General features: G+C 44.7%; 3 protein-coding genes and 1 long non-coding RNA gene across 10 annotated transcripts; 3 read left to right on the top strand and 1 right to left on the bottom strand.

Annotated features, from left to right (window-relative positions):
• Positions 1 to 75,660: 75,660 nt before the first annotated feature.
• NDUFS2 (NADH:ubiquinone oxidoreductase core subunit S2) lies at positions 75,661 to 123,218 on the top strand. Its single transcript, XM_030187694.1, has 14 exons — positions 75,661 to 75,771; positions 83,717 to 83,823; positions 87,867 to 88,057; positions 88,510 to 88,630; positions 91,983 to 92,095; positions 92,949 to 93,023; positions 98,532 to 98,609; positions 98,827 to 98,912; positions 114,633 to 114,752; positions 116,766 to 116,895; positions 118,453 to 118,548; positions 119,319 to 119,402; positions 120,851 to 120,908; positions 123,059 to 123,218. Exons 1-14 carry the CDS (start codon positions 75,689 to 75,691, stop codon positions 123,094 to 123,096), a joined length of 1,380 nt encoding a protein of 459 aa, XP_030043554.1. The 5' UTR covers positions 75,661 to 75,688; the 3' UTR covers positions 123,097 to 123,218.
• A 33,870-nt stretch (positions 123,219 to 157,088) lies between these two features.
• FCER1G (Fc fragment of IgE receptor Ig) lies at positions 157,089 to 224,547 on the top strand. Its single transcript, XM_030188083.1, has 6 exons — positions 157,089 to 157,266; positions 176,035 to 176,126; positions 183,271 to 183,321; positions 198,530 to 198,604; positions 213,495 to 213,515; positions 223,423 to 224,547. The coding sequence occupies exons 1-6, from the start codon at positions 157,212 to 157,214 to the stop codon at positions 223,483 to 223,485; spliced, it is 357 nt and encodes a 118-aa protein (XP_030043943.1). The 5' UTR covers positions 157,089 to 157,211; the 3' UTR covers positions 223,486 to 224,547.
• A 9,726-nt stretch (positions 224,548 to 234,273) lies between these two features.
• Positions 234,274 to 237,353, bottom strand: LOC115457931. The gene is made up of 2 exons (XR_003940017.1): positions 237,270 to 237,353; positions 234,274 to 234,325 (listed from the first exon to the last, which is right to left on the bottom strand). It is a non-coding gene; the product is annotated as an uncharacterized LOC115457931 (long non-coding RNA).
• An 85-nt stretch (positions 237,354 to 237,438) lies between these two features.
• Positions 237,439 to 272,481, top strand: DEDD (death effector domain containing). 7 transcript variants are annotated; one of them, XM_030187638.1, is made up of 6 exons: positions 237,439 to 237,576; positions 238,550 to 238,587; positions 260,475 to 260,886; positions 263,986 to 264,093; positions 265,988 to 266,131; positions 271,488 to 272,481. In XM_030187638.1, exons 3-6 carry the CDS (start codon positions 260,562 to 260,564, stop codon positions 271,862 to 271,864), a joined length of 954 nt encoding a protein of 317 aa, XP_030043498.1. In that variant the 5' UTR covers positions 237,439 to 237,576; positions 238,550 to 238,587; positions 260,475 to 260,561; the 3' UTR covers positions 271,865 to 272,481. The 7 variants fall into 7 exon arrangements, with proteins under 7 accessions (XP_030043498.1, XP_030043502.1, XP_030043503.1 ...); XM_030187641.1 differs by lacking the exon at positions 237,439 to 237,576 and adding an exon at positions 237,596 to 237,726; XM_030187637.1 differs by lacking the exon at positions 237,439 to 237,576 and adding an exon at positions 237,596 to 237,781.
• Positions 272,482 to 288,358: the final 15,877 nt, after the last annotated feature.

Genomic DNA, 288,358 nt, shown 5'->3' with positions numbered 1-288,358 from the left:
GGCTACCACAGGAAAGGGAACTAAAACTGGCTTACAAAAATGGCCACTACCGCATGGACTACAACAGGAAACACAACAGGGCACACTCTGACCCAGTAGGCAGGGGGAAAAGCACCTTGGGAGAAGAGCCTACCAATTACCAACATTGTGAGACTGTAACACAAGCTAATGAAATCACGGAGCCCAATACCCTACACCCACCACAATGCAATGCTGATGTGACCCTGTACTGCACCCGAGAGCCACATCTGACCCAGGGAAAGGCTGTGACAGGATCGAACACATTCTGCTGTCATGGAGGTGGGTACGGCATTTGAGGCTGGCATACAGGCTGGGAAAAAAGTTTGTAAAGTGGGGGTTTTTTTTGTGGGAGGGGGTAGTGACCACTGGGGGAGTCCGGGGAGGTCATCCCCGATTCCCTCCAGTGGTCATCCGGGCAGTTGGAGCACTTTTTTGGGACTTGTTCGTGAAAAAAAAGGGTCCCAAAAAAGTGACCCAAAATCGCGGTAAAAACGCCTTTTTTTCGATTATCAGCTAAAGACGCCCATCTCTCCTCGGCCGATAATCACGCCCCAGTTCCGCCTCCACCACGCCTCCGACACGCCCCCATCAACTTTATTCGTTTCCGCGACGGAGTGCAGTTGGAAATGCCCAAAATCGGCTTTCGATTATACCGATTTGGGCGCCTTTGCGAGACAAACGTCTATCTCCCGATTTAGGTCACATTATAGGCATTTTTCTCTTTCGAAAATAAGCTGGGCAGTGTCACTAGGCATGGCGAAGGTGCAAGTTCAGACAAGTCTGGGGCCGAAAACTTTGTGTCCAAATTCAAAGATTACGTAGGGCTGAAGGATTCATCCCCCAACAAGTCTTCAACTGTGATGAAACTGGCCTCTTTTGGAAGAAAATGCCAAAGAGGATGTTCATTACACAAGAGGAAAAGGCACTGCCAGGACATAAGCCTATGAAAGATAGGCTAACTCTTTTGTTGTGTGGTAATGCTAGTGGTGATTGTAAAGTGAAGCCGTGGTGTACCATTCAGAAACTCCTAGTGTGTTTAGCAGAAACAACGTGATCAAAAGTAAATTGTGTGTGATGTGAAGGCAAACAAGAAAGCATGGGTCACAAGGCCAATTTTCATTGAGTGGATGAATGAAGTGTTTGTCCCAAGTGTGAAAAAATACCTCCAGAATAATCAGTTGCCCCTTAAGTGCCTCCTGTTAATGGACAATGCTCCTGCACATCCTCCAGGTTTGGAAGACGCATTGTTGGAGGAGTTCAGTTTTATCACAGAAGTTCTTGCCCCCTAATACCACACCACTCATCCAGCCCATGGACCAGAATGTCATTTCCAATTTAAAGAAACTGTACACAAAGCAATGTTTCAAAGGTGCTTTGAGGTGACATCAGATACAGAATTGTCCTTAAGAGAGTTCTGGAAAAAACATTTCAACATTCTCAACTGCATTAGCCTCATAGATAAGGCTTGGCAGGGAGTGACATCCAGGACGATGAACTCTAGCTTGAAGAAATTATGGCCAGGATGTGTGCCATGACTTTTTAATTTTCTCAGGAGTCTATCATGAGGAACTTTGTCAAAAGCTCTCTGAAAATCTAGATAACTACATCAACTAGCTCACTTTTATCCACATATTTATTTACACCTTCAAAGATATGAAGCAAATTGGTAAGGCAAGACTTTCCTTGGCTGAACCCATTTAACCATGTTTGTCTATGTGCTCTGTAATTGTTTTCTTTATAATAATTTCCATTATTTTGCCTGACACTGACATCAGATGGCGGTAAGTGCTCAGGCAGTAAATTGCCGCGCACCAATATTTTCATTAGCGCACGGCCATTTATGACTTCCATTTAAAATAATGGAAATTCCAGCTGTGGTAAAATGTGGCCTTCGCATGTGCCAATTTCACGTGTCCACACTACCGCAGGCCACGTTTTACTGCAGTTTAGAAAAATAGGACCCCTTTATGTGCTAAAGTTAACTTGGTCTGAATATCAGCCACTTCACTGGCTTCCTATCTGTTTCCGCATACAGTTTTCAATAGAAATCAAACAAAATAAAACATGGAAAAGAAAATAAGATGATACCTTTTTTATTGGACATAACTTAATACATTTCTTGATTAGCTTTCGAAGGTCGCCCTTCTTCCTCAGATCTCGAAAGCTAATCAAGAAATGTATTAAGTTATGTCCAATAAAAAAGGTATCATCTTATTTTCTTTTCCATGTTTTATTTTGTTTGATTTCTATTGAAAACCTTAAGAGTGGACTAACACGGCTACCACACTCCTCTACTTAAGATGGAAGATACCGCATACAGTTCAAACTCCTCTTATTGACTATAAGTGCATTCACTCTGCAGCTCCTCAGTATCTCTCCACTCTCATCTCTCCCTACATTCCTCCCCGGGAACTCCATTCACTGGGTAAATCTCTCTTATCTGAATCCTTCTCCTCCACTGCTAACTCCAGATTCCGTTCTTTTTATCTTGCTGCACCATATGCCTGGAATAGACTTCCTGAGCCGGTACGTCAAGCTCCATCTCTGGCCTTCTTCAAATCTAAGCTTAAAGCCCACCTTTTTGATGCTGCTTTTAACTCCTAACCCTTATTCACTTGTTCAGAACCCTTATTTTATCATCCTCACCTTAATATGCCCTTATCTCTTGTTTGTCCTGTTTGTCTGTCCTAATTAGATTGTAAGCTCTGTCGAGCAGGGACTGTCTCTTCATGTTCAAGTATACAGGGCTGCGTACGTCTAGTAGCGCTATAGAAATGATAAGTAGTAGTAGTAGCAGGTGCCTGGTTAACTTCCGGGTGACCACTGAGACCCAATGCCAGGGAACCACATGTGCCCAGGCATTGAATATCCATGGTCAGTTCAGCCCATGGCTGTGAGCGGCTCAGACGCCATTGGTTGAATATCGGGCAAAGAGTGTCAACAAGGGGATAACTGGAAGATTCGAGCGAAGTGTGCACAAAGAGGAATAGGGAATCAAAAAGAGTGGTATCCAGAGTAATAAATTTTATATACCAGTGTCAGGATCTTATATGGTGTCCAAAACACTACAGGTAACCAATGCTCAACTTTCAGAAACGGGGCAACGTGATGATCATACTTTCGAGTGCTGGTAATACGTTCGATGGCATCATTTTGTTATCAGTTGTAAACACCTATGAAGTCCCTGGAATGAGGCATTACAGTAGTCAAGGCTGGATATTGCAAGAGTGTACACAAAAATCTGAATTACTTTGGCATTGAGTAGATTTTGAACTGAATGGATCAGATACAGTTTGAAAAAAAAGATTTGCTCACTAATAAAGAGATATGAGGATGAAAGTTTAGTTTGGAATGTAAAGTTACACCCAAAATTTTCATGGATGATGCAATGGGAATTTTAATATTGGCAGTATCTATGGCGTCCAATAATGCTGCACTCTTTTTCCTAGTGAACAGTAAGGCCTTTGTTTTATCAGGATTTAATTGCAGTGTCTGATGATCACTGGTGCTCAGGTGCAACAGCTGTCAGCGTGTTTTCTAACAGATTTCTAATTTTGAAGCATAATCCCCGCCAAGGGTCTGATTCACTCGGGCTTTTCATCCATTCTGTGTCTGTGGTGAAAAGTCCTAGATGAATCATGCTGAAAGCATTATTTTTTTCCTGGGCTCTGATTACATTCTGGAGATTGTATCTAAGCGTTGCTTTGTGCCATTTTGCCCTCTATGAGTTACATGACTGCCTATGATTGTCACTTATTTTTCGTTCTGTTTCTTTTTACCAAACCATCTTTCACTCGTTTGAGAAGATGCCTGCTTATATATCAAGATCACCTCATTTTACTTCCAGGGTTTTACCTTTATAGATTGATCTGTGACCTCTAATGTTAAAGCAGTTTTGGTAAATTGCCCTGTGTCTGAAATTGATTAGGTGTATTATTGTGGCAGAGATTTCACTTGCCCCAGCCTACATATAACTATTAAGGACTTTTCTAGCTGACTTTATAATGTAGAGGGCCAGTGGAGTTGTTGCAGATGTAGCAGAGATAATGAAAAGGAGAAGAAGCTGATTGGCTTGAATAATTCCTTTATGTATGCAGGTGGCTATAAAAACAAGTTAATCCACAGAGAGAACAAAAGACCAGCCAACCGATTAGCAAACACCATGAATAAACTGAATAATCACCCTATTGGTTTGTGCATTTGTCAGCCTCTACTTTTGCTGTTTTGCTTTGACTGTCCGTGGAGGCTCCTCCTGTCTTCTTGGATGTGAAAATTTAGGGAGACCATCAGGCACTATCTGGTTAGTGCCAGGGTGGCCCGCGGGGCAGAGACAGCACAGACCCAGAACTTATCTGGACATTGCTAACATTCAATGGCAGTGCCTGATTAACTAACCGGGCATACATGATCGCACAAACTGCTGTCCTAAATGTACCCAGTGTGTTATCTGTATAGCACACTGAATATCAGTGGTACCCGGATAACCTCCAGGAGCTGCCAAGTGCTTGGATTTTCGGTGCTGGTAAGCGAATATGGGCTGGCACTGAGTATCGGGGACCAAATCAGCTTGCAGCAGTGGACGCTTTAAAAAGTGCTAATCGCTGTGGGTAAGCATTGAGGGGATAATTTTTATAACACTCCTGAAATACTCAAGTTTATTTAGGACTTTATATCCTGCTCATCAAGTAAATGGCTGAACGGCGTACAATCTAACTTAGGAGAATAGAACAGAACCCGAGAGAGACTTCAAAGTTAGGAATGGAGAGAAATGCAATATTAATAGAAAAGAGGGGAGAGGGAAAACAGAGGAACAACTGCGTAGGCAAGGCTCACCCTGGTCACGTCCCTACTAGCACTTGTATGCTTCAATGAAAAGGAGTGTTTTCAGGTCTGTCTTAAATTTTTCCACAGACATTTGAAGCCTGAGTTGCTGGGGCAACTAATTCCAGAGCTCTGGTCCCTGAACTGAAAAGATTGAACGTTATGTGACATCATGAGCAGTTTCTCTAAAAGAGGGGACAATGAGTCAGTTTTGTTGTGATGACCTAAGTGGTCTAACTGGGCAGTACAGAATTAAATGTTGAGCAAGGAACAGGGGTCTCGGGAAGCCATGATCTTATATACTAAGAAAAGTACTTCATATATGATGCAGTGTGAAACCGGTAGCCAATGAGCGTCCTTCAATAACAGTATACCATGATTGTATTTCCTATGGCCAGTAATTAGTTTGATAGCAGTATTCTGAAGCACTTGGAGGTGTTTAATTTCCTTGACCTTGACCTTAACCCCTTTATAGGGGTATGATAAGCTCGGTCTCCAAGATTGTAAAATCTAAGTGGGTCCCTGAGGAGTTAAAGTGACAAGCCCAAGGTCACAAGAAGTATCATTGATGTCCCAGGTTCTTAGCCCATTGCCCTAACCATCAGGCTACTTCTTTTCCTTGCAGAGGGGGTTCAAGCCTTCTGGAAGGTGAAAAACATGCATTAATGCAGTGTATGAAAAAAGAATTATCCAAAGGGTTTCCAGAATGAGACATTCCTAAGAGAGGAGCTCGCTCTCTCTCTCTCTCTCTCTCTCTCTCTCTCTCTCTCTCTCTCTCACCTTCTTTCTGCTGAGTTGACCTGAAGGGTGAAAAACCTTCTCATGTCAGAAGGGTCCACGAACACTGGCCAAGGCCCAGAACATTAATAAAGAGGTCTTAGTGCCAGGCACCAACTATTGTAATAGGGATTTTTTTCCCCAGTTAGATGAGGTTCTACCTCCTAAGAACCAGGGAGCAGAACCTCAGAATCCTGTTGAGTGTGGACCCTCACCAAGCCAACTCAGCTGAGAGGAAAGTGGTCTTGTGATCAAAGAGTTAGAGGAAGAATCTCCATGCCTTTGAACCTTGTACCTGCAAGAAAACAACTGGCCCTTTAAGTGCATACATGCTGTATGGGGACTTAGTTGTAGGTAGGATGGCTGGAGAGAAAGTGTGCAGTCCAAATATTGAGAGCTAGGAGAGTCTTTATTCTATGTTGCTGGGACAGCAACCAAAACTGGGTCCCAGCAGGGTTAAAGGAACCGAAGCTGCGAGAGAGTGACAGGAGATCTGAAGAGATGGGATTCTACTAAGAATCCAAACTCAACCCGAGAGGAGTATAGAGGAGCAGCTGAAGAAGAAGATCCACATTTGAAGAGTCTACTGGTGAAATAAGGAGAGGAGAATGCAGCTAAAGTGGTTGAGTGATAGACAGCAAAGGGTGGTGGTAAATGGGGTTAACCTAAAGGGTGAGTAGTGGAGTGCCTCAAGGATCAGTCCTGGGCTTGGTTCTGTTCATTACCTTTCAGAGCAGTACAGCTGACTCGTTAGAAGAAACGTTTTGCCTTTTGTAGATGAAAAATGCGTGAGGAGTGGCCAAGTGCTTGGCAATTGCGATTGAATGCAAAAATCTACAGAATCATGTATCAAGGGTGCAGAAATCTGAGGGAACCATATGTGTTGGGTAGAGCTGATGTGCACCAGCCAGGAGAGATACCTTGGGGTGATAGTGTCTGAGGATCTTAAGGTAATAAAGCAGTGTGATAAGGTGATGGCTAGAGCCAGAGGAATTCAAAGTTCAGAAGTTGGAAAACAAGGCCAGTGCTGGGCAGACTTCTATGATCTGTGCCCTGATCGTGGCTGGACAGATTTGGATGGGCTGGAGTGGGGCTTTGATGACAACTTCAGAAGTTTTAGAACAAAGCCAAGCAGACTTCTATTTATTTATTTATAGCAGCATTTATATCCCACATTCTCCAAACAGGTTTGGTTCGATGTGGCTTACAAAGCTAGTAGAAGAGGAGGCAAATTACATTTTAATAGGAAAGGTAGGGGGATAGAGAGTAAGGATGTGAGAGGGCTTGGGAAGAGCTAGCGGAGGAGGAGGCGTATTACAGTGCAAATGTTTTAGTTTTATGTGGGTAAGAACTTTTTGAACAGGTAGGTCTTAAGGTGTTTTCAAAAGTTGGTATAGGGCGTTATGGACTTTAGTGGTTTGGGAAGAGCATTCCACATCTTGGTGCTTTGGTAAGGGAAGTTCGCTGAGTGAGCAGTCTTGTAGATGAGCTTGTGACATCTGCGGTAGTGCACGGACAGGTAATTCTTCACTTCTATCAGTGTTTTCTTAAGGGGTAAGATGATGCCTGCTAGGCATGCAGGTGCTTCACCATGTATTATAAGCCAGATCACGGTACAGAGTTTAAGGTTTATGCGTGCTTTGATTGGGAGCCAGTGGAGAGCTTGTAATAAAGGGGTAGCCTTTTCGTATCAAGGCTTTAAGATGATGAGTATGGCTGCTGTGTTTTGAGCTGTTTGTAGTCTCTTGGTGATATACTCTTTCCATCCTTCGTAAATTGTGTTGCAGTAGTCAAGGTGTGAAAGAACTGTGGATTGTACTATGAGTTGGAATATTTGTGAGGGGAAGTTGTTCCTAATTCTTCTCAATTTCCACATATTGTGAAATGAGGTTGTTACTACCTTTCTGACTTGGGGTTCGAATGTCAGTTTTTGATCTATGATTACTCCCAGGAGTTTTATTTTATTATTTTTTTATTTGTTGTATTTGTATCCCACATTTTCCCACCTATTTGCAGGCTCAATGTGGCTTACAATATTCCGTTATGGCATTCGGCATTACAGAGTAAAAGAAACAATTGGTGTTACATGGAGTACATGGATGACAATATCGATTTAAGCTTACAATGTTCCGTTATGGCATTCGCCATTCTGGAGTAAAAGATTTATTAGTGTTGCATGGAGTACATGGATAACAATATAGAATTAAGCAAACGGGTATAGCGAGAAAATGTTCAGAGTATAGTTGAAGTGGTATTGTGTTATAATTCACTTGTTGCTCGTTGTGGTATGCCTTGTTGAATAGATAGGTCTTCAGAGATTTACGGAAATTGATTAGCTCGTAATTTGTTTTTAAGTTAAGTGGTAATGCATTCCACAGCTGCGTGCTCATGTAGGAAAAGCTGGACGCATGTGTTAGTCTGTATTTTAGTCCTTTACAGCTGGGGAAGTGTAGATTAAGGAATGTGCGGGCCGATCTTTTAGCATTCCTGGGTGGCAAGTCAACAAGGTCTAGCATGTAGGCCGGGGCATCTCCGTGAATGATTTTATGAACTAGAGTCCAGACCTTGAACGCGATACGTTCTTTAATTGGGAGCCAGTGTAGTTTTTCTCTTAGGGGTTTTGCACTTTCGTATTTTGTTTTTCCAAATATGAGTCTGGCTGCAGTGTTCTGGGCTGTTTGAAGTTTTTTGATAATATACTCTTTACAGCCAGCATAGAGTGCGTTGCAGTAGTCTTGGTGACTCAGCACCAGTGACTGCACCGAAAATAGCCCTTGGAAAGAAAGGTTGTTCGTGAGGGGGTATGTAGTTCTGTCTATGGTTATGTTGGTTATGGAGGTTTGTTTGTGGGGCGCTGTTATTGCCAGGACTTGGGCTTTGTCTTTCTTCAGTTTGAGCTTGAATGCAGTGGCCAAGTTAGACTCTTTTGATTTTCTCTGATATGTCTGTGATGTCATTTTCGAAGGGGATGTAGATGGTCACATCGCTGACATAGATAAGTGGGCTGAGTCCTTGTGTGGCAAGTGTTTTGGTTAGTGGGACCATCATGATGTTGAATAGAATCGGAGAGATGGATGATCCTTGTGGAACTCCTGATTGGTCCTTCCAGGGGGAGGATAGTTGATTCTCCATTTTGAATCGATATGACCTCGTGGAAAGAAATTGCTCAAACCATTTGAGGACTGCTCTGCTTATTTCAATCCTATGGTCTTTAAGATCAGGTATACATATAAAGTATCACATCATACCTTATGCTATGAGTTTCTTGTTGGGTAGACTGAGTGGACCATGCAAGTCTTTATCTGCTCTCATCTACTATGTTACTATGCTACACAGGGAGAGGCATAACTAGCACCCCCAATCTCCCGTGATGATGCAGCTATAGGAAGGACTGCAAAATCCATCCCTCAGAAGCCCAAAAATCTTAAAGGCCTTCATATTTAATGATACCTTCCATGTAGAATTATAGATGGGGGCCATGATATGAAGCTCCAAGGCAGGTTAACTCAGAGGAGGAGATTATGAAGACAAAACCAGATTGAGATAAGAATGGCATGGGATGAGAACTCAGAAGATCCCAAGTGGCAAGAGGATGAAAATGAAGTCCTGGAGTAACTGTGCTCATAAACTATTAGAGGTAACCTGCAGGCAGCTGCAGTTCAGTCCAATACAACAGTGAAATGACTATTTTGGGCTTCCAAGAATGTATGGGTTTACACAGCCATGGAGCTGTATTTACAACCCTAAATAGAAGGCATGGGAAGAAACCTGCACAGGATGGCAGCTACAAACCCAAACACCTTCTTAATATTCTTAATCCCAGTTTCTGATTTACTTATGGACCGATTAGTCACAGCTGCTTTGAATGACTTGTAAAAACGTTTTAAAGGGGACATAGAGTATTCATTAGCATACGCAATTGTTTGCTTCTGTTTGACTGGATGTGTGCGGGATGAATCCATTGAATGGATCTCCTATCTGAGAGACAGTGTCAAGAGAAGTCGGATGTAAAATCTGCTTATTGTAAGTATTTTGAAAACTATAAAAATTAGTATGTTAAATTTAGAGATATGAGATTTATGGTGCAATAATATATTCACAGCCATTGCAGTTGCCTTATACACAATGGATGAACTAGAATGATATATCGCTGTGCTTATGCGATGAATAGGCAGCTCCTGAGGACGCCGTTGGTGAAACACAGCACTGTGTAGAGCTGCAAGAAAGGAATTGTTTGTACAAAGAATCTATGGACAAAAAATTAAAACACTAAGAGGGTGTGTTGTGAACTTTGGAAGATCTTGAACACAACTGAAATGGACTATAAAAGTGTGAATTTTAAATAATGATGGAATAATTGTGTTAATAAAGAGTAATTTGATAAGATTTAAAATTTAAAAGAATATCTATTCCTGTAAAGTTTTATACTATGGTTAGTTTGTTTGACAATTGATTTTGATTTGATAACACCCCTTACTGAACGACTCAAAGTGCGGTGCACTTAATAAAATATCATTTAAAAATAACAAAATTCAATCATCTTATTTCCCCACTATAGCTGCCAACATTTAAAAGTGCTTGGTGCTGTCAACCCCAATACAAATGACCACATCCTGGGCACAGTGAAGAAGCTTGTTCAATACGGGCGGATGCTCTCACTGGCTCTTCCAGAGCTGGCACTTATGCTCCCACCCAAGTTACCACTCATCCTCATCCCATAAAACAAAGGTAGCCTATTTATTCCAACCATACTAAGTCAATTTTTAATCACCTTCAACCTCGTAAAACAAAGCCAGCATGATCTTTACATCCCAATAAGCCACCTAAAATCAGTTCCACATACCTTATTTAACTATACATATACCCCCAAATTCTGTAAATGGCACTTTAACTTACACATGGATCCAAAAAAGGGGGCACAGCCATGAGAGGGTCATGGGTAAATCAGGGGTGCTCCTGAAATGTAGGCGTATTATAGAATAAGGGGGATCCACACCTAATTTAGCATGGAGATTTACACCAAGGTTTCTTGGTGTAAATGGTCACACCTAAATGTAGTCATGTGTCCCAGAGCTTAGCGCTATTCTATAAACAGTGCCTACCTTTGAGCGCCATATATAGAATAGCAGTTAGCGCTTTTTTCAGTTCCGATTGTTCAGCACTATTTATAGAATTTAGTCCATATTTGCCTTCAATTTAACCACCCATCTGTTTATCCCAACAACTTTGTTCTACCCATCTTTCTATGTGTCCACATGTTTATATCTCTCAACTGCACTTGCTCCCTCAACCACCTATTAAGATGTTTTATTGAATCATACTGACATTATGAGCATCAAATCTGTGTTATTTGATTGCTGTAATTTAGTTTAATTTACTTGATATACTTGATATACTGTTAGAACACAATAATAGCATAGAAGTAAAAGACAGAAATAATATGGAAATTACATCCAACTTATAACAGAGAAGAGTACGGAAAGTTTATGTGTGCTCCAGATCCCTGCTCAAATCACTCCACCATGGTCTATCCACCACCCCATCATATCAGTCGCCAAAGGCTTCATTAAACAAGAAGGCCTTTAAATGTTTCCTAAAGCATTGATAGGAAGTCTCTAGACCAGTGGTTCCCAACCCTTTCCTGGGGGAGCCCTAGCAATTGGGTTTTCAGGATGCCCACAATGAATATTTATAAGTTAGATTTGTATGCAACGGAGGCAGTGCATTCCAAATCTAACTCATGAATGTTCATTGTAGATATCCTGAAAGCCTTACCGGCTGGATTTCCCCCAGGGCAGGTTTGGAAACTACTGCTCTAGACGCAAGAAACTGGGTAGGTGGTTCTAGGGTGAAGGGCCCGTAACACTAAAGATTGAATCACAAATGGAGTCTAGGGGGCCAATATTCAGACCGTGGGAGTTAGCCTGGCTTACAAGTGCACTCACTCTGCAGCTCCTCAGTACCCCTCCACTCTTCTCTCTCCCTACACTCCTCGCCAGGAACTCCATTCATTATGTAAATCTCCCTGATCTGTACCCTTCACCTCTACTGCTAACTCCAAACTCTGTTCCTTTTATCTTTCTGCACCATATGCTTGGAATAGACATCCAGAACCAGTACATCAAGCTCCATTTCAGGTCATCTTGAAATCTAGGATAAAAGCCCACCTTTTTGATACTGCTATTAACTCCCAACCCCTATTCACGTTTTCAGTACCCATGTCTGTTTTATCATTCCCACCCTAGTAATTCCCTTATTTGTTCTGTTTGCCTGTCCTGATTAAATTGTAAGCTCTATCGATCAGGGACAGTCTCATACATGTTCAAGTGTATAGTGCTGTGTATGTTTAGTAGCGCTATAGAAATAAGTAGTAGTAGTAACTCTCGTGGTTGGCACTGAGCCTGAATAGTCAAGGCTGAGCTGTTTCTAGTTACTAGCATTGAATATCTGGCTTATTTCTGGGTAGTTCAAAATTAACTGGTCAAGCTAATATTCAGCGCTGGCCAGTTAAATGTGGCCAAAGATATTACAGGTATTCAAATGGCCACCAAACTCATGCTAAAAATCGGTGGATAGCCAGTTGTGTTGCGCGATAGAACCAGCTAACCACTAACTGCAAATTTTGTGGATAGCTGGTTATGTGGCATTTAACAGGCCAGGTGCCGATCCTGTCCTGTTAAATGCTTTTGAATATCGGGGGGTAGGTGGATAAATAAAATGTTGGAATGAGGGGACTACCAACAACAGGTGAAGCTCTGATGTGTTGTCAGTGTGGGGGGAACGCTGGCCTGGAGGAGCAGTTTGCCTGCCCTTGTTAGGGGTGTCGGAAGGTCCCCTTTGGCAGCTTCCTCCCCAGTTTTAGGAGCTACCCATGCAACCAGGAACTAGATGCAGCACTTATTGAATGAGAAGGCACAGGTCCCGGGAGATGTAACACCGGGTATTATAGTGCGTGAGCTGCAAAAGGCTAAAGTAGTGACAATGGCGTCACCTTGGGACACCATCCAGGTACTCAGTTCTTCCACGTTGAAGCTATCTACTAAATTTGTTGGTGATTGAACTATTATTTCTAAACTGTGGAAGTCCAGACCCAAATGGTTGACCAACACACTACCAAGTTACAGTTACTTATATACTTTTCCTGAATGCAGATCTCTCTGAATTTGTGAGAAGTAATTCTTCTTGCTTTCTAGAAGCATTTTCATATATTATCGAGAGGAGTTCCCAAATATGTCTAAGTGGTCAGGGCAATGTATCTTCTGCCCTCTCCTTTCCCAGTGCCAAAGTTGACGTTTCAAGAGAATCAAATGATCAATATGCTATACATCTTTTTTCTTTGGTGTTTGATGGGTGATCTTTATTGAAGCCAGAATATCATAAGCCCTTTCCAAATCTGAACTTGTTTTTCTAAAGACAAAGGAGTAAAAGATTTCAAGGAAAGGCCAAATGTCTTTCCCTAAGTTGCCTAGCATCAAGTCCTTGTGGTCGCTATAACCAGAGTTCTGTCATATGGGCTTTTACTCTATCAAGTAGTCATCTGTCCACAATAAATCTAAATAGCTAAAGGTGATTAATGTAGTATTGGAGAGAGATGGAGAAATTGCCAGGTCAAGAGTGTGGCCCAAATTATTACATGCTGGACAAGGGAAAGGTCTTGAAGAAGGTTAATATTCTCTGATGTTAATGGCATCGCCCCACTTCCATTTGGATATTAAGATCACCATGAATAATCAGATGCAAGGACTGTGCAGAATAAAAAGATATAAATTATAAGATCTCCAATGAGTTGAAAGTGACTGGAGAGGTGGTAAAGTAATAAAACTTCTAGGTTGTATAGTGAAAGAGAGGCCTTCTAATGTTAGTTGGAGGAGTGGCCTAGTGGTTAGGGTGGTGGACTTTGGTCCTGAGGAACTGAGTTCAATTCCCAGCACAGGCAGCTCCTTGTGACTCTGGGCAAGTCACTTAACCCTCCATTGCCACATTGAGCCTGCCATGAGTGGGAAAGCGCGGGGTACAAATGTAACAAAAAAAAAATTTAATGTCCTCGTGTTGCAAATTTAAATTGCTAGACGTCTCCTTTTCCCTATTTTATTACTATAAAAGGTATTTGAAACCTGGTGGTGTAGATTCAATTGGAAAGGACATCATACCTTATGCTATTAGTTTATCTTGTTGGGCAGACTGGATGGACTGTACAGGTCTTTATTTGCTGTCATTATTAGGTTATGTTACTATAACATAGTAACATAGTAGATGACGGCAGAAAAAGACCTGCACGGTCCATCCAGTCTGCCCAAGAAGATAAATTCATATGTGCTACTTTTTTATTTGTACTGTCCTCTTCAGTGCACAGACCGTATAAGTCTATGGTATGCTATAGTGGCTTCAGAAAGCACCCTAGAAAAACTAGAAAAAATCCTTTGAAAATAAATGTCCTGTCCAGTTTTCAATCCAAACATGAATCTGCCTGAAAGAGAAAACTGACATTTGGAATGACAGAGCAATCAGTGTCATACCCACAGAGTTCATAGAAAAACACAATGAGACAGCACTCTCCGGAAACATCCAGTTTCTCTGATCAATGTCCCACTGCCCTTACGATTCCTCCATTTCCCTCTCTCCCAATCTTTCATCTTTCCCCATATCTCCCCACCAGCACTCCCATTACCCCAACTCTTTGCTCTATCCCCTCATTCTCTTCATCCTTTGCTGTCTTTCCCAAGGCTCTTCATGTGGGCGAGATGGGCTCTGCCAGGCCACACAGCTCCAGCTCCTCATCCTCTCACTGATAGATGTTACGTAGGGCAGGCCGCACTGTCTGCATCCTCTGTAGATTCATCCTTGCCTTTAAGGGGGCTGGTGGAGCTCAGCTGGAGAATTTTCTCGTTTTTATTTTCCTTGAGATTTCATTATGATTTATAGCCTCTCAAAGTGCCAAAATGCATTCCCAGCTCCCTATTGCATGCAAAAAAAATTGATACAGATCATAACACCAAAGGTCCGAGTGGTGATGGTAAATCTGTAATTTGATTCCAAGACAGTACTCATGGCTAATGGGAAATGAATGAGTCCCAGTGAGCTGGACACCCACATCTGCTAGTTCTAAGTTGCTGGTATTCCGTGATGTCATTTCACCATTACCAGGTTAAGACACAGAGACCAAGGGATCCAAGATGGCGCTCTGACCACACGCACCTGAATCTGCTCTGGAAGGAAGGTGCGGGGTTTTTTGCTTCCTGCGCGGCCTTCGACCCGTCGATTACGATGGGAAAGCGGAGGGGAAAGGTGAAGGAGGTCCCCTCAACCCCTGGAACCTCTCTGTCGATGAGGCAAACAACGCTGCAGTTTCCGAGGACGCAAACAGGACACTCAGTTTCAACTCCCTCTGCAGCTATCGGCGCGCAGACATCGATGGAGAGTGGAGACGGGGTTTCCTTGAGCCCCGTTGAACGTACGGCACCACGACAACCGGGGAGTGAGCTGTTTGCGGCAGCCTGTGCAGGAAAGGCCACCGGAGGGGTGAAACCAGCGCTGCTAGAGGGGCAGACTGCAGCAGATACGAGCGGGACCCAGGACCGAGAGACTTCGGCTTTATTGGCCTTAAAGGTATTACCCCAGGAAATTGTTTCTAAACTTTCGCGTCGTGAGGCCCTGCCACACCCCCCTTTACCAACAAGTGGTATAACGAAACCGGCCGTTGTGACGCTTGAGTCACTATGGGACATGGTTTACAGCACTCACTCCTCTATGCAATGTATGATTAAAGAAAATACTGATGATATTAAAGTTCTTTCAGAAGCCATTCTGACGCAGGCACAGGTGACTGCGCAGCAGTCCTCTAAAATGGAAAAAGTGGAATCAAAAATTTCAGAAATGGGGACTTTAGAAGCAGCCTTGGTTAAGGATAATAATTTTCTTCATAAACGTTTAGAACACCTGGAGAACCAGGCTAGAAGACTTAACTTAAGGTTTCTCAACTTCCCCAAGTCTCCTTTAATTCCTCCTTTGGAGATGGTGAGGAAATATATGATCGAGATTCTAGGGATGGATAGAGACTCACTGCCTCCCATTACGCGAGCCCAATACATCTGGAACCCCAAGGGGAAGTTAGGAGAGTCCCCCTTGCAACCAATGGGAGAAGCAATGAACCTTACTTCTTTCCTGGAAAACTCGTTGGAAGTTATTACCCATAGGACTACTATGTTGGTCACCTTTGTGCTGGAGCCAGACCGGAATGCTGTCCTAAGACTTTCCTTAAGACACTTAGAAAGACTGTTTATGGGTTCTAAAATTAGAATTTTTCCTGACCTGTCTAAGCCAACGCAGGTGAGACGCAGGGCCTTTTTGGCACTGTGCCCCAGAGTCGAGGCTGTAGGTGCAAATTTTGTATTACGTTTTCCTTGTATTTGCAATATATTGTTAGAGTCTAAACAGTATCAGTTTATGGACCCAAAGCAGCTTAAAGATTTTCTAGATGCAAGAGTTGAAGTGAATGTTGTATGCCCTCCCTGAATAGCAGGCAGGAGTTGGACTTACAGAGGTAGCAAATTTTTTTTCCTCTACATTGTATTTCTAAAGTCTTGGATCCAGATTTTTTTAATTGTGGACGAAAGATCTATATTCTCTTAATAGTTTTCTTTTCTTTTTCCTATAAATTTAATGTGGATTGCAATGTCTCATTACTTTGTGAGATCTTATAAAATTTGAATAAAGGATTAAAAATTTGAAAAAAAAAAAAAAAAGACACAGAGACCAACTCACTGAATGCAGACACACCAAGACACACATGCATCTAATCCTTCATTTTCTTTTTAAGAAGCATTCTTGGGTTATGGTCAGATCCTTCTAACACAAATGAAACTTGCAGTCCTTGGGAAGATGACAGGGTTAAAACGTCCTGGGGCCTGATACTACTACTAATCATTTCTATAGTGCTACTAGGCGTACGCAGTGCTGTACACATTATATACAGGTACTTTCTCTGTCCCTAGGGGGCTCACAACCTAAGTTTTCTATACCGGGGCAATGGATGGTTAAGTGACTTGCCCAAGGTCACAAGGAGGTGCAGTGGGAATCGAACCCAGGTTGCCGGGATCAAAGTCTGCTGCACTAACCATTAGTCTACAGTCCAGAAGAGGCTCCTGGCTATTTAAATGCCCTGTCCAGGGCTAATCAGGCATATTTAGTGGCACAACTGGTTAGTTCCGTGGAAAATGTCCAGTTAGCACCCAAGCCAAAACCAACTATTTTGGGGGAGTTCCAGGGCTGGGGTCAGCACTTGGCTGGTTAAGTGCCGATATTCAGCATTTAGCCAGCTAAGGTAGCCGCACAAAAGTCAGACCTATCTTTATGCTATTTGCCATAGCTGGTTAAATGTTTTCACCCTATACCAGAATTTCTGCCAGGTACTTGTGACCTGACTTGGCCACTGTTTGGAAAACTGGGCTAGATGGACCATTGGTCTGACCCAGTATGGTCACTCTTAAGTTCATTGCCAGAGCCCTGTACTGAATTTCTGAGGATAATGCTGGCAGCAATCAGTGAAACACCGATTGCTGTCAGCTGTGTACGGGAATTCTCCATCTCTGACAACACTTACAGTTTTTGTGTTTATTTTTTTGAGCTCTTATCTTGGGTGGGCAACTGTGTCAGGTTATCCCAAAGAGGCTGGCTTTGTCCTACGGCATGTGTGGATTTGCAGTTCCCCCTTTTCTAGTAGGATTAGAGTGAAATGTCCCTGTGTGCAATGGAGGTAAATTAATCAACCCGTGCACACTGTTACTTGTGTGGTGCCTGCTTTCCCACCCCTTTATGTTTCTATGTTTTAACCCTGTGATCAGCCCCCAGTTGTACAGAGTACTGAGAAACATCCCAGAAAGACAGTTTCCACCAGGGCCACCCAGCAACTAGACGCATCATTCATGTAGCTGGCAGATTATCCCAAGCCCCACCAGCTGAAGAAATCCAGAGCCTGCCTCCGAGTCAGCTGTACAGTGCAGTGAAAAAATGCGAGAGTCAGCAGCCCACTGACTTCCTATTTCCCATAGGATCACCTATAAACTTCTTCTCCTAGTATTTAAAACATTGTCCTCAGGGGAACCTATTTACCTCTCTCAGCACTTGTTTCAAGGTATTAATCTACAAACAAACCTTTTCCAGAGATGGGAAGATGGTAGAACTAGATGGCATGAATTGAGGTTGCAGGGAGGCTGACTCAGGAATATTATCAGGAAGTACTTTTTCATGGAGAGGGTGGTAGATACCAGGAATGCCCTCCTGCAGTTGATGGTAGAGATGAAAACAGTAACAGAATTCAAAAATGCATGGGATAAATACAAAGCAATCCCATATAGAAGGCATGGAACCAAACAAGCTTAGCGATGAATAGATGGCAACACCAGTAATTGGGAAGCAAAACCAGTGCTGGGCAGATTTCTGTGGTCTGTGCACTGATCGTGGCTGGACAGATTCATCCTCAGTAGCTGGAGAACAAGTCTAGTACCAGGCAGACTTCTACAGTCTGTGCCCCAATTGTGGCTGGACAGATTTGGATGGGCTGGAGTGGGGCTTCGATGACAACTTCAGAAGTTGGAGAACAAGGCCAATGCTGGCCAGACTTCTATGGTCTATGCCCTGAAAATGGCAAGGACAAATCAAGATCAAGTATGCATATGTAGTATCACATCATACCTTATGCTATGAGTTTATCTTATTGGGCAGACTGGATGGGTCTTACAAGTCTTTGCCGTCATCTACTATGTTACTATTGGGCTCATTTTCGAAAGAGAAGGACGCCCATCTTTCAACATAAATCGGAAGATGGGCATCCTTCTCACAGGGTCGTCAAAATCAGTATAATTGAAAGCCGATTTTGGACGTTCCTAATTACTTTCCGTTGCAGGGACGGCCAAAGTTCAAGGGGGCGTATCGGAGGCATGGCAAAGGCGAGACTTGGGCGTGCCTAACACTAGGACGTCCTCGACCCATGTCCTTCTATGTTAAATTGTACAGCGCTGCGTAACCCTAGTAGCGCTTTAGAAATGTCAAGTAGTAGTAGTAGTAATCGAAAGAAACAAGGATGTCCCTGAAGAACACTTGGACGACTTTACCTGGTCGTGTTTTTCTTACCAGATGACCACCGGAGAGAATCGGGGATGACCTCCCCTTACTCCCCCCGTGGTCACTAACCCCCTCCCACCCTCAAAAAAACATCCGTAAAAATATTGATTGCCAGCCTCTATGCCAGCCTCAGATGTCATACTCTGGTCCATCACAGCAGTATGCAGGTCCCTGGAGCAGTTTTAGTGGGTGCAGTGCACTTCAGGCAGGCGGACCCAGGCCCAACCCCCCTACCTGTTACGTTTGTGGAGGAAACAGCGAGCCCTCCAAAACCCACCAGAAACCCACTGTACCCACATCTAGGTGCCCCCCTTCACCGTAAGAGCTATGGTAGTGGTGTACAGTTGTGGGTAGTGGGTTTTAGGGGGTTTTGGGGGGCTCAGCACACAAGGTATGAGAGCTTTGTACCTGGGAGCAATTTCTGAAGTCCACTACACTGCCCCCTAGGGTGCCTGGTTGGTGTCCTGGCATGTCAGGGGGACCAGTGCACTACAAATGCTAGCTCCTCCCACGACCAAAGGGCTTGCATTTGATCGTTTCTGAGATGGACTTCCTTGGTTTCCATTATCGCCGAAAATCAGAAACGACCAAGTCTAGGGACGACCATCTCTAAGGATGATCAAATTTCAGGATTTGGGCGTCCCTGGCCATATTATCGAAATGAAAGATGGACATTTCAAAAATACGGGCCCTGGATGGGGACGTTTTGTGAGGACGTCCTCATCAAAACTTGGCCGTCCCTTTCGATTATGCCCCTCTACGGATCCTTTTTACTATCAATCTGCTGATTTGGTGCCTCTCATTTTGTATTAATGTTATGTCCCAGAGAGCTTTGTGCTTCTCTCTACTTCCCCTCTGTTACTTGACCAGATAGGGTCAGTTTACATGGAATGAGGTGCAGGGCTTTTCTCCTGTGCCAAACCAATCTACTAGCATGCTATTTCTCCTCAGCTTAAGCCATTTCAAGATTTGGCCACATGTTGTGAAAGCCTGATTATTTAAGGCTGTCTTTCTTTAAATTTATTTTTATTACAGATGGACTCAGTTTTAAACAGATGTTTTGAATCTATTTTATTCTCATTGGTTTTATTTTATGATTAAGTTTATGATGTTTTGTGCTCAGTTTTCTTTATGAATATGGATACGATTTTTTTATGTATTTATTTATTTTATTGCATTTGTATCCCACATTTTCCCACCTATTTGCAGGCTCAATGTGGCTTGTTAACATAGTTATTCCAGTATATCAGGTATAGTTAGTATTATGTAGAGATTAATTAAGGGAAGAAAGAAGAAGGAAGGGATTTAACTTCTTTGTAGACTGGTTGGAAGTGGTGGTCTATAAGTTTGTAAATAAAGTGTTGGTTAATATCCAGTCTGCCCAACAAGACAAACATATGTGTAAACCTTACCTTGATTTGTACCTGCCTCATTCAGGGCACAGACCGTACAAGTCTGCGTAGCAGTACTTCCCGCCTCCCAACCACCAGTCCCGCCTCCCATCACCTGCTCCGCCACCCAATTTCGGCTAAGCTTCTGAGGATCCATTCCTTCTGCACAGGATTCCTTTATGCATATCCCACGCATGTTTGAATTCTGTTACCGTTTTCATCTCCACCACCTCCCGCGGGAGGGCAATCCAAGCATCCACCACCCTCTCTGTGAAAAAATACTTCCTGACATCTTTCCTGAGGCTGCCCCCCTTCTACCTCATTTCATGTCCTCTCGTTCTACCGCCTTCCCATCTCCGGAAAAGATTTGTTTGCAGATTAATAGCTTTCAAATATTTGAACGTCTGTATCATATCACCCCTGTTCCTCCTTTCCTCAAGGGTATACAAGTTCAGGTCAGCAAGTCTCTCCTCATACGTCTTGGAACACAAATCCCGTACCATTCTCGTAGCTTTTCTTTGCACCGCTTCCATTTTTTTAACATCCTTCACAAGGTACACCCTCCAAAACTGAACACAATACTCCAGGTGGGGCCTCACCAACGACTTGTACAGGGGCATCAACACTTCCTTTCTTCTGCTGATCACACCTCTCTCTATACAGCCTAGCAACCTTCTCGCTACAGCCACCGCCTTGTCACACTATTTCGTCGCCTTCAGATCCTCGGATACTATCACACCAAGATCCCTCTCCCCCTCAGTACCTATCAGACTCTCACCGCCTAACACATAAGTCTCTCTTGGGTTTCTACTCCCTAAGTGCATCACTTTGCATTTCTTCGCATTTAATTTTAATTGCCAAACCTTAGACCATTCTTCTAGCTTCCTTAGATCCTTTTTCATGCTTTCCACTCCCTCCCGGGTGTCCACTCTGTTGCAAATCTTAGTATCATCCGCAAATAGGCAAACTTTACCTTCTAACCCTACGGCAATGTCACTCACAAATATATTGAACAGAATCGGCCCCAGCACCGATCCCTCCGGTGGTCTTATGGTCATTTAGGACACATTTTTGTGGCTTGGTCGTAAGAAAAAAAGGACCAGGTAAAGTCGTCCAAGTGTTCATCAGGGACGCCCTTCTTTTTCCATTATCGGTCGAGGACGCTCATGTGTTAGGCATACCCCAGTCCCGCCTTCGCTATGCCTCTGACATGCCCCCGTGAACTTTGGTCATCCCCACGACGGAAAGCAGTTGAGGATGCCCCAAATCAGCTTTTGATTATGCCGATTTGGGCGACCCTGTGAAAAGGACGCCCATCTTGCGATTTGTGTCGAAAGATGGGTGTCCTTCTCTTTCAAAAATAAGCCAGTTAGTGTCTCAGTGCCTCTTTATAGGGTTGGTTTTTTTTTAAGTTTACTGCTTCTGAGTACGCCTTTCCACCTCCCCTCCCCCCATGACTGTAAAAACATTACATCATCTGTTTGATAATTTTTTTGAAACCCTGGTTGAGGCCACATAAAAAGTTATTCTCCCTGGAGTAGTCTGACAGACTCCACTCCCTCTCTCAGGACAAAGCCACCACAGCACCACTCAAGTACAGTCAGACACTCTGCAAAGGGAACTGCTCTGACTGATGCTGCCCTGAAGTGATTTCTCTCAGGACAGGGTCGGTTTTGAACATACCATGAAAGAAATGAACGTCATTCTTAAGCCAGGGCATGTGGAGTATGATCTCAGTTTCTCAAATTTATTACTAACACTCATCATAGTACTTGCATTGTTCCAAAGAGAGCTTTCTTTTGCAGTTCATAAGATCTATGAAAGCAGGGGCAGCCCTACCATTAGGCCAACTGAGCCTCAGGTGGCACTCTTCTGAGGCGGCATCACCTCCCCATTTCCTTCCCCAACCCCCTTCCTTGAACTTACCTTTTCTTCTTCTTGTTTTTAAAAAGGCGGTAGTGACAGCAGCGGCCATGATTCCCATACACTGCCCTGCCATCGGTCCTGGCCCCTTCTCTCTGCTACGGCCCTCCTTTCTGATGTAACTTCCTGTTTCCTTGGAGGTGGGCTGTAGTAGAGAGAAGGGGAAGGGGCTGGGACCGGTGACAGGGCAGACTATGGAAATCGTTGCTGCCGTCTTCGTTGCCACTGCCTTTTACAAACCAAGAAAAGAAAAGGTAGATTTGGGGCAGCAGCTCATTCCTTGCCTCAGGTGGCAGATTGTCCTGGGCCGCCTCTGTATGAAAGACAAATCCCACTGGGTTTGTATAGTTATGTGCACCTTGTGCATGTAAGTGGCATCTTAAGTGGCAATTACCCCCAGATTCTACATATGGCACCCAGATTTGGATTCCTAAATTTTGGGCATGCTTCCAAAATGCACGCACTTCTTAATTGTCTAATGAGCTGTAAACCATCAATAGTAATTGGCACCAATTTGGATTTGCGCTTGCAACTGGCTGCACGCTATTCTATAAAGCTAAATCCCACAGTACATAACTGAAAAGGGGGCATGACTATGGGAGAGGCATGGGTGTGTCAGGGGCGTTTCAAAACGTTGTGCACAGTGTTATAGAATAATGGGTCACCACACCCATCTTGGGCACCAAGAATTTATACTAGTTTTCAGCAGCCGGAAATCTGAGTCGGGCATGGGAATCGGTGCTAAGCTATTCTTATCTTCCTTCTCTTCCATATTCTCCGGCTTGCGTTCTACACTCTCTCAGTGACCATCACCTAGTCTTGCCTGGTCCTCGGCTGGCAAAACATGAGAGAACTAGAAAATGTGCCTTCTATTTGCTTGCCCCGATGCTGTGGAATAGTCTCCCTGCTGATATTCAAGCTCAGCAATCCCTTCCCAGGTTTAAAACAGCTATTAAGACTTGGCTCTTTCAGCAGGCCTTCAGTGATTAGTCAGGTAAGCACCCTGTCTCTTCGTCCTTTTCTTTTAGCCCTCCCTTCTCACTATCTACTCCTACCTCTTGTGTTGACCATTTTTTGCCCTCCCCTAGTTTGTGCTTGTGCTTTCCTAGCCCCATATTGTATTTCATTTCCAACTTTTTCTTAGGGGGTCTTTTACTAAAGCTTAGCTCGATTTATCTGCAGCAGGGCCTATAGGAATAAAATGGGCCCTGCTGCAGATAACTCAAGCTAAGTTTTGGTAAAAGACCCCCTGCTTAGATCTGTGTTCAGTTTTAGTGGTATAGCAAATGTATAAACAGTAGTAGCCCTAAAATTAGGCCACCCCCCCATGCCCGCTGCGCTCTGGCATCACTCTCCCCCCTTCCTTCCCCGAACTTACCTTCTTTTCTTGCTTTCCAAAAGTTGGGGCGTCAGCAGTTCCCACACACTGCCCTACTGCTGACCCCTTGCCTCTCTGACGTACTTCCTGTTTCCTCAGAGGCAGGGCATATGGTTACCACTCCCATCCCGACCTTTGGAAAGCCGGTAAATTCGGGGATGGGAGTGGGGAGATGTCAGACTAGGGAGGGGGGGGCAGAGCGGAACCAGGGTAGCAGACCATCCCCTCGCCTCAGGTGGCAGACTGTCTTGGGCCACCCTACGTCTAAATAAATATTTTATAAAGGGTGCATGAACTTTAGAGAATAGCATCACTTTCCAGCACCCATTTTGGGTACCATTTATAGGATTCCCCCCCCCCCCCTTAGCATGCACGTGCACTATGCATTCTTCTATAAATGCTTTAGTTCATAATTGCGGGTGGAGCATAGGTGGGACATGGGCATGTCTCCTATCGACTACTCTAAGCTTTGTGCACTCCAGCTGTTCTTTGCTGCCTCCAAGAAACTGCCTAGTCACACCTAATAGTTGGGATGGCCCTGGTGGACAGCGAAAACAAGCAAGGGGAGGCAGAGGAAATGGGGTGTTCAGTAAGTGGGTGGACCTAAATGTAGGCCCGTTGATCCCGATTTACACTGGCATTCTGTAGTGGAACCTTCACACCAAGATGCTGTTAAAGAATTGGCACTCGGCGTTATAGAAATTACAAGGTATGTTTGAAAATTCCTTAAAAGCTTGTTCTCCAGCTGCATTTTTGACAGTAGGGGCAGTTCTTCAATATTGTGTTTTCAGTTTTCAGTCCCTAGGGACAGGTGAAACAGCACCCTCCACTGGCAGGACTGTAGGTGGAGGACTCCCACCTACTCAGAGGGAACAGAGGATTCTCTCTCTCTCCGCTCAAGGCACAAAGTAACCACTTGGTCCCAACACCTCTATTATCAATGCAGCTCTTGTGTTTTTCTCCTTCGTTGCCACATCCAGCTTTCTTGCATCACGTTTTCTATCAGTTGGAATAGAAATGGCCCGGGTGATCATAAACTCTTCATTCTCCAGAATTCTCGTAAGGTCACGATCCCAATGCTTTTCTGCTACAGTACCTCATGAAAGACTCCAGAAGAAATTGGAGAGTCATGGAATAGGAGGTAGTGTCCTACAGTGGATTAAAAACTGGTTAAACGATAGAAAACAGAGAGTAGGGTTAAGCGGTCAGTATTCTCAATGAAGAAGGGTAGTTAGTGGGGTTCCCCAGGGGTCTGTGCTGGAACCACGGCTTTTTAACATATTTATAAATGATCTAGAGATGAGAGTAACATGAGGTAATTAAATTTGCTGACGACATAAAGTTATTCAAAGTTGTTAAATCACAAGAGGATTGTGAAAAATTACAAGAGGACCTTATGAGACTGGGAGAATGGGCGTCTAAATAGCAGATGAAGTTTAATGTGAGCAAGTGCAAAGTGATGCATGTGGGAAAGAGGAACCCGAACTATAGCTACGTAATTCAAGGTCCTACATTAGGAGTCACTGACCAAGAAAGGGATGATACGTTGAAACCTTCTGCTCAGTGTGCTGCGGCTAAGAAAGCAAATAGAATGTTAAGTATTATTAGCAAAGGAATGGAAAACAAAAGTGAGGATGTTATAATGCCTATGTATCGGTCCATGGTGCGACTGCATCTCAAATATTGTGTTCAATTCTGGTCATCGCATCTAAAAAAAGATATAGTGGAATTAGAAAAGGTACAGAGAAGGGCGACAAAAATGATAAAGGGGATGGGACGACTTCCCTATGAGGAAAGGCTGAAGCATTTAGGGCTCTTCATCTTGGAGAAAAGACAGCTGAGGGGAGATATGATAGAGGTCTATAAAATAATGAGTGGAGTGGAACAGGTAGACGTGAATCGTTTGTTTACTCTTTCCAAAAATGCTAGGATTAGGGGGCATGTGATGAAGCTACAAAGTAGTAGTAAATTTAATACGAATCGGAGAAATGTTTTCTTCACTCAACGTGTAATTAAACTGGAATTCATTGCCAGAGAATGTGTTAAAGGCAGTTAGCTTAGTGGGGTTTAAAAAAGGTCTGGACAGCTTCCTAAAGGAAAAGTTTTATTAAATTGACTTGGGGAAAATCTACTGCTTATTTCTGGGATAAGCAGCATAAAATGTATTGAACTTTTTTGGGATCTGCCAGGTATTTCTGACCTGGATTGGCCACTTTTGGAAACAGGATGTTGGGCTTGATGGACCATTGTTCTGCCCCAGTGTGGCAATGCTTATTATGTACTTACGTTGTATCACAGAAAGGCAGTATATCAAATGCATTGCAGTTTTGAATGGATGAGACATGCCAGCGTATTGTGCCTTTCTGTATATAACCTTCTCCCATCAGCACTTTGCAGCTGGCTAGTGAGATGCATAACCATTTCCAGCTCTCACAGAATCTTGATGAAGTGAGAGGTGCACTTGCAGTGAAACAACAAGCCACACTAGCAAATTGAGGCAGAGGAAATATCTCAGGAGGGATGTGGGAGCGCAGGAACTCACTTGCCTCAAGTGACTCAAAATCTCTAAGGAGAGGAGACAGAGAATCTCAGTCTTTTCTTTTTTTTTTTTTTTAATAAGTAGCTCTTCCAGCTGGTAGTTCTCATGTATTCTCCTGCAGGGCTCCAGGAAGGAAGACACCGCGATAGACAAGAGCCAGATGGGTGCTGAGAAGAAAAGCAGAAGAAAGCAAGGGGGCCTGTTGAAATGGGGTTGTTTTTACTAGGAATGTAAAGCCAACATAACTCCAAGACAGCATTTGGAATGCATGTTGGCTCTTAAAGTTTGAGTGATCAGCCAACTCCAGGTCACTAAGGACAGGTGAGCCAGTGGGGTTGAGGAGGAGGGGAAATTTTACATTCTGCATTCTGGCACCTGTAGTTCTGTTCACTTTTTTGGAGGCCAATCTGTTTTTAGAGACCCCAGAACTCAGAATAAGCTGAAAGCTGTTACGCTCTGCTACACTTCTCCAGGATGGGTTGGTTTCTGTTTCCTAACCTAGCAGCATGGATCATGGACAGCAGCCATCTTGGCTAGCTCAGGAGGGGGCAGCCATCTTGGAGTAACGAGGTCAGGAAGGAAGCCCATATTTGGATGTAGGCACCTCTGCTGATGGGGGCAGCCATCTTGGAACAGCTGCTCATGGTTGAGCCTAATTCCTGCTCTATTTAAAGCCCTGTTTCCAGTCCTTCCATGCTTCGGCTTCTATTCGCTTAGAGGTTGTGGTCTTCATCTGTTCCAGTGTTTTCCTGTGTTCCTGACCTTGGATTGTTTACTGACCACGCGTTGTGTTGCTGCCTGCCCAGACTTTCGGATTGCTCTCTGTTTTGCTGCTTCACTGACTCTTTGCTCCTGGACTGTGTCTGCCTGCCTGCCAGCCTGGTCAGCGGTTGTGCAACCCCGCCGGTTCCAGAAGTCCTGGTGGCCGCCTGCACCTGGGGGCTCAACTCCCAGGGAACGGTGGTCGCTCCCCAGGTGAAGCTAGAGGTTGTCTGGCTGCCTGATCGAGTGCGGTGCCACTTCATCTTCGCCGTGCTCAGTCGGGGCTAAAGGGCTCACATTCATCAGGTCATAACAAAAGCTGCTATAAATATGGCAACAGATCTTTATATGAGGAAAGTAAACAAAAACAAGAGAAACAGGAAGCCTATGTGGTTTTCCAAACGAGGGTCCAAAAAAAAAATATGGGTAAAAGAGGCTGTATTCAAAAAATACAGAAGAATGCATGGATCATGGAAAAGATTACCGGATTAAACTCAAAATAGCAAAGAGGGAAATACAACTAACAAAAGTGCAGGCAGAAGAAAAAATGGCTCGAGATGTACAGAGAGATGACAAGACCTTTTTTTTTTTTTTAGGTATATTAGGGAAAGGAGAAAAGCTAGGAATGGAATTGTAAGACTAAGATGCTGAGAACAGCTATGTGGAGAGTGATGAGGATAAAGTGAACGTGCTGAACGACTACTTCTCTTCGGTGTTCATGAAAGAAAATCCTGGAGAAGGACTGTGGTCGGCTGCCGAGAGTATATCTGGGAACGAAGTGGATATTGCACCATTCACAGAAGAAAGTGTGTATAATAACAGCTTGAAAATCTGAAACGGAACAAAGTTTATGGGGCTAAATGGGATACATCCCAGGATACTGAGAGAAGTCCTGGCAGGACCTCTTAAGGATTTATTTGATAGATCTGTAGAAACGGGAGAGGTTCCATGGGATTGGAGACGAGCTGATGTGGTCCCTCTTCACAAAAGCGGGCACAGGGAAGAAGTGGGAAACTACAAGCCGGTAAGCCTCACATCAGTGGCGTAGGAAGGGGGGTCGGGAGGGGCGGTCCGCCCCGGGTGCACGCGCTCGGGGGGTGCCGGCCCCGCTGGTTCCCTGCTCTCTCTGCCCCGGAACAGGTTACTTCCTGTTCTGGGGCAGAGAGAGCAGGGAACCAGCGGGGCCGACGCAGCTCCGAGTGACGTGCACTCGGGGCGGATCGGCCCTCCCGTAGGTAAGAACGCGGTCCGGGGGGGGGGGGGGGGGGGGAATAATGGAGTTGCTGCTGAAGGAAAACATAATTAACTTTCTAGAAACCAGGGGCGTAGCCATACACCCAAGTTTGGGTGAGCCTAGACTCAAGGTGGGTGGGCAGAACTCCGCCTTGTCCTACAAGTGATTTGGTTTCTCCCTCTCTCGCCTGCATGCCATATGGTCTTTCAAACATCCCCTCTCTCCCGTATACCTTTTAAATAACAGATTTTCACCGGCAGCAAACAGTTGTTGGGAGTTTTTGGCTGGTGGGGCTTGGGGTCCCTGCCAGTCACATTATAGGTGTGCTGCTACTTGATGGGCCTGAATCTGAAGTGGGTGGGCCTGGGCCCACCCCAGCCCACCCTTGGCTACGCCACTGCTAGAAACCAATGGGTTGCAGGATCTGAGGCAACATGGTTTTACTAAAGGAAAATCCTGCCAAAGAAATCTGATTGATTTGGCTGGGTGACCAAAGAAATGGATAATGGACCTGTGCTAGATGTACTGTACTTGGATTTCAGCAAAGCCTTTGATATGGTCCCTGGGTGACCAAAGAAATGGATAATGGACATGCGCCAGATGTAATCTATTTGGATTTCAGCAAAGCCTTTGATGTGGTCCCTCACAGAAGACTCATGAATAAGCTGAGAGGGCTGAAATTAGGACCCAAAGTGGTGAACTGGATTGGAACTGATGGACCAGCAGGCGACAGAGGGTGGTGGTAAATGGAACCCGCTCAGAGGAAAGGAAAGCGAGCAGTGGAGTGCCTGAGGGGTTGGTACTGGGGCTGATTCTGTTTAATATATTTGTGAGAGACATTGCTGAAGGGTTAGAAAGAAAAGTTTGCCTTTTTGTGGATGACACGAAGATAGCCAATAGAGTAGATACTCTGGAGGGAGTAGAAACCATGGGCAGAGATCTCAAAAAACTAGAAAGGTCAAAGGTCTGGCAGTTAAATTTAATATCAAGAAGTGCAGAGTGATGTACTTGGGGTGCAGAAATCCAAATGAGATGTACCAGATAGGAGGAGGGGAGAGACTGATAACCCAACCCATAGGCTTCATGCCCAATCCCAAGAAGCTGCCTACCCTCCTCTAGGCCCCCTCCCCTAATCCTGTTTCCAAAATTAGATCTCACTGCTTTCTCATGCATCTTTGACATATATTTGTATATCCGCTTAATTTTATGTAAGCCACATAGAACCGAGTTCTCGACTCGGATGATTGTGGGGTACAAATCCAATAAAGTAATAAGCACAGCTCAGGAGAAAGACCTTGGGGTGATGGTGTCTGAGGATCTCAAGGTGACGAAGCAATGCAACAAGGCATTGGCCACAGCCAGAAGGATACTAGGCTGCATAGAGAGGGGTATAACCAGCAGAAGAAACCACCATGTCATGGTTGGATGGCACACATTATAATGTTGTCATACACACACACACATTTCATGATGCAGGATGCACACACAATGTACCATTAGAAACATGCATTAATTTGAAACAACATTTTCTGGGTTGTTTCATGTTTTCTATGCAAAATGACAGGAAAGCCCCCAGAAAATGTCAGGGTTGTCCTGTATCATTAATAGTGTGTACTCTTTTGAAAGAGTGTGTACTGTGCATGTTCTTTCCAAAAACTAGCAAACTCTTTCCTGATAGTCCACACAAGTGTGCATCAGTGCAATGCGTGAATAGTGCACACATATTGCAGAGTATTGGAGAAGAGTTTGCACTGTTCCGAATAAAAGCTGCACTCCGTGAATAATGTGCCCTCATGCAAAAGAGCTGCATTTATGGAAAGAGGACATGTAGAAGCACATTACCAATAATATTGCTCCCATAGTGAAAAATGATTTTAAAAAACAACAACAAACAAAATGATAGTTCCCATATTCACTCCAATCCAGTTCTGCAATGCACAGCATAAACAATGTGACCATATCACACACACCATTAATGTGTCATCCCTCCATCCAGTGTCCCTCCCCTCTATAATGTACAAAATAGTATGACTCATCAAGAGAGGCCGACTCACATTATCCTATCTCAGTGTTATACCCCAGTGGCAAAGTACAAAATTATGACACATCAGAATGACATACCAGGACAAAAGAATACATTGTACATTATTAACAGGCACAACACAACACTGCAGTGTTTAGGTACAACCCTAAACAAAGACATAGAAGTCTGTAACCTGCACAGAGTGGCAGGTACAACTCTAGACAAAGGCAAATAGGGGTGTAAATTGCACAAAGCAATAGACAGAATCCTAAAAAAAAAGACATGGATGGGTGTAGCCTGCACGGAGCTCTACATGGAATCCTATGTTGCTTCAACCATTCTCCTCCTCTCCTTCCCAAGTCTCTCTACCTCCTCCAACTCCTACTACAGTCAGTGCACCTTCCCAGTAATATTCTAGTTCTACAAACTGGTCCTCTTTTCATGCCCAAACCTTTTACTCTCTAAAGGCCATCTTGTCCTCAATGAGGCCAACCTCAGTATCTCTACAGGTCTGTTTCCAGATTTATGGAAATCTGCCATAGTACGTCCCCATCTTAAAGAAGTCTAATGTGGATCCCTCATTTCCTAAGCGTTACCACCCTGTTTTGAATCTGTCATTCATGTCCAAGGTTCTAGAAAAGGTGTTCCAGCAACTCACTGATTTTTCTGAAGAAACGTTTGCATTACAATCTCGTCAATCTGGCTTTAGAGCCAATTTTAGTACAAAGACAGTCCTAGCAGCTTTGCTAAGTGAACTCCACTCTCATTTTGATCAGCATCATATTGTCCTTGCAGTCTCCTTAGATCTTTCCGCAGCTTTCGATCTTGTTAACCACTCTCTCCTGATCTCCCGTCTATCCATTAGCAGCACTCATACAGTTTTTCAGATCTCAGCTTATTTCTATACCGACAATATCCTTATTATCTATCCCACCGATCCACTCTGCCCCTCACTTTCCCCTCTGCATACTTTTGTAGACGCAGTTGCAAAGTGGCTTTTCATTCATCAACTTCTATTGAACACTGATAAGACAGTTACCTGTTGGCTTTCTGGTTCTTACCAACCCCCTTCCTCACTTATCACACTCTTTGGATCATTTGTTACTCCAGTCCCTCACTTCCATTTTCTTGGGGTGATTCTCAATTCCTCACATTTTGCACTTGATAAAACTCAGTTTCTTCGTTTTCCGTCAGTTAAGGACCATCCGCTATCTTCTCAACCATGATCAATTTCATGCTCTTATTCTTTCATTCTTTACATCTCAATTAGATGTGAAGGTCTTCCACGCACCACATTTTACAAACACTCCAAAATACAGCTATAAAACTTGTGTTGTGCTTGTCACTTAGATTACACAACTCCGTTACTCAAAAGCCACCACTGGCTACCAGTAGAGTACCAGATCACATATAAAATAGCGATACTCACCTTTAAGGCTCTCAAGATAGGTACACCTGACTATTTCTCTAGGCTCACCATTTCCTACAACCCTTCTAGGGTCCTCCGCTCACTGAATGATCACCCTTTAGTTCTTCCAGGTTCCAGATATTGCTCATCTTGATTCCACCAGGCATTGTGCTTTCTTTTTCCTCTGCCCATATGTGTGGAATAATCTTCCTCTCTCCCGCTGCAGTGAGCTCTTTTTCTTGGTTTATGCTCCTCTCGCCCTCTGGTGGCCAGAACCGGTGGCTGCCATAGACTTTCCAGACCCTCTTTTCGGTCCGGTCCAGATATTTTAGCCCTCCAGTCTTGCTTGGAAGTTTGGCAGCTAGCCTCACCCTTAGCTGCCTTGGGATTGCTGCAGCTGAGCCTCAGCTGCTGATGGGCTTATTAGCCACCTGGAAACTTTCTGCTTTGCCTTTGCAGCGCCAAAGGTCTAGGTTGGTGTTTGTGCTTAGTGCACTTCTGCCTTGTCTTGCTTAGCCTTGGTTCTTAGTTAGTGTCCCTAGTCTGTATTCCTTGCCTGTTTGAGTCTCCTGAATCCTGTCTTGAATCCAGTCCTGATTGCTCCTTTCCTGTCTGCTTTTGGCTTCCTTTCCCTTCTGGTTGTGAACCTTCTGTTTGTTTCCTGCCTGTTTGAGACCCTGTACCTTGAACCCTGTTCTAGCCAAGCTTGTGTTTGTTTCCTGCCTGCTTGAGACCCTGTATCTTGAACCCTGTTCTAGCCAAGCTTATGTTTGTTTCCTGTCTGTTTGAGACCCTATATCCTGTCTAGTCAAGTTTGTCTTGATGCACTCCCTCCAGTAAGTCCTGCCGGCTGCCTGCACCTAGGGGCTCAACCCCTAGGGAACAGCGGTCAAGCGCAGGTGAAGTATTGTCCAGTCACGCTAGTTCCTGTATCCTGCTTGAGAATTCTGTATCCTGTCCAGTCCTAGTTGGTGGGTTTTTGCCTGCTGCCGCCACTCCTTGTCAGCAGCCCAAGGGCTCACGATTCCAGACTATCCGTGAGAACCTGACAGCTCTCTTTCAAAGAGCTGGCTTTTTTAGACAGGCCTTTGAAGAGACAGTATGACAAGAAGTGCCAGCCTGAGCTCAACAGCGTTTACTGTTCTTAATGCTATGCTCCCTCCCCTGTCTCTTTATTGTTATATTCCCTTTTCTTCTGGAATGAATGTTGCTCTTTCCTATCATTAATGGAGTTCCTTTTTCATTTTCCTACTTTATGTTTTTATGTAGGAGCCTGTACACCGCTCTACTCTGCCTTGGCAGCTAGGGCAGTCTAGTAAATCCTAATAAACTATAACTATAAACAAAGACATAAAGGTCTGTAACTCACACAGAGTGACAGATACAACTTTAAACAAAGGCACAGAGGGGTGTAACTGCACAAAGCAGTAGGTAGAACCCTAAACAAAAGGTATAGAAGAGTGTAGCCTGCATGGAGCCACAGTTACATCCCACAGAGTACTGTAAACTGCACGGAATGGCATGCAGCCATCTTACTGGGCAGACTAGATGGACCATGCTGGTTGTTACCTGCAGTCATTTACTTCCTTACTTTGTGGAGAAGGCTTTGCCTGGGTTTACTCACATTGGGGACCCTGCATGGTAGAGTCTCTGGCCTGCAGCTCCTTGCTTCTTCCCAGACTTGGGGATGGGAGGTAGCAACTGAGTGTGATGGGAAGCAGGGGCTCTGGCATTTAAGAAATTAATCAAAACAAAAGAAAGCTCATATTACATTCTTTCTGACAGCCCTCCAGGGCCTTCAAAACAAAACTTTTTTTTTTTTTTTTTTTTTTAGTATAATTCAATTCTATTTCTTTTGGTTATTTAGTTCTGGTCTTGCTAAGGTTAGGAAGAAGCCAGAGAGCCTGAATAGAGGGCTTTAGGCTATTCTTTTGACATGTTTTTCTTCAATGTTTGATTAAGAGGATAGAGCTGGCCTGTTGGGCTAATGGCTTACTGGCCTTGTTGGAAGGGAAGAAAATTGAGCCTGCCCTGATGTAACCCAAGGGGATCTCCAAGGCTTTAGTGGATAACAGAAGTTGGGAGCTTGCCAAGACATGAAATGCACATAATAATTAATCCTAATTAGCATTTCTCTGCAGAACCTTCAGCACTTTCTGCATTTGAGTTGCCAGAAAAATTCGGCAGAGGATCTCTGGAAGAACAAGCCAGGTCCTTTGGAAAGTGTGCATTCTAGTGAAAGCATTGCTGGCCCAGGGACTGAGGGCAGGGCTGGTAACATCTCACTGCTGTCCTGGGTTCAATACTGAGTGAGGTGGAAGCGGCTTCCAGTCCAGTCTTGCAGACTCCACAGGGCTCATTTTCGAAAGAGTGAAACGTCCAAAAAGTGTCGTGAAGCACCATTTGGACAAATTTCTTCTCAAAAAGTCCAAATCGATATTTTCAAAACCTATTTTGCAGACATAGTAAATGATGGCAGATAAAGACCTGTACAGTCCATCCAGTCTGGCCAACAAGATAACTCATTTTACATGGCATATGATACCCGAGTTTGATTTGTCCTTGCCTTTCTCAGGCCACAGACCGTAGAAGTCTGCCCAGCACTCTTCTTGTACTAAAAGTTCTGAAGCTAACGTCGAAGCCCCTTAAAATTTACACTCCAGCCCATCCATATCTATTCAGTCACGATCAGGGCATAGACCGTAGAAATCTGCCCAGCACTGGTTTTGATTCCCAATTACCGGCATTGCCACCCAATCTCCACTAAGATTCCATGGAACCATTCCTTCTAAACAGGATTCCTTTGTGTTTATCCCACGCATGTTTGAATTCCATTACCGTTTTCATCTCTACCACCTCCCACAGGAGGGCATTCCAAGTATCCACCATCCTCTCCGTGAAAAAATACTTCCTGACATTACTCCTAAGTCTACCCCCCGTCAACCTCAGACGTTTATCTATACAATTTGTCTGCAGTGCGTCCAGATCACAAGGGGACATTTTGGGGGCGGACCTAATGGAACAAAATGAAAATATCTATGGCTGAAATTTCAACATTTTGGTCTAAACCTGTTTTTAGAACGAATAAGGCACAAAAAGGTGTCCTAAATGACCAGATGACCACTGGAAGGAATCAGGGATGAACCCCACCCCCCTTACTCTCTCAGTGGTCACTGACACCTCCCAAAGATGTGATTAAAAATATTACCAGCCCATCCAACAGCTTCTGATGTTATAGCCATGTGTATTAGAGCAGCAAGCAGGTTCCTGGACTAGTGTAATGGTCAGTAAGGTGCATTATAAAGCGGAGGACCCAGGCTAATATCCCACTCTACCTGTTACACTTGTGGTGGAAAGTGCCAGCCCTCCCATACTCCCCCAAAACCTATTGTACCCACACATAGGTAGGTGCCCCCTTCACCCATAAGGGCTATTGTGGTGTACAGTTCGGCCTGCAAATTCCTTAATCTGAACTTTCCCAGCTGCAAAGGAATTAAATACAAACAGGCGTACGCTACTACTTTTGCGTATAAAGGCACAGAGATCTGGAACGCACTACCCGTGGCCCTGAAAACTATGGACAATCTTACCAGCTTTCGCAAAGCTTTGAAGACACATCTCTTCAACAAAGCCTACTAAACACATCCTAATAAACCATTCTCAAGTTACTCAGGTGCATCAAAACACCTTTCACAATACCTTCCCTAGCACCTTACACCTAGACCATATCCCTTCAACCGATTATTGATTGTATTTAAGATAATGTAATGACTGCATCATAACAACACTCTGTAAGCCCCATTGAGCCTGCAAAAAGGTGGGATAATGTGGGGTACAAATGCAATAATAATAATAATACAGTGGGTTTTGGAGGGCTCAGCATATGGATCAGAATACCTGGGAGCTTAAAGTCCATTGTAGTGTTTCTTAGAGTGCCCCATCCTGGGATGTCTGTGTGTCCAGTTTACTGGCTTCTCCTACATCCCAATGGCTTGATTTTCTAAATTTTTCACTTGGCCATTTTTGAAAAAATAGAAAAATAGACATTTTGCTGTTTCAAAAATGGCCATATTTCTTATCAGCGGCACTAATTGTCTTTAATTAGAATGTATGTGCACAACTTTCTAAGGCGTATTCTACAGCGTGGTTTGTGTAAATTCTAATGCATGCAGTCGAAAAGGGGGCGTGGATATGGGCATGGAATGGGTGGTTTTAGTTTTCTTTTTGGGCAGATGTTTAGCATGCTACAGGCCTCGTGGTTAGAGCATGGAACTTTTCAGTCTATCCTACTTTGTTCAATTCTTTTTAACTCTCACCCTAAGTGCTTGAGGATTTCCAGAGGTTTTCTTGCGAGTGGTGCAACTCTGCAAAGGGTGCAAAGTTTTCAGCCCAGCACCTCCTCTCACTGGTGTGGTAAAGCAGGTGAGATGAGGGGGCTGGCATTGGGCAAGTTAACAGAGCACAATATGTTCTCGGTTACAAGAAAGATATAGTGGAATTGGAAAAGGTGCAGCGAAGGGCGACTAAAATGATAGTGGGGATGGGACGACTTCCCTATGAAGAAAGACTAAGGAGGCTAGGGCTTTTCAGCTTGGAGAAGAGACGGCTGAGGGGAGACATGATAGAGGTATATAAAATAATGAGTGGAGTGGAACAGGTGGATGTGAAGCGCTGTCCAAAAATACTAGGACTAGGGGGCATGCGATGAAACTACAGTGTAGTAAATTTAAAACAAATCAGAGAAAATTTTTCTTCACCCAGCGCGTAATTAAACTCTGGAATTCGTTGCCGGAGAAAGTGGTGAAGGCGGTTAGCTTGGCAGAGTTTTAAAAGGGTTAGACGGTTTCCTAAAGGACAAGTCTATAAACCGCTACTAAATGGACTTGGGAAAAATCCACAATTCCGGGAATAACATGTATAGAATGTTTGTACGTTTGGGTAGCTTGCCAGGTGCCCTTGGCCTGGATTGGCTGCTGTCGTGGATAGGATGCTGGGCTCGATGGACCCTTGGTCTTTTCCCAGTGTGGCATTACTTATGTACTTATGTACAAGTAAAAGCTATGAGGGAGACCACAGATTGATTCTTTTACCCAGCTGTTCGCTGTGTGACCTTGAGAAGGACACTTAACCCCCCCCCCCCCTCTCTCCACTGACAGGAACTCTGGAAGTTATCTTGGAGGCAGTGCTGTGCCAAAGTCAACACTACTGAAATATGATTAGAGAATGCAGCAGTAGGACATCCTATCAAATGAGGCATGTTTGCCCTGTTTCCTGGTTTAGAAGGAGACCATATAGTCACAATAATAACACAGGAAGGTATATATGGACCCCATAACACATCCAGGTATGATTTTCTTTCGGCAAGTCTAGAGTTTCCATTGCATGCAGGGAAATGTAGTTTTGCTCTTCTAAGCATTGTAGTCCCCTGACACAATGGGGAAACCAGGACTGGATCAACCTGTCAGGTTGAATCTGGCCTTTGGGCAACCTCAGACCTTTTCTATGCTTTTCTTTTTCTTGGGGTGAGAGGTGGAGCTCATTGCTGGCCCCATCCTAATACCTTTGTTCTGGGTGAATTTGGGGTATTTTTCTGATGCACAGTTCAGCATTCTCTTCAAGGGGTTGCTGCTCTGTCCAGTTGGTTTAGGATCCTAATCCTCTATTCTTTTGTTCCAGATGAGTATGGGTTGTTTTTTTTTTTTTTTTTTTTTGCTGACACAGGATTATAGCACATCTGGAAACAATGCATACTGTAAATACACAGAGCTCCATGAGGAATCAGGAAAAGCCTGCCAGCAACTTCTAGCTTCAGTTCAGCTTTTAAGAAAGGAGGAGGGGGGGGGAGGTGGTGGAGGAAACCGGGGAGGGACACATCCCAAATGCTCTCTTTAAATGACAGAAAAGAGAGAAGTGAGATGGGGGTCTGAACCATTCTCTCATGAATCATGCCCAGATGTGCGCTGCTGTGACACGCAGCTGACATATATGATATCGAGGGTGCAGGGGGAGGGGAGAGGTGAGCTGGGCTCATGCTATCCCTTTCTCGGGATAGGGCATTTCCCGGTTTTGAAAGTGCATTGACTTCTCTGGTCCATGCTTGTGGCTTGCCTGTGGAGCTGGGATGGGGTGGGGAAGAGATCCAGGCTGTGAGTATTGGAGAATATAGTTGGGAGTGGGGGGTCTGAATGAAATGGCTCCTGTGACAGACACTGATAGAAGCTTGCCGTGTATTATGATAAACTGGATGTAAGGAGCTACCTAGCAGGGATAGCAGAACACTTTCTTGGTTGGAGGAGCCAAACAAATTCATGTTGAGCCCCATCTCTAGTTGCCAAAGCCAGCTCAACCTATGGACCTGTACGGTCCATTCAGTCTGCCCAACAAGATAAACTCATATGTGCTACTTTATGTGTATACCTGACCTTGATTTGCGTCTGCCATTTTCAGGGCACAGACCGTAGAAGTTTGCCCAGCACTAGCCCCACCTCCCAACCACTAGTCCCGCCTCCCACCACCGGATCTGCCACCCAATCTCCGCTAAGCTTCTGAGGATCCATTCCTTCTGAACAGGATTCCTTTATGTTTATCCCACGCATTTTTGAATTCCATTACCGTTTTCATCTCCACCACGTCCCGCGGGAGGGCATTCCAAGTATCCACCACTCTCTCCGTGAAGAAATACTTCCTGACATTTTTCTTGAATCTGCCCCCCTTCGATCTCATTTCATGTCCTCTAATTCTACCGCCTTCCCATCTACCCGAAAGGTTCGTTTGCAGATTAATACCTTTCAAATATTTGAACGTCTGTATCATATCACCCCTGTTTCTCCTTTCCTCCAGGGTATACATGTTCAGGTCAGCAAGTCTCTCCTCATATGTCTTGTAACGCAAATCCCATACCATTCATGCAGCTTTTCTTTGCACTGCTTCAATTCTTTTTACATCCTTAGCAAGATACGGCCTCCAAAACTGAACACAATACTCCAGGTTGGGCCTCACCAACGACTTATACAGGGGCATCAACACCCCCTTCTGCTGGGCACACCTCTCTCTGTACAGCCTAACAACCTTCTAGCTATGGCCACCGCCTTGTCACACTGTTTCGTCGCCTTCAGATTCTCAGATACTGTCACCCCAAGATACCTCTCCCCGTCCATACATATCAGACTCTCACCGCCTAACACATACGTCTCCCGTGGATTTCTACTCTTCGCATTGAATTTTAATTGCCAAACCTTAGTCCATTCTTCTAGCTTTTGCAGATCCTTTTTCATGTTTTCCACTCCCTCCTGGGTGTCCACTCTGTTACAGATCTTAGTATCATCCGCAAATAGGCAAACTTTACCTTCTAACCCTTCGGCAATGCCACTCACAAATATATTGAACAGAATCGGCCCCAGCACCGATCCCTGAGGCATTCCACTATTATTATTATTATTTGTTGCATTTGTATCCCACATTCCCCCACCTATTTGCAGGCTCAATGTGGCTTACATAGGTTTGTTAACATTTTCATTTCCGGATGTTAGATACAGTTAGTAATGTGTAGTGATAGGGAGGGAAGAAAGAAGAAGGAGATTAGGGTAGTTGTAGAGTTGCGTGTTCATAATTGAGTGGGTTGGTGAGGTGACTACTCACCTTTCCCTCATCCGAGTGAATTCTATTAACCACGGCCCTCTGGCGTCTGTCCGTCAACCAGTTCCTAATCCAGTTCACCACTTCAGGTCCTATCTTCAGCCTGTCAAGTTTCTTTAAGAGCCTCCTGTGGGGAACCATGTCAAAAGCTTTGCTGGAATCTAAGTAGATTACGTCTATAGCACGTCCATGATTCAGTTCTCCGGTCATCCAATCAAAGAATTCAATGAGATTCGTTTGGCACGATTTCCCTTTGGTAAAACCATGTTGTCTCGGATCTTGCAACTTATCCAACCAGGTGAGCAACCAGGTGAGCACTGGCTCAGGGCATCCAGTCATAAAGGGCACCAAAATACCAGAGTAGCTTTTCTCTCTCCACTGCCTCCCCCCTCCGCTCATGATCTAGTATCTCCTCTCTCAAACCCCTCTCCCTGGTCAACCTTCACAACTACAGGGTGCCGGCAGCAGTAACAGTGGCGATCCACACACCCTGCCTGAGCCCAGCATGGATCCTTCCCTCTTCCTTTTCTCGCCCCTTCTGATGTAACTTCCTGCTTCCAGCAGGGCTGGCACAGCAGAGTGGAGACTGTGCTGACTGCAGGCAGTGTGTGTGGATTGCTGCTCCTGCTGGGGCCTTCTAGAGGGTGAAGGTACACTTGGGGGAGGGAGGCAGGCTTTGAAAGAGAAGAGGAGATACTAGATTGGTGATAGGGATGAGGATGGGACCTTTATAAAAGTTGGCTCAGGGTGCCATAGTCTCATGAGGATGGGGATGGGGCCTTTATAAAAGTTGGCTCAGGGTGCCATAGTCCCTTGAGCCAGATCTGCTAGTTCATGATGCTGAGTTGGGCAAAATATTGGTAGGGCCATGGCTCCAGTGCCCTCCCCCCCATTCCTCTGAGTAGCCTAGTGGTTAGTGTAGTGGACTTTGATCCTGGGGAACTGAGTTCAATTCCAACTGCATCTCCCTGTGACTCTGGGCAAGTCACTTAACCATCCATTGCCCCTGGTACAAAATAAGTACCTGAATATATGTAAACCACTTTTGAATGTAGTTGCAAAAACCTCAGAAAGGTGGTATATCAAGTCCCAGTTCCCTTTCCCTATTTGAGATTCTAGATTGAATGTTGCTACTATTGAGATTCTGTTGCTACTATGGGAGATTCTACATGGAATGTTGCTACTATGGGAGATTCTACATGGAATGTTGCTACTATTTGAGATTCTACATGGAATGTTAATGTTGCTATTCCATCGTCGTCGTCGATAATACACTGAAACCTTCTGCTCAGTGTGCTGCTGCGACTCGGAAAGCAAATAGAATGTTGGGTATTATTAGGAAAGGTATGGAAAACAGGTGTGAGGATGTTATAATGCCGTTATATCGCTCCATGGTGCGACTGCACCTTGAGTATTGTGTTCAATTCTGGTCGCCGCATCTCAAGAAAGATATAGTAGAATTGGAAAAAGGTGCAGCGAAGGGCGACTAAAATGATAGCGGGGATGGGACGACTTCCCTGTCAAGAAAGACTAAGGAGGCTAGGGCTTTTCAGCTTGGAGAAGAGACGGCTGAGGGGAGACATGATAGAGGTATATAAAATAATGAGTGGAGTGGAACAGGTGGATGTGAAGCGTCTGTTCACGCTTTCCAAAAATACTAGGACTAGGGGGCATGCGATGAAACTACAGTGTAGTAAATTTAAAACAAATAGGAGAAAATTTTTCTTCACCCAATGTGTAATTAAACTCTGGAATTCGTTGCCGGAGAAAGTGGTGAAGGCGGTTAGCTTAGCAGAGTTTAAAAAGGGGTTGGACGGTTTCCTAAAGGACAAGTCCATAAACCGCTACTAAATGGACTTGGGAAAAATCCACAATTCCAGGAATAACATGTATAGAATGTTTGTACGTTTGGGAAGCTTGCCAGGTGCCCTTGGCCTGGATTGGCTGCTGTCGTGGATAGGATACTGGGCTCGATGGACCCTTGGTCTTTTCCCAGTATGGCATTACTTATATACTTATGATTTGGGGGTTGCTGGGGGTGGGGGGGAGGGCTTAGTAAAAATGTTGTACCCACGCACTTTGGGCCCATGCCCACCCAAAATTGCATGTCTGGCTATGGCACTGGGGATGGGTGTGAATCTGTGTTTGTTTTTGACCTAAAGGGAAGATAATATATCAAACTGTTAGAAGTCATTGTCATCAGATTTCAAAGGATGAATTTTAAAGTTAACCACAGGGTACCACTGTCCCACGTCAAAAAGTTCTAGTTGGCTGTACACATTGCAATCATTAAGAAAGTTGTATGGGGCAGTCACTAGGCATCACAGTAGAAATTTGCAACACATAAAATGAAATACGTATCTGAATCACTTAGGGGTGTGACATGCACCCCTTTCAACAGGAAGTGATGTCTTAAGTTTCTCCTGCCAACACTTTCCCTCTTCCAGGGAAATGTGATGGAAACTCTAATTGGCTTCTTTTCCCTTTTAACAGGAGGTGATCATATAGCATTCCTTCCTTCTCAACAAGAGACGCTAGGGAAGCTGAACTATTCCACAAGAAAAGAATCCATAGAAAAGTTCTCTTTTAAGTGCTTTCTGTTTCAAAGTCAATCTGCATAGCTCCCGTTTAACTCAGGGTGAATAATCATAAGACATCTGTTATTTCATCCAACATCACTTCTTTGAAGCCTTCCCCGGTAACAGGTTGTTATTCTCCTTGCACCAATCTGGGGAATACCCCTTAACAAACAGGCTTCACAAGATATATAAATTTAACCACTCAGAAGGCAAATCTTCTCTCATAGTAGATGACGGCAGAAAAAGACCTGCACGGTTCATCCAGTCTGCCCAACAAGACAACTCATATGTGCTACTTTTTGTGTATACCCTACTTTGATTTGTACCTGTCCTCTTTGGGGCACAGACCATATAAGTCTGCCCAGCACTATCCCCACCTCCCAACCACCAGCCCCACCTCCCACCACCGGCTCTGGCACAGACCGTATAAGTCTGCCCAGCACTATCCCCGCCTCCCAACCACCAGCCCCGCTTCCCACCACCGGCTCTGCCACCCAATCTCTGTTATGCTCCTTAGGATCCATTCCTTCTGAACAGGATTCCTTTATCTTTATCCCATGCATGTTTGAATTTCGTTACCGTTTTCATCTCCACCACCTCCCGTGGGAGGGCATTCCAAGCATCCACCACTCTCCGTGAAAAAATACTTCCTGACATTTTTCTTGAGTCTGCCCCCCTTCAATCTCATTTCATGTCCTCTAGTTCTACCGCTTTCCCTTCTACGGAAAAGGTTTGAGTCCTTTGCTGCTTTGGTAGTGAAGATTTAGGTATGTTCAGGCTATACTTTAATTACTCTGAAGGGGTATTCTTCTTGTACCAAAGACTTTAACAAGCGCTCTTGAACTGAGCCCTCCACTGGGAACATATGGGTCAGTTATACAATACTCATCCGGCTTCCCGGGATATGCAAATCCACTCCAGTTAGCTTCTGCTAACCACTCTGTAGGTATTATTCTTCTTTCAACAAATAATTCATTGCACTCTCTTCAACTGAGCCCTCCACTGGGAAGTGAGGGTCTCGGGTAAATACAGCCATCACCCCTTGGCCAGGACTTTACTTGACTTCAACTTTACAATCCTGTCCTCCACCCCCGGCTGTTGATATTAGAGTCTTATTTCAAGTCCCACAGTGTTAGCCTCCACACGGTGGCCAAATCAGAGTTCCTTATCCTCCCCATTATTTTGGACTTCAGGTAAGCACCAAGGCTCAGTGTTCCCGCCACACTGTGGTCAAATCAAAGTCCCTTAGAATGGAATTATTCTGTATTTCAGATAAGTACCTTGTCTTTCTTTAGGAATCCTTTCTTTTAGTGTCCAGTCATCAGTTGCTTGGTATCCTTCATTCTTCTTGGAGGGCTGCTTCATACCAACCCCACCCTTCCTGGGCTCCTCCTGTGTTCTGGAAAAGGTACAGAACCTTATCCAATGGACTTGCCTTCTGAAGGGAACTATTCCTACCTTTGGACTTGGACCCTCCCTTTTGAACTTAGCACAAGGGTAACCTCCGCCCCTCCCCTTCCCCAGCTATCTGTGTCAGGGCTATCGTAAAGGCAGGGCTCCCCTTAGTGGCTTCTACAAAATAATACAAGGGCCTCCACCATTAGAATGCCCTCTAGTGGTCACTACCCATCTAAGCAGGCTTCTTCTACTCCTAAGTACCCTCTAGTGGCTCTCTTCAGGTCATTACTGCAATACTCCACTATAGGAGCTCCGTCTGGTGGCTAGATCCTGTCGAGGTATGTCCTATATTTATCCCAGGGGTCCTTTTACAAAGGCATACTAGCGTTTTTAGCCCATACTACAAATAAGCACATGCTGAACATTAGAGATACCCGTATATTTATATGGGTGTCTCTAGCATGTAGCGTGTGCTAATCATTAGCACGCACTAAAAACACTAGTACGCCTTTCTAAAAGAACCCCTAAGAGGCAGTCCATCAGAAATAGAGATGTGGCAGCACCTGGGGGTGCGGGTGGGGGAGAGTGCATGGTGGGTAAAGTATTTGGAGAGTGTGTATGCTGCTAGGAGTACATAAGTAATGCCACGCTGGGAAAAGACCAAGGGTCCATCGAGCCCAGCATCCTGTCCACGACAGCGGCCAATCCAGGCCAAGGGCACCTGGCGAGCTTCCCAAACGTACAAACATTCTATACATGTTATTCCCGGAATTGTGGACTTTTCCCAAGTCCATTTAGTAGCGGTTTATGGACTTGTCCTTTAGGAAACCATCTAACCCCTTTTTAAACTCTGCCAAGCTAACCGCCTTCACCACGTTCTCTGACAACGAATTCCAGAGTTTATTTATGCGTTAGGTGAAGAAATATTTTCTCCGAATAGGAACAGTGAAAGGCTGTTTGAAAGGCTATGTTTCTATGCCTCAGAAACAGGAGCTGCTTCTCCCATAGACATGCATTGGTCCACTTATGGGGAGCTAATTTCTCTGGAGACTCCTATCCTATTTGGCCCATTGTCCAACTCAATGTGTTTTGTAGCCAGTATTTTCCCCGCACCAAATTTGGTCCCATTCCATTCTATTTTCAGAGAGTTATTTTGCTAATGACAGATAGACACACTGACATTCTCAGTCCTCTCAGCCCCTAATGTGTAATTTATTTCTAAAATCCATTGGATTAGAAAGAATAAATACATCAGTGGGTGTGATGATACAGTTACAACTCTAGGGAAAAGTTATTAATTCTGTGCTTCTGAGCAGACCCTCATATTTGGGGTCAGGAAGGAATATTTCATGTTGAATTAGCTACAGATGTACAAGGATTGCCCCCCCCCCCCCAATCTTTCTCTGAATTATAGTCTAGAAAAATCTTTGTGCAATCATAAGGTGTGTGTGCGGGAGGGGGAGGGACCAGATGGACCTCTGGTCTTCTTTTGACCCCTAAGCAAATATGTAACTACAGTGAGGCAACTATATAAAAGGATCTCTAAAGTTACTGTTTAAAAGGACTGTCTGTATGACTTCCCTGTGATTTCTGCCTCTCTGTCCTCCCTCCTCCCCACCAAAATAACATATATAATGAGATTGATATTCAGCCGCTGGTGGTCATCTTTTTTCTGCCTGCTGCCGGCTTTATTCCCAGATATTCAATGCCAGGCCATGTCCAAGCATCGGCATTGAATATCTGGACATATATGGCCAGATAAATTATAGCCAGTTAAGGGCCCCTTTTACAAAGGCATGATAGCATTTTTAGCACACGCTAAAAATAAGCGTACACTAACAGGCTTATTTTCGAAAGAGAAGGGCGCCCGTCTTTCGACACAACTCGGGAGATGGGCGTCCTTCTCTCAGGGTCACCCAAATCAGCATAATTGAAAGCCGACTTTGGGCGTCCCCAACTGCTTCCCGTCGCGGGGACGACCAAAGTTCCTGGGGGCGTGTCAGAGGTGTAGTGGAAGCGGGACTGGGGGGTGCCTAACAGATGGGCGTCCTCAAGCGATAATGGAAAAAAGAAGGGTGTCCCTGACGAACACTTGGCCGACTTTACTTGGTCCTTTTTTTTTTTACGACCAAGCCACAAAAATGTGCTCTAAATGACCAGATGACCACCGGAGGGAATCGGGGATGACCTCCCCTGACTCCCCCAGCGGTCACTAACCACCTCCCACCCTGAAAAATACAATTTCAAAAACTTTTGTCTTTTTTTGTTAGAGTATGGGTGAAGGACGTCCTTTGCTATGCCTCCGTCCCTGCAATGGCAGTTGAGGATGTCCAAAATGTGGATGTTTCTGTGAGAAGGATGTCCATGCCTTGGCTATGCCTCTGACACCCCCTTTATTTATTTATTTGGATCACAAGTAGCAGCAGTGGGATTTGAACCTGCCCCTTCTGGATTGCAAGACCAGTGCTCTAACCACTAGGCCACTCCTCCACTCCAAGCCACTCCCTTGAAATTTGGCCGTCCCTCTGGGGGGGAGGTATGTGTATGTCAGCAGAGGCATAACAAAGGCGTGGACGTCCTTCTTTCAACATTTTGGACATCCTCAACAACCCCCCCCCCCCCTCCCAGGGACAGCCAAATTTCAAGGGACAGGAGTGGCCTAGTGGTTAGAGCACTGGTCTTGCAATCCAGAAGGGGCAGGTTCAAATCCCACTATTGCTACTTGTGATCCGAAATCCAGATAAATAAAGGGAGAGTCAGAGGCATAGCAAAGGCATGGACACCCTTCTCACAGAAACATCCAGGCATGGACACCCTTCTCACAGAAACATCCACATTTTGGACGTCCTCAACTGCCATCGCAGGGACGGAGGCATAGTGAAGGACATCCTTCACCCATACTCTAAAAAAAGACAAAAGTTTTTAAAGTTGTTTTTTTCAGGGTGGGAGGTGGTTAGTGACCACTGCATGCCTTTTTCTGTTCAGTTAGTGCATCAGTTAGTCCACTGCAGTGCCCCCTAGGGAGCCCGGTTGGTGTCCTGGCATGTGAGGGGGACCAGTGCACTACGAATGCTGGCTCCTCCCACGACCAAAGGGGCTTGGATTTGATCGTTTCTGAGATGGGTGTCCTCGGTTTCCATTATCGCTGAAAACCAAGGACGACCATCTCTGAGGACGACCTAAATGTTGAGATTTGGGCGTCCCCGACCGTATTATCGAAACGAAAGATGGACGCCCATCTTGTTTCGATAATACGGGTTTCCCCGCCCCTTCGCCAGGACATCCTGCGAAGACGCCCTCAGGAAAACTTGGGCGCCTCATTCGATTATGCTCCTCCACATGTTAGAGATGCCCATATATTCCTATGGGTGTCTCTAGTATTTAGTGCGTGCTAATCATTAGCGTGCGCTAAAAATGCTAGTGCACGTTTGTACAAGACCCCCTAAATGTGATATTCAGCGCTTAACTGGCTTTGATGAACCACATAAAGGTTTGACTGTGTTTTATGCTGTTCCATTTATGCAGTAATCTTCACCGGTTAAGGGCTGAATATTGGCACTTAACCTGCTAAGAGGCCCTTTTACTAAGGCGCATAGGCACATCCTATGGGTGTCAGTTTTGAACTACCGTCCAGCTACCATGTGGCCCGGGTGGTAATTTCATTTTTGACACGTACATGCATAGACCATTACCGCCTGGTTAATGCGTGAGACCTTACCGCTAGGTCAATAGGTGGCAGTAAGGTCTCAGGCCCAAAATGGATGCGTGCCAATTATAATTTTGCCACATGTCCATTTTCGGCCAAAAAAAGGCCCTTTTTTTAAGGCGCACTGAAAAATGGACCTGCATACGTCCAATACCTGCATCTACACCAGCGCAAGCCATTTTTCGTCGCACCTTAGTAAAAGGACCCGGCTCTGCTCCCGGAATGCCCACATAGTAGCCGGTATCAGCTTGGCTGCTAATGAAATATACCCGGTTAGCCCCGGACAAATGATTTAAACAACCAGGAGCCATTTCTGGTTGCGTAAATCGCTTTAAATATTGACTTCCCATATAGTTCAGATCATTCCCTCATTCTTTGTGATCCTGGGCTCTTAATTATTTTTATTTATTTTTGTTACATTGGTACCCTGCACTTTCCCACTCATGGCAGGCTCAATGTGGCTTACATGGGGCAATGGAGGGTTAAGTGACTTGCCCAGAGTCACAAGGAGCTGCCTGTGCCTGAAGTGGGAATCGAACTCAGTTCCTCAGGACCAAAGTCCACCACCCTAGTCGGCCCTTGCAGATCAGCAATGTGGCCGCGCAGGCTTCTGCTTCTGTGAGTCTGACGTCCTGCACGTACGTGCAGGACGTCAGACTCACAGAAACAGAAGCCTGCGCAGCCTTCTACATGGAATGTTGCTAGTGGAATAGCAACATTCCATGTAGAATCTCCAACAGTAGCAACATTCCATGTAGAATCTCCAATAGTAGCAACATTCCATGTAGAATCTCCAATAGTATCTATTTTATTTTAGTTACATTTGTACCCCGCGCTTTCCCACTCATGGCAGGCTCAATGCGGCTTACGTGGGGCAATGGAGGGTTAAGTGACTTGCCCAGAGTCACAAGAAGCTGCCTGTGCCTGAAGTGGGAATCGAACTCAGTTCCCCAGGAACAAAGTCCACCACCCTAACCACTAGGCCACTCCTTAAGTGATCTGTCACTGGCTGATAATATCATAAGCAGGGAGAACACAGCCTGGGCTTCTTCTTTTTTAGGTAAAATTCAAGCTTTACAGATTGTTCAGAACGCAGCAGCTCGTTTGATTGGGGGGAGTAAAGAGGTTTGAGCATATTTCTCCCACTTTGGAATGCGTACACTGGTTACCAGTGAGATTTCGTATACAATATAAGATTCTGACTGTGATACATCAACGTATATATGGTAAGGCTCCACAATATTTTGTGGATTCCTTACTCATGTATGAACCGCAACGAGAATTATGTTCTGTGGTGAAGAAACTGTCCTCAAGTCACTTCATTGGCTTCTGATCAGGTACCGCATTCAGTTCAGGCTTCTGCTACTAACCTACAAAGGCACTCGATCTGCAGCCCCTCACTACCTCTCAACCCTCATCTCCCCTTACGTTCCTACCCATAACCTCCGCTCCCAAGACAAATCCCTCCTCTCAGTACCCTTCTCCACCACCGCCAACTCCAGGCTCCGCCCTTTCTGCCTCGCCTCACCCCATGCATGGAACAAACGCCCCGAGCCCATACGCCAGGCCCCCTCCCTGCCCATCTTCAAATCCTTGCTCAAAGCCCACCTCTTCAATGTCGCCTTCGGCACCTAACCATTGTACCTCTATCCAGGAAATCTAGACTGCCTCAATCTTGATTGACTGCACTTTTTGTCCTTTAGATTGTAAGCTCCTTCGAGCAGGGACTGTCCTCCTTTGTTAAACTGTACAGCGCTGCGTAACCCTAGTAGCGCTCTAGAAATGTTAAGTAGTAGTAAGAAACAACTGTATTTGCTGTTTGTCTGAAACAAAAATACTGTGTTTCCTATAGCTGGGGCTTGTTTGTGGAATTGTTTGCCAGGCTATTTAAGACTTTGTGCAGCTCTTTCTACAAGTCTATAAGTTAATGATGTATTGCCAGTGTGAAATTTTTATTGCTTTTTACCGTTGGTGTTTTTAAAAATATTCTGTAACGAGTCTTACAGACAAAATGGAAACCTTTGATAATTACACTAAAAATCATAACCTAAGATTTGTCAACTTTCCTAGACTTCAAAATGTTGCTCCTATGGATATGTTGAAACGCTATATGCGTGAAAATTTACTAATTCCTGAACAGAATTTACCACCAATGACTATGGTTTACTATATCCCTGGGAAAGGAACCTCTCAACCCGAAGCTCCGATAAATGTCTCTCTCTTGCTTGAGACTTCTGATACCGAATTAGCAACTGCAGCTACATTGGTGGCTACAGTTGCACTATTACCAGACAAGAATTGGATCTTTCGTCTGTTTTTCCGAAATAAAGATAAACCCTTTTGGGGTTTAAAAGTTTTACTCTTTCCTGATGTCTCCAAGGAGACACGACAACGAAGGAAACAGTTCCTGCTCCTTAGGCCTGAAGTTTTACACTTGGGGGGTACCTTCTTTTTAAGATACCCCTGCAAATGTATAATAAGGATTAAGGAAAAAAATATGTATTTACAGAGCCGTCTCATGTATCTTCACTCATAACCTCAGTGAAAATGGATAAGCGTTAATTATAAGTGTTTGCTCTACTTAACAGTATTTGTATAATTTCTTTTTTCTGATTAATCTTTAGATAATTTGTCTCCAGTATTTTCCTGAAATCTTGGATCACATGTATGGACTTGAGTATAGTTTTCCTGTTAATGTGAAGCTTAAGCTTCACTTTTTTTTCCTGTTTGTTTTATTATTTTTACATAATTTGTAGATTATTAGATACTTTTCCTGAACAAGAGGATTGTCTTGTAAAATATTGGATAATATTAATAAATACATACATTAAAAAAATATATATTCTGTATGTTTTTACTGTTACCTGCTTTGATTTAAAGCAGGCTATAAATTTTTGAAATAAGTAAATAAAATAAATAAATTTATTCTAGCCATAGCAGTATTAAAATATGGAATAGGGATTATCCAATAAGCATAACCCCCTCTTCCCCCTAACAAAGGGAAAAGAGAAAATCACATCACCCTTATGTTTGCCCTCTGGAAAACGGGGAATTGAAAACGATCGTACAAATAGTTTGGAGCAAGGCCATACAAAATTTTAAAAAGAAAACAAGCTAACTTAAAAATAACTCTGTCCTCAGCTGGGAGCCAGTGCAATTTTATAAAACTAGGAGAAATAAAGTCAAATTTGGAAAGTCCAAAGATCAAATGAACTGCAGTATTCTGAATAGTCTGAATTTTCCTAAGAAGGCCCTGACATTTTGTCCTTTAGATTGTAAGCTCATCTGAGCAGGGACCCCCCTTCTTTGTTAAATTGTACAGCGCTGCGTAACCCTAGTAGCGCTCTAGAAATGTTAAGTAGTAGTAAGTAGTATTACATCCTAGCTATATAAGATATATACACCCATTCTGCACCTTGACTAGCTTGCTTCACACACTGTAACTTAGACTAGTTTCACGCAACCCAAAAGCGATCTATGAACTGACCAACTTCCGCAAACTACTGAAGACCCATCTCTTTGACAAGATATACCACAAAGATCAACATATGTAAAACTCCACACATATATCCAGAAATGTTTAATAATGTCTTCTGTTATATTACTATCATGTATTCTAGGAGTGGCCTAGTGGTTAGGGTGGTGGACTTTGGTCCTGGGGAACTGAGGAACTGAGTTCGATTCCCACTTCAGGCACAGGCAGCTCCTTGTGACTCTGGGCAAGTCACTTAACCCTCCATTGCCGCATTGAGCCTGCCATGAGTGGGAAAAGTGCGGGGTACAAATGTAACAAAAATAAAATAGATACTATTGGAGATTCTACATGGAATGTTGCTACTATTGGAGATTCTACATGGAATGTTGCTATTCCACTAGCAACATTCCATGTAGAAGGCTGCGCAGGCTTCTGTTTCTGTGAGTCTGACGTCCTGCACGTACGCGCGGCCACATTGGTGATCTACAAGGGCCGACTAGGGTGGTGGACTTTGGTCCTGGGGAACTGAGGAACTGAGTTTGATTCCCACTTCAGGCACAGGCAGCTCCTTGTGACTCTGGGCAAGTCACTTAACCCTCCATTGCCCCATGTAAGCCGCATTGAGCCTGCCATGAGTGGGAAAGCGCAGGGTACAAATTTAACAAAAATAAAATAGATACTATTGGAGATTCTACATGGAATGTTGCTACTATTGGAGATTCTACATGGAATGTTGCTATTCCACTAGCAACATTCCATGTAGAAGGCTGCGCAGGCTTCTGTTTCTGTGAGTCTGACGTCCTGCACGTACGCGCGGCCACATTGGTGATCTACAAGGGCCGACTTCTACATGGAATGTTGCTAGTGGAATAGCAACATTCCATGTAGAATCTATAGAAATCAAACAAAATAAAACATGGAAAAGAAAATAAGATGATACCTTTTTTATTGGACATAACTTAATACTTTTCTTGATTAGCTTTCGAAGGTTGCCCTTCTTCCTCAGATTGGAAATAAGCAAATGTGGTAGCAGATAGTATATATGAGAGAAACATCAAAGCATTACTTTGACAGTCTAACAGAGTGGGAGGGTGGGGGTATGCATGGGGACATCAAAGCATTTCATTGATATTTTATTTGATTTGATTTCTATTGATAACCTTTAAGAGTGGACTAACACGGCTACCACACCTCTCTACTTATGCTGTTAAAAAAATTGTAAGTTTGATCTTAAACTGTAGCTACTGTACACCGCCTTGGGTGAATCTCTTCATAAAGGTGGTTAATAAATCTACATAAAAAATTCAGCAGATTAAATTGGTCTGGGAATACTCTATTTATTAGGATTTATTTACCGCCTTTTTGAAGGAATTCACTCAAGGTGGTGTACAGTAAGAATAGATCAAACATGAGCAGGAGGCAATTACAGCAGTAAAAATATTTGAACAACAATACATAGTAACATAGTAGATGACGGCAGAAAAAAACCTGCACGGTCCACCCAGTCTGCCCAACAAGATAAACTCACATGTGCCATTTTTTGTGTATACCTTACCTTGATTTGTACCTGTCTTTTTCAGGGTACAGACCGTATAAGTCTGCCCAGCACTATCCCCACCTCCCAACCACCAGCCCTGCCTCCCACCACCGGCTAAGCTTCTGGGGATCCCTTCCTTCTGAGCAGGATTCCTTTATGTTTATCCCACGCACGTTTGAATTCCGTTACCGTTTTCATCTCCACCACCTCCCGCGGGAGGGCATTCCAAGCGTCCACCACTCTCTCTGTGAAAAAAATACTTCCTGACATTTTTCTTGAGTCTGCCCCCCTTCAATCTCATTTCATGCCCTCTAGTTCTGCCGCCTTCCCATCTCCGGAAAAGGTTCGTTTGCGGATTCATACCTTTCAAATATTTGAACGTCTGTATGGCATGGTATACTACTTGCAATGACAACACAATATGTACTAGAACATTATAATTGGTAGTGAAATCATATGATATTAATAACATGGGTAAGCATAATTGAATAGGGATGAACAACTGCCTGCAAATGAAGTCCATACATGCATTCAACACATGCTTTGGATTTTTAGGAGAGTGAGGGAAGAAGGGAGAAACAGAGAGGCAGATTTGCAGCAGGAATAATTTGAAAGGTTCCCTACACAAATCCTACGTGGGTGATTTGTGGATGCAGCACGGATGCCTGTTGTAGCCAAATTAATGTTGCAATCATGCAGATCTGCAGTCCCATTTCCACCCTTCAAAATGGCAGCTCCCCTACCTCCAGAGGTCTGTCCCTTTCTTCTGATGTCTCAGTTTTATTAAAGCCCTGACTTAATTTTTTTTCCATTGTCATAGTTTTGTTTTGAAAGGGGGGGGGGGAGAGCAATGAAAACCAGATCGCCTTCCTTGAATCCAATCTCCAGACCTTCCTACAGTATTCATAATGTGTGGTCATGGAAGACGCTATGATGATGATCAGTACAGTAGCACCCTCGATTTATCTAGGTTCATAATAGTGGAAACCACTAAGCAGGCGGTACCTTTCTTCTTCCCTGTTCAGTATCCCCTCTGCCAGGATGGGCCTTACTTTTTATTACCAGGAGTGGCCTAGTGGTTAGGGTGGTGGACTTTGGTCCTGAGAAACTGAGTTCAATTCCCACTTCAGGCACAGGCAGCTCCTTGGGATTCTGGGCAAGTCACTTAACCCTCCATTGCCCCAGGTACAAATAAGTACCTGTATACAATATGTAAGCCACATTGAGCCTGCCATGAGTGGGAAAGCGCGGGTTACAAATGTAACAAAAAATAAATAAATTCCGGGTAGTCTAACAATCTTATCTATTAAAATCAAAGTCCTGTGTGCCCTTGTGACAGCCTGTCAGCATGCAGGAACAACCATATTTTTGGATGAAACTGCCCCAGGCCTCCCTACTACTACTACTTAACATTTCTAGAGCGCTACTAGGGTTACGCAGCGCTGTACAAATTAATAAATAAGGACGGTCCCTGCTCAGAAGAGCTTACAATCTAAAGGACGAAATGTCAAGTTGGGTAGCCTGTCAGCATGCAGGAACAACCATATTTTTGGATGAAACTGCCCCAGGCCTCCCTCCCACCAGATGCACTGAAAGTGTGTCACAACCTGAGGTTTGCCAGCTCACACCAGTGTGTGGGTCAGGAGGATCCATTCAGCTGCTGCCAGCTGGTACTAATGATAGAACCCACATGGTGTAGCACGCCCTCCGGTGGCAGCTGGCCTCTCTGACTCAGCCATGAACATGCATGTCTCTTCCCCTACACCAAGGTGTCCTGTCGGGCTCACTACACAATCTGGTCTGCTTTTTATTACTGCTCTTTAGTGGAGTCTCTCCCCTTATTTTGCTTAAGTTTTGGATAATCTCATGCAGATACCTTCCTCTCTCTTTTTTTTTGGGGGGGGGGAGGGAGGGTAGAAGATAAGAATGGAAGAAAGGAGAGTTCTAATACTGCCATGCCTCTGAGTGAAGAAACGGTTTGTTCCATTCAGGACATGCAATAACACAGCCTTCAGGACCACAGTGGTCTGCAGTGCTCATTCTTGGTGTTCTGCCCATGGAAGCAGGCTGCCTTAAGCTGATGGATGGAGCTGGCAGGAGACTCAACTGCTTTAGGCTGGGTCTGGATGATTATCTGGGTTACAAAGCACACACAGTCTGCTGAGACCACAGCCTTTCTTTTGTGCAACAAAGAAATAAGAACTATGAGGCAGTGGAGGAGTGGCCTAGTGGTTAAGGTGGTGGACTTTGGTCCTGAGGAACTGAGTTCCATTCCCACTTCAGGCGCAGGCAGCTCCTTGTGACTCTGGGCAAGTCACTTAACCCTCCATTGCCCCATGGAAGCCGCATTGAGCCTGCCATGAGTGGGAAAGCGCAGGGTACAAATGTAACAAACATAAAATAGATACTATTGGAGATTCTACATGGAATGTTGCTACTATTGGAGATTCTACATGGAATGTTGCTATTCCACTAGCAACATTCCATGTAGAAGGCTGCGCACGCTTCTGTTTCTGTGAGTCTGACGTCCTGCACATACGTGCAGGACGTCAGACTCACAGAAGCAGAAGCCTGCGCGGCCACATTGGTGATCTGCAAGGGCTGACTTCTAAACGGAATGTTGCTACTATTGGAGATTCTACATGGAATGTTGCTATTCCACTAGCAACATTCCATGTAGAAGCCTGCACGGCCACATTGGTGATCTGCAAGGGCCGACTTCTCAAATAGTAGCAACAGTGGAGGAGTGGCCTAGTGGTTAAGGTGGTGGACTTTGGTCCTGAGGAACTGAGTTCCATTCCCACTTCAGGCGCAGGCAGCTCCTTGTGACTCTGGGCAAGTCACTTAACCCTCCATTGCCCCATGGAAGCCGCATTGAGCCTCACATGAGTGGGAAAGCATGTAACAAAAATAAAATAGATACTATTGGAGATTCTACATGGAATGTTGCTATTCCACTAGCAACATTCCATGTAGAAGGCTGCGCAGGCTTCTGTTTCTGTGAGTCTGACGTTCTGCACGTAGGTGCAGGATGTCAGACTCACAGAAGCAGAAGCCTGCGCGGCCACATTGGTGATCTGTAAGGGCCGACTTCTACACGGAATGTTGCTAGTGGAATAGCAACATTCCATGTAGAATCTCAAATAGTAGGAACAGTGGAGGAGTGGCCTAGTGGTTAGGGTGGTGGACTTTGGTCCTGGGGAACTGAGGAACTGAGTTTGATTCCCACTTCAGGCACAGGCAACTCCTTGTGACTCTGGGCAAGTCACTTAACCCTCCATTGCCCCATGTAAGCCGCATTGAGCCTGCCATGAGTGGGAAAGCGCGGGGTACAAATGTAACAAAAAAAAAAAACCAGTCTGCTCAGATTCATACACTCTATCTGATCTCCAGTTATGCCCCTGGTTTCCCTACAGATAAAGAGCTTCTACACTTTCTCAAACCTTCTAGACTTCTTTACTGCATAGAAATCACCTTTTCAAAGAACTCTATTGCAGATTTCCCCTGCCGGTGTCTCTCACAAGACATCCAAACTCACCATCTCAGGGAAGTAAATGAACAGGGAAGCAAAGTAAAAATCCCTCGCTGCCTTTTCAGCAGCCGTGTCAGGAAGATGGTGACCAGTGAGATTTTATGTAACCAGGAATCTGTTTTGTAGGGCTTCAGTATCACAACAGAATCAGGGCTTGAATTGTAGGGCTTAATTGTAGGCTTCAATATCACAACACAATCAGGCACTGCATAAGCTTATCAAATGCTACCAGTTGTTTGATTCTTCCAGGAGCTCAGGGAAGCACCCTCAAAAAATGAGTTTTCATTTGCTTTATCTGACCATATCCTTGTGCATCATTATTAATTTAGATTTTGCTCACACCTTTTTCAGTAGTAGCTCAAGGTGAGTTCCATTCAAGTACTCTGGATATTTCTCTGTCCCAGGAGGGCTCACAGTCTAAGTTTGTACCTGAGGCAACGGAAGGTTAAGTGAGTTGCCCAAGATCACAAGGAGCAGCAGTGGGATTTGAACTGGCCACCTCTGTGATCTAGCCACTAGGCCACTCCTCCACACCATGTATGCTAAATTGATTTAATATGTACTAATTGTCATAAGACATCTAAAATTTGTGAAAATAAGAATCAAGTGTTTTTTTGCCAGTGTACAACCTCCAGAGGTAAACAGTGGCCTGCGGTAGTATGAGTGCATCTTTTGGGCGCGTGCTGGGCCATTTGTTTACCGCATCTAGGAAAAGTGCCTTTTTAAGGCTAAAATTGAAACCAGCGTGCATCCATTTTCGACCTGAGACCTTCACCTTCCCACCACCCATTGACCTAACAGTAAGGTCTCATGCACTACCCGTGTGGTAAGCATGCAGTATACGCCAACTGCTGTATAAAATAGAAAATTTTATTGTCTACCATGGGATTCGGCGCTCACCAAATTCAGAAATACATAGTAACATAGTAGATGATGGCAGAAAAAGACCTGCACGGTCCATCCAGTCTGCCCAACAAGATAAACTCATATGTGCTACTTTTTGTGTATACCCTACTTTGATTTGTACCTGTCCTCTTCAGGGCACAGACCGTATAAGTCTGCCCAGCACTATCCCCGCCTCCCAACCACCAGCCCCGCCTCCCACCACCGACTCTTGCACAGACCGTATAAGTCTGCCCAGCACTATCCTCACCTCCCAACCACCAGCCCCGCCTCCCACCACCGCTCAGCTCACGTGCTAGCTGGGTGGTGGTGCCGATTTGGCACACACTGTACATGCGTAGACCCTTACACAGCTTATTATAAGAGCCCCCCAATGCATTAAAAAACAAACATCAGTATAACAAAAAACATGATCTTGAAACTTGGATGGATGCAAAGTATCACCGATTACTAGCAGTTTTTTGGGGCAGGTGGACCATAGGAAGTGTATCTTAACATATTGATCATCTAACATTTTTTATTTATTTTTTTCCCTTTTTATTTATTATTTGCTGCATTTGTAGCCCACATTTTCCCACATTGCAGGCTCAATGTGGCTTACAATGTTCCTTCATGGCAATTGCCATTCCGGAGTAAAACATAGTAACATAGTAGATGATGGCAGAAAACGTCCTGCACGGTCCATCCAGTCTGCCCAACAAGATAAACTCATATGTGCTACTTTTTGTGTATACCCTACTTTGATTTGTACCTGTCCTCTTCAGGGCACAGACCGTAGATGTCTGCCCAGCACTATCCCTGCCTCCCAACCACCAGCCCCGCCTCCCATCACCTAGACATTTGGTGTTACAGAAGGATTTTGGTTTGTATGGTAGTGGAATACATGATAGTACTAAGACAGAAGGCATTATTAGACATTTTTGTATATCTATGGGGAATTTCTCTTGTGTTGATCTTTGTGGTATATTTTGTCAAAGAGATGGGTCTTCAGCAGTTTGCGGAAGTTGGTCAGTTAATGCCCCAATATCGAAAGCTAGATACTGCTGAGACTGAGGTGCCAAAGAATGTGATCATTGAAGGGAGGAAGGTGTGACCGAGAACCAACCGATGTTCCTTAAGCTAGTTAGCTATAGATACAAGGCAGGTCTGCAGTGGAGCGAGAGAGGTGGAGACAAGGTATAATTGTAATTTCATAGCGTACATGGATGACATACGGTAAATTATATGGATGTCATGATAGATCGACATTTCAGAATGGAAGATACAATTGGTATTACATTAAGACTACTGAGGCATAGTAGATTATACAGACAGATAGTCGAACGTTTTTCAGAGTAAAGATGTAGTTGGTCTTATGTAAAGAGATAAGCAATAAGGCATAGGGAGAAAACATTCAGAATTTCAAGTAGGTGATGGGTGAATTTCAGTTCCTATTATGGGTCTTTGTGGTATGTCTTGTTGAAGAGGTAGGTCTTCAGTGATTTACGAAAGTTGATTAGGTTGTGAATTATTTTCATGTCTTTTGCTAATGCTTCATTCTGTAGCAGGAAAAAATTGATTCTCTGCCTCTTTTTTGTTCTGCAGATGATCACGTCATTCTGTGTTTGAGTTACTCTGGACTGTGGCTTTCCAAAGTTTTACTCATCAGCCCCATTTGTGTCACTAGCTTATGCAGTTACGATTTCTCAGGGCAGTTTATACTGTGAATGGGGTGTGGGGGGGGGGGGGGGGGGGGGTGGAGCATGTCAAAAGGAAACATCCGACCAGTCTGAAAAACAAATAAATTCACGTGCAATCAAACCACTGCATGTGGGCTTCATGGAGTCAGGGTTGAATCCTGTTTAGTCTCTATATAAAAGGATAAAGCTTTTCAATGCAACGCAGGGAGGGTAAACACTCATTGTTGTAAACAGTTCCATTTAAAGAACAGATGTTATTGTCTTTTTATTTTCATCAGTGGAGGAGAATGCATGTGGTTTAGTAGCGAAAAACACAAGATTGTGACTCAGATTCTGATAAACTGCCCTTCTGACTCTGTCCATGTGGCTCGGTTATATTTCTGGCTCTGCCACCGACTCTAGCGATAATTGGGTAACTGAAAGCACTTAAGCACTTCACACCAAGGACTTTGCAGGATTTTCAGAGAAAACCCACATGTATACCAGGGGCGCAGCCAGACAGCAGATTTTGGGTGGGCCTACTCAAGAAGTGGGTGGGCACCAAGTGTTCTCCTCCCCCCCCCCCCCCCCCCCCCCCAATGCAATGAGGCCAGTATCAGCAGCTTAGGAAACTTAGACTGCTGAAGTGGAAAGCATTGTTGCCAGGGTTGCGGTCTTCCCGCAACACTGGGCGGGTTTTCTTTGAGCAGCTGCGGCAAAATTTCGGTGGCTGCAGGGTGCGGGTTTGGGCTCTTCTCCTGTGGCCGCTGTGTGCTTTTTTCCGGGGCTTCTATTGGTCCAATTTGGTCCAATAGAAGCTTTTCCAGGGCTTCTATTGGTCCAATTTGGTCCAATAAAAGCTTTCCTGGGGCTTCAATTGGTCCGATGTGGTCCAATAGAAGCTTTTGAGGGGCGTGGTCGACGTCAGGGGCGGGGTTAGCGACGGGGGTGACGTCAGGGGGCGGAGCTGGTGACGTGGGAGGCGGGGTTTGACGTTGGGCTGATTTTGGGCAGGGAAAATTTTTCCCATCTGGCAACCCTGGTGGAAAGCAGTGTTTTCAGCACCATCAAGGGGAGGTCTTCAGCTGGAGAGGCTTGGGATCCCCACTAGCTAGCACTAAATATGTGCTGCTGTTGGGTGGGCCTGAGCACTAAGTGGATGGGCCCCGGCCCACCCAGGCCCACCTGTGGCTACGCCACTGATGTATACTTTCTCTTTGCAAATTATCCCAGGAAATGTACCCACACACAATTACACCTGCTAATTTGAGTGGATAGTTGTTATATAGAAACATAAATATAGAAAAATGAAGGCAGATAAAGACAATCTGCCCTTCCATGTCATTTACTCTCCCCATAGGAGCCAACTTTTCAAAATGATTAGGGGCAGTGGTGTACCTAGTTTGGTTGCCACCCGGGTGGAGCACCCCTCTCCTCCAGACATGTCACCCCTCACCCTCCCTCCTTCCTCAGAGCAAGGGGGTGCACTAAGCAGTCCCGTGGCTGTCAGTTCTGCCCGTCCCTTGCTTCCTCATAGGAACATAAGAGCATAAGAGTAGCCATACTGGGTCAGACCAGTGGTCCATCTAGCCCAGCATCCTGTTTTCCAAACAGTGGCCAAGCTAGGTCACAAGTACCTGGCAGAAACCCAAATCGTGGCAACACTCCATACTACAAATCACAGGGCAAGCAGTTGCTTCCCCGTGTCTGTCTCAATAGCAGACTATGGACTTTTCCTCCAGGAACTTGTCCAAACCTTTTTTTAAACCCAGATACGCTAACTGCTGTTACCACATACTCCGGCAAAGAGTTCCAGAGCTTAACTATTTGTTGAGTGAAAAAATATTTGTTTTAAAAGTATTTCCATGTAACTTCCTCGAGTGTCCCCTACTTTTGAAACGAGAAAAAAATTGATTTACTTCTACTCGTTCTACGCCACTCAGGATTTTGTAGACTTCAATCATATCTCCCCTCATCCGTCTCTTTTCCAAGCTGAAGAGCCCTAACCTTTTTAGCCTTTCCACATACAAGAGGAGTTCCATCTGATGTTAACTTCCTGTTCCGGGGCAGGGGACGGACAGAACCAACAGCTGCGCGACTGCTCAGGGCACCACTTTGCTGCTTGCACCTGGGGCAGACTCAGGGGTGTGCTGGTAAATTGTTAACAGGCGGCTCTCTCTCGCCAGCAAAGTAAAAGAGAATTCAGGAGGGGCCCAAGCCCACATTTTGGGATCCATTTGTTAAAGTAGCCATGGAGAACCGGCTCCCAAAATTCTTAAAAACTTAACAAACGGCTCTCCAGAGCCTGTGAGAGCCTGCTCCACCACACCACTGGGCAGACTGTACCCCTTGGTCTAAGGCTTGGTAATTAAAATTCAATGTGAAGAAATGCAAAGTGATGCACTTAGGGAGTAGAAATCCATGGGAGACGTATGTGATAGGTGGTGAGAGTCTGATAGGTACCGACGGGGAGAGGGATCTTGGGGTGATAGTATCTGAGGATCTGAAGGCGACGAAACAGTGTGACAAGGCGGTGGCTGTAGCTAGAAGATTGCTAAGCTGTATAGAGAGGGGAGTGACCAGCAGAAGAAAAGAGGTGTTAATGCCCCTGTACAAATCGTTGGTGAGGCCCCACCTAGAGTATTGTGTTCATTTTTGGAGGCCGTATCTTGCTAAGGATGTAAAAAGAATTGAAGCGGTGCAAAGAAAAGCTACGAGGATGGTATGGGATTTGCGTTGCAAGACGTATGAGGAGAGACTTGATGACCTGAACATGTATACCCTGGAGGAAACAGGGGTGATATGATACAGACGTTCAAATATTTGAAAGGTATTAATCCGCAAACGAACCTTTTCCGGAGATGGGAAGGCGGCAGAACTAGAGGGCATGAAATGAGATTGAAGGGGGGCAGACTCAAGAAAAACGTCAGGAAGTATTTTTTCACGGAGAGAGTGGTGGATGCTTGGAATGCCCTCTCGCGAGAGGTAGTGGAGAGGAAAATGGTAACGGAATTCAAACATGCGTGGGATAAACATAAAGAAATCCTGTTCAGAAGGAATGGATCCTCAGGAGCTTAGCCGAGATTGGGTGGCAGAGCTGGTGGTTGGGAGGCGGGGATAGTGCTGGGCAGACTTATACGGTCTGTGCCAGAACCGGTGGTGGGAGGCGGGGCTGGTGGTTGGGAGGCAGGGATAGTGCTGGGCAGACTTATACGGTCTGTGTCAGAACCGGTGGTGGGAGGCGGGGCTGGTGGTTGGGAGGTGGGGATAGTGCTGGGCAGACTTGTACGGTCTGTGCCCTGAAAATGACAGTTACAAATCAAGGTAACATATACACAAAAAGTAGCACATATGAGTTTGTCTTGTTGGGCAGATTGGATGGACCGTGCAGGTCTTTTTCTGCTGTCATCTACTATGTTACTATATGTTACTATGTATGCCACTGATTGGGGGTGCTGAACCCAAAGGAATTTACCCCTCCATGGACACAGTCAAGTAGTTTGCTCAATATTGGGGGTGCTCAAGCACCCACAGAGCTGGCTCCTATGACTCTCCCTTTCACTCCCGTAGAAATCCTATTTACTTGTCCCAAGCTTCCTTAAATTGAAATACAGTTTTCATCTCCACCACCTCCCCCGGGAGGCCATTGTTTCCATGTAAAAACGTGATTTGGTTTGAAACAAAAGTGCTGCATAGTTCCAAACCCTGTCCTCCAGGAACTCCCCCCACCCAACACACACACTCACATGGGGCAATTCCATAAGTGGGTGCCTCCATCTAGTTCAAGAAGTAACCTGTTCCGGGGCAGACTCAGAGGGAGCAGTGAACACATGCGAATTGCAAACTCGGAGACAGGGCAACAGGCGCACGCCACGGTACCCCCCCAGCAGCGTGCACCTAGGGCGGACCGCCCCCACTGCCCCCCCCCCTTGGTACACCATTGCTGAAGCCTTACCTGTGCTCTGTCTGAGCTATCTGCTCTGTGCTTTAGTGGGGTTTGATTACTCCTTTCTTGCCTGCAGTTTCTGTTCCTCTGTCTCTGTTTGCCTGCTGCTTCTAGTGTGTTGCTAATTACCTCTCTCACTGCACCTGGGATTCTCTGTTTGGCTGTGGTGCTTTGTGGTGAGTTCCTACCTCATTCTGGGCAAGATGCACAAAAGTCCTCGTTAGAGCCGTTCCGTTCCGTACCGAATTCCATAATGAATCGGTACGGAACAGCTATGCACGAAGGATAGGGAATGCAAGTGAGCTGTTCGTTGCAGCTCACTTGCATTCACTAACCCTTTGTTAAACCGTCGCAAAATAGGCCTGTAGAGCATGCGCAGAGCAGCCAAGCGTTGCCCCTCCCGCCAATGCTTTGGATCCTTGGGACACTGCCCCTGTTGCCTGAATATTTAGTCTGCCCCTGGATAGAGGGGAATCCATGTCCCTGGATTATGGCCACCCTGTCAAGGTATGTACAAAAGAACTGGCTGCCCTGTCAGTTACCTACCAAAGAAAGGAACGCAGTCAGTAAAAGCACTTGCAAATATGTTACCTGTTCAAATGTTCCCTTACTTCTCTGTAATTTATTTTAAAAATGTAATAAAAACAAGTTTCAACCAGAGACCTTGTGAGTTCAACTAGCTCAATATCCTGCATCCAACAGTAGCCAATCCAAGTCACAAGAAGTACCTGGCAGAATCCAAGATAGTAGCCCCATTCCATGCTACCAATCCCAGGGCAAACAGTTGCTTCCCTCAAATCCATCTCAATAACAGGAACATGTCCAAACCTTTTTTAAACCCAGATAAGTTAACCACTGTTATCACATCCTCTGGTAACGTGTTCCATGGCTTAACTATTCTTTGAGTAAACAAATATTTCCTCTTTGTTTTAAAATGTTTTTCATGTAATTTCATTGAGTGTCACCTGATCTTTGTACTTTTTGAACGAGTGAAAAATCAATTCACTTTTACCCATTCTACACCACTCAGGATTTTGTAGACCTCAATCATATTGTCAGACCTGTGAGTTCTTGTAGCAAGTACAGCGATGCCGAGCCCGGTACTCGGACCAGGTTCGGCTTGGTGGCTGGAAACCCCGGGTTTCACCTGCGCTGACCGCCGTTCCCCAGAGGTTGAGCCCCTAGGTGCGGGCAGCCTGCAGGGCTTACAAGATGGAGCAGGAAGCAGGGTGATGATCGTGATGGCCAGATAGGCAGCAGGCAAAAGAGTGATCCAGGTACAGGCAGCAGGTCAAGAGAGTAATCCAGGTACAGGCAGAGTCAGTAGGCAGGCAGCAGACACGAGAGTAATCCAGGTACAGGCAAGTTCAGTAGGCAGGCAGCAGACACGAGAGTAATCCAGGTACAGGCAAGTTCAGTAGGCAGGCAGCAGACACGAGAGTAATCCAGGTACAGGCAGAGTCAGTATCAGGATAACAAGACAAGCAAGAAAACAGGGTAGAGAAACGCTTAACCCAAATAGAAGCCGAAGCAATGAGGCAGAGGGAAAATGCCCCAGAAGTAGTGCTGGTCTTCAGACATTAAGAGGAATCAGCTAGAGAGGAGAGCTGCCATAGGTAGGTGGTCTGAGAAGGAGGAGTCCGTCCACGGAGATGGCCAATCCCTGCAGAGCAAGGAGACGGGCTGAAGGTCCTGACCAGCCCCAGAGGCGCGCAGAGCAGGCAGGATGTAGGGCAACGTGGCAGTCCGGGCATGTGCACCGCTACGACGGTGAGCGTTCCCGCTTCGCCGGAGCGTCCCGCCGAAGAGGAGGTGAGGGACGTGACACATATCTCCCCTCAGCTGTCTCTTTTTTGGCTGCTTTCCTCCAGCTGGGGGAAGAGAGCTTCCCTTCAACAGTGTAGGTGGAGGCTGGCCCAGAGGGTCCCCCTTAATGTCCCACCAGCCAGCCAACCATAAGGACAGATCTGCACAGGATTACCACTTCCAGTGGACATTCAGGGTTGGGGCAGCGGCCAGTTGGGAAATTCACCCCTGCAAATCTGATCTTCACCTGCTTATTTTAACCATGATCTATTGGTCTGTAACCCATAAACATGTTGGCCTTTGATTGCTCATATGGACAGAAAGCAGTATCCAGAAAGGGATTTTGTGTTTGCATTTAGTTCACACCTTTTCAGCAGTACCTTAAGGTAAGTTACACCAGGTACAGTAAGTTTGTGTTTATTGGTCATTTGATATACCGCCTTACACAATAAGTAGGTATTTTTCTCCTCCTGAGAACTTACGTTCTAAGGACCCAATATCCTGCGGCATTCAGTGTTTCTTTAAATTAAAGCTGCCAACTGGATCCATATGCACAGGTTGGTCCAGTCCTTGGTTTACCCCATTGCATGCAGGAACTTGTAGTTCATTTCCCCATTGCATTTCCTAAGAAAAGCAAGACTACAAGTCCCAGCATGCACCTATGAATCTGGATCCAGTTGGCAGTCTTACTTTAAATGCTGGCCAAATCAGACCTATCTGGGTACTGACACTCAAGATCCAGATCTGGGGTGGCTGCTGGGAGTTTCCCAGGTACTGTAGACATTCAGTGCCAGTACTCAGATAACTACCCGGTTAACTTAGGACAGTAGGATTTGAACCTTGACTTCCCTGGTTCTCAGTCCTCTATTCTCATCATTAAGCTCTTTCATCTTAAAACTATGCTGGACCCTTTAAAAACTTCAATCCAACCCCACATCTGGCAAAACTGTCTTCACCGTGCTGCCAAGCCTTGCTAGCAGCAGCAGATCCAAATTGGCTTCTCTCCTCCCCCACCCCGACCTAGCACAGAGAAATCTGATTCTCTTCACCCCTACTGGCCCTCTCCCACGCCACCCTCCGCCCCAAGAGACTGGTTTTCATGGCTGCTGACAGTTGCATGGAGCCTTCATGATAGCCAGTGAGTTCCAGCTTGTTTTGGATCAGACATCCCTTCTTGAGGGCATGCAGTGTGCCCCAGTGGCGTTCTTAGCCTGTATGACACCCGGGGCGGATCGCCGATGCGCCCCCCCTCGGGAGCAGCGCCCCCCCCCTCTGTGAAATGACACCTCCCCGGGTGCACGCTGCTGGGGGGGTGGGGTGCCGCAGCGCGTGCCTGTCGGCTCCAAGTTCGCTAACTTCACTCGTTCGCTGCAGCTCCCTCTGCCCCGGAACAGGAAGTAACCTGTTCCGGGGCAGAGGGAGCTGCAGCGAACGAGCGAAGTTAGCGAATTCGGAGCCGACAGGCGCATGCCGCGGCACCCCCCAGCGGCGTGCACCCGGGGCAGACCGCCCCCACCGCCCCCCCTTGGTACGCCACTGGTGTGCCCCTCAGGATTTAGGGATGTCACTTTCAGAAGCCAGTATCATCATGCAATCAGCTTCTCAAGGTCACAGCTGATAGGACTATGCCTGCTTCTTTGTTACAGAGATGCCAAGTTACTCAGTTCCAGGCTGGAGATTTTTGGCAAGTCCTGGTTTTGAAATTGCATTTCCAAAGCAGTGTGAGATTTGTTGTCCCTGATCCTACCATTGAAATCAGTGCTGCGTCCCATAAAGCACCAGTGGGCAGATGACTAAATCCCCCTCACTGTTCCGAATAGCGCTCTAAAATTAGCGCCAGGAAGAGCACAGGCAAACAACGTGCCTGTGATCAAAGCTAATAGCATGCACATTTAAGCACGCTATTAGCTTTGATCATTGGGGGTACTTCTGCGGGAGAACTGTGTCAAGCAGCAGAAGAGGTTTGACAGGTCTGGGATTTTCTCATGGACCGGTCAAACCTAAGCCCGCTCCCCCAAACACAAGGCCTGAAAGTCTGGTGGACCTCTAGGCCCCCCCAAACACTGAAGAGACCCTGGTGGTCCAGTGGGACCGCTAGCCCTCCTCACTCTCACTGGTACTGGCACGCCCCCCCCTCGCAGCCTACCTCAAAGTTGGAGAAGGGAGGGACTAGTCAAGGTCCTCAGGTCCCCTATTTCAAAGGAGGTTGCAGCTCTTTATATCAGTCACAGGACAAAAGCGTTGAATTTCGACATGTTTGTCAGTCCAAACCAGTACATCCAGTTCTTAAGGCTTCTTCTCTTTGTCACTCACTTACCTGTCACAGTGATGCTACACCTGACACTTTCAACGAGAGCTCAGGCTGCGAACACCATTTGCAGAACGTCAGCAGAATTAACTGACCATAGTACAAAGGTGCTCAATCCCAGTTCTAGGGGTGCCCACCACACACTTCACAGTGGACATCTGGTTCAAAAAGATACATAATGGTAAGTGAAAAGAATGTTTGACCTTTCACAGATAGAAGGTCGTGTAGGATATTAATTTAGTCTGAGACGTTCTCAATGGGTGGAGGAGTATCTTAATGGTTAAAGCAACAGGCTGGGAACTGGAGGAGCCAGGTTCAAATCCTACAGTGGCTCCATGTGGCCTTAGGCAAGCCACTTAAGCCTCCATTGCCTTAAGACAGCCAGGGCTGCTGGCAACCTCAACCCATTTAGGGCCTGCCAATGAAATCACACTTGTGGCAGCTCCCCATGAGCCCTGCAGAGCTTGCTCAGCTCTCCGTCTGTAATCAAGTCTTCTAAAAAAAAACCAAAAGAGCTACAAGTTTCAAAAACTAATCCTGAAGACCATGTATCAGTTTGTTTATTTCACAGCTCCACTGCACCCTCTCTTGGTCTAAATCTCATCTCCACTTTTTATGTTTAAATATTTTTATTGGTGCAAAAAGTCAACAGACATAATACTGGTACTGTAATAGCACTCCCCTTATCAATGTAAAGTCACATTACTATAATACAACGCACCATACATACATTTTTGGTTTTTCCCCTCCCTTCCTTTACCCCTCCCCAACCCCCTCATGCTGTTGAATATAAAACTAGGTTCAACCAGCTCCATCTGCTGAAGCCTAGGACTCTTCTTGAGACTGTCGTGTCCATGAGCCACAGCTATTTAGGGACTGGTGTAGTGATTTTTTTTTTTTATTTGTACTGATGCACTAAAAATATTTAGTTGAGTTTAGCTTAAGGTGCAACCTGATTATTCACTTGTGATTTTGTCTCTCACATGCAAAATATGTTAGTGCACTGGTAGAAATTTAACACTGAATATTAAAATGCCTTACGTAGGAGGCACGAGATATTTTTGCCTGGCTAAAACGAAGCCGCTTTAGTGAGCTTACAAGAAAGGCGTGAACACAACACAAAAAGTATAGCGTGCACAGAATACATGTGGAAATCACCCATGTCCGATATGTTTTCATACTAAACCAGAAAACATTTCTAGGACAATCTGCATTGATCAGGTTATTTATGACTTTTCTCCAGTTATCAAGATTCTTGGAATCTTGGTTGACAGCTCAATATCATTGGAAAATCAAGTTTCCTCCTTAGTTAAGAAGTGGTTTTTTTTTTTCTAATGAGGAAGTTAAGATGTGTTTGAAGTTATTTTGAAGTGGATCAATTTTAAACTCCTGGTTCAAGCACTTCTGGTTTCACAATTCGATTACTGTAATCTTATTTATTTAATGTGGATTTATTAACCACCTTTATGAAGAGATTCACCCAAGGCGGTGTACAGTAGCTACAGTTTAACATCAAACTTACAATTTTGTTAACAGCATAACAACAGTAAAATGCACCAGCCTACATGTCAGACCTGATAGACTTACCACCCAGGAATGCCAAAAGATCATCCCGCACATTCCTTAACCTACACTTCCCTAACTGTAAAGGTCTAAAATACAAACTGATGCATGCGTCAAACTTTACCTACTTGAGCACACAGTTATGGAACGCACTGCCGCGCAACTTAAAAACGATTTACGAACTAACAAACTTTCGCAAACTACTGAAGACTCATCTCTTTAACAAGACATACCACAAAGATCAACCAATGTGAATAAGCACAACTCTTCCACATATATTCAGAACTGTCTTTCATCATTTACTTGTTATATTACTATCATGTTTGATCATTATCATGTAGCCCAAGATCCTTCTTGGGCTAAATGTCTATTTTCTATTATACTTCCACTATTCGTGATGTATTGTAAGCCTCATTGAGCCTGCAAAGAGGTGGGAAAATGTGGGATACAAATGCAATAAATAAATAAATACAGTAAATACAGAAAACTGAAACCTAATACTAGGACTACCATGAAACAGGATCAAAAATATACACATTTAACAGCACTGAAATTCAAAATAACAGAGATATAATCTGATGTAAGCATAATACTAATGAAATATCTAATAAACACACAATTAGAACATTCAAATAACATTTTTATGATACTAATGCACAATACAGCTTACCATCAGTGGCGTTCCTAGCGTGGATGGCACCCGGGGCGGATCGCCGATGCGCCTCCCCCCCCCCCCCCGCCTGCAAAATGACACCTTCCCCCCTCCCTGGTGAAATGACACCCCCCCCGGGTGCACGCCGCTGGGGGGGGGGGGTGCCGCGGCGTGCGCCTGTGGGCTCCGACTTCGTGAACTTCGCTCATTCACTGCAGCTCCCTCTGCCCCGGAACAGGAAGTAACCTGTTCCGGGACAGAGGGAGCTGCAGCGAACGAGCGAAGTCTGCGAAATCGGAGCCCACAGGCGCGCGCCGCAGCACCCCCCCAGCGGCGTGCACCCGGGGTGGACCGCCCCCACCCCCTTGGTACGCCACTGCTTACCATTACCATATAGCTGAGGGGCCAAACTCAGATGTGGTACAGAGTCAGTTGTGATAAATGAATGGGTGGCTAAACTAAAGCCAAGTTCTTTGTACAGTGAATCAACATTTAAAGAACTGGTCTAAGTTACAGTGTGTGAAGCAAGCTAGGCCAGGTGCAGAATGGGTGTATATATCTTTAAAAAAAATTCTGCGGCACGACTTGTTTTCCGCCAGAATCGTTATACCCACTCTAGCCCGCTCCTCAAGTCACTTCACTGGCTCCCTGTCCGCTTCCGCATTCAGTTTAAACTTCTCGTACTGACCTTTAAATGCATCCACTCTGCAGCCCCCCATTACCTCTCCGCTCTCATCTCTCCCTACATTCCTCCCCGTGAACTCCGCTCGCTTGACAAATCTCTCTTGTCGTCCTCCTTCTCCTCCACTGCTAACTCCAGGCTTCGCTCCTTTTCTCTCGCGGCACCTTATGCCTGGAATAGACTTCCTGGACCTATACGTCTAGCTCCATCTCTACCTGTTTTCAAATCTATGCTGAAAACCCACCTTTTCACTGCTGCTTTTAGCTCCTAGCCACAATTGCCCACCCCTTGTCCCTTCCTCCCTTCTCACCCATTACTTCCCTCACCCGTAACTGTCTTGTTTGTCTGTATTACTTAAATTGTAAGCTCTTTTGAGCAGGGACTGTCTCTTTGTATCAGGTGTTCAGCGCTGCGTGCGTCTGGTAGCGCTATACAAATGCTAATAATAATAATAAGAATTATATATCTAGGATGTAATAAGGGCCTTCTTAGGAAAATTCAGACTATTCAGAATACTGCAGTTCGTTTGATCTTTGGACTTACCAAATTTGACTTTATTTCTCCTAGTTTTATAAAATTGCACTGGCTCCCAGCTGAGGACAGAGTTATTTTTAAGTTAGCTTGTTTTCTTTTGAAAATTTTGTGCGATCATTTTCAATTCCCTGTTGTCTGGAGGGCAAAACATAAGGCTGATGTGATTTTCTCTTTTCCCTTTGTTAGGGGGAAGAGGAGATTATGTTTATTTGAACTGACTAGCATTTCAGGCAGTTAGACATTGGAAAGCATAGGTAGATATTTTTAATCCTTCCCCGTCATATTGCATTTTTAGAAAAAAGGTTAAAACCTTATTGTTTCCAAAAATAGGTTTTGCACTCTGCATCTTGAGTATGATTAATTTTCATTCCCAGAAGATTGTTTCTGGACTCTCGTGATTGTGTTACCCGCTTTGAAGTGATGAGGTATTAGCTGGATAAAAAATCAAAGTGAGAGAGATAGGTGGCATGGAGGTTTCGTCTGCTCACTCTCCCTATTAATATTAGCCAACCCTCTCCCCTTCTGAACTAGACCCCCCATCCATTTCCTGAACTCTAGCTGATTAAGTTGGCTCAACTCATCAAGAAATCCCACCCAACATCTTGACCCCCACCCCCACCCCACAGCACCCTCACCACTTGAGGATGTACTGTGGCTACAGAAGGTCTACACCTCCCTTCCAAAATCTTCAGCTGTTGTTATAGCCTGGAAATAAACACATTAACACAGTGTTTGTTCCATATTCTAACACATCCTACCCCACAACCAGCAAGTGGACAGTTTTATTCCAGAAACCCTTAAAAAATGAAGTAGACAGAACACATAGATCAGCTTGGTTGGATAAATGTCCAATACCCTTATAGAGATGCCAAGTCTCACTCATTAGGAATACGTCCCACTTATTTGAGGGCTCTTTCACTCTTTAAGCTCCTTCTCTAACTACTCATTAGGAGTGTCTCTCACTCAGAAGGAAGGCTCTGGGGCCAGAACGAGCAGTGTGTATGTATCACTGCTGGCAACCTCTGGAAGGGAAGAGAAGTTTTAAAAGATGGGGGGGGGGGGGGGGAAGAGATATGCCAGTCCACGGGCAGGGTATGGAGAGAAATAGATGCCGGACCACAGGCAGGGGGAGGGGATGGACAGAAAACTCCATGCCCACTAACTTTGGGCCGAGGTCCACCCAAAACTGGCTGTCTAGCTACACCACTGGGCGCAAAAACGAGGGCTGAATGAAAAGTAATGCTTCTATGTTCATAATTCATCAACAAATGGAAGCACTGATGTGCTACATATGTTCATTTGTTCTTTGAAATCTCTTCCTTCACCTCAGTTGGCGTGAAGTGTCTGTGTGAAGAGGCTTTTTGCTATTGCTCGTGAAATGGAAGTATGCAATGAGCTCTCATTAGTGTGATTTAGGCAACATGGAGTGGAGGAGTGGTCTAGTGGAGAAATCCAGAGGTGGCTGGTTAAAATCCCACTGCTGCTCCTTGTGATCTTGGGCAAGTCACTTAACCCACCATTGCCTCAGGCACAAACTTAGATTGTGAGCCTTCCTGGGACAGAGAAATATCCAGTGTACTTGAATGTAACTCACCTTGAGCTACTACTGAAAAAGGTGTGAGCAAAATCCAAATCCTATATAATAAAAAGCACCTCCAACGTTCTGAAGCCGAGAAAGTGAAGCCTTGAAGCATTCGTGCGCTCTGTAAGGCTCCATCTCCTGAATTGACGACACGTAGTTCCGGTGGCACTGACCAACCGCATGACAGCAGTATGAGGCCCCACCCTTGCTGCAACGCCATGCCCCCCCCCAGGTCACCGCCGCTGCTGCTCACCCCTCCACCCCCGAGGTCGCCACCGCTCCCCCCTCCCAAACTTTCAAACACACACACAAACCCTCCACACTCTCCCCACTATAGTCCCGAGTCTGACCACTGCCGCCGTGCTGCACTCCCCGCTCGAGGTCGCCGCTCGCCTTCCACCGTGCCTCCCACCCAGAATTTAAAAGTCATCCCTCCGTGTTCCAGACCTCCCTCCCTCCCTCCATGTTCCAGACCCCCTCCCTCCGACTCAGTTCCAGCCACCCCCTCCCTCCCTCCCTCCGACTTAGTTCCAGCCATCCCCCTCCCTCCGACTCAGTTCCAGCCAGACCTCTTCTCCCACAACAGTCCTTTGCGTGCCCCTCGGAAACGAACGGCTGCTGCGTGCTATAGCCCTTCACATCTCTCTCTATAAGAACCCAGCAACACTTACCACATTCAATGCCCCTCGCCACTCCCTCCCATTTTGCAAGCCCAGAAACCCACCAAACACCCCCCCATTTAAAAACAAAAACAAGGGGCAGCTGTTACAGATGAAGAGGGAGGAGGGGGTACCCTGGAAGGGCAACCCTTGAACTTCGAGGGAGTAAATTTAAAACGAATCTGAGAAAATGTTTCTTCACTCAACATGTAATTAAACTCTGGAATTCGTTGCAGAGTTTAAAAAAGGTTTGGACGGCTTCCTAAAGGAAAAGTCCATAGACCGTTATTAAATGGACTTGGGGAAAATCCACTATTTCTGGGATAAGCAGTATAAAATGTTTTGTACATTTTTGGGATCTTGTCAGGTATTTGTGATCTAGATTGGCCACTGTTGGAAACAAGATGCTGGGCTTGATGGACCTTTGGTCTTTCCCAGTATGGCAATACTTATGTACTTAAACTACTACACCGCTTCCATATGTAACTCTTCAGGCTTGCAAGCAGAAAAATGAATAAAATAAAATAAATGTCACTACAATCTGATTGCGCATGGCTACCAATACTAAATGATCCTGTATACGGCGGTTCCTCCACATGCATTTGGCTCTGGTAGTTTAGATTCCAGCTGGAAGAAACAGTTGTTAGAGATGACAAACTGCACTATAGTAGCAGTTAAGGGAAAAGGAGAAAACATCAGTAAAACGCGTCATCTGGCATCTCATACAACAATTATAACATAGCAAATATTGATTTACTTTGTCTAATAAGCCCCGATCACTATTTTACATAAGTACATAAGTACATAAGTAGTGCCATACTGGGAAAGACCAAAGGTCCATCTAGCCCAGCATCCTGTCACCGACAGTGGCCAATCCAGGTCAAGGGCACCTGGCACGCTCCCCAAACGTAAAAACATTCCAGACAAGTTATACCTAAAAATGAGGAATTTTTCCAGTCCATTTAATAGCGGTCTATGGACTTGTCCTTTAGGAATCTATCTAACCCCTTTTTAAACTCCGTCAAGCTAACCGCCCGTACCACGTTCTCCGGCAATGAATTCCAGAGTCTAATTACACGTTGGGTGAAGAAAAATTTTCTCCGATTCGTTTTAAATTTACCACACTGTAGCTTCAACTCATGCCCTCTAGTCCTAGTATTTTTGGATAGCGTGAACAGTCGCTTCACATCCACCCGATCCATTCCACTCATTATTTTATACACTTCTATCATATCTCCCCTCAGCCGTCTCTTCTCCAAGCTGAAAAGCCCTAGCCTTCTCAGCCTCTCTTCATAGGAAAGTCGTCCCATCCCCACTATCATTTTCGTCGCCCTTCGCTGTACCTTTTCCAATTCTACTATATCTTTTTTGAGATACGGAGACCAGTACTGAACACAATACTCCAGGTGCGGTCGCACCATGGAGCGATACAACGGCATTATAACATCCGCACACCTGGACTCCATACCCTTCTTAATAACACCCAACATTCTATTCGCTTTCCTAGCCGCAGCAGCACACTGAGCAGAAGGTTTCAGCGTATCATCGACGACGACACCCAGATCCCTTTCTTGATCCGTAACTCCTAACGCGGAACCTTGCAAGACGTAGCTATAATTCGGGTTCCTCTTACCCACATGCATCACTTTGCACTTGTCAACATTGAACTTCATCTGCCACTTGCACGCCCATTCTCCCAGTCTCGCAAGGTCCTCCTGTAATCGTTCACATTCCTCCTGCGACTTGACGACCCTGAATAATTTTGTGTCATCGGCGAATTTAATTACCTCACTAGTTATTCCCATCTCTAGGTCATTTATAAATACATTAAAAAGCAACGGACCCAGCACAGACCCCTGCGGGACCCCACTAACTACCCTCCTCCACTGAGAATACTGGCCACGCAATCCTACTCTCTGCTTCCTATCTTTCAACCAGTTCTTAATCCATAATAATACCCTACCTCCGATTCCATGACTCTGCAATTTCTTCAGGAGTCTTTCGTGCGGCACTTTGTCAAACGCCTTCTGAAAATCCAGATATACAATATCAACCGGCTCCCCATTGTCCACATGTTTGCTTACCCCCTCAAAAAAATGCATTAGATTGGTGAGGCAAGACTTCCCTTCACTAAATCCGTGCTGACTTTGTCTCATCAGTCCATGTTTTTGTATATGCTCTGCAATTTTATTCTTAATAATAGCCTCCACCATCTTGCCCGGCACCGACGTCAGACTCACCGGTCTATAATTTCCCGGATCTCCTCTGGAACCTTTCTTAAAAATCGGAGTAACATTGGCTACCCTCCAGTCTTCCGGTATTACACTCGATTTTAGGGACAGATTGCATATTTCTAACAGTAGCTCCGCAAGTTCATTTTTTAGTTCTATTAATACTCTGGGATGAATACCATCAGGTCCCGGTGATTTACTACTCTTCAGCTTGCTGAACTGACCCATTACATCCTCCAAGGTTACAGAGAATTTGTTTAGTTTCTCCGACTCCCCCGCTTCAAATATTCTTTCCGGCACCGGTGTCCCCCCCAAATCCTCCTCGGTGAAGACCGAAGCAAAGAATTCATTTAATTTCTCCGCTACGGCTTTGTCCTCCTTGATCGCCCCTTTAACACCATTTTCGTCCAGCGGCCCAACCGACTCTTTGGCCGGTTTCCTGCTTTTAATGTATCTAAAAAAGTTTTTACTATGTATTTTTGCTTCCAACGCTAATTTCTTCTCAAAGTCCTTTTTTGCCCTCCTTATCTCCGCTTTGCATTTGGCTTGGCATTCCTTATGATCTATCCTGTTACTTTCAGTTGGTTCTCTTCTCCACTTTCTGAAGGATTGTTTTTTGGCTCTAATGATTTCCTTTATCTTACTGTTTAGCCACGCCGGCTGACGTTTAGTCTTTTTTCCCTTTTTTCTAATACGTGGAATATATTTGTCCTGAACCTCCAGGATGGTGTTTTTAAACAGCATCCACGCCTGATGCAAGTTTTTTACTCTGCGAGCTGCTCCTTTCAGTCTTTTTTTCACCATTTTTCTAATTTTGTCGTAATCACCTTTTCTATAGTTAAGCGCTAGCGTACTTGATTTCCTAGTTTCACTTCCTTCAATGCCAATATCAAAACCGATCATATTATGATCACTGTTATCAAGCGGCCCTCGTATCGTTACCCCCTGCACTAGATCATGAGCACCACTAAGGACTAAGTCTAGTATTTTTCCTTCTCTTGTCGGCTCCTGAACTAGCTGTTCCATGAAGCTGTCCTTGATTTCATCAAGAAATCTTATGTCCCTTGCGTGTACAGATGTTACATTACCCCAGTCTATATGCGGGTAATTGAAATCCCCCATTATTATTGTGTTGCCCAGTTTGTTTGCGTCCCTGATTTCCTTTAACATTTCCGCATCCGTCTGTTCGTCCTGGCCAGGCGGACGGTAGTACACTCCTATCACTATCCTTTTCCCCTTTGCACATGGAATTTCAATCCACAGTGATTCCAAGGAGTGTTTTGCTTCCTGCAGAATTTTCAATCTATTTGATTCAAGGCTCTCGTTAATATACAATGCTACCCCTCCACCAATCCGATTCACCCTATCACTACGATATAATTTGTACCCCGGTATGACAGTGTCCCACTGGTTATCCTCCTTCCACCAGGTCTCAGAGATGCCTATTATATCTAATTTTTCATTTAGTGCAATATATTCTAACTCCCCCATCTTATTTCTTAGGCTCCTGGCATTCGCATATAGACATTTCAAACTATGTTTGTTGTTCCTAAGTACATCATGCTTAGTACTTGACAGTATTAATTTTCAAACAGCATTTTTCCCTTAAAAAAAAAAAAACAAATCTTCCAGTCCTGATACTACAATACAATACAGCAAAGCTACACGCCCACCTCGTAAATGATGTCACGGATAACCCTAAAAGCTCAAGCCAACCTCCTTGCCCACAACAAATATGTCCGCACTCGCTAGGCAGAGGCCCTTGTCACTATCCCGGGTATAGGAGTTTTGCAAGGAGGTTTCAAGACCTTACCTAAGATGGCTGCCCTGTCTTATAGTTTCCTGCGCTGGTGACATGCCGGAGTCAGTCACGTCACGTGCGCGCTTCCGTCACCCGCGAAGAAAGATGGCGGCGCTCAGAGCATTTTGGAAGCTGCGGGCACCTTCAGGCTTCCTGCAGAAGAGCCCTAGGCTGGTCCAGCAGAACAGGTGACCAGAAGGGATTCGGTTCGTTTGTGTAGCCTCGGGTTGGGAAACCATCCTAACGACCTATTTGCTTGCTGCAGGGAGCTGTTTTGTTTTGTTTCGCATCAAATAAGCGGTAGCCTTTTCCAAGGGATACAAATCTGTTCTTCTGAAAGGAGATGTATCCTTAACAGTCTGTGTTAGCTGCCTAGTTAGCTACTTAACATAACATAGTAGATGACGGCAGAAAAAGACCTGCACGGTCCATCCAGTCTGCCCAACAAGATAACTCATATTTGCTGCTTTTTGTGTATACCCTACTTTGATTTGTAACTGTGCTCTTCAGGGCACAGACCGTATAAGTCTGCGCAGCACTATCCCCGCCTCCCAACCACCGGCTCTGGCACAGTCCGTACAAGTCTGTCCAGCACTATCCCCTCCTCCCAACCACCAGTCCCGCTGCCCACCACCGGCTCTGGCACAGACCGTATAAGTCTGCCCAGCACTATCCCTGCCTCCCAACCGCCAGCCCCGCCTCCTGATCTTGTCTAAGCTCCTGAGGGTCCATTCCTTTGGCACAGGATTCCTTTATGCTTATCCCACGCATGTTTGAATTCCGTTACCGTTTTCATTTCCACCGGAATTCAAACGTGTGGGATAAGCATAGAGGAATCCTGTGCCGAAGGAATGGATCCTCAGGATTTGTATCTGTCATTTTCAGGGCACAGACCCTACAAGTCTGCCCAGCACTATCCCCGCCTCCCAACCTCCAGCCCCGCCTCCCACCACCAACTCTGGCACAGACCGTATAAGTCTGCCCAGCACTATCCCCGCCTCCCAACCACCAGCCCCGCCTCCCACCACCGGCTTATTTATTTATTAGAATTTATTTAGTGCTTGGATTTTTTTTTTAAGTTCAAATGTATTTATTAAGTTTTCAAAAAATATACAAATAAAAAAGACAGTCTTATCCAGGATGGCATAAAAAGTTCTATACAATGCAATATCCTTAAATATAGAATGTCATTACAGACGGTTAAAGAAGAACAAAACAGACAGATTTACTAATCAAGGAGTTAATTCACAGTTCAAATTTGACAAAATTTGGCTACTTGTTCCCACGTTCTATGAAATACCGGTAAAGAATTGGTACGTTCAGCTAGTATTTTTTCATATTTAAAAGTCATACATACAGTAGCCCACCAAAAGCAAAAAGAAACCAGTTTATGATTTTTCCAATTTTTAAAAATAGTAGAGATTGCTTCCGCTAATGGTGCATCAAATAATTCATAGTTACACTTAACTCCTGCTTGTTTCAACCCTGCAGAACGAAAAACTATAATATGGAATGAAAGAGGGAGATTCAAATGAAAGCACAAATTCTGTCCCAAACTGATGACCAGAAATCCCGAAGATCTGGGCAAGAAAAACACATGTGCTGTAATGTACCTTTATCTCCATTACAAGACCAGCACAAATTTGAAGATGTAGAATCCACCTTATGTTGTTTAACTGGGGTCCATAATGCTTTATGTGAGAGTAAGAAAAGAGATTGCAATATAGGAGCAGAAGCAATAGGTTTCATAGATTTAATCCAAAACCATTTCCATAACTTATCAGACATGGAGGCATATTTTCAAAGCACTTTGGGAGGCTAAGTTCCATAGGTTTCTATGGAACTTTGGGAGGCTAAGTGCTTTGAAAATGAGCATAATGGCATGATTAGTGTCCCTTGTCCATATATCTTGAAGAGCCACAATTTTCGAGTGACTAGATGTTAGGAGTACAGAATAAAATTGTGAGGCTATTCCCTTTGTTTTAGTTATAGAGTCAAATATATGAAAAATGCCAGGGTTTAATTGTGCATTATAATACTTCCTCAGCCATTTGGCAAGTGCAGACTTCAATTGTAAATACCTAAAATATTGAGTATTAGGCAGGTGAAATTTTTGCATTAGCTCTTTAAAAGAGATAATATTAGTGCCAGAACATAAATCAGTTATACAATATATTCCACAGGAAATCCACTTCTTCCAAATAAAAGAAGAACAACCAATTTTTACGTGAGCATGGCTCCAAAGTGATGCCATCTGAGAAGAGGACAAGGATATTTCACAAGTAGAATCTAAAAAAATAAGAGCCTTAAGAGTGTCATAAATAATGGGCCAAGAGGTAACTATGGCGGAAGATGACAATATAGGTAGAAAGTTTAATGAAAGAGGATGAGCCATCTTTTGTTCCAAAAGAAGCCATGCAGGAGCAGGCACACTAGAACAATTAAGCCATGCTACTACTCCTTTTAGTAAAAATGCCTGTTATAAAAAGAAGTCTAGCAATTTCAAACCTCCTAAACGGCGTGGCATACATAATTTAGATGATGAAATTCTAGCAGGTTTTTTTTTCCGTAGAATAGAAGAAATAATATTATTATAAAACCTAAAAAAGTACTTAGGAAATTGGAACGGAAGCATAGTCATTATATACAGAATACGTGGAGCAATGACCATTTTTATAGTCTTAATTCTCTCCCACTAACTAAGATGCAAGGGAGACCATATAGTACAGGTGTGTCGAATATTTTTCAGAAGTAAATCCATATTGATTTTGATTGTGTCTTCCCATGAGACCCCAAAAAGACTCCTAGGTATTTAATTTAATTTATTTGTTACATTTGTATCCTACATTTTCCCACCTATTCAAGGGAAACAGTCATGGCATAAAAATGTAAAAATAACAATAAAAGAGTATACCATAACAGTCTGAATCTCCCTTAGGAGATGAACAAGAAAAACTCATCCCCCTCCCTAAAAGAGAAATATTAGCTACTATTAACCTTCAAATACAAGTGCACGACTACTTACTGCTCATGGTATATTTATTTATTTATAACATTTATATCCCACATTTTCCCACCTATTTGCAGGCTCAATGTGGCTTACATAATTCCGTAAGTGGTGATTACCAGTTCCGGATAGGAGAAATACATAGTTGGGGCAAAGGGACAGATTAGGTTATTGTACAAGAGGAAAGTTCATCCTATGATAAGAGCTAAAGGTAATAGGTTAAACTTCAATCATGACAAAAAAGCTTGAATAATTAGGATCATTAAACTGGAAATCAAGATAATTAGCAAAAACAGTAGAGATATAGAGAATACATGTTGTATTGTTGCGTTTTGTTAATTTGAATTTATGATGAGTGGTTATTGTATGCTTTCTTAAATAAATAAGTTTTCAATAGTTTATGGAAGGTCACTATGTCGTGTGTTATTTTTATGGATTTTGGTAATTCATTCCAAATTTTCGTGCATATGTAAGAGAAGCTGGATGCATGTGTTAATTTATATTTCAGTCCCTTACAGTTTGGGTAGTGGAGATTCAGGAAAGTTTGTGATGAGCTTGTAGAGTTCCTGGTTGGTAGGTCAATAAGGTTTGACATATATCCTGGAGCCTCACCGTGTATGATCTTATGAACCAGGGTGCAAACCTTAAAAGCAATACGTTCTTTTAAAGGGAGCCAGTTCTCATAAGGGACTAGCACTTTCCTATTTCATTTTGCCAAATATGAGTCTTGCTGCCGTGTTCTGTGCAGTTTGAAGTTTTTAAATAATTTGTTCTTTGCAACCAGCATAGATGGCATTGCAGTAGTCTAGCTGGCATAATACCAATGATTGCACCAGTCTGCAGAATGCTTCTCTTGGGAAGAAAGGCTTAATTCTTTTTAAGTTTCCACATGGAATGGAACATTTTCTTTGTTGTGATTTTTGCATGGTTCTCTAATGTAAGGTTGCAATCAATTGTAACTCCTAAAATTTTTAAAGTTTCTGAGACGGGGAGAGTAAAACTAGGGATGTTTAACTTAGTGGGTATCCTATATAATAATTCTCACCTCCAACGTTCTGACCTGCCTGGGACCGTGGCTCCCTCGGTGGTGGTCAGGACGGCTCCGTAGATCAGACTGACGTCACTGGTCGCATTATGACGTGACCCTAGCAGACCAACTCCGAGGGAGCCATGGTCCCAGGCAAGAAAGCACATTGGAGGTGAGAATTAAGGAGCTCCATCGACGATAATGGCGCTGCAAACACCCCCCTCCAACTCCACCCCTCTCTGGCCCTCCCCTTCGTAAGAGCTGGCTGCTTAAAAGTATTTACCTCCTGCACGCAGGGACGCCGCTTCCGTCTGCCTTTTCTTTCGCTTCTGTTTCAGCTGTTCCTGTGGTCCCGCCCTTGATGTGGTTTTGGGCTCGCCGTCACAGCATGTTTCTCCAAGCCACGTATCTGGCAGGCGTAAACAACAGTCTGGCCGACAGGTTGAGCAGGATCATGCAACCTCACGAGTGATCGCTGAATTCACGCATAATGCGCAAGATCTTCCAAGCATGGGGCACCTGCTTGGTGGATGTTTTCGCCACTCCGATCAATCACAAGGTCCCTCAGTTCTGTTCCAGACTTCAGGCCCACGACAGACTAGCGTCAGATGCCTTTCTCCTTCATTGGGTGAAGGGCCTTCTATATGCATATCCTCCCATACCTCTGGTGGGGAAGACTTTGCTGTAACTCAAGCAAGATTGTGGAACCATGATTCTGATTGTTCCCTTTTGGCCGCGTCAGATTTGGTTCCCTCTTCTTCTGGAGTTGTCCTCTGAAGAACTGTGGAGATTGGAGTGTTTTCCAACCCTCATCACTCAGAACCAAGGGGCACTTCTGCATCCCAACCTCCAGTTTCGCTTCTTTGGGTCTTTCTGAGGGTGTCTCCCGAGCCTTGTTTGCTTCCAGGAAAGATTCCACAAAGTTTGCCATCTGGTGTGACAGCAAGGCCCTAGATCCTCACTCTTGTCCTACACAGACCCTGCTTGAATACCTTCTACACTTGTCAGAGTCTGGTCTCAAGACCAACTCCGTAAGAGTTCATCTTAGTGCAATTAGTGCTTTTCATTAAAGTGTAGAGGGGAAGCCTGTCTCTGGACAACCTTTAGTTGTTTGCTTCATGAGAGGTTTGCTTTTGTCAAAGTCCCCTGTCAAACCTCCACCAGTGTCATGGGATCTCAACGTCGTTCTCACCCAGCTGATGAAGCCTTCTTTTGAGCCACTGAATTCCTGCCATGTGAAGTATTTGACCTGGAAGGTCATTTTCTTGGTGGCTGTTACTTCAGCTCGTAGAGTCAGTGAGCTTTGTTATGTCCTCACCGTTGCGAGGCCCAATTGACCTTATTTTGTTGTTTTGAGTGAGCCTGGGGTCTAGGGATACCCCACATGTGAGAGCAAGCAGCCTGCTTGTCCTTGGAAAAAGCGAAGATACTTACCTGTAGCAGGTATTCTCCGAGGACAGCAGGCTGATTGTTCTCACCAACCTGCCCACCTTGTTGTTGTTCTTTATTTGCTTTTTGATATAACTGAGGTGGGAACAGATGCGTGGGGGGCGGGAAGATGGTTGCGCATGCGCGGTGCGAGTGCCCTGCGCTCCGGAAGCTGTCACAAAGCTCTATAGATTTTTGCTGAAAAAATCTCCGTTCCTGTATCTTCGCTTTTCCACAATAACAGGATCAGTAAAAAATTTTGTGATTTCAAGATGTCACCTTCATGCGAGCAGGGCTTAAAAGACCAAATTGGGCATTCAAAGCCCTCCGACGAGGACGAAGATTTAGAAATTTCCTTTGAAGATCCACTGTATTTTTGGTGAAGTCCAGTAAAAATTGAAGGTGATTACCATTCCACTTAATGTTCTGTTGCCTCTTAGCAAGTTGCAGAATTTCGGAGACTTGAGGAAAACGAAAGATTTTCGTTATAATAGGGCGTGGCGTTTTGCCGCCAGAAAAATTACCAGATGGAATTCTGTGTGCTCTTTCTATTTCAAAAGAATGCTGAAAAGAGATCTTCAGTAGCTTTGGGATAAATTCCTCAAGACATTTAACGGGATTTCCCCCCTCTGAATGCTCCGGAAGACCTAGCAGATGGATATTGTTCCGACGCTGTCGATTCCCTGCATCGTCCATGGCTAGTTGCATATCCTGCACCATTTTAGTAGCACATTGAAATACTAGGGCCTGATCTTTCATGCAACTAAGGCGTTGTTCTAATTGATCCATTCTTCCTTCAAACAAATCAAGACGCGCATTGATGCGAGCTACCTCTGCCTTGATAAATTTTACATCTGAAGAAATTCTCAGAGGGCATTCCGGTTATCGAGGTAAGTTGCTCCGTTATTAACGTTACAATGTCAGGCTTGTCTCTTGTAACTTTCTCCGGCGATGATAGATCCGGTTTTGATCGTTTAGAGCTGGAACCCATTGTAAGAGTTGACTCACTGTTCGATTGTTTGCTAGTAGCCATTAATGAAGTGTTATTAAGCAAATGTATACTTCTTGTAGAAAAAGAAGGTTAAATCATGTTATTAAGCCAGAGAGGTGAGGAGCTCCTTTATCATGCTGCCATTCTTTAACCGCTCTCTAGCGCCTCTCCCCCCCCCCCCCCCCCATTCCACGGTTTCTCTAATTTCCTCAGAAATCTTTCATGAGGTAATTTTTTCAAATGCCTTTTGAAAATCCAGATACACAATATCGACTGGCAGACCTTTATCCACGTTTATTCACCCCTTCAAAGAAATGTAGTAGATGGGTGAGGCAAGACTTCGCTTGACTAAATCCATGTTGGCTTTGTCTTGTTAATCCATTCTTATGTAGATCATTCAGCCTATCTGCTATGGCCCTGTCCTCCCTGGGCAGACTTCTACAGTCTGTGTCCCAAATATGGGAAAACAGGGCAGACGTTATGGCCTTTGTCCTGATTATGGAAAGGGTTGGCATGGACTTTGACATAACGCCAGCAGTTGGCTAGTAAGGCCATTGCTGGCCAGACTTCTACAGTATGTAACCTGAGAATAGCAATGACAGGTCAAGATAAAATATGTGTATTTTATATTATATATTCACATCATATGCTATGAGTGTTTCTCAGGGGGAGGAGAAGACATCTCAGGGTTGATAATGAAATGTCAGCTCGCGACATTATTGGTTAATCAAGTATTGGCAAGCAACTCCTAAAAATTTTCTTTATCAGAGAAAAGAGATGTGAACTTAATTGACATTTTGGAAAATTCAGAAATTACAGATAGAGTTATATTATTAGTGACTTTCGCCTTTGATTTAGATAGGAACAATGTTTTGAAATTGTATTTCCGACACATGGCTGATAGTTTTTTGGGTTCAAAGATGAATATATTTCCTGACATATCAAGGGAATCGCAGACTAGGAGGCGTGAATTCTTGGCTTTTAAGCCAGGAATCATTGCCCTAGGTGGGACCTTCCTGGTGCGATTCCCTTGTAAGTGTTTTATTTCCTTATTACTTATTTGTTGAACCTAAGAAATTACAAGAGTTTGTGGAGTTGAAAGAACAGTTGAAGAACCCTCTGCAGCAACTTCCTTTAGTTACCACTGTACCGGCTGCAACTACCGATTAACCTTCCTCCCTCAGAAAATGTGAATTGTAAGATTAACCATTTTGAGTTTTTCTTATTTTCTTTGAGATTGTTTTCCTGATCTTGGATCTCCCAATTGTGGACAATTATTATAATATATATTGATGAGAGAAAATGTTTTCTTTTTCCTTTATATTAATTTCTGTTTTTCCTTACATTTATGTGATAAATGTGAATGTAATTAAGTAAAATGATAAATTAAAAAAAAAAAAGTATTGGCAAGCCAACAAAAATTATAAAACCCCTCTTCCAAAATTGTGTCAAATATAACTTCCTGCTATTTGACTAGCATCGTGGCAAATTGATGACTGCCCTATTTGATTATGAAAGCGTGTAACCTGCGTGGAGTGGCCTTGTTAGGCAGATGGGATGGACTGCGAGGGTCTTTATCTGCCATCATTTACTGTGTTACTATGACGTTTGGCGAGTGTGAGAGTATTTTGCAGGTAAATACTTAATTGTAATCTGAATTTCTTTACTCCTGGTCCTCAGGGAAGCAAAGCAATGGCAGCCAGATGTGGAGTGGAATGAACAGTTTGCAGGTGCGGTCATGTACCCTTCCGAGATCACAAAGAAATGGAAGCCACCCCCGTGGAATGGTGAGTCGCAGCTCAACTAGGTCAAGACAATAAAGAAAAGAAGCTGAATGAAACAGTAACTGTCAGGCCAGATGATGCTTTAGCGAAGCTACTACTGCTACTACTTAGCATTTCTATAGCGCTGCTAGGGTTACGCAGTGCTGTACAAGTTTAAACATGGGGAAGGACAGTCCCTGCTCGAGAGAGCTTACAATCTAAAGGTTACAAACTATGTAGTCAGTGTAGATATCATGTAGGTAGCAAGGTACTGCCTCCAAAACTGAACACAATACTCCAAGTGGGGCCTCACCAACAACTTGTAGAGGGGTATCAACAGCTCCTTTCTTCTGCTGGTTATGCCCCTCTCTATGTAGCCTAGCATCCTTCTGGCCACGGCTGTCGCCTTGTTGCATTGTTTCTCACCTTCAGATCATCCAACACCAACACCCCAAGGTCTCTCTCCTGAGTCAAGCTTACTAATCTCTCCCCTCCTATCTGGTATCTCTCTTTTGGGTTTCCGCACCCCAAGTGCATCACGCTACATTTTTTGGCATTAAATTTTAACTAATCTATCAATTAGGGATCAAATATAAGAACCTGGTGTTGGTTATTTAACTAAATACTAGCCGTTCAGCCCGTAAAAACGGGCTAGTATAGGAGGGGGGGTTGAAAGGCCCCCCACCCCGCTGCCGAGTTCGCTGCTGCCGCTCCCCCTCCCGTAGCCGTCGCCACCCACCTTCCACCCGGTCGGGCCCTCGCTCCGCTATTGAAACAGCGAGGGCACGCAGCACACAGCTCTACTGCTGAGCTGCCGTGGCCTGCCTTCCTTCTCTGCCTGTGTCCTGCCCTCGTGTGACGTAAAGTCGTCGAGGGCGGGACACAGGCAGAGAAGAAGAAGGAAGGCCGACGGCAGCTCAGCAGAGCTGTGTGCTGCGTGCCCTCGCTGTTTCAATAGCGGAGCGAGGGCCCAACCGGGTGGAAGGTGGGTGACAGAGTGTTTGTTGCATGATTTTGTTTAAGGCCTTGAGTGTGGACATGTTGTAATGTCACTGGACACTGTGAAAACTGCCATGTTCTTTAGGAAAGAGTTGATTGAGAGAGAGTATGATAGGTTTATAAAATTATGAGTGAAGAGGAACAGGTAAATAGAGAATAATTATTTACTTTTTCAGATAGCGTCATGAAATGCCCCCTAGGTATGGTACTAAGAGATTTGTATAACCAGCAGCAGGAGAAGTGCTTAAAAATGAAGTGGAGGAGTAGCCTAGTGGTTAGTGCAGCAGACTTTGATCCTGGGGAACTGGATTTGATTCCCACTGTGGCTCCTTGTGACTCTGGGCATTTCACTTAACCAACCCTCCATTGCCCCAAGTACAAATAAGTACCTGTACCATGTAAACTGCTTTGAATGTAGTTGCAAAAAACCACAGAAAGGCAATATATCAAGTCCCATTTTCCTTTCCCTATTTGAGATTCTAGATGGAATGTTGCTAGTGGAGGAGTAGCCTAGTGGTTAGTGCAGTGGACTTTGATCCTGGGGAACTGGGTTTAATTCTCACTGCAGCTCCTTTGACTCTGGGCAAATCACTTAACCTTCCATTGCCCCAGGTACAAATAAGTACCTGTATTTACCATGTAAACTGCTTTGAATGTAGTTGCAAAAACCACAGAAAGGTGGTATATCAAGTCCCATTCCCTTTCCCTAAACATATTTACCATCTTCTGTTGCCAGTTTCTTGACAAAAACTGTGAGATCTTACAGATCTTATTGTGAGCCTGACCCCAGAAGCAGGAGGTGAGGTGTGCTTAAGCACAGCTGGTGCTCTAGGTGGAGGTGGGAGGGCAGAAGGAGGGAGGCAGATGCTGGGGAGAATAGGGGCAAGAAGCAGGGCAAGTGCTGTGAATGGAAGGAAGTGGTAGTAACCAAAAGGTAACTGAACAGAGAAACCACGGAGTATACAGAGCAATCTAGGAAGTGGGAGAAGGAAGTAGGCTGAATAATAGACAATGGGATAAACACATTGCAGTAATAAACTATCCCCACTGTCTGTTCAGCCTACTTCCTTCTCCCACTTCCTGTGGTAGATGTTGTAGGGGAGAAGTGGGGAGAGGGAGGGGGTAAGATGTTGGTAGAAGGAGGAATAAAAATAGAGGATGGGTGCTGGGGAAGGAATAAAAAGCAGGGCAGGTACTGGAGAAGGAGGCATGGGGCAAGTTCTGGGGAAGAAGAGGTGATGCAGACTCGGGTGTTGGGAAAAGGCAGGATGACGTTGGAAGAAGGAATTAAGAATGGGAAAAGAGGTGCGTTATAAATGAGGGCTGATGGGTGGCAGGTAAAAGGACTGGAATGGTAGGGGTGAGAAAAATGAAGCAAAGGCATGGTGAGAAAGCCAAAAGAAGTAAAAATAGGTAGTTATAAGTGTCAAAAGAGAGATGGAAGCTGAGGAGAGAATGACAGAGCTCGTTCCCTGGTGCTGGCAAAGTTAGGTTTTGGTGCTACACTACCAACAGTTTATGGGAAGGTAGGGTGTGGAACAACCACCCTTTACCCCAAGTCACAGAGAAAATTCAAGGGAACATTGGTTGATGGTATATCTGGGCTTAAGAAAGATTTGAACAATTTTCTGGAGGGCAAGTTTTTAAATTACTAGTCAGGCAGGCATGGGAGTCTCCACCTCTTGTATCTTGGAGTGAATGATGGGAAGTGGATCTTTCCATTGGGATCTATTGGGTATTCCAAGTGGCTGTCGAAGATTAGAAGCTGGGCTCTTGGACCATTGGTCTGATCCAGCAATGCCCTTCTTATGTTTATCTGTTGTAAGGTCTCTACCACCGGGAGACTCTTGAGTCCCTCAGCCCTTTAGCTGAGCTGTGTCTTGCAATCCACTGCTAAAGAGCACACGGCAATCCACAAGGTCAGATCATTATACTTTATTGTAATCCCTTTGTGTCAACTGCTCCTCCAAAAGTAGTTCCCATGACAGCATTTCTCAAGAAGCATAGCAGTTCAACAGCATAGTATTCAAAACAAAACAAAAAAAACCCCAAAAGGTTCCAAAATCTCAGCAGTTCATATAAAGCAGTTATGCAAAGCAATTCTTCAAACAAAGTTGCACAAAAGGGCTCAAACTCCCAGCAGTTCATGTATAGCAGGTATGCAAAGCAATTCTCCAAACACGGTAGCTCCAGAAAGGGTTCAAACCTTCCCCAGCAGTTCATGTCAGCAGTTAGGCAAAACAATTCCCCAAACACAGCAGTTCAGAAAGGGTTCAAACTCTCAGCAGTTCATGTATAGCAGTTATGCCCAAAACCACCACTCCTCCTCTCTTCCTTTCAAAAGAAATCAACCTAGGGAGAGTGGCAAGGGTCCCTCCCCAACCAGGCCAGCATTATACCATGACCACCACCCGCATGACCCTGCCGTGATAAACCTATTCTCTCGGCTCCCCTCGTGGGATAGCCACCTTTTCCCTTCTCTACCAGGCTCTCCTCCTGAGCAGCCCTCTCCTGTTTCACCTCCTTTCCTTCCAGTTTAATCAGAGCAGCAATCTCCATCTGCTCCTCTTTCTCTAGTTCCTCCCCCTTTTCTTCCCCTTGCCAGTCCATAGGTTCCTCCCCACACCCATTGCTCAGCTGCTCTCCATTTGCTTGATTAGGCAGGTTCAGAACTCCTTCCCTCATCCTGGCTTTCTGGGACAGGTTTTTACAACTCCCTTCTGACCTCTTCTGGGGGCTGTTGGGGATTGAAGTCCCTGTTTCTACCATGGGACCTACTGAGGGGCTGCTGAGAATTGTAGTCTTTTCCTTTTCCCCAATCCCCCAGGGGAAAAGACTCCTTCCTTTCTCTACCCAGTCTCCCTCCCTTTCGAGCCTCCTCATTCCTCCATGTGCCTTTATTCTTCTCACCCTCATATTCCTCACACTGTCCATGATGGCATTGACTGTTCACCAGAAGCTTCCATGCGGGATCCCACGGTTCTGTCTTTTGGATCACAACGCTTGGTTTCTTCCACCTTATTTGAGCTGCTTCTACTGATGGCTTTGCTTTTCTGACCCCTGAACAGATAAGGACCCCCCAGCTGAGAAAAACGTCTCCAACCTGACGATAAACTTTGGACCTCAGCACCCAGCAGCCCACGGCGTTCTGCGTCTGGTTATGGAGCTGAGCGGGGAGTCTGTAAAGAAGTGTGACCCCCACGTTGGCTTATTGCACCGGGGCACTGAGAAACTCATCGAGTATAAAACCTACTTGCAGGTAATCTACAGGAAGATGAGCTTCATGGGGGGGATAATATTACTCCAGCAGTACCTGAGCTAGGCACTGTGATGAATTCCACAGGTGGACAATGAGATACTCATTACTGTGGAGGTTTCTAAGAGCAGTTTGGCTATGTCTGTCTAGGATGAGCTAATGTAACATAGTTTAGGTTTTTTTATCTGTCCTAGCAGAAAGGGTTCAGGTAGGCTGTGGAACTGATGTGCTGGGTACTTAAGGGAAAGGGAACATAGAACACATACACATAGTAGCCTCCTCTCCCAGCTCTTGGCTTGCAGGGGATTATAGATTAGCCCAGGGTGGTCATTGCAGGAGGTGGTGGTTGGTTCCTCTGATGGGATACTGGGGGCACCTTCCTAATTTCATCCGAGAATTATTCATAGTGAAGTTATTCCTTTTTGCTACTCCAAATCTACTGCCTTCCCCTGTAGGCCCTGCCTTACTTTGACCGGCTTGACTATGTGTCCATGATGTGCAATGAACAAGCCTTTGCCCTTGCTGTGGAGAAACTGCTGAACATCCAGCCACCGCCCAGGGCCCAGTGGATCCGAGGTAATGCAGTCTGCATGGTGACTTCAGATTTCTTATGTATATAGTTATGGACTAACAAAGTCGTTCAAAACGGTATACAATTTATACAAAATACACAATTAGACAAATAGCATTGTATATATAGAATGGGCGACTGAGCACAGTCAGAGCAGTAGGGAGCAAAAGAGCAAGCTTGCAATCTACAGGAGAAGAACATAGTGGAACTAGGGCCTGTGTAGCCCTGCCAGTTTCAGTATCCTTGTTGTGTTTCTTATCTCTAATGGTGCAAAATCCTGCCATGAATTAGAATAGCCCAGTAATTACCGTATTTTTCGGACTATAAGACACACCGGACCATAAGACGCACCTAGGTTTTAGAGGAGGGAAATAGGAAAAAAAAAATTTCCTTTTTCCCTCCTCTAAAACCTAGGTGCTCCGGTGCGTCTTGTCCGAGTTCGGGATCGCCCTCCCCCCGGCCCTGTCACCATTTCTCCCTACTCACGTCACGCGATCTTCCCTGGTGGTCTAGTGACATCGGGGCAGGAAAGAGCCCCCTCTTTCCTGCCCAGCGCGCTGCTCTCCATGCTCCTGTATGCATTGCTGCCTGACGGTCTCGGCGAGATTCAAAATGGCCGCCAAGAATTGAAGTCTCGGCGGCCATTTTGAATCTCGCCGAGACCGTCAGGCTGCATACAGGAGGACGGAGAGCAGCGCGCTGGGCAGGAAAGAGGGGGCTCTTTCCTGCCCCGACGTCACTAGACCACCAGGGAAGATCGCGTGACGTGAGTAGGGAGAAGTGGTGACAGGGCCGGGAGGAGGGCGATCCCGAACTCGGGGGGAGGGAGGGCGATCCCGAACTCGGGGGGAGGGCGGGAGGGAGGGAAATCGCTACCTTCGGACTATAAGACGCACCCCCCATTTTCCTCCCAAATTTGGGGGGAAAAAAGTGCGTCTTATAGTCCAAAAAATACGGTAAGCTGTCTGGTAGCATTGTCATTCACAGACTGTTCTAGGATCTCAGCTGTTACTCTGTACTCAAATTTGATCTGGATAAACATTTCAGCTGTGGTCTCTCTAGTCAGTCAGTTTTGTTATACACCCAACAAAATAGTAATCTCTAGGTGTGGTACAGCATAGTATTTAAAATCTTCCTATGACAGATTTGGCCTTTTGTCCTTAAAGAAGGATCCATGTACTGCGGTTCACTCCATGGTTAAATCGAGTTAGACTGTTGTAATGCCCTGTACTTGTGATTGTCAGGAACAGCATTACCTAAGCTCCATTTAGTTCAAAATAGTGTCGCCCGATTAACTTTCAGGAAAAGTTCGGAGGAGTGTGTTTCACCAACGCTTCAGCAATTCCTCAGAAGTGGGTAGGGCGTGATTTAAAGTGCTATTAGTTCTGTTTAAGGCTTTGTGTGGCAGAGCACCACAGCCCTTGTTAGACCTGTCGTAAGTTTATAGACAGGCCATTTCACTATAACTACAGAGAATTGGAGAGCAGCTCCAGGACTGCAGAATTCACTTGTGTCGAATACTTGACTGGTTATGGATTTAGCTGCTTATTAGGTTAAAACCAGCTCATTTTCTTTTTAAGCTAAGGAATGTTCTTGCATTTCTTATGAAAAATTAGCTTACAAAGGAAATGGAAATTATTGTTTACTAGTAAAAAAGGCCCATTTCTGATACAAATGAAACGGGCGCTAGCAAGGTTTTCCTCGGAGTGTGTATGTGAGAGTGACTGTGTGTGAGAGAGTGAATGTGCGAGTGTGTGTGAGAGAGAGAGAGTGAGTCTGGGTGCAAGTGTGTCAGTGAGAGAGAGAGAGTGTGTGCAAGTGCGTATGTGAGAGACAGTGTGTGAGAGAGAGAGTGTGTTTCACACAGATACAGTGTGTGCGAGAGAGAGAGTGTGTGTGAGACACAGACTCTCTGTGAGACTGAGTGTATGAGACCAAGAGAGTGTGTGAGTGACTGTGTGACACATAGAGAGTGAATGTGATACAGTGTGAGACATAGAGTGTGTGAGAGACAGTGTGTGAGAGTGAGAGAGAGAAAGACATTGACTGTGAGAGAGAGAGAGTGTGTGTGACAGATACCTCCCCCCCCCCTCTCTGGTGTCAGGCCCCCCTCCCTCTCTCTGGTGTCAGGCCCCCCCTCCCTCTCTCTGGTGTCAGGCCCCCCCTCCCTCTCTCTGGTGTCAGGCCTCCCCTCTCTCTCTGGTGTCTGAGCGTTACTGTGCAGAACGCTGAGCTCTGGCTGTGCTTCAAGGAACTGACCAATCCTGTTTAATAGAATGCACCTCCAACATTCTGAAGCCCAGAAACCTCGTGTGGTTGGTCACTTCTGCTTGTGACAAACCCGGAAGTACGTGATGTCAATTCAGGAGATGGATACAGAGAGCAGGAATGCCTCAGCCATGCAGACAGCTTCAGAATTTTGGAGGTGCGTTTTATTATATAGGATTTGTTGTTTGCTGTAGGTATGTTTTGGATGATTTTAAGGGAATGTTCAAGCTTTATCAGCAGCTGTACGGTACAGTTTTGATTACCCGACCCTCGCTGATCCAACCATCCGGCATATCCAACAGAACCCCAGTCACGGTGTGCAGCTTCACTTTCCATTTTCCGAACCTAGTACCTTACTTTTACCACCGTTGTGAGCCAGGCCCCTGCATTTACTGCCTTTGTTTCTGCATTGTTTGAGGGGTTACCATTGTTTTCCATATTATCCAACTTTTCATTTATCTGACAATGGGTCAGTTCCATTTAGGTCCGATAATTTAGACTTTACTGTGCTTGACTTTGAGGTGAAATGGCCACACGTGTTTGTGACGGTTTTCGTATTTTCCGCTTGGAACATATCTTTTGGATTCGAGAAGAGACACATAGTGCAAATATGTGTTGATATCGGTAGCTGACGTAGTGTCTCCAGCTGGGGGTGGCTTTAAATGTGCTGCACCGGTTGTCATGTTTACGGTAATTGGGGCATTGCAACAGTCCAGCTGTAATGCTACCAGGAAATGAGCTACTGTCCTCGGTGCTTTATATCCAAAAGTGAACGAAGCTCCCAAACTAACCTTAGTTTACAAATACAGGATTTTAAACTAAAATAATTATTACGGTTACTCCTAGAATTGTAATTTTATGTCTGGGATAATAGAGTCCCTGTTTCTAGTTGAGGTATCGTTGTATCCAGCTTGACCCACAGAAGCTGAGAGAGCTAATCCAAGCCAGTAAACTCCAAATGTTTTGCTTGCTATTTGCAGTGCTTTTGTGGTCATCCTTAATTCTCCTGCTTCTCCTCCCCTTTCTTCTTTCATCTGTCCATCCAGCAGTAAAATTACGTAGCTTAGGTGCCTGTCTCCTCCTTTGTAGTACTTTTTGGGGAGCTTACCCGTATTATGAATCACGTCATGGCAGTCACCTGTCACGCTCTGGACATCGGTGCCATGACACCTTTCTTCTGGATGTTTGAGGAGAGAGAGAAGGTAAACTATTTTTTAAAAGTATATTTTTGAGGTACTTATTAATAGTTACATAGTAGATGACGGCAGAAAAAGACCTGCACGGTCCATCTAGTCTGTCCAAGAAGATAAATTCATATGTGCTACTTTTTTATTTGTACTGTCCTCTTCAGGGCACAGACCGTATAAGTCTGCCCAGCACTATCCCTGCCTCCCACCACCGGCTCTGGCACAGACTGTATAAGTCTGCCCAGCACTATCCTCGCCTCCCAACTACCAGTCCCGCCTCCCACCACCAGCTCTGGCACAGACCGTATAAGTCTGCCCAGCACTATCCCTGCCTCCCACCACCGGCTCTGGCACAGACCGTATAAGTCTGCCCAGCACTATCCCTGCCTCCCACCACCGGCTCTGGCACAGACCGTATAAGTCTGCCCAGCACTATCCCCGCCGCCCAACCACCAGCCCCGGCACAGACCGTATAAGTCTGCCCAGCACTAGCTCCGCCTCCCAACCACCAGTTCTGCCACCCATTCTAGGCTAGTTCTAGACTTTCCTAAAAAAGTGAATTCCCCTTCCCATTTATCCAATGTGCAAAAACAGCAGGGTGGTGGTAGTGCTAACTTGTGCCCCTTTCCCCTTCTTGCACATAATTCTACTCATTCAAATTGACTCTGCTCTGCAGTGACCTCTCCTGAGATCATTCAGTTCTTATCTGCTGAGAACACAGGGTCTGATATGAAGTTCTACCAGTTGTGATATCCCTGTGTCCATGCCCTGTATCCTCCAGTTCTAGAGTTGTCAGGCGGTGTATCCCAGTTGGCTCCATATTCTTACTGAAGAGCTCTGTGGTGATCTGCTTTTTGTTCACTTCCAGATGTTTGAATTTTATGAGAGAGTATCTGGCGCCCGGATGCACGCAGCGTATGTCCGTCCCGGTGGTGTGCACCAGGTGAGTGAGGAGAGAGGGGCTACCGTAGATAACTGAAGTGCGATAGGAGAATGCCGGATTATGAGAACACAGCAGAAGAAGCTGACTACAGAAAAACTGTGCTGATTCCCTCATGGGAGAGAGTTACGGAGTCCTAACTCTGCAGTGTCACAGAGTCTGAAATAGGCAGGACATTAATCTCCCCTTTGTTGTTTTTTTTTTTGTTTTTTTGTTACATTTGTACCCCGCGCTTTCCCACTCATGGCAGGCTCAATGCGGCAGGCAATGGAGGGTTAAGTGACTTGCCCAGAGTCACAAGGAGCTGCCTGTGCCGGGAATCGAACTCAGTTCCTCAGTTCCCCAGGACCAAAGTCCACCACCCTAACCACTAGGCCACTCCTCCACTGTTGCTACTATTTGAGATTCTACATGGAATGTTGCTATTCCAACATTCCATGTAGAAGTCGGCCCTTGCAGATCACCAATGTGGCCGCGCAGGCTTCTGCTTCTGTGAGTCTGACGTCCTGCACGTATGTGCAGGACGTCAGACTCACAGAAACAGAAGCCTGCGCAGCCTTCTACATGGAATGTTGCTATTCCACTAGCAACATTCCATGTAGAATCTCCAATAGTAGCAACATTCCATGTAGAATCTCCAACAGTAGCAACATTCGATGTAGAATCTCCAATAGTATCTATTTTATTTTTGTTACATTTGTACCCTGCGCTTTCCCACTCATGGCAGGCTCAATGCGGCTTACATGGGGCAATGGAGGGTTAAGTGACTTACCCAGAGTCACAAGGAGCTGCCTGTGCCTGAAGTGGGAATCAAATTCAGTTCCCCAGGACCAAAGTCCACCACCCTAACCACTAGGCCACTCCTCCACTCTTTGTGCTGTCCATCCTCTAGAGCATCACCATTTCCCAGGCAAATCGGGAGTAATTAATGCTCTTTCTTCTGAATCCTCTGCAGACGTGTTCATTCCTATCTGATCTTCACTTACCTTGTTCCTTTCATAGGAACCAACTTTTCAAAATGATTGAGGATGCTCAACTCGGCACGTGTTCTATTAGGCTTGTGCATGGGTAGAGACTGGGTGGAACATGCAAATACACACATAAATTATAGTACACATAAATGTTTACATGTTCTGGCTAACAACTAGGTGTGAGCATTTATACTAGCTAAAGGATGGTGTAAATGATCACATCTTAAATGTAGATGTATTTAAAATATTAGGTTTCATTCTAGATGAATTTCTGTTTCCTTTCACCACCAGATCTCTAATGTGATTAAGAACTGTTTCTACAAGCTCAGAGGTGTGGTAGCTGTGTTAGTCCACTCTTAAAGGTTATCAATAGAAATCAAACAAAATAAAACATGGAAAAGAAAATAAGATGATACCTTTTTTATTGGCCTTAACTTAATACATTTCTTGATTAGCTTTCGAAGGTTGCCCTTCTTTGTCAGATCGGGTTCTACATGGAACGTTGCTACTCTTTGAGATTCTGATGTGGAATCTTGTCACTCTTTAGCATTCCGGAATCTTGCTATTCTTTGGGGTTCTACATGTAGAGAGGTGTGGTAGCCGTGTTAGTCCACTCTTAAAGGTTATCAATAGAAATCAAACAAAATAAAACATGGAAAAGAAAATAAGATGATACCTTTTTTATTGGACATAACTTAATACATTTCTTGATTAGCTTTCAAAGGTTGCCCTTCTTCGTCAGATCGGAAATAAGCAAATGTGGTAGCAGATAGTATATATAAGTATATCAAAGTAATGCTTTGATGTTTCTCTTATATATACTGTCTGCGGAGTGGATGCACTTGTAGGTCAAAAGGAGAAGTTTGAACCGTATGCGGAAGCGGATAGGGAGCCAGTGACGTGACTTGAGGAGAGGGCTAACGTGAGTATAGCGACTCTGGCGGAGTATAAGACGCGCAGCAGAGTTTTGGACAGATTGAAGGTACACTCCAAGAGCTAGCCCTGAGTCGGAGTTGATCAGCAGAGGATGTAGGAGTGAGAAAGGAAGCCAGGGCTCAGTAGCTGAGCCAAGAGAGAATCCAAACCAAGAAACGCATAGTTTGGAGGCAGTGTACCCCTTGCCTCTTGCATACTCCAGCCATCCTCTTGTCACCTCTTCTTGCTGTTGCCATGCTATTGTTTTGGGCTGCTGCAGCACAATGAGCCCGCTTGGTCTATTCCCACTATCTCCCATGGGCTGTAACAGGGGGATGATTGTTTTATTTTTGTTGGAAGTACTTCTTTCTAGGCTGCAGCAGCTCCATCCTCCCCCTGCGGCCCATAAGTCAGGCACAGCCAGCCAATAGGCTGCAGAGTTCCCTCTTTTTCCTGCAGCACATTGGTCAGACAAAGCTAGCCAATAGGCTTCAGGAGGAAGTAGCAGCAGCTGAGATACATTCCCCTGCTGCTCTGGACCTTGGAGCTTTCTACTACAGTAAGTACAGTATAAAATATTGAGAGTGCCAAGTCACCCACAGGAATGAGTTGAGATAGGATTTTTGATATACTGCTTTTCTGTGATACAATAGGTACTTTCTCTGTTTCTAGTGGGCTCTTAGTCTTAATTTTTTTGCACCTAGTGCAGTGGAGGGTTAAGTGAGTTGCCCAGGGTCACAAAGAGCAGCAGTGAGAATCAAACCCAGTTTCTCAGGTTCTCAGCCCACTGCACTAACCTTTGGGCCTATGGTTTCCTTTAACTCCAATCTTTTCCCTATCTTCAGATTCTGGCTTCTCATCCCTCTGTTACATGTGTTAATCTGTGTCGGACCTGTGTAAGTGTATTGAATCAGTGGTGTGCTGGAGCAGGCTCTCACAGGCTCGCAAGAGCCAGTTGTTAAGTTTTTAAGAATTTTGGGAGCCGGTTGTTAAAGTAGGGCCCTCCATGGCTACTTTAACAACTGGCTCCCAAAATGTGGGCTTGGGTCCCCTGCTGAATTCTCTTTTACTTTGCTGGTGGGGATGCTGAACCCTGCCAGCCAAGTAAATAGACTACTGCTGCTCCCCGCTCCTTGTTTCCAGCTCTGGGCAGCAGGCTGGGACTTCTCAAGCATGTGAGAGAAGTTCCAGCATGCTGCTCAGAGCAAGACGTTGGGAGTGGTGGCAGTCCATTTATTGGCTGCCAGCAAAGTTATGCCTATCGTGCCCGCACGAAGGGAGGGAGGGAGGGAGGAGAGAGAGGCAAGTGTTGCTCCCCCACCCCACCCGGCCACTCCTGGCCCTTCCGACTGCAGAGCTGGCTACGTCCGGAGAAAGAGCCTGTTGTTAAAAATTTACCAGCACACCCCTGTATTGAATGCATTATGTTTTACTTGATCTCCAATAAAATAGGAAGAGACAAACGCTCACAAACGAACAGCCGTGAGCTGAACTATGCACTGGTAATAATATTTCAACAACCCTCTTAAATTTTTCTTATAAGTGATTTCCAACTAATTTGAAAGGAAGACAGAAGTGAACATAATGGCTGGTTTACTTAGCTGGAGAAAGGAGAATGATTCAGACTTCTGTATTGGGATTTATTAACTGCCCTTATAAAGAGATTCACTTAGGGCAGTGTGCAGCAGGTACAGCATAACAATAGTAAAATGACCAGATATAAACATAAATACAATCAATGAGGTAAACTTGGAGATAGCAAATTGAATCCTAATAGGACTAATGTGAAAGATTATCAGAAATATAAACATTTAACAGCACTGTAAGACAGTCGTATAACATACAAATAATACCATAATAGGCAGCATGGAGGAACATTCATATAACATAGATACGATACCCACAATGTCACCGCGGTACAAATGAAACACCTTAATAGGCACATTAGAACATTCAAATCCTATCTAATAAAATGCACCTCCAACGTTCTGAAGCTGACTGCGTGGCTGTCTGGCTGAGGCATTCATGTGCTGCTCTGCTGTAAGGCTACTGAACGTCACGTAGTTCCGTGAACGTCAGTCGCAGCACTGACCAACCGCATGAGGCCCTGCCCCTGCTGCCCTCGCCGCAACGCCACGCCCCCCCAGGTCGCCGCCACCAGGTGTGCAGGCTCAGCTCTTCTCTCTCTGTTAGCTCTGGTCCCGCCCTCGTTTCCTCTTTCTGCAATGAGGGCGGGACCGAGGCTGCACGTCTTTAAACGCAGCTTTCCTGTGAAGATGATTTTTAAAACTTGGAGCGAGTGCGGCTGGAACTGGGAGGGAGGGAGGAAGGGAGGGATGACGACCCTAGAACTGGGAGGGAGGGAGGGGGACTCTGAAACTCGGAGAGGGGGAGGGGCGGGACGACCCTGGAACTCGGAGGGGGGGAGGGACGCGACCCTGGAACTCGGAGGGAGGAAAGGGGGGCGACCCTGGAACTCGGAAGGAGGGGGGGGCGACCCTGCAACTCGGAGGGAGGAAGGGGAGCGACCCTGCAACTCGGAGGGAGGAAGGGGGGGCGACCCTGGAACTCGGAGGGAGGAAGGGAGGGGTGACCCTGCAACCCGGAGGGAGGGGGGCGACCCTGCAACTCGGAGGGAGGGGGACGACCCTGGAACTCGGAGGGAAGGGAGGGGGACGACCCTGGAACTCGGAAGGAGGGAGGGGACGACCCTGGAACTCGGAAGGAGGGGGCCCATGGCACCACTCTCATTCTCACAGACACACTCGCACCCAGTCTCACTCTCTCTCTCTCTCTCTCTCACACACTCGCACATTCTGTCTCTCTCTCTCTCTCACAGTCAGTCTCACACACACTCTCTCAAACATACACATTCCGAGGACAACCTTGCTAGTGCCCATTTCATTTGCGTCAGAAACGGGCCTGTTTTACTAGTAAAAGATAAGATGCTAATATTGTTCTTAAGATACAATACAAAGAGTTCCTACTATGCTATCTCTACTTCTTATTTATAGCTATCAGCATTGCCTGTGAGTTTCTTTTTATTCTCCTTTTAGATTGATGTATTCTCTATTTTATTTTATTTTATATTGTAAACCGCCTTGAAGGTCCCCCACCCTAGCATGGTATATCAACATTTAAATAAACTTGTAAGCTTGGATATATAGGCAGGACAAGGTGAGTGGTACAGTGACATTGAAATAAGTAGATGGGTGGCTAAGCTGAAGGCACATTATATGTACAGGTGAATAAGATATGAGGAACTGGTCTCGGATACAGGGACCGCAGTAAGCTAATCCAGGTACAGAGTGAAGGGATAGTCGGTCACCGCATGTATTAAAGCTTTGGAGAAGAGCCAGGCTTTTATCTGCTTCCTGAAATAGAGGTAGCCTTGAGTTCGGTGTAGCCTCTCTGGCCTCTCACATATTGAACCAGGCCTTGGCCAGCCTTGATATATTGCCTGTAATTCACTATCTAGACATCCTGGGTGCCAGAGATGGCAGCATCCTTTCACTCCCAATTCCTAAGTGATCCTTCTTTTGCTACTATGTGAGAAAATATTGCCGAGATAAACAGACAACTTCCACATGCCTCTTTCACCTTTGTTCTCTCCTCTTCCCCACAGGATATGCCCCTGGGTCTAATGGATGATATTTACGAGTTCATTAAAAATTTCTCCATCAGGATAGATGAAGTGGAAGAGGTGAGAACTTAATGCTCCGAGTAAATGCTAACTAAAATGCCAATGTTTTGGAGGTTGTCCAGGGTTTTGTGTGCTGTAGAAATTTCCTCGTTTCTTTGCAGCACACCCCTTGGCCTCACATTGGAACCCTTCTGAAAAGTGTTCTGCCAAAGGTACAGAAACATTTGTTAAGTTGTAAGATTTACTTTATCCCATTCTCCTCTTTCTTTCTGGTCAGATGTTGACCAACAATCGCATATGGAAGAACAGAACAGTGGACATCGGTGTGATCAGTGCCGAGGATGCCCTGAATTATGGCTTCAGGTAATTCTCGTATCATGAGACTGAAGTGGAATGGTCTGGATCTGCCACTAGGTGTCACTGTAGCCAGAAGAATGACAATAGTAATTAGTCAGTGCTATCTATGTGAAGAGAGCTGTGCTCAGTGAAGAACCTTGTTAATGTCCCTGTCCAAAAGAGCTTGAAATCTATACTGGAGCACAGGAACTTGCCTTGCCCTGGTATGCAGTGGGTTATGTCTTGGATGCCACTCTTTTCCTGCAGAAGCCAGCTGAGGCTTTAGAAGGGTGTTTCCACATCATTAGTGCAAAAGTAGCCAAATCTGAAGCGAGGGCATCCAGTGGTACAGTTGGCAAGAAAACTCTGAATTTAAAAAGTCTTAAATCCCAAAGAAAAAGACGTAAGTGGTTTGTTTTGCCATTTGGTATAACTAGGTGCCATATGAGTTATGACAGCTTTTGTTATAGCCTCTCTCTGGAGAGTGGCCACTGTATAAAGTTTTTAAACTCTGACACATTGGAGCTTTTCCACAGATGGAACCAGATCTCCCAGCTGCCAAGATAATTTCTTTATACATTTACTAGTAAAAAGGGCCCGTTTCTTAACGCAATGAAACGGGCGCTAGCAGTGTAATGAGTTCCTGCCATTAATGTTTCCACGGTTGTATTCTGAATATAATATTGTTGTTTACATGTGTAAGATTTCTTTATATACAATAGTTTTTGTGTAAACTGTGTTACAATGTGGTAAAAGTTTTCCGTGTTCAGGCCCTTCAATCAGTTTAACAATCACATCAGAAGAGCTCCTTACTCGTGAGAATGCAACATACAGTTGCCCATGTGAGAGAGAGAGTGACAGTGTGTTTTACAGACAGTGTAAGAGAGAGATACACAGAGTGATTGAGTGTGTGTGTGTGATGTCTGTGTGTGACAAAGTGATTAAATGTTTGCCTTCCCTTCCATTCTGTGCACTTGCCTCCACTGATGTTCGTACCTCCCTGTATATGATTTGTTTGTTAGAGATTCAATCCACTCCACTTCCCTCCTCCAAGTTCCGTTCTGTCTGATTGGTTCTTCGTTGACAGTGAGAGCCAATGAAACGCTGAACTACAGACTTATGAACCCTACAGTGCCACGGAGTCAGCTTCAGAATGTTGGAGGTGCTTTTTATTATATAGGATATGTTTATTTGCTTGGTGGTGTGTTTAGACTTTCTGCTGCTTATTTTATACCTGTATATAGAAATGTTAAACAGTAGTAATAGTATATGATATGTAATATACTGATGGCCCAATATTACTACACTACAGAAGGGCTGCAAAAATTATTTCCGAAGGGTATAGGTAGGTGTTGAAGGAGTACTGGGAGCAAGGGATCCTTTTAAATAATCTAGTGGGAGTTTGACGAGATCCAGCCCTACAGGGAACAAGAGAACGGATGGCTGAGTGGTGGATAGAGCACTACCCTTGGATATGGAGGTGGCTTTGCTAAACAGAGAGGATACAAGGAGTGCTAGATATGCTGGGTTTTGCAGCTGTGAGAACGACTTTTGTGGTGTTTTGGAAATGTGCCAATGTGCTCCCCTTGTCATGGTGAGAGAAGCTTCAACTATTTAGCTGGATGTATAAATTGACAGGTCTGAGGCAGAACTCAGGCCACATGTGTATATGGAAGGGGATTATAGATTGCTAATGATGAGCATTAAAGGGTATGAGGGCTTGGGGGGAAGGAGCAGGTCTGAGATCAGCTAGTTGGGGAGGGTGGGGAAAATGGGGTGGAGGTATTGGATACCGAATACTATAGTTCTGTTGATATGCAGCGTGAGGCAGGGGAAGAGGAAATGGGCGCCATATGTTTAAAAATCTTAGAGTTAAAAAATGTTAAAGCAACTGATGTGTGGGAGGGAGGAAGTGCTTTAGCCCATCTTGGAAGAGGTGATAGCAGTTCTGTTACACTCCACTTGCATTGGTACTTGTATACAGTGGTCTACCTTATGCTTTTATCTCTTACCAGTTTCACAGAGTGTCTCCTAGTCCTAGGATTATTTGAAAGGGTAAATACTCTAATCTACCTGTTTTATTCCACTCCTAATGTTATAAAACCTCTACCATACCATCTCTTCTCTCCTTCAAACTGAGGGGTCCTGTTTAACCTTTCTTCATAGTGGAGACATTTCATCCACTTTATTGGATGCTTTTCATACAAAAAAGATAGTCTGTGCATCCATCCTATTGTACGTTTTGCGTGTGTGAGTGTGTGTTTGTGCACGACCAAGGCTACTGCTGCATGGGAGGAACTGACCACGCACAGGTTGTGAGTAATGGTGACATGCATTGGATTTTTTTTTTTTGTTACATTTGTACCCCGCGCTTTCCCACTCATGGCAGGCTCAATGCGGCTTACATGGGGCAATGGAGGGTTAAGTGACTTGCCCAGAGTCACAAGGAGCTGCCTGTGCCTGAAGTGGGAATCAAACTCAGTTCCTCAGTTCCCCAGGGCCAAAGTCCACCACCCTAGTCGGCCCTTGCAGATCACCAATGTGGCCGCGCAGGCTTCTACATGGAATGTTGCTAGTGGAATAGCAACATTCCATGTAGAATCTCCAATAGTAGCAACATTCCATGTAGAATCTCCAATAGTATCTATTTTATTTTTGTTACATTTGTACCCTGCGCTTTCCCACTCATGGCAGGCTCAATGCGGCTTACATGGGGCAATGGAGGGTTAAGTGACTTGCCCAGAGTCACAAGGAGCTGCCTGTGCCGGGAATCGAACTCAGTTCCTCAGTTCCCCAGGAACTGAGTCCACCACCCTAACCACTAGGCCACTCCTCCACTCCAATCTTGCCAGCTGAAGATGTAGTTGAGACTTGTGGCAGCAGGACTTCAAGCTTTGGGAAATGGGGGAGGGAAAGAGGAGATAGAAATGATGTTCCTGTCAGCCCCTGTATTCTCTTTTCTACCTCTCATCTGTTATGGGATTCTTTTCATTCTATTCTATCTGTAGCTTAGACTCTCGCTGTCCTGTCAGTTTGATAGAGTTCCTCTGTTTCTGCCTGTACACCGCTGTGCCCTGCTATGTCAGTTTTAGCGGTATAGCAAGTTTTAAATAAACTACAAACGCTCTCTCCTTTCTTGTTCTTTTTGTAGCCCCCTCGGCTGCATCCCAAATTAAGAACAGCACCCACCTCCCAACTCCATCGCCATTTAAGCAAGCAGATTTGATGTGGAAAGGTGAAGTCAATGAAATGCCACATTTTCCTCAATTTACCCATGTGACCCCTATTCAAATAAACATTTTTTTTGTCTTGGAGCAAACACATAAAACGGTATACCCTACTGTAAGCAATATTACAAGTGATTTAGTTCAAACCATAAATTAATACATAAAAACACGTAATTGAGACTAACACAAATGAAAATTGTACACCTAGTTGCCATAAAAATAATTCTATAAGCTTGACATAGACCATGTTTCAGCAGATGCCTGTGGCAGGAGATTATGGGTTATATATATCGGCACAATGTACCCCAAAATAATAAATAGACACTAGTAAAAAAAAAAAAAAAAAGTACAAACACAAATAAAATCAAAGTAGTAAAAATGATACAAAATCAAAATAATTGAAAATAAGAACACTCTCCTATAGCCTACAAAATCACCAATCTGTGTTGTGCTTATTGTTTTGGTTTAATTTTAATGCATTTTTAGCTGGTTATTGCAAATTCTCATACCCACTGTTCCCTTTTCTTTATTTTAAACTATCTCCACACCTCATGCAAGCCAGTAGCTGCTCCTTTTTGTTTCCTTCCTCATTTTGTTACAGCCCTTCCTTTCTTTTTGCAAAGTTGTTTTCTGTATTATTCTCCCTTCTGTGGTTATCACAAATATAATTACGTTATGATCACTATCGCCAAGTGGCCCCACCAGTGTTCCTCCTTGCACCAGGTCCTGTGTTCACTAACAGAGGCTTGCACTTTGATGCCTTTCTAGAGGGCAAACCTTCACCCAATGCACTTCTTGCACGGCACACGCAAAATAATATATAGCAAAGGAGTATTTTAGTCCTGTGTCTATTAGACCTAGCTCTTTCAGGATTCCACAGTCTAAATATTACAGAAACTGTAATATCTGCTGGGCCATCAGGCATTTGCAATGTGTCAGATAAGTACATAAGTATTGCCATGCTGGGAAAGACCAAAGGTCCATCAAGCCCAGCATCCTGTTTCCAACAGTGGCCAATCCAGGCAACAAATACCTGGCAAGATCCCAAAAATGTACAAAACATTTTATACTGCTTATCCCAGAAATAGTGGATTTTCCCCAAGTCCATTTAATAATGGTCTATGGACTTTTCCTTTAGGAAGCCGTCCAAACCTTTTTTAAACTCAGCTAAGCTAACTGCCTTTATCACATTCTCTGGCAACAAATTCCAGAGTTTAATTACATGTTGAGTGAAGAAAACTTTTCTCTGATTTGTTTTAAATTTACGAGATTGCAGCTTCATCGCATGCACACTAGTTCTAGTATTTTTGGAAAGCGTAAACAAACGCTTCCCATCCATCCGTTCCGCTCCACTCATTATTTTATAGACCTCTATCATATCTCCCCTCAGCCGCCTTTTCTCCAAGCTGAAGAGCCCTAGCCGCTTTAACCTTTCCTCATAGGGAAGTCGTCCCATCCCCTTTATCATTTTCGTCGCCCTTCTCTGCACCTTTTCTAATTTCACAACATCTTTTTTGAAATGTGGCGACCAGAATTGAACACAATATTCGAGGTGCGGTCGCACCATGGAGCGATACAAAGGCATTATAACATCCGCATTTTTGTTTTCCATTCCTTTCCTAATAATATCTAACATTCTATTTGCTTTCTTAGCCGCAGCAGCACACTGAGCAGAAGGTTTCAACGTATCAGCAAGGACGACACCCAGATCCCTTTCTTGGTCGGTGACTCCTAACGTGGAACCTTGCATGACATAGCTATAATTCGGATTCCTCTTTTCCACATGCAACACTTTGCACTTGCTCACATTAAACGTCATCTGCCATTTAGACGCCCAGTCTCATAAGGTCCTCTTGTAATTTTTCACAATCCTCCCGTGATTTAACGACTTTGAATAACTTTGTGTCATCAGCAAATTTAATTACCTCACTAGTTACTCCCATCTCTAGGTCATTTATAAATGTGTTAAAAAGCAGTGGTCCCAGCACAGACCCCTGGGGAACCCCACTAACTACCTTTTTCCATTGAGAATACTGACCATTTAATCCTACTCTCTGTTTTCTATCTTTTAACCAGTTTTTAATCCACAATAGAACACTACCTCCTATCCTATGGCTCTCCAATTTCCTCTGGAGTCTTTCATGAGGTACTTTGTCAAACGCCTTCTGAAAATCCAGATACACAATATCAACCGGCTCCCCTTTATCCACATGTTTGTTCACCCCTTCAAAGAAATGTAGTAGATTGGTGAGGCAAGATTTCCCTTCACTTAATCCATGCTTTTGAATATGCTCTGTAATTTTGTTCTTAATAATAGTCTCTGTCGGCAGCTTTTGCTTTTTCACTTGCGTTCCATGGGTGTTAATGGTGCGGTGCCAGTTTGATTGACAGGGTTTTCAAGCATAGAAAGTTGCAAGTGGGGTGTTCTTCAGACTGGCAAATGACTCTGGGAGTCCCTCAGGGCTGTCTTCTCTTGCCTATTTTGTTCAGTCTTAAGCTGTTTAGGCCCTGATCTGAAACCCTCAGGCGCTCTGACATTTTAGTTTTTTTCAATAGAAACTGAGAAAATGACAGCAGATAAAAGCCATATGGCTCATTCATATATCATCCAGTATTTCTTCCTTCCCCTTAGAGATCCCATGTACCTGCCCACTTTCTTGAATTCAGATACAGTCCTCATCTCTACCACCTCCACCGAGAGACTGTTCCATGCATCCACCATCCTTTCCATAAAGACGTAGATTACTTCTGAGTCTGTCCCCTTTTGATTTCTTGAGACTTAAGCATTTATGTTGCATTTTTTTTGACATAATAATCAGTTCACTGCAAAAAAAGGGCTTTGAGCAGAACCGGTAGTGGGAGGCGGGGATAGTGTGGGACAGACTTATACGGTCTGTGCCAGAGCCAGTGGTGGGAGGCGGGACTGGAGGTTGGGAGACAGGGATAGTGCTGGGCAGACTTATATGGTCTGTGCCAGAGCCGGTGGTGGGAGGCGGGGCTGGTGGTTGGGGTGGCTGGGATAGTGCTGGGCAGACTTATACTGTCTGTGCCAGAGCCGGTGGTGGGAGGCGGAGCTGGTGGTTGGGAGGCGGGGATAGTGCTGGGCAGACTTATACGGTCTGTGCCCTAAAGAGCATTGGTACAAATCAAAGTAGAGTATACACAAAAAGTAGCACACATGAGTTGTCTTGTTGGGCAGACTGGATGGACCGTGCAGGTCTTTTTCTGCCGTCATCTACTATGTTACTATGAGCTAACTCCTGAGAAAACTATTTTATGGACTTCTCTTTTGCTCCGATATTGGCAGGGAATCAGGTTTCCTTATATTGTGAAGCCAGAATGCTTGGGGCAGTTCGTGATTCTAGATTAGAAATGGTTGATCACATCAAGATGTTGATAGAGAAGATAGTCGCAGATAAAATCTTATTTTGAGGTGAAACATTTACAATGGGAAGGTCAGGCAACGGTTATTACATTGTTGTAACATTGCACTTGTGGGCCTGTCATGCAAAACTTGGCAACTAAATTAAATTTAAGGAGGGACTAAGGTAAATCGAGCTATGTCTTTTTTGATTGCCTTACTCTGGCTACCATTCAAAGCCCTTATTACATTCAAACTAATTCTGCTTGTTTTTTAAAATTTATGCATGAAATGCTTCCAGCACATGTGATTCATTTTATTAAGTTTCACATTACGAAGAGACCGTTGCATTCTTTGAATATTTTTAGGCTGGAGTTACCATCTGCAAAAATTTCCACTTAGTTGATACCTGGCATAAAACAATAGTGGAGGAGTGGCCTAGTGGTTAGAGCACCAGTCTTGCAATCCAGAGGTGGCCGGTTCAAATCCCACTGCTGCTCCTTGTGATCTTGGGCAAGTCACTTAACCCTCCATTGCCTCAGGTACAAACCTAGATTGTGAGCCCTCCTGGGACAGAGAAACAGAAGCCTGCCCTTGCAGATCAGCAGTGCGGCCGCGCAGGCTTCTGTTTCTGTGAGTCTGACGTCCTGCACGTGCAGGACGTCAGACTCACAGAAGCAGAAGCCTGCGCGGCCGCATTGCTGATCTGCAAGGGCAGGCTTCTACACGGAATGTTGCTAGTGGAGGAGTGGCCTAGTGGTTAGTGCAGTGGAACATGGAATGTTGCTATTATTGGTGATTCTACATGGAATGTTGCTGAGTGGAGGAGTGGCCTAGTGGTTAGAGCACCAGTCTTGCAATCCAGAGGTGGCCGGTTCAAATCCCGCTGCTGCTCCTTGTGATCTTGGGCAAGTCACTTAACCCTCCATTGCCTCAGGTACAAACTTAGATTGTGAGCCCTCCTGGGACAGAGAAATATCCAGAGTACCTGAATGTAACTCACCTTGAGCTACTACTGAAAAAGGTGTGAGCAAAATCTAAATAAATAAATAAAATTTCAGGCGAAAGGTTTGATAGTTTGAAATACTTTGTCCATGGAAATACACCACCTATCCTCATATACAGGTTTTAGAAAAGTGTTGAAAACATAGTTATTCCATAAAGTGGAATTATAGCTGACTAAAATGGTCTAGGTAGTGGTGAATATGTTTTGTACATATGTGAGGTTAAACATATGGTTTCTGCTTATGCCCAAACAGCATTGTAGACTTAATTATAGTCTCTCTCAGTTTTTTTTTGTAACTTAATTTTTATTGAAAAACAAAGTATTGCAGTGTGTACATGATCACTTAACATTGAAAAGTTAGGCAGACTATAAAATCAAGGATTAGATTAGCGGTTTGAGCAATGAGGTGAGAACCAGGATAGTAAGGGTTCAAATCCCACTGCTGCCTCAGATACAAATGCAGGTTGTAAGCCTCCGAGAATAAAGAAATACATTCAGGAACAGTAGGTAACTTGAGCTACCAATGAAAAGGCATGAGCGAAATCTAAATTTAAAAACTAAGGCAATATAAATCTGTACTGCAGCCCAACCCTGCTCGCGTTCTCAGTAGGATACTGAAACTAACTGTCTTGCGAAATAAAATCGTTGGTGGGAATCCCACATCATTCCTATAGCTAAGAGGCTTGAATAAAGTTTTAGAAGCTATATCATCTTTCTGTAGGAAAGCTGGAAGAAGGGAGATGCGGAGGAAATAATTATTTACTGTGGGGGTGGTGGATGCTTTTGAACTACTGATCAGCAGAATTGGTGGCACTCAGGACACACGAGACAGATAAGGGGGTGGGAGCAGAGGGTAAGCAGAATTTGTGAAGGAGACAAGGACCAAATGGGTCAACTGTATGTGACAAATGGTTTTTGCCTGCAGGTGAGTGCTGTGGTGTTGTAAATGGCAGGTGTTGTAAATGACTGCAAAACATGAAGGTAGATACAGTGCAGGCCCATGGTCTTCTGCCGTGCTGTGGCAAGGACTACTGTGTTCAATCTTTCCATGAATTAGTTGGGTCCCTGCAAATTTGTGGGAGCTGGGGCCTCACCCACTTGTGCCTTAGGCTCTATTTTTCTCTCTCACCTGGAACTGGAGGGCCATGCAACATTATGATGTCATGCACACTTCAAAGCACAGCTGAAGCTCCTGACAGCAAAGGCAATGGAGCTGTCTCTTGTTGACTTCGATTTGTGGGGAGGAGAGAAGGGAAGGGGAGGGGTGATAGAGATCTGCAAGGAAGAAAGCTGGGAGAGAGAGCTGGGAATGAGAGTTAATGGGAAGAGAATCATGCTGTGTGTGTGTGTGTGTGTGTGGACACAGAGGGAGGGGGGAAGAGAGAAGACTAGTACTGGTGGAGGAAGGAGAATAGGAAACAGGAAGAAGTGCAGAGAGGAGAAGGACTGAAAGTTGTGGAAGGGAGATAACATCCACACCTTCCCTTCTCCCTCCTATCACTCTGAAGATTGCCTCTTCCTTTCTTTCTGCATCCCCAAAATCCTCTCTCTGCTGGCCTCTCCTCTCCCACGCTGGTATATGAGATCCATATTTCCACCCCAAAAAATATATATCAGAAGACTGCTTTCTCAGAGGACAAGCAGGCTGCTTGTTCTCACTGATGGGTCGACGTCTATGGCGGTCCAGGAATGGCAATTTTTCACAGCAAAAATAGACAAAGTTTTCCCAGAGCCTTATGGCGCGCATGCACGGCCGTCTTCCCACCTGTCACGCGAGAGTCCCCACTCAGTTATCTTTTTTCCGCTGTGAAGAGAGGCAGCATTTTTGTCGTCTCTTCTTAGCCCTTGGAAAGAGCCTTCGGCCGTTTTTTCGGAGATTTTCTCCATTTTTTCTTCTTTAATTGAGCCTGCAAAGAGATGGGAAAATGTGGCATACAAATGCAATAAATAAATAAATTTCCTCTTACCTTGCTTTAAAAAAAAAAAAAGAAAAGTCCTTTACCTTTTAGGGTTTTTTTTGCCCTTGTTAAGTTTCCTTTTGCTTCCGCCGCGGCCCTCTTAGGCTGTGCGTACGCGGTTTCTCTTTTTTGTGCTCTCCTTTTTGGCACAATCGCAAACTTTGATCTTGCCCCCCATATTTTTCTGTCCATGACATCGAGGACTCCCAGCAGCTTCAAGAAGTGTACACGGTGCAACCGGTCGATCTCGGGTACTGACCCCCCACGCGTGGTGTCTTCAGTGCCTTGGGCCCGACCATCGCCCAGACGCATGTAAGTTGTGTCTTAGCTTGAAAAAGCGGACACAGGCGTCGAGGAAAGCTCTTCGGGACCGTCTTTTCGGAGCTTTGACCGGTTGCTCGACGTTGACATTAGCACCGGGGATGGCATTGACTTCAGGAGTGCAGGTAATGGCTGTTCGGAGAGCACAACACACTGGGAGCAGTGAGCCATCAAGTGGGTCTCCATCTGTCTCGAAGTCTCCTGCTGTACAGGCCCCACAGGACTGACCACTCTCGGACCCGACCCCGAGGAGACGTGTGGATTCCATGTCTTCCTCGTCGGTACTGAGGAGTATCGATGACGTGCATCGAGCGAAGGCGAAGAAGCATCGTCATCGGTCTCCCTCCAAGCTCGGTACCGGGAGCTCCAGGACATCGAAGGATTCGGCACCCATGAAGCGCCAACGCTGGGAGGAACGCTCACTCTCCATACAAGAGGTGTCAGTGCGTCGGTCTTTGAGCAGCTCAGTACTGCCTCCTAGACCTCCACAGATTCTGATGCCGGTTCCTGCACCGACCCCGCAGTCTTGCTCGACAGCGACTCTAGACAAGTGCATCCAAGCCATTCTTCCAAGTCTTTTGGAGGGGTTGCTGCGTCAGTCTGCTCCGGTACCAGGGGTGCTTGCACCCCCCGTAATGGTGGAAGTGGCAGCTGGCTCTATGCCTGTGGTGAGGTCTTCGACATTTGTGCCACCTGCGGCATCGGCGATAGCTGCCACCCAGGTCAGCTCCCCGTCGACATTGCTGGAGGGAGCTTTATCGCTGCCAGCATGGGAGTCGACCTCTCGACATCATGATCGAGGACATGGTTCCTCGGCATCGAGATGGGCCTGGTTTAGGACTGCAGTTAAGAAACTCCTGTCCGACACCGATGAGGATGCCTCGTGGGATGAAGGGGAGAATCACAGGTATTTCTCTTCTGAGGAGTCTTGTGGTTTTCCCTCTGATCCTACTCCTTCACCAGAAAGAAAGCTTTCTCCCTTGGCATTTGTCCGGGAAATGTCTGTGGCTATTCCCTTCCCAGTGGTATCTGAGGATGAGCCCAGGACTGAGATGCTCGAGGTCCTTGACTATCCTTCGCCACCTAAGGAGTTATCCACGGTTCCTTTGCATAATGTGCTCAAGGAGACACTTATGCGGAACTGGATGAAACCATTAAGTAATCCCACCATTCCCAAGAAAGCAGAGTCCCAATATCAGATTCACGGAGAACCTGAGCTGATGAAGTCGCAGTTATCTCACGACTCTATGGTTGTGGATTCCGCTCTCAAAAGAGCCAGGAGTTCTAGAGACTTTGCCTCGGCGCCCCCGGGAAGAGAATCTAGAACCCAGGACTCTTTTGGGAGAAAGGCGTATCAGGCCTCTATGCTCGTGGCCAAAATTCAATTCTACCAGCTCTACACGAGCATTCACTTGAGGAACACGGTGAAGCAACTGGCGGATTTGGTTGATAAGCTCCCTCCGGAGCAGGCCAAGCATTTTCAAGAGGTGGTCAGGCAGCAGAAGGCGTGTCGTAAATTCCTGTCCAGGGGTGCTTACAATTCTTTTGATGTTGCATCCAGATCTACTGCTCAAGGAATAATGATGCGCAGACTCTCATGGCTGCGTGCCTCTGGCCTGGACAGTCAAGTCCAGCAGCGGATTGCGGATGTCCCTTGCCAGAGGAATAATATTTTTGGTGAGAAAGTCGAACAAGTGGTTGATCAGATCACACAGTAGGAAACCGCTATGGACAACCTCTCCCGCCGGACACCTTCTGCTTCTACCTCATCAGGTAGACGATTTTTCCGGGGAAGGAAGAATTCTCCCTACGACTATAACAAGCGTAGGTACAATCCTCCTCCTCGACAGCCTTCTCAGGCTTATCCCCAGTGCGCTCGTTCTTGTCAACAGCCTGCGCCAAGGCAGGCCCCTGTGGCTCCCCAGCAAAAGCAAGGGTTGGGCTTTTGACTGGCTCCAGTTGAGCATAGCCGCTGTAAAAGTGTCCGTGCCGGACGACTTACCGGTTGGAGGGAGGTTAAAACTTTTTCACCAAAGGTGGCCTCTTATAACCTCCGATCAGTGGGTTCTTCAAATAGTCTGGTTAGGATACTCCCTCAATTTGATATCCAGACTGCCAAGTTGCCCACCGGGAGCTCAATCCTTCAGCTTCCAGCAGAGGCAGGTACTTGCAGAGGAACTCTCCGCCCTTCTCAGCGCCAATGCGGTCAAGCCTGTTCCACCAGGGCATGAAGGGCTGGGATTCTATTCCAGGTACTTCGTTGTGCAAAAGAAAACAGGGGGGATGCATCCCATCCTAGACCTAAGGGCCCTGAACAAATTCCTGGTCCGAGAAAAGTTCAGGATGGGCACCCTTCTTCCCATGATTCAGGAAAATGATTGGCTATGCTCTCTGGACTTAAAGGATGCTTATACACACATCCCGATACTTCCATCTCACAGGAAGTATCTTCAATTCCGTCTGGGAGCGCAGCACTTTCAGTACTGTGTACTGCCCTTTGGCCTAGCATCTGCACACAGGGTCTTCACAAAGTGCTTGGCAGTTGTCGCAGCATCACTACGCAGACTGGGAGTGCATGTGTTCCCTTATCTCGACGATTGGTTGGTGAAGAACACCTCGGAGGCAGGGGTTCTACAGTCCATACAGATGACTATTCAATTGCTGGAGCTACGTGGCTTTGTTATAAATTACCCCGTCCCATCTTTTCCCTGTTCAGAAACTGGAATTTATAGGAGCTCTGCTGGACTCAGACGGCTCGCGCCTATCTTCCCGAGGCGAGAGCAGACAATCTTCTGTCTCTAGTTTTGATCTAGCGGATCACAGCTCGACAGATGTTGAGGCTCCTAGGCCATATGGCCTCCACAGTTCATGTGACTCCGATAGCGCGTCTTCACATGAGATCAGCTCAATGGACTCCAGCTGCGGGGGATCTAGAGGATGCAATCCAGCTGTCCACCGTTTTTCACAATTCCCTTGTGGTGGACAATTCGATCCAAACTGACCCTGTGACGACGGATGCATCCCTCCTGGGGTGGGGAGCTCATGTCAGTGGGCTTCACACTCAAGGAGTTTGGTCCCTCCGGGAAAAAGGTCTTCAGATCAATCTCCTGGAGTTGCGAGCGGTCTGGAACGCTCTAAAGGCTTTCAGAGACCGGCTGTCCAATCAAATCTTCCAAATTCAGACAGACAATCAGGTTGCGATGTACTACATCAACAAGCAGTGGGGCACCGGATCTCGCCCCCTGTGTCGGGAAGCCGTTCAGATGTGGCTTTGGGCTGGCTGTCACGGCATGTTTCTCCAAGCCACGTATCTGACAGGCGTAAACAACAGTCTGGCTGACAGATTGAGCAGGATTATGCAACCTCACGAGTGGTCGCTCAACATGGGCGTGGTACGCAAGATATTCCGAAAGTGGGGCACCCCCTCGGTGGATCTTTTTGCCACTCAGATCAATCACAAGGTTCCTCAGTTCTGTTCCAGATTTCAGGCCCACGACAGACTAGCGTCGGATGCTTTTCTCCTTCATTGGGGGAAGGGCCTTCTGTATGCATATCCCATATGCATGGGACCATGATTCTGATTGCTCCCTTCTGGCCGCGTCAGATTTGGTTCCCTCTTCTTCTGGAGTTATTCTCCAAAGAACCGTGGAGATTGGACTGTTTTCTAACCCTCATCACTCAGAACTAGGGGGCGCTTCTGCATCCCAACCTCCAATCTCTGGCTCTCGCGGCCTGGATGTTGAGAGCGTAGAATTCGCTTCCTTGGGTCTTTCTGAGGGTGTCTCCCGGGTCTTGCTTGTTTCCAAGAAAGATTCCACGAAGAGGTGCTACTTTTTCAAATGGAGGAGGTTTGCCGTCTGGTGTGACAGCAAGGCCCTAGATCCTCGCTTGTGTCCCACTCAGACCCTGCTTGAATACCTTCTGCACTTGTCAGAGTCTGGTCTCAAGACCAACTCCGTAGGAGTTCATCTTAGTGCAATTAGTACTTTTCATTATCGTGTAGAGGGTAAGCCTATCTCTGGACAGCCTTTAGTTGTTCGCTTCATGAGAGGTTTGCTTTTGTCAAAGTCCCCTGTCAAACCTCCACCAGTGTCATGGGATCTCAATGTCGTTCTCACCCACCTGATGAAAGCTCCTTTTGAGCCACTGAGCTCCTGGCATCTGAAGTACTTGACCTGGAAGGTCATTTTCTTGGTGGCCGTTACTTCAACTCGTAGAGTCAGTGAGCTCCAAGCCTTGGTAGTGCATGCTCCTTATCTCAAGTTTCATCACAACAGAGTAGTCCTCTGCACACACCCTAAGTTCTTGCCAAAGGTGGTGTCAGAGTTCCATCTGAACCAGTCAATTGTCTTGCCAACATTTTTTTCCCCGTCCTCAAACCCGCCCTGCTGAACATCAGTTGCACACCTTGGACTGCAAGAGAGCATTGGCCTTTTACGTGGAGCGGACAAGCCCCTTCAGACAGTCCGCCCAAATGTTTGTTTCTTTTGATCCCAACAGAAGGGTAGTCGCAGTCGGGAAACACACCATTGATTGCATTTCCTTCACTTATGCCCAAGCTGGGCCGAATCTTGAGGGTCATGTCACGGCTCATAGAGTTAGAGCCATGGCAGCGTTGGTGGCTCATTTGAAGTCAGCCACTATAGAAGAGATTTGCAAGGCTGCGACGTGGTCATCTATCCACACATTCACATCTCATTACTGCCTTCAGCAGGATACCCAACGCGACAGTCGGTTTGGGCAGTCGGTGCTGCAGAATCTGTTCGGGGTTTAGAATCCAACTCCACCCCCCCTAGGCCCATTTTTATTCTGTTCCAGGCTGCACTCTCAGTTAGATGTTTCTGGTTTTAGGTAAATCTCAGTTATGTCCTCGCCGTTGCAAGGCCCAATTGACCTTCTTTGTTGTTTTGAGTGAGCCTGGGTGCTAGGAATACCCCAATCGTGAGAACAAGCAGCCTGCTTGTCCTCGGAGAAAGCGAAGATACATACCTATAGCTGGTGTTTTCTGAGGACAGTGGGCTGATTGTTCTCACAAACCCGCCCACCTCCCCCTTGGAGTTGTTGTTCTCCCTGGTTTATTGCTTTTGATATAACTGAGTGGGGACTCACGCGCGACGGGCTCTGGCTTATTTTTGGTGTGAAAAATTGCCGTTCCTGGGCCGCCCTGGACGTCGACCCATCAGTGAGAACAATCAGCCTGCTGTCCTCGGAGAACACCTGCTACGGGTATGTATCTTCGCTTTCTTGTTATAAGGCCTCTTTATAAAGTTAGGTAGTGTTTTAAGGATGAAATATTTTGTTGTATTCATGGTTATTTATTTGTAATTTGTGAACTGCTATAAACTGTTTGTAGTAATGACAAATAACTGGGAGTGGAGAAGTGGCCTAATGGTTAGTGCAGTGGGTTTTGATCCTGGCAACCTGAGTTCGATTCTCACTGCAGCTCCTTGAGACTTTGGATAAATCACTTAACCCTCCATTGCCCCAGGTACAAAAACTTAGATTGTGAGCCCTCTAGGGACAGAGAAAAGTACCGCATATAATGTGTACAGCGCTGCGTACGTCTAGTAGCGCTATAGAAATGATTAGTAGTAGTAGTACTAATGGTTAGAGCAGCTGCCTCTGAACCAAAACAGAAATATAAAATGTGTGAAAGGACATTTACATTTAAGTATGCAAGAAATGTGAGTTTATGCACATGGACCTTAGAATTTCAGGGGTTTAGCGGCAGAATATTTTTGACTCTTGCAGCAGAACCTACTCCTCAGCTTCCTTCTGTACCAGAGAGCTCTGGATATAGGATGTTTGCGAAAAAGGTCACCTATTATAAGCTCTAGGCAACTCATTCACCCTCTTTCCTTGTCTTTTGGACAGTGGGGTGATGCTTCGAGGCTCTGGCATACATTGGGACCTGCGGAAAAGTCAGCCTTATGATATGTATGACCAGGTGGAGTTTGATGTCCCCATTGGAACCCGAGGTGATTGCTACGACAGGTAAGATCCCCTCTTTTGCTTTGCTATTGGTGATAACAGTGGTATGGGTTTATTGACCGGCTGCTTCTGAAGCTGCCATATAGTAAATTAAATCATATAGTCTCATCTAATACGTTTTCCAAGGTTCCAGTCATGCTGCCTTGGCATATGGGCTATCTGTAATCTTTTACATATTGGTTACTGCGGGACCAACCTAGCTGAAGAAAGTAGGACAGTGTTCTTTCTCCCCCCATGTTCTGTGGTTGGAATCTCATTTCCCTATGAAGTATGCAGAAGGAAGAATATCTTGGGTTTCCTCAGTCAGGTTAACTTTGCAGTACCTGAGGCAAGCCAAAAGCACACATTGACCAGAAAAGTAAGATGATGTTGCTATAGAGGACAAAGTGCTATCATATTTATATAGTATAAGCACACAAGATAACAGTTCGTGTGGAGTGGAGGAGTAGCCTAATGGTTAGTGCAGTGGCCTGCGAACCAGAGAAACTGAGTTCAGTTCCCATTACATCTCCCTGTGATTCTGGGCAAGTCACTTAACTGTCCACTGCCCCAGGTACAAAAAATAAGTACCAACCCTTTTTAACCTAATGATGACACCTTTAGCCAAATCGCTATCCAACCAAGGACTCAACCCATACATCTATGCAGACGATGTCACGATATTACATCCGTTCAAACAAGACATAACCGAAATCACAAATGAAATCACACACAGCCTCCAAATAATGAACTCATGGGCGGACGCATTCCAACTAAAGCTAAACGCAGAAAAAACACAGTGTCTCATCCTGTCCTCACAATACAACACAAACAAACCCAATACCATAAACACCCCAGACTACACCCTTCCGGTCTCAGACAGCCTGAAAATTCTGGGAGTCACAATTGACCGGAATCTCACACTCGAAGACCATGCGAAAAATACAGCAAAGAAACTGTTCTACACAATGTGGAAACTTAAAAGAATCAAACCTTTCTTCCCAAGGGAAGTATTCCGCAACCTAGTACAATCAATGGTGATAAGTCATCTAGACTACTGCAATGCCATCTATGCCGGATGCAAAGAACAAATCATTAAGAAGCTTCAAACCGCTCAAAACACAGCAGCCAGACTCATATTTGGGAAAGCGAAATACGAAAGCGCCAAACCCCTAAGAGAAAAACTACACTGGCTCCCACTAAGAGAACGAATTGCGTTCAAAGTTTGCACCCTCTTCCACAAAATCGTTCACGGGAAAGCCCCGAACTATATGTCAGACCTTATAGACTTGCCTATTAAAAATGCAAAAAGATCATCACGCACATTCCTCAATCTCCATTATCCTAACTGTAAAGGGCTAAAATATAAATCCACATACGCGACCAGTTTCTCATACACCTGCACGCAGCTATGGAACGCACTACCGAAGGCCATAAAAACAACACAAGACCTAACCATCTTCCGAAGGCTACTGAAAACAGATCTTTTCAAGAAGGCATACCATAAACATCCATCTTAAATACTAAATAATAACGCTGTACATGATCTATACATAACCGAACTCTTACCACATGACTGATTAACCTCTCTGATATTTATGATCAAGCACTACTACTTCAACCTTATGTTGAATAGGGTCTCTCTATAGTCGATGACCTAATGTATGTTACAATCCAATTTATTACTCAGGAACCTTCATGCAATACCATAATTTATTCTTCTTTACCATGTATCTGTTCCATATATGCTGTGTTCCATGTATGTTACCACGTATGTATGCACCTTAACGCAATACCATTTGTAATTCTGGTACCCGGAAATGGCAACCACCATTATGGCAAATGTAAGCCACATTGAGCCTGCAAATTGGTGGGAAAATGTGGGATACAAAGGCTACAAATAAATACGTAAACCACTTTGATTGTAGCCACAAAAAAGCGGTATATTAATATCCTATCCCTTTTCTCTTTGTCCAGCATTATCAGTCACAGCCTATTTCTTATTCCTATATTCTCTCCCTTCCCCCTGCTGGCCAGGTACCTGTGCCGTGTGGAGGAGATGCGCCAGTCACTTCGTATCATCCTACAGGCTCTCAACAAGATGCCCGAGGGGGAGATAAAAGTAGATGATGCCAAGGTGTCCCCACCCAAAAGATCAGAGATGAAGGTAGGATGAAGACCCACTCCCACATTTAGCCTCATGGCTTGCTGGAGGTGGTCTGCTTGCATGGGGAGGCTTAGTCCTTCATCCTCTGTTCTGGATGCTTAGGTGTTTGATTCATAATTGAAGCTTGTAAAAAGACAGTAGTGTCTTGCAAGCATATGGTGCCAATACGTTACACATGTGGGATAGAATTTTCCTTATAAAATTTCGCTGTACTTCAGTGCCCTGTAGCGGGAGTATACAGCAGGTGCACAAATCTCCTTCTGTGGAGTGTGCTGTGGTACCTCTGTCATGTGGCAGGGGGGACAACCTGAACCCCTTATTTTTAGACGTGGTCTTGGATTTTCAGAATGTCTGTTTCTCTTGTGATTCCTGCCTCAAAAGACCAGAAATAGGACATTTTGTTAGGATTATAAGAGGGCCTAATGATGTCCCATTAAAAGATAAGGATTCTTGGTACATGTTAATATATGCTTTTGATTGATTGAGAGTTTGCCACAAGATGTAACGTGCTGAAGCAGCATGGAGCCCTGGCTGTAGCCATGGTCAGAGAAGCCCATGCTCCAACACTGCCCTTGAATACCCCCAGCTAGTTTTCTTTGTCACCATGCCCAAAATGAATATGCATGAGGTAGATTTGCATATAGTGCCTTCCCTTTATTTACATCTCTGACTTATCTTCATTATTTCTCAAGTATCTGTCCCTGTGTGTTCTGCAGAGGAAGAGCCCAAAGATGGGAGTGTGCATGTTTGCAGTATGAGAAGGGTGAATGAGGAGTAAGAGCCTGGGGGTGGGGGGGCTGTCCATTTCTTCAGTGTGAGAGGAGGAGGAAGAGCCTGGAGGTATGTTTGTGGCAGGGGGCAGGGGAACTGTATGAGGAGTGAATGATTAGGAAGAACCCGGGGATAGTGCGGGGCAGACTTATACGGTCTGTGCCAGAGCCAGTGGTGGGAGGTGAGACTGGAGGTTGGGAGGCGGGGATAGTGCTGGGCAGACTTATACGGTCTGTACCAGAGCTGGTGGTGGGAGGCGTGGCTGGTGGTTGGGAGGCGGGGATAGTGCTGGGCAGACTTATACGGTCTGTGCCCTGAAGAACACAGGTACAAATCAAAGTAGGGTATACACAAAAAGTAGCACACATGAGTTGTCTTGTTGGGCAGACTGGATGGACCGTGCAGGTCTTTTTCTGCCGTCATCTACTGTGTTACTATGTATATGTTACTATGAAAGGGGGGACAGGGACTGTGAGAGGAGTGAATGAGGAGGGAGATTTTGCAGATCTTCAGTGTGAGAGGGGCGAATGATTAGGAAGAGCCTGAAAAGGTTTGGGGGGGGGGGGGGGGGGGGAGAGAAGGATGACTGTTCAGGTCTGCAGCGTGAGAGGAGTGAATGATAAGGAAAAGTCCAAAGGTGGTGGTGGGGAGGACTATGAGTGTCTGCAATATGAGAGGAGTGAATGAGGAGGGAGGTGGTGGGGGGGGGGGGGGGGGGGGGGAATGAGCATGTCTGCAGTGAGAGAGAAGTAAATCATTTCTTTCCTCCTATCTTTGTTCACACAGACCTCTATGGAGTCCCTAATACACCACTTCAAGTTATATACTGAGGGGTATCAGGTGCCTCCAGGAACCACCTACACAGCGATCGAAGCGCCAAAGGTAGGTTCTCTGCCAGTCTATGTAGGTTATTGGTCATACTTTGATAGCCTCCAGTGATATGGGGGTAAATTATCCGACCAGTGAAAATAATAAAAACCACACACAGAAAAAAAGCGATGAAACATGAATCCTAGGCTACAACATAATAGTTCAGCTAGATCGAAATAAAACGGTGCAAAGGGATGACAGAGGACAGGACAAGGCACCATAGCAGGTTTTGCTAGAAAAATGGTAGACACGCAGGAGAAGGAACAGACACGCATTAGTCTGATGAAAACACTAGCGTAAAGTAATAGGTTTTTCACTGCTTTCTGAAAACTTTATAAGAGGTTTCAGTATATATGTGTGAGCAAACTATTCCATGTCAGTGCAACAACGCTAAAACGAGAGCAGCGTATGCAGTAGCGCAGTGAATGAGAAGGGGTTTGATTTGGAGAGGGAAGCTGTGGGATCAGAAGATAAAGGGGCGAGAACAATAAACCCATCTGCAGTTGGATTGCCGACAAGCTGCTTAGACATGATGTCCTCACTTTTTATACATGCATGAGTCAGGTTAGGAACTTGGATTCTTGAGCAATAATGCTGAGAACAGCCTCCTAGTTATGGAAAGGCTGAGGAATGAAAGACTATGTACTCAGCCCTAGAGGTGAGGCAGTTCAGCAGTACTTCGATTTATCGTGCACGAGTGTGAGACCCTCTTAATAAGTACCTCTTTGGTACCAGGGAGGGGAAGGGTGTGTAACTGTTTGGTAACCTATTTATCTCTGCAGGGTGAGTTTGGTGTGTATTTGGTCTCTGATGGCACCAGTCGACCCTACCGCTGCAAAATCAAAGCCCCTGGGTTTGCTCATTTGGTAAGAATGTGTGTGAAAGATATATTTGTAATACCTTCAGTGTTCTACAAGCTGTCCCCCTCGGTGGAACATCAGCCCTTACAGAGCACTCATGATAGGTAGTTATGGAGACACATGGCCCTCTTTAAAGTTTCTGCTGGTCTTTGGGCCATTCTTTATGAGAATACTGGATCTTTCAGGTTGTGCTCTTCTGCCTTTCTAATCACTGAATTTTGATGTGTCCTCCCTTCCTTTGCCACGCAGAAACACTTGTCTTCAGTAGATCCCTGTAGCTTTGGTGGCACCATGCAGGGAGTTGGGGACGTTACTGGTGTATTGCTCAGACTGAAGGAATGTAGGGGAATGAGAGAGAGCATAGGATCTGGGGGGGGGGGGGGCAGTCTCTTTGTGGCCTCCCAAACCCTCTCCCAGGGTAAAACCAAAACTAGAACTCATAAGAGTTGTGAAAGCTATTGCCTTAAGCCCAATGAGATGTTGTGAGTCAGACAGATAAGAATAACTTGTGTATTGACTGTAAACAAACACTGTTTCATCATAGTGCCTGTGGTGAGGATCTCTTCCCCATCACTGGAGGGAAGCCATTGGGCAAGACATTGATCATGTCTGTCATTTCTGGAACCCATGTGCTGTTTAGTGCGCAACTCACCTTCATGCCATGGTGTCCTGAAAAATGTTCAGGGCTTCCCATCCCTCTTCCAACCCTGTAAACAGCTTATTGATCGTATCCTAAGATTAGTTTACTTCTGCTCAAGCAGAAATTGTAAATTTGGGAGTCGATTATTCAAAGTGGTTAAATCAGACGAGATACCTGCCCATTTAAATCCTGGTGACTGGTCCAGGGGTTGATCTTCAGCAGCACTGTCTGACTGAAGATCTGTCATGGCATTCACTAGTTAGTGCTGAGCAGAGTTGGGGAAGAACCATTAATATTTAACAAGTGGTTTATTATGTATTTAGGATTGCCCTGCTTCAAACAAGAGGCCCAAACGGTTGTTTTAAAAATATATATACGTAAAACAGTGCACTTTAAAGTTGCTTTATTTATTTTTATGCTGCAAAATAATTATCCTGCTTCCCTGATTATGCTTTCATTAAGCGTCTCCAAAGCCCATTCTGCTGTATGTGGTGTTTTGTGACATCACTTCCTGCCAGACTACCGGTACAAGATGGCCACCTCCAGCAACAACCTAGCACCCAGTCCTCATGGATTTATATCTGGTTCATAAAAGCAAACCAACAAATCTTTTCCCCTGGCCAGGCAGTAAACTTTCTTGAATTTTGAGCATGAAGATTTCCTTTTCATGTAGTAGTATACTCATTTAGGACAGCTGATTTGAATGTACCAAATCTGTTTACACATACCCACTGTTGTGCAGCGTAGGAGCTCTGAACCTGTTACCAGTTGGTGGTGGTGGTTAAATTTCTCATGATTTTTTCTTTTGTTTCAGGCTGGTTTGGATAAGATGGCAACAGGACACATGTTGGCAGATGTAGTAGCAATTATTGGTGCGTTGTTTTCTATTCTGTTAAGGTACACATTTGCACTGCAAGATAGTATGGTTATTGGTGGGATAAGGAGCTGTATTACCCTTTAGTAATGTTTCCAGACAAATCAAGCCATCTGTGTAAGACAGTGGCTTCTCTCTGTACCCACAGGAGTTCCATGCCAGGGACACCTTGAACTAGACAATGCAGCTGTTGCCTGACTGCTGGGTGGGATGCCCCTGCTAGTTTATTAACATTATTATAATCCTGATAAATCCAGCACCTGCTATGCAATTACCCACTCCCTTTGGGATCTGAATGCAGTGCCTGCCTGGCACAGGGAAGACTCTGGTTGGTCCCAGATAATGGAATGATAATACATAGATTCTGGTTTGAATGTTGCCCCTTGATACTCCAAGTCCACTCTCCAAGTGATGGAGCGTGGATGACGGCCATCTGCAGGCTTGTCATGTGCTTGGCTCAGGAGACACCACCTGTTTCTTCAGTGATGCACCCTTCATGGAACCATTCTGCCACTTCAAAACAGCAAATATGTGTATGTACGTTTAATTCAGTGAGTTTTAATATAACTATCATTGGAAGGCCAGGAGTACCTGTATTGATTATAAAAATGTTCTTGCTTTCCCTGTGTTAGAAGTGCTTGACTTGGCTCCATGGTTCTCACGTTGGAAAGGGAATAAAAGGATCTGATAACCCAAGGGGAAAAAACAGTACAGTGATTGCATTAGTTACTGCTGGGGACATTTTGCAACTGCGACGCACTGAATTTGTGCAGAATTCCCCCGCCCTGAAGAACACTCAGAAATCTGCAGTTATTGTGCGGAATTCAGCTCGGTTCCACCATCAGGTCTCTCTCCCCCCCCCCCCCCCCCCCCCCTTGCATGGATCGCATGACAGGAGGAGGAGGAGGAAGTGAACCACAGTACATTGGGTCACTTCCTCCTCTGCAGCTAACTGCCTATGCTGGCAGAGCAGGAGGAAGTGACCCGATATGCAGCGGTTCACCACTTCCTCCTCCTGCCACGCGATCTTTGCAGGGGAGGGAGTAGCCAGATCCAGGAGTACAATGGAGTGAGGGCGGGGGCAGAGAAATATGAATGTGCCATTGGGGAGGGTGGGGGAGGCTGAGGCTTGAAGAGGGAAATAGGAGGAAATTCCAAACCTTAGGATGGGTACATCTGTGCAAAAATGCTACAAATAGCACAGAATTTTGCAAAATGTTGGGAAATTTTGCATGGAATTCCTCCAGGAGTAATTAGTAATTGTGTTTTGTTACATTTGAGGAAGGGAAAAGAGTTTATAGATATCTTCAATTTTCAGTACCTGTGTAGTGGAATTTTGTAACTTGTTGAGGAAGTAGATAGGAATTTATTTATTTATTTATTTAACACATTTCTATCCCACATTATCCCACTTAGTTGCAGGCTCAATTTGGCTTACACAATACCGTAGAGGTAGGTTTCGGTTCAATAATACAAATACATAGTACAGTAGAAAGCATGTAACAAACATCAGTATACAACAACAAGGAAATAAAGAGAGGGTAGTTATAGAAATCTAGTATGATCCATATTTTGTTGTGTGAAAATGTGAGAAAGAGGGCCAAAGTTGTTCTTTAAAATGCCGTTGCATCACTCTGAGGGGTTAGAAGAAACATTAGGAAAAGCACAGGTAGGGTTGATTGACATACTGAAGTGGATATATGATTGGAATTCAAAACAGAGTCTTTTCTAGCATTTGGGCTAGGACAGCCAAGCTGTAGGAACCCCTCTATGAGCTATTTAGGGTAAGAGCAGGCATTGGGGGATGGGGCCATAGCACTTCACCATTGCCATGGTCCAATCCTTAAATTTTAGAAATACATTGGCCACATTTTTGGAGGATAGTATAGGGAAGCATCTTGTCACTGTATCTGTGTCTAAAAGGAATTATTTTTTCTTTTCTGTAGTCTTGGCTACAGACATGGGAGAAGCTTCCACCTCCCCCAACCTCCCCTTTTTGCATTTTCAGCACTGCCCAGTAGAGAGTGCTCTTAGGCAATCAGAAGAAGATTGGCCTCCTTAGACCTCTGGTCATCATTAACCAGTTGTGTAACTTATAACTTCTTTTTTTTTTTTTCTGTCCCTTTTTATCCATTCTCTCTTCCACAGGCACCCTGGATATTGTGTTTGGAGAAGTGGATAGATAAGTGGCTCCTGTAATCTGTGGAGAAAAAGCCGCAAAGACATTAATAGATGACCACCTTCCAGGGTGTGTGTCACTTAAAGAAAAATGTATTTGTCAATAAACTTTCTGTTTTGATGTGTATCAGCCCTGTGTGTATTGCTTCTTTCATTTTCTCATCTCCATCTCTAATTATTTCCTTTTTTTTTAATTTTGGAAGTGTTGGTGATGGTTGTATGAGCCCTGGGGATTGGAGTTTATCCCTTTTGAAAGACACTGATTACATCTAATCTACCTATCCCATCTTGTTAGTAGTTCTGGCTAGTACTCTATGGGACTATGAGCCACAGATAAGACTTATAACCTACTAGTGAAAAAGGCCCGTTTCTGACAGAAATGAAACGGGCGCTAGCAAGGTTTTCCTCGGAGTGTGTATGTTTGAGAGAGTGTGTGAGATTAACTGTGTGAGAGAGAGTGAATGTGCGAGTGTGTGTGTGTGACAGAGAGAGAGTGAGACTGGGTGCGAGTGTGTCCGTGAGAGAGAGAGTGTGTGTGTGTGTGAGAATCAGAGTGTGTGCCAGGGGCCCCTTCCTGCTCCGTCCCAGTTCCAGGGTCCCCCCTCCATCCTTCCCTCCGAGTTCCAGGGTCATCCCCCCCTTCGAGTTCCAGGGTCCCTTCCAGTTTCAGGGTCATCCCCCCCCCCCCCCCCACCCTCCCTCAGTTTCAGGGTCCCTACCCTCCCAGTTCCAGGGTCACCTTCCCTCCCAGTTCCAAAGTCCCCCTACCAGTTCAAGGGTCGCTCCCCCTCCCTCCCAGTTCCACGGTCCTGTCCCCTACCTTCCTCCCTCCTTGGTGCTTGGTGGGGGGGGGGGGGGGGGGTTGCTATTTGCTGTCAACCTAAGGAGACACTGCTTCTGGCATCCAGCAGCTAAGTCCTTTCGTGACCCACAGGCAGCTGGAGGTCCCTCATACTGTTTCAGTGACACACATTGACAGGCAACGGCGGGGCTGACGCAGCCACGGGCACCCTGGATAAACTTTGTATTGTTGACAAATGATGTGATAATACAGAGTTTAAAATTGGTGTTTCTACCAGGTAGAATCATTTTTAAAGCTGTTTTAGTGATATTTAATTTAGATTTCATGATATTCATATGTACAGATGGGTAACTTTCAAATAAATTAAAAAGGTGTGCAGTAAGAAACCAAAACCAAAAACCTTTTGTCCTTTACCTGTTAAGGCGCAGTTTGTCCAATAGAAACAGCTTTAGACTTGTTTCAGATGTAAGAAGAAAAAAAACCGACAATATGGATCAGCAGCTCCTAGGTGTGCTTGGTTTTGAGTGTATGGGAATGAAGGCTGTGTTGGGGAGTGGAAACAGAGATTAACCAATGGGCTTCCTTGCTTACAGTGTAGTTGATTGAGTCAATTCCACTCGTGTGTAGTAATCATCCTGCTGTATGGCCAGAGTCGGAGAGGAGAGGGGTTGCAGCGGAACGGTGAGCAAGCGGCTGCGGGAGGGTGGGTGAGGGGGACTGTGGGCGGGGGGACGGGGTGCAGTGGCGATTTTGTTTGGTTTTGAGTGTATGGGAATGATTGCTGCGTTGGGGAGTGGAAATAGAGATTAACCAATGGGCTTCCTTGATTCGTTGAGTGTCTGTGCTCCACCCTAACGTCATCACGTTTGACGTGAGGGTGGGACAGACACTCATGGGCTCTACACAACTACAAATTTAGAACGTTGAAATGTTGGAGGCTTCATTAGAACGTTGGGGTTGTGAATTATGTCTGGATGGGGCGTGGCTGAGGGCGGGTCTATGAGTGAGAGTGAGTGGTGCTGACAGCCTAGCCTACCAACAGTACAGGGCTTCAGTGTTTCCTGCCACAGAGTGAGCTTCAGAACATTGGAGGTGAGAATTATTTATATAGATAATTCGCCTCTGAAGTTTTTAATAAGCTTCGCTAATTATATTAATTATAAACGCATCACCATAATATCCACTTTAAACATTTATTACATCTCATATCCCCATCCAACCACATAAGATCTCACATATATCACTCAATACTGTGTTTAGACAAAATTGCATCTACCTCAACTGTACACCATTGTCCCAGGCCTATTCAAATCAAAATAGTCCATACCGAGGTAATCACTCCGCTTTTAACTTTACACCGAATGTCCTGCTAATCTTCTGTCCAATCGGTGTCAATCTCACAGATGAACAAAATTTTTCAACAAGTGAAAAAGCTTCAACAGATGAACTACACAGCGTACCCCATTGTAGGGTTGATGTACAATAAGTAAACAAGCAGGTGTCCCGCAGTGATCTCAGTCTTGCCCACCATCGAATGTGTAATCTTCACAGCTTCCAATTCTTATGGAGATTATATATGGTTGCGTGTGTTCCTTTCATTCACTATTCAACCCTCAATCTGGTCTTGGTCTCAACACAGGCCGTGTTTCATTTTTTTCTTCATCAGCAGACCTTTCACAAATAACATCAACCATTACTTACATTCCTGTACAATCACTCTACATCCTTATACAAAATCGAAAAATTCTTATCATTATCTTTAACAGTCCCATTAGAGCTTCTGGTACACCCAAGATCCCCTCTGTATCCGGTTACACCAACTGCGGTAATCACATGATTACCCGCATACCTCATTTCCTTTTTTATAATGCTATTAGCAGAGACCAATCCACTTCCTTATTTAAAACCATATGGCTCCATGGTTCCCCAATTGTATATCATCCGCTGTTCTCTGCGGACTAATTCCCGCTCAGGATTGCCCACTTGTCCCTGTAATTGAAACAGTACTACAAATTTCAGGTCATCAACCATATGATTAGAATGTAACCAATGACTCACAAGTGGAGTGTCAATCTTCTTACACCTGATAATTACTTAGATGTTGTGATATACGCATTTTGATCTTACAAGTAGTCTATCCAATATACCACAATTGACATGGACAACATATGCCATAGATCACATTATGGGAATTACAGTCAGTTTTCATTGTTAAATAATAATATTTGCCTGTGCCTGAAGTGGGAATCGAACTCAGTTCCTCAGTTCCCCAGGACCAAAGTCCACCACCCTAACCACTAGGCCACTCCTCCACTGTTGCTACTATTTGAGATTCTACATGGAATGTTGCTATTCCACTAGCAACATTCCATGTAGAAGTTGGCCCTTGCAGATCACCAATGCGGCTGCGCAGCCTTCTACATGGAATGTTGCTAGTGGAATAGCAACATTCCATGTAGAATATCCAATAGTATCTATTTTATTTTTGTTACATTTGTACCGCGCGCTTTCCCACTCATGGCAGGCTCAATGCGGCTTACATGGGGCAATGGAGGGTTAAGTGATTTGCCCAGAGTCACAAGGAGCTGCCTGTGCCTGAAGTGGGAATCAAACTCAGTTCCTCAGTTCCCCAGGACCAAAGTCCACCACCCTAACCACTAGGCCACTCCTCCACTGTTGCTACTATTTGAGATTCTACATGGAATGTTGCTATTCCACTAGCAACATTCCATGTAGAAGTCGGCCCTTGAAGATCACCAATGTGGCCGCGCAGGCTTCTGCTTCTGTGAGTCTGACGTCCTGCACATACGTGCAGGATGTCAGACTCACAGAAACAGAAGCCTGCGCAGCCTTCTACATGGAATGTTGCTAGTGGAATAGCAACATTCCATGTAGAATCTCCAATAGTAGCAGCATTCCATGTAGAATCTCCAATAGTATCTATTTTATTTTTGTTACATTTGTACCCTGCGCTTTCCCACTCATGGCAGGCTCAATGCGTCTTACATGGGGCAATGGAGGGTTAAGTGACTTGCCCAGAGTCACAAGGAGCTGCCTGTGCCTGAAGTGGGAATCGAACTCAGTTCTTCAGTTCCCCAGGACCAAAGTCCACCATCCTAACCACTAGGCCACTCCTCCACTCCTGGGGCTCAATTAAAGACCCTGTCCCTGACACTATAGAGCGCCCTGGAGGCTGATCTAATGTCTTGTGTATTTTGGGAGAAAGGTAAATACACAGGACACTCGGTTTCATCTGCAACAGGTATTTATATTCTTTTGCAATTATCACATTGTGATCAAGAGCTGACTTTAACATCTCACTAACTTCACTAACATAGTCCCTAGTGGGGTCTCCTGCCAGGATTCTATAAAATGAAGCATCTAGCAACTGTCGATAAGCTTCTTGTTTGTACAATATTACATCTTGTATTACCACCCAGGGGCGTAGCTACGGGTGGGCCTGGGTGGGCCCAGGCCCACCCAATTTCAGCCCAGGCCCGCCCAGCGCCAGCACCCATTGCCGGCCACTGCTGCTTTTCCTGTTGAGCAGCAGGGCCGGCGCTACAAAAAGAAGAAGCGCTAACGGCACTAAGGACGAGAAATGTTAAAAAAAAAAAAAAAAAGCGCGGCACCGGCAGGCACTGTCTCGGCAGCCTTGAGGCATTGGCTGCTGAGGCATTGGCTGCTGGCTCGCAGGCTCCTCCCGTCTGCGGGAGGAGCCTGCGAGCCAGCAGCCAATGCTTCAGCAGCCAATGCCTTAAGGCTGCCGAGACAGTGCCTGCCGGTGCCGCGCTTTTTTTTTTTTAAACATTTCTCGTCCTTAAGTTAGCGCCGTTAGCGCTTCTTTTTTGTAGCGCTGGCCCTGCTGCTCAACAGGAAAAGGAGCAGTGGCCGGCAATGGGGGCTGGCGCTGGCATGCAGGGCGGGCTTCGTCGAAGAAAAGAGGGAAAACATGGAAGGATGGGGAGAAAAAGATGGAAAACAGATGGAAGGATGGGGAGAAAGAGGGAAAACATGGAAGGATGGGGAGAAAAGAGGGAAAACATGGAAGGATGGCAGAGAATGAGGGAAAACATGGAAGGATGGGGAGAAAGAGGGAAACATGGAAGGATGGGGAGAATGAGGGAAAACATGGAAGGATGGGGAGAAAGGGAGAACTTGGAAGGAGGGGGAGAAAAGAGGGAAAACAGATGGAAGGATGGCAGAGAATGAGGGAAAACATGGAAGGATGGGGAGAAAGAGGGAAAACTTGGAAGGATGGGGAGAAAAGAGGGAAAACAGATGGAAGGATAGCAGAGAATGAGGGAAAACATGGAAGGATGGGGAGAAAAGAGGGAAAACAGAATGGCAGAGAATGAGGGAAAACATGGAAGGATGGGGAGAAAAGAGGGAAAACAGATGGAAGGATGGCAGAGAATGAGGGAAAACATGGAAGGATGGGGAGAAAGAGGGAAAACATGGAAGGATGGGGAGAAAAGATAGAAAACGGAAGGATGGGGAGAGAAAGAGGGAAAACGGATGGATGGGGAGAGAGACTCTGGATGGAAGGATGGGGAGAGAAAGGGGAGAGACTGGAAGGATGCAGAGAAAGGTGAGAGACTGGAAGGATGTGGAGAGAGGGGACACTGAACAGAAAAGGGTAGAGTGATACAGAGACACTGGTTAGAAAGAGGGATGGAAGGATGGGGAGAGAAAGAGGGAAGACGCTGGATGAAAGGGTAGGGAGAAAGAGGTGACACTGGACGGAAGGATGCAGAAAGAAAGAGGGGAGACTACTGGAAAGATGGGGAGAGAGAGGGGAGACTGGAAGGATGGGGAGAGAAAGAAGAGAGCTGCTGGATGGAAAAGGAGAGTAGTGAAAGACTGGAGAATAAGAGGAAGGGGCATGGGGAGAACAAGGGTGAGAAAAAGATGAAAAGCCATAAGTAGATGAAGGAAATTAAAGAATGGAAAGTAAGAATGAATTAAATCAGGACAGAGAGAGAGAGAGAGAGGCAGAAAAATATTGAAGAAAGCAAAGAAAAAGGAGAGAAAAATGAGAAATGGCCAGGAAACCGTGGCAGAAGAGTTAAGCGAAAACGAAGGAAAGCAGAATCTAGAGACTGGGAGCGACACAATGAGAAAAAGTAAATGGCCATACAAGAAAGGTAAAGAAAATTATTTTATTTTTAATTTAGGATAAAGTAATATGGTACCTGTGTTAATGAAGTTTCAGAGACCAATACTTCCTTCCTTAGGTCAGGCGAGGATACCGTAACAGCATTATACTGACCTGAGGCAGGAGGTTTTGGCCTCTGAAAGCTCACTGAAAAGGGTGTTATGCTATTAAATAAATTTTCTGAAATCTGATGCACTGAAAAGCAGCACTTTACCCTGTGTGACAAATGCATCTGATTAGCGTGACTAAATTTTGCTGGGGGAGGGGGGTAGAGAGAAAATTTTGTGCCCACCCACTTTGGGTTCAGGCCCATCCAAAATTGGCAGTCTGGCTACGCCACTGTTACCACCGCCTTTATCGGCGCGGGAAATCACAATGGAGGTGTCCTGTTTAAGATCATTCAAAGCATCTCTCTGTGCCCTCGTTAAATTATTCCGAACGAACATTTGATGCCTTTCCATATCTTCCAAATCCCTCATTACCAATTTCTGATACACGTCAACTGCTGCATTTATAATCCCTGGGGGCATCCACGATGAGGGAACTTTATACCGTTGTAAAAAAAGTAATATCCATACTAGTTTGTGGTTCAATTGTATCTTCACAAGTATTCACCGCACTGTTCTGTGCCCCAAAAAAGGCACACAACCTTAATTTCCTAAAGAATTTGTACAATTGCACTCGAACATTAAATGCATTATAGAATACCGTAGGTATAAATGATAGCCCTAACGCTTAATATTGAAATATGCTCTGCTGTTAGCTTTTTTGTAGATACATTTATTACTGGGTTTAGGGTTTCTGACCCCTGCGTGACCATGTTACTAAAGGGGCTGCTGTTGCTATTTGAGTTCTATTACTGAGCTGTGGTTTCTGTATCTCCACAGTTCCCTGCTCACTATCATCTCTGACGGGATTACTCGTCTCCTCCCCGGATGAATCGCTCGAAGAATTCAAGAAGGTCACCTTTCTGTTCTTCCTATTTCTTCTTGATTTACGTGAGCGATCCATCCAGGGGTAGACATAACCCTTGGTGTAATCAGTCTTGTCTCTTTTGTATTTCTTTATCTTATATTGTCTAATTTATCCTTTGTATTTATCAATTAATGTTAAATGCTCTTTATATTGGGCCGCAAAATTCTTTCCTGAGGAGACTTGCTTAATCTCCTCTAGTTTATTATCGAGCTCAACTTTCGTTTCTACTAGTATTTTATTTAGTTTGTCAACAGTTAGGAGCATTAAATCGAAGGAGCACCTAGAGATCAGTTCATTCCATTTAGAGACGTAATCAGGGTCATCTAAAAATCTCAGCTCCTTAATTAATCCCCGTGGTATTCTAAGCGCATGGCAGTATTCTACGAGGGTTACTGCATGTAACTCAGTGCGAATAATATAGTTGTGAAGTCTCAATATCTCCGACCAGTCAATATTCGTCGGTTGGTCTCTATCAAATAACCTATTCCTTGTCATGAGGTCTTTTATCCTCTCGACAGAGAGCCCCATTTTTGTGTCCCATTTTTGTGGCTATGTTTTCCCTGTTCTAAAATTGTCAATTACTTAAAATACAAGGGCTTTATAATTAGACACGCTGTATCATCTATTCATAAGCTTCACTAATTATATTAATTATAAACGCATCACCATAATATCCACTTTAAACATTTATTACATCTCATATCCCCACCCAACCACATAAGATCTCACATATATCACTCAATACTGTGTTTAGACAAAATTTCATCTACCTCAACTGTACACCATTGTCCCAGGAACTATTCAAATCAAAATAGTCCATAACGAGGTAATCACTCCGCTTTTAACTTTACACAGAATGTCCTGGTAATCCTCTGTCCAATCGGTGTCAGTCTCGCAGATGAACAAAACTATCATTTTATTTACCCTACCTACCTGTTATTCTTGTACATTAATTGTAACAATATGCTGAACCTCTTACTCTGTTGATGGTGATGCCATTGGCCACATTGAGCCTGCAAATAGGTGGGAAAATGTGGGATACAAATAAAAAATAAATAAAATTGTAAGACTGAAAGATACTATGAACCACTATGTGGAGAGTGATAAGGATAAAATGGACATACTTAACAAATACTTTGGTGTAGGACATAAACTGACTGGTAAAGATACATATGTGAATGAAGTTGATATCGCATCATTCATGGAAGGAAGCATTTATGAATAGCTTGAAAAACTGAAAGTGTACAAAACTAGGGGGCTGGATGGGATCCATCCCAGAATCTTGAAGGAACTCATAAAGGTTCTGGTGGGTTCTCTTAAAGATTTGTTTGTTTGTTTTTTTTTTGTTACATTTGTACCCCACGCTTTCCCACTCATGGCAGGCTCAATGCGGCAGGCAATGGAGGGTTAAGTGACTTGCCCAGAGTCACAAGGAGCTGCCTGTGCCTGAAGTGGGAATGGAACTCAGTTCCTCAGTTCCCCAGGACCAAAGTCCACCACCCTAACCACTAGGCCACTTCTCCACTAAATAAGTCGTTGGAGATGGGAGAGATTCTGCAGGATTGGAGACAAGCAGACATGGTCCCTCTTCACAAAAATGAAGCCAGAGAAGATGTGGGAAACTACAGGCCCTTAAGCCTTACTTCGGTGGTTGGAAAGATAATGGAAGCGCAATTACTGAGGCCAAAACTTGCAACCAGATGTTATGGCATCCTTCGGTGAGGCAGATAAAACTGAAAAAGACTATTTGATTCTTCTCTCCATTATTAATTTTTACCGTCTGAAATTTGAGTACTTACCAATTTTGTAAGGCTCTGAAAACTTTTCTCTTTCTTAAATTCTTAACCATTAATTTTTTGTTGATATCCATGGCAAATTTATGATTACTGTTCATAATTTTTAATTCTTTTGTTATTTAGTAATTATGTTTATTTAAGCTTGGACCAAAGTTTGATTTGTAATTTTCCAGGGTTATTGTTTCCTGTTTTCTAGCTGTAATCAGCAATGAACCGAAAAGTTGGTATTTGCAGAATAGAAGACCTGTGTAGCATACCATAACATAAGGGGAGGACAGATGTTGAACTTGTGGAGGAGATTAGGAACAAACACACAGATACTGGACAGGATGGATAGGGATGTAGAGAGAAGATGGATGATGGACACGGAGAAAGAAGAAATGTCAGTGGACAGGAGACCCTAGAAAGACAGAAAAAAAAAAGGAAAAATACTGGACTAAATTAAATGGAAAAATAAAATGCACAGACTATAAAGGTAGAAAAAAGTATTTTATTTTGAATTTTCAAATTGGAACATGTCTGCTTTGGGAAATGTGCATCTTGAATATCTTGCTTTTCAGTTTCTATTTCTCTACTATTGCTGAATATGCAAGTCTGAATTCTTGAGGTTTACATGTTTTTGCTTTCATATCTCTATTACTGATCTGTGATCTCTATAGTTTCATATTTGCTGAGGATCTCTGTGTTTTCCATGTGTGACCATGGTGCAGTATTCTGTAAGGATGTAGCTCTTCTGAGTGTGTTTTTGCACGTGTGCACATAGTGTTTTCCAGGGGAGGGATTATTTGTTGACCTTTGCTGAGAGAACATCAAAACTTTTAATATAGTTTTAGTTTGTCATAACATTAGACCAAGTTTGTGAAATAATCTTAGAACATATGTACATGCAGTGCGTTTTTTTCTAGCAAAAAAGGTGCTGGTACTGATGTGCCAGGCCACCCTTCAGAGGTGGGGTGATCACTGAGGGACCCACCCCACAATAGCCAAGCCCCCTGAAACCAGTCACAGAATTTATGACAAGGCAAAATTGGTGTGTAGAGCCTGACCTCTTTCATTAGAACTTAAGGACCATGGGTCAATTTTAGCAGACAATGGAAAAGGTGCTAGTACTCAGTACCCCCAAGTACCCCCTCAAAAAAAAGCCCTGGTCTTATCTATGGTCTAATATTATCCATAGATATAGCCAGTGCAATTTTTCTAGCAAAAAAGGTGCCGGTACTCAAAATGCCAGGCCATCCTTCAGGGGTGGGGTGATCACTGAGGGACTCACTCCACAATAGCCAGGCCCCCTGCAACCAGTCACAGAATCTATGACAAGGCAGAATTGGTGTGTAGAGCCTGAGCTCTTTCATTAAAACTTGGGGTCCGTGGGTCAATTTTAGCAGACAGTGGAAAAGGTGCCAGTACTCAAAATGCCAGACCAACCTTCGGGGTGGGGTGATCACTGAGGGACCCAATGGAAGGGCAGGTTTGTCATAAAGTTGGCAACCCTAACATACACATGCCTGCAACACACTCAGCCCTTTGCACCCACCTCCAAGATACACATACCGTGGCACAAGAAGAAGGCAGAAGGAGGTGATAGAGTGAAAGGGGGTGATAGGAAAAAGGGGAGAGCGCAAAGGGGTGGTAGGGAAGGATGTAGGAAGCAGGGTGGCACAGGGGAAAGAAGGTGAGGGCTACTTCCATCCAGCACCTACTAGAGCTTACAATCTAATCAGGACAGACAGGACAAATAAGGGAAAAGGACAAAGAGTAGCAAGATTCCGTGCAGAATCTCAAAGAGTAGCAAGATTCCGGAGTCCCATTGTAGCAACATTCTGTGCAGAATCCCAAAGAGCAGCAAGATTCCGGAATCTCAAAGACTACTACTACTACTTATTACTACTACTACTACTACTATTTAGCATTTCTATAACGCTACAAGGAAAAAGGGGAGAGCGCAAAGGGGTGGTAGGGAAGGATGTAGGAAGCAGGGTGGCACAGGGGAAAGAAGGTGAGGGCTACTTCCATCCAGCACCTACTACTACTATTTAGCTACAAGGCGTACGCAGCGCTGCACAAACATAGAAGAAAGACAGTCCCTGCTCAAAGAGCTTACAATCTAATAGACAAAAAATAAAGTAATCAAATCAATTAATGTGTAGAGGAAAGAGGAGAGGAGGGTAGGTGGAGGCGAGTGGATAGAAGTGGTTACGAGTCAAAAGCAATGTTAAAAACCTGACTGGCAAGGGGCACTCCAAGACCGGACCTGGGAAACCCTGCCATACCACAAGCAGCCAAGTGATGACTGAGGACAGGGCAAAAGAAAGGTGACAAATTTCATAAACCTTCATAAATCCATGTTCTCAGTTCCCAGTTAATCAAAACTCGGGATATTTTCAAAATAAAAACATTACAGTAAAAAGCAGTTGCTCTTAGTACCAACATACTGTCTATATATGGCTAATTTAATTCTGCTGTGTTTAGAAGACCTGGGTATCTTAAATTCGCTTGAATGTTAAATCAATTTAAGTTGTGAAAACACAGTTTTGTTGTCCGTTTATTATGCACTCGCTTAGATAAGGTATATGTTGAATACCAGCACCCCTCTCTCTCTCTCTTCTAGGAATCATCCACCCATTGGAAGGTTTCCATGTTTATATGGTAGATTTATTTTAATTATAGCCAGCTTTAGCCATATTTTAAATGGGGTTACACAAAACATTTGAAATAATTAGAGAAGCTGAATATTTCAGCCCAAAGTTGCAAAGAATAAAAGGCTTCAGCCTGGTTTGGGGTCTTGAGCAGCCTCCTGGCATTTTATTGTGTTAGAAGTGGGTGGAAAATGGAAACAAGAGAGAGCGGTTTATTTGAGATTTTCTTCCTCAGTTTGCCCTAATATGTCATCTGTAACAATGGGTTTGTTTCTCTAAGTACTTGTGTTTGTGTTGAGCATTCTGTGTGCTGTCTGTATTTTTTTTAAGGGACTAAGACCTTTTTATAGCAGCAACAAGAGAAGCCAATTTATGAGATAATACTTCTGCTTTTTTGAATACTGTAAAATATGTTGCAAGATATTCCAGTATTTTTTTTAAGATGAAGATGTCATGATGTCTCTACTGCTGAAAATTCTTTCATAGTAACATAGTAGATGACGGCAGAAAAAGACCTGCACGGTCCATCCACTCTGCCCAACAAGATAACTCATATTTGCTGCTTTTTGTGTATACCCTACTTTGATTTGTACCTGTGCTCTTCAGGGCACAGACCGTATAAGTCTGCCCAGCACTATCCCCACCTCCCAACCACCTGCCCCTCCTCCCAACCACCGGCTCTGGCACAGACCGTATAAGTCTGCCCAGCACTATCCCCGCCTCCCAACCACCAGCCCCTCCTCCCAACCATCGGCTGTGGCACAGACCGTATAAGTCTGCCCAGCACTATCCCCGCCTCCCAACCACCGGCTCTGGCACAGACCGTACAGGTCTGCCCAGCACTATCCCCACCTCCCAACCACCAGTCCCGCTGCCCACCACCGGCTCTGGCACAGACCGTATAAGTCTGCCCAGCACTATCCCCGCCTCCCAACCACCAGCCCCACCTCCCGATCTTGACTAAGTTCTTGAGGATCCATTCCTTCGGCACAGGATTCCTTTATGCTTATCCCACGTGCACCAGCTACTACTACTTATCATTTCTATAGCGCTACTAGACATACGCAGCGCAGCTAAATCCCTAGAAAAGGGGGGGGGGGGAGAATATTTCAGTTTCTCAAAAGGAAGAGAGCAGGTTCAGACTGCTTTCACTTGGGAACCCCCTATATCGGTGGATTGGGAGGGACACATTTTTTTTTCATCACTCAGTTGCAGAAGTTGAGGGAATCTGTTTCATTCCATAGATCACTACCTTTTAGTGTTAAGCGGGCTGGAGGTAATCTCTGAGGACCGTAGCATTATCTGGATTTGCAAACTTGTTGCTGCTATTTTGGGCCAGGTTAACAACCATGGACTAAGTGTGAGTAGGTCACTGTCTTTTTATTTCAGTAAGATACAAGGTTCTCTGGATTGCCTTTTCATAAGTTCCCTTCCTAATTGGTTTGGACTGTGGAACACCTGTATCGATCCCAGTACAGACAGGTCTCTCTGATCACAGAACTTCAGGATGTTTGGAGAATGAAAAACCCCTCCTGCACTGCAGTGGCTCCCAAACCAGTTGTGGGGGACTTACAGCAAGTCAGGTTTTCAGCATATACAGCATATGAATATACATGAGACAAATTGCATACAGTGGAGGAACAGTACATGTAATTATCTCCTGCTTATTCCTTACTATAAGCACTACAAATCGTAACACCATGTGCAAATTGAATATAATATTTTTTTATTTTTTATTCTTACTATTCATATAATACTGCTTAAATAATTAAACATTAATATTTAGCCCTATTTTAAGCCCTATTTCTTTCAATCATCACACTCATTCACTATGCTACATAAAATTTCACTATTAAAGTGCATACTTAACAGCTGCAAGTGCATGTGGAGGGGCATAATTGAACGAAAACGTCTATCTCCATGGGCGTTTATCTCCGAGAACGGGTCCGTGAAGGGGCGGACCGAACCGTATTTTCGAAAAAAATAGACGTCCATGTTTTATTCGACAATTTGTGAGCTGGGCGTTTTTGTTTTTCAGCGATAATGGAAAATGAAAGCGCCCAGCTCAAAAACGAATAAATCCAAGGCATTTGTTCATGGGAGGGGCCAGGATTCGTAGTGCACTGGTCCCCCTCACATGCCAGGACACCAACCGGGCACCCTAGGGGGCACTTTTACAAAATAAAAAAAAAAGGTAAAAGAGCTCCCAGGTGCATAGCACCCTTCCCTTGTGTGTTGAGCCCCCCAAATCCCCTCAAAACCCACTGCCCACAAGTCTACATCATTACTATAGCCCTAAGGGGTGAAGGGGGGGGCACCTACATGTGGGTACAGTGGGTTTGGGGGGGTTGGACGACTAAGCATTAAGCAGCACAATTGTAACAGGTAGGGGGGGGGGATGGGCCTGGGTCCACCTGCCTGAAGTCCACTGCACCCCCTAACAACTGCTCCAGGGACCTGCATACTGCTGCCAGGGAGGTGGGTATGACATTTGAGGGTGAAAATAAAAAGTTGTGAAACATCATTTTTTGTGGTGGGAGGGGGTTAGTGACCACTGGGGGAGTCAGGGGAGGTCATCCCCGATTCCTTCCAGTGGTCATCTGGTCATTTAGGGCACTTTTGGGGGCCTTATTTGTGAAAAAACAGGGTCCAGGAAAAGTGCCCTAAATTCTAGCTACAAACGCATACTTTTGTTCCATTATCGGCGAAAGGCGCCCATCTCTCTTCAGCCGATAACCACGCCCCAGGTCCGCCTTCGCCACACCTCTGACACGCCCCCATCAACTTTGTCCGCATCCGTGACGGAGTGCAGTTGAAAACGTCCAAAATCGGCTTTGGCTTATACCGATTTATTCGTTTTTGTGAGATAAACGTCTATCTCCCGATTTGGGTCGCAATATAGGCATTTTTCTCTTTCGATTATAAGCTGGATAGTATATCAAAATATTGTGCAATCACGCATTTACTGTAAACATTCAAATCAGGTAAACATCAGCATTTTGCTACTAAGCATAAAGCATTAAAGTGTCCAAGTGCATCGCTTGAAAACAATTGTGCAAATCAAAGCAATAATAATACTCCTTTATCTTTCCTTCGTCTGTTGACTCAATGTTCAAACTGCCATGAATTAATGTTCATAATGCTTTCCAGATTGTCCAGCTGGTGCTATATAGTTGCTGCAAAAAAACGTTCTGTATTTTCCTCACAACGCTGCAGTGCACCTTATATGTTGTACAACTCTCTCAGAGTATATCTTCATTTTTGCCACTTTCAGTAACATCATTCTTTCACAGCGGATAGAAAACCCCGCTCTGAGTGTTGCTTATTCCTTATGGATAGCCTGAAAGCCTGACTGGTTGGAAGTTTGAGAACCATTTATTATACTGGATTTAACTGGTACACAAGACTGGATTATTTTCTTTGTTTGTCTCCATAGTTTAGTTACCTCATCATTCAGTCTCAAGAAAGACCACAAACATATCTGTCAGGAAAAATTTCCATGTGACAGTTTTTAGGAATGTCAGGTACGTTAAAGACAAGTTCTAACTACATGCTGAGACAGCAGTGACATTTCTAGCCAGAAGACAACATTTGGCAGTCTTCAGAAATGGAGCACCATAAGAGCATAAGAAAAGCCATACTGGGTCAGACCAATGGTCCATCTAGCCCAGTATCCTGTTTCCACCAGTGGCCAGTTCGTTCAGGTCACAAGTACCTGACAGAATTCTAAATTGTAGCAAAATTCATGGTACTGATCCCAGTGACAAGCAGTGGCTTTCCCCGTGTCTATCTCAAAAGCACGCTATGGATTTTTTTTTCCTCCTGGAACTTGTCTGAACCTTTTTTTAAAACCCAGATACATTAACTGCTGATACCACATCCTTTAGCAATGTGCTCCAGAGCTTAACTATTTGTTGCGTGAAAAAATATTTCCTCCTGTTCGTTTTAAAAGTAGTACCATGTAACTTCCTTGAGTGTCCCCTAGTCTTTGTACCCGTTCTGCAGCACTCTGTTTTGTAGACATCTATCATATCCCCCCCCCCCCCCCCAGCCATCTCTTTTCCAAGCTGAGGAGCCCTAACCTCTTAAGTCTTTCCTCTTGTGCTCTTAGCCATGGATTATCATTGTAATAACTGCACTAACCAAGTTGGGAAGGGTTAAAATCTAGGGAACTCATAACCCAGGGAGCAGTGAACGAAGGCTTGGAGTGCCATAGCCCCAAGGCCAGCAGCAACTGAGCTGGAACATAAGACATGTGGGAAAGAGGAACACAAGTTATAGCTACGTAATTCAAGGTTCCACGTTAGGAGTCACCAACCAAGAAAGGGATCTAGTTGTTGTCGTTGATGACACGTTAAATCCTTCTGCTTAGTGTGCTGCGGCAGCTAAGAAAGCAAATAGAATGTTAGGTATTATTAGGAAAGGAATGGAAAACAAAGTTTAGGATGTTATAATGCCTTTGTATTGCTCCATGGTGCGACCGCACCTCGAATATTGTGTTCAATTGTGGTCACTGCATCTCAAAAAAGATATAGTGGAATTAGAAAAGGTGAGGAGAAGGGCGACGAAAATTATAAAGGGGATGGAACGACTTCCCTATGAGGAAAGGCTGAAGCAGCTAGGGCTCTTCAGCTTGAAGAAAAGATGGCTGAGGGGAGATATGATAGAGGTCTATAAAATAATGAGTGGAGTTGAACAGGTAGATGTGAAGCATCTGTTTACTCTTTCCAAAAATACTAGGACTAGGGGGCATTCGATGAAGCTTCAAAGTAGCAAATTTAAAACAAATCAGAGAAAAATTTTCTTTACTCAACATATAATTAAACTCTGTAATTTGTTGCCAGAGAATGTGGTAAAGGAGGTTAGCTTAGTGGGGTTTAAAAAAGGTTTGGACGGTTTCCTAAAAAATCAGCACTGAAATAAACCTTGACTAACGTCAGGTGTAGTTTATAGAATGCACCTAGCACCCATTCCCGTGATTAAAATTTAGGCATGGTCATTTACACCAACTAAAAACTGTAAATGCCTGCACCTAACAGGTGCAGATTGGGCATATTCTATAACACTGAGGGGAAATTTTAGGAACAGACAATAGTTCAATAAACAGTATGAGCTGTAACTCCTGCTTGTGTAATCTAATACTGTAGGGACTGAGAAACAGCCAAACACAATCTCAAAGGGTTGCGCACAACATAAATATGTGGGAAATACCCTCAGAAACCAAGGTTTCTACCAAGGTCTGACCAACAGAACACTGATATCTATAAAAGATTTTTGTGCCTGTGATCTAGTCTCTTTCATGGGGTATATTTTCTCACACATTGACACATGAAACTAATTGTTCAAAACATTACTTAGTACAATAAAATTTTCAAGCTACAGCATAGCTTAAGTGAAAAAAACTTAGCTTTCTCTTAGCTGGTTTGAAACCCACACTTCAACTGGTGACTTTTAATCCTATTCAACGGGGCCCAGATCGTTTCACCCACTTCAGGGCTTCATCAGGAACCACTCAAGTTGAGCATGAGTTTTGTAGGGCTATAGATCTAAAAACAAAAACAAATTTCTGTACCTAGAACAACATCACAAAACACACAATTACCATTCTGACAAAACATTTATAAATTCCTACTAATACAAAAGACAAAGAATGGAAAATAAAAAATAGAAAATGAAACATAAAACAGAGAAAAACCCACCCAACCCTATAGCACTTACTTCTAGCTGGCTAACCTTCTCTAAAGAGCAGCACTAAGGCTGCACTTATACTCATAAAGCTTAACACTGTGAAAGCATTTTAAACCACCAGCGTTTTTTGGTGGTCTAAAATGCATTTACATTGAGAAGCTTTATGAGTAGGAGTGCAGCCATAGTGCAGCTCTTAAGAGAAGTGTAGCCAGCTAGAAATATATGAGAAACAGCTGAGGTCCTAATGGAACCAGTGTTTTTTGGTGGTTTAAAATGCTTTCACAGTGTTAAGCTTTATGAGTATAAGTGCAGCCTTAGTGCTGCTCTTTAGAGAAGGTTAGCCAGCTAGAAGTAAGTGCTATAGGGTTGGGTGGGTTTTTCTCTGTTTTATGTTTCATTTTCTATTTTTTATTTTCCATTCTTTGTCTTTTGTATTAGTAGGAATTTATAAATGTTTTGTCAGAATGGTAATTGTGTGTTTTGTGATGTTGTTCTAGGTACAGAAATTTGTTTTTGTTTTTAGATCTATAGCCCTACAAAACTCATGCTCAACTTGAGTGGTTCCTGATGAAGCCCTGAAGTGGGTGAAACGATCTGGGCCCCGTTGAATAGGATTAAAAGTCACCAGTTGAAGTGTGGGTTTCAAACCAGCTAAGAGAAAGCTAAGTTTTTTCACTTAAGCTATGCTGTAGCTTGAAAAATTTATTGTACTGAGTAATGTTTTGAACAATTAGTTTCATGTGTCAATGTGTGAGAAAATATACCCTATGAAAGAGACTAGATCACAGGCACAAAAATCTTTTATAGATATCAGTGTTCTGTTGGTCAGACCTTGGTAGAAACCTTGGTTTCTGAGGGTATTTCCCACGTGTATATCATTACTGACATTTATTTATGTTGTGCGCAACCTTTTGAGATTGTGTTTGGCTGTTTCTCAGTCCCTATAGTATGAAATTTTAGAAACACCCATGACCCACCCATGGCCACACCCCCTTTTGAGATCCACACAGTAGAATTTATGCACACCACTTTATAGACTATCCTGCTTATAATCGAACGAGAAAAACGCCCAAGTTCCGACCTAAATCGGGAGATGGGCGTTTATCTCACAAAAACGAATAACGCGGTATAATCGAAAGCCGACCTTGGACGATTTCAACTGCACTCCGTCGCAGATGCGGACAAAGTTGACGGGGGCGTGTCGAAGGCGTGGTGAAGGCGGAACTGGGGCGTGGTTATCGGGCGATCAGAGATGGGCGCCTTTCGCCGATAATGGAAAAAAAATAGCGAGAATTTAGGGCACTTTTCCTGGACCCTGTTTTTCCACGAATAAGGCCCCAAAAAGTGCCCTAAATGACCAGATGACCACTGGAGGGAATCGGGGATGACCTCCCCTGACTCCCCCAGTGGTCACAAACCCCCTCCCACCACAAAAAATGATGTTTCACAACTTTTTATTTTCACCCTCAAATGTCATACCCACCTCCCTGGCAGCAGTATGCAGGTCACTGGAGCAGTTATTAGGGGGTGCAGTGGACTTCAGACAGGTGGACCCAGGCCCATCCCCCCCTACCTGTTACAATTGTGCTGCTTAATGCTTAGTCGTCCAACCCCCCCCCCCCCCAAACCCACTGTACCCACATGTAGGTGCCTCCCTTCACCCCTTAAGGCTATAGTAATGGTGTAGACTTGTGGGCAGTGGGTTTGAGGGGGATTTGGGGGGCTCAACACACAAGGGAAGGGTGCTATGCACCTGGGAGCTCCTTTACCTTTTTTTTTGTTTTTGTAAAAGTGCCCCCTAGGGTGCCCGGTTGGTGTCCTGGCATGTTAGGGGGACCAGTGCACAACGACTCCTGGCCCCTCCCACGAACAAATGCCTTGGATTTATTCGCTTTTGAGCTGGGCGATTTCATTTTCCATTATCGCTGAAAAGCAAAAACGCCCAGCTCACAACTTGGTGAATAAAACATGGACGTCTATTTTTTTCGAAAATACAGTTCGGCCCGCCCCTTCACGGACCCGTTCTCGGAGATAAACGCCCATGGAGATAGGCGTTTCCGTTCAATTATGCCCCTCTATGCTTAGCAAGTTGTGCGTGTAAATTCTAATTAGTGTGAATAATTGCTTGTTAATGACCAATTATCAGTGCTAATTGGCATGTTAGTTAAGTTACACATGCAATTTGGTTGTGCAGGCCAAAATTGCATGTGTAACTTTAGTCACCATATATAGACTCTGGGGGATTGTGCCTTAAGCGTTCTAGATCGAAAGACCTTTAAAAGGAATTGGCGTCCTGTTTCCCACGAGCAGCATTTTCCATCTGCTCGTTTTGACTTATTCAAGCTGAATAAAATCCCTCCTCTTAACAGGGCTACAACATCATTGGCCTTATTATGCATCTACTTGTGGATTTTGGCCCATTATTCTTACTGTTATGACCCGCACCTGGGATTGTATTGATACTGTTGAGGATTGGGCTGTAAGTTTTTATACGGTTCAGTCCGTTTTCCTCATTTTTATCTCATGACTGCATTAAGTTAAGAAATATGAAATTTGGGATTGAATGCTCACTACATGTTTTAGGAGTTACTTTAGATTCTTACCTAATCATGAAAGATCATATGCCTTTTTATACCAGGCAGTTAGATACTGGAATTCTCTGCCTCCTGAGATAACGATGGAATTTTTGTACTTTACATTCAAAGCTTTTTATTCAAGAAATATCTGATTCATTGAACTTTTCTGTGGTGTTTTTTTTTTATTCTATTTCAGGGGATATATTTTTCCTTTACACACTAGACCTTTTAGGTAAGATGTGGATACGTACCTGTATTGTACTCCCCTTTCCATTTTAGCCCAGTTCTACAGTAACAGTCTTTAGCTTGGAGCCACAGAGTACTGCTCCCTCCAGAATGTGGCTGACGTAGATCCTAAATGTTGCCATTGGAGAAGGACTAAGTTGCCCCCTTTCTTTTCTCCACTAACAATACATTTTTTGACAAGCTTACTGACCTGAGGGAGGAGGCTGTGCCTTTGGTATCTTGTCAATAATGGTCATGCAGCAGCTTAACTTTCAAAGGGTTTAGTGCAGAGGCAACATGGTGTATGGAAACCTTGAGCCCTTAGGTGAGTTCCCATGGCTCCAGGTCATATGCTGTCTGTCTTGCTCACACTTCTGACTTCTGTGCCATGAAGCTCAATTAAATCTTTTCCTAACAGTGGTGGCCATGACATTTTGATGACTTTAGAGCTACATTTTTGAAGTGAAGCCCTGTTCTAAAGGACAGGAGCTTATTCAAATCTATATATATAAAACTCACCCTTAACGTTCTATTGTCTGATGACGTCACTGAAGCCAAGGTTCGTAAGTTTGAAGCTCTGAAGCCAAGAAAATCACAGCCTCGGGGCCCCGCCCTCGTGTCAAACGTTATGACGTTGAGGGCGGAGGCGGAGCAATTCACTCACACCGACGACAGCCAGGGCGCCGCAATGGGCCACCCAGTGACGACGAAGGTGCGTTGGGTGGGGGGGCCACAGTCACACATCGACGGCGGCTACAGCGGCGCAATGCCCTCACTAACAACCAAGGTGCGTTCGGTGGGGGGGGGGGGGCACAGGAAAGCTTTGCTAGCACCCGTTTCATTGGCTCTAGAAATGGGCCTTTTTTTACTAGTCGTTAATGAAGATGTGAAAGTAATCAACCTGTGGGGGGAGGGGGGAGAGAGAAAGAAAAGTAATTATCATATCTGTAGTAACCATCATATCTGTCCTCTCAGATAATACCACCTTATATGCCTTTGATGGCTGTCTCAGCTTTCCCTGGTTAAACTAAGATTCTTCCTAATTGAGTATAGAGGATTCCTATAAAGAAACAGGAAGGAATCAAAAGCAACACTTAACGAACCTTCTCACTTTAAACAGGGCCTAGATGAGTGTAACCTGCACCGAGCGGCAGGTGTAATCTGGCTGCCTTGTTGAGTAGATTGGATGAACCATACTGGTCTTCATTTGCTGTCATTTACTGTGTTGCATATTTTAAAATTTCTATTTGTGTTCTACACATCCCTAAACCGATATTTAGGGGTCCATACTGTAGGGCATCCATATGCCAATTTTATAGTATGCTTTGATCTGCAGAACATGGCAAGGGGGCATGTTCTGGATGGGACTAGGGAGTGGCTGACGCTTCAGCATCCATGTCACAGCTATTCCCTACTTCAGAAGGGGAAGAAATGCCCATGTTTACAAAGATGGATATTGATATTTAGACCTGCTCCATGGATTGTCCAGGTCATGGAAAGATGCTTAGATTGAGCAGTGTTCCACTAGAGGGAATTGGGGGGGGGGGGGGGGGGGTCATCCCCACATAGTTGTTATCCTGTCCAAAAACAAAACTAACAAAAAAAAAACCTTGCAATGTCTCAGCTCCAGGAATGATGGATGTACATGGTGCATGTGCTGGCCCATGGATGTTTTTGTGGCTGTCTTAGAACATGGTTGTTTTTATTGCTGTCCAGCTTCTGGTTTTGCTACATCAATTCCTTGGACATTCTGGTTTATAAAATGGCTCTTCACTGGCGATTTACTCAGTCGACACCGGCAATGCACAGGCTTACAGACCTTTCTAAACTGCTGCTCTATGTAGAATAGATATTGTAACTGTATCTTTAAACTCAATTCCCCCCAATCATAGTCTGATTCTGTAAGCTAAATAAATATATTAGCTGCTCAACCAGGACTGTATCATTTCTTTTGGCTGCTCCTGGACATTTTCTAGTACCGATTGCACATTAGCATGACCTGAAAGTACCTGTCTTCAAGAGCTAACCGTTGTCCTTGATCACAGGGAGTTAAATAAGTTGATCAAAGGCACAGAGGGGTGAAATGAAGGAATGCAGTTGGAGTCTCGCAGGTCACAGCAGTTTGCACTCTAGTAAACCATTGAAACGTACACAGGGGTGGTAATCTTATTAGCCTTTCTGTGTGTAAAACAGCATTTTATGTGCAGAAATAGATACTCCTACAACTGGCCAGGAATATTCACACATTCAAGAACACATGTAGGTATTACTGGGGAAACAGGCTGCGTAGCATTATGAGATGTGTGTATCTGCTCAAACCTACACAGGAAGAAGGAAGAGGTCTTCGCAGACAATGCTGACAGGCTACATGCTGTTGGGCTGCTTATTGGTCTTTGCGGTTTGGACTATTTTAAATAGAAGCTCACTATATTATTTATTTATTTATTTGTTACATTTATACCCCACATTTTCCCACCCATTTGTAGGCTCAATGTGGCTTACAAAGTATCGTAGTGGCGATTGCCATTACGGTTGATAACAAATACAAGGTTGTGTTATGGTCACAGGTAGAAGTGTTCCATGCGTCATTAGGAACAAGAGAGCTGGAAAAACTGTCCAACCAGGAGTTAACTTACAGAACAACGGCAATCAGCAAATTTAAAGGTGCTAACCCCCACAGGCCTAATCCGGTCACCGACACTGAATGTCCAGGTCACAGGCGGCCATCGGACCTTTATCTACTACTACTACTACTATAAATCATTTATATAGCGCTACCAGTCGTATGCAGCGCTTCACAATTGAACATGAAGAAAAGACAATCCCTGCTCAAAAGAGCTTACAATCTAAATCAGAACAGACAGACAGGACCAATAAGGGATAAGAGTAGGACAGACAGAAGGACACATAGGGAAAGGGACTATTGAAGAGAGGAAGACAAGATAAAGGTTACGAGCAAGTGACAAGTTAGGAGTCAAAAGCAGCATCCAACAGGTAGGTCTTTAGCCCGGATTTGAAGGCAGCCAGGGATGGAGCTTGATGTAATGGCTCAGGAAGCCTATTCCAGGCATAAGGTATGGCGAGATAAAAGGAACGGAGTCTGGAGTTAGCGATGGAGGAGAAGGGTGCAATTAGGAGAGATTTGCCTAGTGAATGGAGTTCCTGGGAAGGAGTGTAGGGAGATATGAGAGTGGAGAGGTAGTGAGGGGCTGCAGAGTGAATGCACTTATAGGTCAATAAGAGGAGTTTGAATTTTACACGGAAACGGATGGGGAGCCAGTGAAGTGACTTCAGGAGAGGGCTGATATGAGCATAATGACTTTGGCGAAATATTAGTCGTGCAGCAGAATTTTGAACAGATTGAAGAGGAGAGAGATGGCTGAGTGGAAGACCTGTGAGAAGCAAGTTGCAGTAGTCCAAGCGAGAGGTGATGAGGGTTCTGATAGCCTGTTTAGAAAGGAGAGGGCGAATTTTGGCGATATTATAAAGGAAGAAACGACAGGTTTTAGCAATCTGTTGAATATGTGCAGAGAAGGAGAGGGAGGAGTCGAAGATGACCCCAAGGTTACGAGCAGATGAGACAGGAAGAATGAGCGTGTTGTCGACAGAAATAGAGAGTGGGGGAAGGGGAGAGGTTGGTTTAGGTGGGAAGATAAGGAGCTCAGTTTTGGACATATTGAGCTTCAGGTGGCAGTGAGACATCCAGGTAGCAATGTCAGAGAGGCAGGCAGATACCTTGGACTGGATTTCTGGATTTATCTAGGTCTCAGCCAATATTCACACTGGTGTCCAGATAACTGGCAGGATAAAATTAAGACAGTTTTTTTTTTAATTGTTGTAAATCTTGGGGCCCTTTTACAAAGTAAATGTGAAAATGTGGGATACAAATGCTACAAATAAATGAATAAAGTAGTACAAAAAGTAGCAGCGCTATTCCCAGTGTGGGTCTTTCCAGCACCCTAAGGCCACTTTTGGCGCTTCCAGGAAATGGCGATTTTTTAAACTGGTTAGCGCATGGCAATGTAGCTGTGCTAACCGATTAGTGTGGGAACACGCCTACTTTTCACCCCCAGAGCTAAAAAAATAAAAAATACTTTTTAGCATGTGGGCAGCTCGTACACATAGAGAAACGTATCGCGAGACACCACGGTAGTGCATTTTCACCTGCGGTAACATAGTAAATGATGACAGATAAAGACCTGCACGGTCCATCCAGTCCGCCCAACAAGACAAACTCATTTTACATGGTATGTGTTACTTTATATGCACACCCGTTTGATTTGTCCTTGCCATTCTCAGGGCACAGACCACAGAACCTGAGTGACGTCATTGGATTGTATGGCTTCTGTTGCAGGCATTACTGCTTAAACAAGGCAGTGTCAAATCTGATCCTTTGTGCTATTATATTTGTAAATGAGTGAAATTACCTTGTATTATTTCTGTTTGAAACTATTACATCAATTCCTGTCAGAACCAATACGTTTTTATATGAAAGATTATTTTAATAATAGAAGGTTCTTGTTCTATTTCTGTGGTGTTTTATCCTCCATATTCGGTTTACTTTCTCAAACCTACACAGGGCATTTCTACTTGCCTCAGACCAGACAGCGTAACTGCACCTACTTTCCTGTGGTAGGAAAGGCACATGTGTTGTCTTTATATAATAGGTGAAATGTATGCGCCTTTAACCTTGACTGCCTAGGTGCTCTGTTATAAAACTACCTTGCTATGACACCAAGCTAGGTTGTACCTTCTACTTTCCAATTCAAGAACACAAATGACTCAGAGGCTACTCAGTCCTGGGATCTGTACAATCAGGTGTGTAGGAGCAATTAAGGCAGGCTGCTCCTGCACCATTCTTTAGAGTCCTTCCTGCAGGGAGAGGCTAGAAATGCAGGTGCTCTGAGGCTACGCAGCCCTCTCACCATCATGGAAACAAAACATAGAGGGGTCCTTTTACAAAGGTGCGCTAGCTTTTTTTAGCATGTGGAGGAGTGGCCTAGTGGTTAGGGTGGTGGACTTTGGTCCTGGGGAACTGAGGAACTGAGTTTGATTCCTGGCACAGGCAGCTCCTTGTGACTCTGGGCAAGTCACTTAACCCTCCATTGCCCCATGTAAGCCGCATTGAGCCTTCCATGAGTGGGAAAGCGCAGGGTACAAATGTAAAAAATAAAATAGATACTATTGGAGATTCTACATGGAATGTTGCTACTATTGGAGATTCTACATGGAATGTTGCTATTCTACATGGAATGTTGCTATTCCACTAGCAACATTCCATGTAGAAGGCTGCGCAGGCTTCTGTTTCTGTGAGTCTGACGTCCTGCACATACGTGCAGGACGTCAGACTCACAGAAGCAGAAGCCTGCGCGGCCACATTGGTGATCTGCAAGGGCCGACTTCTAGTGGAATAGCAACATTCCATGTAGAATCTCAAATAGTAGCAACAGTGGAGGAGTGGCCTAGTGGTTAGGGTGGTGGACTTTGGTCCTGAGGAACTGAGTTTGATTCCCACTTCAGGCACAGGCAGCTCCTTGTGACTCTGGGCAAGTCACTTAACCCTCCATTGCCCCATGTAAGCCGCATTGAGCCTGCCATGAGTGGGAAAGCGCGGGGTGCAAATGTAACAAAAAAAAAAAAATAAATAAACATACGCTAGATATTAGAGATACCCATATATTTCTATGGGCGTCTCTTGCGTTTAGCACGTGCTAATCATTAGCACACACTAAAAACGCTAGCACACCATTGTAAAATGACCCCAGAGACACTTATAATCACCAAAGTCCTCCACAATTTTTGTTCTGGTGGCAACTTCAAGAAGGTTTGAGTAACAGGAGACGACAGGAGCGTGCTTAGCCCATTATCTGGCCTGAAGCCAGTAGGTGGAACTGTCACCCTATCAAATGTATTGTTTTGAGTGTAAGATGGTGGTGGCTGCATTGGGGAGAATTGAACCCACCTTGGGTGGACAGGCTTCAGCCTTGTGATGTCACGGCGTCTCCTATTAATCAAATCATCTTGGGCAATTCCTCCAAAGGATCCAGGCCCATTCATCTTGCACCAACGAAGCCAAAGTAATCCCAGACCAGGGAGAATCACCTACAGAAATGTTCAAGGCTGTCATGAGCCATGATTGTGATCTCATAGTTGTGTTCCATTTTTCAGGTGAGGTTCCATTTCTGACTCTGAAAGACCGCCTGGATTCTAAGAGGTCTGGACCAATCTTCTCTCCAATAATGAGGTATTAAAAATCTCCTTCCTTAGACAGATCAGACTTACATATTACCAGTTTATTTAACTCCTCACTGTACAACCTATAGCAGAACCTCTTGGAGGATCATTTATTTATTTATTTATTGCATTTGTATCCCACATTTTCCCACCTATTTGCAGGCTCAATGTAGCTTACAGAGTTTTGTTATTAATATTATTATTATTACATTTGTATCCCACATTATCCCACCTTTTTGCAGGCTCAATGTGGCTTACAATTCATCGTGGATACTGGAAATAGAAAAGAATGTACATTGGTTTTACAGCAAGTTTTGGGTACATGATGGTGAAATACATAATATTGGAAATAGAAAAGAGTATACATTTGTTTTACCAGAAGTTTTGGTTACATGATGGTAAAATACATGATAGTGTTAAAGCTATAGACGTTAGGTGCATGATAGTGTGAAAGCAAAAAACATTAAAGAACATTCCTGGATATCTTAAAGAAATTAGTCATTCCAATATATCAGATACAGTTAGTAATGTACAAGTATTAAATAAGGGAAGACAGAAGGAAGGTGTTAGGCAGGATAGTATAGAAGTTGGTCTTTAATAACTGGGTGGGTTGGTGAGGTAGTTTGGTGAGGTAGTTTTGTAAGGTTATGGATTCTCTTTGTTGGCCTTGTTGAAGAGATGTGTCTTCAGAGATTTGCAAAAGTTAGTTATTTCATCAATGGTGTTCAGGGCTGTAGGTAATGCATTCCACAACTGCGTGCTCCTGTAAGAGAAGGTGGTGGCGTGTGTCAGCTTGTATTTTAGACCTTTACAACTGGGGAAGTGCAGATTGAGAAATTTGCGGGCTGATCTTCTGGCGTTTCTGAGAGGTAGGTCCATGAGGTTTAGCATGTAGATTGGGGTGTCTGCGTGAATAATTTTGTGTACAATCATGCAGATCTTGAACGTAATGCGTTCCTTGAGTGGGAGCCAGTGAAGTTTCTCTCTTAGGGGTTTTGCACTTTCATATTTTGTTTTTTCCAAATATGAGTCTGGCTGCGGTATTCTGGGCTGTTTGGAGGTTTTTGATAGTCTGTTCTTTGCAGCCAGCGTACAGTGCGTTACAGTAATCCAGATGACTTATGACCATTGACTGTACCAGGGTACGGAAGATGTATCTCGGGAAGAAAGGTTTTACTCTTTTGAGTTTCCACATGGAGTGGAACATCTTTTTCGTTGTATTCTTCACGTGGGTGTCAAGTGTGAGGTTTCGATCAATGGTAACTCCAAGAATTTTCAGATTTTGAGAGATGGGAAGAGAACAGTATGGTAGAGTAATTGTTTGTGTTGTGTTGAGAAGTGAGTACAAGACATTGTATTTTTTCTGTGTTGAGTTTTAGCTGGAATGCATCCACCCAGGAGTGCATGATTTGGAGGCTTTGGTTGATTTCGTTGGTAATTTCGTTAAGATCATGTTTGAATGGGATGTAAATCGTGACATTGTCTGCGTATATGTAGGGGTTGAGGTTTTGATTGGCTAGAAGTTTGGCTAAAGGTATCATCATTAGGTTGAAGAGAGTTGGTGAGAGGGGGGATCCTTGGGGAACTCCACATTCAGGTATCCATGGGGGTGATATGTCCGCATTCATTGTAACTTGGTATGACCTTGTGGTCGGGAATCCTTTGAGCCATTTGAGAACTGTACCTCCCACTCCGAAGTATTCTAGTATATATAACAATATTCCATGATTAACCATGTCGAAGGCGCTAGACATGTCGAATTGTAGGAGGAGTATGTTGTTGCCAGTTGCTATTGCTTGTTTGAATGAGTTCATTGCGGACACTAGTACAGTTTCGGTGCTGTGCTTTGACCAAAAGCCTGATTGAGACTCATGTAGAATTGAGTGTTTGTTTAGGTATTCAGTGAGTTGTTTCGTCACTATATCCTCCATGAGTTTGGTTATGAGCGGAATAGATGCTACTGGGCGATAATTGGTTAGATCCATTGTACTTTTCTTATCATCTTTTGGCAGCGGAGTGAGTAAGATGTTTCCTTTGTCCGTGGGAAAGAGACCATTTTGAAGCCTGTGGTTTACATGATTCGTGAGGTCTTTTTTGAATTGTTTGGGGGCGGATCTTATTAGGCTAGTAGGGCAGATATCTAGTTTGCATTGTGACTTGGCGTATTTTCTGAGCCATTGTGAGATTTCATCTGCCGATATCGTGTCAATGTTGGTCATAGCAATTCCACCCAGACTTATCAGCTATATCAGTTCAAAGAACATTTGCATTGGTGGTTGGTGACTCAGCTGTTTGGGGAGACTAAAGTAGGTGGGGGCTAGGTGAGGTTATAGGGCAGAGCTAGGGTCAAGGTATGGGACAGAGTGGAACAGAACAGAGTAGGTTAAAATGCTTGGAGTGGGGGGGGGGGGGGGGCAACACCTATGTCAGCAGTAAAAGGATAGTGGAGCTCTTTTGAACACTGCGAAGAATGAGTCCTTCACTGTGTGGCTCTGGTGCAGCTTTATCAGCTGTTTCCCCCATACCTCTGTAATATGCACACCGAATACACTGTGGGAATTATGTGCTAAAAATGAATATAATGCACCAAAATAATACAACATATTCAACAGAACAATATTTGCAGTATTCTGGAAATATATACAGGTACTTTAACGCAGATTTGTAAACCTGCCGGAGACAGGAAAATACCTACTGAATATAACTCTCACTGAGCTACAATTGAAAAAAGCATGAATTAAATCCAAAATCCAGTACCAGGCATACTGCGAAGTAATATAAAACCCTGCGGAATCACTCCAGACCTATAAAGCAATTCTACCATACCATAACACTAACTTTCAGGAGTCATATACTACTACTACTACTTAACACTTCTAGAGCGCTACTAGGGTTACGCAGCGCTGTACAGTTTAACAAAGAGGACAGTCCCTGCTCAAAGGAGCTTACAATCTAATCCTTCCTAGTAAAAAAACAACACCAGTGGGCAAAAGAAAATCAATATATATGCTAACAGCATACCTGGCCTTTTTCACACATGATCACAGGTAGACCCTCATCAAGTATAGAATAAGTAACCACAGACTAACAATAGAAATATGTAGACAAAAATTTAACTGAATCCCAATAAGCCATACTCTGCATACAGTGCAAAACCAAAGAAACAGAAACAGTGACATGTCCCTTTGTACTGTGCAAAATATAGAGAGCAGATGTACATTTCAAAAACTGATATATTCTAATTTTTTTTGTTACGTTTGTACCCTGTGCTTTCCCACTCATGGCAGGCTCAATGCGGCTTACATATTGTATACAGGTACTTATTTGTACCTGGGGTAATGGAGGGTTAAGTGACTTGCCCAGAGTCACAAGGAGCTGCCTGTGCCTGAAGTGGGAATTGAACTCAGTTCCCCAGGACCAAAGTCCACCACTCTAACCACTAGGCCACAATTAAAAACAGTGTACGGTGTTGATGAGTGTTTATGACAAATAGATACTGCTTCTTTTGAAAAAATTATTTATAGCATTGGGACACCACTAGGTAAAGCTAATGTAAATAATACATACTCCCAAACAAGTTTTTGATAACTCAGCAGTAAACTAAAGGCCAACAGATTTGCAGCTTGGTGGCCATTTGACAACCTGCCAAAAAACTGATAAGCAAATGTTTATGGTTGCTAGTAACTACAGGATTTCTGTTACAGTGCTGCTGAATAGAGAATGACACGGGGACAAAGTTTGACCCCATCCCTGCCCTGTCCCCGTGGATTCTGTCTTCATCCCCACCCCATCCCCGGGTTCTTTCTCCGTCCCTACCTCATCCCCGCAGGTTCTATCTCCAACCCCACAGGCCCTGTCTCTGTCCCAGTGGGCCCTGTCTTCATCCCACCCTGTCCCCACAGGCCCTGTCTCTATCTCCACCCCATCCCCACCCCATTCCTGTGGGCTCTGTTCTCAATTTTTGTAACAACTGGCTTGCAAGATGCCAGAAAATTTAACAACTGGCTCTTGCAAGCCGGTGCGAGCCAGCTCCAGCACACCACTGCCTCCATCCATGTCCAGAATTTCTCCTCTCTCCCCTAAATCCATGTGCATCTCCTCCTCTGTCTTCCCTCCCCTCCATTCATGTCCAGCCTTTCTACTTCCTCTGTCTTTCCTCCCTCCCCGTCCAGCATGTCTCCTCTCTGCCTTCCCCTCCATCCGTGTGCATCTCCTTCCTCTCTTTCCTCCCCTCCAATATTTCTCCTCTCTTCCCTTCCCTCCATCCATGTCCAGCATTTCTCCTCTCTCCCCTCCCCTTCATCCATGTCCATCTCCTTCCTGTCTTCTCTCTCCTCCATCCAGGTTCAGCATTTCTCCTGCCCTCCCCTCCATGATCCATCCATGTCCAGCAACTCTCCTCTCTCCCCTGTCCTCTCCTCCCATCCATGTCCAGCGATTCTCCTCTGCCCCCTATCCTCCCCTCCCATCCATGTCCAGCCATTCTCTTCTCTCCCCTGCCCTCTTCTCCCATCCATGTCCAGCCATTCTCATCTCTCCCCTGCCCTCTTCTCCCATCCATGTCCAGCCATTCTCATCTCTCCCCTGCCCTCTTCTCCCATTCATGTCCAGCCATTCTCCTCTGCCCTCCCCTAACCATCCATGTCCAGCAATTTCTCCTCGCTCCCCTCCCCTCCATGTCCAGTGATTCTCCTTTGCTACCTATCCTCCCCTCCCATCCATGCGCAGTGACTCGCCCCAGCCTCCACCTGCCCCCCTTTTCAGCCCCCGAGACGAGTTCCAGTTCCAACCCCCCAACGCCGGCTCACCTACTAATAATAATAATTTCTATAGCGCTACTAGACATACGCAGTGCTGTACATATTATATACAGGTACTTTTCTCTGTACATGGAGCAATGGAGGGTTAAGTGACTTGCCCAAGGTCACAAGGAGCTGCAGTGGGAATTGAACCCAGTTTGCCAGGATCAAAGCACACTGCAGTAACCATTGGGCCACTCCTCCACTTTGACAACTTCTTCCACTCTCTCCATAGCAGCCCACATTACCCACATTCTTCCACCCCCCCTCCTCAGCAGCCCACATTTCCTACTTTCTTCTACCCCCTCTCCCCTCTAACACACATCAGCTATCCCCCCCCAGCAGCCTATCAACACTCTCCTCCCCCCTGCAGCCCACGTTAACCAACTTACATTTCCTGCGTTTTCACCCCACTCCCCAACATCCCATGTTAACCATCTCCTTCCAGCCTCCCCCCAGCAGCCCACGTCAACCATCTCCCTTCTAGCCCCTTCCCCCGCTCAATGCCAGCAGCCTACATTTCCTGCCTTCTTCCAGGCCCCCCCTCCGGCTCCCCGCTCCCCAGATCATACATCATCTCCTGCCCGCCCTCAGCTCCCCAATACCCCTCCTTTCTTTCCTACCACCGCTGTGCCTTTAAATATTGTATTTTTCCTCGAGTTGCAGCGCCGCCATTGAAAGCAGCAGGCTCGGCTCACCTCCAGCCTTCCCTTCCCTCTCAGTGTTCCATTCCATCCTCTTCTGATGTATTTCCTGTTTCCGCAAGGGCGGAATGGAACACTGAGAGGGAAGAGAAGGCTGGAGGTTAGCCGAGCCTGCTGCTTTCAATGGCGGCGCCGAGACTCGAGGAAAAGTACACTATTTAAAGGCAGGGCGGCGGCAGGAAGGAAAGATAGGTTATTGGGGAGCTGAGGGTGGGGAGGAGATGATGGATAAGTGGGGGGATGAGAGGCAAGCCAGCTCGCACTCGATAAACAACCGGCTTGCAAGATGCCACAAAATTTAACAACTGGCTCTTGCGAGCCGGCTCCAGCACACCACTGGATGGAGGGGAGGGCAGACAGAGGAAGAAGATGCACATGGATGGAGGGGAGAGAGTTGAAATGCTTGACATGGATGAAGGGGAGGGAAGAGAGAGAAAGTGAGATGAACATGGATGGAGGGGAGGAGAAAGGAGAAATGCTGGACATGGATCATGGAGGGGGGAGAGGAAAAAAGCTGGACATGGATGGATGAGAGGGAAGAGAGAGGAAGGAGATGCATATGGATGGAAGGGAGGGAAGAAAGAGGAAAGAGATGTCTTGCGAGGCTGCCCTTTTAAGTCTCGGCAGCCCTTTTAAAGAAGATGCGACAGGAGGAGGGTCAGCGCCGGCAGCGGTCAGGAAAGACTGGGGATCTTTCCTGCCCTGAAGAGTCCACTAGACCACCAGGGATGCTGCCTTCAGGTATGCGCCGGGAGTGGGACCCTTCGGCTCGAGGGAGCGGGGAGGAGGTCTGTAATAGGTAGGTGGGGTGGAGAGGATACTGTTAAAAAAACAAAGATAAATTCTTAAAAATGCCGCCGTCTTGTGCATAGGGATGTACACAGAGGAAGTATAATAAGGGAATAACTTTTCATAGGTAGAGTAGTACATAAGTAGTTTCACACTGGGAAAAGACCAAGGGTACATCGAGCCCAGCATCCTGTCTACAACAGTGGCCAATCCAGGCCAAGGGCACCTGGCAAGCTTCCCAAACGTACAAACATTCTATACATGTTATTCCTGGAATTGTGGATTTTTCCCAAGTCCATTTAGTAGTGGTTTATGGACTTGTCCTTTAGGAAACCGTCTAACCCCTTTTTAAACTCTGCCAAGCTAACCACCTTCACCACGTTCTCCGGCAACGAATTCCAGAGTTTAATTATGCGTTGGGTGAAGAAAACTTTTCTCCGATTTGTTTTAAATTTGCTACACTGTAGTTTTATTGCATGCCCCCTAGTCCTAGTATTTTTGGAAAGCGTGAACAGACGCTTCACATCCACCTGTTCCACTCCACTCATTATTTTATATACCTCTATCATGTCTCCCCTCAGCCGTCTCTTTTCCAAGTTTTTCCTCCTTAGTCTTTCTTCATAGGGAAGTCGTCCCATCCCCGCTATCATTTTAGTCGCCCTTCGGTGCATCTTTTTCAATTCTACTATATATTTCTTGAGATGCGGCGACCATAATTGAACACAATACTCAAGGTGCGGTCGCACCATGGAGCGATACCAACGGCATTATAACATCCTCACACCTGTTTTCCATACCTTTCCTAATAATACCCAGCATAGTAATTTGTTATAAATCGTAATCAGTGTGTCATTTGGAGGAGCTGATTATAGGGATACCTAACCCTGTTATTGGTGCAGAGACTTTTTTTCTCCTGGTAAAGGGCTTCTAAAACAGACATCATGTTATGTGAATCAGGTGCTCAACGTTCAGAGTTTCTATCTATTTATTTACTTATTTATGGCATTTTATCCCACATGAATTAGATTGGAGCCTTGGAGCATTAAAAAAAATTTTTCCCAGAGAGAGTAATGCATTACTCCCTCCCCCCTGGCTCTCTCCCTGGGTATAGCCAGCTCTGTAATTTGGGGGGGGGGGGGGGCGCAGAGGTGGACCGTGGAGAGAACCTGTTATTAAAAATTTACCAGCACACCACTGTACATACCAGTAACAAAAACTTCACAGACTGGGAAATGGGATGGGGGGGGGGGGGGGGGGGAGACAGTCCTAAGACGGAATTGTCCTCCTTGAGTGGGAATTGGTCAGAGGGGAAAAGACCTAGGAGGGAATTGGTGGATGGGAACTGTCCGGGGAGGGGAGGGGGTGGAATTGTGTCCCGGTGTCAACTTCTCGGATACCCTCCCTGTGAGTTAATTTTTTCTTTTCATGTTTTCTTTTTAAGCCAAATCGCTGCATTGGAGCTTTCAAAAATTATTATTTTTTTATTTTTGCAAAAAGGGCTAAATAGAGCAGCTGGGTTTGAGGAAGGCGAGTGTTCTCATTTCCTCTGTGGTTTCGGACTCTCGCTGACTCAACCAAGAATAGTCCGAGAAGAGCTTGACGTGAACACCGGAAGAGTGATCAGACAACCACATTGCTTCTTGCAACTGGTCCACTCGCCTCAAATACCAGGGGCTGAATTAGTTAAACTCATTAAAAAAAAAATTTCATAGGAAAGAGGATTTTTCTATCAAGTGACAAGATGAGGACATGTTTGCTGGCCATAGTCCTGATCCTCCTGAACGCTGTAGAAGCAGGTATGTGACTAGGCTTATGGATTCTATCTGAAGTGCCTCTACTTCAAATGGGTTTAGGGGTTGAGTCCTGGGTGCGAGTCAAATTAATTGCCTCACAGGGAGGGCTTGGGTGATACCCCCAGGGGGGTTCCGGGGCAGAGGGAGCAAGGAACCAGTGGAGCCGACAGCCGCGCGGCTGCTTTCTGCACTGCCCCCACCACCCCGCCCTCAGTACGCCACTGTTCTGACCTGGCATGGTCACTGTTAGAAACAGGACACTGGGCTAGATGGACCATTGGTCTGACCCAGTATGGCTACTCTTATGTTCTTATGCTCTTAATAAATGTGTGTGTGTGTGTATTGTTTTATCATTTATTAAGAATTTGCTAACTCGCCTTTCCTGGAATCAGGGCAAAGTGGCATACAGACTAAAAATAAGTGAAAGGAATGGCAATATAATTGATAGGAAAGTTAAATTCACTCACATTCATACCTTAAAATTATAAAATAATAAAAAAATAAAATAGACCTTGTGCATAGGGAGGTACACTCTCACTTAACCAGTCGCCATCTCTGAAAAAGCTAAAGTGTAAAGGAGGGGTTTTCAATAGCAATCTAAAATTTTGTAAGAGTTCAGAACGGAGAGGCAGTACATGCACATTGCAAGTCTACCCCAGCTCTGCTTAAGGGTAGGGGGCTGTTGTCAGCACACATACTTCTGTTCATGTATTCACCCATGCAATTTATAAGAGCCATTTTCCATGTCTAAACCATGCTTTGCACATGGAAAATGCTTAATAAAATTGTCCCTTTAAATGGAAAATGTGTTGTTATGTTTTTTTTTTCAAAATACTTTATTACACTTTTTTTAAAGAACAAACAAGGGGATATAGAACATTAACACAGGTGAAAAAAGGGGAAAGAGGAAGGGGAAGGAGTGTTAATACAGTGTGCATAAACGTGTAAAGAAAAGATATATATATATATATATTTATTTATACACTTTTTACTATTACATTCCAAAGCTGAACTTTGACAAGAAATATACAGATAAATCAGAAGAAATAAACACAATGAGGAATAATCCCCTGGAAATAAATTTAAATTCACGTAGTCCTCAAAGGTGGGAAGACTGAAATCTTAAAAACCTTATATAGAGGGTAAGGACAATATTAAAGTAACCTAATTTGTAGAAAAGAAGGCGTCGGGTATGTTACATCTTAATCAAATCAAGTCCATCTAAAGAATCCTATGGCGGCTTAGGAACTCTTGCATTTAAAGATGATCGAAGTTGCAAGGGATCAAAGAAATGGTATGTCTTATTTTCATAATATACTACACATTTACAAGGAAAAATTAGTTGAAATTTTGCCCCCAATTGCATTGTCTCTTGTCTCATAAGCCAAACGTTTTTCCTCCTTTCTTGCTTAGATCTTGATACGTCCGGGAATATTTGAACTCTTTCCCCCATAAATGTAGTAGAGGAAATTTGTCTTAAATAGTGTCTCAATAAAGCCTCTTTATCCATAAGAAAGACAAAAGATACCAACAAAGTAGATCTAAATTCAGCTTCTTCTTGTGATTGCTCAAGTAGAGCAGATACATCTAGATTTTCCATAGTTCGGGGTTCAGATGGTTTGTCTTTCATCTTTGCATCACAGACAGGCAAAAAGTAAAGTTTTTGTATAGGGGGATAGTTGTCTTCTGGATATTAAAAAACTTCTTTCAAAAAAGATATTCAATGAAATTAAAACTTCTTGAAAGTAAAGTGGACCATGTAGTCATTTAAAGAGATTGTAAGTATTGTTCCAATAGTTCCCAAATTGCCTTTTTAGAAAGAATTGCATGCTGCTTCTCAGCCAAAGAGAATTCCAATTTTTTGTACTGTAAGACAGAAGTCCACCAGAAGTGTGAGCTAAGCAAATGCGCCGATTTCCAGTTGAGTAGAATGTGCTTTTGAGCTTTTGTAAGTAAGATATCCAGCAATTGTGCTTGAGAAGTTGTGAGATTAATCTGCTGAGCGCACGACTTGTAGATTATTATTGAAGAAGATATCACACAATCTAGCAGTAGGATTTTCTGAATTATGAACCAGATCGATTGCCAAAAGTTATTTATGAGTTCATATTCAAATAACATGTGTAGTAAAGTTCCTGTTTTTGAGAGCAGTGCCAACACATGTCGGAGGGAAGACGTTGAGCTCTTTCTAATTTGCGAGGCGTCCAGTTGATATAAGAAAAACATAGATTGAAGAACTGAAGCCGAAGGCAGAGGTTTCATGACCTTCAGCCAAAAATGCGTCCATTGAGTTCTATTGAGAGATTGTCCAGTATCTGATTGCCAGATTTCCTGTAGCACTACATTAAAGTTGAAGGTTGACTTAGCAAACATTTTGTAGATTTTTGATGCAGCATGACCTTCTATAAGCAGAGATTGAGCAGTGTGGAACAGAGAGGGTTGTCGAGGGGACAGTTGTTTAAATCCAGGGGAAGCAGCAATACAGCGAGTCAGCTGTAGCCATTTGAAGTATGCAGTAGTAGGCAAGGTAAATGTTTCCATCAGCTCGGCAAAGGATCGAAGAGACTTATCTTCGAGAATTATATCTGAGAGAGTCCACAGTCCCTTATCAATCCATTCTTTCCATAAGAAAGGAAGTTTGTTGATTCTAACAAGTGGATTATACCATAATGACATATGGACAGATGTTGAAAAAGGCACAGTAAGTAGCTTATCAAATTCAAGGAGTGATTTAACAGTAGCAAAAAAATACAGGATCAGTCATCTGAGAAGTTAAAGAAGAAGAGGACAATAACAATGAAAGAGAAAATGGATGTACCATAATTTCTTCAAATAATAACCAGGTTGGTTTATGATCAGTTTTCTGAAAGAACCAGTTACAACCTTGCTGTGAGATAAAGGATTTATGATAGTTAAGAAAGTCTGGGAAAAGCAGGCCTCCAGTCTTTAGTTCCTTTGAGTTTCTTAATAGCAATTCTGGGAGACTTATTTTTCCACAAAAAAGTGTTAAATAATTTGTCTAATTGAGAACAAAAAGGAGACGGGAAGATTATGGGGAGCATACTCAGTATGTAGTTAATTTTAGGAGAAATCATCATTTTGATGGTTTCCAAACGACCCCACCAGGATAGTGAGAGCGGATGCCAGGAGTGAAATAGCAACTTGAGAAAATTTTTAATTGATTCAGCGTTAAATTGAATTGTATCATTCAGAGAGGGATACAAGTCTATTCCTAAATACATAGGTTTTGGGTTAGCCCAAACCAGACCAAAAGAGCTTGCGATATCAGAATGAGAATAAGAATTTAGAGGGAGGAGTTCTGGCTTTTGTTGATTTATTTTCTAACCTGAAAAACATGAAAAAGTATTAATGACTCTAAACAGTTCAGGAATTGATTCGTATGGGTCAGAGAGATACAGTGGCGTTCCTAGGGGGGCGGACACCCGGGGCGGCGCCCCCCCCCCCGAGTGCAGCTCCCCCCCCCGATGCAGCACGGACCCCCCCGGGTGCACGCCACTGGGGGGGGGGGTGCTGCAGCGCGCGCCTGCTCAGAGTTCCCTGACTTCGCGCGTTCGCTGCAGCTCCCTCTTACCCAGAACAGGAAGTAACCTGTTCCAGGGCAGAGCAGAGGGAGCTGCAGTGAACGCGCGAACTCAGAGCAGGCGCGCGCCGCAGCACCCCCTAGCGGCGTGCACCCGGGGCGGACCGCCCCCACCGCCCCCCCCCCCCTTGGTACGCCACTGGAGAGATATAATAAGACATCATTTGCATATGCTGAACACTTGAGCTCAAGACCTTTATATGAAATGCCCTTAATAGAGTTACAATCCCTTATTGCTATTAGGAGAGGTTCTAGTGCTATATTAAAGAGATAAGGAGAGAGGGGACAACCCTGCCTAGTGCCACGTTTAAGTGAAATGGTATAGATAATTCTAGCTATAGGATTAGTGTATAAAGTTTTAATTTTATTCTGAAATTCTGGAGGACAGCCAAACCAGTCTAAAGTAGTGAACAAATAATCCCATTCCACTCTATCAAACACTTTCTCTGCGTCCAAGGATAAGGCCACTAAAGGTTCTTTTAAGGTATTTGCTAAATGGGAAATTTTCCTTCAAGATTGTATCATTGTTCCAGTTCTGGAGGCCATTTTATGCATCTTTTTGTTTGCTGTATTTTGCGTACTATTGGACCCTCTCTTTTTTGACGCATTCTTCCCGTTTCAGCATTTCTCTTCTCCTTACACTATTTCACCCTCATTCTCCCTGAAGCAAACCCAAACCAATCAGTGAACAGGATCTTAACAAAACAAAGCTGTAGGAAGAGGAAAGAGATTAGAATCTGCTGATGGTGGCTCACCCAGACAGAAAGTCTTATCTTCTACTCAGGGCTTTTTGCTCTGTACTGGAGACTGGGTTTAAGGTAGACTGGGCACCATAGTTCCTAGAAGTTGTTAGGTCCAGAGATTAACCCTCGCACTTCCTGGAAGCTTCCCCTGATTGGTAAAAAAGTGCGCTCAAGCTGGAGAATAGATTCCATGCAAAAATATTATTATTATTAGCATTTGTATAGCGCTACCAGACGCACGCAGTGCTGAACACCTGACATAGAGAGACAGTCCCTGCTCAATAGAGCTTACAATCTAAAATAATACAGACAGACAAGACAATTAAGGGCGAGGGAAGTACTGGGTGAGAAGGACCAAGGAGGAGGCAAATGAGTAATGGCTAGGAGCCAAAGGCAGCAGTGAAAAGGTGGTTTTTTAGCATAGATTTGAAAACAGGTAGAGATGGAGCTAGACGTACAGGCTCAGGAAGTTTATTCCAGGCATAAGGAGCCGCGAGAGAAAAGGAACGAAGCCCTCAGCTTCAATCACATGCTACTTTCTTTTACTGTGTGATGACAACCTAGTCGAGGAGTAACATTCAGCTCCTCCTGTCCTTTCAATATCTACTTTCATGCTCGTTTTCTTCCAAATGCTATAATTGTCCATTAGGTAGAATTTTGTTAAGTACTTCAAAATGATTCTGCTGTTTGCCAAGGTAAATTCTAGGCATTCCAACATTGTAACATTCCACTGTATCTCGAGATTTATTCTTACCTATGGTGCTCCTTATGATGCACAGAGCACTGAATGTTCATTGAGCTGGCAGCTTCATAGAAAGAAACAAAGGTGGATGTCAAACGATGTTTAGCTACTAGTACTACTTATCATTTCTATAGCGCTACCGGACGTACGCAGCGCTTCACACTTGAACATGGAGAGACAGTCCCTGCTCAATAGAGCTTACAATCTAATTATGACAGACAGACAGGACAAGTAAGGGATAAGGGTTAGGACAGACAGGACATAGCAGACTGCCAAGGTGGAAAGAAGCGTTTTCCTGCCCACCCACTTCTTACCTAGGCCCACCCAAAATCTGTTGTCTGGCTACGCCCCTGGATAAACATGTCCTCCCATAACATGTGCAGCCAGTGTCACTCCTTGTGTGAGTGTGTGACTGTCAAGTTAGTTATTTTTTTCCATTAAAGGCCTGGTTAAAGCCCGGCCCAGCCCAGCTGTGAGTAGCTGCTAGCACCTCGGAGCCAGAGGGAGCCACTGGTCCGGACTGGGAGCGGAGGAAGAGGAGGGGGGTCGGGCTGTTGCGGGATGGGAGGGGAGCTGTAAAAAAAAGAAATGCTGGCTAGCAAGCTTTTTTTTTTTTAACAGCTCCTCTCCCATCCCATAGCCCTGCCCCCTCCTCTTCCTCTGCTCCGAATCTGGACCGGTGGCTCTATCCATGTTGTTCTTTATTGTTGGTAGCATTTTAATTTGATCTTGCCAATATTGTGAAGGAATGCTAAGGAAGGGGAAAGGGCTTACCTGCTAATATTCTTTCTTTTAGTTCCAAAATATAGAACAGGAAAAGTTCTCTACGATGACGAATCACAGAAGGCAAAAGTAGAGACTAATAGACGATTCACCACTGGAGACGTGAGTCCAACAGTCTTTATTATATCAGAGATAGCGACCCGACACAGGCCGTGTTTCGACGCTAAAAAGCGTCTGCATCAGGGGTCAATAAATACACCAAGTAATGAATGCAAAACGAAGAGTCCTACTTGTATATGTGTTGTCAACTCACTGATCACGTAGCACCAAACAGAATATGCTGGATACAAACTATCAGAGCAGTTCCACCAGACCAGTTTAGTGTACCCACCCAACCCACCCAGGGTTAAAGCTGCAGAGAGATGGTTCTGATCCAGAAGATTTGTAGGAGGCACAAGCAGAGTAGCAGCAGTGTTTAAAGTCTGTCAGTAGATTAAGACCTAGGGAGTACTCTGTTATGAGGGGTCTGTTATGGTGGAAATGAAAACGGTAAGGGAATTCAAAAATGCGTGGGATAAACATAAAGGAATCCTGTTTAGAAGGAATGGATCCTAAGGAGCTTAACCGAGATTGGGTGGCAGAGCTGGTGGCGGGAGGTGGGGATGGTGGTTGGGAGGCGGGGATGGTGCTGGGCAGACTTATACGGTCTGTGCCAGAACCAGTGGTGGGAGGCGGGGCTGGTGGTTGGGAGGCGGGGATAGTGCTGGGCAGACTTATACGGTCTGTGCCAGAGCTGGTGGTGGGAGGCGGGGCTGGTGGTTGGGAGGCGGGGATGGTGCTGGGCAGACTTATACGGTCTGTGCCAGAACCAGTGGTGGGAGGCGGGGCTGGTGGTTGGGAGGCGGGGATAGTGCTGGGCAGACTTATAGGGTCTGTGCCAGAGCCGGTGGTGGGAGGCAGGGCTGGTGGTTGGGAGGCGGGGATAGTGCTGGGCAGACTTATACGGTCTGTGCCAGAACCAGTGGTGGGAGGCGGGGCTGGTGGTTGGGAGGCGGGGATAGTGCTGGGCAGACTTATACGGTCTGTGCCAGAACCAGTGGTGGGAGGCGGGGCTGGTGGTTGGGAGGCGGGGATAGTGCTGGGCAAACTTATACGGTCTGTGCCAGAGCCGGTGGTGGGAGGTGGGGAAAGTGCTGGGCAGACTTATACGGTCTGTGCCAGAGCCGGTGGTGGGAGGCGGGGCTGGTGGTTGGGAGGCGGGGATGGTGCTGGGCAGACTTATTCGGTCTGTGCCAGAACCAGTGTTGGGAGGCGGGGCTGGTGGTTGGGAGGCGGGGATGGTGGTTGGGAGGCAGGGATGGTGCTGGGCAGACTTATACGGTCTGTGCCAGAACCAGTGGTGGGAGGCGGGGCTGGTGGTTGGGAGGCGGGGATAGTGCTGGGCAGACTTATAGGGTCTGTGCCAGAGCCGGTGGTGGGAGGCAGGGCTGGTGGTTGGGAGGCGGGGATAGTGCTGGGCAGACTTATACGGTCTGTGCCAGAACCAGTGGTGGGAGGCGGGGCTGGTGGTTGGGAGGCGGGGATAGTGCTGGGCAGACTTATACGGTCTGTGCCAGAACCAGTGGTGGGAGGCGGGGCTGGTGGTTGGGAGGCGGGGATAGTGCTGGGCAGACTTATACGGTCTGTGCCAGAGCCGGTGGTGGGAGGTGGGGAAAGTGCTGGGCAGACTTATACGGTCTGTGCCAGAGCCAGTGGTGGGAGGCGGGGATAGTGCTGGGCAGACTTATATGGTCTGTGCCAGAGCCGGTGGTTGGGAGGCGGGGATAGTGCTGGGCAGACTTATACGGTCTGTGCCAGAGCCGGTGGTGGGAGGCGGGGATAGTGCTGGGCAGACTTATACGGTCTGTGCCAGAGCCAGTGGTGGGAGGTGGGGATAGTGCTGGCCAGACTTATACGGTCTGTGCCAGAACTGGTGGTGGGAGACGGGGCTGGTGGTTGGGAGGCGGGGATAGTGCTGGGCAGACTTATACGGTCTGTGCCAGAGCCGGTGGTTGGAGGCGGGGATAGTGCTGTGCAGACTTATACGGTCTGTGCCAGAACCGGTGGTGGGAGGCGGGGCTGGTGGTTGGGAGGCGGGGATAGTGCTGTGCAGACTTATACGGTCTGTGCCCGGAAAAGGACAGGTACAAATCAAGGTAAGGTATACACAAAAAGTAGCACATGTGAGTTTATCTTGTTGGGCAGACTGGATGGACCATGCAGGTCTTTTTCTGCCGTCATCTACTATGTTACTATGTTATGTTACTATTGTCACGGCTCATTGCCGGCTTGTACAGCATATGGATGTATTGGTTTCATCAGAGAAATGCTTGGTTCTAAATTGTAAATTATTGTGCCATTTTGAGGAATTGGTTATAGGGACACCCTGTATTCGTGCAGAGATGTTTTCACCTAGTAAAGGGCCACCAAAAGAAAGATCATGTTATGAGAATCAGTGCTTAACAACCAGACTTACTATTTATAAGTACAATTTTTTAAAAAGCATTAATTAGGTTGAAACCTGGAAGCATTTAACATCTTTTTTAAAAAATATTATTAATAATAATAATATTATGCTGATGCTGATTATGATGATTACAATATCAATATTCATATCAACTTTATTAATATTCATATTGACCTTATTAATATTTGAATTTGGGTATTTTTGGCTTCAAATTTGGTTGGAAAATTTTTGCCATTTGGCAACTCTGCCGGGAGCCCAGACTCAAAGGTACGGCAGCAAAGGAGGTGGCAAAGGGAGAGAAACGAGATCAGCCCAAGCTCGAGCCTGGAGAGCCAATGACCTTCTTCTGTGGCAGCTGCCCCCTTTGCCCACTCAAAAATTGGCCCTGAGTGGGAGGCTGAATGTGTGAGATGAGGGGGCTTTGGCATGTGTGCTGGATAATTGGGCTGAATGCGTGTGTCGCACACCAAATGCGTATGACTTGGTATGTTTGCATATAGCCCAGCATCCTGCTTCCAACAGTGGCCAATCCTGGCACAAGTACCTGGCAGAAACCCAAATAGTAGCAACATTTCATGCTACCAATCAGTGGCGTAGGAAGGGGGGGCGGTCGTCCCGGGTACACGCGCTCGGGGGGTGCCGGCCCCGCTGGTTCCCTGCTCCCTCTGCCCCGGAACAGGTTACTTCCTGTTCCGGGGCAGAGAGAGCAGGGAACCAGCGGGGACGACGCAGCTCCGCGTGATGGGCACTCGGGGCGGATTGGCCCTTGCGCAGGTAAGAATGCAGTCCGGGGGGGGGGGGGTTCGCTCTGGAGGGGTGGTGCGCTGCAGAGGGGGGGGGGGGTCACGCCGTGCTGCACCCGGGGGAGTGCGCAGCGGCGACCCGCCCCGGGTGTCATTAGCCCTCGCTATGGCACTGCTACCAATCCCAGAGCAAGTAGTGGCTTCCCCATGTCTTATCTCAATAGCAGACTATGGACTTTTCCTCCAGGAACTTGTCCAAACTTTTTAAAACCCAGTTATGCTAACCACTGAGTTCCAGAGCTTAAATATTCTTTGAGTGAAGTCAATGTAAGTGGTTTTTCCCCCCTTTTTTACTTTCTCTAATAGTGTTCTTTTGAAATTCTCTGTCAGGGGGTCATAAGAACCCAGACCTTCTGATCAGTGTTTTTAGGGGGTGGGAGGGGGAAGGGGGCTCTTTGTTATTCCTTGACATCAATAAACATGATTTAAAAATAAAAGTATTTCTATGTAATATCATTGAGCGTCCCCTGGTCTTTGTACTTTTTGAAAGCATGAAAAGTTGATTCACTTCTACACGTTCTATACCACTCAGTATTTTGTAGACCTCAATCATATCCCCCCTCAGCCGTCTCTTTTCCAAGCTCTTTAGCCTTTCCTCATATGAGAGGAGTTTCATCCCCTTTATCATTTTGGTTGCTCTTTTTTGAATCTTTCCTAATTCCTCTATACCTTTTTTTGAGATACAGTGACCAGAACTGACCACAATACTTAAGGTGAGGTCACACCATGGAGTGATACAGAGGCACTGCAGCTCCTTGTGACTCTGGGCAAGTCACTTTAACCCTCCAGTGCCCCTGGTACAAAATAAGTACCTGAATATATGTAAACCGCTTTGAATGTAGTTGCAAAAACCTCAGAAAGGCGGTATATTAAGTCCCATTAACAAGATTCCATGCAGAATCTTAAAAAGTAGCAACATTCCATCATAGGAGCCAACTTTTCAAAATTATTGGGTGTGCTAAGCCCAATGGAAATAATCCCTCCCTGGACCCATACAAGGAATCTTTCCAATATTGGGGGTGCTCAAGCACCCACAGCACCCACAGAGTCGGCTCCAATGCATTCCATGTAGAACCCCAAAGAATAACAAGATTCCAGAATCCCAGCCTAGTTGAGATTCTACATGGAATGTTGCTAGTGGAGGAGTAGCCTAGTGGTTAGTGCAGTGGACTTTGATCCTGGGGAACTGAGTTCAATTCCCACTGCAGCTCCTTGTGACTCTGGGCAAGTCACTTAACCCTCCATTGCCCCTGGTACAAAATAAGTACCTGAATATATGTAAACCGCTTTGAATGTAGTTGCAAAAACCTCAGAAAGGCGGTATATCAAGTCCCCTTTCCCATTATAATATTCTTGGTCGATTGCAATGCACATTATAATGGTCTTCCACTTTCCTCTGTGAACTGTCTTCAACTTGTTCAATCAACTTCATATCAAGCTCCTTCTTAATGTTTGCTGCTATGACCATGTCATTCCTCTTCTGAAGCAGAAACACTGGCTTCCTGCCACAGCATCTCTAAAGTTCAAAGTCCTTGTACTGGTACATAAGCCCTATGTTCATCTTTCCTTTTGAAGTGGCCTTTGGTTGATGTTGCTAAGGACACCTAAGGGGTCACTTTTCTTCGTTCTGTTCTCCACCCACCCTTCGCCTTTCATTCCTCTTCCTGTCTCTCTCTTTTTCAGCATAACTTGCCTATTTTATGTGTAATGGAAACTGCCATGTTTTTATCATGCTATTAATAAAATAAAATCCTAGCTCTGCATTGTACAGACTCCAGAATACATAACACTTCTCAATGTTGACAATAAGTTTACTATGAATTTACCTTCCATTCCATCCCATGCTGAAAAAATGTGTGCAGCAGTCAGGTCCAGATTTATCACTGACGGAGTAAGCAAAAATTAAAACATCTGTGAGAAAGAAATAAAATCTAGTAACTTTACTGAAATTTAAGTAATTTCTCTATTAAGAATAGTTTACTTTCTCTGCATTTTTAACAAGGTTATTTAGGATTTTTAGGCATGTTTTGCTTAAACAATAGTGCTTAATGGAGAGGGTTTATGTCTGTTTGTCTATCCGTTTGTATACATCTGTTTGCTAGTTTGTACATGTGCAAAAAGATGCATATGCTTCACTCCATTGCAAAGAGCTAGCGGAAGTCCCCTGGTCCTGCTGGCAGGAAAAGAGGATAAGGGGTATTCAGGGCTGGTCCTAGAGTCTCTGGCGCCCCCCTGCAGACTATGAGTTGGGGCGGGCGCACGCGGCGCCCCCCCCCCCCCCGCATCTCCTTTCTCTCTTCTCCCACCCTGCCCCTGTCCAGCGATTCTCCTTCACCCCCATCTATGGCCACCTGCCCGCCCTCTTCTCCCCCCCAACACCCCCCTTTTTCTTCCCTGCGTGGTTTAAGTCTTTTTTAATTTACTTCCGTCCCAGCAACCGCGTCATTTGAAAGCCCTTCCCCGTCTCTAGCTTTCCCTCCCTTCGTGAGTTCGTTCCCTCAGAGTCCCGCCCTTGAGGAAATGACGTCAGAAGGCGGGACTCTGCGGAACGAACTCACAAAGGGAGGGAAGGCTAGAAATGGGGCAGGGCTTTCAAATGACGTGGCTGCTGGGATGGAGGTAAATTAAAGCCCAAGGGCGGCGCAGTATGGTGGCACAGCGCCACAGCAGCGCCCTTGAAGGCAGGCGTCCCCCTGCGGTGCTTACCCCGCTTACCGGGTTTGACCGGCCCTGGGGGTATTGAAGAGCCAGGGGGGTTTCCTGGTTCCCAGTGAAGGGATGGCGCATAAGGGAAGAGAAGGGGAGAGGCTAGAGGGAGGAACTTAAGAGACAGGTTAGAGAGCAGGAAAGGTGAACAGAGGTTGGACCAAAAAGGAAGAAGGGTAGTTGTCAATGAGGAAAGAAAGGTTAGGAGTATAAGGTAAGGGGTGGGATTACAGAGGAGAGAGAGGTGAGATCAGTGGTATCGCTAGACAGAAATATTTGGGGTGGCAATAGGGAGGCAAGCTAGGTATGTAGGAGGGCAAGTCAAAATGACATTTCTGTACATCATAACCTGCTTTTCCCACTTTTAAATTAGCAATAAAACACCACAGTCTTCTGTGCATAAAAGAAACCCTCCCCCTCCAACCAGTTTTAACTACCTACTAAAATTGCCTTTATAATTCATAACATCCTTCAACAAATGTGTCTATGTAGCCATAGCGTTTGGATCCTCTACAGGACTGATCAGAATTTCAGTATAAACCTTGAAGCTCCAGTTCTGTATCATAAACTCCATATTCCCCAACAACGATGCAACCCCCCTTACAACTCATCATATAAAAAATATGGAAATTGTCCTTCCACTGTCAGACACTTTCTTTAAAGCAGATGGGTTTTTGTTTGTGTGGAGACCATGAGGCCTGAGCATTTAAAATTTTCAAACAGGCCAGACGTTTTGCAAAATAACACAAAACCCTGCAAGAAGACATTCAAAACCTATATAGGGAAATTTACCAAACCATAACAGCCCTAACCTACCTATGAAAAGACGATGCTATATATATTGCACTGAGACCTAGAGCATCAATATACCTACTATTGGAAAACTGGAACAAGCAAGACTGTTACAGATTCCTATAGACACTACATGCTAGCAGATTCCTTCATATTAGTCACAGATGCAGAACATGACTCTCACCTGATACAAAATACAGAACCACAGAAAAAAAACTGAAACTGAAGATACCAGACTCTGCATCTTGTGCAACACCATGGAAATCGAAAGAAATGTATGTCCTCCAGTATTGTGCAAACTAAAACTGACAGATGTAAATTCTTACAACTGATATATAATTCAGTCACTAAACTGAAAATGAAATCATTTATCCTACCACTGTTCTCTGGTGATTTTATTATTCTAATCATCTTGATCCCAGGTTCTGCTTCCCTCTGTCTGTGTTCTTAATCTGTTTCCAGGGCTTCCTGTTCATTTGTTATTTTTCTCATTTTCTTTCTTCTTCAGTTCCTGCTCTATATCTGTGTTTGGCACTGATCTTTCATGTTCAGCTTTCTTCCGTTTTTCTGCCTCAAGAGTTATCTAGTTTTCCATGTTCCATCCCTTCCCTACCCTTCCATCCATATGCAGGATTTCTCCCCTCTTTTCTTTTCTTTCCTTCCCTTCCCTTCATGGGCACATTTCTATCATAGTAACATAGTAGATGACGGCAGAAAAAGACCTGCATGGTCCATCCAGTCTGCCCAACAAGATAAACTCATATGTGCTACTTTTTGTGTATACCTTACCTTGATTTGTACCTGTCCTTTTCAGGGCACAGACCGTGTAAGTCTGCCCAGCACTATCCCTGCCTCCCGCCACCGGCTCTGCCACCCAATCTCGGCTAAGCTCCTTAGGATCCATTCCTTCTGAACAGGATTCCTTTATGTTTGTCCCATGCATGTTTGAATTCTGTTACCGTTTTCATTTCCACCACCTCCCACGGGAGGGCATTCCAAGCATCCACTACTCTCTCTGTGAAAAAATACTTCCTGACATTCTTGAGTCTGCCCCCCTTCAATCTCATTTCATGTCCTCTCATTCTACCTCCTTTGCATCTCCGGAAAAGGTTCGTTTGCGGATTAATACTTTTCAAATATTTGAACGTCTGTATCATATCACCCCTGTTTCTCCTTTCTTCCAGAGTATACATGTTCAGGTCATCAAGTCTCTCCTCATACGTTTTGTAACGCAAATCCCTTACCATTCTCGTAGCTTTTCTTTGCACCGCTTCAATTCTTTTTACATCCTTCGCAAGGTACGGCCTCCAAAACTGAACACAATACTCTAGGTGGGGCCTCACCAACGACTTATACAGGGGCATCAACACCTCCTTTCTTCTGCTGGTCACACCTCTCTCTATACAGCCTAACAACCTTCTAGCTACGGCCACCACCTTGTCACACTGTTTCGTCACCTTCATATCCTCAGATACTATCACCCCAAGATCCCTATCTCTGCCTGTACCTATCAGACTCTCCCCGCCTAACACATACGTCTCCCGAGGATTTCTATTCCCTAAGTGCATCACTTTGCATTTCTTCGCATTGAATTTTAATTGCCAAACTTTAGACCATTCTTCTAGCTTCCTCAGATCCTTTTTCATGTTTTCCACTCCTTCCCGGGTGTCCACTCTGTTACAGATCTCTTTCCATTCATGGGAAGCATTTCTCTCCCCTCCTCCTCTTCCCTTCTCTTCATGGGAAGCATTTCTCCCTTCTTCTCTTCTCTTCTTTTCATGGGCAGTGTGTCTCCCTCTCTTTTTTCCTCTGTGATAATGTCTCTCCTCCTTCCCACCCCTGTTCCCTCCTGTAGGGTCAATATCTTTCCCTACTCTCGTCCTCCTCCCCTCCCCCCCCAAGTTTACAAACTTCTTGGGGTTGCCAGCAGCTCAGGTCTTCCACTCTGCTGCATCATGTCCTTGTGGCAAAAGGCAGTTGTGAAATCCAGATCTAATCACTGCCGGGAACAGCAAGACGTGAACGGTAACGGAATTCAAACATGCGTGGGATAAACATAAAGGAATCCTGTTCAGAAGGAAAGGATCCTCAGGAGCTTAACCGAGATTGGATAGCAGAGCCGGTAGTGTGAGGCAGGGCTGGAGGTTGGGAGGCGGGGATAGTGCGGGGCAGACTTATATGGTCTGTGCCAGAGCCGGTGGTTGGGAGGCGGGGCTAGTGCTGGGCAGACTTATACGGTCTGTGCCAGAGCCGGTGGTTGGGAGGCGGGGCTGGTGGTTGGGAGGTGGGGATAGTGCTGGGCAGACTTATACGGTCTGTGCCCTGAAGAGCATAGGTACAAATCAAAGTAGGGTATAAACAAAAAGCAGCAAATATGAGTTATCTTGTTGGGCAGACTGGATGGACCATGCAGGTCTTTTTCTGCCGTCATCTACTATGTTACTATGTATGTTTGAAAACTTATGGTGGAGGAAAGAGAAACCAGAACCAATTGATGAGGGAAGAGGAAAGTTGGGATGTGATGCCAGAGCAAGCTGATTCTTGGTGAGGTAGCAGAGGTATGGCAATGCTTTTTTGGTGGTGGCATTTGCCTCCCTGTAGTGATGCCTATGGATGAGAAGCAGAGCATCAGGGAAGAGTTAGAGAAAAGGAAAGAAGGGAGGAGTAGGTGCAGGGGCGGGTAGCCCAACGATGAGAGCTGTAGGCTGAGAACCTGGGAAGCCTGGTTCAAATCTCACTAAAGCTCCTTGTAACCCTTGGCAAGTCACCTAACCCCCTAAATAATAAGGGATAGAGAGCACTAGGAAAGGATAAAGTGCAAACTGAGAAAAGAGAAGAGGGGAAGGAGGGGGATTGGGAGAGTGCTTGGGGGCAGGGTACTACTACTACTACTTAACATTTCTAGAGCGCTACTAGGGTTACGCAGCGCTGTACAATTTAACAAAGAAAGACAGTCCCTGCTCAAAGAGCTTACAATCTAATAGACAAGTGAACGGTCGGTCCGATAGGGACAGTCAAATTGGGGCAGTCTGGATTCACTGAACGGTAAGGGTTAGGTGCCGAACGCAGCATTGAAGAGGTGGGCTTTAAGCAAAGACTTGAAGACGGGCAGAGAGGGGGCTTGGCGTAAGGGCTCAGGAAGGTTGTTCCAAGCATAGGGTGAGGCGAGGCAGAATGAGCGGAGCCTGGAGTTGGCAGTGGTGGAGAAGGGTACTGAGAGGAGGGATTTATCCTGTGAACGGAGGTTACGGGCGGGAACGTAAGGGGAGATGAGGGTAGAAAGATAGTGAGGGGCAGCAGACCGAGTGCATTTGTAGGTAAGAAGGAGAAGCTTGAACTGAATGCGGTATCTGATCAGAAGCCAGTGAAGTGACCTGAGGAGAGGGGTGATATGAGTATATCGGTTCTGGCGGAATATGAGACGTGCAGCAGAGGGTAGATAGAAAGAGAGGGAGTGAAAGGAAGTAATAGGGAAAGTAGACAGAGTACAGTGTAAGATGGCAGGAGAAAGAGGAGAGGAAGTCTGCACGGAGGGGTGGCAGGGAAGGAGGGAGTCTGGCAAAGGGTACAGAAAGTAAATAGGGAGTGATTGCAGTGGGACAGGGGAAAATGTAACATACCAGACGAATTGTCATACTGGTCAAATCAAATAATCCTGCTTCCAACAGTACCTGTCAGAATCCCTAGAAGCACATAGCAAGATTCTATGCTACTGATCCCAAGGATAAGTACTGGCTTTCCCCAGATCTACCTTAATAAGGGTTTATGGACTCTTCCTACAGGAATTTAAGCAAACCTTTTTTAAACCCAGCTACATTAACTGCTTTAACTACTTGCTCGGGTAAAGAGGTCCAGAGCTTAACTATATGTTAAGTGAAAAAATATTTTCTATTTGTAAGTAATGCCACACTGGGAAAAGACCAAGGGTCCATCGAGCCCAGCATCCTGTCCACGACAGCGGCCAATCCAGGCCAAGGGCACCTGGCAAGCTTCCCAAACGTACAAACATTCTATACATGTTATTCCTGGAATTGTGGATTTTTCCCAAGTCCATTTAGTAGCGGTTTATGGACTTGTCCTTTAGGAAACCGTCTAACCCCTTTTTAAACTCTGCCAAGCTAACCGCCTTCACCACGTTCTCCGGCAACGAATTCCAGAGCTTAATTACGCGTTGGGTGAAGAAAATTTTTCTCAAATTTGTTTTAAATTTACTACACTGTAGTTTCATCGCATGCCCCCTAGTCCTAGTATTTTTGGAAAGCGTGAACAGACGCTTCACATCCACCTGTTCCACTCCACTCATTATTTTATATACCTCTATCATGTCTCCCCTCAGCCGTCTCTTCTCCAAGCTGAAAAGCCCTAGCCTCCTTAGTCTTTCTTCATAAAGAAGTCGTCCCATCCCCGCTATCATTTTAGTCGCCCTTTGCTGCACTTTTTCCAATTCCACTATATCTTTCTTGAGATGCGGCGACCAGAATTGAACACAATACTCAAGGTGCGGTCGCACCATGGAGCGATATAACGGCATTATAACATTACTATATAACTTCATGGCATGTGCCCTAGTCTTTGTACTTTTGAAAGAGTAAGCAAGTGATTGACGTTTACCCATTTCACTTGATTTAGGATTTTCTAGACCACAGTCATACCCTAACCTCATATGAGAGGAGTTCCAACCCCTTTATCATTTTGGTTATCATTCTTTGTACCTTTTCTAATTCTGCTATATCTTTTTTGAGATGCAGTGACCAGAACCGCACAATGCACATGATACTTATAGTGAGGTCGCATCATTCAAGGGAAAGAGAAATCTACATGCCCAAAGCTACACACACATGTTGCCTCCCAACATGTACACACCCCTATGACAAGAGAGAGTGCAAGAAGGAAGAATGAGGGTGGCTGGGAATGGTGGGGAGGGCAAAGAGGAGAAGAGCTCAAGGAAATGGGAGGAACAGAACGAATGTAGGACACCCCAGTGGCGTAGCCACAGGTGGGCTTGGGTGGGCCAGGGCCCACCCATTTATGGCTCAGGCCCACCCAACAGTAGCACATGTTTAGTGGTAACTGGTGGGAATCCCAAGCTCCGCCAGCTGAAGATTTCCCCCTGATGGTAACGAACATGCAACTCTCCACAACACCGGCACCTACGCATGCTCAGTTTTCAGTGCATGCCTGCTGCCAAGGTGGAAAGAAGCGTTTTCCCACCAGCTGAGATAATTTTTTTTTTTGGGGGGGGAGGGGGGGGGAGAGAACACTTGGTGCCCACCCAATTCTTGCCTAGGCCCACCCAAAATCTGTTGTTTGGCTAAGCCCCTGGGACACCCACATTCTCTTACGTGGAGAAGTAGCCTAGCGGTTAGTGCAGCGGACTTTGATCCTAGGGAACTGGGTTCTATTCCCACTGCAGCTCCTTGTGACTCTGGGCAACTCACTTAACCCCCCATTGCCTCAGGTACCAAAACTTAGATTGTGAGCCCTCTTGGGACAGAGAAAGTACCTGCATATATTGTGTACAGCGCTGCGTATGTCTAGTAGCGCTATAGAAATGATTAGTAGTAGTAGTACATACCCATACCCCACTTACACATCCATATACACTCATTCACCACCAACGCTTATACTCCCAATGTCCCCTGTATATATGTCCCATCATGCATATATACAATAGCACACCTCCAATGTACCCATCATCACTCACACCCCCCCCAACATCCTCACACATGTTCCTGACACACACTTCCCCCAACACCTCCACACACTGCGCACAATATCACTCCATACCCCTCCCCCTAAACAGATCAACAGCTAAACTAGGTACATGTAGATAGCTGTACACATCATACCACTGATACACATGGACCTCGCATACATCATCAGTCACTGCTCACACCCCTTACCCACTATCCCTAATAATACATCATCTCCTGCTACCCTACTGAGACACAACTTTGCCAGGCTGTTTCAACCAAGTGTGTCACAACAGAAGAACCGCTGGAAACTACAGTTCTAGGGCATGACTGGGTGATCAGTTGAGAGTCTTTACTTTATACCTCCTGCTGGGGTTTGGTGGGGCCTGGGAGAGGGGTGTTTGTTAGGTAATTTCAGGTGCTGTTAATAAAATGTCATCTGAAACTTTCCCTTGTTTCCAGAGGCTCTAAGGGAACCTGAGATCTGCTATGTTCTTGATGCAATCCTGTTCGTCTATGGAATCATCCTCACTGTCCTCTACTGCCGGCTCAAGGTGAGGTATCAGAAGGCAAACACCTGACCTGATCCATTGGGCTAGTCTCGGCTTTGCGACAGCCTGCACTCCTCCAGGTGTACTGTGGTGCTTTTTAAGAGGTTTTTAAAAACTTTTTCCATGTGTAAAGCTTGTTTAACACAGATTAGCGTTTTATAAAATTACATGAGAGTATATGCATGGAAAAAATATGCATAGAGAAGGTTGCAGGCACTTCTATGCAATCTACATGAAGGCTTTCCCAGGGACACAGTTTGGGTAGCAGAGTTGTGGTATACAAAATATAATGTAAATAAAATCCTCAATTAGATTGAAATCTGCATTAGACATCCACTAATCCTATATAATCTTATCCTATATAATAATTTGCACCTCCGTCTGGATGCCTGGGTTCGTAACACACTTTCCATTGGTCCACCCTGGCGATGACATCAGAGGGCGGACCAATGGGAAGTGAGAAGGGAAGCCAGCACCAGCCAGCCACACAACGTTCAAAGTGAGTACACAATCGCCCCCTCCCTCCCCCTGTCCTTCCTCCGAGTTCAAGGCCCCCCTCTCCTCCTCCCCTCCGAGTTCCATGCCCCCCTACCTCCCTCCCTCTCCTCCGAGTTGCAGGGCCCCCTTCCCCTTCGAGTTGCAGGACCCCCCTCCCCTTCAAGTTGCAGGCCCCTCTCCCTCCCTCCGTTCCATGCCCCCCCTCTGCTCCAAGATCCACGCCCCCGCGCCTCCCTCCCTCTTTCTGTCTCCCCTCCGACTGCAAGCACGACCTGTCCTGCGGCAGCCCCTCGCCTTCCTACATGCCAGCTGTAATTTTAAAATTCTTACCTCGGGGTCCGGCATCCGCAGTGAAGGCGAGCGGCGCTTCAGCCTGCCTTCCCATCTGTCTCAGCTCTGCCTCCGATCCTGCCCTTCTGGAAACAGGAAATGAGGGCGGGACCAGAGGCAGAGCTGATACAGATGGAAAGGCAGGCTGAAGCGCCGCTTGCCTCCACTGCGGACACTGGACCCCGAGGTAACAATTTTTAAATTACAGCCAGCACGCTGGAAGGTAAGGGGCTGCCGGAGGACAGATCGTACTTGCACTTGGAGTGGAGACAGAGAGGGGGGGGGGAGGCGCGGGGGTCTGGAACTTGGAGGAGAGGGGGGCGTAGAACTCGGAGGGGAGGGGAGGAGGGTGTCCTGGGGAGGGGTGGGTGTCCTGGAACTTGAAGGGGCGGGGTGCCTGGAACTCGGAGGAGACGGAGGGATGAAGGGGGGCATGGAACTTGGAGGGGAGGGGGGCTGGACCTTGGAGGAGAGGTAAGGAGGGGGGCGTGGTACCTTGCTAGCGCCCGTTTCATTTCTCTACAAAACGGGCCTCTTTTACTAGTGTATTATTAATAGTGAGTGGAAAAAGGCTCAAAGAGCTCCAGGGAAACCCCTTCAGAGCTAAAATCTCTTCATCACTGGCAAAAAAAACCCTGCTCCACATATATAAGTGCAACAGTCTACATAAGTAATGAAAATGTACAACTTTCTAAATGATATAGACACAATCAAAGTGCACTTATCTTGCTTCTTCAAGCTTAAACAGAAAAGTCCCCTGACCAGGTTGGGACTTCTGCAAACAAAAAAGAGGCATATCCACAGACTTCTGATAACAAAACTACCTACTTCTACTAGGTTGGATATCAGAGGATTGTGGATATCTGCTATTTTTCATTGTTCTGCCTTTTTTTTTTTTTACAGAAGTCCCGACCTGCTCAGGGGACTTTTCTGTTTAAATTGAGGAAGCAAGGTAAGTGCACTTTGATTCTGTCTATATCGTTTAGAAAGTTGTAAATTTTCATTGCGTATGTAGACTGTTGCACTTATTTATTGTAGTTATATATTTATGCATTCTTGTATCCCAATATTATCCAAAAACAAGTTTCGGTTCAAAGTGGCTTTCAATTTACATTTTGGTAGAGTTACAATAGTTTTGTGCTATGTGGAGAGGGCATCTATAGTTCATGTGGTTATTCATAGAGGGCCCCTTTTACTAAATGGCATTAAGCCCAATACGGGCTTACCACTTGCTAAATAGGAAGTACCACCGCGCTACTGCAGCAACCCGGTGGTTCTTCCCACCCTTATTGTGCCATCATATCCGACGCTACAAAAATATAATTATTTTTGTAGTGCTGGAGTGTACCCGGCACTGCCTGCTTACAGCTGGGTTAGCACAGGAGCCCTTGAGGTGGCGATAACAGTGTGACAAGGCGGTGGCCGTAGCTAGAAGGTTGTTAGGCTGTATAGAGAGAGGTGTGACCAGCAGAAGAAAGGGGGTGTTGATGCCCCTGTATAAGTCGTTGGTGAGGCCCCACCTGGAGTATTGTGTTCAGTTTTGGAGGCCGTATCTTGTTAAGGATGTAAAAAGAATTGAAGCGGTGCAAAGAAAAGCTACGAGAATGGTATGGGATTTGCGTTACAAGACGTATGAGGAGAGACTTGCTGAACTAAACATGTATACTCTGGAGGAAAGGAGAAACAGGGGTGATATGATACAGACGTTCAAATATTTGAAAGGTATTAATCCACAAACGAACCTTTTCCGGAGATGGGAAGATGGTAGAACGAGAGGACATGAAATGAGATTGAAGGGGGGAAGACTCAAGAAAAATGTCAGGAAGTATTTTTTCACGGAGAGAGTAGTGGATGCTTGGAATGCCCTCCCGCGGCAGGTGGTGGAAATGAAAACGGTAACGGAATTCAAACATGCGTGGGATAAGCATAAAGGAATCCTGTGCCGAAGGAATGGATCCTCAGGACCTTAGTCAAGATCGGGAGGCGGGGCTGGTGGTAGGGAGGCGGGGATAGTGCTGGGAAGACTTATACGGTCTGTGCCAGAGCCGGTGGTGGGAAGCGGGACTGGTGGTTGGGAGGCAGGGATAGCGCTGGGCAGACTTGTACGGTCTGTGGCAGAGCCGGTGGTTGGGAGGCGGAGCTTGTGGTTGGGAGGCGAGGATAGAGCTGGGCAGATTTATACGGTCTGTGCCAGAGCCAGTGGTTGGGAGGCGGGGCTGGTGGTAGGGAGGCGGGGATAGTGCTGGGCAGACTTATACGGTCTGTGCCCTGAAGAGCACAGGTACAAATCAAAGTAGGGTATACACAAAAAGTAGCACATATGAGTTATCTTGTTGGGCAGACTGGATGGACCGTGCAGGTCTTTTTCTGCCATCATCTACTATGTTACTATGATAAGGGCTCCCCCTGAAATGACCACGCAGCATAGTGCTTTACTTGCCCAATGGTCATTTCCTGCAGGAAAGAGAGACTTCCCTTTTACCCACTGTGGAAAAAGGGGGCCTTGGCACGCTTGAAAGACACACGTCATCGCCAGAACAGACCCCCTTTTACAGCAGCTTGGTAAAAGGGGCCCATAGTTTTTGAAGAGATAGATTTAGTGGAAAAGGTAGTGGTAGCTTATGTGTTGAATTGTAGAGTTTTGGTGATATTGATTCATATAGTTTTGAAGAGGTAAATTTGAAAGGAAGGCGACCGTATTTTTGTGATTAGCTTTAGAATTTTTTGAACAGGTAGGTTTTAATTTCTTTTCTGCATTGGAGTAGATTTGTGATGCTTCTTATGGTTTTTAGTATCGAGTTTCACCATTTGGAACCCAGATAGCTAAATCCTGCTGTGTAAGTGGTTTTGTTGATAGTGTTTCTGCAGTGGGGCAGATATAGGAGTAGGCAGTTTCTGTTTTCTGGGCTGGCATTTCTTGAGGATAGTTCAATCATGTTAAGCATGTATTCAGGTGCCATTCTGAACATTTATGACATTTTTACCCCACGTTAGCCTGAGAGTGACTCAGTTCATCGTGGCTTACATAACAAACAATTCAATGAATGATACATATTAAAAATGAAATAAACTGACTATTGCAACCTTCTCCTCGCTGGTCTCCCGCTTAGCCACCTATCCCCCCTTCAATCTGTCCAACATTCCGCCGCATGTCTTATCTACCGCTTGAACCGATACTCTCATATCACCCCTCTCCTCAAGTCGCTTCACTGGCTCCCGATCCGCTACCGTATACAGTTCAAGCTTCTCCTAATGACTTTCAAATGCACTCAATCTACAGCCCCCCATTACCTCTCTACCCTCCTCTCCCCCTATGTCCCCACCCGTAACCTCCGCTCTCAGGACAAATCACTCCTATCTGTACCCTTCTCCACCACCGCTAACTCCAGACTCCGCCCCTTCTGCCTTGCATCACCTTATGCCTGGAACAGACTCCCCGAGCCCATATGCCATGCGCCCTCCCTGCCCATCTTCAAGTCCTTACTCAAAGCCCATCTCTTCTCCCTTGCTTTTGGCGCCTAACCACCTTCCCCATTCATGATACCTACACTGACTACATAGCTTGTTACCTTTAGATTGTAAGCTCTCTTGAGCAGGGACTGTCCTTCCCCATGTTTTAACTTGTACAGCGCTGCGTAACCCTTGTAGCGCTATAGAAATGCTTAGTAGTAGTAGTAGTATAAAGTACAATAAATAATGCTATAACATTGGCTTTGTAAAACAAATATAATATTTCTCTCTTGAAGATTAGGGTGCTCGCTTTGAAAAATACTCTTGCCTTGACTGGTAGCCAGTATAGTGTTTTACGCAGTGGGGTTGCTCTTTCATATTTTGATTTCTTGAAAATCAGTCTTGCTGCCATGTTTTGGACTGTTTGCAGCAATTTTAGTGTGTTTTTCTTGCATCCTATGTATGCTGCATTGCAGTAGTCTAGTTGCGATAGTATCATTGATTGGACCAGTATCCAGAAAGATTGTCTTGGAAAATAGTCTCTTATTCTTCTCAGTTTCCAGAGTTTTCTGAAGCATTTTGATGTTATTGCTGATATTTGATTGTCTAGTGTTGGGTTATTTGTAGAGAATGATTCTTAGTATTTTAAGTTGTGTTTCAATGTGGTATGTTTGTTGTTTGATTGTGAAGTTTTGGTAGGATGTGGGGTTGTGTGGGCTGGATAGTCCTAGGAACTTGGTTTTGTCACTGTTCAGTTTGAGTTTGAAAGTTGTTCCCCATTCTTCCATGAGGTCCAAACCTTTTTTTTATTTTGTCCTGTATGTTCGTGATATGGTTTTGGAAAGGTATGAAGGTGGTGACATCATCTGTATATATAAATGGATTGAAACCCATTAATTCCAGTTTTTTTCCCCGAGTGGTGCCATCATTACATTGAACAGTATTGGTGATATTGGTGATCCCTGTGGTACCCCGCACTCAGAGATCCATGAGGCGGATGTTTGGTTGGACATCTTTACAATGTAGGATCTGGTCTCTAGGAAGCCACTGAACCATTTTGCCACTGCACCGCTGATTCCTATGTTGTCGAGCAGTGTCATTAGTATGGTGTGGTCTACTAGGTCGAACACACTTGACATGTCGAATTGTAATAGTAACGTGGAGACAAACAATGCAGATCAATCAGTGATATGGTTCAAAACTTTATTTTCAGAGATTCGCCCGACACAGACTGTGTTTCGCCCACAAGGGCTGCGTCAGGGGCTAATAGTCCAAGCAGGACATGAGATGCGACCAGAGACTTACCCTGTGCATTGAGCTGATGTCCTCATCTTGATTGAGGAAAGCACGCTGCTGGTTTTTTACGTTTCAATCTCATGTCCTGCTTGGACTATTCTGAGAGATGCGACCAGAGACTTACCCTGTGCATTGAGCTGATGTCCTCATCTTGATTGAGGAAAGCACCCTGCTGGTTTTTTACGTTTCAATCTCATGTCCTGCTTGGACTATTCTGAGAGATGCGACCAGAGACTTACCCTGTGCATTGAGCTGATGTCCTCATCTTGATTGAGGAAAGCACCCTGCTGGTTTTTTACGTTTCAATCTCATGTCCTGCTTGGACTATTAGCCCCTGACGCAACCCTTGTGGGCGAAACACAGTCTGTGTCGGGCGAATCTCTGAAAATAAAGTTTTGAACCATATCACTGATTGATCTGCTTTGTTTGTCTCCACGTTGGATTTTGCGGATCGCTTGCCATCTTATTTCTTAGAATTGTAATAGTAATACATTTGTCCTTGGCATATTATGCTTCTGAATTTTGTTATCAGGGTGATTATGACCATTTTAGTGCTGTGTTGTGGTCTGAAACCTGATTGGGATTTATGAAGAATTGAGAATTTTGGAAAGTATTCCGTCAGTTGCTGTGTTACTAGACCTTCCATCGTTTTGATCAGGAGTGGTATTTATGTGGAATGTTTTTTTGCCAGTGATGAAGAGTTTATAGCTTTGAAGGGGGTTTCCCTGGCACTCTTTGAGGGTTTTTTTTCCACCCACTAATATTAATACACTAGTAAAAAAAGGCCCGTTTCTGGAGCCAATGAAACGGGTGCTAGCAAGGCTTTCCTGTGGCCTCCCCCCCCCCCCCCCCCCCCCGTCGTCGATGTGGGTGAATTGCTCCGCCTCCGCCCTCAACGTCATAACGTTTGACGCGAGGGCGGGGCCCAGAGACTGTGATTTTCGAGGCTTCAGAGCTTCGAACATACGAACCTTGGCTTCAGTGACGTCAGCAGCCAATAGAACGTTGAGGGCGAGTTTTATATATATAGATTAGCTGATATTTAATGCAGATTTCAATCTAACTGGAGATTGTATTTAAATTATATTTTATGTGATTATTTCATCCTCTACCTATACATTGTTTCTACAGAGTTGTGATATATGCATACTATTTTAAATAAAATACACGTGTACATGTGTAGAGTACACACATTTACACCTTCAGAGCATGTGTAAATGTGCGTGTTGGCATTTGTGCACTACTGGGAGTGGATCTGGGGACATATTTTATAGAGGCACATTGGAACCTATGTCTTAAAATAGATACTTTTTTGAACTTCTCATATAGTCGTCCTGTTATAAGACCAAGCCCATAGTGTTGATGTCGAATGGCTGCAAAAGAAACTACAAATCCCACAATGCATTGAAAGAAGGAAGATAAAGTATCAGGATTGGTTTAATGCCTCCCTTCTAGAAACATGCCGAGGTTGTGACTTGTGGATACTTACGCTGTGTTTTTATTGTCATGATAGAGAGCTGTGGGAAACTCACAATCTCCTTTTTTTCTCCTCCCCAACATCTTCCCCTTCCAGCTTCAGAATCGAAAGGCCGCTGAGAGACAGGCTCCTCAGAATCTATATGAGGTAATTAAAACTATCTTAATTCCTTTTACTAACCTGAGTAGAGTGATGTGGTAGCCGTGTTAGTCCTCTTTTAAAGGTAATCAGTAGAAATAAAATAAAATCAAACATAGAAAAGAAAATGATACCTTTTTTATTGGACTAGCTTAATACATTTTTTGATTAGCTGTCAAAGGTAATCCCTCGTCCACCCAGCTCTCCCTGTCTCTCACGTAATAGGCGAGAGAGCCCTGACTCTCACCCCACCCTCTTCCTATGAGACTGTCATTAGAATGCTTTGATGTTTCACTTATATGTACTGTTATTTATCGACATTTGCTTATTTCTGATCTGATGAAGAAGGGTTACCTTCAAAAGTTAATCAAAAAATGTATCTAGTCCAATAAAAAAGGTGTAATTTTCTTTTCTTTTTTATTGATTACTTTTACTAACCTGAAAGAATAGGACATGAAACCACTTCTCTTCTCCTGTGGGCAGCATAGGCGCCAACTCCGTGGGTGCTCGAGCACGGCCAATATTTTCCCCGCCGTCGGAACTTCTGATTCCAGCCCAACCTGCCCACCTTCTTCTCCCTCAAGTGTCCTCCATCCTCGCCTTCCTGCCTTCCAGAATTTAAAACTCATCTTACCTTGCCTCACTCAGTCCCGGCGGCAGCAGCAGTGAAAGGCGAGCAGGCTCGGCGCTTCAGCCTTCCCTTCTCTCTCAGCTCTGGTCCCACCCTCATTTCCTGTTTCCGCAAGGGCAGAGTTTAAAAAGGGGTTAGAAGGTTTCCTAAAGGACAAGTCCATAAACCGCTACTAAATGGACTTGGGAAAAATCCACAATTCCAGGAATAACATGTATAGAATGTTTGTACGTTTGGGAAGCTTGCCAGGTGCCCTTGGCCTGGATTGGCCGCTGTCGTGGATAGGATGCTGGGCTCGATGGAAACCTTGGTCTTTTCCCAGTGTGACATTACTTATGTACTTATGCTATTGAATAACTCAATCTGCCTAGATATTCAATACTGGTAGCCAGATATGGCTGGCACCGGATATCCAAGCTCAGTTCAGCCGGTGGCAGCCAGAATTAAAAAAAAAACATAGCTGAATATTATCCCAGTACTTTCTAAAATACATGCACATAATTCTACCTGCCTTGGAGCAGGTGTAAATTTGTACAATTTTAATTTAATTCTGGCATTTATAATCCACTTAACCATCAAGTTCTAGGCGGAGAACAATCACACATTATAAGCAGGTACTTTTCCTGAGGCAATGGATTAGGTTTAAGGTAATGGGATTTGATATTCTGCCTTTATGTGGTACAGTCAAAGCAGTTTACAATTATTATATGCAGATACTTTCTCTCCCCTCTATTTACAAAGCTGCAATAGCAGCTACCGTGCGGCAATGCCAACACAACCAATGGGCTGCTTTGGCATTAGCACACTGGCAGCCACTAACGCGACTTTGTAAACAGGGGAGTTACTCCCTAGTGGGTTCACACTCTAAGCATTTGTACCTGGAGCAATGGAAGGTTAAGTGACTTGCCCAAGTTCAGAAAGAGCTGCAGGGGAAATCAAACCCAAGACGACGAGATCAAAGTCCACTGAACTAACCATTAGGCCACTCCTACACAAGAGCCTGTGTGCATTATTGGGAATTATTAGGAGATCCTGTTTTATAAAGGCACATAGATACCTATATTGACCTTTATAAAATAATCACCCTGTTTTTTTTGTTTGTTACATTTGTACCCCGCGCTTTCCCACTCATGGCAGGCTCAATGCGGCTTACATGGGGCAATGGAGAGTTAAGTGACTTGCCCAGAGTCACAAGGAGCTGCCTGTGCCTGAAGTGGGAATTGAACTCAGTTCCTCAGGACCAAAGTCCATCACCCTAACCACTAGGCCACTCCTCCACTCACATCAGAATTCACCTCAGAATATCTATAGGGGAAAACTGTAGTACGATTGCTTAGGTGCACTTAGGAGGCAGAAAAGCTACCTGCTGAGAAAGAAAATAGTTTGAAAGGTCAAGAATCAGGAAAAGATTTTCCCCTCTAGATTTGTCTGTGTGAATGGCTGCTTATTTATACAACACAAGGTCAGTGGCCTGGGCTATGTACTATCTGAATTCAGTAGAGTAGCTACCCTCAGGTCCACCCAGTAGTGGCACACCCTTGTTGCAGAAGGCGGGGATCTCCAAGCACCTGGCGCATGCTCAGTTTTCACACATGTGCAAAACCTGAGCATACACCAGGTGCCGACATCGAGCATAGCTCACTAAAGCTGCCACCAACTTTGGTGCACTGGAGGAAGTCCAACGATCCTTTGCAGACATCTTCGGCCAGCAGGGCTTAGGGATCACTGCCAGCTCAGATATTTAACATTTGAGTGGGGTATGGAGGTGCAGAGTATGTAAGTGTGTGTGTGGGGGAGGGGGAGGGGACATTATATCTACCCATTTTGGCGGTAGGCCCACCCAAGATTTGAAGTCTGGCTACGTCACTGATAGAATTCAGCAGGTAACCAATATAGAGGGGAAAGAAATGGACATTTGCTTTGCATGCTATGTCATTTTCCCTTTGAAAGCTTCTTATAGTGCAGCCAAAGAGATGTGAAATGCCTTGATTAAGATGTGCCATGCTGGATCTCAAAAGCGTAGGGATGAACAAGTAGCCTTCCAAAAAGTGACCCAGAGGACACACTTGAAAATAAATATAAGTTCAGCTTTATTGATGTCAACAGTTTATCAGGATTCTGCATGCAAACAGACTCGGCACGGACCTGTGTTTCGGTGCCTAAGTACCTGCATCAGGAGTCATTCGATCTTATAGAAATCTTGCTTTGTCACTGTGTTGGTAAAAAAAAAAAGTGAGTAAAATAGCTCCAATTGGTGGATGTGTGGAATGACCTCTTGGTGGAGAAAGGGACTATATTAAGAAGCCATAGGGATAGGCATGTGGGATCTCATGGGGGGGCGCGGGGTGGAGGGAAGTGATAGCAAATGATATGGATGGGCAGACTTGATCTGCCATCATTTTTTTTTTGTAAATGTCTTTATTGAGGGAAAAGAGACAGGCATACATTATGCACCAACCGTTATAACAAGCAAAAAATTACATTAGATAGCATAAAGTACGAAAACCAAGGGAATAGCATATTTATTCCAAAGTTGTCCTTCTGGAGTTTTTGCTCCCTCTACAGCTGCTGCATTCAGCACAGTGGAATGCTCGTCTCTCATAACCCTGCGAAAGTTTTCTTATTTTGAATAGAGTTGTAGCCCCCACTCATGCCTGTTACACCCAACATCCTTCCATTCTCTCTCCTCAGCACAGTCATCTCTTTACATTTGCTCCCACACACAGTATACCTTTCAAGTCAAACAGACGGTTATATACTGGGGCCTCCCAAACATCCTAACTCCAATACCCTAGGGCATCCCGGGTAGAGCATGAAAAGAAAGCCACAATCTACTATAATAAAACTCACCCTCAACGTTCTGAGGACACTGATGTCAGTGAAGCCAAGCCCTGACTTCCTTCAAAAAGGTTCGAAGGTTCGTGGTGGTGAAGCCACCAAAATCGCTCCGGGCCCCGCCCTCGAGGGCGGAGCAATGGAAGAACAACGAAGGGGTTGGCAGCCAGGGAGGCGGGGGGGGGGGGGGGGAATCGCTCCGGGCCCCGCCCTCGCGTCAAACTTCATGATGTTGGGGGCGGAGCAATGGAAGAATAACGAAGGGGTTGGCCAGGGAGGGAGGGAGAGGGTGGTGTTGGCGACGAACACCTTGCTAGCGCCCGTTTCATTTGATCTGAAATGGGCCTCTTTTACTAGTGCTTTATAATATTCCCATTCAGGGGTATGTCTCAGAGAAGCATCTTTGAGCTCACAGTGCCCAGCTCTATTATTCTATGCTGCCTCTCTGCATAGCTGGGAGGGTTAGCATCCACCCAGTGACGCAGGATAACACGAAGTATCACTAAAGTGGCTAAGTGTAGGAATTTTATGCCCATGAGTTTTATCCCTTGCTCCCTTAGACTCAAATCCCATCCCAGCATGAGAAAGGTATAATCCCAAGTAATAGGTCCCTCAACAGTCTCCAAAGCATTCATAGCACCCTTCCAGGTGGCAGCTAAGGTCGGACACTCTAAGAAGCTGTGGAGCCATGCACTCACCCCCCTCCCGCATTTCTCACAAGTGTCATCTTGCCACATCCCCAGTGCCGTACTAATATATGACCTATGCAGTAGCTTAAATTGAGTTTCCTGGAGATCAGCCTGAGGGACCAGAGACCCTAGATTTGAGAAAAGAGAGCTAAGGGTGCTGGAGAAACATTCTCTCCCAAGTCAGTAGTCCAATCCGTCGCTAATCGATCAAGATAGCCTAAATCTGCCTGGTCACAAAGCAATCCATACCAGTTAGACAGAGTATTAGTCTTGTATGAGATTCCCATAAGTGCTCTATCTGAATCTGTCCATGATAAAGATGTGTGGTGCGATTGTAGGAGATGGCTACGATAGTACCTAGCCTGCATAGAGCTAGGCAGGACCCATCGAGACTTCACCTGATCAAAGGATGGCATTTGGCCCCCATTTACCTGTAAGAAGTCTTCCACCGCCGAACATCCCCTGGACTGCCACTCACGGAATCTTGCAGAATCTATCCCTGGGAGAAATCCCTGGTTCCCCACGAATTGTAAGAAAGGTGACGCTCTTGTGCTCCCCCCTACCCTGATCCGCCGATCTGCCATCATTTTCTATGTTTCTATGTAATTGCACCAATAAGGGACAGAAACATAGAAACATGACAGCAGATAAGAGCTAAATGGCCCACCCAGTCTGCCCATCCTCAGTAACCACTAACTCCTCCTTTCCCTAAGAGATCTCACGTGCCTGTCCCATGCTTTCTTAAATTCAGACATATTCCTTGTTGCCATGACCTCCACTGGGAGGTCCACTACCCTGTCCATGAAAGAGTATTTTCTTAGATCACCAGTTATATACTCAGAACCTCACGACATGTCTATCCCTATTCTTTTGTGCTACACATTCATCTGTAGGGTTGTTTTGTCTTTTTTCTTCCTTGCTGAACCACACCATGGTTTACTAGCAATGGCGTACCAAGGGGGGGGGGGGGGGGGGGGGGGGGGCGGTCCGCCCCGGGTGCACGCCTGTCGGCTCTTCGTTTTCATGCTCCCTTTGCCCCGGAACAGGTTACTTCCTGTTCCGGGGCAGAGGGAGCATGAAAACGAAGAGCCGGCAGGCGCGGCACCCCCCCCAGCAGCGTGCACCTGTGGGGGGCGTCGCGCTGTTCCGGGGGGCACTGCACCCGGGGGCGGGGCGGGGTGCATCGGCAATCCGCCCCGGGTGTCAGCCCCCCTAGGAACGCCACTGTTTACTAGAATCCTTTCTCTAACAGTGGCCATTCTGGGCCATTTGGCAACTGTCTTCTTACTCTGTGTTTCAAATACATCTAAAAACTTATTTGTTTTAAGAATTCTTGATCAGTTCTGATAATGTTAAACATTATGGTTCAGGTTTGTTAAGCTTCTGGTTTTTTTTTTTTTTGTAAACCACTGTGGGACCTACATGGTTGGGGATAAAGCAGTCTAAAAATGCTGAGATTAGATTAGATTTTAATGGCTCACTCAATCACAGAAGTAAGAAGTGATGATCCCCACATCTGCCTAGCTAATAATTAATGGATATTTCCTCCAAACTTGTCCAAACCTTTTAAATCCAGTCACACTGATTTTTTTTTCCAACTGGCTCCCACTGGGATCCTGGTGTTACGAGTCTTGTTTACCTAGTTTCCCTTGAGAATTTTCTAGAAGATGGAGTGCACTCACGTACTTTGCGTCTGCAGTAGGTACATAAGTAGGACTGTTAGATCATGAACGAGTAAAAGGGACACTCAGGGAGAACAAGGCCATAGCGGAAAAACTGATTGAATTCTTTGTTTCTGTCTTTATGGAAGACTAGTAAGAAAGGCCCGTTTCTGAGGCCAATGAAACGGGCGCTAGCAAGGCGCTTTTGTTCCCATCCCCCTCCCCTTGTTGCTGGACTTACCCTCCGTGCTTCAGGGTGGTCGTGGACGCCCCGCCCCGGCCGGCGACCCGCCCCGTGACGTAGAGAGTGGCTGGCTGGCTCCCTCGCTGCCTGTGACCTACAGCCTGCCTGGCTCACTCCCTCCGTTCGTCCTCGCGTAGTAGATCGATGTATGCCCCGCCCTCGCGTCAAATGTGATGATGTTGAGGGCGGAGCAATGCGATTGGTCAAGTGTCATAGCTCCGCCCTCGACATCATCACGTTTGACGCGAGGGCGGGGCAAACAGTAATGGGGCTAAATTCCGATCTCTGGCACCTCACAAACCGGAAGTTGCAGCTTCGTTAGAACGTTGAGGTAGCAAATTATGTGTGGAAGGGGCTTGGCTATGGGTGGGTCTATCAGTGAGAGTGAGTGGTGCATGAGTGACAGTGAGTGGTGAGTGGTGACAGCCTAAGTGCAGGGCTCCAGGGTTTCCCTGCCACAGAGTGAGCTTCAGAATGTTTGAGGTGAGAATTATTAATATAGATGTAAGAGATCTGCCTCATCTTTTCTGAGATGCAGTGACCAGAACTGCACACAGAATTCGAGGTGCGGTCACACTATGGAGCGATACAAAGACATTATAACATTCTTATTTTTGTTTTCCATTCCTTTCTTACCCAGCGCTGCACACTGAGCAGAGGGTTTCAATGTGTCATCAACTATGACACCCAGATTCTTTTCCTGGCCGGTGACTCCTAATGTGGAACCTTGCATCACAAAGCTATAGTTTAGGTTCCTCTTTCCCACATGCATCACTTTGCACTGCCACTTGCTCACATTAAAAATCATCTGCCATTTGGATGCCCAGTCTCTCAGTCTTGTAAGGTTCTCCTGCAATTTTTCACAATCATCTTACAATGTAACACAGAAACATGATGGCAGATAAAGGCCACATGACCCATCCAGTCTGCCCATCCTCTGTAACCCCTAATACTTCCTGTTCCGAAGCGATCCCACATGCTTGTCACATGCCTTTTTAAATTCTGAAACAGTCCTCGACTCCACCACCGGGAGGCCATGCCACACCTCCACCACCCTTTCTCTGAAATAATACTTCCTTTTTTTTTTTGTTACATTTGTACCCCGCGCTTTCCCACTCATGGCAGGCTCAATGCGGCTTACATGGGGCAATGGAGGGTTAAGTGACTTGCCCAGAGTCACAAGGAGCTGCCTGTGCCTGAAGTGGGAATTGAACTCAGTTCCTCAGTTCCCCAGGACCAAAGTCCACCACCCTAACCACTAGGCCACTAGGCCTATTCCCTCTTAACTTTGTCATATGCCCCCTCATTCCAGAGCTCTCCTTCATTTGAAAAAGGCTCTCTTCCTGTACATAAATGCCCTTGAGATATTTAAACATTTCTATCATGTCTCTTCTCTCCCTCCTGTCTTCCAGCGTATACATGTTGAGATTCATAAGCCTGTCCCTATAATTTTTGCATTCAAGTCCGCTTACTAATTTTGTAGCCGCCCTCTGGACCGACTCCATCCTGTTTATATCTTTCTGTAGGTGCGGTCTCCAGAACTGCACGCAGTACTCCAAATGAGGCCTCACCAGAGACTTATACAACAGCACTGTCACCTCCTTTTTCCTGCTGGTCATGCCTCTCTTTGTGCACCCAAGCATTCTTCTGGCTTTGGCCGTCACTTTTTCTTCCAGTTTGAAAGCTTTATGGTCGTCAGTCACAAACACCCCCAAGTCCCGCTCTTCCTTCACACACTAAAGCACTTCACCCTCTATACTGTACCGTTCCCTCAGATTTTTGCGACCCAAGTGCATGGCCCTGCATTTTTTGGGTTTAAACCTTAGTTGCCAAATATTGGTCCATTCCTTTAGCTTCGCTAGGTCCTTCCTCATGTCATTCACACCCTCCAGGGTGTCCACCCTGTTGCAGAGTTTAGTATCATCTGCAAATAGACAAACCTTACCAGACAGCCCTTCCGCAATATCGCTCACAAAGATGTTAAAAAGAGCCGGCCTCAGGACCGATCCCTGTGGTACTCCACTGGACATCCTTTTCTTCAGACTAAGCTCCATTTACTACCACTCTCTGTCTCCTACCATTCAACCAATTTTTAACCCAATCAGTTACTCTAGGTCCAACACCGAGGGCACTCAATTTATTTATCTGTCGCCTGTGCGGAACTGTGTCAAAGGCTTTGCTGAAATCCAAGTATACCACATCAAGCGCCCCTCCCACATCCAACTGTTTGGTCACCCAGTCGAAGAAGACAGTCAGATTTGTCTGACACGACCTGCCACTAGTGAAGCCATGCTGCCTTGGGTCCCGCATTCCATGTAGTTCAAGAAAACTCACAATCCTCCTCTTCAGAAGCGTTTCCATTAGCTTACTCACCACTGAGGTCAGACTGACAGGTCTGTAATTCCCAACCTCCTCCTTACTTGCACTCTTGTGCAAAAGAACCACATCCGCCCTTCTCCAGTCCACCGGGACCACTCCAGTTTCTAAGAAAGCATTGAAGAGGTCTGTCAGCGGAGCTGACAGAACTTCTGCGAGTTCCTTAAGCACCCTTGGGTGTATTCCATCAGGCCCCATCGCTCTGTCTACTTTTAGTTTGGCAAGCTCCTCACAAACACAGTCCTCCGTAAATGGGTCTTGGTCTACCATACATCCATCCCCTTTAGCCTTTGTTTTCTGCAGCTCTACCCCGGTCTTTCATTTGTGAACACAGAGCTAAAATAATCATTAAGCAGTTCAGCTTTATCCTTATCTTCCACATTTCTCTCCCTCAGCTTTGAGCCTCACAATGCTGTTATGGCACTTCCTCTTGTCACTTGCATATCTGAAAAAGGTCTTGTCCCCCAATTTTACCGTATTAGCTATCTTTTCCTCAATTTGCCGCTTCGCTTTCCTGTTAGCTTTTCCAGCTTCTCTTCGCTTATTTAGGTATTCTCTCCTATCTTCATCTTTCTGAGTCGTCTTATAAGGTCAAAGGCTAGCCTCCTTTCCCTTATCTTTTCAGCTATTACATTTGAGTACCAGAGAGGCCTTCTTTTCCTCTTACTTTTACTTAATTTTCTAACGTAGAGGTTAGTTGCCTTTAATATAGCTCCTTTCAGTCTTGTCCATTGCTGTTCTACATCCTTCAGCTGTTCCCATCCCGCTAACTGTTCCTTGAGAAATTCTCCCATCTCGGCAAAGTTAGTTCCTTTGAAATCCAGGACCTTCAATCTCAAATGAGCCCTCTCTTCTGTTTTAATATTGAACCATACCATACAATGATCACTAGATGCCAAATGGTCTGCCACCTTCACGTGAGAAACGTACTCTCCATTTGTAAGCACCAGGTCCAGAACAGCTCCATCCCGCGTCGGTTCCATTACCCACTGCTGGAACAATTCTTCCTGTAGGGAATCTAAGATCTCTTTGCTTCTAGACAACCCCGCAGCCGGGACACCCCAATCAATATCCGGCATATTGAAGTCACCTATCAGTAGTACTTCCCCTTTCCTAGCTATCTAGCGAATGTCTTCAATTAAGTCCCTGTCCATTTCCTCCGACTGTGAAGGAGGTCTGTATATCACTCCGATATAGACACATTTTCCTTTCCCTCTTTCCAGCTTAACCCACAGCGCTTCTTCCCTACCCCACGTGTCCTGCAGTTCTGTCACTTTGGATATCACTCTTAGAGTATAATGCCACACCTCCACCCTTTTTTCCTACTCTGTCCTTCCTGAATAGATTATAGCTAGGTATAGCAACATCCCGGTCATGGTTCTCCGTAAACCAGATCTCCGTGACCGCCACTAAATCCAAGTCCGCTTCCATTATTGTAGCCTCAAGATCTAGAAGTTTGTTTCCCATACTATGGGCATTGGTATACAAGGCTCTCCAGATTTTACTCTTTTTATTCACTTCTATAGAGGCATTAGATGTCCTGCCTTCCTTGGGGTTAATTATGTCTTCGTGACCTTTTATATCCATCCCCATCAATTTTAGTTTAAAGCCCTCTTTAGTACTTTAGCCAGTCTGTTGCTGAAGACACTCCTTCCCTTCCTTGACAGATGGACACCATCACCATTCAGTACCTCTTGGAAAATCATCCCATGGTCTACGAAACCAAAGCATTCTCGTCGGCACCAACCACGCAGCCAAGCATTTATCTCCAAGATGCGAGCTTCTCTCATTCAACCTTTACCTTCGACAGGGAGGATCGATGAGAACACCGCCTGTGCACCTAGTTGCTTCACCCTCTGACCCAAAGCACGAAGTCTCGTATGATACGTTCAGTAGGATACTTAGCTGTATCATTTGCGCCAACATGGATGAGTAGCATAGGAGTGTGGTCTGTAGGCTTGATGAGTCTAGGCAATCTTTCCACAATATCACAAATCTTGGCACCAGGCAGACAGCACACCTCTCTGGACAACATATCTGGCCGGCTGTAACAACTTTGAATAACTTTGTGTCATCAGCAAATTTAATTACCTCACTAGTTACTGCCATCTCTAGATCATTTATAAATAAGTTAAAAAGCAGAGGTCTCAGAACAGACCCCTGGGGAACTCCACTATCTACTCTTCACCATTGAGAATACTGACCATTTAACCCTACTCTCTGTTTTCTATCTTTTAACCAGTTTGTAATCCACAATAGGACATTACCTCCTATCACAAGACTTTCTAATTTCCTCAAGAGTCTTCCATGAGGTACTTTGTCAAATGCCTTTTGAAAATCCAGATACACTATCCACCTTATAATCGAAAGAGAAAAACGCCTAGATTTCGACACAAATCGGGAGATAGACGTTTATCTCACAAAAACGAATAAATCGGTATAATCGAAAGCCGATTTTGGACGTTTTCAACTGCACTCCGTCGCGGATGCGGACAAAGTTGATGGGGGCGTGTCAGAGGTGTGGCGAAGGTGGAACTGGGGCGTGGTTATCGACCAAGGAAAGATGTACGCGTTAGGGCGATAATCGAAAAAATAAAGGCGTTTGTAGCAAACATTTAGGACACTTTTGTTGGACCCTTTTTTCACACGAACAAGTCCCAAAAAAGTGCTCTAAATGACCAGATGACCATCGGAGGGAATCGGGGATGACCTCCCCTGACTCCCCCAGTGGTCACTAACCCCCTCCCACCACAAAAAAATGATGTTTTACAACTTTTTATTTTCACCATCAAATGTCATACCCACCTCCCTGGCAGCAGTATGCAGGTCCCTGGAGCAGTTGTTAGGGGGTGCAGTGGACCCAGGCCCATCCCCCCCTACCTGTTACAATTGTGCTGCTTAATGCTTATTAGTCGTCCAACCCCCCCCAAACCCACTGTACCCACATGTAGGTGCCCCCCTTCACCCCTTAGGGCTATAATAATGGTGTAGACTTGTGGGCAGTGGGTTTTGAGGGGGATTTGGGGGGCTCAACACACAAGGGAAGGGTGCTATGCACCTGGGAGCTCTTTTACCTTTTTTTGTTTTTGTAAAAGTGCCCCCTAGGGTGCCCAGTTGGTGTCCTGGCATGTGAGGGGGACCAGTGCACTACGAATCCTGGCCCCTCCCACGAACAAATGCCTTGGATTTATTTGTTTTTGAGCTGGGCGCTTTCATTTTCCATTATCGCTGAAAAACAAAAACGCCCAGCTCACAAATTGTCGAATAAAACATGGACGTCTATTTTTTGCAAAAATACGGTTCGGTCCGCCCCTTCACGGACCCGTTCTTGGAGATAAACACCCATGGAGATAGACGTTTTCGTTCGATTATGCCCCTCTAAATCGACCGGCTCACCTTTATCCAAGTGTTTCTTCACCCCATTATCCAGGCTCCTTCTCATCTTGTATCTCTCCCAAACTTTCTGCAGGATCCATGGTCTTCCCAACCCTATACCTCTCTGAGATTCTTTCCTGTCTCCTCGCTCTCCATGATCCAGGTTCTCCTCACCCTGTGCATCTCCCAAACTCTCTCCTTTTTCTGTGATCCTAGGTCTTCCTCACCTTGTACCTGTCAAACTCCTTCTCCAGGACCTAAGCCAGTCCTCTAGGGTAGCAGATTTTCTGAGCAGCTCAGTTCCTGGAGTCTGTCTACATCGTTACAATTTTCCCTTAAGCATTTTCTTTTTCTAAGGAACTTCTTCATTTAGTTTCTTTAATGAAACCATCCGTATGAGTCAGAGGGAGATGCACAGATCATCTCTTTGCAATCTGCTCACATGTACTGCTGCAGTTCCTGATGGCTCTTACCCCTGCTTCACTCGGTTTTGATTACTTAGCTCTCTTATGGGAAGGCCTTTGCTGTCCTAGGAGAGGACTAACTTTTCATTTTCTCTTTTTCTTGCTTTTTGTGTCCTTTCCCTAGACTTTCCCCACACAGGGCCAGTGTTAAGGTGGGGGGGGGGGGGGGGGGGGGGGGGATGAAAACAAGGCGACTGCCCTGGACCTCCATACCCTAGAGCTGTGTTTCCTGAGTCCAGTCCTGGAGTACCCCTTGCTAATCAGGTTTTCAGGATATCCACAATGAATATGCCTGAAAGAGATTTGCATATAATGGAGGAAGTATGCAAATCAAGTTCATGCATATTCATTGTGGATATCCTGAAACCTGATTAGCAAGGGGTACTCCAGGACCGGGGAAAAACTGCCCTAGAGGGCCACAAGCCACTTGAAAGCTAAAGAAGGCACAGCCAGGCAGCAGGCTTTGGTTCTTCCTCCAAAATTTCTGCCCTGGGCTCCAGCTTGCCTGTTCCCACTTCTTCCCTCGCTCCTTCTTATCTCCTATTATTCATTCTCTCTTTTCTCCTCTTTTACTACAGGAACTTCCCCCGATTCACCTCAGTGGCATAGCCACAGGTGGGCCTGGTTGGGCCAGGGCCCACCCGCTTAGGGCTCAGGCCCACCCAACAGTAGCACACGTTTAACAGTAGCTGGTGGGGATCCTAAATTCGGCCAGCTGAAGACTTCCCCCTGATGGTAATGAAAACAGTATTCTCCACGACACCTGCACATGCTCAGTTTTCAGCACATGCCTGTTGCAGACTACCAGGGTGGAAAGAAGCATTTTCCTGCCAGCTGAGATATTTTTGGGGTGGTGGTTGGGGGGGGGGGGGGGGGGAGAACACTTGGTGCCCACCCACTTCTTGCCTAGGCCCACCCAAAATCTGTTTCACCTTCTCTCTATTCTCTCGCTCTAACTAATCCTCTTTGACCCAGTCTTACCTTCCTTCTCTTGGATCCAGCTTCCCTCTTAGCTTTCTCCTAGTTCCTCTGGAAGTATGTTGTGGTCCATCATGGTAGTACCCACTACAGTAATAAGTATTCAGGCCTCTACAAGGTCTTCTTGTCAAGTATATCCTGATGTGTAAACCAGTGGCTGTTCTAAAACTGTTTTCTACCAAATAAGGGAGACTCCAAATCCTTCACCCAAATTCACATTTAATAGAATTGATGACAAATGAACAAACAAATGGAACACTTGTAAATAAAGCTAATCTGTCCCTACAGAATGAGTCTGTGTCTGTAACTTAATGCTTTCCCAGAGAGCAGAACTGTTAATGACAGATAATTAATTTGTAAAAGGTTCAAAAGGGAGACTCAGTGCTGCCAAGTTACCATTCCAGGAGGGAGACATTTTGACCAGTCGTGGATTTCTGCCAAACTCATCCAGTGCATTATGGGACCTACAGAACTGATTTCATTGGCTAGAATTATGGACTACAAATACTTCACTGCTTTGGGATGTAAGTTTAAAACCAGGACCAGCCAAAAAGTCTCCCTCCTGGAATGGGTAACTTGGTAGCTCTGGAGACTTGATGTGAAAGGTAGGGAATGCAGTGGAGGCATAGCCTAGTGAGTAACAGCCAGCAAAGCCAGGTTCAAGTTCTGCTGTTGCTTCTTACGATTTTGGGTAAGTAGGTAGAAAATTAGATTGTAAGCCCTCTGGCAACAGGGAAATTCTTAGGGGTCCTTTTACTAGGGTGCGCTGAAAAATGGGCTGCGGTAGTGTAGGCATGCGTTTTGGGCGTGCACAGATCCATTTTTCAGCGCGCCTGCAAAAAATTCTTTTTTAAAAATTTTTGCCAAAAATGGACGTGCGACAAAATAAAAATTGGCGCACGTCCATTTTGGGTCTGAGACCTTACCGACTTAGCGGTAAGGTCTCACACATTAACCGGGTGGTAATGATCTACGTGTGCCAAATGCCACGGCACGCGTAGCGGACGTGCACCAGAAAATAAAAATTATGTTTTGGACGCATGCCAAAAATGAAATTACTACAAGAGCCATGCGGTAAGTCCGAAATTGGCGTGGGTTGGGCGTGCGTAGATGCTTTACGCAGCTTAGTAAAAGGGCCCCTTAGTGTATCTCAAAATAACTCACTGTGAGCTACTATTGGAAAGGTGTGAGCTAAATCAAAAAAAAAAATGTTCTCATCTCTGAATAAAATGCATTGAAGCTGGGTGATTATTGTTCCTTCTCATACAAGTTGGTAGCCTTACCCTTTTCCTTTTGCCAGAGAAATCCTTCCCTCTGGTCTTCCAGTGCTAGACTGCTTACCTGTCTCTCCTCTTTTCTTTGATAAAATGGATGCATTGAGCCAGTCAGAAAGCTGTGTTTATTCTTCATCCCTCCCTCTAACATTAACAGTTTTCCTCCCTCCAGAAGGCAGCTTCCATATTCAGAAATCAGACTGCAGATTGGCATTGTGCTCCACCAGTGTCTGGAAGAAGGCTTAGATTTTGCATATAAAGTTTGGACAGAAATAACTGGGTAGACTGGATGAACCATTCAGTCTTTTTATGCCATTATCCATCAGGTTATTGAGACTTTGAAAGTTTTTCCATATGTGTCCATTTTCAGAAGACTCCAGACAATATACAGTTCCCCCAAAGAAGGAAAAGACTCAAGGTTGGCACTATATCTTCAGGTCAACCCTTAGGGTAATAAGTCCAGGCCTTGCCCCACTGTATGCATGGATTTGTAGATTTGATTTTCTCAGGTTGGTCTAAAGAAAACCAAATTTGTATCATCATGTTTGGTTGACCTAAGGTGAAATGATCACCCTTTTCTCTGTTTTTTTCCCCCTCCACTTCTCCCTCCAGCTTCCATTCCTATGTCCTGAGCCACTAGTCCAACATTCATGGTCCAAACTTTGTCTTTTTTTCTATTGCTTTCCACAGCAGTTACATCACGGTGACAAGCAGGTCTATCATGAGATTCCCTTCAAGGAAATAGAACTTGAAAAGTCCGGCAAGGTATGTACTATAAAGTTCACTACATATAGAAGCTACGTGAGGAAGTGCAAGGGCAATATTTTGGCATCTTCAACAGGAACATAGGGTGTACAAAGGAACCAGTTACATGCCCAAAATATTTTCCAACCAAGTTGGATTATTGTTCCTTCTCATACACGCCAACTCCAGGCTCCGCCCTTTCTGCCTCGCCTCACCCTATGCCTGGAATAAACTTCCTGAGCCCATACGCCAAGTCCCCTCCCTGCCCATCTTCAAATCCTTGCTCAAAGCCCACCTCTTCAATGTCGCTTTCGGCACCTAACCGTTATACCTCTATTCAGGAAATCTAGACTGCCCCAATTTGATTGACTGCATATTTTGTCCTTTAGATTGTAAGCTCCTTTGAGCAGGGACCGTCCTTCCTTGTTAATTTGTACAGCGCTGCGTAACCCTAGTAGCGCTTTAGAAATGTTAAGTAGTAGTAGTAGTTACCCAAAGAAGTGGCTGTTCTTGAGGTTATGGCCTCAAATCAGCCCCACTTGAGTAATCAGAAATGCATCAGACATTTCAATGGTGCAAGTTAAATGTGTTCTATAACAACTGAAGAAGGTGTCCACTGAGGCATCCATTAGAAGAGCCAACTGGTTTAAACCCAGTGTCCCATACCCAACAGCATAAGTGGTATGTGTTCAGGGAGTCGGAGAAACAGGTTATGTCTAAAAATTAAACGTTAATGTAATTTAGATTCTTATACTACTACTACTACTACTTAACATTTCTAGAGCGCTACTAGGGTTACGCAGCGCTGTACAAATTAACAAGGAAGGACGGTCCCTGCTCAAAGGAGCTTACAATCTAAATAACAAAATGTCAATTAGCCCGCTTTATCCCACAAGGCCCAGATCCGGTTACAATCTTATAATGTCAGTTAGAACAAAACCAAAAGCATTAACAATCAAGATAAAATCAAAGTACAATGTCCGTCTGCTGTCTAATCCGATAGGATTTTAAGAATTGCAGATTAATTATGTAGAAATAAAGGTTAAGAGACAACAAAAAATAATATATGGTGATACATATATTAACTGTCTCCCTCCTATATAAACTAAGGAGGACGTTATCAGCATGGGCTGCTGTTAAGACGTGTTATTTTACTGTTGATCGCAGGTTATTAGGTTTCATTGCATAAAATGGGACCTGTGCTGAAATAGTATGAGTTAGTGGTAAAATAATGTCTTAATGGTACACCCCTAAGAGTTCCTACCAAAAAAGGGAAGGTTGAAACACGCTCTGGCCAGTATTCAGCACTATTTAACCATCCAGGAACAGCTCCTGGCTGGTTAAACAGCACTTAACCGGCTAAGTGATAATATTCACGTAAGATAGTAACATAACATAGTAGATGACGGCAGAAAAAGTCCTGCACGGTCCATCCAGTCTGCCCAACAAAATAAAATCATATGTGCTACTTTTTGTGTATACCTTACCTTGATTTGTACCTGTCCTTTTCAGGGTTACAGACCGTGTAAGTCTGCCCAGCACTATCCCCGCCTCCCAACCACCAGCCCCGCCTCCCAACCACCGGCTCTGGCACAGACAGTCTGCCTAGCACTATCCCTGCCTTCCAACCACCAGCCCCGCCTCCCACCATCGGCTCTGGCACAGACCGTATAAGTCTGCCCAGCACTATCCCCGCCTCCCAACCACCAGCCCCGCCTCCCAACCACCGGCTCTGGCACAGACAGTCTGCCTAGCACTATCCCTGCCTTCCAACCACCAGCCCCGCCTCCCACCATCGGCTCTGGCACAGACCGTATAAGTCTGCCCAGCACTATCCCCGCCTCCCAACCACCAGCCCCGCCTCCCAACCACCGGCTCTGGCACAGACAGTCTGCCTAGCACTATCCCTGCCTTCCAACCACCAGCCCCGCCTCCCACCATCGGCTCTGGCACAGACCGTATAAGTCTGCCCAGCACTATCCCCGCCTCCCAACCACCAGCCCCGCCTCCCAACCACCGGCTCTGGCACAGACAGTCTGCCTAGCACTATCCCTGCCTTCCACCACCAGCCCCGCCTCCCACCATCGGCTCTGGCACAGACCGTCTAAGTCTGCCCAGCACTATCCCCGCCTCCCAACCACCAGCCCCACCTCCCAACCACCAGCTCTGGCACAGACAGTCTGCCTAGCACTATCCCTGCCTTCCAACCACCAGCCCCGCCTCCCACCATCGGCTCTGGCACAGACCGTATAAGTCTGCCCAGCACTATCCCCGCCTCCCAACCACCAGCCCCGCCTCCCATCCACCAGCCCCGCCTCCCAACTACCGGCTCTGGCACAGACAGTATAAGTCTGCCCAGCACTATCCCCGCCTCCCAACCACCAGCCCCGCCTCCCAACCACCGGCTCTGGCACAGACAGTCTGCCTAGCACTATCCCCGCCTCTCAACCACCAGCCCAGCATCCCCCCACCAGCTGCCCCCTCCCCTGTCCACAGTTCCACTTCCTTTTTGTCCACAAATTAAGCTGTACCTCAGCCTCTCCTTCCCTCCCCCCCTCAGGAAGTAGAAAGCTTCTGCCTGAAGCTAAATTTTTCCCCAATTGAAGAGCAGGTGCTTAATGAGGAATAGCTGGTTGGGAGTTGGTTATCTCCATTGAATATTAGCGCTTAGTGTATAGCGGCTAGCCATGAATATTCACAGAGATGCCAAGTTATCCAGTTCCAGGCTGGAGATTTTGGGACAGTCTTGGTGTTGAACTTACATCTCAAAGCAGTGTGGGATTAGTAGTGCCTGATCCAGCCCATTGAAAATAGTGCTGCAGGTCCTATAACGCATCAGGATGGGGTGGTCAGAAATCCAGGACTGTCCTAAAACCTCCAGCCTGGAACTGGATACCTTGTTATCTCTGTATTCAGTACTTCACCAGCTAAGTTTAGCAGACAAATTGGGCAGTCTAAATAGCAGTCCTATCTTTGGCCGCTACAAACTTAACAGGCCAGTGCTGGATATTAACTTGGCCATTAAGTTTAAGCCGGCCGAAAACTCCCTGGATGTTCAATGCCAGTCACCAGAAACAGCCCGGTATTGAGTATCTGGCCTCAACACCGATCGCGGCATTTAGCCAGCCTGCCTCCCGTGGGCTGAATATGAGCCGGACTGTCTTGTAGTAATGGATTACAGAAACTAAATGAATAGATTGGAAGGAATCTTATGTCTACATGTTTGTGCAATTAGAGATATTTTAAAGTTTGTGGTTAAGAGCTGGAAGTTACATCAAGTATCCTGTTGTTGTGATATGAAATACTTTTTAAAAATTATCTTCTAAGCATGACATGCTTCTCTGAACTCTTCGTGTTAAGTTCTCTTTAAAGCTGTTCCCCATTCTAGGTGTTTTTGTGCAGTGTGCATTTATCCTTTTGGCCCACTTTTTGGGAAAAAAAAAAGTCCCAGTAAAAAACACACAAAATCAAGCCATTGGGATGTAGGAGGAGCCAGTATTCTTAGTAGACTGGCCACACAGACCTCCCAACAGAGCAATGGGATGTCTGTGTGGCCAGCCTAGGGGGCACTGCAGTGGTCTTCACCTAAAAATTCTCAGGTACACATTTGACCGTTGCTTCCTTGTATAATGAGCTCTCCAAAACCCATCACAAACCTACTGTATCCAACTGTACACTACTACAATAGCCCTTATGGCTGCAGGTGTCACCTATATGTGGGGACAGTAGGTTTTTTTGGGGGGCTGACACTTTCCACCACAAATGTAACAGAGTGGTCCCCTTCTCCATAGTGCACTGCATCGACCACTAGGCTACTCCAGGGAACTGCTTGCAGCTATAACATCTGAGGTGGTCATAGAGGCTGGTGTGTACTATTTCTTTTACATCACCCAGTGATTCTGCTCTGTCCCCTGCCCTCCCTCCAGCCACCCAGCGATTCTCCTCTTTCCCCTGCCCCCCTCCAGCCACCCAGCGAAGCAGATTTTTCCTCTCAGAGTCTCTAGCTGACAACCTCAGCAAGCCTCTCAGTCCAAGAATAAGTCCAAGAGTTGAATTCTGGATGCAAATGGTAAAGTCTTAGATAAGGCCTGATGTGGTAGCTGAGCAAGCCTTGTCAGTTGGTTACAAGGCACGCAGTTCACTAGTATAAGGAAAATCAGTCTCTGGCTCTCCCGAGCGTTCTGTTCACCTGACCATCCTCTGGTGTTTCTCTCTACTGTTCTTCTTCTTCTTGTTCCAACTCATCCAACTAACTTTCTTCAGTTCAAACCAGGGTTGCCAGGTTGAAAAAAATTTCCCCACCCAAATGAGCCCAAAACCCACACAAAATGAAACCCCGCACCCGACATCATCAACCCCGCCCCCGACGTACCCCCGACATCATCAACCACGCCCCCGATGTCACTAACCCCACCCCTGACATCGTTAACCCAGCCTCTGTGGGGCTTCTATTGGACCAAATTGGACCAATAGAATCCCCAGAAAACCGCCACCATTTTAAACCACAGAGCTGGCACAGGACACAGGCAGCAGCAGTGTGCAGAGGCAGCAGTGGACAAAGGCAACTGGGCAGAGCCTCTGGGCCCCCGGAGCCTCTGGGCTCTCGGGCTCTTCCAGGTTGCCTGAACGGTCAGTCCGCCCCATCTATGTATTGCCTATGCCCTGCTCCTGTGTGTTCCACCCTTGGAAATACATGCGAAATTAAGTGGGTATTTGCAGAAGGCAATATGCTGGCATATACACATGTATATGCTACTCTTCTACTCACAAAGCAGAACAGATTCCAAGTGAAAGTCACACAGTGATACATTGCGGAAAAAACACTCGTTATGGTCTACGTTTTGCCCAATCAAGTGCTGCCTCAGAGGTATAATAATGACTATGTCATAAAATATAAATAAACATACACAGCTTTACAAAAATAACTTATCATATAAATAAATAAATAAATAAATAAAATCATAACTAATTCAAATAATATCACCCTGTATAAAAGTTAAAGCTTGCGAACATATATATAACTTACAGTGCCAATAAAACAATTTCCAGTACAGATAAAACCAACCCGGGTTCTTATATTTACCATAGTTTGTTTTATAAGTGTTGTAGTCTATACACGTTTGTCCATGTCTGTTTTTTCTGCTTTATAAGTTTGTTCTATCTCTATTGTAAGTTGGTTTTATCTGTACTGAAAATTGTTTTATTGGCACTGTAAGTTATATATATGTTCACAAGTTTTGACAATTTGTTTTATATACGGTGATATTATTTGAATTAGTTATGATTTTATTTATATGATAAGTTATTTTTGTAAAGCTGTTTATGTTTATATTGTTATGATTTATAGTTATTATACTCCTGAAACAGCCCTTGATTGGGCGAAACGTGAACCATGTTGGGTGTTTCTTCAATAAAGTACTGCTGTGTGACTTTCACATGGGATGATTTGTTTTGTGACTTTTGATCTGTTTTTGATCTGGAACTCATTGCCAGAGAAGGTAGTGACGGCAGCTGGCCTTGCTGAGTTTAAAGGGGGTCTGGACAGATTTCTGAAGGAAAAGTCCATTGATCGTTATTAAATTTTGGGGGGTTTTGCCAGGTTCTTGGGGCCTGGATTGGCCGCTGTCGGAGACAGAGTGCTGGGCTTGATGGACCTTTGGTCTTTTCCCAGCGTGGCTGTGCTTATGTTACGAATCCATAGTACCTCTCTTGTGTTATAAGTACATAAGTAATGCCACACTGGGAAAAGACCAAAGGTCCATCGAGCCCAGCATCCTGTCCACGACAGCGGCCAATCCAGGCCAAGGGCACCGAGCAAGCTTCCCAAATGTACAAACATTCTGTACATGTTATTCCTGGAATTGTGGATTTTTCCCAAGTCCATTTAGTAGCGGTTCATGGACTTGTCCTTTAGGAAACCGTCTAACCCCTTTTTAAACTCTGCTAAGCTAACCACCTTCACCACGTTCTCTGGCAACGAATTCCACGTTGGGTGAAGAAAACTTTTCTCCACTTTGTTTTAAATTTACTACACTGTAGTTTCATCGCATGCCCCCTAGTCCTACTATTTTTGGAAAGTGTGAACAGACGCTTCACATCCACCTGTTCCACTCCACTCATTATTTTATACACCTCTATCATGTCTCCCCTCAGCCGTCTCTTCTCCAAGCTGAAAAGCCCTAGCCTCCTTAGTCTTTCTTCATAGGGAAGTCGTCCCATCCCCACTATCATTTTAGTCGCCCTTCGCTGCACCTTTTCCAATTCTACTATATCTTTCTTGAGATGCGGCGACCAGAATTGAACACAGTACTCAAGGTGCGGTCACACCATGGAGCGATACAATGGCATTATAACATCCTCACACCTGTTTTCCATACCTTTCCTAATAATACCCAACATTCTATTTGCTTTCCTAGCCGTGTTGTGTTAGTATGCTGGTATTCTAAACATCAACGTGCATGGAAATGTTAGTGCCTAGCTTATAAAATTGCTCCGAAAGCGGAAAAACCACTTTAGAATATCTGGCCGAGGGTGAACTAATAGACGCCTCTTAAAAGTTAAAAGAGACGTTCATGACTTCTCCCTATTATTTTTTTGTGATTGTATTTTTGTATTGAATCCACAAGAATCATAAACTTTCTTGAAACTCACAAGCTCGACTCTGTAGTACTGAGATCACACTGCATCTCATGCGGTCAAGGGGCCCATCACATGACTCTGAGAAGTGATAAATATCATGCCCATCTATGCAACAGATTAGCTGAAGCTCCACATCCTTCTCACCCACCGTGAAACCACTCGCACAGAGAAAGGAGAAGGTTACAGTAGGGTTTCTTAAAGCAGCCCTTTCCTGATGATTCATACAGTCAGTTGGGTTTTGAGAAGATCCACCATGAATGTGCATGAGATAAATTTGTATATGCTCATTTTTCAGTGCACATAAATTTATTTCATGCATATTCAGGAGGGGTTTGGGGATGCCTTGCCTTATAGGATGTTTTTAGCTGACAGCTGGTTTACGACTCTCACACTGAGGGACTGAAATAAGTGAAAAAACATTATGATGGGGAATAACTGATGCTGATTAGAGCCCTGAACTGTCATCTTGGAAAATCCAGCTCCCTTGTCCAGGGCCAGCGCAAGGGTATTGATTAGCCTAGGCAAACCTTCAATGTTACGTTCCCTCCCCTGCCCGCCTTCAGTTAGCTTTCAGGAACCTAATCTGCCTCCTTTCCCCAAGACATCATGTTTTTAAATATTAAACTTTGGTATGTGTGTGTAAATGGGAGCCCTACCTATGGCCTACCCATGGTCTGCTCCTGTGTATGAGGGCAATTTCCAAAAGTCATCTACCCAGTGAAACAGCTGGTTTGAAAATGTCTCACCCCTCCTGCAGGTTAAAGTATGCATTGATGGTTCTTAGTTTGTATGGCTGGCAAAAGCTATTGTTATGCTTTGACTTTGGCTGCTCTTTGCTGCCCTAGACAATTGCCTAGTCTTGCCCTTTTCAAATGAGACAAGTCAGTCCTAGTTTTTGCCCCCTGCTCATGCATGGAAATATAGTCCCTGCTTTTCTTATTAAGAGGGAGTGGGGAGAGGGGGAATCAGTTCCACGATTCCATATGTGCAGAAGGTACCACCGGGACAGGAGCAACCTTTTTCTTGGGCCACCTGTAATCCGTGTACTAGAACAAGAAGTAACCTTACAAATAATATCCAGTAATCCTATATAATAAAACACACCTCCAACATTCTGAAGCTGGCTGCATGGCTGAGGCATTCCTGCTCTCTGTATCCATCTCCTGAATTGACATCACGTACTTCCGGGTTCGTCACAAGCAGAAGTGACCAACCACAGGTTTCTCGGCTTTTGAATGTTGGAGCTGCATTCTATTAAATAGGATTGGTCAGTTCCTTGAAGCACAGCCAGAGCTCAGCGTCCTGCACAGTAATGCTCAGACACCAGAGAGAGGGAGGGGGGGAGGTATCTCTGTCACACACACACTCTCTCTCACAGTCAATGTCTTTCTCTCTCTCACACACTCTATGTCTCACACTGTATCACATTCACTCTCTATGTGTCACACAGTCACTCACACACTCTCTTGGTCTCATACACTCAGTCTCACAGAGAGTCTGTGTCTCACACACACTCTCTCTCTCGCACACACTGTATCTGTGTGAAACACACTCTCTCTCACACTGTGTCTCACATATGCACTTGCACACACTCTCATTCTCACGCACACACTCTCTCTCTCACAGACACACTCGCACCCAGACTCACACTCGTACCCAGACTCACTCTCTCTCTCACACACTCGCACATTCACTTTCTCTCTCACATACAGTCACTCTCTCAAACATACACACTCCGAGGAAAACCTTGCTAGCGCCTGTTTCATTTGTGTCAGAAACGGGCCTTTTTTACTAGTAGTATAATAAAAAAGTTTAGTAAATGAGAAACTTTAAAAACAAATACGAATCTAAATGTTCCAAATATTCACGCAGATTCACAACAACTTCATCAGTATGATCCCACCTGTGGTGCTAACAGAGCTGCCAAGTTACCCATTCCAGGAGGGAGACATTTTAGCCGCTCCTGGTTTTAAACTTACATCCCAAAGAAGTGTTTTGTGTGTAGTCCTCCATGATTCTATCCATTGAAATCAATGCTGCAGGTCCAATAATCCACCAGAAATCCAGCACCGGCCAAAAATTCCCCCTCCTGGAATGGGTAACTTGGCAGCTCTGACCCTTTGGCGTTCCTAGGGGGGCGGACACCCGGGGCGGCGCCCCCCCCCCCGATGCAGCGAGGACCCCCCCCGGCGAAAGACACCCCCCCCCCCGCGAAAGAGCCCCCCCGGGTACATGCCGCTGGGGGGGGGGGGTGCCGCAGCGCGCGTCTCCTGCGAGTTTGCTAACTTTGCTCGTTCGCTGCAGCTCCCTCTGCCACGGAACAGGAAGTAACCTGTTCCGGGGCAGAGGGAGCTGCAGCGAACGAGAGAAGTTTGCGAACTCGTGCAGCAGACGCGCTCCGCGGCACCCCCCAGCGGCATGCACCCGGGACGGACCGCCCCCACCTGGTACGCCACTGCTCTGTCCTAACATCTGAAATTTTCATTTGTTGCTCACAATAGGTTCCCAGAGCACATTACATGCTTAAAATGCTGAGTCTTTTAAACAGTTAAAAAAAAAGGTCCAATGAGTCAACCCCAATATCCTAACATTTCCTGTACAGAATCCTCTCTCTCTCTCCCCCCCTCCCCCACATCATACATCAGTTTTCTTATTGCTGGAGGCCAGATGCCTCTGCAAATCCTTGATTGCAAAAGTGCTTATTCTTGGCTGTGGGTTGGGTGACCACTTTCTTTTCTCCCTGGTAATAGAAGTGAGGACATTGATACATGAGTGAGTATCTTATATGCCTTAGCTGTGTATAAATTGCAGATGCTGACACAATTAAAATAAAATATCTTTAGGGACTGGTATTCGGCTTACGCCAGTCAGTATTTAAAAAAACAAATCCAGTCGCTATGGGTAAAAACCCACCAGTATCCGGATATTGGCTGGCATTAAATATCCAGGAATCAGCCACGATTGGCGGTGCATCCGATTAGCAGCAGGTTAGAGCAGTCAGTAGGCAGAGTCTGGGTAAAACCAGAGGTTATCCCAGTTACTGGTGATACTCAGATCACTAACTACATAGCAGTCTGAATATCACCGCTAACTGGATAACTTACCTGATCCTGGAAGAACCCCAGCTAGTCAGGTTTTCAGGATATGCACAATGCATATTCATGAGAGAGATTCGAATGCAGTGGAGGCAGTACATGCAAATCTCATGAATATTCATTGTAGATATCCTGACAATCTTTCTGGCTGGGGTGCCTCCAGGATCCGGGTTGGAAACCATTGATCCGAGGTATTCACAGATACTAGTGACAGCAGGTATTCCCCGCACACCCCTACCCAGCTCCCAATTCTATTGTCACCACCACTAAAACCAGAATTTCAATCAAGCTCCTCCTGCCAACAGCAAGAACGGTCATATTATTCAAGGTGGTAGTGTCTTGGTTGCCCCGTTCATTCCAAACCAAAGTGCCACACCTACCACCTCCTGCCACTGTCAGGAGACAGATCCTCTCCCCCATTTCTCCAGTTTGAAATCCAGAAGTGGGCAAGCCGCTATCTATCGTAGGTCATAGAGAAGCAAGAGGCAGCTCAGGAGCGCGATGAAAAGCAACGGGCACAGCCAGTGCAGCTGAAGTTTAGGTCATGGTTATGAGGCAAAGTGAGATAGGAGAAATCCACAAGCTGAGCTCATTTCTCACTGTGCTTTGAGGTTCTGACTCCTTGGATTGCCAAAATTAGCATCGTCGTCCTCTTGTACGTGACTAGTTCCGGATAGAACATGGCACAAGTTTTCTCAGTTGAAATTCCACATCCTGTGTGGGTGTGATAAGGGTGACAGTAGCTCTAATATTGCCTATCTTGTGTTGTTGTGATGCTGCAGTCACTACACATACATTTTCCTTTACATGATATTTTTGCTCAGCTGGAGCCCAGCATCCTTCTGACACCAGCCCTTTTGAATGGAGGAAGGGAGTCTTCTTTTTAGATGTTTTTATTAATTGTCCGTATTGATAAAAATTTGTGACTGTGTATCTAAAAATTTAAACTGCATGCAAGTTGCTTGTATGCATGTTTACCTACAAATTAATGTGACGTTTAATGTGAGCAAGTGCAAGGTGATGCATGTGGGGAAAAAAGAACCCGAATTATAGCTACGTCATGCAAGGTTCCACGTTAGGAGTTACGGACCAAGAAAGGGATCTGGGTGTCGTCGTCGTCGATAATACATTGAAACCTTCTGCTCGGTGTGCTGCTGCAGCTAGGAAAGCGAATAGAATGTTGGGTATTATTAGGAAAGGTATGGAAAACAGGTGTGAGGATGTTATAATGTCGTTGTATCGCTCCATGGTACGACCACACCTTGAGTATTGTGTTCAATTCTGGTCGCCGCATCTCAAGAAAAATATAGTAGGTGCAGGGAAGGGCGACAAAAATGATAGTGGGGATGGGACGACTTCCCTATGAAGAAAGACTAAGGAGGCTAGGGCTTTTCAGCTTGGAGAAGACACAGCTGAGGGGAGACATGATAGAGGTATATAAAATAATGAGTGGAGTGGAATAGGTGGATGCGAAGCGTCTGTTCACGCTTTCCAAAAATACTAGGACTAGGGGGCATGCGATGAAACTACAGTGTAGTAAATTTAAAACAAATCGGAGAAAAAGTTTCTTCACCCAAAGCGTAATTAAACTCTGGAATTCGTTGACGGAGAACGTGGTGAAGGCGGTTAGCTTGGCAGAGTTTAAAAAGGGGTTAGACAGTTTCCTAAAGGACAAGTCCATAAACCGCTACTAAATGGACTTGGGGAAAAATCCACAATTCCAGGAATAACATGTATAGAATGTTTGTATGTTTGGGAAGCTTGCCAGGTGCCCTTGGCCTGCATTGGCCGCTGTCGTGGACCTGATGCTGGGCTCAATGGACCCTTGGTCTTTTCCCAGTGTGGCGTTACTTATGTACTTATGTAATCAACTGCATACATTTTTAAATTCTTGTGCATACAATGCACACCTAAACAAAACAAATAGGTCAAACAAGCATGAAAAAAAATTAGCTTTAAACAGGCACAAACAAAACTTTTTGGCTGTGCATGCCCTTAATACAATCATTATTTTTTTATGCACCATCATACTTGGTCGGACCAAGGGTTCATCTAGCTAGTATCCTGTTTCCAACAGTGGCCAGTCCAGGTCACAAGGACCTTGCAGAATCCCAAAGAGTAGCAAAATGTCATACTGTCTACGCTGGGTCTACCTTAATAAGGGTTTAGAGACACTTCCTCCAGGAATTTGTCCAAACCAGTGTGGACATGGAGGTTTCTGATTTGATTGTTAGAGGTCTTAAGGTTATGCAGCAGTGCTGATAGGATGACCCATCAGCAATCCCAACTCTGAGCTGGGTTGGTTCTTGTAAAATCTTATTCCTAGCACTTTTGGACTAATTTAATTATAGTGTCACTTGTTTTTATTTAAAATTTCTCTCCCTCAATTCCATTCATCAGCTGACCATACTGTATTTATGTGTTAATTCCATCAGTGTGAAGTCTGCATGGGTTCTCATCAGGAAGGATTTTTCCTAATAATAGGTCTAACTCAGGAGGAGGAGAAGGGGGAGAATTCAGGAGCATGGGGATAAGGATTTTCCTGTCCTAAGTCCTCCTCCCAGGGCAGGTGTTAGAGATGCTGAGATCAAGGCCGCCCCAAAACCTGAAAGCAGACTGTGCCTTCTTCAGCTTAGGGCAGGCTTGGGACCCCCCTGTAGCATGGGAGTCCAGAGCAACTGACCTATTTGCACCCTCCTAATACCAGCCCTGCCTCCCTCCCTTCCTGTATCCCTCATACCACATCCTAGCTACTCTTCTTACCAGACTATCATTGAACGGTAGTGATAATGCAGAAAACCAGCATGGAGCCTGTGAACCATAATCTGCCCTCAGTTTCCCTGATATCAGGAAACCCAGGAAGGAGGAGGTGGGTTGTGTTTCACAAGCCCTGCCTTGGTTTTTTGAATTAGCATTGCTGATGAAAGATGACTGTGGTATATTGACTCTGGTCAGTAGATCTGGGGTAGGGAACTGCATGGGAGCAGGGAATACAGGATTCGTGCGGGGATGGAAGAGATTGCCATGGGATTCCTGTGTGTGTGTAGTCAGAACTTCTAGTGACTCCAGAGTGAAGCTTGGAACGAACTGAGAGGCAACGGAAGCACCGGAATGAAGCTTGGAACGTATGGAGACAAGCAGTTGGAGTTGGAACACCTGACTGAGGCTTTGAATACTCATTGGTTGAATAATGAATATCATCAAAAAAACCATGGGAGGCTGTTGGGGAGGGAAGAAACAGAGGGCTGCAAGGAAATAACAGCGTCAACTCCTACGGGTATGAGTGGGGATGGGATGGATCTTAGTGGGTATGGGCGAGGATGGGTAAACTTTCTGTCCCTGTGCAACTTTCTACTCTGGTGAGCAGGACCGTCAGGCTTCCACATCTCGCACTGGAAGGCATACTTGGCTGAAACTTAAGTTATTCAAACTGTCAAAAAACAAATCACTAGAATATCAAATTACTTCCCTCAATATGATCATCGAAGTCATTTCAAATGGTCCTAGAGGGATCAAATCCAATCAGGTTTGAATACATGTAAGATCTATTTAAATGCAATGGAGACCATACATAAAAATAGATCACATGCGTATTCATTGTGGAAATCCTGAAGCCTGACTGGGTTGTGGCCCTCGAGAAGCAAGTTTGATATAAAGGACAGAGTAAGTATTCTGAGCCCCAAGAGCCTTGCTGTGGATATTAGGACAATCAGACATTAATGAATTAACATGCCATTTGTAACCTTTGTTTTAACTTTTTATTTATAATCATTTAAACTCTTACATTCAAAGAACAAACTTATGAATGATCATGGAAAAATAAGAAAAAAAATTAAAATAAGAATACAATTCTAAGAAAGGAAATTTTTCTCTCTAAGTTTAGTCCACAATCGTTAAGGCCAAGATATTAGGAAATAGAAAATAAATGTAAATAAGATGAGTAACCATCACAGCTGGTCTAACAGCTACTTGAATATGCTGTTCACCACTGTTGTCTTGACTTTCTTTCATCTCATGCTATTCTTGATCCACTTCAATCTGGCTTTCACCTTCTACATTCAACTGAAAAGCTCTTGCTAAAGTCTCCAATGACCTGTTCCTGACCAGACTCAAAGGTCTCCATTCTATCCTCATTCTTCAATCTATTTGCTACCTTTGACCACCACCTACTCCTTGATACACTGTCCTCACTTGGATTTCGGGGCTCTGTTCTTTCTTTTCTTCTTCTCTCTCCCATCACACTTTTAGTGTATGCTCTAGTGGATCCTCCTTTATTTTATCCCATTAACAGTTGGTGTACCTCAGGGCTCTGTCTTGGGACATCTTCTTTTCTCCATCTATACTTCTTCCCTTGGTGCTCTGATCTCATCCTATGGTTTTCAGTTTCACCTTTATGCTGATGACTCCCAGAGCTATCTCTCCACGCCAGAAATTTCAGCAGGAATCCAGGCCCAAGTTATCAGTCTGCCTGTATGACATTGCTGCCTGGATGTCTCACTGCCATCTGAAACTAAACATGGCCAAGACTGAGCTTTTTATCTTTCCCCCTAAACCCACCTTTCTCTATCTCTGTGGCTAACATTCTCATCCTCCCTGTCTCATCAGCTCGTAACCTTGGTGTCATCTTTAACTCCTCTCTCTCTTTCTCTGCACATATCCAACAGACTGCTAAAACCTGTCGTTCCTCTTTCTATAATATCACCAAGATTCATCCATTCCTTTTTGAGCACACTACCAAAACCCTTATCCACACTCTCATCACCTTACGCTTAGACTACTGCAACTTGCTTCTCACAGGTCTCCCACTAAGCCATCTCTCTCCTCTTCAATCTGTTCAAAACTCTGCTGTACAACTTATATTCTGCCAGTGTTGCTATGCTCACATTACCCTTCTGAAGTCACTTCATTGGCTTCCTATCCGTTTCTGCATACAGTTCAAACTCCTCTTATTGACCTATAAGTGCCTTCACTCTGCAGCTCCTCAGTACCTCTCCACTCTTATCTCTCCCTACACTCCTCCCTGGGAACTCTGTTCATCAGGTAAATCTCTTATCTGTACCCTTCTCCTCCCATGCCAACTCCCTCTCTCTGAGCCCTGCACCTCAGTAATAAAATAAAAATGAATTCATGGCTTCCTTTTGAAGTTAACACTTTTTTATCTTTCTGACTCTTTTTAGGCTGCGGAAGGAGTCTACACGGTAAGTTTTCAGATGTGCATCCTAAGAACATAAGAATACCCATACTGCTAACCCTCCCTTTCCTTTCTCTGACATGTGGGCCTGAGTGGCAATACCTCATTAAACCTGGGATCCACTTCTTAAGGCTTGTGACTGCTATGATTAAAACAAACAAAAAAAATAACCTGTGTGTTTTTGTATTTTCCCTGCCTAAATCAGAGATAGGCAAATGGCATAATTCCCTTAGGGATCCTTTTACTAAGCTGTGGTAAACTTGCTCTTAGGCAGGTCTTTTCAATGCACTTCAATTGTATATTTTTTCTATTAAAGTCCATGCACTAATGTTACCATTAGCATGCAGCCATTTTTTTAAATTACCATGGGAGCACTTACCGACACCTATTGTACAGGCGGTAAGGGCTCCTACATTATCGTAGTGCTAACTGGTTAGAACAGGAATGCCCACTTTCCGCCCCTGACACCCCTTTCAAAAAACAGCAAAAAAATATTTAGTGTGCGTACATGGCAAAACTAACGTGGAAAGTTTTAGGGTGTCCTACGTTAGGCCATTTTTGCTGTATTCAGTGTGTGTTAGCATCTCTTGCAACTCAGGGAGGGAGTGGTATATCAGCAGGTATCCCTGAGAACATTTCCTCACCAAGGTTGCAATTTAGTCACCTTAGGGCAGAGGCAGAGTCAGAGAGGTCCAGAGAGAAGAGATCTCTAGGAGGAGCCCTAGCTTGGCTGCAGTACTTGATGACCAGGGAAAAGGAGTGGCCCTACCTCAGACCATTGCATTCTGTGTGGTAAGAAGTCTTCAGTCTACGCCTTCAGGTAACTGAACAGGTTCTGTGGTAACTGAAGACTGCCAAGGTAGGCAGAAAGTAATGTCAGCGAGGGTGGGACATAGCAGAGGGAAGCCTATGGACGGACGCTGGCAACAGAGGTGCATCACTGCTTTGCCGGTGAAGATGCTTTGGTAGATCAGAGAGGGAGGAGGGAGCTACCAGGCTCCAGGAGGGGAATATTGAATCCGGAGGCAGGAGAGAGCATAGTGAGGTGGCTGCCGCTGAACTTTTTTGATGGGTCATTCAGGGTGGACCTGTGCCCAGCCGTAGCTACACCACTGGAATATGCATGGAATAAATTTGCATAAACTAGTCCTCACCATTTTTGCCCTTAGAAGTTTTATTTATTGCCTAAATTTGATATACTTCCAAAAGCCTACACATAAGCAGCTAAGTGGTTTACAAGGCAGAAAGAGGAAACAGACAACTAGGCAGTTACAAAGCATAACAAAGGCAACAAAACAGATCAAAACACACTAGACAGTCAGGCAGAAGAGGTGGGTTTTAAGGGCTTGCTTAAAAGCTGGGAGAAAGGGCTGGTTGCTAATGTGAAGGGTAGGTCATTCCAGAGCCTTGGACCAATATATCAGAAAGCAGAGTCACGGGAAATAGAGAGACAGAGATGAGTGGATGATGGTAAAACCCGAAGATTGTTATCAAAAGAGCAGAAATATGGGAGGGGAGCCTCGGGGATGAGGAGGTTGTTGAGATAGGCTGGAGGGGAGACTTGTAAACCAGACGTAAAATTTTGAACTTGATGTAAGCCGAGACAGGTAGGCAATGTTTGTAAAAAAAAGAAGGGGAGTGATATGGTCAAAACAGTGGGCAGTCTGGAGGAGTTTAACTGTTGTGGACTGTACTAATTGTAGACGCTTGAGAGAAGTAAGCGGTAGGCCAGCACAGAGGGAGTTGCAGTAGTTGAGATGGGAAATCACAAGAACCAAGAAAAGCAAGCGAAGATGAGCTACAGATTATAGACTAGTGCTAGTTGCATGTGAAACTTAAGTGCTAATTGGCACTACCAGTAATTGCCTATAATTGGAGTTTAATTGGCACTAATTTGCAGTTATGTATATAATTTAGCCGTAATTCTCTAACCTTAGCGTGAAAATCTTTTAATGCGTAACTGTAAGAGGGTTTGGATGTGGGAGGGGCATGAACGGGTCAGAGGCGTGTCCAGCACACACCAAGGTTACAGAATACTTAGTTACATGTACAACTTCAACATTTAGTTGTGAACATTTACAGCAGCCATTGACATGATGTAAGCGCCACATGATGGTGTGTAAGGGAAAATTAGGTTCTTACCTTGGTAATTTTCTTTCCTTTAGTCACAACAGATGAATCCATTAACTGATGGGTTGTATCCGCCTACCAGCAGGCGGAGATAGAGAACACTGAAAAACCACAGTGCCTCTTGGACGGCTAGCCCCAACTGCCTTCAGTATTTGAGATTTCCAAAGCAGAGTGAACCATAAAGGTATAATAACATAAACTTTCCTCACAGGGAACAAACGCCCCAGAACAGGAGCAATAACCATACAAAAGAGGGATGGACTCAACCTCCTGTAGTAGAACATCATGTAGAAATTTTGAGAACTGGTATCCAACTTCTCCCAATGAGATCTATATCTGCATGAAAGATCTAAACAAAAAAAACAAGTCAGACAGGGAGAGATCATGGATTCATCTGCTGTGACTAAAGGAAAGAAAATTACCAAGGTAAGAACCAAATTTTCCCTTCCTTATCATCATCAGCAGATGAATCCATTAACTGATGGGATGTACAAAAACAATCCCTACTTAGGGTGGAAACAGGCCACACCGCGAGCAAGCACTTGTGCTCCAAAAATCGCGTCCTGCTTCGCTGCAACATCCAGCCTGTAATGCCGGACAAATGAGAGCTGAGAAGCCCAAGTAGCCGCACTACGGATCTCTTGAAGAAAGAGTGCACCCGTTTTAGCCCACGAGGAGGAAACCGCTCTCATGGAATGCGCCTTAAACGCTTCAGTTGGAGACCAGCCTGAAAGCAGATACGCAGCAACAATGACTTCCTTGAGCCAACGGGCTATAGTGGCCTTAGACGCCAGGCCTCCACGCCGAGGACCTGACAACAAGACAAAAAGGTGATCAAAAGTCCTGAAGTCATTTGACATCTGTAGATACTGCACCAGCGCCCTGCAGACATCCAGAAGATGTAACTGCCCAAAGGAGTCCGGGAAGTCTTCCCTAGAAAAGGAAGGAAGAAAAATGGGCTGGTTCAGGTGAAACACTGAAACCACCTTAGGCAGGAAGGAAAGCACTGTACATACCGTTACTCCGGACTCCGAGAATTGCAGAAAAGGGTCCAGACAGGACAGCGCCTGCAGCTCAGACACGCGTCTAGCCGATGTCATGGCCACCAAAAAGACTGTCTTGAGAGTCACATCCTTCTCCGAAGCTCGCTTAAGCGGCTCGAAGGGCGAACACTGAAGAGCCTTCAACACCAGCCCCAGGTTCCAGGCCAGACAGGGCAACCGGATGGGAGGACGGAGTCTAAGTACCCCTCTGAGAAATCGGGCAATGTCTGGATGAGCAGCAAGGGACAAGCCAGCGACTTTCCCTCAATAGCATGTTAATGCTGCCACTTGCACCTGCAGGGAATTGTAAGCCAGGCCTTTTTGTAAGCCCTCCTCCAAAAAGTCCAGCACTGTCGAGACTGTAGCCTGCGTGGGTGTGATCGCCTTTGAAACACCCCAAGCCTCAAACTTGAGCCAGATCCGAGCATAAGCTGCGGAGGTGGACCGCTTGCGGGCCTGCAAGAGAGTGGAGATGACCTTGTTAGAGTAGCCCTTGTCTCTCAATTGCGCCCTCTCAATAGCCAGGCCGTAAGACCAAATTGGCAGGGATCCTCCATAAACACCAGACCCTGAACCAACAGGTTCGACACCAGGGGCAAATGCACCGGAGCGTCCACCAACATCCGGCGGTGATCCGCATACCACGGAAGCCTTGGCCAATCTGGAGTGATGAGAATCACCAGACCTCAGTGCTGTCGAATCCACAGTAGGACTCACCCTATCAAGGGCCAAGGAGGGAACACATACAGGAGCTCCGAGGGCCAGGATTGAGCCAGAGCATCCAACCCCGTCGAGGGAGGATCTCTCCTTCTGCTGAAAAAGCGAGGCACTTTGGCATTTGCACTTGACGCCATTAGATCCATTCTGGGAGTCCCCCATTTGGCACAAATCTGAATAAAAACTTCTTCTGCCAATTCCCATTCCGCCTGGTCGATTTGATGCCTGCTGAGAAAATCAGCTTGCATGTTGCTCTGACCTGCTATGTGAGCTGCCGACAGAACCTGTAGGTGTAGCTCGGCCCAGTGGCAAATCTGAACGGCCTCCTCAGCCAGGGCCCTGAACTGAGTGCCTCCCTGACGATTTATGTGTGCCACCGCTGTCGTGTTGTCTGACAGAACCCGGACAGCAAGCCCCTTCAGAGTCTTTTGAAAGGCCATAAGAGCCTAGAATATAGCTCTCAGTTCCAAGCGATTGATGGACCACCCCGCTTCCACGTGTGTCCACAGACCCTGAGCATAGCTTCTCTGGCAATGCACTCCCCAGCCTAGAAGGCTGGCATCTGTTATCACCAGGCACCAAGAAGGAAGCGCAAGAGGCATTCCTTGGCGCAGCATCCTGTCAGAGAGCCACCACTCCATACTTAGCCGGGCCGCAGGGAGCAACGTTAGTCTGCGTTGATATTCCTGAGACATCGGAGACCATTGTTGAAGCAGGGCAATCTGCAGAGGCCTCGTATGCACTCTCGCCCAAGGCACCACCTCCAAGGTGGCCGTCATCGACCCCAGCAGCTGGACAAAGTCCCAAGCTCGCGGGCGAGGCATCTGCAGGAGCAGACGGACCTGATTCTGAAGCTTGCACCGCCTTTGGTCGGGAAGAAAGACAAACCCCGATGCCGTGTCGAACCGGACCCCCAAATACTCGAGAGACTTAGAGGGGGTCAGGTGACTTTTAGGTATATTGACCACCCAGCCTAGCGCCTGCAGGACCACCACCACTCTAGCTGTGTCAAGATGACTCTCGGTTGCCGAATCTGCTCTGATGAGCCAGTCGTCGAGATAAGGGTGAACTCTGATACCCTCTCGCCTGAGACAGGCAGCTACGACCACCATTACCTTGGAAAAGGTACGGGGAGCTGTGGCTAGGCCAAAAGGCAAGGCCTGAAACTGGAAATGCTTTCCCAGCACCGCAAAGTGCAGGAACCGCTGGTGTGGAGGCCAGATAGGAATGTGCAAATAAGCTTCTTTTAGGTCCAGAGACGTGAGAAACTCTCCTGGCTGTACCGCCGCAATGACGGAGCACAGGGTTTCCATGCGAAAATGTCGTACTCTGAGAGCCTCGTTGACTCTTCATAAGTCGAGGATCGGACTGAAAGACCCGCCTTTTCGAGGCACGACAAAATTAATGGAATAGCGGCCGCAGCCGCGTTCGGCGGGAGGCACCGGGATCACCGCTCCGAGGTGCAGCAATACTTGTAAGGTCTCCTCTACCGCTGTCCGTTTTACGGCAGTGCCGCATTGGGACTCCACAAACACGTCTCTCACCGGGGCACCAAATTCCTTTTTTTTAAAAAATTTTTTATTTATAACCATTTAAATTTTTACAAGCGATAAAACAACTTGCCGGAAATACAGAGAAAGTAATACATAGGAATTATTTCTGTCAGGTAATTCTTTTCTCTTCCTTAGACCACTAAATAGGGAGAGTGAAACAAGACAAGATCAATTAAACAGTAAACAGAAAAAAAGTGGTATTAACCTGATTATCCCCAGATATTACTCATTATTCCACATTGATCATCTGGTTGGCTTCTTCAAGGCCAATACGGTGTATAGTCAAATCATTTCATTGAAAACATACTTATTGTCCAATATTAATTAGAAATAATACATCTGATTACATTCTTTCTCTTAAAAACCAGAAGTTATTTAACAATACATATACTTAAGTCTCTAACTCAGATCCCACTGATTAAAGTAATCCCAGTTTTCATAGGCTTCACTCCTTTTAAAGTAATAATTGAGGAAATATTTCTGAGGAAAACTTTAGGAGTCATACCCGGAACTCTGGAAAAAAAATAATCTCGATATTAATCATCTATAATAATGTTCATTTTATTATTCAAAGTTTCTGGTCTATTATCATTTTCAAAATCATAACCACTTCTTGCTCGTGTAGAATCATTTGTTATATCAATTTTTCACTCTCAAAGGGTTCAGTTGAATTGTCCATGTAACTCTCTAATAAAATTATATCTGAAACAAAATTATTTACTGCAACCGTTAGGTCCCGAAGCACCTTCCAGATGGTATTCAATGTAACCTCCAAGGCAGCCAAAAACTCCAAGTTGATTTCTCTTAGGTGTTTAGGAGTGGTTCCGCCGATTCGGGTTCTGCTGTAAACGTCCTCCATTTCAGCATATGCCTCTAACTCACTCCTCAACTCCTTTGGACATGGTGATTGAATAATTCGGGAGCGATGGAGTTGTTTTTTACAGGTCCAAGAGCGTTGACGCTCCTTCGCCGGCGCTAATCAAAGGACTCGCCAACCCTTTCATCTGTGGGCAGTTTGTCGTGCAGCGGTCCCGCACTTGCTGCTCAGGGGACAAAACACTGGCCATCGGCCAGTCCCCTTCCTCTCAGTTAAGGTAACTACAATTGCAGAGAGGAAATTTATGTAAAGAATACGAAACTTCAGAGGGCAGCTGGGCCGTTGGGCATACGAACTTCAGGTCGCCATCTTACCACTCTCCCAGTTTGGGACACTCTTTGTCTGGCTTCTCCTCAGAGGCCTGTCTGATATGGGTAACCCTTCAGCATAGCCCTCTGAGTCATTGAAACACAGAAGCCCCTCCACCACTACAAGGTGGTGTTCCTTCGGAGGGGTCGGGGCACCGAATTCCAGTCAGTAACCTTCTCTGATCATGTCCAGGACCCACTGATCTGAGGTAATCTTGGTCCACTCCTCTAGAAAGAGGGAAAGATGTCCTCTTATTGCAGGCAAGGAGGAGTGGACCGGTGTCCCATCATTGTGGAGGATGCCCCTGAACTCCTGGCCTTGAACCGGCCCCTGCGTTTGTCCGAGCGAAAGGAGTTCCTCTGCTGAAAACGGGCACGTTGAGAAAATCCAGCAGAGCGCCCCAGGAAATACCTGCGAGCTTCACGGAAGCGAGGTCTGGAAGAGGAGGGAAACACAGAACCCTTGGAAGAAGGCATCGGCCTATCCTCAGGTAACCGCTGGGGTTTAGATTCCCCCAGGTCTTTCACAATCTTCTCCAATTCCTCTCCAAATAGCAGGAGGCCCCGAAAGGGTAGCCTCACCAGCCTTTGTTTAGAAGCCATGCCAGCCGCCTAATGCCGCAACCAAAGAAGGCGGCAGGCGGACACTGCCACAGACATCTGTTTAGCCGAAGCTCTGACCAGATCATAAAAGGCGTCAGCAAAAATAACAGGGCCGATTCCATCCGCGGAGCAATCTCAGAAAGGGGGCCCGTACCATCGGCGGGCTGTTCCACCGCCTGCTGTAGCCAAGAAAGACATACCCAAGCTGCATAGGAACTGCAAATAGACGCCCTCAAGGCAAGGTCCGCAATTTCAAAGGACCGCTTCAGCGTGGACTCCAGCTGCCTGTCCTGTATGTCTTTCAAAGCGACCCCTCCCTCTACTGGGAGAGTGGTCTTTTTTGTCACCGCCGTGACCAATGCATCCACTTTAGGCATCCCCAAAGGGGCCAAGTGCTCCTCACGCAGAGGGTAAAGCTGACCTATAGCCCTGGCCACTTTCAAAGGCCCATCGGGGTCAGACCATTGAGCAGAAATAAGCTCTTGGAAGGAGTCATGCACCGGAAAGGCTCGAGTAGGCTTCTTAATACTCGCCATCCTAAGATTAACAGAGGAGGCCTCGCCTTCAGCAGGATCATCAATCGAGAGGGCCTGCAAGGCATCAGTAATGAGAGCTGGCAGCTCGTCGCGGTGGAAAATCCGGACCGCATTGGGATCATCCAAATCAGGTGGCAAACAGGCACCCTCCTCTGGATCATCCATCCCTGAGAGCCTGCCAGATCCCTCAGACTCTCCACAGCCTGACCATGGGGGGGAAAAAGGATATGCGTCACTTTCAGACAGGGGATTTACCCATCTATGTTTAGCGTGTTTCCAACGCTCGGGGGAGGAAATAACCTCTGAAGCCATCCCTGGGGCATCAACACCCGGAGGGAAGCCAGGATGCAACGCAGTGTCAGACACCTGCGGCAGAGCTCTTTTCAGCATGAAAGCCTTATGTATTAAAAGCACAAACTCAGGGGAGAAAAACTCACCCTGACCCTCCGCCTCCAAATTAGGAGAAACGGATGTAGTAGCTCCTCTGGCAGCCTCTAAATGAGGCGTCCCCCCGCACTCAGACTCCTCCGCAACCGTGAGGGTCGAGATATGCGGCGCTTCCAAAATGGCGCCTGCTGCCATCTCCATTGAGTGGGAAGAAACATCGCTCGCCATGCTCATACCAGTGTGAGTGTCTAAGGAGCACATTTTACACAGCCCCGCTGCTGATCTGCGTTTACCACAACGGGAGCAGCGCTTAACTCCTTCAGCAGCCATCGTTCGTCAGGACGGGAATATAGCAATAAAATGGCGGCTTCGCGCCAAAACTTACACCGATCAGAACGGCGCCCGCGGGACCTCCCCGGAGGAGCTGGGCACCACTCTCACCTCAGAAGCCCGAGTCAACAAGCTCCGGTCAAGCTGCACAGAACCAGGATCACTGGAAAAAGCCTCAGAACAGCCACGCAGTAAAAGCGCTCTTTTTTTTAAACGCTGTGAGGGAAGTTGGAGGCAGGCAGCAACAGAGGGACTACGGGAGGCGGGAGGAATGGGTAAGGCAGGGAAAGGACGAACCTATATGCCTTTAAAGTGGGCACCACCAGCCACAACACCCCTGCTCAACTGGCAAAGCACAGGAGCCACCCCAGGCAGTCTGAAATCCAGGAGCTGATCAAGCTACGTCCACACCTGCTGGGAGATAGAGAAATACTGAAGGCAGTTGGGGCTAGCCGTCCAAGAGGCACTATGGTTTTTCAGTGTTCTCTATCTCCACCTGCTGGTAGGTGGATACAACCCATCAGTTAATGGATTCATCTGCTGCTGATGACAAGGAAATACCAACTTATAACAGCTACTTTACCCATAATTGTTGATTTCTATAAGAATTCTATAAGAGTTGCTAAAAATTGCATGCACAAGTTTGGTTGTGCAGGCAATTTAAGTGAATAACGAGCTAATTAGTGCCAATAATTGAGTATTAAAATATACACACATAAATTTAGACATGGGATTCTCATCTAAATTTCACACACACAAGTTCAAAAAGGGGGCACGGAAATGGGAGGGTCACGGGCAGAACGGGGGCATTCCTAAAATTTACATGAGTAGTTATAGAATAATGGGAATATGTACCTAATTTAGGCACGAAGATTGTCACGTTTCAGTTGGTGCAAATGGCTATGCCTAAAATTAGGCACAATTCCCGGGTGTAAGCGCTATTCTGAAAACTGTGCCTAACTTTAAGCATGGTTTACAGATTAATGCTTTTTTTCAGTGCTGATTTTTTGGGCATAATATATAGAATTCACCCCTTGCTGTGCAAAATCCCTGCTCCTAACTTTAGGTGACCTGTACTGACTGAATTGCCCCCTAGGTGTCCCAACAGTAGAGGGCTGCAAAACTTTTTCTTAGTGGTTAGAATAGTAGGCTGAGAACCAGGGAAGCTCAAGGTTCAAATCTCACGTCTTCCTCCGACATTCTTTTGGACCTTGGGCAATTCACTTTACCCTCTACTGTCCCCAGATACCAACAAATTATAAGGCCTTTCTAGGTCAGAGAGGCTATACCTGAATTGTAAATCCAAATATGGACTGAATTGCAAATACATAGGTCTGGTAGTCACATGTTGTGTGAGTGTGTGTGTGTGTGTGGGGGGGGGGGGACGACTGTTAATGAATGCTAAGACTTCTGCCATTTTTCTTTCACAGGGTCTCAGCACCCGCAGTCAAGAGACCTACGAGACACTGCATCAGTCAGAGAAGCCAACATAGACACAGAGAACAACCATGTTCAATCCTCCTTCCTATTTCCAATTTGTTTTTCTAATCTTCTTCCATGGAATCACCAATTCTTGCCATTCCCTGCAAGATTTCTAGGAGTGGATTGCTTCAGAGAGGATGAAAATACACTGTACACTGATTTGCATTACAGCTCATTCATTAATAGCAGCTGATAGCCATTGAACTTCATTGGAGGGTCATTGCATTGCACTGCACTTACCCCTCCTAACTCTCACCACTCATCCATGCTCAATCCAATAATCTTCCACCGGTCATCCTCTCACTCACCTCTTTTGCTCCTCTGGGTTTCCACTTCCCTCTGGTCCTACAGCTCTCTCATGTTCCACCCCATGCCAACCAAAGTTCCTTCTAAAGTGCATGGGTATCCTCCCCTTCCCCCCAGATGCTCCAAGTGTTCCAAAATCCATAGAAAATGTTTACTATTCTGTAACAAGAAAAGCCTCTATGAGCTAATTTGGATGCTGGGCAGTTGTGCATTAATATCATGATTTTAATCACGAGGGCCAGGCAAGTTCTGCTGGATTTCCAAGGGACCTACTCTCACAACAGAAACAGTGAGATTGATGCGTCAGCTCCTATGGTAGGAATGCAGATGGAGGACTCTCGCGTGCCTTAGAGGGAGGGTTGAAGCCAACAGCTACAGCCTCTGTGCTTGCTGGAGTCTTCACGGTGGGGTATACACGCATTCATACCAGGCTGCTTAATAATGGACAGATACCATCTGATGACAAATGTGTTAGGTATTAGAAAACCATGGCACACTCTCTCTCATCTGTACCAGAACAAATGGGTGCCTTGGGCACACTAGCGTCATGCTCCATAAAAGCTAGTCTGACAATTTCAAAAATTTTTTTTGCAAATTGCAATTAGTAGACCCTCTGTTATGTAGAAGTTCAAATGTAATTTGGACTATGTTTCTTTAATCCAAAAGAGGATTCCTAACATGCTTGAAAGGCTACGCTTAACACAAGACTATCTCTACTTCAGGAAGCAGGTGAAAGCTTGGCTCTTCAACCAGGCCTTTAATGGAAGAAGTAACTAACTCGTTAGTCTCACTCAAACACACAAGGAGTGACTTGGGCTGCACATACTGCAGCAGGATATGTTTATCCACTCCTACCCTAGCTGAAATAATATTTAACCATCTCTCTGACCTCATTTGCAACTTTCTTTAAATCAGTCACCTTACTTTCTAACTCTTCTTACTCTCTTACCTATCTATATGTTCCATCTTTCTTTACCCTTCACTATCAATTAAAATGTTCTATTACGTATTGTGTTGACATTGTAAGTAGTATACTATATTATGCCATACTTTGCATTCTTATTTGAATATTTTTATTGCTGTAATTGCCTATTTTTCATGTTTGATCTATTCTTACTGTACACCGCCTTGAGTGAATTCCTTCAAAAAGGCGGTAAATAAATCCTAACAAAAATAAATAATGCTTACTAGTTGTGCTGTAATAGAAATGTAGGTAAAGCCACCCACTTAAAAAAATGGTGGATTGAATCTATGAACTGATTTTCCTTGATATACAAACTTTAACCAAGATGTTTCAACTTGAGGACAAAAAGACTCAGATCAGTTAGGTTTTATTAAGGGCAGATCCTCTGATATCAATACCAGAATGCTGTTGTGTTTAATTCATCAGGCTCTCGACGGCCTTTTGAGACTGGAATCACCTTGAAAGTTGAAAAAAATTTTGGTTAACTAAGGCCAGTCCTGTGGCTCAGTGGCTACGTTCTGTAGCTGAATCCTGGAGTTGGTGGCATGCAATAGCCTGGGGTGGAGAAAGAATTATGGTCATTGATCAATGTTGACAGCTAGTGGTCAGATTCAGGGCTCATGATTGCTGAGATGAGCCCCTTCCCAGGCCAGGACTATTACTACAGTGAGCAGACTAGGTACATGGGGGATGGGGGAGAAAAGAAATGTTGAAAGTGGGCAAAAAAAAACTCTGCGTATCTGCAAATGAAGACTCATGGAATCAGGCTCCCAGCCCTGGTTCCAACTGCGGTGAAGGCTCAGAGGAAACTTGTGAAGCCAACCCCCCCCCCCCCCCCCAAAGTTGTGGTTTCCTGATAAATGTGTTGGTTGCGTCAGCTCCCTTAATCCTAACCCAAGAACGTGTATTTATAGTAGTAGTACTGGGTATCTATCACCCCTTTTTTTTTTTTTTTAATGCTCAAAGGAGAAAATAAGGGCTGTTTCCAGGCTCCCTCACTCTTTAATCTAGCAATTGAACTGTGTTCCTCTATTTCTGGCTTTTCATTTGAGCAATAAAAGCTCTATGCTGACAACTCCCAAAATATCTACCCCTACTCATATCACTATCTTGTCTGAAGATAGTATGGTGTCTTGTTATAAAATGAGCTTTTATGTTTATTCCACTTCCAGGGTCAGTTGGGTATGTTGTAGAAGGCATTGGCGCCAGCTAGTGGATCACATGCCAATGAACTGCACAGATCCCACTTAGTGCATCGGTCGCTGTTTGTGACTCTGCACTGTCAAATGTGTCCTCATGCCGATCTGACCGGACCCCCCTCTGCAAAAAGAAAAGTCTCTGTCCCAGTGGACTCCCTTCCCCCAATTCCCCACCCCCAAGCAAGAATCGTAAGCCCTAAGCCTCCTCCCCGCCCCCCCCCAGTCTAGTGACCCAACACCCCCTGCCGATCCCCCAAACTCCTCCCACCCACAAGCTCATAAACTCCGAACCCCCTCCTGTGCCCCCCCACCCAAAACAAGAAGTACCCTGGTGGTCTACTGACCTCAAGCCCCCCCCCCCCCCCCATCTAACACTCCCCCAAAAGCAACAAGGACCCTGGTGGTACAAGCAGACTGTTGCCCATAGCAACAGGTACAGACTTGTCATAAAATTTTGCACAGAAAAAGGTAGGGGCTCTGTACACGGAACTGTGCATTACTCAGAGTGCTCATTTTAATATTAATGAGCTCCTTGTAATGCATTTGCATAGGGTTTGTAGTAGCTGCTAACGGCACATGTTACAGCCACAGAAAACCCCTTTGTGCATTACTGGCTAACTAACATTTAAGTTAGACTGGCTACAACCAGTCTAAAGAAAACGTTAACAGCACTATAAGCTTTGTGCATCAGGCCTTAAGAGAGTTGAAAGGGGATAAAGGGATATAAAACGGGGAATAAATCCCCAACACCAGACCTTTCTATCACTCTGGGATCCTTGATGATTCAGGCTTCCCCACAGAGCTTGCAGGGTGTGAAATAGAGAGCTGCACGGGAACAGAGTTAGCAGGAATCCTGCGGGGTTCCCACGGAAGTGTAGTGCCAGGCCAGCCTACTTATCCTTTCGTTGCATTTCTAAACTAGCATAGCAATTCTAATGGCACTAAAAGAATTAAATGGATATGGTTCATAGCATTGACATCACCATAAGCATTGAGAGGGGAAGTTATGAGAGGGGGAGCTACTGTTAAATTGGGTTATTTTACCACAAGTCAGGTTATTTGTGTACAGAGGATGATGGAGATTCCAGTGGGAACGTGTTAGATTCCAATGGGGGCAGGTGAAATTTCTGTCCCCGTGTAACTCTCTAGTGTGAAAACAGATGATCCAAGTGTTCCAATATCCATATTAAATGTTTGTTATTCTGTAACAAGAGCAGCTTCTATGAGCTAATTCAGATGCTTGTGTTATATAACTCACTCAACTGCATGGGGTTAAGCAGATAGAAATTAAGGATTTAGTCAATATTAGCTTATTTGAATTAATTTCTATTTGTGCATTATAAGTGTTTGCTAGTAACAATCTTGTTATAGTATATGAAAATCAATAAAACAAGTTTTATACTAAATGTAACTATGGCCTGGTCATTCTCAGTTAAGATGTGATATAATGGATAAAATTTGAGTGTCATGGATTTCTCTTTTTTATCTCTTATATTTCAACGTAGACCATCGTTTTAGGACCTTCTGCAAAGTCTGAAACAAGCAATTGCCCAGGAATAAGGGCCAGATGCACTAAACCTAACGAGCCAATAGCGAGTCAATAACGAGCCATTAACGAGCAAGTAGTAAACCCTGGCTTGCACTAAAAGCCATTTTACGACGGCTGTAGCAGCTAACGAAAACGGAATGCTGATGAGCAAATTGTGTAGATACCCCATTGTAATGAGATGCACTAAGCTTTTCCGATTGCCTTAACGCTGGAAACTCTAACGAGAGGGCTGTACGGGATTGAAAACTGATAAAAAACCGCTATAAAAGTCATTCCGCACCCCCCCCGCCGCAATAATAAAAACAAAAGTGCAGTTAAGGCCGGCCATCGAAAAAAGCCGTCCGTTTTCGCTGTCATTCACCTCCTCAATAATAAAAAACGTCTTTTTTGGCCGTGCTTCACTCAGCTGAGAGACCTGGAAGTCTCTGAGCCAATCACAGCATAACGCTTGGCTGCTCTGCGCATGCACGACCGGCTGACTATCTGACTGTTTAATGACGGAATAGAGAATGCAAGTGAGCTACAACGAGCAGCTCATTTGCATTCCTATTCCTTGATGCATGCCCGTTCCTTACCGATTCGCTAAGGGAATCGGTAAGGGAAGGGCTCTAACAATTGATTAGTGCCCTTAGTCCACTCAGATATATGGAAATAAGGGTAAACAACCAAGGTGCCCACGGACCTGACGAAGAGATGATAACTTTCAAAAGCTTGTCAAAGATATCTCCTTTTTTGGTGGGGATTAACAATATATCACCTACAACTTGGTTGTTAATACGTATTCTCACAAAGTACATAAGTATTGCCATACTGGGAAAGACCAAAGGTTCATCAAGCCCAGCATCCTGTTTCCAACAGTGGCCAACCCAGGTCACAAATACCTGGCAAGTTCCCAAAAAAGTACAAAACATTCTATACTGCTTATCCCAGAAATAGTGGATTTTCACCAAGTCCATTTAATAATGGTCTATGGACTTTTTCTTTAGGAAGCCGTCTGGCAACAAAGTCCAGAGATTAACTACACGTTGAGTGAAGAAAAAGTTTCTCCGATTCGTTTTAAATTTATGAGATTGTAGCTTCATCGCATGCCCCCTAGTCCTAGTATTTTTAGAAAGCGTAAACAGACGCTTCACATCTACCCGTTCCACTCCACTCATTATTTTGTAGACCTCTATCATATCTCTCCTCAGCCGCCTTTTCTCCAAGCTGAAGAGTCCTAGCCGCTTTAGCCTTTCCTCATAGGGAAGTCGTCCCATCCCCTTTATCATTTCCGCCCCCCCCCCCTTCTCTGCACCTGTTCTAATTCCACTATATCTTTTTTGAGATGCGGCGACCAGAATTGAACACAACATTTGAGGTGCGGTCGCACCATGGAGCGATACAAAGGCATTATAACATCCTCATTTTTGTTTTCCATTCTTTTTCTAAGAAGCACCTGTGTACATGTGTGATTTGATCGATTTGCCGTTCAGAAATTCCTTGGTGACATCTCGAACTTATTTAAATCTGCACTATCCTTCATGCAGGTATCTAAAATATAAGTCAATCTACCCCTCTTCCTTCTCATTCATCTGCCCGCGTACCTGGAATGCTTTACCAAGATTCTTGAAAGAGACATCAGATCATCAAACTTTTAAAAAACTGCTAAAGACTTATTTATTTAACAATGCCTACCCGGAAGTCAACAATGCCGTTTAACTCCCTTATTCTTTTCCCGTTTTGTTAGTTTATCCGGTCCTTTCCTTCTGTTAGCTTCTCTTGTCAATTTTTGTTATTGTATAAGGTAATTTTATTGTAACTTTGTTAGCCACATTGAGCCCGCATAAGCTGGGAAAATGTGGGATACAAGTGGACCAATAAAAAAAAAAAAAAAATACCTAACATTCTATTTGCTTTCTTAGCCACAGCAGCACACTGAGCAGAAGGTTTCAACGACGACACCTAGATTCCTTTCTTGGTCTGTGACTCCTAACGTGGAAACTTGCATGACTTAGCTATAATTCGGGTTCCTCTTTCCCACATGCATCACTTGCTCACATTAAATGTCATCTGCCATTTAGACACCCAGTCTTGTAAGATCCTCTTGAAATTTTTCACAATCCTCCCGCGATTTAACGACTTTGAATAACTTTGTGTCATCAGCAAATTTAATTACCTCGCTGGTTACTCCCATCTCTAAATCATTTATAAATATATTAAAAAGCAGCGGTCCTAGCACTGACCCCTGAGGAACCCCACTAGCTACCCTTCTCTATTGTGAATACTGTCCATTTAACCCCACTCTCTGTTTCCTATCCTTCAAACAGTTTTTAATCCACAATAGGACATTTCCTCCTATCCCATGATTCCAGGCTTCTTTCTGCATATTTAGGGAATCCAACAGTGGGATTACTGGCCAGTTCAACAGCACGTTTATCCTTGCCAGTCTGGTCATCCATAATGCTCATCAGAAGACGTAGCACAAGAGCCCAATAATGTTGTTTGAAATTGGCTATTATGCCCTGATCCATAGGTTGGATCAGAGAGGTAGTGTTTGGTGGCAGGAAGACTACCTTGATGTTAGACAGCCTGACATCATCACTATGTGCAGCACAATTATCACACAGCAACAAAATCTGAGCTTTTCTGCCCACATTCTAGTGTCTAACTTCTTTAGCCACTGCTTCCAAATTTCCCCAGTCATCCATGAATTTGCATTAGCCTCCCTTCCTTATTCCCCTGGGTTGGTTAATCATCTTATATCTATTTGGACACAGGTCACTGGTAACAGATCATCAGAAAGTTGTAGCCAGGTTTGTGAAATGACCACCAGGCCTAGTTGTTCTTCCGCTATCCAGTCCTTATTGTACTTGCTTTACTACAGATCTGGCGTTAATATAATAAACTGACATAAGTTGAACTAACCTCTTGTATATGCCCTACCTTTTCACCACTGCTTTTGGCTCCTAGCCACTACTCAATTGCCCTCCCCTTCTTCCTTTCTCACTCAGTACTTCCCTCGCCCTTAATTGTCTTGTCTGTCTGTATTTTTAGATTGTAAGCTCTATTGAGCAGGGACTGTCTCTCTGTGTCAGGTGTTCAGTGCTGCATGCATCTGGTAGCACTATACAAATGCTAATAATAATAATACTCTGGTCAACTGGGATGCAAAATAGCCATTGTTTCAAATTTGTAAATCTGTTGTGCTGATTCTTCCATGTCAGTCGTGATGACATCACTTCAATAAATTTGGCATAACCAATTCAGGTCAAGTAAAGCATTATGACCGCGAGATACATGATGTATTTTTGGAAGATGCAAGTGGGGTATAAGTGTCAGTATCTCCCAACCAACACCATGAAGCATATTTTCAAAGAAATTAGCCTTCCAAAGTTCCATAGAAACCTATGGAACTTTGGAAGGCTAAGTGCTTTGAAAATATGCCTCCATAGCAGATATTGCTGTTTCCCAGAAGATTTAAAAAAAACAAAGCATGCCAAACAGCTTAGCTTTGTGGCCATAATGTCACAAAATTCTCTCACCACAATATATATTTAAAGTAAAGGAACCTACCAGCCTTCAGTGAAGTACATACAATAAATCTTGTTAATACAGTCATACATAACATTACTAAAATATATTCCAAAAATAAAATCAAACTTAAACTGCACAAAAGTTTGCATCTGGAAGCAGTTTCTAGCATTGGATAGAGAGGCTTCTTTTACCAGGAAAGACTATCTTTCAACTAATTTGTTTCAATAAGGGGACTGACAAATAGTTCGCCACAAAGGGGCAGGACATACCCATCATGGAATGCTTTTGTGCTTGAACAGGCAGGAAGTGATGACAGAGTAGGTGGGGCCCAGACGCACCACCAGAGATGCTGTCGTGCACAGTGAAAGAGTGAGATAATAGCATTGCTGAAATAAGATGTTACCAGTCAGGATGAAAACCACAGTAGAGGATAGTAGACTGCAAAAAGCCTTCCTCATTCTTGGCACGCTTTTTTGTTTGAACAGGCAAAAGTGATGGACAGAGTGGGCGGGGCCAAGTCGCACCACTGATGACATTTCCGTGCACAGTGAAAGATGATAAGCTAATAATTGTATTCTCAATGGAGAAGGGTAGATAGTGGGGTTTTGCAGGAGTCTGTACCGGGACCGCTGCTTTGTGACGTATTTATAAATGATCTAGAGATGGGAGTAACTAGTGAGGTAATTAAATTTGCTGATGACACAAAGTTGTTAAATCACAAGAGGATTGTGAAAACTTAGAAGAGGACCGTATGAGATGGGGACACTGGGCATCCAAATGGCAGATGACGTTTAATAAAATACATCCTCAAAAGCAGGCAGGTGCTCTGTCCATTCCAGCTGACTACATGTAGCCTGTGTTAGTTACATCAGCTACAGCAAACTGAGGCTAACTACAAAAGCCTCCTACAAGTCAGTAAAGCTGCATGGCGAGTGGGTCTAGCTGGAGAGCCAGAGCGTCCTTGATCAGTCTCCTTATTGTACTGGTGACAGATGTACCGTGTGGATCTGTAACTTGGTATGATATTTTGTACAAGTCTGAACATCCTTTAAATTTCTGTCAAATTCTGTGCTCATGTATAGTCATTTTCACAAGCACGTACTTCCTTAATATTTCATTCCTTTTATTGAATATAATCATAAATCTAACAACAGTCACCTATGCTGATTCCGGAACTCACTCATCCAAACCTTTCACTTCCCCACTCATGCAATCGCATATCCCTTTAAGAACAAACATTGATTCACATACAAAATTGATTATATCACCACATAAATCAAAGAAGAGACCTTAAATCAGTATTTCCTATGAACTTGTCCATGTACTTATGTCCCTTTATAACACATATTGTCCTTTGGTTGATTCAAAAAGATATACTTATTAGCACAAAAAATAAACAGCCCCCAACCCAACATGTATAGTCAAACATGGTTCTGTGAAACATATTTTTCAAAGCTCCAGTCACCTTTATTAATAGTAAGAGGGAAGCTTTGAGTGTAGATCATGTTTTAGATTTGTTTCTGTTGTAAATCTAAATGCTCCTGGAACATAGTGCCTTTTTACTACTTTTTGTCTATTATAGTGGACTTATTTCTTCTCAATTTTCTGTCCTGGTTTTCCTCCAAGCACGAGCTTGATATAATTAAGAAATAGAAGTATCTCAATAGCATATGTAATTTTATTTATAACTAGTAAAACATGCCCGTTTCTGGCTCAAATGAAATGGGCGCTAGCAAGGTTTTCCTTCCCCCCCCCCCCCCCGCTCACCCCTTCGGCGTTGTGAAGGCACTGACCGCCATTGTTGCGGACCTCGTCAACGCACGCGAACGCCACCTTCGATGTGGTGATTCGTTGGTTGTGAAGCCACTGACGCCATAGCTCCGCCCTCGACATCATCACGTTTGACGCGAGGGCGGGGCCCCAACACTGATTTCGGTGGCTTCACCACCACGAACCCTTCGAACCGGAAGGAAGTGCCCGGAGGAACTGACAGTGACGTCAGTGACCTCAGAACATTGAGGGTGGGTTTTATTATATAGGATAGTTTGTATATTTAGCATTTTTCTGTACAAGCATATTCTGTAATATGAAAATTGCATTAAAAAAATACATCAAGAAAAACCCCCCACAACACTGTCCACCTCCAAACTTCTGCTCAATGTGCTGCTGCGGCTAGGAAAGCAAATCGAATGTTGGGTATCATTAGGAAAGTACTACTACTACTTAACACTTCTAAAGCGCTACTAGGGTTACGCAGCGCTGTACAGTTTAACAAAGAAGGACAGTCCCTGCTCAAAGGAGCTTACAATCTAAAGGACAAAATGTGCAGTCAATCAAATTGGGGCAGTCTAGATATCCTGAATACAGGTATAATGGTGGTTAGGTGCCGAAGGCGACATTGAAGAGGTGGGCTTTGAGCAAGGATTTGAAGATGGGCAGGGAGGGGGCTCGGCCTATGGGCTCAGGAAAGGGACTGAAAACAAAAATAAGGATATTATTCTGCCATTGTATCGCTCCATGGTGCGACCGCACCTTGAGTATTGTGTTCAATTCTGGTCGCCGCACCTCAAAAAAGACATAGTGGAATTGGAAAAGGTGCAGAGAAGGGCGACAAAGATGATATAGGGGATGGGATGACTTCCCTATCAGGATAGGCTGAAGAGGCTGGGGCTCTTCAGCTTGGAGAAAAGGCGGCTGAGGGGAGATATGATACAGGTCTATAAGATGAGTGGAATGGAACAGGTTGATGTGGAGCGTTTGTTTACCCTTTCCAAAAATACTAGGACAAGGGGGCATGCGAAGAAGCTGCAATGTGGTAAATTTAAAATAAATCTGAGGAACTTTTTCTTCACTCAACGTTTAGTTAAACTCTGGAATTCACTGCCGGAAAAGGTGGTTAAGGCGGTTAACTTAGCGGACTTCAAAAAAGGGCTGGGCGGCTTCCTGGAGGAAAAAGCCATAGAATGTTATTGAATGGATGAGGGAATAATACAGTATTTCTAGGATGGGCGGGACAAATTGCTTGTTCTTTTGGCCGCTGTCAGTGACAGGGTGCTTGGCTCGATGGACCCTTGGTCTGTCCCAGCATGGTGATGCTTATGTACTTATGCATTGGCACCTGCCGGTTCACTACTTCTACGAAGTTTCTCTCCCACCTTTTGAGACATATCTGCTGTTCTTGCTCATCGGTCAAGTTCACATTGACCTTTGAGTGCATGCTTGAGGTGGTGTGGACTATTGTCTGATAAAGGCCAACAACTTTTTTTTAAACTCCATGGATATCTGTCTGAGTCCATCACTTCCATCTTCTACAGTGAGTCCTAGAAATGAAAGGAAAATTAATATTAAATTGGACAGCAAAAATATAATTTATTTATTTGGTACACTTATATCCCACATTTTCCCAGCTTGTGCGGGCTCAATGTGGCTAATAAAGTTACAAGAAATTACATAGTACAGCAGGATAAAATAGTTATATAAAAATTAACAAAGACAATAGCGTAAGCAGCTTAATAAAAGAATATGGATGTGAATAGGTGGACTTTGGTCTTGGGGAACTGAGTTTGATTCCCACTTCAGGCACAGGCAGCTCCTTATGACTCTGGGCAAGTCACTTAACCCTCCATTGCCCCAGGTACAAATAAGTACCTGTATATAATATGTAAGCCGCATTGAGCCTGCCATGATTGGGAAAGCGTGGGGTACAAATGTAACTAAAATAAAATAGATACTATTGGAGATTCTACATGGAATGTTGCTACTATCGGAGATTCTACATGGAATGTTGCTATTCCACTAGCAACATTCCATTTAGAAGGCTGCGCAGGCTTCTGTTTCTGTGAGTCTGACGTCCTGCACGTACGTGCAGGACGTCAGACTCACAGAAGCAGAAGCCTGCACGGCCACATTGGTGATCTGCAAGGGCCGACTTCTACATGGAATGTTGCTAGTGGAATCTCCAATAGTAGCAACAGTGGAGGAGTGGCCTAGTGGTTAGGGTGGTGGACTTTGGTCCTGAGGAACTGAGTTTGATTCCCACTTCAGGCACAGGCAGCTCCTTATGACTCTGGGCAAGTCACTTAACCCTCCATTGCCCCAGGTACAAATAAGTACCTGTATATAATATGTAAGCCGCATTGAGCCTGCCATGAGTGGGAAAGCGCGGGGTACAAATGTAATAAAAATAAATACAGGAGCAACAAGAGGGAAACAGACATAAGGCCAAATGCGGGTAATCAAACAGAATGGAAATAGGGGATTAAAGAGTATTGTGGTCTTTGGGATATGCCTTACTAAACAGATAAGTTTTTAGTAATTTCTAAAATGTTTAGTGATCCGATGTCTCTTTCAGTAGTCTCAGCAAAGCATTCCAGGATTGCGGGCTGATGAACGGAAAGGAAGAAGCGTAGATTGACTTATATTTTAGATTCCTGCAATAGGGATAGTGCAGAATAAGATAAATACGAGAGGACACTGATGAATTTCTGGGAGGTAAATCAATCAAATCACACATGTAGACTGGCGCTTCTCCGTAAATGATCTTGTGTGTTAAAGCACAGATTTTGAATTCAATGCGGTCATTAATGGGTAGCCAGCGAAGGCTCTCACGGAGAGGCTGTGCACTATCGAAGCAAGATTTTCCAAAGATTAGTCTGGCCGCGGTGTTTTGGACCATCTGGAGCTTCTTCAGAATATAGTGTGTACCCAGCCAGCAAATATTCCACTGCAGTAATCGATGTGGCTGAGGACCATTGAATGTATCAGGGTTCGAAAGATATCTCTTGGCAGGAGTTATAGCCTAGTATAAGCATTACTGGATTTCTAGTTAACTACACAAATTATTAAATACCAAATTCAGCTTTATTGTAAATGTTTGGCTTATGAATTTAAGCCGGTCATTGTAGCCTGTCTACGTTTAGAAATTTATATCCACATTATTCCAAACTCAAGTTCAATGTGGCTTACAATAAATAAACTTACAAAAAAGGGGGGAAAAAACCCCCCAATTCAGTCGGAGTATATAAACAACATTGCACCACACTAAACTCCAACTTATATATGCAAATATCTCTTTATTATAAATACTTGTGCCTTATACCAGCTATTAACTTTAAACGTTAAAACACTCATTCATCACCTTTCAACCACTACTCACTCTATGTCCTAGTTATATAAAATGTCTTTAGAAATTTAAATATCAAACCATTATACATGAAAAAAATTCTGCTTCATCACGTTTGGTTCCCCTAACGTGATGAAGCAGAATTTTTTTCATGTATAATACATAGTAACATAAATAGTAACATAGTAGATGACGGCAGAAAAAGACCTGCATGGTCCATCCAGTCTGCCCAAGACAAACTCATATGTGTATACCTTACCTTGAATTTGTACCTGTCTTTTTCAGGGCACAGACCATATAAGTCTGCCCAGCAGTATTTCCCGCCTCCCAACCACTAGTCCCGCCTCCCATCACCGGCTCTGGTATAGACCGTAGATATAGACATAGTAGATGACGGCAGAAAAAGACCTGCATGGTCCATCCAGTCTGCCCAAGACAAACTCATATGTGTATACCTTACCTTGAATTTGTACCTGTCCTTTTCAGGGCACAGACCATATAAGTCTGCCCAGCAGTATTTCCCGCCTCCCAACCACTAGTCCCGCCTCCCATCACCGGCTCTGGTATAGACCGTAGATATAGACATAGTAGATGACGGCAGAAAATGACCTGCATGGTCCATCCAGTCTGCCCAACAAGATAAACTCATATGTGATACTTTTGTGTACCTGTCCTTTTCAGGGCATAGACCATATAAGTCTGCCCAGCACCATCCCCGCCTCCCGCCACCAGCTCTGCCACCCAATCTCGGCTAAGCTCCTTAGGATCCATTCCTTCTGAACAGGATAATGGTTTGATATTTACATTTCTAAAGACATTTTAGATAACTAGTACATAGGGTGAGTGGTGGTTGAAAGGTGATGAATGAGTGTTTTAATGTTTAAAGTTAATAGCTGGTATAAGGCACAAGTATTTATAATAAAGAGAGTTTAGTGTGGTGCAACGTTACAATAAATAAAACAGGCAAGGTTTACAGTACCATAAACAAGATCTCAAGCAAGAGCAAAGTAGCACAAAAAAAGATACAAGAACTAAATAATAAAACCATTCATAGGCAGTTACGAACTAATCATGCATAAAATTATTCGTAGACTGGCGCAAGTAAAAAAAAAGAAACCGAATCCCGGTGCATTAACACTCACGGCTTCAGCGGCAAACCCAGCACCGGGAACCAAATCCTCCAAGGCTCCGCTTCAATACTGCAGGGACCGCAACATTCCAAGTGGTCACCTGATCTATTGGCACGTGACGTGGGTGTGGCCAAGGCGGCGACCTCTACGCGCAGCGTCGGGCAGCGCGCGCATGCGCTGGTAGATCAGGCGTCCTCTCTGACGTTTACTGGTCCACACTCACTCCATGTAGGTGTCAGTGTGAGGCGTAGCCTTGGCCTGGCTAGAGAATTCTTGAAGGAAGGCGAAAGCAGTGGTTGGACGACTCGGAGAACCCCGGGTAGGCGCAGCTCTCTCCTTCCAACTTGTCTTCGGAGGGCGCTCGCGATAGGCCCTACCAGAGCTTTTCTTCTCCGGCGTCCCGCCCCTCCTCTGACGCGACTTCCTGTTTCCGGCGAGACGGGACGCCTCAAACGGAGAGAGGAGAGAAGTTGTGTGTCATAGGGGACGGGGGGCACCGGAGAAGGGAGGCTGTGAGATTGTCGGTGGGCAACTGAGTTTGACGGCGGGGGGGTGTTCGAGGGAGAAGCACCGGCTCGCGGGCAGGGAGGGGAAGGGGAGACATGCCAGACTGAGGAGGGAGAGATGGCAGATCCAGGGCATCTTTGTAGCTTACTGAGGACGAGGAGGGATTGGCCGTTGCTCCTCTCCTCAATCTTGCGTTCTCTCGGTGGGGACAGAGTTTGAAAAATAAGAAAAGAAAAAATCAGCCTCTGTCAGGTCGAGAGAGGGAGAAGGAAAAAAAAAGGCACCTTTAGTATTTCCGGGTTTTCCCGGTGTATCATTGATTATTTCTGTTAGGGGACATAAAAAAATAGATGTATTTGACAGGCGAAGTTATAAAGAAGGGACAGCTGGAACATCAGAAGTAGAATTAAAAAAGTGTGAATTGAGCGTATGTACGTGAAATCAGACACATTTCAAATGGTTGAAATCCGTAACCAAGGGAGTGGAATTCGAATTCTGAGCCCCCAGGTTGGGTCTTGGGAGAGAGGGGTTGGGGAGTAGGAAAACCAGTGTTTCCCCAGAAATTGTAGTTATTACGTTGGGTTATGAACTAGGAAGGGTTTGGGATTGCTGAAACTCGATTGCATTTGAAAAGGTTTGGGCTACTTTGCTCTCATCCTCATAATTAAAAGAAAGATAACGCCTTTCAGTACAGAAATGCAAAGAAAATGACTTTGTTAGTTTATAAACGAGAGAAATAGAGTAAGACGTTTCTTTTTTTTTTTTTTTTTAAATCCCTGCATCAGCTTCAAAGGATATAAAGCAAGAGGAGCTTCCAGTTAAGGTTGGTTTGCTGCAGGGATTTGTAGTTATATATGCGTTTTATTCACGTTTAGTTTACTGAATTTTGTTTGTTTTAGATTAAATTGACCTGTTCCTGGACCCTATCTATCTTAGCTGCTACTTGGTTTTTATGTCATCAGGGTTACACGTTGCTGTACCTGAAGGATCATGGAGGGGGAACAGCAGGCCTAGAACATGAAAACAAAAACACTGTGTTGTATATTACAGAAAAGGCACATGTGGTTGCAAGAGTGTCAGCAGAAGAGACTGACTGGGAGTGATGAGTTATTAAGTCCTTCCTGCAAGTATGTTAGATGACTCGGAGTATTGTGCTTTTCATACACTTTTCAGTGTGGAAAGAGTAAATACAACTGCTTGGTTATTTTTCTGGACCTCTCAGGCATACAACTTTTTCATTATATTCACATATAAAAGTGAAATATTAGGAGTATAGTCTTCCAGATGAATATGTTGAGTTCACTGTGTAATCTAGCACTGGAGTTTGGGACTTGTTTTATGATTCTTTTCAAGAAGAAAGTGGCAGCAGTGTGCTATTAAAAACAGGGACATGATCACAATTAACACCGGTCTTTTCATTTTCCTAGATATGTTACACATGTTTTTCTTATTTCATTTCCTGATAGCCATGCCAGTATGATTTGCCTGGTGCTTTGGTTTATGCAATCATCTTGAAATGACAAAGTTTGGTATTCTGCATGCAGTCTTTCAGTGGTCTGTCAAACATGATGTAGATATCTATCCACACCAGGCAGGCAGGCTATGGAATATTACGTGAAATACATTTTTTATCAAAAAGAGTTGTAAAACACATGGCCTCTCTGATCCTCTGCAGTTGTCAGCTTAATTTTGTGCTGTTACCCTCTCTTTCTATACTCTGCTACACACTTCTCAGTGTCTTCTCTGAATTCCCTCTTGTCCCCATGCCACAGCCACTCCACCTTCATGTATATTAACCCACCCAGCTATGCTGTGTACATCTGACGAAGTGGACTCAAAAGCACATGCCTCAATAAATTAGTCTGTAAGATGCCACCAGCCTCTATTTTTGGAAGCATGTGAGGTGCTTACAGTCTTGAGGCTCCAGGGCTGTCTCCTGTGCACTTATGTTTAGAAAAGGGGGGTTTAGCTCATGTGCCTTCAGCTAATACACTACTAAAAAGACAAAGATGTTTATTTCCCTGGCTCCAGAGGGTTTGCAATCTAAGTTTGTCTCTGAGCCAGTGGAGGTTTAAGTTGCTTGCCCAAGATCACAAGGAGTGTCGGTGGAATCTGAACCCTGGCTTTCCTGGTTTTCAGCCCACTGCTCTAACCGTTAGGCTACTCTTTTTAAAAGAGTTCATTAGTTCTCTCACCTAGCTTTCTTGTGTGGAGACAGATGTTTTACTGTATGGTTCTTTAATGGCTGAAAGAGTTATAAAAATATGTATGGTCAACATAAGTAATGTTTCATTCTTACATTAGAAAGTGTTTTTCTTAGAAGTAGGAATAAAACTTTTTTTGTAGAAGCTCAGTTTCTCTTTACAGACTGTGTTGTCTTTGATTCCTTGAAGAGCTTGGTGAAGAGTTAAGAATGCCAGCTGTGCTAATTCTTCTGATCTGAAAATTGGACAGTAAAATCCTTTACTGTAGGAGAAACTAGTAGCTGGGCAGTGTGCATAATAAAATGGTTGTACCTTCTATTTCTGTTTACAGTTCTTTATGCTATTGGTGGCTTTCTTTACATTCAGATCAAGAAGCAATACCTGTCAGCTGTGTACACTAACAAATAAGAATGTGGACTCTCTGTTCCCCATTTACCAGCCATTCAGAACCCATGTGTATCCTGTTTTCTTATGGTAGCCAGGGGAGCTTTAACTTGTACCTGTTGGTGTCCTCTTAAATCATTCCCATCACTTCTGTCCTAGGTGCCATGCTTTGGCCAAGGTGAAATAGTGACTCTTGATGGTGCCACTGTAGATTGAGATGCAGGACTCCCTCCTAGTAAGCCAAGCATGCAGATCCAGTTGAATATGCCTCTTGGCTTTCTTCACTAATTTCATCAGTGAATAGTGCTGAAAGTGTTAACCTGTACTGCTACTCTAATTTGTTGAAATGTTTCCAAGCCCATGTACAGTTGGACTTCTGGATTATTTATCAACTTTTACCATGCCATATTCCCCTAAATGACTGCTCCTTTCTATAAATGATCATAGTCTTCATGCTTTTTATTTTCAAGCACGTTTTATTTATTTATTTGTTACATTTGTACCCCACATTTTCTCACCTATTTGTAGACTCAGTGTGGCTTACATAGTACCGGAGAGGCACTTGCAGACTCCGGTGAGAACAAATACAAAGTGATGTTGTGGTAAGATAGAGATCATGTGGCATAGCCACATTAGGGAATCATATAACGGGAGAGTTGAGTTTTGTCCATTACGTACTTTAGTTTTGCTGTGTTGCAGGGATCAGGCATTTAAGTAGGATCGGTACGGTAAGCCTTTTTGAACAGGTTGGTTTTTAGTGATTTCCGGAAGTGTAGGTTGTCATAAGTCATTTTCAAGGCTTTTGGTAATTCGTTCCACAGGTGTGCTTATGTAGGACAAGCTGGTTGCATAAATTGATTTGTATTTAAGTCCTTTGCAGCTTGGGTAGTGCAGATTTAGGTATGATTATGTTGATTTTGATGTGTTTCTAGATGGTAGGTCGATTAAGTCTGTCATGTATCCCGGGGCTTTACCGTAGATAGTTTTGTGGACCAGGGTACAGATTTTGAAGGTAATGCGTTCTTTGGTTGAGAGCCAATGTAGTTTTTCGCAGAGAGGTTTTGCACTTTCAAATTGCGTTTTTCCAAATATAAGCCTAGCTGCCGTGTTTTGAGCGGTCTGGAGTTTCTTTAAGGTTTGTTCTTTGCATCCTGCATAAATTCCATTGCAGTAGTCTATGTGGCATAGCACCATTGATTGTATCAGGTTGCGAAATGTTTTCCTCGGGAAGACTTGTTTCAGGCGTTTGAGTTTCCACATTGAGTGGAACATTTTTTTTGTTGTGGATGCCACTTGGCTCTCTAATGTTAAGTTGCGGTCTATTGTTACACCAAGGATTTTCAGGCTGTCTGAAATAGGAAGGGTGTGGTCTGGGATGTTGGTACTTGTGGGGTTGTCCGCGCTGTGTTGGGATGAGAGGATGAGACAATGAGTTTTTTCTTTATTGAGTTTTAGTTGAAATGCATTTGCCGAAGAGTCCATGATGTTCAAGCTGAGCTTGATTTCGTTGGTGATTTCTGTCAGTTTGCTGTTGTATGGAATGTATATAATAACATCATCTGTGTATATGGAGGGGTTTAGGCCTTGGTTGGATAAGGACTTGGCTAGTGGGGTCATCATTAGGTTGAAGAGTATCGGTGATAGCGGTGATCCTTCCGGTACTCCACAGTCTGCTTTCCACGGTGGTGATATGCTTGAGTTTGATTTTACTTAGTATGCTCTTGTGGTTAGGAAGCCCTTGATCCAGTTAAGTATGTTTCCACCAATCCCGACAATCCCGAATGTATCTAGTATCTAGTACTAATCTAATTAATATATTATAGTTTACCATGTCGAATGCGCTAGACATATCGAATTGGAGGAGAAGGGTGTTTTTGCCTATTGCTATTTCCTGTTTGAATTTGGCTAGGAGGGCAAGTCACTTAACCCTCCATTGCCCTATGTAAGCCGCATTGAGCCTGCCATGAGTGGGAAAGCGCGGGGTACAAATGTAACAAAAAAGTACTGTTTCAGTACAGTGGAGGGGGTGAAAACCTGACTGCGATTCATGTATCATTGAGTATTTGTTTATGTAATCTGTAAGTTATTTGGTTACCATGCTTTCCATCAGTTTGCCAGTGGGAGGGATCGATGCTACTGGATGGTAGTTGGTGATTTCATTTGGTTTTTTTCTTGGTATCTTTTGGTATCGGGGTGAGTAGGATGTTGCCATTTTCCTTAGGGAAGAGACCTTGCTGAAGCATTTAATTTAGATGGGATGTGAGGTCTCCTATGAAGCGGTCAGGGACGGATTTCAGTAGGTAGCTGGGACAGATATCTAGTTTACAGTGTATGTTGGAGAACCTGCTGATAGCCTGGGTAACTGTTTCGACGGTAAGGAGGGTGAAGTTTGACCAAGTCCGGTCAGCCGGGTATTCTCCAGTGGTTGGGTCCAGCTCATTAAGGAAGTTATCGATGTCGGTGGTGTCCTGAGGTAGCGTGTTGTGAAGTTTTACAACTTTTTTGTTGAAATACTTAGCAAGATCATCTGCAGATGGGATGTCTGTATTCTTTATAGTGACCAGGTTGGTGTCTAGGAGCTTGTTCACCAGTTGGTAAAGTGTCTTTGTAATCTGTCCCTGTTTTAGTTTTATAGAATGACCTTTTGGTCTGTCTTATTGCGTCTTTGTATTTGTTTCCATGTGTTAAGTGTGTGTTCATCTTTTGTTTTTCTCCATGCTCATTCGAGTTTCCTGGTGTGTGTTTTTTGGTGTTTTCAATTCATCGTTGAACCATGGTATCGATTTATGCTTGTGCGAAGTTCTAGTTCGCAAGGGTACTTACCTTGTCATCAACAGCAGATGAATCCATTAACTGATGGGTTGTATCCGCCTACCAGTAGGTGGACATAGAAAACACTGAAGAACCACAGTGACCCTTGGACGGCTAGCCCCATCTGCCTTCAGTATTTCTCTATCTCCCAGCAGGTGTGGACATAGCTTGATCGGCTCCTGGATTTCTGCCTGGGGTGGCTCCTGTGCTTTGCCAGTTGAGTAGGGGTGTTGTGGCTGGTGGTGCCCACTTTATTTAATTATGTTTATTAGTTTCAAAAAATTTTAAACAAATGATGCATTTGAAACAGAAAAGGTACCTTCATCAATTTTACAAAGAAATACTCATTCCAAAATTAACTTTATGACTAAGTACACTCAAGTCCACAAATTCTGATCCAAGATTTACTACTAAGAGTGATTATAACTAAATTAAATAAAGGAAAAAAGAGCCGATCTATGTGACAGTGTCCTTTTCCATTTAAGAGCTTTGCCTCATAGAACTTCTGGCGGCTATGAATTCAGATAATTGAACAGATTCATAAAAAACATATTTAACCGATTGATGACAAATTATGCATTTACAAGGAAATCGTAACATAAAAGTAGCTCCCAGTTGAAGCACTTCTGGTTTTATCAAAAGAAACGGTCTACGCCTCTTTTGGGTATCTTTACATACATCCGGAAATATACGGACCTTAAGTCCTAGGAAATCTTTCTACTTTTAAAGAATTTTTTCATAATTAAAGTTTTATCCATGGCTAAAGCCAAAGTAACTAGTAAAGTTGCGGAAGTTGTTAAATCTGCTGTTGGTGTTTCTAAAATTGCGGAAACATCCAGTGATTGATCCATTTGTTGTTCAGGTTCATCAAAATTCTTATTAGGTAAATAATATACTTGAGTCATTGGAGGTAAAATGTCATCTGTAAAACCCAGAATTTCTTTCAAATATCTATTTATCATTTCTCTAGGAGTAGTCGTAACTACCCTAGGGAAATTCAAAAATCTCAGATTTTTTGATCTTTGAGCATGTTCCAGGTTTTCAATTTTTCTTCTCAAGTTAGAAACATCTTTTACAATATTTATTTGCAAATCTCGTGATTTCTCTGAGTTTTCAGTCACTGAATTTATCTTAGCCAACATTTCTTCTTTTTCCAGTTCCAAACCCTCAGCCTTCTCTTCAATTTTCCTTACCCGGGACTCAAGACCTTGAATTTGGGGACATATAGCTTTACCCAGATTAGTAATTGATACCCAAAGACTTTCCAGGGATATCTCTGCTGGTCTCTCTTCTAAAAAGGATAAAGTACCTTGCGTTTGTAATCCTCCGGGTTGTAACTTTCTCACTTCTGAGTCCATAACCTTCTCCTTCGTTCCTCCCGCAATTAAGGTTGTATTCTCCCAGTTTAATTGAGGGCTTTTATCTCCCTCAATTCCTTCTCTCTCCAGGCTGATTTCTCCAGCTCCCGCTAGCTCCGGAGCGCCAATTTCTGGCTGCTTCGGGGTCGACGCCATCTCTGGAGAGGAAACACACTGGGGTTGAGGGGGAGGAGCCCGTTGATTGGGGCTGAGGGTAACCTCCAGCAGGGGCAGCGTCTGAAGCCCTCCATTCGTAGCAGACGCCGCCAATCTGCCACCCACTGATCCCATCGGCACCGTCGGTGTCCGCACAAACGAATCCATGGGGCCAATCTGCGAAGAGGGGGCTCGGTTCGGGGGAGCAGCTGCCGCCGCCGCCTTCCCTCTTCGTTTAGGCATCACGAGAAGGTAAGGAAGCGTGGAGACACACGATCAGTTCACGCAGCCATCTTGGATCTCATATCCGTGGTGCCCACTTTAAAGGCTTATAGGTTCGCCCTTTCCCTGCCTTACCCATTCCCCCCTCCTCCCAGAGTCCCTCTGTTGCTGCCTGCCTCCAACTTTCCTCACAGCGTTAAAAAAAAACAAAAACGAAGAGCGCTCTTTTACTGCGTGGCTGTTCTGAGGCTTTCTCCAGAGATTCTGGTTCAGTGCAGCTTGACCGGAGTTCGTTGACTCGGTCTTCTGAGGTGAGAGTGGTGCCCAGCTCCTCCGGGGAGGTTCCCGCGGACAGCGTTCCGAACGGGGTAAGTTTTGGTGCGAAGCCGCCATTTTATTGCTATATTTCCGTCCAGTCAGGCGATGGCTGCTGAAGGAGTTAAGCGCTGCTCCCACTGTGGTAAGCGCAGGTCAGCAGCGGAGCTTTGCAGTACGTGCTCCTTAGACGCTCGAGCTAGTACGAGCACGGCAAGTGATGATTCGTCCCGCTCGATGGAGCTGGCAGCGGGCGCCATTTTGGAAGCGCTGCATGCCTCGACCCCCGCGAAGGCGGAGGAGTCTGAGTGCAGGGGGACGCCTCGTTTCGAGGCTGCCAGAGGAGCTCCAACCTCCGTTTCACCTAATTCGGGGACAGAGGGCCAGGGTGAGTTTTTCTCCCCTGAGTTTGTAATATTGTAGCATAAGGCCTTCATGCTGAAAAGAGCTCTGCCGCAGGTGTCTGACACTGCGTTGCATCCTGGGTTCCCTCCGGGTGTTGATACCCCGGGGATGGCTTCAGATGCTATTTCCTCCCCCGAGCGTTGGAAACACGCTAAACATTGACGGGTAAAGTCCCCGTCTGAAAGTGGCGCATATCCTTTTTCCCCCCTCTCTGAGGTTGTCCCGCGGATGGAGTCGGCTCTGTAATTTTTGGCTGATGCCCTTTATGAGCTTTGGCTAAGCAGATGTCTGTGGCGGTTTTTGCCCGCCGCCTTCTTTGGCTGCGGCATTGGGCGGCTGACATGGCCTCTAAGCAAAGGCTAGTGAGGTTACCCTTTCAGGGCCTCCTGTTATTTGGAGAGGATTTGGAGAAGATTGTTAAAGACCTAGGGGACTCTAAGCCCCAGCAGTTACCTGAGGTAAGGCCGAGGCCTTCTTCCAAGGTTCCTGTGTTTCCCTCCTCTTCCAGACGTCGCTTCCGGGAAGCTCGCAGGTATCACCTGGAGCGCTCTGCTGGGTTTTCTCAACGTGCCCGTTTTCAGCAGAGGGACTCCTTTCGCTCGGACAAACGTTCCGCAGCGGCCGAGTCGCGGCCAGGAGTTCAGGGGCGTGCTCCACAATGATGGGATGCCGGTCCACTCCTCTATTCCTGCAGTAGGAGGACGTCTTTCCCTCTTTTTCGAGGAGTGGACCAAGATAACTTCGGATCAGTGGGTCCTGGACCTGATCAGAGAAGGTTACCGACATGTTTTTAGAGTCCCGATGTGGCACTGCCGTCTAACGGGCGGCAGTAGAGGAGACCTTGCAAGTCTTGCTGCACCTCGGAGCGATGATCCTGGTGCCTCCCGCCGAACGCGGCTGCGGTCGCTACTCCATTTATTTTGTGGTCCCTCAAAACGGCGGGTCTTTCAGACCAATCCTCGACTTATGACAAGTAAATGAGGCCTTAAGAGTGAGACTCTTCCGCATGGAAACCCTGCGCTCCGTCATTGCGGCGGTTCATCCAGGAGAGTTTCTGGACCTCAAAGAAGCTTACTTGCACTTTCCTATTTGGCCCCCGCACCAGCCGGTTACGGTGTTAGGCCAGCATTTTCAGTTTCGGGCCTTGCCTTTCAGCCTAGCCACAGCTCCCCGCACCTTTTCCAAGGTAATGGTGTTGGTAGCTGCCTTTCTCAGGCGAGAGGTTATCAGAGTTCACCCTTATCTCGACGACTGGCTCATCGGAGCGGATTCGGCAGACGAAAGTCGTCTTGCCACAGGCAGAGTGGTGACAGTCCTGCAGACTCTGGGCTGGGTGGTCAATATACCCAAAAGTCACCTGAACCCCCTCTGTCTCTCGAGTATTTGGGGGTCTGGTTCAACACGGCCTCGGGGTTTGTCTTTCTCCCCGATCACAGGAAGTGCAAGCTTCAGAATCAGGTCCGTCTGCTCCTGCGGATGCCTCCCCTCGAGCTTGGGACTTTGTCCAGCTGCTGGGGTCGATGATGGCCACCTTGGAAGTGGTTCCCTTGGCGAGAGCGCATATGAGGCCACTGCAAATTGCCCTGATCCATCAATGGTCTCTGATTTCCTAGGAATATCAACGCAGACTCGCGTTGCTCCCTGCGGCCCGGCACAATATGGATTGGTGGCTCTCCGACAGGATGCTGCGACGAGGAATGCCACTCACGCTTCCTTCTTGGTGCCTGGTGATAATGGATGCCAGCCTTTTGGGCTGGGGAGCGCATTGCAAGGTAAGCTATGCTCAGGGTCAGTGGACACCCGTGGAAGCGGGGTGGTCCATCAATCGCTTGGAACTGAGAGCGATATTCCTGGCTCTTTTGGCCTTCCACAAGACTTTGAAGGGGCTTGCTGTCCAGGTTCTGTCAGACTACACGACAGCGGTGGCCTACATCAATCGTCAGGGCGGCACTCAGTGCAGGGCCTTGGCCGCGGAGGCCGCTCAGATTTGCCACTGGGCCGAGCGCCACCTGCAGCTTCTTTCAGCAGCTCACATAGGTCAGAGCAACGTGCATGACGATTTTCTCAGCAGGCATCAAATCGACCCGGCGGAATGGAAACTGGCAGAAGAAGTGTTTCTTCAGATTTATGCCAAATGGGGGACTCCCGGAATGGATCTAATGGTGTCAAGTGCAAACGCCAAAGTCCCTCGCTTTTTCAGCAGACTGAGAGATCCTCCCTCGGCGGGGTTGGATGCACTGGCTCAACCCTGGCCCTCGGGCCTTCTATATGTGTTTCCCCCTTGGCCCTTGATAGGGTGAGTCCTACTGCGGATTCGACTACACTGAGGATTGGTGATTCTCATCGCTCCAGATTGGCCAAGGCGTCCGTGGTAAGCAGATCTCCGCCGGATGCTGGTGGAGGCTTCACTTCCTTTGCCTCGGGTTCCGAACCTGTTGGTTCAAGGCCCGGTGACTATGGAGGATCCCTGCCGATTTGGTCTTACGGCCTGGCTCTTGAGAGTGCGCAATTGAGAGATAAGGGCTACTCTAACAAGGTCATCTCCACTCTCTTGTAGGCCTGCAAGCGGTCTACTTCCGCAGCCTATGCTCGGATATGGCATAAGTTTGAGGAGTGGTGTGTTACGAAAGAGGTCACACCCGCGCATGCTACGGTCTCGCTGGTCCTGGACTTCTTGCAGGATGGCTTACAAAAAGGCCTGGCTTACAATTCCCTGCGGGTGCAAGTGGCAGCATTGGCATGCTACCGAGGGAAATGTCTCTTGCTGCTCATCCGGACATTGCCCGATTTCTCAGAGGGGCGCTTTGGCTCCGCCCTCCCGTGCGGTTGCTTGTCCGGTCTGGGGCTGGTGTTGAAGGCTCTCCAGCGTTCGCCTTTTGAGCCGCTTAAGCGAGCGTCTGAGAAGGATGTGACTCTCAAGACAGTCTTTTTGGTGGCCATGGGCTAGATGCGTATCTGAGCTTCAGGCGCTTTCCTGTCGGGACCATTTTCTGCAGTTCTCAGAGTCCGGGGTGACGGTACGTACAGTGCCTTCCTTTATGCCTAAGGTAGTTTCAGCGTTTCACCTAAACCAGCCCATTTTTCTACCTTCCTTTTCTACGGAGGACTTTCAGGATTCCTTTGGGCAATTACATCTTTTGGATGTCCGCAGTGCTCTGTTGCAGGATCTACAGATGTCAAATGACTTCAGGACTTCTGATCATCTTTTTGTCTTGTTGACAGATCCTCGATGCGGGTGCCCAGCATCTAAGGCCACTGTAGCCCGTTGACTCAGGGAAGTCATCTTTTCTGCGTATCTGCTTTCAGGGTGGGCTCCCCCTGAAGCGTTTAAAGCACATTCCACGAGAGCGATTTCCTCCTTGTGGGCTGAAACAGGTGTCCTTCTGTCGTGCAGCTACTTGGCCTTCTCAGCTCTCGTTTGTACGGCATTACAGGCTGGATGTGGCAGCGAAGCAGGACACGCATTTTGGAGCGCAGGTACTGGCTCGCGGAGTTGCCTGTTCCCACCCTACGTAGGGAGTGCTTTTGTACATCCCATCAGTTAATGGATTCATCTGCTGTTGATGACAAGGAAGGGAAAATTAGGTTCTTACCTTGGTAATTTTCTTTCTTTTAGTCACAGCAGATGAATCCATGATCCCTCCCTCTCTGACTTTGTGTTTTTGTTCAGTTCTTTCATGCAGGAGGAGTTGATGAACAGTTCTTACAGTTTCTACATGCTGTTCCATTGCAGGAGGTTGAGTTCGTCCCTCCTTTGTGTGGTTATTGCTCCGGTTCTGGGGCATTTGTTCGCTGTGAGGAAAGTTTATGTGATGTTACATTTCTTATTCACTCTGCTTTGGAAATTTCAAATACTGAAGGCAGATGGGGCTAGCCATCTAAGGGTCACTGTGGTTCTTCAGTGTTCTCCATCTCCACCTGCTGGTAGGCGGATACAACCCATCAGTTAATGGATTCATCTGCTGTGACTAAAGGAAAGAAAATTACCAAGGTAAGAACCTAATTTTCCCATTTCGTCTAGTATGCTTTTGCATCTTTTATTCCATTCTTTGAGGTAGTAAATGGAGTCTGTGTTGACCATTCGTTACTGTATATAGGTTGCCAGAATGTTTTCATGTCTACTTGACCTCTTGTGCTGTAGGATGTGTGTTCTTGTGTTCGTTGTGAACCCTTCTTCCGCTGATTTAGGGAGAAGTTTAGTTTGTAGTGGTCGGACCATGGTTTGGTCTGTTGAGAGTTTGTGAGAGATGAGATCGAGTGTGTGCCCTTTTTTATGGGTTGCTTGCATATGTGGCCGTTTGAGATCCCATAAGTGGAGGAATTCCTTACATTCTTGTTTGTTGGTGGACTTTGGGTCTTCTAAGTGAAGGTTGTTGATTCCTAATACTAGTATATTGGAGTTGGTTACACATGTGTTTGAGATGAAGTCCATGAAGTTAGTCTGTCCTTCGTTTCAATTACCTGGAGGTCTGTAAAACAGGACACAGTTCAGGTGATTGTGAAGGGTTTTGTTGTGGATTCTAGTTGAGGTGTTTTGGACTCGGCAGTGGGTTCAGTGGTAAAATGGGATCGATAGATTAGTGCTATGCCTCCACCTCTTTTTTTTCTTTTCTGGTCCTGTGTGTGATTTTGTATCCTGGGGGGCATAGGTCTAGGATTATAGGGTCCTTTTGGTCATGGATTCAGATTTCGTTAATTAAGAGAAGGTCAAGGTTTTCTGACGTGATCCAGTCTGTTAGTATTGCTGTTTTATTTACAGCGGATCTGGCATTGATGCAGCCCACTTGGATTGTTTGGTATGGGTCTTCTGTGTTTGGTGATGTGTGGACTTTTAATAGATGTTCTTTGTTAAGGTGAGTTTGTTTGGGTCCTTCTTTCCCTTGTGTTGTGATTGTCCACATGTTATTGTTTCTCTTTTGTTCAAGTTGTCGGTTTGATGAGGTGTGGTGTCTGAGTAATCTTTGATTGTTTCCTCTTTCTGTACATTTAAAATTATCTTTCAAAAAATTCAAGAGAGCTTTAAAAACCTGACTATTTGAGCAGGCATTTAGTTTAATAGATTAAAAGGGGTTGAGAGTTTTTGTACCATCTCCACAGTTTGTTCCTGTTCCCTTGTTCAAGCCCAACTGCTGTTATCCTTCTAGACTATCCCTTCCCTCCCTTAGCCCCCCCCCCCCCCTTGTCTATTCCAGTATACCAGTGAGCTTGTTTTACTGATGAATGAGCCTGCAAATAGGTGGGAAAATGTGGGATACAAGAGCAGCAAACAGGGCAGTGCCTAGGGTCTCTGGTGCCCCCCCCCCCCTTACACACACACACACACACACGGAGCTCACAGCCGCCTCCCGCGAATAGCCAGATCTTCACAAAACTGCCACCAGGGGATACTTCAAAACATTCCTTTATTTGTCAGGTTAATAACCAAATTTCACTCCAGAGCCCTGGGTTAGGGCTTCTCCAGCAGGGCGGTTCTGCCTTGCTTAGTACATCCGCCCACTAAACACACAGACTCTGCCCCACTCCCTGAGGGGGATTCAACAGTCCTTTTGAAATCCCTCCTTTTTGGTCAAAGTCAATAGCACACAAACAGTACTTGCTCCCAAGCAGGCTTTCCCTTCCTCCCACCAGGCAGCCCTCCTTCATAAACAAGCCTTTCAAATTTAACAGAGTTTCTCAAAATAATCAGGTTTCAAACAGGTTTGTAATTCCTCCAGCAAACTTTCCAACATTCACGGTCCCCCCCCCCCCCCCCCCCAGAGCAAACAGGTTCCACAAAAGTAAACAGGCTTCCCTATTTAAGTAGGGTTTAAATCAAAATAAATTCCAAAACAATGTAGGTTTGCAAACCTTCAGGTGCTGTGCTCCTCAGGACTCTCAAGCTCCCATTCCATTTTACTTTCTTCCTCTTGCTCAGCCTCATTAACCCCCTCTTCCACCCAATCCATCCAATCCTCATCCTGCTTCTCACCCCACCCTTCCCTCTTACAGGTGGGAGGCATGATATACTGATTGCGGGTCCAGGGGAACTGGGCTTCTTCCTTCTCCCTCCCTCTTGTGGTCAGAGATGGTATATGGCCAGTTTGCCTATCCCCTGGGCTCCCCCTGCTGGGACAGGAAATGCATTCTGGGAGATGTAGTTCAGGGTTTTGCTGCTTCATTTTGTACAACTGGGCTGTAGCCTTGTCACAATGTATGTGCTTGGCAGATATGAGAATATAAAATAAATCTGGATGTAGTTGGCCTGTTGGCTACCGGAGCAGGCCTTAATAGCCCATGATAATTCTTACCATTGTAAACAAGCCTGAGTTGTCATAGCAACAAGAATTTGAACCAGAAAGGGAAAATAATCTGAGGACAGTCGTTTTTTTTTTTTTTTTTTCTGCGTAAAGCTGCAGTCTCAGGTGTTAGCAGTCCTCCTTTTCTGGTCCTTGAAGGAATGAAACACGAGTGCTTTTTAGCACATGGGGCAGGTATCGTGGACAGAAGTATATTATCGGTCAGTGATAAGGGGGACTTCTCTTCAGTAGATAAAACATGGTTGATTAAAAAATTGAGATCTTAAAGTTTGGTTTCCATTTAAAAATATATATTTTTTAAAGTAGCTCAGAGAGATGTCTAATTTATATTCTATGAAAATAAGGTGCACAGTAGCCAAAACAATACCTTGGCCTCTAAAAAGTTTTGGTTGGCACCTAAGGACGACATTTACCAAAGTGCGCTAGCACAATTTAACACAGTTAAATAATACAGTCCCCATTATCCTCAATGGGGCCTGTTTACAAGCTATATTTCAAATTAACAAATTACTTATTACTGTATCTTTTAAGTGGTTCTTCCTTGTGTCAGATTTGGTATGCCATTACATTTCCAGATAGTTATTTTGCCCCCAACCTAGTGGTTAGTGCAGTGAACTGAGAACCAGGGGGAACCAGGTTCAAATCCCACTGTGGCTCCTTGTGATCCTGGGCAAGTTGCCCTCCATTGGTGGTTTATCAAATGCATGATCCATATTTTCATGACCCTCCATTAGTATTAACATGTTAACGTATTAATGCAAATTAGTAAATAAAGCCCTAGGTTCTCTTAAGCCCTAGGTTCCCCCAACACCTTCCAACAGTCATAACAGTCTGATCACTAAAAACCAACCTGTTCAAATAGGCATACCACAATGATCTAGCCTAAATTCCAGATAACGAAAGTTATACCAGAACTAGACAAAACTGAACCCACGATACTTGATTGTGTAATTTACTCTAGCACCATTGAACTTTAATGCAATACCACTTTATTTCTCATTCCGGAAATGGCGATCGCCACTACGGCATAATGTAAGCAACTATGAGCCTGCAAATAGGTGGGAAAATGGGGGATACAAATGCAATAAATAAATATTTTTTCCTCTGTGGCTTAAGAATACAAATGGGCCTGGTTTTTTTTCTTTTCAAGCAATTTTTGAGTCTCGAGTTCTGATATTTTGTTTCTTTTAAATTATACTTTGATAGATATCTATATTTTAGTAAAAGCAGGTCTGGTTTAAAAACAAAACCTCTTAATCCATTGTGTAGTGTTTCTCTGTCCTTACATTTTCAACTCAGCAGATAATGGAAGGAAATTGCATGTTTGAGGTCAAGAATGTGTGTCTGGGGACAAAATAACTATCTGACAATGTAAAGGCATTAGAATAAATTTGACATGGGGGAGGAACAATTTAAAAGCTACATCAAGTTTGAAAATAGGCCAGATCAGACTAGGGGATCTGGAGAAATGAGATTTCAATCTTCAGATAACTTGGACATCAACATTATGATCGGATCATTATAAATTTATAATGATTCGATCATAATGTTGATGTCCAAATTGAATCTACAACTTGAAAGTTATCTGAAGATTGAAATCTCATTTCTCCAGATCCCCTAGTCTGATCTGGCCTAAAAAATAGAGGCTATAAGATTTTTTTTTTTGTTTTTCTTTTCTTTTAGACCAAGTATTAGAAAGCAATGTAGTTTGAGAGGCAAGATTGATAAAGCAGTTTTTTTGGAACGCTATTTTAGTTGGTCAATTCTGGTCGCCGCACCTCAAAAAAGATAAAAGTGGAATTGGAAAAGGTGCAGAGAAGGGCGACAAAGATGATTCAGGGGATGGGACGACTTCCCTATCAGGATAGGCTGAAGAGGCTGGGGCTCTTCAGCTTGGAGAAATGGCGGCTGGGGAGATAGAGGTCTATAAGATAATGAGTGGAATGGAATGGGTAGATGTGGAGCGTCTGTTTACGCTTTCCAAAAACACTAGGACAAGGGGGCATGTGATGAAGCTGCAGTGTGGTAAATTTAAAACGAATTGGAGGAAAGTTTTCTTCACTCAACGCGTAGTTAAACTCTGGAATTCGCTGCCGGAAAAAGTGGTTAAGGCGATTAACTTAGCAGACTTCAAAAAAAGGTTGGACAGCTTCCTGGAGGAAAAGGCCATAAAATGTTACTGAATGGACGAAGGAATAATACACTATTTCTAGGATGGGCGGGACAAATTGCTTGTTCTTTTGGCCATTATCGGTGACAGGGTGCTTGGCTCGATGGACCCTTGGTCTGTCCCAGCATGACGATGCTTATGTACTTACATACTTATATTCAGGAGAAATCTTGGATTTTGTTGCACCAATTCAGGAAAAGGAGGGTATGGTAAAAGAAAATCTATTTGTTTTAATGATCAATTATTAGTTTTGAAAATAAATTGTAGGAGATTAGAAAGATTGTGGTGTAAGGATGGTTTACTACTACTACTACTATTACACATTTCTATAGCGCTACTAGACTTACGCAGCGCTGTACAATACATAGATAGGAATGGCATAAGGCATTGAGTATTTATAAAGCTAATATAAGACGAAGCAGAGTAGAGAGTTTTTCCAACATGTCGATATTAAGAAACTTTATTCTTTGTTGGATACTCTAGCAAATGTACTGGAAGATATTAGGGAATTGCCTTCTGCAAAGGAACTTGCAGCATCTAAACTAGACAAATTTAGGAAAGAAATTTCTCCCCAAATGTTTTCTCCTTTATTCAGGAACATGATATATTTGACGGAGTTTGGAAAAGGTTTTCTACTCCGGATGGAACTGTAGTTCAACAACGTTTGCGTAAATATTATAAATCTCACTGTTTGGAAGATGTCTGTCCAACAAACTTGATTTCTATAGCTCCTCAGTTCCTGCTATTTGGTATATCAAGGATTAATGGAGATGTTTGACAAAGGTCAATTTCCATTGGAAAAGGGATTGATATTACTCCTATTCCAAAAAATTATTTGTGATCTACTGTCATTTCAAATCATAGACTGGTGGCTTCCATACCACTTCTGGTGAAGGTAATGGAGGGATTGGTGGCACAACGGTTAACAGATTATCTTGCTCTTCATGATATTTTGCAAGATTTTCAGTCTGGCTTTAAGAAGGGATATAGTACGGAAACGGTTGTAGCCACATTGACATTGGAGATTAGGCACTTTGTCAGTATGGGCAAGAGGGTGCTTTTGATGCAATATGATCTTTCATGTGCTTTTGATGTGGTGGATCTATCTGTTTTGGATTATAGGATAGGAGGTCCTGTTCTTCAGTGGTTCTGTATTTTTTTTACTAATAGAAGCTATAGGGTGAGGATGATGGGGTCTGTTTCTATGAAATGTAAATCTGATTTTGGGCCTTGCTGTCACACGTTTGGAAGATTTTGCACACCACGCCCGAGCTGAGCGACCACTCGTGAGGTTGCATTATCCTGCTCAACCTGTCAGCCAGACTGTTGTTTACGCCTGCCAGATACGTGACTTGGAGAAACATGCCGTGAGAGTGAGCCCATAGCCACATCTGGACAGCTTCCCGACACGGGGTGAGATCTGGTGCCCCCCCCCCCCCCCCCCCCGCTTGTTGACATAGTACATGGCAACCTGATTGTCTGAATTTGAATAATTTGATTGGACAGCCAATCTCTGAAAGCCTTTCCAGATCGCTCGCAACTCCAGGAGATTGATCTGAAGACGTGATTCCTGGAGGGACCAAGCTCCTTGATTGTGAAGCCCATCTACATGGGCTCCCCACCCCAGGAGAGATGCATCGTTGTCAGCACTTTTGTGGCTGAGGAATTTGGAAGGGACGTCCCAAGGCCAAATTGGATCGAATTGTCCACCACTGAAGGGAATTGTGAAAATCGGTGGATAGCTGGATTGCATCCTCTAGATCCCCTGCAGCCTGAAACCACTGGGAAGCTAGGGTCCATTGAGCTGATCGCATGTGAAGATGGGCCATGGGAGTTGCATGGACTGTGGAGGCCATATGGCCTAGCAGTCTCAACATCTGCCGAGCTGTGATCAGCTGAGACGTTCTGGCCAAGGAAACCAGGGACAGAAGGTTGTCCACCCTCGCCTCGGGAAGAAAGACCCAAGCTGTCTGAGAGTTCAGCAGAGCTCCTTTGAATCGACCAAGTCCGCCAGTTGCTTTACATTGTTCCGCAAGTGGATGCTTGTGTAGAGCTGGTAGGACTGAATTTTGGACACGAGCATAGAGGACTGGTAGGCCTTCCTCCCAAAAGAGTCCAGAGTTCTAGATTCTCGTCCTGGCGGCGCCGAGGCAAACTCTCTAGAACTTTTGGCTCTTTTGAGAGCGGAATCCAGAACCATAGAGTCGTGAAGTAACTGCGACTTCATGAACTCAAGCTCTCCGTGGATTCAATACTGGGACTCAACCTTCTTGGGGGTGGTGGGATTAGAGAGTGGTTTCGTCCAGTTCTTCAGCAATGTCTGCTTAAGAACAGTGGACGACTCCTTAGGTGGTGAAGGATAGTCAAGGACCTTTTACATCTCGGCCCTGGGCCATAGACATTTCCCGCACAGAGGAGAGAGAAAAACTCTCCGGGGGAGAAAGCTTCCTTTCAGGCGAAGGAGTGGGATCAGAAGGAAGACCACAAGACTTCTCAGAAGAGAAATATCTGGGATCCTCCTCTTCTCCCCATGAGGCATCCTCCTTGGTGTCGGAAAAGAGTTCGCGAACTGCAGTCCGAAACCGGGCCCGTCTCGACTCCGAAGAACCACGTCCTCGATGACGATGTCGAGAAGTCGACTCCCGTGCTGGCGGCGATGAAGCTCCCTCCAGCGATGTCGACCTGGGTGGCAGCCGAGGCCGATGCCGCAAGCGGCACCACAGGCGAAGAGCCAGCTGCTGCTTCCATCAACGGTACCGAGGGCGCAAGCACCCCAGGTACCGGAACAGACTGACACAGCAGCCCCTCCAGGAGACCTGGGAGAATGGCTTGGAGTCGCTTGTCCAGAGTATCTGCCAGGAAAGGCTGTGGGGCCGGTACAGGAGCCGGAGGCAGAACCTGTGCAGAGCAGGGAGGCGGTACCGGACTGTCCGAAGACTGACACACTGACACCTCTTGGATGGAGGGTGAGCGGTCCTTCCGGCGTCGACGCTCCCCGGGTGCCGAATCCCTCGACGCCCCGGAGCTCCCGGTAATGTGTGGGGAAGGAGACCGATGCCGATGCTTCTTAGCCTTCGCTCGATGCACGGCATCAATACTCCTAGGTACCGACAAGGAGGACGTGGCATCCCCATGCCTCCTCAGGGTCGAGGCCGAAAGTGGTCAGTCCCGATGGGCCTGCACAGCAGGAGCCTTCGAGACACGCGGAGACCCACTCGATGGCTCACTGCTCCCAGCGTGTGGTGGTCTCCGGACAGCTATTACCTGCTCTCCCGGTGCCGCTGTCGACGCCAAAGTGCCGGGCAAAGCTCCAAACAGACGTTCCTGCTGAGTTTTCTTGACGCCTGTGTCCGCTTTTTAAGGCTAAGACAACTTAACAAGCATCTAGGCGATGGTTGGGCCCAAGGCGCTGGATACACCACGAATGGTGATCGGTACCTGAGATTGCCCGGCTGCATCGACCGCACTTCGGGAATCCTTGATGTCATGGACAGAAAAATAGCGACAGAGAAGTCAAAGTTCTCTGGTGCCAAGAAAAAAGGGCACAAAAGGGAGAAACGCGGACGCGCGGCCCAAAAGGGGTCGCGACAGCAACGAAACAAAACTTAAGCAGGGCTAACGCTAAAACCGTAAGGGAACTTCTTCTTTTTTTTTTTTAATATAAAGAGCTCAACAGAGCACAAAAAAGAAATGGAAAAAAAAAAAGCGAAAAACTCGTGAAAAAAACGAAGGTTTTTTTCTCAGGGGCACAGAGAGAGACGGAAAACAACCACTCCCTACCGTGGAAAGAGAAAAACTACGGGACTGTCGCACGACGGGCGGTAAGCTGATGGCCATGCATGCGCGGTGTGCGCACCCGTGCGTTCGAAGGCTCTAGCAAACCTTTGTTGCTAGGAAGATTTCCAATCATCGGGGCTGCTGTGGACGTCACCCAGTCATGAGAACAAGCAGCCAGCTTGTCCTCGGAGAAAAGGATGATCAACCACCTTCAGGTTTAAAATGAATAGGGATAAAACAAAGTTTATTTTGTTTGGGAATAAATTTAATATGGGAAAATGAGGTTAGCTTTTATATTGACAATGTTGAACTTCCTATTAGAGTCCTGGTTTTTGATAAATACCTTTCATTTGAAGAGCAAGTACAGGCGGTATCTAATAAGGTATTTAGGGCCATATTTACTAAGGTTCACTAGCGCTTTTTACGCACGCTAAAAATTAGCACACGCTAACTCTAGAGACACCCATGTGTTCCTATGGGTGTCTCTAACGTTGGCATGTGCTAAAAATGATAGCACGGCTTAGCAAACGGGGCCCTTAAAGAATTGTGGAAACTTTTTTTTTTCTTTGTGTAAGGTCTAGTTTTAGTCCTGAAGTGTTTAGATCGATTGTGCAAATGATGGTATTGTCGCATATTATTGTAATATCATAGTGGATGTAAGAAGGAAGTGATTAAGAAACTTCAAATGTTAAAAACCTGCTGCTCGATTGATTTTTAGATCTAAATTTGACAGTTACCTCATTGCTGAAGCAGTTGCACTGCCATTAAAAGCGCGAGTTATTTTCAAACTCTGGTATTTTTGATAGTGCATGGTGAAGCACCGCTTATATGTCTGGTTTAATAAGACTGTCTTTTAGGAATATTTTTCCCCTGAATCTAGATGTTTTTTAATTTTGTAATTTCTGGATCCTAGAAAGGTGGTTTAGAAAAAGGTTTTCTCTAGCACTTTTGCACGTTGGAACGATTTACTAATTGATATTAGAAGGCAATCTAATTGTATATCTTTTTGGAGGTTGTTGCAACTGTTTTTATTTAGAACATTTTTAAAAGGTTAGGCTGTATAAATGTGCCTTTTTTTATGGTTATGTAATTCCCGGAGTTATTTCAGTTCTTTTTTTGAGAGCCACACTGAACTTTAAAGGTATATGTGGGATATAACTGTCATGCAATGTAATATGGCCTGCTCAAGGTACTTTAATGCACATGATATATGATTCTCCACCACCGCCAACTCCAGGCTCCGCTGATTCTGCCTCGCCTCACCCTATGCTTGGAACAACCTTCCTGAGCCCATACGCCAAGCCCTCCTCCCTGCCCATCTTCAAGTCTCTGCTTAAAACCCACCTCTTCATTGCTGCGTTCGGCACCTAACTCTTACCGTTCAGTAAATCCAGACTGCCCCAATTTGACTGCCCCTATCGGACTGACCATTCACTTGTCTTCTAGATTGTAAGCTCTTTGAGCAGGGACTGTCCCTCTATGTAAATTGTACAGCGCTGCGTAACCCTAGTAGCGCTTTAGAAATGTTAAGTAGTAGTATGATATATGATTGTCAACTAATACAGGTTTTTTGGAAACAAATATGGGACTATATACTGAAAATCTTTCATTGCTTTATTCCGTTATGTGCTAGTGCAATTAGATTAAGTTGTGGGGATGCAGATCTCAATATATCATTAGACCAAGGCAAACTCTTTGATATCACGATTTCTATTGGAATTCAAACAATATTATGCATTTGGAAAAGTTCCAACACCTTACATAGTACCTTTTTGGTGGAAAACACTTTTGAAAGCAAAGCAGCAGAGAAAACTAATAAACTAACCAACATCACGTATTTGGAAACTGACCGTTTTCTAGTACATAACAATTAGACTCTTCTTAATGTTTGGGATAAACTGATGACGGCTCTCTTGGTATACCTTAATTATGTATTTTCTACCTCATTATTAAGATTATGGGGGTTGTTTACTAAAGCTTAGCTCAAGTTATCTGCATCAGGGCACATAGGATTAAAATGGGCCCTGCTGCAGATAACTCGAGCTAAGCTTTAGTAAACAACCCCCTATATATGGCCCATGTATACTGTTATAAATGGGCATCCTCTCCCATAGATTTTTGTTAGTTATAGTGATATAATTTTCTTTAATTACTGTTTTATTCACTTTCTTTTTTCTGTATGCCCAGCTTTTCACTGTATACCTTCTTTTGTATTATGCTAATTACAAAATTGAAGAAAATGTTTGAACCTAGAGTATTCAAAAAAAAAGAAAAGAAAAACCTCTATGGTGAGTTTGGACAGGTGCTTAGTAGATACAGGGAAATCTTGGTAAGGGCCATCAGCTATAGGAGTGGAAATACATAAAATAAAGGCAATCAATGAGTGGTCAGACCATGGAATTTGCTAGGTTAGATAGATGTTATGAGAGAGGTCAAGGGAAGTATAAGGGCATCAGGTATGTCCGGCATAGTGAGCAGGAAAGGACCAGAACTGACATTCCTGGGTCGTCGATTTGAGCGGTGTATTAAAATTTGTATTAAATTGAAGGCTACAAGTTATAGGGAACAGAAAGAAAACCTTGCTGAAAAGTTTTACCATTTATATTTTCCAGGGTCTTGCTGTTAACAAGTTAAACATCCGCTTGAAAAGTGGGTGACAAGGGGAGGCCTTGGCAAGAGAGCAGCCATCGGCGTAAGAGATGGCCGCCCTGAAGCGGAATAGAGTGCAGGCGTGGCCAGAGGAGAAGGGGGACCGGGAGCATGGTCTGTACAGCTTGCATCGTATGTTTGATATTGTGGGGACTCACCTGACCCATAGGGATGTGCGTGTGCTTTCCTTCTTGTTTGTGGACGTAATTGATGACTATGAAAGGGGCATGATCCGTAGTGGCCGGGACTTCCTGCTGGCACTGGAAAGACAGGGCCGCTGCGACGAGACCAACTTCCGCCAGGTGCTGCAGTTGCTGAGGATTATTACACGCCATGACCTGCTGCCCTACGTCACTCTGAAGAGGAGAAGGGCTGGTAAGTTGCTTCCTTTCCAACTTCATTTGCTGCATGTAGTATGAGACTGGATGGCCATGGGGTCCCTGTGCCCACTTAGTAACACTGAGTCTGGGGGCACTGGAAACTGATATCCTTAGATATGCTAAACCTCTAGGATGTGGGAGCAGCTGTCATTGTTCTGCTGAGAGACCATTTTTAAAATTAGTTTTGAAAATGGTGTAAACCACTTAGACTCTACTTTTGATACAGGCAGAATATCAAATAAAATTGAACCTTAATTCTCTTTTTTTTTTTAAGCCTAGGACTCGCATTTATTTCAGCTTGTCCATTTTCCACAATAGTATACGACATCCTTACATTACTCCTGTGGTATATAGCAAAAGCCCAGTCCTAGTTGAGGCATACTTAGAGTCCATTTGGATCTAGAACAGCCCAGAGGAGCATGAGTGGATAATTTGCTATCTTGAATTCTGAGCATGACCATTCCCTTTTAAAGAAATATGGCCACTGAGGATAACCCTGGGTTTAAATGTCTGAGTTAGCTCAATAGACTTGCATAAATACATGTTTGAACATGTAAACAGATACTATATAAAAGTAAATGGGTACAGCTGGAAAGGGGGGGGGGGTTGGATTGGGAGAGGTAGCCAGGTCCGATTGGTAGAAGTACCAGTTGGAAGCTGATGGAAACCTTGGCTGCCACCCCCAACTCCATCCTACAGCTCTGAACCTTAATTTTGGAGCATTGTTCTTAGAAGAAAGGCCTATACCTTTTGTGATTCACTTACTACGCAGAGCAATTAGTAATAGTTATTTATATCTGTCATTTTTGGAATTATTTAAGTTGGTCTGGACAGCTGTGCCAATCACAAATTGCCTCGCACCTTCTGGATCTGATTGGGCCATCACAGATGTGGCCTTCATGATGTGAACCATGAAAAGTCCTTTGTGAAATTTTTCTGACCTTGCTTGTGATTTCTGAAGAATCTAAACAATGAACCTGGCAGCAAATTTTGAACTGATGCTGCTTGTAATTAGTAGCTTCTAAGTAGAACGTGAAATTAATATTCAGTTCTGACATGTCTAAGTGAGACTGAAGTCTTACATGTTACCTCTATAGGGTTCGTATACAGTATATAACATCCAGTGGACTTCAGCCAATAACACAGTACCCACTACCAACCACAGAAGGAAAGTCGGACAATAGCACCTTCTTAAATAAATATGGGACCATGAGAATACTTGAGGCTTTTCACAGTATGTAAATAAGCTGTAGTGAGTGATTCTCTTTTCAGTCATCAATCCCACAATGTGAACCTATTTTTTTTTTCAGTCACATAAAAATTATACCTGTAAAACTTCTATTGCTATAGTGATCCCAAACTCTTCAGAACCAAAGTTCATTATTGTATAATTAAAGCGATAAGAGCAGTATGCTTAGCTATTGATATACAGGCAAATGGATTCCTTGCACTGCCAAACTCGCTGCATCTAGCACCTGATTGGACACCAGGGGGGTCTTTTACTAAAGCTTAGCTTGAGTTATCTGCTGCAGGGCCCATAGGAATAAGATGGGCCCTGCTGCAGATAATTCGAGCTAAGCTTTAGTAAACGATCCCCTCCAGGTTTGGAAATATCTTCATCAAGTGACCAGTGTGCATCTTACTACCGTGTCCAGCTAAGATTAAGGTTGGACTACAGTTTCTATGCAGTGAAAAGACTTGAGAGTTCTGGTGGTCCCCTGTTGCTCTAAGACAGTAGCGTAACGAGGGCGGGGTGGTGGGGCGGTCCGCCCCGGGTGCACCGCTGGAGGGGTGCAGAAAACAGCCGCACGGCTGTCGGCTCCGCTGGTTCCCTGCTCCCTTTTTCCCTGGAACAGGTTACTTCCTGTTCTGGGGCAGAAGGAGCAGGGAACCAGCGGACACGACAGCCGTGCGGCTGCTGCCAGCAGGTAAGAATGCATCTGGGGGGGGGTGCGCAGCGGCGATCCGTCCCGGGTGGCAGCCGACCAAGGATCGCTACTGCTCTAAGATGATGCTATTGCCTGACTATTCCCATGTTTCAAACAGATTTTTGGGAAAGCTGATCTCAGTGTTGATTTGTAGTAGCATTCTGCTGCAAATGGCCAATGGAAATTAGTGTATTGTGACAGTATCTAAAGATTATATATTTCCACATTCTAAAACATACTTTCAGTTGTTTAACTTGACATCAATATTTTTCTCCTTTTTTTAAAGAACATTGCTAGAGATGAGATTGCCTGAAGACTGGGTTGTGAAGTGTGTTCAGGCACGTGTGTCCATTCATGCTTCCTTTGCTATTTTTCCGCGCACACCCAATCTCTGGCTGTTGTGATTTGCTCATTCTACAAGTGAGAAAATCACAGCAGCAGTAGAAGCTACTCTGTGTCTCCCAGTTGTGGGGAAATAAGTGAATCCACCCAGTGCATGTTTCACTGTCTGCTGACACATCAAAGTGAATGCGCTGAATGGAAAGTTGGAGATCAAGAATGACCAGTCAGACCATGGGTCTGTCAATAACAAGGATACTTTTGCTTTTTGAAAAGGAAATGTGATAAAATTGGGGGGGGGGGGGGGGGGGGGGGGAGGAACCAGTTTTATCCTTTTGAAAAATGGTTGCGATCTTGGCAGCTTCTTCTAGTCGGAGGCCTCTGGGGCTTACAGCTGTTGGATGGAGTACCATAGTTGTTCCATTTCCTTGGCAGACACGTTGTTGTTTACCTCCACTGGATATCACAGTCGGCCTGGACAGCCGCTTACTTGGATTTAGTTCACACCCTTTAGTAGGAGCTCAGGATGAGTTACATTCAGATACAGTAGCCAGTGACCACTTGAAGAACAGCGTGGGAAAACGCTGTCTAAATTGCTTTCACTGGAAAAGGCAGACGCACAAAAAAAAAAACAAGGCCAAGCAGGAGAGCTCCTTTAGAACAAGATCAATATGGAGAGAATGGATAGTGGCCTGACGGAGAGGTTAAGTACTCCCACTCGGAATAATTGAAAAAGTGTTACCCATCTGACTGTCCTTGTTTTGCACACAGTTTGAATTGTCTGTAAAGGGCTGTGCCATCTAGTAACTCATCATCCTGCATTTCAGTATGTCCAGATCTTGTGGACAAGTATCTTGAAGAAACGTCCATCCGTTACGTGACGCCTCGGGCTCCAAGTGACACAGATAATGGTTCTGCCCACCCACATACATCAGGTAATACTAGAATGTTAAGGAGCTGGTGGGCGACAGGGTTGTCCTTTGAGTTTCTCCACTCTTGTTATCAAAAAATACTTTTGGTTGGGTCTGGTCTTATGCGAGAAACTTGGGTTCAATGTCAGAGTGTAATGTTCCTTGGTAAGAAGGACATTAGAATGAAACACGTTACAGTAAACACAATGAGTGTTAATTTTGCTTAACAAAGGTGTATGAAAGATCCTTGTCAACCAATAAAATGTTTTTAATCAGGTTGCTTAGGTAGCAGGACCCTGACGCAATTGCCGAGTTGGGTGTTCTGCAGCTCAGGTGAGCTGGGGCATTCGCAACCCCTGGGGGGAGGGAGCTATGGTCCTTGCTTAAGAGTGACATGTAGTGACCAGCACCAGGGCTTACGAAGGCTGGTTTCTGGAAGAAGTCCTAGTGCATAGCCCCAATCTAAGCAATAGCCAGACTAGACATGCTTTGAGGGGGGTGATGAGATATAAAATAGGGCAATAATCTGTGAATAGTTCTAATGAAAGCTAATTAAGCCAGATCTCAGCCTTGTTATGAGCAACAGGAAACTGCTGGGTCAAACAAATGTTAATCAGTAAAGTGATTTAAAAAGAGAATGAAAGACCGAATCCTCACGTGAACTCTTGTGCATTTTTAAAGAAACTTTCTAAAGGTATGATTTACATCAATTGTACACTTGTTGGTTTTAATGTGTTTGTTCAGACTTCCCCTTTGGATGGTTATAGCACCTTTGGGCCGATGCTCCAAATGTTGGCGCTAGAGGCGATTAGCGCCGGACTAGCACCAGCATTAGTGAGTGCGGAATTTTCAGAGGGCTATAGCGTGGGAGACAATAGGCATGCCAATGATTAGCGCAAATAGCATGCAAATGTAGTCAAATGGATATTAATGAGATCATTTCCTATTCCTTCCTAATGATCAGAGAACAGCACACAAGGCAAAGCCGCCGTTATGGCTGAAAACCTAACACCAGCTCGGAGCAGGTGTTAAGGTGTTAGAATCACAAGAAATCCTCTCTGTATTCTTTAAAATTTAGAAGTACAAGGAAACCTGTGCAAGCCCCTAAGCGCTGCTAGTGAGAGATGCATATGTACAAGTCAGAGCAAATCTGAAAGTGAAACTGCACATTAGCATCTGTTTTCCTGTGCTTAAATATGAGCCTTCCAAGCTTATAAAAAAAAAACAAAAAAACAAAACCCTTATATTTAAAGGTGCAGAAACAGGCACTAATGTTTGCCTGACACACGCGCATATTAGCTGAGCTTACCGTGAAATTTCTGCGCATGCATCGAGCACATCCCCCCCCCCCCCCTCTTGCTTTCGCTTTTACAGCATGGAAATAACTTGAGTACCACTTCCTTTTAGCATTGGCAAGCTAGTTTTCTTCACTGTTCTGGTGGTATGGGTTCTACGCTGTTGCCTTTACCAAGGGACAGGGGAACGAGACTTGATATACCGCCGCCTTTCTGTGGTTTTTGCAACTACATTGAAAGCGGTTTACGGGTACTTATTTGTACCTGGGGAAATGGAGGGTTAAGTGACTTGCTCAGAGTCACAAGGAGCTGCAGTGGGAATCAAACCCAGTTCCTCAGGATCAAAGTCTGCTGCACTAACCACTAGGCTGCACTCCTGAGTATTGGCCCATCAGTTTATATGCCTGCCCAGTACACACCAGTATGTATGTAGGAGACGCTTTGCAATGTCTGAATTTAATATGCATGAACTGGTGAACTCGGGCTGTTAAGGCAGCTGTACTTATTATAAGATCTGTTACTGATAAATGCATTTTCCATTTTAAGTATGCTTGTATAGGCATTGGGAGCTTTTTCATATATACCTAGAGAACACAATCTCTCTTGATCTCTCTCTCTGCTAGTGCCTCCCCACCACCCCATGGTCTGCTGTTCCTCTGGCCCTCAGATTTGTGCAAAGAGGCCTGGCCGAGGTAGAGCACCTCTCAGTAACCAGCGCAAACGGAAGAAGTCTGTGACGCCAGATCCTAAAGAAAAACAGACTTGTGGTAAGAGAAAGGGGCCTGTTTGTGGCCCAGTCAGACCATTTTTTTTTCTTTTTCATGAAAGATTTTTAATTTTTCAAGTCCCCCCCCCCCCCCCCCCAAAAAAAAAAAAATAGGAAAATGTAATAAACCCACCTTATTCCAAAAAGCCCACATCAAGAGGAAAGAAAGTGATTATAAAAAAATGTACAGTGCAATCCGCTTAAGTGCAAGGGTCTGGGACCAAAGAAATGCACGCAGTTAACCAGAGCGTGCACTTAACCGTTGTGACCCAAAGAAGCTTGACATCTGATAAACATATGTACAGTACTGTTTATTATTATACGTACAGTATACAGTCTCAGTTAACTAACATTAGGCTGGCTTGAAGTAATCAGTTATAGTCCTCTGTACACTCTTGGGTCTGTGAGTTCCATTGACTACGTCTGCCAGACGGTAAAAAATGTCATAGCACTGACATCTAGTGGCTTCCAGATAAGCCCACATGGTGTTGACTCTCCAGCGCTCTTGCAAAAGTGACAGGAGGAGGTTGTTGAATTTCATCAGCATGTGCCTCGCTGCTCATTTCTTCATCTGTTCCATCATCAGCCATTGTTGCCTGCATGTAGGATCATATCTCAACATCAGTGCTGTCTTCAGCTGTTTGTAGATCATAAACAACAGCTAAGTAGCGATGGAACTCCTCTTCAGTAAAACCGGCTGGGATTTGACGCGTTTGCAACAGCTGCATCTGTTTCGTCCCTCTCCACATCCTTAACAAAGCTTGCCCGCTTGTAGCAGTTCACAATGGTTGCCTGTGTAACATGATTCCAGGCTTCTTTCTGCATATGTAGGGAATCCAACAGTGATAGATTACGAGCCACTTCAACAGCACGCTTATCCTTGCCAGTCTGGTCATCCACATCGCTCATCAGTTGACGTAGCACAAGAGCCCGATAATGTTGTTTGAAATTGGCTATTATGCCCTGATCCAGAGCTTGGATCAGAGTGGTAGTGTTTGGTGGCAGGAAGACCAGCTTGACATCATCCCTGTGTGCAGCACAGTTATCACAAAGCAGCAAAATCTAGTGTAACTTCTTAGCCACTGCTTCCAAATTTCCCCAGTCATCCATGAATTTGCGTTAGCCTCGTATGACACAGGAAGTCGCTTAACTTTCTTGAAGCAACGGGGCTGTTTGCTCTTTCCAATGACGAGGGGTTCCAACTTCTCACTCCCATCCATATTGCAGCAAAGGAGGATCGTCAGTCGGTCCTTCGTTGTACCTCCAGTAGTTTTGGCATGTTTGAATGCAAGTGTTCCATCAGGAATCGCTTGCCAGTCGAGACCATTTTCGTCAGCATTGAAAATGTCACGAGGTGCAAACTCGTTCAAGATGATAGGAAGAACTGAAATAACCCAGTTTTCAGCACCAAAGTCATCAGCCTCTTGTTTCTCACCATGCTGTTTCTTGAATTTTATTCTGTTCCTCTCCTTCCATCTTTCCAACCATCCAACAATGGCTTTGAATTCAGTCAGTCCAAGACTTTCTGCTACCTGGTTAGCTATCTCCATAAGCAGTGACCACTGACAGGAAACTGTCTGCTCCTGACTCAGGAAAACCACCGAAGAGCATCTTCTACCTCCTCAGCTTTTCCCGCCCGTTTTCGTTTCCGTTGTGGATTTGTATTGTTTTGCCAGTCTTCTAGAAGACACGTGAAATTTGACTGGGATTGACACCATATTCTTTAGCAATAGATGCTTGACTTTATTTTCTAATTTTCTAAGAACTTCTATTCGTTTAGCCAGTGTTAAAGTCTTACAGTTCCGCCATGACGACGACGACCCCGGTGTACGCCCTAACAACATTCTTTCGCTTATTCTGCTTGTGGCAGTTAAAGAGGCAGTAAATTTGAAATCTCGTTGGTTATCATGCGCCAATCGGCTTCCATATTCCATGCACGCGCTTATGCGGAGCCTTTCCCGCAGAGGAGCGGTCTTGAACCATGCATATAAGCGAATCTTGCACTTATTAGTGGTGCGCTAAAATGAAGTTTGTCCCCATAGAAATTGATGGTGCCAAAAACTGGACCAAAGTACAGCATGCAGGTAAACAGAGCATTCTCTTATCCGACGTGCACTTAAATGGGGAGTGCACTGTAATATCACTAGTAATCAAAATCAGGAAGTTAAATAAGAACCTGACACTAGTAATGTAAAAACTGATCATGCATTATGAGCTTGCAAGAACTTATCCAACTATAAAGAATCCCAGAATACATAATTCTTATTCTGAAAAGATGTCATACATTTGCAAGGAAATGTGAGCGAGAACGTGGCTCCAACATTTATAAACTAGGGTTCAAAGCCAAAAAGGATCGCCATCTGAGTTATGGTGTTTCCTGATATTACAAGATCGATCTAACTCTGGCTGCACAAAAGGAAATCTTTGTTTTTTAAAATACTGCTTCAAAAACTACAAAATCTTCCAGTTCAGCATAAAACTTACAAAGTAATAACGTCCTGCAAAACTTTCAAAAATCCTGTTAAATCAAATTCTGGGGACACTAACAGATCCACTTCTAGTGCTCATCTGATGAAACTTGTTTCTTGCTAGCCATGGTATCAGATAAAGGAAATACTAACACTTAGATATTTCTCTAATAATATCTCAGGTGACAACAGGTAAATATGAGGAAAATTTAGAAAATGCTGATTTCTAACTCTACAAGCATTTTTCATTATTTCTAATTTGAAAAAAAAAATATTGGCTGAATCCTTAATCCAGTGGTTTCAAACCTGATCCTGGAGGCACCGCAGCCAGTCAGGTTTTCATGATATCCACAATGAAATTCATGAGAGAAATTTGCATGCAGTGAAGGCACTGCATGCAAATCTCCCTCATGAATATTCATTGTGTATCACTTGGTCACTGCTACTCTCTTGATGTTTCTAGCACAGCCATGGGTGTATTTACCAAACAGATTATTTGTTAGTGCAGGTTATCAGTTAAACCAGTTTGTCTTCACATAATTGAGCATACATTGCTTCCAAGAATTAGTCACTTGAGATCTACTGATTTGTGAAGCAAGGAATACGTATCCCAGTGGTAGGAATACAGAACTTGAGGCTAAGAAGATTAGAACATGTCAGCCTGATGTGTCCTCATCCACTGCATGCTCCCTGTCCTTAAGTTTTTCAAGCTTTAGGCCATTCCCTATAAAAGATTTTCAAAACTAGATCTTGACGACAACTTTAATCCCTACATTAATCCCTTTGGTAGATTTGAACTACATGTATGAAATGTATTGCTGTTAAATATAGTTCCAAAACACTGGATCTGGTGTGCACAAATTCTGAAACTGCAACCTGAAGGACCTTAGCCCTCCCCCCCCCCCCCCCCTTAGACCGGCAATTCTGATCATGCTGCTTGCTTGCACTGCACCAGACTGTACCTGGTATACAGTCTGTCTCTTTGAAGGTATTTCCTATGCTTTTGTAGATATAAGCTGTTAGGACATTTTAGAAGTGCTATGGGCATAACATTTGCTATAAAGTAGGGATTAATGCGACTGGATTACTGCAATGCCCTATATGCCAAAATGTCTTCGGATTTGAGGGCATTGCAGATAGTTCAAAACAAGGCGGCTCGTGTTCTTACTGGAGTTTCAAAATGTTCTCATGTATCCTCAATATTGAAACAACTACATTTGGTTACCTATGTTGCAAAGGGTCCAATTTAAGATGTTAACACTTGTTTATCAGACATTGTATCTCGCGGGCTCATGTTATTTGAAGGAAGCTTTGTCTGTATATCAACCGCGACGAGTATCAAGATCAGAAACAGTTATGAGACTTTCAATGGATGTTGTGATTCAATTACATTATGCTGACACATGGGCTATGTCAGCAGCAATCTCACTATGGAATGCACTTGCTGACCAACTTCGCCTTTTGTGGCAGCTTGACGCAGTTTAAGAAATCCCTAAAGACTCGCTTATTTGTGACAGTCATGTGATGTAATGCAGAGATCAATCCTGTATAATAATTTGCACCTCCAACGTTCTACGTCTGGATGCCTGGGTTCGTAACACACTTCCCATTGGTCTGCCCTCGCGATGACGTCAGAGGGCGGATCAGTGAAAGGGAAGGGAAGCCAGCACCAGCCAGCCACAGAACGTTGGAGGTGAGTAGAGAATCTCCCCTCTCCCTCCCCCACTGTCCTCCCTCCGAGTTCCAGGCCCCCTCCCCTTCGAGTTCCAGGACCGCCTGCCCTCTCCCTCCCTCTCCTCCCCTCCGAGTTCCATGCCCCCCCTCTCCTCCGAGTTCCAGATCCCCGCGCCTCCCTCCCTCTCTCTCCCCTCCGAGTGCAAGCATGACCTGTCCTCCGCCTGCCCTTCGCCTTCCTGCGTGCAGGACAGAATTTAAAAATTCTTACCTCAGGGTCCAGCGTCAGCAATGAAGGCGAGTGGCACTTCAGCCTGCGTTCCCTTCTGTCTGAGCTCTGCCTCTGGTCCTGCCCTTCCGGAAACAGGAAATGAGGGCGGGATCAGAGGCAGAGCTGAGACAGAAGGGAAGGCAGTCTAACGCGCCGTGCCTGCGCCACTTCACTGTTGCTGCCGGACCTTGCGGTAACAAGTTTTAAATTACAGCCGGCACTTAGGAAGGCGAGGGGCAGGCGGACAGGTCGTGCTTGCACTCAGAGGGGAGAGAGAGCGAGGGAGGTGCAGGGGTCTGGAACTCGGATGGGGTGGGGGGGCATGGAACTCTGAGGGGAGGGAGGGGGCATGGAACCTTGCTAATGCCCATTTCATTTCTATCAGAAACTGGCCTCTTTTACTTGTATAGTATATATATATATTTTTTTTTTTTTAGTTCATATGTTAAGTTTGTAATTTCTTTATTTTGATGGTATTTTAGTTATATATGTTCATATGTAGAAACCACCTAGTTTATAGGTGGTCTATAAATATTTTAAAATAAATATCTGCCATTATACAGCAGGGACTGTAAAGCTACTGAGCGTTTCTGTAGCACAACCTGCCATACAGGTAGGGATTTTGTGGAAAAGCTGAGAGTTTTTTTTATTTGAGCATTTCTCTTATTTTGCCTGTGTTCGTTCATGGGATTGCCATGTGGCAACCTTGCCCTTAGCTATCCTTAGTCTAAATCATATTTGTCTTTGCGATTCTCATTTCTTTCCTAGTGTCTCCTCCCCTTTTCTTTAATAATAAATTGTGACTTTTACCATTTGTAGTTCTTGGTCTGTGTATTTATTTGTCCATTGTTGTATGAACTTCTAAACAGCTTAGTTATTTTTTGGACTTTGTGGTATATCAAAGTTGTTGATGATGATTAATGGCCTGCTCTCCTCCTCTGTAGATATTCGCCTCCGAGTGCGAGCAGAATACTGCCAGCATGAGACTGCTCTCCAGGGAAATGTCTTTTCGAACAAACAGGACCCCTTAGAGCGACAATTTGAGCGTTTCAATCAGGCCAACACCATCTTAAAATCCCGGGACCTGGGCTCTATCATCTGTGACATCAAGTTCTCAGAGCTCACCTACCTCGACGCCTTCTGGCGTGACTACATCAACGGCTCCTTGCTGGAGGCTCTAAAGGGCGTATTCATCACAGACTCACTCAAGCAGGCTGTAGGCCATGAGGCCATCAAGCTACTGGTGAACGTAGATGAGGAGGATTATGAGGTTGGACGTCAGAAGCTGTTACGGAACCTGATGCTGCAGTCCGCTCCTTGACACTTTCTCCCTGCCCCAAGTCCTATTCTCATTTTCTCGTCCTTGCTCTTATTTTGAGATTTTTTTAAAGACCATTGGAAACAAAGAGAAAAGCGCAAATACTCTGTTCCCATAAGACCTGAATAGCAGCTATGTGAAGGTTCAGAACACTTGTGCCTCTCTTCAGTCTGTGCACACTTCCCTCAGCTATTGGGAGCGAAGTTCATTTGAAAAGAATGAATGAAATGGAAGGGGGGGTGATGAACAGATAACGTGACACAGTTCCATCCCAGCGATTGAGGACAGTCACCAAGTCGAGCACTAGCATTTAACAGAACAGTTGACTCGTTGGCTGCTCTTCTGTTGAGCCGTTGCTGTTCTCTCCGCCTTCCACATCCCTGCACATTTGTCTTGTTTTCTGGGACTTTTTTTTTGTACTGTGTAAAAAAAAAAAAAAAAATGATAATAATAACGATTATAATGATAAAATACTGTTCTGAGAAGACTTTCTTTTTTGAAATCAGAATACTGTGTTTTGCCAAGATTGGCACCAAGGGAATCAGGATATCTTTTGAAAGTTGGTGGTCCGGATATTGGAACCATGCATAGGTCCCTTCATTAGAACACTTTTTTTTTTTTTTTTAAAAGACAGAAACACAATAGATTTATTCTATATATATATATATATCTATATATTATTTTTGTTTTTAATATATATCTATATACCTATATATTATTTTTGTTTTTGCAACTGTGAGGTCTATAAACATTTTCTTCCTTTTTCCTCTTACTTGTCATGGGCCCACCAGACCAGCAGATTGAAAAGACTGTTTGTTTTTCTATTGGCCAGAGGGTTGGGTAGTGAGGGGTGGGGGGCAGTTAGAGGTTAGAAGAATTCACCATTATGGATGTTGACCACAAAGAGCACCGAAAAAAAAGTGTGACGGGAAAACGTACTCTATGTAGCAATGCCTTAACTTTCTGTAGCTCTCTACCACTTTTCCCTGTCTCCTTGATCTGACAAATCCTCCACCCCCCAATCTGGTCTTTGTTTCCGTCTGTCAGCAAGTACATATTTTGATTTTCAATGCAAAAGAAAAAGGAAAGAAAATAAAGATTTGTCTAGGTCATTTGTCCTAGGATGCATGCAACTAGTTGGGATGACGTGTGGAGCAGGTAACAGCTGGCATGGGATGTGCACAAGGGATCTGTACAGCTGTCTGAAGAGAGCAGTGGTGCTTGTAGCCTTCACAATTTTTTCAGCTATGAGGCTTAGGTTGAGAGAAGTAGGAAGAAATTATATTACTTATTTTTATATGTTGCCTGGTCTCCACCCTCTGATAAAAACCACTGTGTAAGAATTGACACGTTTAGATTGCCTTCATGTAACTTCCAGCTCAGTTACACAGGCGAGATATTATGCCTCTCTGAGAATGTTGCTGCAGGTTTTTTTTTCCTGTAGCTGATATCATTTTGACAGTTTACTGATGTCAATAGCTAATTATCCTGACCTATCACCAGCTGAAATACACATCTGATGTTTTTCCTTGCCCTCTTTGTACAGTGAGTGACACATGATTTTGCACTAGAGGTCATAGACCAGTCACATACACGCAGTTGTTAACCAGAGGTCACATTTTACATAATCATTCTCATAAGAAGAGGACATATACCGCAATATCTAATTTCACTAGTAACTCTCAGCTCATGTGTCTTGATTGCGATTTATTTAGTAATTATTAAATGTGTTGCCTGGCAGTTTTGAATGAGTAAAAGTAGCATTATTGGTTTTAAGGATCTATATATTCTCAGAATCTATTCTCTCCACCCCCTCCCACAGATGGCATATATTTCTAGTTGCCTGGCCCACTTCAGAATCTCCATTTTCCTGATGTTTAGATGCTCTGTATGGCATCAAATAGTCTTAGCATATTGGCTGCCGGGCTCTTCATTGTAGGAGCTGACCAGGGACAGAGCTGCGATGGCTGTTGGACTCAGGGTAACTAACACCACATGGAAGTCCCACAAGGGGAAGAAGTGGGCCTTGAGAAGCAACAGACATGACAAACGCAAGAGACAGAAAAAGCTAAGGAAGAGCAACAAGTTAGAAAGAGCACGCCAGAATCATGCTCCATTCCTTTGAGTAAAGAGTCTGCATGGGGGATGGAGACTAAAAATTGTCAATTGGAATTTTGCACTGATTTAACCCAGAATCCCAAGCCCTGACAATTTTCTGTCCCCCATGCTAAATTTCAGCAAAATTCATTTAGTATTTTGAGTTCCATGGCATTCTACTAGGATGCTAAGAGGGATTGTCAAAAGTTAGAAGGATGACATTAGAATAAGTCAGTGCCAACAAATCAGAATCTATAAACAGATTAGAGAGAAACCTAAATTATATTATTTAGGAATGATTACAGAAAGTAATAATGAAATCAAAGAACTGTTCTTGATAGAAAAAATATATTTGGGGAAAGCTGCCACTAGGCTCGTAGTGGAGTTGGGCACAGATGACTTGGGTATATTTTTTCCAACAGAAAATTGCTCAATTGTGGCTGCAGATCACCTTTGAGAGAGAAGCACATCAGTCTGGCTTAATAGAAAATGTTGAAGGAAATTTTATTTTCAAGGAATGATGGTGGGTCTTTGAACTTCTTTTGGTCTTTTTTTTGTTACACTATATAGTGTCACGACAGTGATTTGGAAGTTTGCCAAAGGAACGTGTTCGTAAATCCTTGCCCTGGTTGGCTACTGAAGAATATCCATGAATCCTTATTGGTTTGGCTTGCACAATCAGGACAAAAAAATTTGACACCGTTGCTCAAAGGGGGAAATGGTAGACTTGAAGCACTGTGTGAATTATCATACGGTAGCAACCATCCTGGTACTAGCAAAGGTGGTAAGCTGCTATGAAATAAGACCATCAGGTTTTGAGGTATTGCCTAGGTTGGATGATGAACCGGGCAAAGTCTCACACCTTTGGAATACCACAGGGTTTGCTTTGATAAAATTCTTGGGACTACCTTCAACTTTTGTGCTCCATGGCAGTAACTCTGAAAGTATTCTCTTCCGGCAGCCCTCCTATCTCAGTGGACACTGGTGTGCCAGGATTTCAACTGCCAGATTCCACTCCTGCCCAGAGCACAGCACAGTCCGGACTGGTGAGACTGTCCCAGACACTTCCTGACCGGGGGGGGGGGGGGGGGGGGATTTCACTGGATCCACCCAGTTGGGTGATTGTAACCACTGATGCAAGTCTCCTTGGTTGGGAGCTTACTGCTTGGGCAAAGTAGCACAGGGGTCTTGCTCCCCCCTATGAGCTCTCTTGGTCCATCAAACGCCTGGAGGCCAGGTCAGTGAGGTTATCCTGGTGTAGTTCCTCCCACTGATTCAGGAGTGAGTGATCCATGTTATGGCAGACAGTGCAACAATGGTGGCCTGTATCAAGCAGGGAGAAGCCAGGTGGTAAACCCTGGAAGCAGCAGCAAATCAAGGTTTTTAATGGTCTATATAGCCAGTGAGGACAACGTCAAGGTGAACTTCCTCAGTCAGTTTCTTTTGGATCTGTGGGAGTGGCAGCTGGGGCATGCAGCCTTTCTGCTCCTTGACCATGGAGGAGAGCCTATCTTTGATCTTATGGCCTTCAGCAGCAATGCCATGGCAAGCCGTTCCTTCAATTGCGGACAGGAAGCAGCCTTGAAAGATGTAGATGCCTGGGTGCAGCAGTACTTCAGAGAGGAGCCCCTCAATTGTCTTCTGATTGGCCAAGTGCTATGCAGGATATAACGGCATCCCTTTCTGAGCCTTCTAGTGGCTCCTGAATGGCTACAGAGGCCTTGATACGTGGATGTGGTCTGTCTGCTGGTGGATGATTGCTATCCCTTCCCAGGGGTCATGGCTTGCTCAGGTAGATTCCAGTAGAAATGGAAGATCTGGATCATTTCTGGCTTTTAGCAAGAAAGGGTTTTTCACCCACGGAGATTTCCACCTTGCAAGTCTTTCACCTCCCTGGCTTATGTCCAGTTTTGGAAGGCTTTTGAGTACTGGTGAAGTCAGCACCCTCTTTCTGTTTGGAACGTGCAGATTTTTGAGACTCTTGGTTTTCTGCAGCAGAGGTTCACTTTGAACAGTTAAACCACCAATGTAATTTTCAACCAGAATGTAAATTGTAAACCACTTTGAACTGAAATCTGTTTTTTGATAACAAGTGGGATACAAGAATGCATAAATAAATTCAGGGGTTTGTGCTGAACTCTTTAAGGTTCAGCTGGCAGCCCTTTCTTATTTCTGGGATAGAATCCTGGGACTTTCCTGGCCGCTCATGGGGACATCACTCAGTTTTTGAAGGGGGCCAGTCGCATCTCCCTGTTTCTTTTCCTTCTGGAAATTTGAATTTTGTGCTGTCTTGTGCTGAATGCCCTCTCAGAACCCCCCTTTTGAGCTGCTTAACCCTTTAGTGTCCAATGTTCCCGTAATAAGCCATATGGGAAGATTGATGGGAACATTGGACACTAAAGGGTTAAGTTGGTTTTGATTAAGGACTTCACCCTGAAAATTGTATTTCTGGTGGCAATTTCGTCAGCCAGGAGGGTGTTGGAGCGTCAAGCTTTGTCTTATAGGGACCCATATCTCTCCTCAGAAGATTTGATGTCTTCATACTGATCCTTCATTCCTGTCCAAGGTGATCTCTCCTTTCTATGTGAACCAGGAGGTTTGTCTGCCCTCCTTTGTGGATTGTGGGGGGGGGGGGGGGTGGTTCAGGCGCAGCAGACAGGAGTCTTCACAAGCTTGACCATTCAGAGTTCTGCTCAGGAATTTACAGGAGATGAATGAATTTTAGGGGCAGCTTCTCCAAATGGTTTTGTGCATGACAGGAATGAACCTTCCTCCTAAGCAAAGGGGGTATCTTAAATTTACTGCTCTTACCGTAGTACTTACATTGTGCCAAAGAGAGCTTCCTTCTGTAGTTCATAAGGTGTAATGTGGATAGGCAGTTTATCTAGGTGTGCTTGAAAGTTATCAATCAAGCCTGTGGCACCCAAAATGATGGGAAATATTTCTGTATCTTTCTGCCACATTTTCTTGGTCTCAGACTGCATTTCTTGCTACTGAAGGATCTTATCTCCGTGTGATTCATTGAGTAATCACTTGAGACTGACACATCTATAATCAACATGGTTCTGGTCTTTTTTTCTTACCACTATATCAGATTTTTTTTTTTGTTTTTGCATCCAGCTTTTTATCAGTTGGGGTGGGGATGTCCCAGATGATCATAATTCTCCTAGTGTCATGATCCCAGTGTGTTTCTGGTACACTGATATAGTTCTTATAGTTTCCAGTGAATGAGATGTGCCACTTTGTTGTGCCATTCTATATAAAAAAATTTTCGCTATCAGCACTTCGCAGCTAGCCACGAGATGAGTAACTGTTTTTAGCTCTTTCTACCAGAACCTACAGATGTCTGTTGCACCAATTTTTTTTTTCAATGCTTGCTGTAAATCATCTTGTCTGTAATCTGCTGTCCTGGGCTGCAACTATCAATCACGTAGCCCATAGGTTTCAGTTCACCTCTCCTTAACTATTCATGTGTCCAATGTTGATCCACGAATGGTTCAGGGGCTGCCAGATTGGGGGTAGGACTTCTCTACAATGTCCCTGTAGGCCACGTCTATGTACCTTTCTGTTTCCCTGAGCTCCTCCAAGTCTGCTACTCTAGCCTCAAGAGAACGGACTCGTTCTCTGAGAGCTAGGAGCTCTTTGCATCGAGCACACACATATGACCTTTCACCAACTGGAAGATAATAATACATGTCGCACTCAATGAGGACCAAACTAGGCCCTACTGTGCCTTCTAGAGACTATCTGTTAATGCTGTGGCAGAAAATTTGAGATTTAAAACTATGGGGAAAAGGGTATGGAGACTAGCTTCCTTCTCTTTTGGTACCAATGGATTTTTCAGCCATTCCTTCTACTCATTGGAATGCTTGTCCAATGGAACTGGATTATGGAAGTTTTGGTTTTTTTTTCATATTTCAGTACCTTTGTGCACTGGGATCTGATGATGCCATTAAGTAAACCTGGAGGCCTATGATAGTAGCTGAATAGTTATAATCTGTTTCTATGAGGCCTATTCGTCCTCCAGATCTAGGAATGTAGTCTTGTCATACACGGATTGTATAACTCCTCCATTCCCATGATGTCATCTTGTTTGCACATCCAGTTTTTCAAGGTCTTTAAGAGGCTAGTCTTCAGTACCAAAACTATATGAGAGTGTAGGAAGTGCCAGCTGATTAATAGCCTGTGATGATAATGCACTCTGAAATATCACTGTTAGTCTCTTTTAATATTCTTTACTGATTTTTCTCTTGGTGATTTCTGCTTGATATTTGTTCCTTTCTCCACTCCTAAATATTTATATATACCTCCCTGTTCAAGTTCCTTTATCTTAGTCATCAATCAGAGATGTTTTTAGTTTTGGTCAACTTTCCCTTAGGAAAGTCGACCTAGCACATTTGTCCAGACCAAAAATCACCTTGATGTCATCTGAGAAGCTTTTCAGCACAAATTGTTCTGCTAACTACTGGTCACTGGAACTGTAGAGCTTCGGAGTTTCAGCTCTCTTTTTAGCTCTTTGTTCTTTCAGTCCCTAGGAAGGGCCAGGCAGCATCCAAGGTCTCGATTGCATGTTGGATCAAGGCAACCATTGACACCGCCTATATTTACAGGAACAAAAAAAGAGTACCTCCCAGGCTGAAAGCACACTTGACCTCTTGGGCAGAGGCCCAGGCAGCCTCCCTGGAGGATATCTGCTGGGTGATGATGTGAGTGTTGCTTCATTCCTCCATTCCTTTGCAAAGCATTAACAAAATAGGTTGGATGTGCTGGGCAGAGCTCATTTGGACTTTGTAGAGCTGTCATTCAGGGGGCCTTGCCGCACCCAGGGGGTCTTTTACTAAAGATTAGCTAGTTATCTGCTGCAGGGCCCATAGGAATAAAATGGGACCTGTTGCAGATAACTCGAGCTATCCTTTAGTAAAAGACCCCCCCCCCCCAGTTCAAGATGGTACAGACAAGTCGCTAAGGAAGGTGAAATTTAGTCATAACTGTTTATTTCCTTTCCTTTAGTCTGGCTGTACCAGCCTGAGACTCTCCCTCAGAAGCTTGTGGTTGATGAGACTCATGGAGATATGTCTTTTTTTTTTTTTTTTGTATGTGTGTACTAGAACACCACTAGAAAGAAAGAAATATGAAATATGTATAGCTGCAGTGGTTTCTGGGAACTTCCACTGCTTTGGTAGAGTCATACTGATGTTTTCCCCCCATAGCACCAGCCCCCTTATACCAGTGATATCACTGGAAAAGATCAGTTTCTCTACTTCCATCTGCTGGTAGGTAGGGATAACAATCCACTTGTTCAGTGTGGTACAGTGAGACGAAAGGAAATAAACAGGAATGAGTAAATTTCATCTTAAGTGGTTCACAGGTTTCTTAAGAAGTAGAATGTTAAAGGTGAGTTGGCAATGTCAATTTTCTTCACCTTGGGAGCTATGAGCCAGGGAGTCCCACAAGGATCACCATTGGAATTGATCCTTTTAAAATCTGTTCCTTAGTCCATTAGATTGCATGTTAAAATCCCTGAATATCTTATATTACATTTATGCCAATGCAATTCTTTTGATTTTACTCACTGATGGAAATGTACGCATTTATGCCAGAATCCTTTTAAACCAGATATGTCTGGTTTAAAATTTTATCCAGATAAAACTGTCTTGTGGATTGTTGCTGGTAATATAGACTGCCTGTCAGTCTTATTTTATTAGGGCCCACTATAATCCTCTGTAGAGCAATCAAGATATTAGGAGCAGTTTTAGACTCCAAATTAAGGACTGAGTTTATGTAGGATTTATAGTGATAAAAATTTTTTTTCTGGGTATTAAGGACTATCTGGCACGTTATTTTATTAATTTTAAAAACTTTATATCCCCTCCTCTTGGTAAGAACCATTCAAGATGGTTCACAAATATAAAACAAAAAGTAAATATAAAATACAAAACTGACACAAATTAAAATAATAAAAACACCCCTCTAGGAAATAGAATTTCAAAGCCTTTCTGCAACCAGAAATGGTTTATATATCTCATCTCGTCTGGCTGATTATTCCACTGTCATTGCCAGTTGCCTAAATGCCTACCTCCCATTAGACCATTTTTGAAGATAAAATACTTGCATGAGGTGGTTCAAGCTCATTTACTGTAGATATTGCATTGTTAGGCTTACTGCTTAAATAAATTTGCAAAATGTGGCAGCTAAGCTGATGGGGAACAAAGTTGGCCTGGTCTACTCTTTCTAAGTCATTTACAGTGGCTCTTGGTGAAGAAACAACTTTTTTTGATGATGGTATTTAAAATTTTGAATGAGCTGTCCTATTTATATATAGGTACTTGTGACCTGGATTGACCACTGTTGGAAGCAGGATGCTGGGCTTGATGGGCCTTCGGTCTGTAGGGTCCATCAAGCCCAGCATCCTGCTTCCAACAGTGGTCAATCCAGGTCACAAGGTTAAAGCGGACTATACAGCCTCAAATTAAATTTAAATATGGACAAATGGAAAGAAAACTATGAGCAATATGTGCTCTTGTACTAGCAAAACGCCTAAACTCAAAACAGAATACCCTTACAAGCTATAAAACAAAGGACAGTTCTTAGTGTTTATTTTATATTTCCTTCAATATAAAATTAATTCTCTAATTCCTGGGGCATAAGTGTTGCGTCTGTAATTGGGGTGATGAGCTTTACGAGTCAGGATTGCTTGCATATGAAGCCAGGTTAAAGCTTAGGCAAACACTGCATGTGTTTAGCACACAAGTTTAAGTGAGGGTCGCCCTGTGAAATATGCTTAGGACTCGTGTGAGGGTTGCTGTCTGGGTTTTTTTTTTTTAAAGGATTCTACAGATTTGTAAATTGTCTCCAAGCCAGAGGGCTAGCTAAAGTGTCTGAATATTTTAGTTCTGCTCTCTATAGCATCCTTTCCAGTGCAGACACCAAGGTAGGATCCAGTCAATGAGAAGTGTACTCTATAGGAAAGAGGAAAGGTTTTTGTGCAGGCCAGGTGCCACGGGGGAGACTGATCTCTGCGCAGGGCCTTGTAACCCTAGTAGCGCTTTAGAAATGTCAAGTAGTAGTAGAGAGCCAGTGAAACCAGTGAGTGTCCTGGAGTATGAGTTGTTTAGAAGGATAAGAGGACTAGGGGAAAGTGTGATGGGTTTGTTCTTGCGAAAATAAGTGAGCCCGATTGCCAACTTGATTGAACACACAATGGAAGCTTGGGAATCTGCCTGGCCCCTTCAGGGCTCATAGAAAAGAACAAAAAAAATGTTCTGAGAGCCAAAAGACATTTATCTCCTGCAAGTACTGAAGCATTACTCTGCAGCCATCCAGCTGGCATCAAATTAAAGGCCACTTGTACAAATGGACCTGTGTCTGTATGCATATTTAGTGAAGGAAAGTTTTCAGACTGGGTGAATTTATCCAGTTCACTACTGTGACCAGGAAAATTCCTTTGAAAACTATTCTCCTCCACTGTCTCTCTCATGTCAGAAGCACCAGATAAAGCTTAGTGTCCTCAGCAGACCACTCCAAAATGTGGGTTGTGTCCATTGACCGGTGAAAGAAGATAGAGAAGTAAAAAATAAATAAAATCTGTTGCTTTGCCCTATAAAAGCACTGCACAGACCGTGAGCTCATCTGTAGTTCACTGTCTCCAGTGGATGGATGATGGACTCACACTGCACCTCTTGGACTGTTCAACTGAACAGCTCTTGAGCCAGTTAGGAGAACTGGGCTTTAGTTGAGTTGAGGGCACCTACAGAACAGAATTTTAAGAAAGGCTATACTTGCCTTGAGCTGGGGAATAGCTCAGAGATCTCCTACTCCCTCCCCCCCCCCCTTCATCTTTTGGTCTTTATTATGTTTCACCAAGTGCAACTTCATGAAAACAAGAAGCAGAGAGGATCCAAGATGACTGCTGCCACTGATGATGTGCTGTAGCAGTGCTCCATGGATTTCTCTTCAAAAAATTGCTTCCTCTGACTTGTTTGATTACCAGAGATGCCTCAGAGACAGGGAAGACTTGGGGGCAGCAATCTATGAAAGAGAAATTAGATCTTACCTGCTAATTTGCTTTCCTTTAGTCCCTCCTCAGTCTCCACCTGCTGGTAGGCGTGCACAACCCATCAGTCCAATCCTGGTCCGGTCCGGTCCGGAGGGACGCTAAGGAAGTAATTTGTTACAGCTCCTCAACCACTTCCAGTTCCCTCTGCGACGGGTGGAGCAGAGACTGCTGCGCTACTGGGCAGTGATGTTTCATTGAGCCTGGTTTCTATATCTTTGCCACCTGCTCTTTGAGTCTCAACTGGGAGCAAAGCACAGGAGCAGCCTGTGATGATGACTTTGGGGGAGGCACTAGGTCGAGTGGCTGAACTCTATGGAACAGGTCTGGAGTCTCAAGGATTGGGAGGAACTGATCTTCCTGTGGCGGGAGCTGGAGGTATTAGTGAGGCTTCTGTATCATCGTTTGCTGTTCTTCCTTTACTCAAGCCTTCAGTGGTCACCTTAGAAGACTTTTGGAAGGCAGTGGAATCTATGAACAAACTCTGGAATTTTGCACAATTTGCTTCTCAATCTTTGGCCAAAATCACAGGTGACTGAGTCTGAGGTAAATAATTTGAAGGAAAAAGTAGTCCATTTGGATAAAGAGGTAAAAAATATTAAAAGTGTCCAGTCTTCTCTAGTGGTAGACATGATGGCTATTCATCGGAGGTTGAAACTTAACCCTCTATTGCCCCATGTAAGCCGCATTGAGCCTGCCATGAGTGGGAAAGCGCGGGGTACAAATGTAACAAAAAAAAAAACTTATGGAAAATAAAGCTAGGTCTTTGAATGTATGTATTTTGAATTTTTCTCTTATAATTTCCATGGCACCTAGGGAGGTTCTTCATAAGTATTTAATTGATATTGTGAAATTTCTGGAAAATACTATGCCTCCATTAAATTATGTTTTACCTGCTGGGAAAGATTAAGGGGGGGGGGGGGGGGGTGCTATGCACGCTGAGACTTCTGAGCTTGAAGTTACAGGTCTCTTAGAAACTTCTGGAGATTTTATGACTGGAACTGCAACTTTAATTGTGTCCTTCGTATTTGCACAAGACAAAGACTAAGTGAGGTGCTTGCATTTTCACTTTCAAAATGTAGAATTTCTTGGATATAAGATTACAATTTCGGGATGTGTGTGAAAAAAAAAAAACAACCCAGGAGTGCAGGAAACAGTTTCTTGCTATGAAGCAGGAAGCCCTGGTTCTTGGGGCTAAAATTTTCAAAGGTTTCCTTGCAAATTCAAGATACAACTGTGTGAGGCCTTATGATCCAGTACAGCTGCGAACTTTTATTCAGCGTAAGAAATCAGGTATAGAGGTGATCACTGTGAATGTGTGAGCTTATGGAGTAATATATTTACTATGGGTTGGGTTTTCAGTGTCTAATTTGTTAGGGTTTATTTTTTTCTTGGTTCTCTCTAATTGTGGTCTGCAGTTTTTCATTTCTAATGGCTTTGTTTTAATGGTTCCTTAATATGAAAAATTTCTATTCAAGATTGTTTTCTTGATGTATATTTGAAACTTAAATAAATGAATTTAAAAAAAATGAAAACAAGGAGCAGAGAAGATTCTCTATTGAGGTGCAGACATCTGTTTACAGGGAACAGGAAATTTGAAGATGGAGTAGGGGTATAACTTATAGATCCCTGAGTAACTAAAATATAGACAGTTTCAACCTATGGCTCGGAACAGTTTACAATAAATAAAATTAAAAATTAAATTTGTAAATTCTATACATAAGACCTATCTAATTATAATTACAATGATTACAAAATTATTCAGATCAAAAAATCCTGTATACATAATTTCTAAAATGACAACTCAATTTTAATATTTCTGAAACAGGACTTAATAGTTCAATTTCCTCTCTACTTCCCTTCCCCCCCTGCCCACTGGTTCCTTTTCCCTAACCAGGATTTAAAAGTTTTTCTACTTAAAATAAAGACCTTCAAACACTAGCAGAGTCCCTTTGTGCCTATTTTGGCATACAGTGGGTAAATCTGCTGGAGTCTTCTGTAACGTCCGGTCTCTAGAGAGCTGGGGTTTAGTACTGTATGTTCCTTACTGGAAGCACTTTTCTCATAAGTGTATAGGCTAAAGCACTGGGTTATCATACAGGTATAAACCGCATGACTGAGATATTCTTGGAGTGCATTTTTAAAGTGAGGCTGCAGAGATTCATGTTGTCTGTGGCTAGCTATTGCCAACTGTTAAAAGTGTTTCCAGGCTCTCAGAGTCTGGCTTTAATCAGAATAGGTTATTTTTCTTTTTTCATGATGCACCGTCAGGCCTGCAGCTTGAGTGAAATGTGCGGGAGCAGCATCAAACCTCTCACTCAAATAGTACTATTCTCAGGTTCTAACCAGTGTCAGCCAATGCAAATTAGATTTTGTACTCCTGGTAGGCAGAATCTTATTTCTGCGGTGCTCCTTGTAAGTCTGGACAGACTTGGATTAAGTTCTAGGAATCATTACAGTTCTCTTTATATCATTCTCTGGGAGCTTGGGCTGTGAATATTCTTCCTTCCTAACTGAAGTTGGCATTCAGAAGTTATCTTTCTTTACTTCATTTAATAGTGGTTGGTGATCTTAACATTCATGTAGAGATGATTCCTTAAATCACTTTGCACAAGATTTCTTGTGTTTTGTTGAAGACCTCAAGCGCCATCAACACATAATGTCTACAATGTATTTATTTTTATTTATTTAGATTTTTGCTCACACCTTTTTCAGTAGTAGCAGCTCAAGGTGAGTTACATTCAGGTACACTGGATATTCTCTGTTCCTGGAGGGCTCACACTCTAAGTTTGTACCTGAGGCAATGGAGGGTTAAGCGACTTGCCCAAGATCACAAGGAGCAGCAGCGGGATTGCAAGGCTGGTGGTGGGAGGCGGGGCTGGTGGTTGGGAGGCAGGGATAGTGCTGGGCAGACTTTTATACGGTCTGTACCCTGAAGAGGACAGGTACAAATCAAGGTAGGGTATACACAAAGAGTAGCACATATGAGTTTATTTTGTTGGGCAGACTGGATGGACCGTGCAGGTCTTTTTCTGCCGTCATCTACTATGTTACTATCCACTAGGCCGCTCCTCCACAATGCAGTTGGCAGGTCATACTTTAGATTTGGGTATCTTGGACACAGTAGTGGCCTCATCCTTATGCTTCCATCCTCTCGTAGCATTACCTTGGACTGATTGTTCACTTATATGATTCACTTTACAATCTGTGTCAGCTCAATCAAAAATTATTTGCTCTTTGACCTGTAACTACAGAACCTTTTGCAGATTTATGACATTTATAGCCCCCATTATCCCAGAGTTCAATGTGGCTGTCAGTACAGTAAAATCACATCATACAGAACACAAAGTGATCATACTAGGGAGATAGAAAGATGTTAAAGTTGGGGCTAAAATACAGCCTTGTAAGGTTTTAAAGCACTTATAGGATTTTGCCTGAAGGTATGAACAAAACCAATTAAGAGCCATACCTGTAATACTGTTCTACTACTACTATTTAACATTTCTAGAGCGCTACAAAGTGTACGCAGCGCTGTACAAACACAGAAGAAAGACAGTCCCTGCTCAAAGAGCTTACAATCTAATAGACAAAAAGTAAAGCATTTAAATTTAAAATATTTAAGCAGTCAAGCACAAGAGAACAGTCACAGAAGGACAGAAGATGTTGAAGGGTGGTCAGTGTGATTAGGTGTAACTCTGGTTGGAGTAGTGGGAGAAGGTGATAGAAGAATAGAAATGGGTGAGGTAAAGTAATGAGTGGGTTGATAGGGAGGTTATATAAGACATGTCACTCTAGGGGTGGGTGGGTAGAGGGGTAGGGTGGGTAGGATTAAGTCTAAAGCAGGAGAAGGTATTCTCTGCAGCCTATCTGTGAGATGGAAAATGCTCTCTGAAGCTGCTGCTATAAGTTGTTAGTTTTCTCTCCCTGAAAGAGATCCAAGCCACACCCACGAAGTTCAAACTGTCAGTGGGGAGGGTGAGGGGAGGAAATGGCAGTGCTTGATGAAAAAGAGAGCTCAGTTTGATAGGAGATATACTATAGGATGTCATTCTGAGGCCAGGCTAAGTCTAAAGCAGGAGAAGGTATTCTCTGCAGCCTATCTGTGAGATGGAACTCAGGGCGTCTGTTGAGCAGAAGTGAGTGGTCCACTAAATGAAAGGTTGACGAGAGATCCATTGAAAGCAAAATATTTATTTTGTTTTGATCTAAGTTGGATTTTATAAAATGTCACTACTCCTAATTAGATGGTTGTTGTAGAATGATGTTTCCAAACATTTGTCTGATTGGGATGGAAAACATGGGTTTGTTTGAGGAAAATTTAACAATTGATCTGCTACAATCCATTCTACTAGCTTTGATATAAAAGGTAAGTTTGCTACAGGTCGCTAATTTGTAGTATCTAAGGAGCTTTTTTCTTCATAGGATTAATTTAAATGGAGCTACTCCCAGGATAAAGCCTTATCTTCAAGTGAAAGAGAGAAGAAGGGTTCAAACCTAGTACAAATTTATGCAGTCAGCTGAGTCATTTAATGTCCCTTATGTCATCACTATACACAACTTTTTAAAAGGAATTTTTATACAATCACATAAAGAATATACTTTGTACTGCAAAATCAAAGCAATAAGGACATATAAAATAAACAAAAGTATTAAACTGTGGGAGGGGGGGTGTAACATCATTAACATGAGAAGTTGTATTAAAGAAACATATCTAAGGCAAGAATAGAGTCCATAGAACATAAACCTTATAATCCCAAGCTTAACTCAGATGCTTATCAGTCGTTCTAGTTCATTTTGTATGAACTTAAATACCCATTTTTTTTATTCTTTTAATTTTTAATAGCGATCTGTTATTTTTTATATATGTTCTTAAAATTTATTTTCAAGTGAATTAAAATAATGGATTTTTTATTTTCTATTATTCATACTCAACGTACACAAAATTTTATATATATTTTAACATATGTATGTTATTTATCTGTGTATTGTGTTTTTATAATTTATGTATTTAAATTTGATTATAGACTCCTGATGCAGGCCTAACGGCCAAAACACAACGTTGTGTCGAGTCTTCACACCTCAATAAACTTCTCTATTTTTATACATCTTCTCAGCCTTTGGTATCCTTGGTCGTCCTCCCACTTTTATTTTATATCAGTCGTTCTATCCAGAAAGGTGTACAACTGATAAAGATCAAAGAAATAGATAACATTAAGATTTACAATACATTTGCATGAGAATCTCAATTGGAATCATGCTGTCAGGGTCAAAACTTCCTGTTCCATTGAGAGAAACTTCTTCCTTCTTGCCAGAGTCCTTCAGAAGCTAGCAGGAAATATATAAATTCTCTCTCGCAGGAATTCAATATTGGGCTGTCTATAGCTTCCCTTCTTGTAAAAATACAAAATAAACCAGTAATATAGCTCTAAATTATTTCTCCACCTAAGAGATTTCCAAGATAGTAGTCCATTCTGAATCCAAATCAGTAGATGGGAGATCCATCAATGCAGAGCTCACGATTCCTAAAGTCGGTTCACAACTGTTAAGCAAACTACTGCACCCCATGATCCAGTTCCATCTATGTTCCTAAATAGAATGGATACACTACTCCTCCCATCTATTCATGCTCTAATAACATCTTCTCTTACAGAAGGTGCAAGACCTAAATCTTGGAAACTTGCCTTCCTTTGTGTCTTAGGATGAAAGATATGAAGAAAAGCTCCTTAGATACTACAAATTGTCAGCCTGTAGCAAACTTACTTTTAAAGTATGCACATTAGTCCACAAAATCATTCATGGCGAAGCCCCAGCCTACATGTCTGAGTTAATTGACTTACCACCCAGAAACGCTAAAAGATCATCACGAACCTTCCTCAACCTCCACTTCCCTAACTGCAAGGGCCTGAAATACAAGGCGCTACACGCGTCAACCTTTTCCTACATGAGCACGCAGTACTGGAACACACTTCTGCGCAACCTGAAAACGATTTACGAACAAACCAACTTCCGCAAATTACTGAAAACACATCTTTTTGATAAAATCTATGGAAAGAATCAAAACATATAAAATCCACACTCACTGCTCTGTTATACATCAACACATCCACTTATGAATTCTCAATCCTGAAATCTCACCACACTCATACCTTTAATCACAGAAAATGTATACCATAGGTTTTTCGTTATTATATGCTATATATTGTCCTCAGACCCTCTAGTTTCTCGTTGTTTTCCTTCCAATGTTTCAATGTTCTTTTCCATTGATATATTCCTTAACGATACTTTGATTTTGTCTCGTATAACTCTTCACAATGTAATCCATAACCGAATTGTAACAAAATGTAATT

Source organism: Microcaecilia unicolor, chromosome 14 (assembly GCF_901765095.1).
Source record: "Microcaecilia unicolor chromosome 14, aMicUni1.1, whole genome shotgun sequence".
Classification (NCBI taxonomy): Eukaryota; Metazoa; Chordata; class Amphibia; order Gymnophiona; family Siphonopidae; genus Microcaecilia; species Microcaecilia unicolor.
Note: the sequence above shows the minus strand (reverse complement) of the source record. Positions and strands in the feature narration are given on the sequence as shown.

Excerpts from the sequence above, each read along its gene's own strand:
- NDUFS2 (XM_030187694.1), top strand. The coding sequence starts at position 75,689 with ATGGCGGCGCTCAGAGCATTTTGGAAGCTGCGGGCACCTTCAGGCTTC. Across the intron at positions 88,058-88,509 it reads AGTATAAAACCTACTTGCAG|GCCCTGCCTTACTTTGACCG; the intron begins GTAATCTACAGG and ends CTTCCCCTGTAG. Across the intron at positions 93,024-98,531 it reads GTCCCGGTGGTGTGCACCAG|GATATGCCCCTGGGTCTAAT; the intron begins GTGAGTGAGGAG and ends TCTTCCCCACAG.
- DEDD (XM_030187642.1), top strand. The coding sequence starts at position 260,562 with ATGGCCGCCCTGAAGCGGAATAGAGTGCAGGCGTGGCCAGAGGAGAAG. Across the intron at positions 260,887-263,985 it reads TCTGAAGAGGAGAAGGGCTG|TATGTCCAGATCTTGTGGAC; the intron begins GTAAGTTGCTTC and ends CCTGCATTTCAG. Across the intron at positions 266,132-271,487 it reads TAAAGAAAAACAGACTTGTG|ATATTCGCCTCCGAGTGCGA; the intron begins GTAAGAGAAAGG and ends CCTCCTCTGTAG.
- FCER1G (XM_030188083.1), top strand. The coding sequence starts at position 157,212 with ATGAGGACATGTTTGCTGGCCATAGTCCTGATCCTCCTGAACGCTGTA. Across the intron at positions 198,605-213,494 it reads AACTTGAAAAGTCCGGCAAG|GCTGCGGAAGGAGTCTACAC; the intron begins GTATGTACTATA and ends GACTCTTTTTAG. Across the intron at positions 213,516-223,422 it reads CTGCGGAAGGAGTCTACACG|GGTCTCAGCACCCGCAGTCA; the intron begins GTAAGTTTTCAG and ends TTTCTTTCACAG.